Genomic DNA, 288358 nt, shown 5'->3' on the forward strand with positions numbered 1-288358 from the left:
GTGAGATCTAGGTGTGTGGCTAATTATGTGTCCATTGTCAGACACAGGAAAAGCCACTTTGATAGCCTTAGATAATTCTTGGGGAAACCAGTTGCTGGCAACTGTAAGAGAAAAGTACAGATGAATCTTGATGTTCTCAGATTTTATAAAATTTGCGTCTAGATGCCAAATAATAATTGTTAAAACACCAGCCAGGCCAACATGGCAAAACCACATCTCTACTAAAACCAGAAAAACTAGCTGAGCGTGGTAGTGTGCATCTGTAATCCCAGCTACTAGGGAGACTGAGGCAGGAGACTAGCTTGAACCCAGGAGGCAGAGGTTGCAGTGAGCCGAGATGGTGCCACTGCACTCCAGCCTGGACAACAAGAGCTAGATTCTGTCTCAAAAAAATGAATAATAATAATAATAATAATGATAATAATAATTGTTAAAACATATATGTTCCAGGCTGTTCTAAGCATTTTACATCAACGGACTCAGTTTATATTTATATCATATATATAAATATATAGTTATAAATATAATATAAATATAGGAACAATCCACGCTGCCATAACATTGCAGAATTCTGCTCCTTTGTTCAGCTAAAACTAGGATCTTGTCACATGACTATGAAAATTTAGGCATGCAGACACGTTGAAGGGTGAGTAGAGCAGAATTTTATTGGGCAAAAAGCAGGGGAAAGGAAAAAAAAAACCCTCAGGAGAGCAAAACGGAGTCTTGCTGACAGGCCTCCCATCTCACAGATTGATTCCCAGGTCACTATAGGAGCTGGAGAGCAAGCTCCACCCCTGCAAATGGCGTAAATTGCCTGTGGCTCCACCCACTTCCCCCAGCCCACAAGCTCCAGTTTGCTGTGGGCATGCCCAGAGAAGTCCTGGGCAGGTTCCCTCATCTGCACAAAAGCCTCGGATGTAAACACTTGAGGGGCAGGTAGGAGATTCTCTGGGGACCCCTTTTTATCTGCCTAGGTATTTGGCTGTCTCAGTAACAAAATATCATAGACAAGGTGCTTAGCCAACAGAAATTTATTTTCGATCACTTCTGAAGTCTGGAAGTCCGAGATCGTTGTGCCAGTATGGTCGGGTTCTGGGGAGGGCTCTCTTCCTGCATTGTAGGTGTGTGTTCACATGGCTTTTCCTTGTTGTGTGAATGAGGTAGGGAGGAGAGGTAGAGAAAGAGAAATGGAGAGGGAAAGAGAGAGTTTTCTCATGTACCTTCTTACAAGGGAACTAATTTCATCACGAGGTTACTACCCTCATGACCTCATCTAACTGTAAGTAACTCCCAAAAGCTCCATCTCCAAACACTGTCTTATTGTGGTTTGCAGAATCAACATACCAATTTTGGAGGAACACAATTCAGTCCATAGCACCTATGAACCAGATACTATTATTACACACATTTTAAAATTGAGAAACAAAGTCACAAAGAGCTTAAATAACTGAATTGGGGCCACAGAGCTTGAAATGGCAGAACTGAGCATAGTTAATAATCTTTAAAAAATTTCTATGATACCTTTCTGAATCTGCCTAATTTCCAAAACATGTTCTTGATAGAGATATATTAGCTGCTTCTCACTCATATACCTTTCAGAACACCAGCAGGAAAAAATAAATAATGATGAAAATTACAATTTTACAAATATGAACCAACATAAGAGTAATTTCAAATTGAACAGGAGCAACCCATGTTTTCATACTTATGAAATTATTTTAAAGCATGCGTTTACATTTTTAGGACAATTATTGAAATTTTAAAGAAATAAATATAAAGGACTATAAATAACATATTACCACCTTTGATTAAAATTCTGTTGTATATTTAGAATAATCTGGAACATATAAAAAACATTAGATTTTATTTATTTCAATTATACTTTAAATTCTGAGGTACATGTGCAGAACATGCAGTTTTGTTACATAGGTATACACAGGCCTTGGTGGTTTGCTGCACCCATCAATCCGTCACTTATATTAGATATTTCTCCTAATGCTATCCCTCCCCTATCTCCTCACCCCCCAACAGGCCCCAGTGTGTGATGTTCCCCTCACTGTGTCCATGTGTTCTCATTGTTCAACTCCCACTTATAAGTGAGAACATGCAGTGTTTGGTTTTCTATTCTTGTGTTAGTTTGCTGAGAATGATGGTTTCCAGCATCGTCCATGTCTCTGCAAAGAACATGAACTCATTCTCTTTTATGGCTGCATAGTATTCCATGGTGTATATGAGCCACATTTTCTTTACCCAGTCTATCATTGATAGACATTTGGGTTGGTTCCAAGTCTTTGCTATTGTGAATACTGCCTCAATAAACGTATGTGAGGATGTGTCTTTATAGTAGAATGATTTATATTGCTTGGGTATATACCTAGTAATGGGATTGCTGGGTCAACTGGTATTTCTGGTTCTAGATCCTTGAGGAATCGTCATACTGTCTTCCACAATGATTGAACTAATCTACACTCCTACCAACAGTGTAAAAGTGCTCCTATTTCTCCACATCTTCTCCAGCATCTCTTGTTTCCTGACTTTTTAATGATTGCCATTCTAACTGGCATGTGATGGTATCTCATTGTGGTTTTGATTTGCATTTCTCTAATGACCAGTGATGATGAGCTTTTTTTCATATGCTTGTTGGCTGCATAAGTGTGTTCTTTTGAGAAGTGTCTGTTCATATCCTCTGCCCACTTTTTGATGGGGTCGTTTATTTTTTTTCTTGTAAATTTGTTTAAGTTCTTTGTAGATTGTGGATATTAGCCTTTTGTCAGATGGATAGATTGCAAACTTTTTCTCCCATTCTGTAGGTTGCCTAACAAATTCTGAAACTGAGGTAGTAATTATTAGCCTCCTTACCAAAAAAAAGTCCAGGACCAGAGGGATTCACAGCTGAATTCTATCAGAGGTAGAAAGAGGAGCTGGTACCATTCCTTCTGAAACTATTCCAAACAATAGAAAAAGAGGGAATCCTCCCTAACTCATCTTATGAGGTCAACATCATCCTGATACCAAAACCTGGCAGAGACACAACAAAAAAAGAAAATTTCAGGCCAATATTCCTCATGAACATCAATGCCAAAATCCTAAATAAAATACTGGCAAAACAAATCCAGCAGCACCTCAAAAAACTTATCCACCATGATCAAATCAGCTTCATCCCTAGGATGCAAGGCTGGTTCAACACACACAAATCAATAAACATAATCCATCACATAAACAGAACCAATGAAAACAACCACATGATTATCTCAATAGATGCAGAAACAGCCTTCAAGAAAATTCAACACCCCTTCATGCTAAAAACTCTCAATAAACTAGGTATTGATGGAACATATCTCAAAATAATAAGAGCTATTTATGACAAACCCACAGCCAATATCATACTGAATGGGCAAAAACTGGAACAAGACAAGGATGCCCTGTCTCACCACTCCTATTCAACATAGTATTGGAAGTTCTTGCCAGGGCAATCAGGCAAGAGAAAGAAATAAAGAGTATTTGAATAGGAAAAGAGGAAGTCAAATTGTGTCTATTTGCAGATGACATGATTGGATATTTAGAAAACCCCATCATCTCAGCCCCAAATCTCCTTAAGCTGATAAGCAACTTCAGCAAGGTCTCAAGATACAAAATCAGTGTGCAAAAATCACAGGCATTCCTATACATCAATAACAGACAAACAGAGAGCCAAATCATGAGTGATCTCCCATTCACAATTGCTAAAAAGAGAATAAAATACCTAGGAATCCAACTTACAAGGGATGTGAAGGACTTCTTCAAGGAGAACTACAAACCACTGCTCAAGAAAATAGAAGAAGACACAAACAAATGGAAAAACATTCCATGCTCATGGATAGGAAGAATCAATATCGTGAAAATGGCCATACTGCCCAAGGTAATTTATAGATGCAATGCTATCCCCATCAAACTACCATTGACTTTCTTCACAGAATTGGAGAAAATTACTTTAACTTCATATGGAACCAAAAAAGAGCCCGCATAGCCAAGACAATCCTAAGCAAAAAGAACAAAACTGGAGGAATCACGCTACCTGAATTCAAACTATACTGCGAGTCTACAGTAACCAAAACAGCGTGGTACTGGTACCAAAACAGATACATAGACCAAAGGAACAGAACAGAGGCCTCAGATATAACACCACACATCTATAACCATCTGATCTTTGACAAAGCTGACAAAAACAAGCAATGGGGAAAGGATTCCCTATTTAATAAATGGTGCTGGAAAAACTGGCTAGCCATATGCAGAAAACTGAAACTGGACCCCTTCCTTGCATGTTATACAAAAATTAACTCATGATGGATTAAAGACTTAAACGTAAGGCCTAAAACCGTAAAAATTCTAGAAGAAAACCTAGGCAATACCATTCAAGACATAGGCATGGGCAACAACTTCATGTCTAAAACACCAAAAGCAATGGCAACCAAAGCCGAAATTGACAAATGGGATCTATTTACACTAAGAGCTTCTGCACAGCAAAATATTTTTTAACTAAATAGGTTTTGCTTGAGAATGACTAAAATATCAACAGTTGAACAAGAAGAGCCAGGTTGAAAGCTGAGGGGCATGGTAAGAATTTTTTTCAGTGTGATTAAGTTGTTCTGTAGTTTGCTATTTTGCAGAAGCTGCAAGGGAACTAATTACGTATAATGGCGAAAATATTTTCCTAGGCATTACCCTTCAAAATAGCTCTGTCTTTGTTCATTTGAGCTGCTATCACAAAAATAACATAGACTGGGTGACTTATAAACTACTGAAATTTATTTCTCACAGTTTCAGAGGTTGGGAAGTCCAAGATCAAAGCCCTGGCAAAAGGTACATAGATGTCCTCACATGGCAGAAATAAAAGGGAGCTCCATGAGATATCTTTTCTAAGGGCAGTAATTCCATTTATGAGAGCTCCTCCCTCATGATCTAATCACCTTCTAAAGGCCCCAGTTGCAAATCGCAGCACATTTGGAGTTAGGATTTAACACATAAATTTGGGGTAAAGGGCATAAACATTCAGAATATTAAAAATTAAGATCTGACAGATTTATCAGGCTTTAATCTGATATAATTAAGAAGAATTAAGGATGTCTACCTAAACTATATTAGTAGAACAGACATATTAGCTCATGGGATAAAGTTTTATATGGGAAGAAACACCATGTACGTCTTCCTACTTGGGTTTTTTGTTTTGTTTTGGCTATGTATAGGAAACAATTTAACTGGTGACAAAAAGAAGAGCTTCTGCTAATAAGTGTAAGCCTGAACACATTTCTCCATCAATGAGAACCTATTGGGAAGTGGCAATTTCACACTGCTTAACTGATTTCTTTGCATTTCTGCAATTTTTCTTTTCTCTTTAACCTCTGCTTCTGTTCCCTAATCCTGAAATAGACCAGTAATAGTCTACTTTAATTTTGTCTAACCAGAGCCAAAATAGCACAAATGTTAGAAATGTTTGTTTACTAGGGTCTCAGACTAATCTTCTGAAAACATTCTTTTGCCTACTGTAGTTGACAAAAAATAGAAACTAAAATTTATATTTAAAAAATATTTTTAAATAACTCAAGTTCCTAAACAGGACATCTAACTCTGGTGGTTTTTCCTGATTATAGTAACAATAATTCGTATAATATTCCTAAAATTCATGAGAGAAACCAAGTATTATAAAAAATCGCTTGATACCCCCTAATTTTTCTCTGGTCAGTGTAGCATGATGAACCTTTAGATGTCTAATTAGAATTTTATTAAGCATTGCTTGGTGTTAAAAAAATCATGAGTTATGAGCCTGCTTTTTGTGATGTAAATGGGCTAGATAAGTTTAGTTTTCAGCCTTAATTCTTTGAAGGATTTATAGAGACACTTGGTTTGGCTATAAATTGTTTCTTTGTTTTTGGTTAAATATGTAAGTCAAATGTGAAGAGGAATCAAGGATCTTTATAACCAGGGAATTAATTTATTCAGGTTCTACTGGGTAAGAGCTTCTCTCAGCTAGATCTTCTGTTCATGATAATTCTTTTTGGAAATTCAGTTTCTAAAATAGAAAGTCGTTTTTCAAGGTACAGCTGATAACATATCTAGAGAACACAGAACAGGCTGTTTCCCTTAAGCATTTATGATTAAAGGACTGAATTCAGGTCTTTTAGTGTATTGTACATACTAAGGACAGAGGGCACTACTTAATCATGTACTTGAAGCAAAAAGTAAAGACTTTACAAAAGATCTCAGAGGGAGGCTGACTGACATTATATATTTTCTTTTTTTTTTTTTTTTTTTTGAGACGGAGTCCCGCTCTGTCGCCCAGGCTGGAGTGCAGTGGCCGGATCTCAGCTTCCACCTCCCGGGTTTACGCCATTCTCCTGCCTCAGCCTCCCGAGTAGCTGGGACTACAGGCGCCCGCCACCTCGCCCGGCTAAGTTTTTGTATTTTTTAGTAGAGACGGGGTTTCACCGTGTCAGCCAGGATGGTCCGATCTCCTGTCCTCGTGATCCGCCCGTCTCGGCCTCCCAAAGTGCTGGGATTACAGGCTTGAGCCACCGCGCCCGGCAACATTATATATTTTCTCATTGATTTTTTTTCATCAGAAGAAATGAAACGAACAAACTTTCAGTAACAGGATAATGTAATGAAAAATATTTTGTTGACTATCTGTTCCTCCAAATACTTGCTTATGGGTTTATCTGGAGAATATTAGTAGTGGGTGTCAAGAATAAAATATTAAACACAAACTATTTGTTCTGGAAAGTTCTTAGAAAAAATAGGTGTGCAGGCATATATATATATATGTGTATGTATGTATACACATCACATATATACATATTCATGTGTTTATTCATATCTAAATGTATAATCCTAATTTGGAAACTTATATACAGGTTTTTTTTTTTTTTTTTTTTTTTTTTTTAGGTTCCCCAAAAGCAATAGAAAATAATATAAAACCTGCAGATTACATTTCTGTATTAGTCCATTTTCACATGGCTGATAAAGACATACCTGAGACTGGGAAGGAAAGGAGGTTTAATTGGACTCACAATTCCACATGGCTGGGGAGGCCTCAGAATCATGGTGGGAGATCAAAGGCACTTCTTACATGGTGGCAGCAAGATAAAATGAGGAAGATGCAAAAGCAAAATCCCTTGATAAAATCATCAGATCTCTTGAGACTTATCCACTATCATGAGAACAGTATCGAGAAACAACCCCCATGATTCAAATTATCTCCCATCAGGTCCATCCTACAATAATGGAAGATTTGGGAGTAAATTTCAAGATGAGATCTGGGTGGGGACACAGAGCCAAACCATATCATTCCACCCCTATCCCCTCCAAATCTCATGTCCTCACATTTCAAAACCAGTCATACATTCCCAGCAGTCCCCCAAAGTCTTAACTCATTTCAACATTAACCCAAACGTCCACAATCCAAAGTCTCATCTGAGACAAGGCAAGTTGCTTCCACCTATGAACCTATAAAATCAAAAGCAAGCTAGTTACTTCCTAGATGCAATGATGGTATGGGTAGTGGGTAAATACAGCTGTTCCAAATGGGATAAATTGGCCAAAACAAAGGGGTTATAGGCCCCATGCAAGTCCAAAATCCAGCAGAGCAGTCAAATGTTAAATCTCCAAAATTATCTCCTTTGACTTCATGTCTCACATCCAGGTCACACTGATGCAAGAGGTAGTTTCCCATAGTCTTGTACAGTTCCATCCCTGTGGCTTTGCAGGGTGTAGCCCCCCTCCTGGCTCCTTTCACAGGCTGGCGTTGAGTGTCTACAGCTTTTCCAGGTGCTCAGTGCAAACTGTCAGTGGATCTACCATTCTGAGGTCAGGAGGACAGTGGTCCTCTTCTCACAGTTCCACTAGGTGGTACCCCAGTAGTGACTCTGTGTGGAGGCTCCAACCCCACATTTCCCTTTTGCACTGCCCTAGCAGAGGTTCTCCAAGAGGACTCCACTCCTGCAGCAAACTTTTGCCTGGGCATCCAGGCATTTCCACACATCCTCTGAAATCTAGGCGGAGGTTCCCAAACCTCTATTCTTGACTTCTGTGCACCCAAAGGCCCAACATCGCATTGAAGCTCTCAAGGTTTGGAGCTTCCAGCTTCTGAAACCAGAGCCAGAGCTTTATGTGGCCCTATTCAGCCATGGCTGGAACAGCTGGGACACAGGGCACTAAGTCCCTTGGCTGCACATAGCATGGGGACCCTGGGCCTGGCCCATGAATCCACCTTTTCCTTCTGGGTCTCCAGGCCTGTGTTGGGAAGGGCTGCTGTGAAGGTCTCTGACAAGCCCTGGAGACATTTTCCCCATTGTCTTGGGGATTAAAATTAGGCTCCTTGCTACTTAAGCAAATTTCTGTAGCTGGCTTGATTTTCTCCTCGAAAAATGGGTTTTTCTTTTCTACTGCATTGTCAGGCTGCAAATTTTCTGAACTTTCATGCTCTGTTTCCCTGTTAAAATGGAATACTTTTAACAGCACCCAAAGTCACCTTTTGAATGCTTTGCTGTTTAGAAATTTCTTCTGCCAGATACCCTAAATCATCTCTCTAAGTTCAAAGTTCCACAAATCTCTAGGGCAGGGGCAAAATGCCACCAATCTCTTTGCTAAAGCAACAAGAGTCACCTTTGCTCCAGTTCCCAACAAGTTCCTCCTCTCCATCTAAGACCACCTCAGCCTTATTGTTCATATCACTATCAGCATTTTTGTCAAAGCCATTCAGTCTCTAGAAGGTTCCAAACTTTCCCACTTTTTCCTGTCTTATACTGAGCCCTCCAAACTGTTCCAACCTCTGCTTGTTACCCAGTTCCAAAGTCGATTCCACATTTTCAGGCATCTTTTCAGCAACACCCCACTCCTGGTACCAATTTACTGTATTTGTCTGTTTTCACACTGCTGATAAACAGATACCTGAAACTGTGAAGAAAAAGAGGTTTAACTGGACTTACAGTTCAGTAAGGGGAGGCCTCAGAATCATGGCAAGAGGTGAAAGGCACTTCTTACATTGTGGCAGCAGGAGAAAACAAGGAAAATGCAAAAGCAGAAACGTTGGATAAAACCATCAGATCTCATGAGACTTATTTACTACCAAGAGAACAGTATGGGGGGAACTACCCCGTGATTCAAATTATTTCTCACTGGATCCCTCCCACAATATATGGGATTTATGGGAGTAAAATTCAAGATGAGATTTGGGTAGGGACACAGAGCCAAGCCATATCAATTTCTACAATATTTCAGAGGAAGAGAACATTTTTGGAAGAGACTTATTTAACTGAATTATTTCTTTTGCAAATAGTGATTAATATATTTTGTAACTGAATACCACAAAAATGAATTAACTCCTTCTACTGCACCCAATAATTATGTCCTGTAAAACTGTAAGAAAATACATATTTCTACCAGCACATTTGTCCTTTGTTCAAATAATATAATCAGAATATAGTTAGGAAAATGAAATGTTTAAAATATCACAGCATTAATGTTCTCCCCCAAATATTGATTATTGGGACTAAAGACTAAATAAAATATCTTGGACCTTACACTTTTAACTCTCTGTTATTATAATTTCCGAAGGGAGAAAAGCTGCATTCAGGGCCAATAAGCAGTTTAGAAGCTGTGTGTTTTCAAATTCTGGGTCTGCTGGTTTAGTTGTGCCCTCTCAAAGATCTCAGTGAGTTGTGGAGCCCTGGGGAGCTGTCTCAACCTTGGATGTGTTATTAAACCAGATGGCCATGCACAAACAGTACTTCGAGTAAATACTTATTACTTAGTAATGCAAATGCAATTCTAGTAATAAGCTTCACTAAAACCATTCTTGGAATACATTTTAAATAGCAAATGTATTTACAAACACACCATGCCCCTTTGAAATGAGCTGCAGGGAGAGTTTGAAAGAGGAAAGAGAATGGGAGTTGATGAGCCAGACATCAAATGTGCCAAAAAAAAAAAAAAAAAAAAAGAAAAAAAGAAAAAAGAAAAAAAAAAAGAAATACCACATTTAAACAGATTTGCCTTCAGTAATGTGACTAAATACCTACATACTTTTGTTTGTCCTTAAAATAGTTCGGATACTTTTTTTAAAATCAAAAATTAATTCATTAAAACCTTAGACCTCTAGCAAGTAAAATTATGGGTGTCAGAAAGAATCACAATATATTTTATGAAGGCAAAACAATATTTTTAGAGAGTAGAATATTTCAAAGAGGAAATGTTTATGTATCAAGAAAGATATGGAAGTATCATGTGGTTATTGGAGGAAGAGGAAACCAATTAGAAAATAAGAAATATAGAGAGCTAGGGAAACAAAACACTTAGAATAGGAAGATACATGCGATGAAATGTTAAATGTGAAGGTAAAAGTATAGATTATGTAATTTTATTTACAAAATTACTGCATATATGGAAATAGACATAAATACATGAAATGGTTGGGAAGAAAATTGACAAAAACATTTATTTGATTAGGTGACTTTATTGTAGATGACTTTTTGCCTTAAATATTTTAAACGTGTTTTTACAATAAAATAACACCTTTAAAAAGTTAACATGACATGATCTGCCTGGAATCACTTTGGCAAATGAATTATAACTAATCCCCTTTGTTATCTGGAAAGCAGTACCTGCAGTCATCCACAGAGAAATATACATATGAAACCCTCCTAACTGTTCTCCTGCTTCTACCCTTGTCACTCCACAGTCCAGTTTCTTTGCAGCAGGCAGAAAGGTCTTTCTAAAGCACATGTCATAACATGTCATTCCTTCGCTCAAAACACTCTAATGGCTTCCCACCTCGCAGTAAAATCCAAAGCCCTCCATAACCTCTGTACAGTCTGCAGCCTGCTCCGCTTCTAACCTCTCTTGACTTCCTTTCCTATTCCTGACTCATTCTACAGCCACACTGGGCTCCGTCATGTCCTTTCCACACATAAGGAACATCATTGCTTCCCTCCTTGCATTGACTCTTCCCTGTGTCTGGATCACCCTGCCTCCAGCTGGCCCCAAGACTTGCTTGCTCCTTTTGTTCAGGTCTTTGCTCATGTCCTATCTTGATGGATACCTTCTTTCCTCCCAATTAGTCCTTATTCTCTTACTGTTTTTCCCTGATAGTATTTATTCCCAAGTGAGATATTATATCATAGTTTGTGTTTATTATCTTTCCCCTTTACTAGGATTTAAACTCCCTGAGGACAGGAGCATTGGCGCATTTTGCTTTTTTTTTTTTTTTTTGCCTGCTATATTCTCAGAGACCAGCACAGGACTTGGACTTAGCTATATACAAGGAATAGGTATGTTTTCCAATACCAGACCTTCTCAGGTCTTAGGTGTAGACTTGGTAACAAACCAGACTTTCCCATTAGGCTCTTGTCCTCTTGCTCATCCTTGAATTAGCCTTTTCTACTGGTCCCACACCATTTAAGGAAGGGGTTTTCTCTTCTTTTATTTTCTTCCTTCTCTTCTTCCCTTCTTCCCTCCCTCCCTCCTTCATCCCCTCTTTTAATTTTTCAACTATAAAATACATCAGTTTGCTCTTACCTCATTACTTTCTCCTATGTTATACACCCTAGAATGAGACAACTTGTCATTTCTGGCAATACAAATACATATATAGGCCCTGTCTCAGAAAAAGAAAAAAGAAAAAGAGAATAGTGGGATTTTATTATCTACAAATTTGAAACTAACATATGTATGTTTGTGTGTGTATATGTATACATATATACATGTATATGTATACATACATACATATATGTATACATACATATACATATACACACACAAACATATATGTATACATATACACATATATAGATATGTGTATATCCATACATATATATGTGTGTATGTATATGTTTGTAGATAATAAAATCCCAGTAGTCTCTTTTTCTTTTCTTTTTTTTTTTTTTGTGACAGTCTTACTTTGTCACCCATGCTGGAGTGCAGTGGTGTGAACAATGCTCACTGCAGCCATGACCTCCCAGGCTCAAGCAGTCCTTCCAACACAGCTTCCTGAATAGCTGGGTCTACAGGCATGCATCACCATGCCTTGCTAATTTTTATATTTTTGTAGAGACAAGGTCTCACTACATTGCCTAGGCTGGTCTTGAACTGCTGAGCTCAAGTGATCTGCCCACCTCAGACTCCCAAAGCGTTGGGATTACAGGCGTGAGCCATTGTGTCTGGCCAAAATCCCACTATTTTCAATGGCGCATCAACTTATCAAGAATTACTGCTTCATGCCTTTATAGATTTATAGACTTCAGGAGAAAAAGTGCTGCCAATTTATTACTAGATGTTTTGCTTCCCTGTAACTTACTGTCTTTAATGTTATTTGGAACTGCATGATCTTAGAGTGTCTTTTTGCTGCCTTTGACTTCCTCCTATGGTCCCCATCAAATAGTAAAAAAAAAATTATAGATTCACTTATCTACAAAATACAGTTTTACCAGAGATGAGTAATGACATGGTTTGGATATGTGTCCCTGCTCAAATCTCAAATCTCATATTGAATTGTAATCCCCAGTGTTAGCAGTGTGGCCTGGTGGGAAGTAATTGGATCATGGGTGTGGAGTTCTCGTGAATGATTTAGCACTATCCCTTTGGTGCTGTTCTCACGGTAGTTAATGAGTTCTCACAAGATGTTTGTTTAAAAGTGTGTAGCACTTCGCCCCTCTCTCTCTTGCTCCTTCTCCAACTGTCTGAAGTGCTTCTTCCTCTTTTGCCCTCACCATGATTGTAAGTTTTCCTGAGGCATCCCCAGAAGCTGAGCAGATGCTAGCATCATGCTTTTTGTACAGTCTGCAAAACCGTAAGTCAATTAAACCTTTTTTAATGTATGAATTACTCAGTCTCAGGTATTTCTTTATAGCAGTGTAAGAACAAATACAGAAAATTGGTACTGAGGAATACGGCATTGCTGTAAAGATATCTGAAAATGTGGAAGCAACTTTGGAACTGGGTAACGGGCAGAGGTTGAAGTAGTTTGGAGGGCTTAGAAAAAGACAAGAAGATGAAGGGAAATTTGGAACTTCCTAGAGACTTATTGAATTGGTATGACCAAAATGCTTATGGTAATATGGTCAATGAAGTCCAGGCTGAGGAGGTCTCAGATGGAAATAAAGAACTTATTGGGAACTGAAGTAAAGGCCACTTTTACTCTGCTTTGGTAAAAAGTCTGGCTGCATTTTGCCCGTGTTCTAGGGATCTCTGGAGCTTTGACCTTCAGAGTGGAGATTTCGGGTATCTGGCAAAAGAAATTTCTAAGCATGAAAGCATTCAAGGGATGCCCAGCTGCTTCTAACTGCATAAGTTCATATGACTGAGCAAAGAAATGACATAAAACTCAAACTTATATTTAAAAAGTAATCAGAGTGTAAAAGTTTGAAAAATTTGCAGCCTGGCCATGTGGTAGAAAACGAAAGCTCATTTTCAGGGAAGAAATTCAAGTAGGCTGCAGAAATTTGCATAAGAAAAAAGGATCCAAGTGCTACTATCCAAGACAACGGTGAAAAGGCCTCAAAGGCATTCAGATACCTTTGTGCAGGCCCTCCTATCACAGGCCCAGAAGCTTAGGAGGGAAAAATGGTTTCATGGGCCGAGTCCAGCACCGCACTGCTATGCACAGCTCCAGGACACTGCTCACTGGATCCCAGCTGCTCCAGCTCTAGCCTTGGCTCAAAGGAGCCTAGGTATAGCTTGGGCCACTACTTCAGAGGGTACAAGCCATAAGCCTTGGTAGCTTCCATATGGTATTAAGCCTGCAGGTTCACAGAATGTAAGAATTGAGGCTTGAGAGTCTACACCTAGATTTTAGAGAATGTATGGAAAAGCCTGGATGTCTGGGCAGAAGCCTGCTACAGGGGTGGAGCCCTTATGGAGAACCTCTGCTAGGGCAGTACAGAGAGGAAATGTGGTATTGGAGTCCCCACACAGGTCCCCACTGGGCATTGCCCAGTGGAGCTGTGGGAAGAGGGCCACTATCCTCCAGATCTTCGAATAGTAGATCTACCAACATTTTGCATCTTATTCCTGGAAAAGCCCCAGGCTGTAGGCACTCAATGTGTGGGGGATGAGCCTTGGAAAGCTACAGGGTGGAAATACCCAAGGCTTTGGGAGCCCACTGTGTGCTCTGCATGTGAGTGAGACATGGAGTCATAGAAGATTCTTTGGAGCTTTAAGATTCAGTGACAACCCTGCTCGGTTTTACACTTGCATAGGGCCTGCTGACTCTTTCTTTTGACCAATATATTTCTTTTGGAAAGGGAGTACTTACCTAATGCCTGTACCCCCACTGTATCTTAGAAACAATTAACTTGTTTTTTATTTTACAGGTTCATAAGCAGAAGGGACTAGCCTTGTCTCAGATGAGACTTTGGACTTTTGAGTTAATACTGGAATAAGTTAAGACTTTTGGGGGCTGTTGGGGAGGCATAATTGTATTTTGCAAAGTGAGAAGGACATGAGATTCAGAAGGGGCTAGGGGAAGAATAATACAGTTTTTATGTTTCCCTCCCAAAATTTCATCTCAAATTGTAATCCCCAGTGTTGAAGGTGAGGCATGACGGGAGATGATTGAATCATGAAGGCAGAGTTCTGATGAATGGTTTAGCACCATCCCTTTGGTGTTATTCTTATGATAGTGAGATCTGGTTGTTTAAAAGTGTGCACCCCCCACAACCTTGCTCCTTCTCTGGCCATGTGAAATGCTGCTCCCCATCTTGCCTTTTGCCGTGATTGCAAGTTTTCCAGAGACATCCCAAGAAGCTGAGCAGATGTCAGCATCATGCTTCCTGCACAAGCCTGCAGAAGGATTAGCCAGTTAAACCTCTTTCCTTTATAAATTACCCAGTCTCAGGTATTTCTTTATAGCAGGGGGAAATGGGCTAGTACAAATAATGACACTTAGAATCTTTGTATAAATTTTCTTTTTACCCTTATAAAGCAGGTGTGGGAAATGACCTGCTTAGTTGTAAAAGGGAAATCAGATATTTAGAGAAAAATGGTTGTTAAAATTATCTTTTGTAGAGAAGACATCCTACAACTTTAGGAATGACTCTTACTAGCACAATGATGATCCTTTGCTTACTTGATAGTGTACAGCTTCTGCCTGACCTAAGGCTGGAGGGAAAGACGTATTAGTGGTAGATAAGGATTTTGCTTTATTTACATGTTTCATGCAACACTGCTTCCTTTGGGACTTTTTAAGAAATTTAATTTATATAAATTATTTTACTTTTGATTATGGATATTTTCATTAAATTGAATAGATGTACATTGTTGGAAGCCAAATATATTATGACTTCCATTTCAAATAAAGATGGCTTTGATACCCACACGAACATATATGAGTGCTGCATAAGATGTAACAATCATATTATAGATCTGGTAAGACAATCAGGAATGGTTTCGATTCTAAACATGAAGCAAATGCAGAAAATAAGAGAACTTAGCACAGTCTTGTGCAAAGTAAATTGATGCTCAGTAAATTGAGTATACATTTCATTTATAAATAAAAAAGTATTAATTCTGATGTTTGAAGGATAAGAGTAGATTAAACAGGTATAGATTACAGCCCTCTCTTAAGAAAGTTAATGAAGTTAAGTTTATACACTCTCTCCTCTTTTCTCTATCTGCCTGCTTTTACCCAGACTAAATTTTTATTTTAAAAGTCTTGCATTCTTTCGTGTGTACTTTAGGCAAACCTTTTCAGGTAACTTGTCTGAAAGTGTTTCCCTCTGCCAGAGATAAATGAAATAGAAGATTTCTCCTTGTCATGTAACTCTTACTTGCATATACCATTCAAATATTCATATTCTCTATTAAATCAACATAAAAGCAGTCATTTCTTGCTTGTTTCTATGCTTGCTTGTACATTTATGACATAAATAGCATCTTCAAATCTAAAACTTCTCTCCTCAGGAAAGCACCACACTTCCTAAGAAAAGTGAGTTTCCTTGAATGACAAACAATTGTGTGACTAGCCAAATATCAAGGCATGTGAGATTGAATGGTAAATTCTTGTTAGATGCTCTTAAAATTGATCTCATTGTGGAAGATGTTAATAGAGATTATACCAGAAACTGTAAACTGGAATATTTGCATCTAGTCATGGCAGGGTTTCCTGCCTATTTTCTATAAATATCTACTGTTAGTGAGATCTATAAGTTAAAGGTATATCTTTTCATACACTGAGGTGTTATTTATACTATGCACTTTTTAACTGACAGTGACCTATCTGGAAGTCAGAGGTTTGCAGTCCATTTCTAAATTGCCAAAGCTATATTCCCAGAAATAAGCTAAATATAGCAGCATAGATGATAACTTATCAGAATGGCTGAACATATATATACATGCATAGTACATGTACATATACATATGTAGTATTCATATAGTACTATAAATACATATATAGTATTCATATGCATATATAGTACATATACATATATAGTATTCAAATCATTTCTCAATTATATTTAAATGCAATCCTATGTCAACCAAAATGATGACAAATCATGAAGCTGTAATTTATGTTCACTAATTTAGAACCATATATTTAAGCAAAATAATTTACAGTAATGGTTCTACTTAATCTAATATTCCCCAAAAGGATGATCAGGCAAATAATAATGTGAATAGAGGTTACTCCACAGAAGCATTAAGGATTGGTTCATTACTTATAGAAACAGAATTGACAGAGATGGGAAAATGATTACTACTAACAGAATTCTTTTATTTTGTAAGTTTGAGATACTATTAAGCATTATGTTATAACTAGTAATTTGCCTGATGCTTTTATTGCAATAGCACTGCTTATTTTGAACACTGATTCCTATGTCCTTCTAAAGATGAGCACAACTTTTGAAACAGGACATACTGAAGAAATTTTAAAACGTTTGATAATAATATATTTTATTAACTAATTTTTTCATCTTTTTACACATTTAAAAATATTAGGTCAACTGTAGGGGTGATGTGTAAGTGAAATGAAACATAAAAAATTAAGATATAAAGTAAAAATTGTTTATAAAGTAGGATTCTTAAACATTTTCCAATCCAATGTCTTTTTTCCAAAAAAGCAACACTGTTGTAGAAAATAGTTTTGTCACATTAGATTATTGATACCAGTTTTTAAAATTCAAAAAACTCTGCCTTTTTACTCAAATAAAATATTTTTATTAATTTGTATAAAAATGCATGATGTCTATTATAGTTATTTAATCTTTAAGCTAGGAATAATATTAGATGAATCATCCAACCTTCCGAGCCATGACCATGTTTTCCACATTACTGCAGTTCACATATAGGTTACATATACATAATATCTATATTTGATTATGAAAAGAAGAATGTTTAATGTTAATTTTTACAATAAAAAAGGCATAAAGAGATGGGAGATTTATAAATAGTTTGGTCAATGGTCATTAAGAGATTGATAACTGATTCAAGAAACTGACTAGGGCCAGGCATAGTGGCTCATGCCTGAAATCTTAACACTTTGGGAGGCCAAGGTGGAGGATTGCTTTAAGTCCAGGAATTTGAAACCAGCCTGGGCAACATAGTGAAACTCTGTCTCTACAAAATAAAGAACAAAAAGAAACTGACTGTAATTGAGAACTTTGTCTTTTCAACTTTTAGGAGGTATAATAGGCACCCTAGGTGCCTGCTACAAATATGGAAATCTGTGCATCTAAGCTTATTTTCCAAAATGAAAAGTTCCTTATCAAAGTAGGAGGAACAATCCATGATTAAAGCCAGGGATGGGGTGGAGAGATTGTGAAAAGGCAAAGAATCAAAATTTGTGTGTCGACATGAAGAAGTGAAGGATATTAAATTGGGATGGGGTGGGGCTCTGGAACACAATGCTAGATAGCCTACTTCTTCTCCTGGACTCAATTCAAAGGTAAAGGGTGATCAGATCCTGGAAATATAATGCATACTATTACTATGTCCCAGGAAAAAGGGATAAGGTGTGGTGGTTGGTGTGTTGCAGATCCCTTAGACCACTCAGGCTCAATGATTCATTAAAAGGAGGATTCAGAAAAGCTGTTATACTCACGGTTACCGTTTATTGTAGTAAAAAGCATACAGATTAAAACCTGGAAAAGAAAAAAGATACATAGAGCGAAGTCCAGAAGAAACCAAGCACAAGCTGAAGCTCACAAGCTCACAAGCTTCCTGTTGTCTTCTCCCAAAGAGTGGCACAGACAGTACTAAATTCTCCCAGTAACAATTTGAGATAATATGTACAAAGTGCTGCTAACTAGGGAAGCTCACCTCTACCTTGGGACCTGAGGTGAAGGGCAGGTGGTGGTGCTGTGTTTGTTTATTTGTTTGAGATTGAGGCTCAGTCTGCCGCACAGGCTGCAGTGCAATGGCATGATCTTGGCTCACTGCAACCTCCACCTCCCAGGTTCGAGCAATTCTCCTGACTCAGCCTCCTGAGTAGCTGGGACTACAGGCACCCACCACCATGCCCGGCTAATTTTTGTGCTTTTAGTAGAGAAAAGGTTTCACCTTGTTGGCCAGGATGCTCTCGAACTCCTGACTTCAAGTGATCCGCCCACCTCAGCCTCCCAAAGTGCTGGGATTACAGGTGTGAGCCACCGCACCTGGCCAGAACTGGGGTTTTTAATGGGGTCAGTCATGTAGGCATGCAGCTCCTACTTGACTGACTGTGGCTACTCAGATTCCAGCCCCTAGAGGTCAAACCGATATGATACAAAGCCTGCTATATATTAAAATACTCTTGTAAGGCAGTAGATTCCGAGGGCTCAGAGATTATCCCCAGTAGCTGGTCAAGAATCAGTCCTTTCTTTGGAAGATCCAGGATTTGAGTAACTAAGGCCTGTTGAGTTAATACTTTACAGCACACATGGTGATGTCCCAAAGAGATGATCATATCATAATTGAGCCTTCCAGGGTTTACCAAACATAAGGAACATCCTACAACTATTTTTCATGTGGCAGTGACAGATAGGCCAAAAGAGAGCAAGCAAATATATCTGTTGCTTCTGAATCACTGGGAAGAGATACTTGAAAATTGAAGTTTCCTAAAGGTCTTTTTATGGTCATTTATTTTTGGAAAAAGGGGAAATATGTACAAAGCTTATGACACTAACAACATTATGAAAAATATTTGGCTTTCTGGATACCTTACACTTCCACAATGATGAATTCTGACATGTAACAGAGAATATTTACGATATTCATCTCCATTTATGATATTCATCCAATGGTCAGATCAAAAGAACTTTAAACTAAAGTGAGAAACGGTGAGTATGTTGTGCACAGAAGAAACCTAAATCATTCTTCCATCAAATATCTGTCTGGCTAGCCCTTATCCCATTCAAGTGTTTGCTCAAAGCTTACCTTCTCAATGATGTCTATCTTGACCACTTATATAGGCTGAATGCTATGAAATTGCCATTTTCATAAGTCAAAAACAATTTCATATGGTTCGACCTAACACATGACTGCAGTGTGCAACAATTCTTTCCAACCTTTGTTTCCCAGTATTCTTATTTTCCACTCAGCCTAAAGGATTTTAAATTCTTTTCCAACCGTATTTAACCCCATCTGAAATACCTAAAATTGTAATTTATTGTATTTATTATTTGCTGTCGATCTCACCTCTGCTACAAAGATACATGGGCCTAGAGTTGGTTTTTTTTCTTTCTTTCTTTAATTTACTGATGTATTCTAAACACTTAGAAAAGTGGCTGGTACAAAGTTACAAAATTACTATTTGTTGGAAAAATGAATAAGCAGATGTTATAATCTAGGAAATAATAAAGAAAGCATTCAGTCATCTACTTAATAGTGGGAAAGAGTTTGGAAACAATTATTAGAAATTTTACACCAGAATGACCTAATTGCTCAGAATAAAACTTCATACTCAAATAAAGGTTTTGAGTCTCTGCTCTTACCTAGCTCTGTAAGAGTTGGGCATGTTTTGTTTGTTTAATTTCTCTAAACTATAGTTTCCTCATCTTTACAGTAGGAATAATAATACTTACCAACAGGGCTGTTGCATCAAACACGACACTTTCTAGTTTACAGATTGCATGAGAAATTTTTGTTTAATAAAAAAGAAGTTTTGTAGTTAAATATCAATAAAAGTCTACATAATGAGTATGGGTATAATGGCCAAAATATAGCAGTAGGAAATTATATAATTGTTCAAGAATGGTAAGCAATAAGGGTCGAGTGAACATAAAATATATGAAGGTGGGGGTGGAATTGAACAATGCTAAGGATGATTCCACTGAAATTCCAAATGTTTCTTGCAAGTGACAGAAATGCAATAAAGATAAATAAGTGAAAATTTTGTCACAGGAATACAAAATATGCACTTAGCATAACAAAAACTCAGCAAATATAAGATGAAAGTGACCTGATTTATGCGTAATTCTGCTGGGGAAGGGTATATAATTGTAAGACATCTAACGATCTCTATCAATGATAAGTGTCACATATTTTCAACTGTTTTGTCACATCTGCTGAAATAAGATTTCTTTTTATTTTGTATTGTTTTGCTGTATCACATCTCCCTTTTAGAGAAGCTCTTTTGTATCTTAGTGAGAGTTAAGCTCATCTCTAGGACTCAGCTGGGAAGTGGAGAAAAGATTTAGGCTTGAATCATGGCTCCTGGAGGGAATTTTTGAATATTGAACCAGATGTACATGACAGTTTTCTTTATTCTTTTTCATCCTTTAGGCCTGTCTATCAGCCTGCGACTGATTTTGGGAATCCCTGATATCCCTATTATTTCTTTTTATTGTTGTTTAAGACAGTTGGTCAGTTTCTATCACTTGCCATCAACAACTCTGACTACCAGATGTGGCTAATCCTGGATATGGGTCTTGGGCTGAGAGGTTACAAAGATGTGAGACTTAAGCATATCAGTTTGAACTAGACTCAATCCAGATGATTATTTTAAGAACATCATGACTTCCTGAGTCAAGTTACTGATTATGCTCAACTTGAATTTCTATCAGGATGATCGAGTAAATAGAAAACCCTCCCACTGTAAGATATGTGGATAAAATATACCTAGATAAAACATAACATTCTTTCAAATGCTGAGCTTGTGAGAATATACATGCTGTGGTCTGAATGTTTGAGTCCCCCTAAATTCATATGCTGAAATCTTAACCCTTAAAGTGATAGTATTAACAGGTAATGTGTTTTGGGAAGTAATTTGTCATGAAAGCACAACCTTCATAAATGGGGTTAGTGCTCTTATAAAAGGGGGCTCAGAGAGCCGTGTTGCCCCTTTCCCCCATGTGAAGACACAGGGAGAAGATAATAGTCTACAAGCTGGAAGAGGGCCCTCACCAGAACCTGACTGTGCTGGCACCCTAATCTTGGACTTCCCAGCCTCCAGAACTGTGAGAAATAAATTTCTGTTGTTTATAAGTCATCCAGTTTGTGGTATTTTGTTATAGGAGCGTGAGTGGACTAAGACAGTAAGCAAACTCCACAGTGACCTAAAACAAGAAAGTTTTGACTGGAGTAGTCAACTGCACTAAAGTTACGATTCACCTGGAGGTGTTTTTCAATCTTAGAAACCAAAAGGGCTTTTCTTTTAATGGACATTGTTAAAGGTGAATGAGGGGTGGAAAGTCCACATAGGAGCTAAAATTGAAAATTCTAGAAGCTTTAAATAGCATAACCTAATGAAAACATGGAAAGGAAAAGAAAAAAAAAATCCGCTAAACTCCAAAATGAAATCAGATAATTTAACTACTTTGGCTTGAACTCTGGATGGAAAAATGCATTTCCTAAAGACTCACAAATACAAATATGGCTTCAGGCTAGCTGTGTGGTTTAAATTTATTCCCTTTGTCCTGACAACTTCTAACTTAGTAATTTCCATAAAGAAGACTTGGGTTGGTAAAGCGTTAAGGGTGATTGGCAGAAGTAAAAAAAAAATTCTCTTTGGAGGGATGTTGTCTCTACCCAGACTGCACAGACTCCCCTTGGATTACTCCTGGGAACTCCAAAAATAAAACCAATAGTATCAAATCCCCAGGATCTTCAGATAATGGAATTATACATTGTATAATTGTACATTGTATAATGTGTAATATTGTATAGTGGAATTATACAAGAATGCTGTAAAATAAATAATCTTAACATGGTAAAATTTAGAATATGCGAATGAACACTACTTGTGTTTATAAAACGAGAACAGACATATTTAAGAAAAAAGAAAATGACTTGTAAAAATGTGATAAAAATACATAAATAAGTGCAATGGATAGGTGTAATAGCAGATTGGACAAAGTTAAAGACATGTTTAGCAAACTGAAAGAATACCTAAACATAGTAACTAACTGTCCAACATAGAGAGAAAATGCAATGAAAACTACAAAAGTGAGGAGCAAGGTCAGGTGCAGTGGCTCACACCTGTAATCCCAGCACTTTGGGAGGCCGAGGCGGGTGGATCACAAGGTCAGGAGATCGAGATCACGGTGAAACCCGATCTCTACTAAAAATACAAAAAATTAGCCAGGCGAGGTGGCGGGCGCCTGTAGTCCCAGCTACTCGAGAGGCTGAGGCAGGAGAATGGCGTGAAGCCGGGAGGCGGAGCTTGCAGTGAGCCGAGATCGCGCCGCTGCACTCCAGCCTGGGCAACAGAGCGAGACTCCGTGTCAAAAAAAAAAAAAAAAAAAAAACACACACACACACACACAAAAACACACAAAAAACAAAACCACAGTGAGGAGTAAAGGATGAAAAGTACTAACATGTGTTTAATGACAATTTAATGGCTGGGTGTTGTGGCTCATGCCTGTAATCCCAGCACTTTGGAAGGCTGAGGTGGGTGGATCGCTTGAGCTCAGGAGTCCGAGATCAGCCTGGCCAACATGGTAAAACCCCATATCTGCAAAAACAAACAAAAGAAAACAATACAAAAATTAGCTGGGCTTTGGCATGCACCTGGAGTTCCCAGCTCCTCGAGGGTTGAGGTGGGAGGATCAGTTGAGCGCGGGACACAGAGGCTGCAGTGAGAGGAGATTATGCCACTGCACTCCAGTCTGGACAATCGAGCAAGACCCTGTCTCAAAAACAAAAACAAAAACAAAAACAAAACAAAACAAAAAAAGTTGTTAATGAGAATGCAAAAAGAAGTGTGAAGGAGAAAGGGGCAAAATTTAATGAGATAATAGCTGATAATTTTCCAGATTTGTTCAAGATCAAGAATTCTCTGATTCAAAATCACAGTAAACCCTGAGTAGGCTAAATATAAATAAGTCCACAGTGAACTAACTTGCTTCTCTATTTTAATAATTCTTCAAGATCTGCCTTCACCAGACCTAGCCGGTCATATTTCCCACTAGTAATACCTGGTACACATAGTTCTTGTGAAAATTTGCTTATTTTTCAACATATATATATATATATATATAAAATTGTTAGTCATGCTAAAGTACTACTGTGATGTAGAGTACTTAAATATTACCTTAGAGTGGCCGGAGAGAGCTAGAAGCCTGGTGATGAAGAATGAACCAGTAGTTACGCAGTAATCTCCACTCTAGGGCAGGAAGTCAATGCCAGGGACAAATTGCCAATACCTGACAATTTAAACTTCAGTAAGTGAAGTTAACAAAGTTGCTTTATAGTGCAGTAGACTCTTGGGTAGGGCTGGAATCCATTTTCATCCTGTGTCCTCAGGTTGACTGTCTTGTGGGTAGTATAAATAGCAATGTGGCAGAGAGTCATGATATCTCTTTTGAAAATAAATGGTAAGGATGTATTCAGGTTATGTCTGTACATTCAATGGAGGAAAAATTAGAAATGTGTAAAGCTGATCATCCTTTTGAAGGAAGACACAGCAGGAACTAAAAGAAATTGGGTATTTTTTTTTTTTAAATGAGAAATCTATCTCCTCATCCAAATTATCTTCTCAGTTTTGTGAAGTGGTGAACATAGTTCCTTCTGAAGTCAAACAACTGTTTTCTTTCTTTTCTTTGGATAATTGCTCACCATGAAACTAAACACAGTCTATCCTTTATTGTCTGTAAAATGTTATGTAATAATTCAAAAAAAGTTTTCGTGTGACAACGAATTGCCAGTTTTTTAGGAGATATACCTAATGTAAATGATGAGTTAATGGGTGCAGCACACCAATATGGCACATATATACATATGTAACAAACCTGCATGTTCTGCACAGGTACCCTAGAACTTAAAGTATAATTTTAAAAAAGGAAAAAAACTAAATATGAGAATCAACATTAAAAAATGCTTTATTTAGTCAATGTTCAGTATTAAAGAATCCCTTTCCTGTTATGTTATGTTAATAAGGTAAGCTGGAGCTAAAGGATATTATATTGGGAGATGACTAACTCTATAGTGGCATACCAATATATATTTCCCAAGAAAATTAACATAGTGTATTTCATTAAAAGAGTATTTATTGAATACATACAAATTCAAATTTTGTATTAAACATATTCTTTAATTATTCAATACTTACAACAAAATTAGGTAAGAGGTGCTATTATTATTCACATTTTATAGGTAAGAAACCAATACACAGAAGATTCAGAAACAAACCTAGAATTTCAATCCTGTAATCTAGAACTGGGTATATCACATAGAAGGAGAGAGTAGAATGGCAGTTGCCAGGTGCTAGGAGAGGTGTTGGTGGGAAGAATTGGGGCGATATTGGTCACTTGATACAAAATTTCAGTTAGGAGAAATAAAGTCAAGAGATCTATTGTAGCCAAGCACAGTGGCTTATGCCTATAATCCCAGAACTTTGGGAGGCTGAGGCAGGTGGATCACTTGAGCCCAGGATTTTGAGACTAGCCTGGGCAATATGAGGAAACCCAATCTCTACAAAAAAAAAAAAAAAAAAATGCAAAATTAGCCTGGCGTGGTGGCATGTGCCTGTAGTTGCAGATACTCAGGAGGCTGAGGTGGGAGAATTGCTTGAGCCCAGGAGATGAAGGTTGCAGCGAGCCGAGATTGTGCCACTGCACTCCAGCCTGGGTGAAAGAATGAGACCTTGCCTCAAAAACAAAACAAAACACAAAAAGAAAGATCAGTTGTACAGTATGGTGACTAGAGTTCACGACAATGTACTTTACACTTAGAGATTTCTGAGAGTAGATTATAAGTGTTCTTGCCACAAATCAGTATGCGAGGTGATACAAATGTTAATTAGCTCTATTTAGCCATTCCATGATGTGTATGTGTACATATATATGTATGTAAATATATATGTATATTTCAAGACATCATGTTGTATGCTGTAAATATATACAATTGTTATTTGTTAATTAAAAGTAATGAAGAAAAGAATCTAGAACTGGTAATTTTAACCACCACACTATTTACAATCATAATTCATGCCTCCAAAGAAAGGAACTCCACTTATGTTTTCCAGCAAGTTGGATGGCAGACACTCTGCTTCTCATTTTTCACCAATGGGGAAATAAAAAGGATGGTTGGATACGGTTTGTAATCTGTTATCATGTCCAAAAGAAATTATTTTTGTCCATCTCTTAGGAATGTTCCATGTAGATCTTTTATTTACCCAGAAGATGTCATATTCACCCTCTTGTTTCTCCAAAATTATTTAGTCCCCATGTTTTTCTGAGTCTGTTGGCCTGCCCATACCCCTAGCCATAGGGCCTTCTACTAATGAGTCACACCTGCAAGCTTCTCTGAGCAGGTCTCCTGAGCGCTCACTCAAAATCTCTCTCTAGTACTCAGACTATAAAATTCTTTACTTTCTATGTAACTATTTCTGCCCTAAGCCCCTTTTCTTCTGTAATTGTTTTTCTGACTCTGTGTCTCCAAATACATCTAGAATCTTAGTTATTGCAAAATCGCTGATCTTGATTTTCCAATTTGCCTCTCTCTAGCCATGTTATAATTCTACATTTCTCTCCTTCTCTTTCTCTCTTTTAATGAGGGGCTGGTAAAGTCTTCCTTTTTCCTAGAAAGTAAGTAAGATGATACTGTTCATGGGCAAAGACAGACAGAACACTCTGAATTTCTTATTAAACATTGCTACATTTATTATAATATGCCATTGAATCTTTTGTGATTTTTGAAATATGATCGAATTTTGTGAAGATAAGAATAACTCTTTTTTATTTTCCTTTATGACATTTTATATCTAGCCAATTAATATTCATAACAATTCCTAAAAATATCATCTATTTTGATGTGGGCATTCTTGGCTTGTTAATGTCTTTACTGAGAATGTTTCTAAATGAGTGTCTGTTTTGTGACTGTGTGTTTATCTTACTGATTCCCATTTTACTGTAAGTTTTATTAGAATGAATGTTAAATTTTATAAGAGACTATTTTAAATTTTGCTAGAGACAAGCATATACCCCATACTCTTAATATAAACATTTTTCAATATTGAACCATCTTAGCAGCTCAAAGTTGAGTCCTATTTATAATTATTTTCAAAAGCTTCTAGATTAACTTGACTATTATTTCACTCAGAGTTTTTGTCTTGATAATAAGTGAGATTTGCGACTATGTAGAAGCTAATAAAGTTGATCTTAGAGAAGTAGATAGGATAGTGATTACAAGAGGCTGGAAAGGATGGGCAGGGGATAGGGAGGGAGGTCAGTCAGTGGGTACAAAGTTACAGTTAGATAGATGGAATAAGTTCTAATGTTCTGTAGCACTGTAAAGTGATTATAGTTAATAAAAATGTATTATATATTTTCAGATAGCTTCAAGAGAGGATTTTGAATGTTTCCAACACAATGAAAATATTTGATGTATAGATATACAAATTACATGGATTTGATCATTACACATTGTATATGTGTATCAAAATATGCTCTGCATCCTATAAATATGTACGGTTATTATGTGCCATTTAAAATTACATAATAAATAAAACAGTGAGCTTCGTATTTTCTTTTACATATTTTTTGAGGGAGTTATCTTTATTGCAGTTCAGAATCACAGTTGTCCGTGCTTTGTAAAAAGATCTGGAAAAGCCTTTCTTTTAAACTAGTATTTTAAAAATTAATGGTGTGGAGCAGCTTAAATAACATAGCAATAGAAATTATCCGGTTTTTAAAGGTTTATTACATTTCCCCTGTAAATAGTCACTGCCTTGTAATGGTTTGAAAGGCAGCTTTTTGACTGCATTTTCAATTCTTTTCTTAATATTTTCTGAGATAAATCCAGGAATCTACATTTCTCTTTAAAACAATCAATTATATGTAGACTTCATGTATTGCAATTTAGCGTTTATTTATTTTTAGGCAGCTTGCTGTAATCAGTACGTAAAACATTTACTTCTTTCCTTTATCTTTCCATTTCACTGAACCATTTCCTGTACACCTATATAGACAGATCTGTGTGGAGCTCCCATCAAACTTATATGCAAACAATGGTATGGGGAATAAAATTCAGGCATATGCCTCTGGCTTATCTAGTCACTCAGAACTCTCCTTTTCAAGAAAGATTATTTGGTCCTTTAAGGCTGTGTCACCTAAAATGGCATCCTCTACTGTGAAAAAAAAAGTTTTTATTTCTTTTACCACAGTCTCCCTTGATTTAGTTCAAATTTTACTCTAATCTTCATATTTTGTGGTTGTGGTTTAGGGTTATGATTCTTCCTTAGTTCCACTGAAAATGGGGTTTCCTTCACTACTTTTGTTGCTGTCATTTTTATTTTAATTTGGGAGTAGGAATTGAAATAGAAATCTCTCTCTCTATTAATTTTTAAGAAAATCCCCACGATCCTATTTTTTTTTACAGCATCATAATTACCTAAGCAAAAAATTAAGTTCAATATTTGCCATTTCCTTAGCTCCTCCATCTTCATATTATATTAAATTCACTTAATAGTCACTGGAAGTTATCTAAGTTGTGTTTTATTAAATTCTATCTGGGCATCAACTTTAATACATCTCACCATCTCTCGCCTCTCAAGTCTCCCACACTCATCAAGAAGTTATCTTGTAGGTGATCTACATTGGCAAAATGATGATACAAGGTGACCAAGTGGATGTGCTAGCAATGTCCATAAAGCATGGGAAATGAAGAATGAAAGCAGTAGTGCGAGAATGAGCTTTTCTTTACAAGATGGGTTGGCTGTCAACAGGTGTACGGACATTCTCATTGATGGAAAGAGCTGGCATAGAGGCTCAAAGATGGGGCACAGAAGAATACATCTGTAGACTGAATGGTCACCCAGAGCAACCACAAGGAAGGGGAAGATGAGGCTGGTGTGGTGATTTAAGTGGTAGTAAAGAAAAATAATCTTTTTTTGAGACAGGTTCTCTCTCTCTCTGTCACCCAGGCTGGACAAAAATCACCTTGATATAGCTTCCTTCTTCAAAAAACTGGGTGGTAGTTCAAAGGACATAAATTTCACATTCTATCTGTTCCCACATTTCAACTAATCTCTCCTGAAATATCAAAGCTAGCTATTTTCTTCTCCACTGTTACTATCACCAAGAAAAACAATAAAAATCATACTAGCATATTTATTGAAGTCTCTTTATATGCCAGTCACGAAACATATATTTTACCTTCAATATCAGATTGATGCCTCATTTGATGTTGCATAAAAACAGTGCTGCACAGGAGGTATTTTTAGGCTCATTTTGCATTTGAGGAAATTGAGTCACAAAAAGGTGAAAGAACTTAATGAAGTTGCAAGAGAAGTAAGTAGGTTAGCTGTGATATGCTTCTGGGAGTCTGTCTTTAAGTAATATGTTTTTACTGACTACATAATTTTAACTCTATCAAGATGCAAGGCAACTTCTGTTTTAAAATATTGTAAATGTAACTGATACTCCTTTGAGAAAATTTAGGAAAACTGAAGAGCATACACATACCAGCAAAACGATTGCCCAACTAATTTTTTGAAGCCTTAAGGTAAAAATTTTCCTTCTTTCCTCTAATCAACTTTTCATGGCTAACAATTATAAATATCATTTGTAAGCAATATTTTGCTTCAGCATATATTTACATACATAAATATACCCAAGTTATTTTATTGACCAATACTGCTATTGATGTATTTTCAAGTCAGTAGATTTACTTTGCTTTTTTAAAATTTCTGAAATACTTTATTTTTGGATCTCTAATTACCCTATCAATGAATATTTAGAATTTTTAAATTTCATTTTGTCTTTTTATTGTTGTTATTGTGATAATAAGCTTTCCTGTGAACATATCTAAATTGTTTATATTCAATTTTTTATATTTATAATTCTACATGAGAGATAGGATTAATGGTTTTAGTGTTGCTGGATTTTCTGGGCTCTAGGCTACATGCATTTATAATATAGATAAATGGTATATTAGACTTTCAGAACTGCTGTACCAGTTTATCACCCACCAACTAAATATGAGAATATGTATTTTCATATAACACACACACTGAATATTTCAATATATTTTATTTTTTGAACCTGTGTAATAGGCATCAAAAGCTATATTATGTTTTTAAAGATTAATATTATATTTTCATGTGTCTGCTATTTATTTGTAGTTTTTCTCTGGAAATTTATTGTTTATATACTTTGTCCATTTTTCTCTTGGGATAAATGAACTTTTAAGAAGTTGATGTGTAGAAGCTCTTTGTATTTTTTAAGTATTAATATTTGGCTTTCATATGTCAAAACCCTTCTTCCTTTTTAAATTATTTATGTGTTAACTTTGTTTAGTGTAATTTCATAATAGAGAATTAGTACATTGTTATTCAAATCTGCCATTTTTTTTCTTTTGTGGATTGCGAAGTTTTCATCATTCCCCCCAATATGCAGCTAGTACATTTTTTATAAATGGGTCTTTATTCTTCTTGGTGAGGATACACTATCTGCCCTAAGAGTAGATGTGTATAGTATATAATAAAAAAAGTCTCTTTTCCTTTAAAGATCACTCAAGCATTCGCTTACTATTTATTTACTAAATCATATTATCCCAGTGGTTTGAGACGCCATCTACATTATATACTTAATGTATGTAACTCTTGTTCTGTCTGACCTTTATTTCACGATCTCTATGCCATCAGCACACTGTTTTAATTATATTAGCCTTTTTATAATATTTTAGTATCTTGAGTTCTTCCCTCTTCTTAGTTTTCTGCTGCCTTACCACTTCCTGTGCTTTACAGCTGGTTTTGCATTCTCTTTCACTTTCTTTCACCTGCAAGTCCATTCCTCAGGTCTTGTCCTGAGCTTCCTTCTCTGCCTCTACTCGGACTATATGGAATTTCATCTTCTAACTTAAGAAGAAGAATCCACCAAGAAGCGTCTAAAACTGCAAATCTCCCATTAACATTGATAAACTTCAAATATTTTCACATAACCCTGTCTCATCTTATCCGACTTCTTGGTATGTCCAACTTGAAACCCCATTGGCATGTCAAACTCAATGTGTTTAAAGCTAAACCCAACAATCTCAAATCTCCTTTTCACTTCCCAGAGCCCATCACAATAATATCCTGTTATAACAATATAGGTGTAAGTGTTTTAGAACCTGGGTTACTGATTTGTATCTCTCAGTATCATCACCATTACGATGAGGATGATAACCAATCTCTGTGCCAAGTTCTGAGCTACATATTCAGCAGTCTCTCCTTAATCCTTGACTCCTCCCTGTAGATTTTGTAGTATTATCCTCATTTTAGAAACAGCTTAACTGAGGAAGAGAGAGGTTAAAAAATCCCTGCAAAAAACCTTACCTAATAAGTGGCAAAGCTTATTTATGGTACATCTATATACCTCTGCAATATGTATTTGCTATGCAAATTTGCCTTATATTAGTTGTGGTAGGCAGGCTCATAGGACCTTGGATAAAGATGGGATGGGATTAGTTGGAGAGTGGTGGTTTATTATATCAGAATCACCTAGTGGGCTTTAAAAATTATCTGTGTGCCTCAAACCTGTGAGATTCACTAAATAAATGTGTCTTATCACAAGATTTTCTAATATATGTGCTATACTTATATCCTTCAGAAAATATTATCAAGTCTAATCCTCAATAATTAAATACTAAGTGAAATGGCCTTTTTAAACTTACAGTAACTACAGATAACTTCAATCATTACTTTTTTTCACTGTAATGCCTACCTCAAGTTTTAATATACATAAGATACATATCAAAGACATAACATATTAGACAAGTACAACTCTTCAATTTCTTAACTTTTAAGATACATAATTGCTCACGATGAAGACTTAAATGGAGATCATCACTTTTCTAATTAATTTTTTTGTTTCATCCTTCTTACTAATTGAAAATAGGCTTTCAATATAGAATGCTTTGAAATTGGATGAAAAGACAGAATTGGAAATGAACTTAATTAACTACAAACTGTCCAAATCAATCATAGTTTGACAGTGCCTCAGTAACACATACAGTTCATAATTTATTTGAGATCTGCTGTAATGCACATGCCATAAATTGCACAGAAGCCATGCTCACTGTGCACAAAATTTAGTGCCAGGCTACAAAGTTGCACTGGGAAAAAACTGTCCCTTCAACACAGACTATTTTGGGAAGATACAGTTTTACATTTTCATTTAGGCAACTAATGATCGTCTGAAAATAAGTGCTTTGCTTTTTGCCCCAATAAAATTTGACATTAAAAAAAAACCTTAAAAATGTTTCAGTGTATTTCCAAGCATTTAAGCATTATAAGGGGGCACGGTTAGGTCTGCATGCTTTGTTACAGAGTCTCAGAGAGTCAGTCTTGGAAATAAATTCAATATTGTAGGCGACAGAGAAAAGAAGTTCATGCCTATGAAATTCTATTACCCTCTTCTGTTTTTTTTTTTTTTTTTTTTTGTTTTAGACAGAGTCTCGCTGTGTCTCCCAGGCTGGAGTGCAGTGGCGCAATCTCGGCTCACGGCTCACTGCAAGCTCCACCTCCCGGGTTCACGCCAGTCTCCTGCCTCAGCTTCCCAAGTAGCTGGGATTTACAGGCGTCCGCTACCATGCCTGGCTAATTTTTTGTATTTTTAGTAGAGACGGGGTTTTACCGTGTTAGCCAGGATGGTGTCGATCTCCTGACCTCGTGATCCACCCGCCTCGGCCGCCCAAAATGCTGGGATTACAGATGTGAGGCTCCGTGCCCAACCTATCCTCTTCTTAATATTATAAAACTAATTTTGTAGACATTCAAAATATATAATATTGATTATAAAATTGACTAATCTCATTATGCTATGGATTATCTTATATTTATGATTTTGAAGAAATCTTTGTTTCTTCAACTAAAGAAAATTTACCTATATCAAATTTTCCTTTGTCGAGAAGAATAACTGAGAAAGATTATGGCATATACTTGACTAGGCCACGTTATAGAATATCTTTGGTCAAAGGGATCTCTAATTCTTGCTCAATGATCATTTTTCACATGCAGATATCCTAAGCATATATTTAGTTTCCTATATTCCCCAAATACTTAAGAAACATAAATAGCCACCACATTATCATTAACTTATTTCAATTCTTGAATATATGTGTTTAAAGAAGAAGGGAAGTAATATTTACTGTGTGCTTCCAATATGCAAGCCGCAGAAGTCCTACAAGGGTTTTGTTATTTCTTTTTATTCCTATGTAAGAAATGCTAGAAATATTCAATGAGGTATGGGAATAACTGAAGAAGAGGAAACTCAGTCATGTTACATAAATGTCTAGCTCCTACCAACACACATATAATTTCAAGTTTCTGGAAGAAATAGTAGTTGGCTAAAAAAATATTTTATTTTTCATGGGGTGTTCACAGAAATTATGTGGTCTCACCATACCTCAGATGGAATGATTTTTCAAGTCACTGCAATGATGGTAATACCATCATTGACCTATCTTTAACCACCTGAAAATATGAGCAATTTTAAGTAGGAATGAGTGGTATGTTTGAAATGGCAGGGATTGACTTAGAAAAGCCACAGGAAAGAATAGATCAGAAGAAAATATACAATTGTGGGAGGAAAAGACATGAAAATCCCTCGGGTCTTTTGTAATGGAAAAAAAAAGTTATTTTAGTCAAGATACCATTTTCTACTTCTGTCTGAAGCTATGATGATGTACTAATTGTCAAGTGCAAAGAAAAGTGCACATAAATACTTGTTTGTTTATTTTGCTTCATTTTTAATAGGATTATGATTAGCTCAATTTTTCTACTATTAAACAGAAGAACAAATTAGGCAAATAAATAGAAAAGGTATTATAATTTTTATTTTTTTTTTTACAGTTTTTTGAAATAAATACAACACTGAATGCTGCTTGAGCTGAACTGAGTCTTAGGATATAAATTGGAGCTTGATAAACAGGAAACTAACAGTTATATCATGATTTCAGAGTCTAAGACATAAAATGTTACTGACTTGGGGGCAAAATGTGCAACTAAAGTGGGCCAAAGTTTTTTCACAAAGTACAGTCTATAAAGAACCGAAGGGGAAACTATAAATCTAATAAAACCAACTGGAGTTGGTTGCTGAAAAGAAAATATTTACTAGCAAATTAATAATAAATGATCACTATCATGTAGTAATTGGTGGTCTCATATAATAACTAAATGAATTTAGGAGTAAGGACACTTCCTGAAGTAGCTTGAATGGGGGTGTCCTGGGTGTCACTAAGACATGGCTTCTGGCCTCTTTGTCCCCAAGGTTCTCATATGTCTTAATGTCATGGTACGTTATAAGTGGTGACAGGATGGAGGTAGCATCCCTAGCCCATATGCTTTCAGGTTCAAAATTATTGGTGGTCATTTCTAACCACAATTTTGTTTAAAAAACTCTGACTAACCTTTCATTCCTGACTAATAACTGTTCCACTCTAGAGCTGAGAGGGTGTCAGCCTTAACCAACTGCAGACGTGGAGAAAGCTGACGGCTCAAAGAAAATCTGGGGAACTTCTCTACCTGTGGGATGAATGGGTGCTGACTGTCAAAAATAACAGATACCCACTTCAGGGCTACTTAGAAAATATTAGTGGCCTCTCTCTTTGATTGCAGCAAGGATATTGAATATACTTAGAGGAAAAACCTCATAACTATTCATCCAACAAAGCACCTGGCACGTTACGGACACAACCCTGATCTCATGAAGGGTATAGTCTGGTGGGGTAAGTGCCACATGGGTCATGTGCACTATCATTTTACCTCCTTACCAATAATAACACCACTTGTACAAAATGTCTCATATTCCTGTGTGTTTGGTAACAGCAGAAATCGTGCAACATACAAATAATAAACCAACATTCTGTGTATGAAGAAACTAATTTGTGTATTTTCAAGTACAATTTTTAAAAATATGAGATATGGAGGTAAAAAATGATAAGTTACTTTCTGCCTTGTTTCAAAACTAATGCATGTGTATTGTGACAGATTAAAAATATATAAAAGTGTTATTAAAAAGTCAAAACATAACAGATGCTGGTGAGGTTGTGGAGAAAAGGGAACACATATACTGTTGGTGGGAGTGTAAATTGGTTCAACCATTGTGGAAAGCAGTGTGGTGATGCCTCAAAAAGCTAAAAGCAGAACTACCATTTGACCCAGCAATCCTATTACTGGGTATATACCCAGAGAAATATAAATTATTCTACCATAAAGACACATGCACGTGAATGTTCATTGCAGCACAATTCAGAATAGCAAAGACATGGAATCAACCTAAATGCCCATCAATGACAGATTGGATAAAGAAAATGTGGTACATATACACCACAGAATACTATGCAGCCATAAAAATGAATGAGATAATGTCTTTTGCAGGAACCTAGATGGAGCTGGAGGCTATTACACTTAGCAAACTAACACAGGAACAGAAAATCAAATACCACATGTTCTCACTTAAAAGCTGGAGCTAAATGATGAGAACTTATGAACACAAAGAAGGAAACAATAGACATTGGGATCTACTTGAGGTGGAGGGTGGGAGGAGGGAGAGGAGCAGAAAAGATAACTACTGGGTACTGGGCTTAATTCCCGGGTGATGAAATAATCTGTACAACAAACCCCCATGACATGATTTTACCTATCTAACAAACCTTCTCATGTACCCCTTAACCTAAGATAAAATAATTAATTAAAACAAGTACATGGAAGTGAAAAAAATAAAACGTAAAAATCTGTACCCCACATCCTCCCCCATAACTTCACTCCTTAGATGTGGGGTGAGCTAGCTGTCAGCAGTTTGGTATATATTCTTTCTGAATGTAGAATGCTCCAGCAACTAAAGCATCAAGTTTAAGGCCTTCAACATATTATTTAATGGCTGACCACACGCCCTGCACTGCCCTTTCTAATCTCTCTTAACAGAGTCCCTGAGGTCCTGTTGCTCTAGTTACACTTGACTTCTTGCTCTCTCCAGACTGTATCTCCACTTTACCTCTTCGGTCCCTTTACTGATGATAGCATTATTATGTAGAATTCCCTTCTACCTCAAACCTTCATTGGTAAAATCCTAATCATCCTTCAAGAAACAGCACGGTTGCTATTATCTTCTGTTAGCATTTGTTATTATTTTATTATATCATTTCATGTTTCTCCTAGGTCAAGTGTATTATAATAATAACACTCCCTCTGAACTGTGTCATTGATTATGCTTTTGTTACTCATTAATCTTCCTGTGCTTCAGAGGTATATGGCAGAGGTGAGCAAAACTATAGCTTGCTGCCAAAATTTGGCTCCTATGTGTGTAAGGAAAGTTGCATTGTGACTCAGTCATTCCAAGCATTATCTATTGTTTATGGCAGCCTTTGTGCTACAACAGAATCCGATGACTAGCTGTGAAAGAGATCACATGGCTTTGCAATCCAAACTAATCTCTGGCATTTTACAGAAAAAGTTTGCTGACCCCTGGTGTAAAGTTTTGCACATAATGAGTGTCCAATAAATACTCGATGAAATGTGCACATGAGTATTCTTTGGCTGTGACCCCTCAAGAAGTACAGCCCTGAATTTCAATGACTCAGTTGTTTTATCACCACAATGCAGAAACCCTGTTGAACCAATGTCTGCCCCATTTGGATGTTTTATTTGATTTTGCATGAGTAGTCTAGGTCTGGGTAGTGGAGGTGAAGTGGCAGTAAAATAGAGGACAAGATCATTTTTATCATGTCGGTTTATAGTGGCATGAAGTTACCTTTCCTTCCACAATCAACTGTTTGTAGGGTGAAAGTTTTATGTACCATTTTATATAGATGCATCAAGAATATTTTACAAGTTGCTGTTACAACAACCAAAAATATGCTTTGAAAAAATTGCTTGTGCTGACAGGAAATATTTCCAGAATGAAAATCTTGGTTATGATCATTTGGGTTACAGAAAGCATTTTGTTTATATCTGATATACAACTTAAAGTTTCTCAAAATCTTCTAGCTCAGCTTTCACTGAAAAGAACACTTCCTCTTTGAAAGAGATGAAAAAACTACCCATGTAATATTTTAGCTGCCAAGAAGTGGTTAGACTTCACATCTTGAAACTTTGCTTTTCAAGTTCAACCTGAAAGACATGTTTAAGAAAAGTCCCTAATCCCTGAACAAGACAAATTGCTTTGGCTAAAGAAGAGTCTAGTGAGATGAGTTTTATAGTTGAAGGAGAAGTTTGCAATTTGTCTTCAGAATTTTCAATTGCAGATAAACCTTACCAAAATCTGACCTCAACACATTTGATTATTTGGAAAACATACAACTCTAATGTAATAAAAAACACATAGGTTTTGAAAACAGATCCCAGAGTCATGTCAAATCTTCCATTTGCTAGTATTTCGTTGTTTTTGACTGACTTTGTCAAGTCATAAACACTTATTACCTCAGGAAAAAGTAAAACAGAGATAAAAAATACTTATTTCATGCCTTTTTTGAGATGATTAAATCAGATATAAGTAAAAATGGCTAACAGAGTTTGACCAGAGAAAATGTTTACAGAGAAAAATCTGTAAACACTGATAATCTAAAAAATTAGAATCTAGTTTAATGGTCAAATAGAAATATTTCAATTTTCTGTCTTTTCTGATATAATCCCATTAACAACAAAAAAAGCCAAATCATGGCATCTCTGTTTGAAGATCTCAAAGTTCCAGAGAGGATTAAACTTTTGGCAATCGTCTATTACCAAAAACACCCTTAACACTGGCCTTTTATACATAATTAGTTCGTGGTCATTGGAAACAGGGCCTCCCATGTTAAGTGTTTGATAATAGTTGGCCACTGAGAAATGAAGACCCTTCTACAATTTACTCTCCTAAAAACACCCTGCCAGTCTATAAAGGTGACAGCTCCCAAACTGAATCAGAGCTGTAACTTCGAGAAGAAAGAGTGTGCTCTTCACTACCAAGTCCTCAAGTTAGTGAGATTCTGTGCCCTCGTTTTTCCTTTATGCATTTAATACTATTCATTGGTTTCAACTGAGCGGCTGGAAAAAGCCCTTTGTTTGGTTCTTAATCATTCCATTTGAGAGTGGCAAGTTTGCTGTCTGTGCCGGTTTTCTAGAATTATCCCTCAGCACCATAAACTAATGGGATGTTTTAAATTTAAAATGAGAAATCATTAGAATTGCAATAAGGTGAAATTAGGAGAAGATCATACCAATACAAGTACCTGAATGTGTCATGCTTCTGGGAAAGACTTAAATAAATTAAGATTTAAACCTTGACACTAAAGGGAAAATTTAGATTTCAACACTATGCTGCAGAAATCTTAAAGCATTTTTAAAAAAATAGGCTGCAGGAAAGACTATCCATGAAATGAGAGACTTTTCACATATCTCTGTCAGAGGTCAAATATGTCAATGTTTTTAGGTTGTAAATTTGCCATGTTTTGCTAGGTATGGGAAATAGGTTATAAATCTCTATTGAGTTCAACTGAGTAATTTCAGTGAAAAACACATGAATTTCACAGAAGTGAAAGCTAAATTACCTTTCCCTATTAATCAATGTAGACAACCAATTGGAAATGTGGTGGCTTTAAAGTTTCTCTCTTTTCTTTTGTACTCAACAAAATATTAGTGCCTAAATTATCTGGCTAAATGATTTTGCTTCTTCTAATCACAAAAATTCTCTCTTAAATGCGATCTCTTTTTGTTAAGGTAAAAAACTTTGTGTTTTTTATATTTTTTAATGTAAATATTTGTAGAGGCATTTGTGCTTTTCCTAAAAGTATAATTCAGGCAACTTTGAAGTTAATCTGTTAGTAAATTGCAAATGAATGTTTCTTAGCCAATATTATGGTAGTTTAAGGGATTTATATTTATGCAAGCCAAGATTATTTTTGGACAAACAAGTTAAGAAAATATGAAAAACAGAAATAAATGAGAGTGAACCATACATTGTTCAATCTTCTGGAATAGTATCTGTCTATATAAAAGCGAGTCCTTGTGATTTGGAGATACAGAGAGGAACAATTTCCTGAAGGTGTGATTTCAAACATTGGCAGGATTTTTTAAAAGACTGAGTAGGAATGTGGGTAAGGAGGACAGGCTTTAAGCATGATCAAAAGAGAGAGACAGTTTTGGAAAGGGAGAAAATTGCCTGGAGTCAAGTGGTCAGGCAGGAAACCAGGAAAAGAAGATTACCAAGGAAGACAAGGGACAGGATAAAAAACAGCTGAAAAAAGTGGGCAGACCCTAAACATTGTGAGAATAGGGAGCCATTTTGATTATTAATCAAGGGAGAGACATAATATTCTGTGTGTTTCAGTTTCTAAGAGGCATTTGAGAGGAGTGGTCGAGTTCACACTCTGGAATCAGACTTCCTGGGTTTAAAACAAACATACTCCTCTTGCTATGTGTTTATGCGTGCGTATGTGTGTGTGTGTGTGTGTGTGTGTGTTTGTGTGTGTTTGTCTAAATGTCTGCATCTTACAATAAAAATAAAAATGATTCTTATATTCTAGGGTTGTGGAGAAGATTAAATCAGTTAATGTACTGAAGGTACTTAGAAACTAGGACATAGTGAGCACTTAAAAAATGTGGGCTACCTGTTTTATGGAGAGGGAGACTTCGCCTGCCAACGACATAGCAGATGGCTTATGTGTCAGTCAGTTTTTGTTCTAAATACTTGAGGCTGGGTAATTTATAAACAAAAGAGGTTTAATTGGCTCACGGTTCTGCAAACTTTATAGGAAGCATGGTGCTGGCATCTGCTTCTGGTGAGGCCTCAGGAAGCTTACAATCATGGCAGAAGCAAGGGCAGGTGTGTCACATGGCAGCAGCAGGAGCAAGAAAAGAGAGGGAGGGATGAAATGCCACACACTTTGAAACGACCAGATCTCACAAGAACTCACTATCATGAGGCCATCACCAAGTCGTTCATAAGGGATCCCCCCTTATGACCAAAACACCTCTCACCAGGTCCCAGCTTCAATACTGAGAATTACATTTCAAGATGAGATTTGGAAGAGACAAACATCTAAACTATATCGACTTGGAAGGAGAAGAACCTGGGACAAAATAAACAATCAAGTCTGGTGCAGTGATCACTAGACCCCAGGCTCCTTAAAGCCATACATCCTATTAAATTTAGTCTTACATCTCTCATAGCCAGGAGAGTGCCATGTACAAAGAAGATACTCAATGTACACTAAATATTATTAGAGAATGAGGTGGAGCAGACATAGACCTATGGTAGCAGTATGTTGGAAAAAAAAAAAAAAGCACATATGGGCAGTGTTTTAAAGGAAGAACTGTACTGTGGAGTGATTTATATAGTCCAGCCCCAGTTTCATAACTCAATAGTCCTTTAATATTGATTAGGTCATTGTATGCTTCTGAGATTTTTTTTTCAATGAGGGCAATGATATTTAGAGTATTATTGTGAGAATTATTGTAGTTTCCTCACATCGTAGTACAGAGAGGGAGGAAGAGAGCACTCACACAGTCAAGCTTTTTCCTATGTGTTCTGAGAAGGTCACTAATTCTGTTATGGAACCACCATTCTTATGTTCAAATTACCTCCCCAAAGCGCCATCACAGTGGCGATTAGGGTTTCAACATATGAATTTAGTGAGGACATAAACATTCATTCCATAGCAAAAGTAAAAAGGATTCTGAAGTCTGGGAAAGGGTGCTCATTTGGGATAAATATTTGGTTAATTTTTTTATAAGTTTGAGGTGATCAAACTTATAAAAACCACTTCAAATAAAAAGAAAAAAAAGGATTTGTAGGCTGCTTTCTGAATGAGCATGTTACTATTCCATAGACTGAAAACATTCCTTAAACTAACGGAAAGAGCAGTAATAATTTTTCTTTTATTGTATTTTTTGGAGACAGAGTTTCATTCTGTCATCCAGGCTGGAGTGCAGCAGCATGATCATGGCTAAGTGCTGTCTTGACCTCCCAGGCTCAGGTGATCCTCCTGCCTTGGCCTCCCAAGTAGCTGGGACCACAAGTGCATGCCACTGTACTTGGCTATTTTTTTTTTATTGTTATTTGTAGAGACAGGGGTTTCCCTATACTGCCCAGGCTGGACTCAAACTCCTGGGCTTAAGCAGTCTTCTTGCCTTAGCCTCCCAAAGTGCTAGGACAACAAGGCATGAGCCACTGTGCCAGGCCAGCAGTACTACCCTTGAGGATGTTACTCAGGAGATAATGTGTCATTTGCATGAAAAAGAAACAGATGCATGTTTATGTGCGTGCATATATATATATGTTTACATATACATGTATACACATACACATGTATACAAGTACATACACATATATACACATATCTATTCAGAAAAGCCATAGGCTTTCTGAGGTGCACAGGCCATACTAAGAGACCTTTTGCCATATTTTTATATATATAAATAAATTACATAATCAGGGTTGTGATAGTTTGGAATAGTAATTGTAGTTGCTCTAGTCCTGGTCTCTATTGTGGAGTGGTATACAGGCTGACTTCTTTCTAATTCTAAGCTTAAACAAGTTAGGTTTTCTGGGTCTCCCTTCCCTTCCCTTCCCTTCCCTGCCCTGCCCTGCCCTGCCCTGCCCTGCCCTGCCCTGCCCTGCCCTCCCCTCCCTTCCCCTCCCCTCCCCTTCCCTTCCTTGACGGAGTCTCACTCTGTTACCCAGGCTGGAGTGCAGTGGCGTGATCTCAGCTCACTGTAACCTCAGCCTCCTGGGTTCAAGCAATTCCCTGCCTCAGCCTCCCAAGTTGCTGGGATTATAGGCGCCTGCCACCATGCCTGGCTAATTTTTGTAGTTTTAGTAGAGACGGGGTTTCAGCATGTTGGCTAGGCTGGTCTCAAACACCTGACCTCAGGTGATCCACCTGCCTCGGCCTCCCAAAGTACTGGGATTACGGGCATGAGCCACTGCGTGTAGCGTCTGGGTCCATTTCTTAGTCATAAAGTGAGCTGAAAATATTTGAGAAACTCTTGGGCATTCCCACCATTAATACTACTTTGCCACAATGAATTCTACCACCGTAGCTTAATTTTTCTGAAGCTTTTTGGATCATCAGGTAATTCCTTCTGAAATTCAAGCATTTCTTTATGCAGTTGAGCCCTGACAGTGACTTATCAGCCTCTACATTAACTGACAGCCTGCAGGAAAAAGGTGGGGGTCAGTGCCCATCAGTGGCTCTGGTATTACATCCCGAGTGTTAGTGAAATAGAACTTCACTAGTTGTTCCATTTTGGAGGATATTTTTTCACAAAAAGGTCTTAAATCTAATTTTAGGAATGACACCAAAGGTAAGGCATCGTCCGAATAATTGAGATTTACTTAAATTGTGGAATATGAGCAGATCACATGTTTTACAGGCTTTATCACCTTAAAAGGTCAAGTATTCTATTCTAACAGTGATGTACTCAGTAATTTAGAAAAGCTTCGCCTTGACTAGGGCTCCTAGTGTGGTACATTGTTTGCAAAGAGCACTAAACTATTGTTTTCCAATCCACATGCCTTTTTCCAATTAAAAGTTGCCATGTCTCCTATCAAGAAGAAAAATATATGCTCCTTCCCTTCCAATCTGAACAAAGCCTGTGACATGTTTTGAGCCACAGAACGACACAGAAGTGATTTTGAGAGACTCCAAGGTTATGCCTTAAGAGGTCTTGAAGCTTCTGTTTTTGTCATCTTGGACCCTTGAGAACAAATCCCTGTTGTCTTAAGGCACTGTATTCTAGGATGATTTGTTATACAGCAAAAGAAAGCTGGCCGGGTACGGTGGCTCTCGCCTGTAATCCCAGTACTTTGGGAGGCCAAGGCGGGTGGATCACAAAGTCAGGAGATCGAGACCATCCTGGCTCACATGATGTAACCCCGTCTCTACTAAAAAATACAAAAAAAATTATCCAGGTGTGGTGGCGGGCACCTGTAGTCCCAGCTACTTGGGAGGTTGAGGCAGGAGAATGGCGTGAACCTGGGAGGCGGAGGTTGCAGTGAGCAGAGATCATCGCGCCACTGCACTGCAGCCTGGGCAACTGAGCAAGACTCTGTCTCAAAAAAAAAAAAAAAAGCTGATTCATGATCACATGTGAGTGAGGCAAGTTGCAAACATGCATAGACCAATGGATCAATAAGCATAAACCTAAGTCTTGACTGATTCACATAAAGTTTTCTTTATGAAAAACCCATATTCCGTCATCAATGAACTCATCATCTCTTCCTAGGCTCATCTCTATGAAAATTGTCCAGCTAGCTTTGCAGTACCTAGAATACTACATTTAACGGAGGAAATACTGAATATGATTTATTACCCCATAAATCCTACGCCATTTTGCCTTTCTGCATTACTTATTCAGTTTTTTTAGATTCTTGAAGATAATCGTAACTATATTCATATTCCTGTCACTTTCACCTGGATGTTAGTTTCTCAAGGAGAACATTCTGTCATCTAAATTTCTCTGCTGGAGAACAGCAGACTTCTGCTACCAGAGAAGCATGAGTTCCTTGACCCATATATGAAGCAAGTGCATAAACATGAATGGACCAATGAATGAGTGAGGGGGTCAGTACAGGGTGGACAAAGAGTCATACACATGCAGAGTTACAAATGGTTAATGCCACAGTTCTTCCTTTCTGCTTGCACAGCTATAGCTTACCCAGAGAGGATTAGGACCCAGGAGGAGAGTAAGGTGTGATGCAAGAGAACATGGTGTCCCTTCCATTGAGGTTCAATTTTCTTTCTAGCTGAAGTTTTCACATCATATATAGCCCAATGCCAATTCATCTGGATATATGAGATTGTCCTGTGTGTATTTTTTTTTTTTTTTTTTTTTTGAGATGAAGTTTTGCTCTTGTCCGCCAGGCTGGAGTGCAATGGCATGATCTCAGTTCACTGCAATCTCCACCTCCCTGGTTCAAGCGATTCTCCTGCCTCAGCCTCCTGAGTAGCTGGAATTACATGCGCCTGCCACCACGCCCAGCTAACTTTTGTATTTTTAGTAGAGATGGGGTTTCAGCATGTTGGCCAGGCTGGTCTCAAACTCCTGACCTCAGGTTATCCTCCCACCTCAGCCTCCCAAAGTGCTGGCATTACAGGCATAAGCCACTGTGCCTGTCCTGTCCTGTGTGTATTTTATGTATGTTCTGTTTCTCCTCTTTGATTATAATGTGGTGAATCTTCTATTTCTCTTATAATTGTATACATTGTGTGCCGTATGCAATGTTCAGTATTGATTTAATAAATGCTCCTAACAAATGGGATGAGTTGTGGTGGAAACTCTGATAAAATAATACGTTTGGGTGACTTAATCCAAAATTCTAACTCCTAATTTTGAAAGACTCAAAATAGCCATTAAATGTTTTCAAGTATGCTGGGCACAATGGCTCACACCTGTAATCCCAGTACTTTGGGAGGCCAAGGTGGGTGGATCACTAGAGGTCAGGAGTTTGAGATAAGCCTGGCCAACATGGCAAAACCCCATCTCTACTAAAAATACAAAAATTAGCTGGGTGTGGTGGCAGGCGCCTGTAGTCCCAGCTACTCGGGAGACTGTGGCAGGAGAATCGCTTGAACCAGGGAGGCTGAGGTTGCAGTGAACTGAGATTGTGCCATTGCATTCCAGCCTGGGTGACAAGAGCACAACTCCATCTCAAAAAAAAAAAAAAAAAAAAAAAAAAAAAAGATGTTTCCAAGTGTAGTGTACAATATCTATTGTTTTTGTCTGTTTTCTAAGCCAAAATAATATAGCTATATGAAAGTCCACTGAAACTGTTCTTTGAAGCATTTAAAAGAAATAGTATGGATGAAAAATCATCAATTTTAAAAATCTTTGAGCAACTATAGGTAGAATTACAGTTGTTATTTTCTTAGCTAACATATAAAAGGTACTATGGTAAAATATATGCAAGCCTATTAATTTAAAATGACACTATGGGATGGTAACTACAAGCTAAGCTACAATATGTATGGAAAGTAATTATGCAAACTATGCTGAAATAATACTACTTTTCTTGTTACTGGCTTATTTTTCTGTGAGAATGCACTACTGAGAAAATTCTTACAAGGTTTTATTCAATTCTACACAAAATAATATTTATTTTTGGCTTAATCTGCCTATTGAGAGCATACACACTTGCTCTATCACATAATCCCTGAGGTAAAAATAAAATGTGTATGCTTCATCCCTATATAGGGATGACCTACAATGGGTATGGAGAGGCATTTTATGGCCAGGCTTTACTGTACACATTCTTTACCATCATGGAATCATTTCAGTGTTTAGAAAATATCAGAAGTGGTTATGTGGTATAAAAATACCAGCATTTCTCTTATGTGAGAGAAAAGCAGATGCCAGTATTTACTCCATTTTGTCATGGTAAAGCTATCACTCATGGTGCCTGACTCATCTGGCCACAAGCTATAGGACTAGAGTGTCATCCCAACCCAAATTGCCATGGTCACAGATGTTGGGCCTGTGATAGGTCCATAAAACAAGGAGAGTCAGTAAAAAGCTTTCCTGTTATATATGGAATGTGAAGAAAGAGGGCTTCCCTTTTTTTGAGATCTCAAACTATATGCTCTCAAATCATGTAGCTGATTTGGTCATCTTTCATGGCAAATGGGAAATCTGCCTAAAATTGAAATCACTATACAAAGGGAATGAGCCAAGAGAGAAAGAAACAGTCCAAATGACATTCCTGAGGCATTTAACATTGCTTGTGTAAAGCCAGCTTCGTCTACCCATGGGCTTCCCATATGTGAAACCAAATAAATTATTTAGTTGCTTAAACAAGTTTAAATTGGTTTTATATCATTTAAAATCAAGCCCCTATACTATAGTGCTCAACTCCTCAAGGCAACAGGTTAGTAAAAATCAAATACATTTTAAAAAGTTATCCTTTATCTTTTTGTAGTGATTAGAGTGACTAGGTTCTAAATCATTTATCTTGCTTTGGTTAGTCAAGTATATGGGTATCAATCCTTGGAAGGCATGGTTTGCAACATTTCTGGGAAGAAGTCAGCTAATGTGTAATGAAACTAAATGCACTCATGAGAATTTTGTAGTCATTTTGACTCCACAATTAAGTGTTAGATATTATAAATTCTTCAATGCAGTCTGTTTTACCTGTTACCAGGGGAGGGCATCCCTGTGTGATTTCATTAGTGTGTATGTCCATGGGACATCTTTACAAGCATCATTTTTAAGGTTTATGTTTGGATACTTAATTATATGGCACCATTCTATAACAAGGTGAATCTGAAATATTGATAGTTAAATCTCTGAGTAGATAACTCAAACAACATCCTCTAGGAAACTTTGTTTGCAAGTACCAGAGTTACTTCAGGGTTTCAATGTATTGTTTATAATTCATTGTCTGAAAGAAGATCCTCTTTCCTTTATAAATCACCCAGTCTCGGGTGTTTCTTTATAGCAGTGTGAAAATGGGCTAATATGAAGTCTTTGCTGTTACCAGTTTTATATGTAAAGACTTAATTTCTCTATACCTCATATGCTTTAGGTATTTTTCTATTTTCATAATTTATTGACTATTGGTTTTCTCAACTGCCAGCTACAGGATTTGAGAAGTTACAATTCTCCAACCCATGTTGGAGACTTGTCAAATTATAGAACATTAAATGAATGGGATTTCTATTTTATTTTTCAGCATTTAATGGTAGCAAGTTCTAAGCACCATGTGTCACATAAAGTGTATGACAGTAGGGTGGTATCTAGATACAGAAGCACAAATATGAATAATGGAACTGAAGAATCTATAATAAGTTACTGCAGGTGGTGACTCCAGAGGAAGACAGTTCTGTGTAAAAACAGCACCAATTAATGACAGATGAAAAAAAAAGGAGAGAAAAAATTCCTTTGGCACATCTAACAACCTAAGTCACCAGGGCTATAAAAATCCTGATTATTTTAATATGCATTATAAATTTTAATTTTTAAAAATACCCCTAGAATACTTTAAATCAACTCTTTTATGATAAAGAATTTACATGTCATGTAAAGTTCTCTTCCATACTTTGAAGGTTAATTCATTTTCATCCAGGATCTTATCCTGAGGCAACATTCAGTGCCATGGAGTGAGGCAAAGATAAGTTTGAATTGCCATAGAGTTAAATACACAATGTGGAAGAAGAAAGCTCCAGGAGTGATCCAGTTTATCTATATGATAAAATATAGCTGTAATGTGTATTTCATGGTTAATAGCCGCAGCTGTGCAGAGTGTACAAGTTTACAATGTCCTATAAAAATGATGGCTACAACACAATTAGTCTCTCTGGCTAGAGCTCATGAGCATCACTTATCCTTCAGATTTGAACCCAATCTGAACAACTTTCAGAACACAGAGGCAAGTAAATTATGGTTCTATGGTAATGAGAACCAAACAAACCTCACTGCAGAGAAGAGGAACCTGGGTTACTATCTGATTAGTTATGTACATTGCTTTAATGATTCAGATGAGTGAACCATTATGCTAGCTCTCTACCCAGTTTAAAAATAACCACTAATTCTGATACATTCCTTAAGCTTAATCTTTACAGACATTGAAGAATTATGAAGAATTGTCTGGTAGAATCAATGGCAAAGTTATATCTTTGAATGACAAGTGCAAGCCTCTGACATTTCAAGACATTCTTGCTCTCTTTGAATCAAGCCCATTATATATTTACCAAGTCTTTCTCAAAGTAAAATAAAACAAAATAAACAACCATCAATGCTTTCCCCTCTTCTCATGTTAACTTTGGCCCAGATGTGACAAATACCACTTCTCCTCACATTCCATTTAATAAAAACTAGTCACAGTCCCTAAACTTAATTGAAAAGGAGACTGGAAAATGCAGTCAGTCTTCCCATGTGTCCAGAAGGAGGAAATGGAACAACAGCGATCTAGTCAGATTCTTCAACATTGACTATTAGAGAATGGTTTCATCATTTGGTTACACCAGTATTCTCAGAGATAATTTTATTCTCTACGATTTAGAAGGAGCCCTGCTTTAAGAAACTGAGTGTTTACTGAAGCTCCAAATTGGTGAGTAATTTCACTAGGAAATTTTTGTTTGGTCATTTCTGTTAACACTTATTCAACTGGATAAAGTAACATAATCTCAAACAAAGCATCATTCTACACATCATTCTACATATGCCTGTGATCTCAGTTTGGCACCAATGCCTCACTTTCTTATGATAGTTTCCTTGGAATCCTTGGAAGACATTATTTGATGCAGGATCAGTTGACCTGTATATCGAAGTTCAAACCTGCCAGACTATCATATTCAAAATACAAGTCAAATAATTCTAAGCAATAATGAGCCTGCTCTTTGCTCTTCAACATATTCACTAAGATATATCTCCTCAAGAATTCTTGAAGAATATTGTGACTCTATACCGAAAGTTTTCTTTAAAGGGATATTATAGAAATTTTACATATTGCTTCATATGGAAATTGTATTAGTTCGTTCTCATGCTGCTAATAAAGACATATCCCAAACTGGGTAGTTTATAAAGGAAAGAGGTTTAATTGACTCACAGTTTCACCTGGGTGGGGAGGCCTCATAATCATGGCAGAAGGCAAATGAGGAGCAAAGTCACGTCTTACATAGCAACAGGTGAGATAACTTGTTCAAGGGAGCTCCCATTCATAAAACCATCAGATCTCGCAAGACTTATTCACTACCAAGAGAACAGTATGGGGGAAACTGCCCCCCATGATTCAATTATCTCCACCTGGTTCTGCCCTTGACACGTGGGGATTATTACAATTCAAGGTGAGATTTGGGTGGGGACACAGCTAAACTATATTAGAAATTGTCCTAAAATTGTATTTTCATCACCTCTTTCTCCAGTTTACCTCACAGCATACATTAAAACTCTCTGCTTCTCTGTGTCTTCAGTCTCTTAACCACCTTGGCTGTCTCCATTTTCACCTCTGCCTTTCTTGCCCTTTCCCCAATAATATTCAAGCACTGTGCTTCTGACAGGTAAACCACCCACACATGTTTTCTTTATCATTAAACAACATTTAATTGACTAATTTTACAGTTATTTGACAAGCTATTACAGAAAAAAATACGTTTCCTCTAAAATAAATTGCTTTTGCAAGTAAAATTTCACAGAGCAAGGTGTTAAATGTATTTCATAGACTACACGCTACGTGTAAGATTTGTTTCATCTCTTTTCTCATAACACCATCTTGCAAAAGATGCTGGCAGATACTTTTCTGTGGGTTTCCACGATTCCTCAAGGGCATTCTCATTTTAGCTAGTATCACTGTTTTATGCTGTTGACCTTCCCATAACGCCTATTATAGAGGATTTTCCCCCTAAAATGCATTTTTAAGACAGCATTTACATATGCACTTGTGTTTATGCGGGCTTGTTCACTAATGATTTGTACAAGCTAAGTAGTTTTTTTCATTGCTTTTGCAATCTCTTAGATTACTGTTCATACTTGAGAAAAATAGTTTTGTTAATTTTTCAATATTTAAAATATTTTACTTTCACTGATGATTTATAACTGATTTGAAAAAATATGTTGTCTTTTTTTTCATTTTATTTTTTAACAAGTTTATGAGAGTTTTATCTGAATCAGTATATATTGGTATAATGACTTTCAATAACAAAATGATTAGAGCTTAAATTCTATCACACTCCTCTTGAGCTTGTAGAGTTTCTTTCATACAATCAGTGATATGTACATAATACGAATAAATATATATTTTTTCAAGACAAGGTCTTGCTCTGTTGCCCAAGCTGGAGTGCAGTGACCTGTCCTCAGCTTCTCAGGATCTGGGCTCAATCGACTCTCCCACCTTGGCCACCCAAAGTGCTGGGATTACAGATGTGAGCCAGCACACCCAGCCAAGAATATTTCTAATACCATCTTCACTCTGAATATTAGAAATAAAATTTAAAGAAAAAGGATGCACAGTGAGATCAAATTTATGCTTTTTAAAAAATATCCCTGAGTTGGACAATTAGAACAGACCCCCCAAAATGTGCTGTGAGTCACCCAGAGTTAGAAATATTTGATGACAGCTGACATTTCTTCCTGGGAATAAGAGGTGCTTACATTAACTGCCTCCTCCTTATCTTATCTACAGCTGTATTCTAAAATTTGGTGGGGAACACAGTGGGATAGGCCTAGGTAACATGAACAGAAATGGAATGAGTAGTGGATAGCTCACTACATAGTAATCTGTGGCATGAAAATCTGGTTTGAAAAGACTTTCCAAAATACACATCTGTATAATATTTTAAATAAATATTGTAAGTATTATAAACACATTAATTATGGACATTAAAATTCAATTTGCTAAATCTTTGGAATTATTATATAACTTAGACTAAAGCAGCCAGTTTTGATTTTTTAACTCCATTACTTTTACAATACCATTTTTCTTTCTCGACTTCCTGGGATTACTAAAGATCTACGGCAACCAAGGGAGGAGGAAATAAAAAAGTCCTTTTTTTTAAATCCTTCCAATTCACCAGCCCTAAACTCAACATCTTGAAAACATCTCTTTCGCAGTGAGGAATTAATTCTAGCAATCAAAACCCACCAGTGAACATGTCAAACACAATCAAGCCTGGCATTTGCGTTATTACAACATCAATATGATACCTCTGTTGTCCTAGAAAACTTAAGCCATCATTGGGATTATCAATACTAGTATTTTTGCTTTATTTAAGAAATTGATTAGTTTAACATTGCTGAATGGAAAAATAAACTTCTTGCAGATCAATAGAACACTATTGTCTCCTGTGCGTTTTCTTTTCCCCCTGATAAATGCTTTTGATAAATGCCACTTTTGACTGTTTGCCTAGCTAACAGATTCCACATATTAAGTTTGAGCAGCTGTTGCTGACACACTGTTCCATCCTAAATGTCCTGTTTCCTTTTCAGCAACTCAGCAACAGTCTGGGTACCCAATCATGTGCTGAAGACATAAAATTATTTTGATAGGAATTAATAGAGAACACTAGCCAGTGGATGATATAAGGCTTTCTGAATCATGCCCACACTGTGTAAAAAAGCAAGAATTCTTCATGAGAATAGTTATTAAAGCTAGGGAAACTGAGCAATGAATATTGCCACCAATACTTTGTATCACTTAATGATGACATGGTGAATTAGTCAGGGTTCCCTACAGGGACAGAACTAATAGGATATATGTGTGTGTATATATATATATATATGAAATGGAGTTTATTAGGGAGAATTGGCTCACACTATCACAAGGTGAAGTCTCATTATAAGCCATCTGCAAGCTGGGAAAGAGAAAAGCCAGTAGTCGCTTGGTCTGAGTCCAAAAGCCTCAAAACCAGGGAAGCTGACAGTGCAGCCTTCAGCCTGTGGCCAAAGGCTCAAGAACCCCCATCAAGCCACTGGTGTAAGTCCAAGAGTCTAAACGCTGAAGAACCTGAAGTCTGATATGCAAGGGCAGGAGGAACGAGAGGAAGCATATAGCACAGGGGAAAAAGAAAGAAGCCAGGAGCCCCAGCAAGCAAGCTTATCCCATTTCCTTCCACCTGCTGTGTTCTGGCTGCACTGGCAGTGTATTGGATGGTGCCTACCCACATTGAGGGTGGGTCTCTCTCTCCCAGTCCATCAACTCAAATGTCAGTCTTCTCTGGCAACACCTTCACAGACACACCCAGAAACAATACTTTACAAACCATCTAGGCATCCTTCAATCAAGCTGACACCTAATATTAACCATCACACATGGTAAGAAGTAAAAATTGTAAATTTCTAAAACATTGAGTAGTCAATTCTTAGCTATGGCTTGATATGAGCTTACTCCTCTTCCTAGTTCTATCCTCTCTGCATGGGTATACAATATATATGTGAGGACATATTTATTCTGTCAGTGATGTAAAATAAACAATATTTGTTGGCTATAATTTTAATTAATTTAACAGCTTGTACTCTTCTAATGTTGTATTTGTTTTCTTCTACAAAATTCTCAATCCCATGAGATCAAAGATTCTGTAATACAGGTGGTCTTAATCAAATCAACGTGACAGTACATATTTGTTGAATGAATGGTAAGTGAGTAAGTGAATAATGAAGAAAAATCCTCATGGTAGACATTCTAAGTGGGGGAGGCAGAGTATGATTCCCTGTCTCTTCTAAAAGTTGACAGCCATTTTGCAGTGCAAAAGTTAATATTGAAATAAAAGTTACATAATTAAAGACAATGACAATGCTGTAAAAAGGCAAAGATTCTATGCCACGAGTGAGTGGCACAGACTGTTTTCAGAATAAAGATTGAATCACCAGAGGCTTGGCTGTCTGAGAAAAGGTTTTCAGAGAATATAGAACTTGAACTCAATCATTCAGAAAATATCATTTGAGCGTCTACTGCATGCCGAGATCTGTACTAAATATTCGATCTACATTGTCTCATTTAAATCTCACATATCCAGGAAATGAATGTTTTGATTAACTTGTTTTACCTATAGGGAGACTGAGGGATAGGGAGGTTAACAACTTACATAAAATTAGGAAATAGTGAAGTCAGGCTTCAAAATCAAATAGTCAGATGGCAGACACCTGTGTTCCTATCTACTACCCAATGTGCCCTTCCTGAGTCTCAAAAAAAAAAAAAAAGTAAAATATACAAGTGAAGGGGAGATAAATATAACTGAAAGTGTGGAAACGGCAATTCACAAGAATACTTCAAATGATTTAAGGAACTGGAGTTAACAAGCCGGATTATCCTAAGGCTACCTTATATTGAAATAATAAAATAGTGATAATGATTACAACCATCTTTTTTGAGTTCTTTCAATGTGTTACGCACGGTGCTGAGCACTTTATGTGCAAAGTCCCATGGATGCCCATGAAACCCTCTGTGACCTGTTTAAGAGTCTGAATTCCAGTAGGTAGTAAAGATACGTAGGGCCAGGTTAAGGTGCTGTGCTTGCCTTTCATTCCAAATGAAGAGACACTTAAGGTTTTCAAGAAGTGGAATAATACACTAATACCAGTGAATATTTCTATGTAAATATTATATACATTTCTAGTGACTATAGTTTGTGAAATCTTATAAAAAAGATACTTTAGCAAGATTTTTCCAATCTACTGAGATTGGAAAGGATGGATTTCCCATGTATGAGAATGAGTGTGTGCATACATACGCATGTGTGTTGGAGAGAGGAGCCACGTTGTCTGAGAATTTAAGAGCATGGATTAATTTGGATATTGAGCAGTAATTTAAGTGTTAAGAGGATAACGATCTGAAAAGCACTAGCAACATCGTGAATGAAGAATGGGATAGATTGTGTATGTGGAAGGAATGATTAGAACAAAGTAAAAAATTAAATACATTTTGAACATAGGAACATTAGCAAAATCTTTTTGTAGTTTCAAGCTAGGAGAACAAGAGAGTCCAAATACTTCAGTCAGAAACTGGATGCTGTACCGATGAGTGTCTTTCTATTTACCAACTCCCTATCTGCATCCTATGGCTTGAATTTGGGGGTTCTGTGTGGTACTCCAGTTTCTCATAGAACTTCCCCTTGCCCAGGACCTGATATGGAAAATGACTAAACCTTGGCTGTCAGAGATGTCTTTGTTTGTTAGTTTGTTTGAAACAATTACCTGATCTGAACAAAATCAGTGAATGAGGGTGAATGTGGGTCTGTTTCATCTATGGCTTCTCAGGATGCATTGTAGCACCCAGAGCAGCTGGCAGAGGGGAGTGGAGCTGCATATATTCTAATATGGTTAACTTATTCTAATGAGCTGCATTCTCTAAAATCGGACTTGCTGATGTTGTCAGGAAATAAATTTAACTCCCCCGCACAAATAGATGTGAAGCTGAATTCTCTGATACATTTTATTTTCCACAAGGTAATCAAGATTCATAAAACTCCGATTTAGGATCAGGGCATCAGGGAGTCATGTCCTTGAGGGCAACAGAATCTCGTAATGAGAATTGTGTTTCAATGCTCTTAATCTCATGGGATCTGATAAATGGAAACAGCAGAGTAGAATCTTACTCTCTTGTTTAGCTTCATTGTCCTTTCTGCTCTGTAAGTCATTCAACACCAAGGTAAGGAAATATGTAAAATATGCAGTATTTGCTTCTGGATCAGAAAATACTACTCAATCAAAAGAACAGAACATGAAATGGATAGCACATTACATTTTAAGGTTATCAACATCTTCAATATTATGCTAAATTCTTAAATCTCCCCTTAATGGTCAAAAATCAAAGTAACATCTCTTTTTTTTCCTCCAGTTTCCCTGGAATTATTAACTTCAATGCAGAAGGTGATGAGACCATCCCCAATCTATCCTTTTCACCTTTCCCATCCCGCCTCCAGCCCCCCAATGCATTATCACAAATAGCTCTCCAAATAACAACCCATTAAGGAGAGATTTGGCAAGAAAATGAGAGTCAGTAGAGTGAGAGCTAAGAAGTATGATCACATGTAATTTTTTAAAACTTTCTTATTTTAAAAACATGAAATACTTTCAACTGTTCTAATGTAACTCATAAAAAGCCCCAAGTGCATGTCTGGTCTAAGGTATACTCAGAACTTCCACGGCTGGCATTCCGTGTTGAAAGTCAAGATGGATGATACGCAGTATTCTATACCTGATACCTGGAATCCACTGAAGACAAGTTTGCATCACCAAAATCAAAATAACTAATGGCACACTTAAACTTTTCTTATTAAATGTGGAAAAGAAAATCTGCTCAAGGAGTCGATTCACCTTGTTAGACTTCATGGGTGTGTGACCCTGAAAACCTGAAGGAATCTGCTGCTTGTAACTTTGAAAATGCCAGTGCTGTGTCTGTGATCAGGAAAACACAAGATAATGAGTAAAATGACCTTCTGAGGAAACAAAAGGGGAAGTAGTAGTTTGACAGACATGTAGAAAATGTAGAAATAAATTATAAAAGGCAGAATGTATTGATTAAATATTTGGTTGTGGGAAATGTAATTTCTTTAGTTGTGGAATATATAAAGAGTTGACCTGATGAGATGGTGATGTTGTTCAATGTGTTTAGTAAGGCTTTTATTATCTATTCTTAGATGTAAGACAGGAAAAGACACTCAAGGGGAGATATGCTGCCATTACACTTAGAAAGAAATGCAGGATTCATTCCACAGAATCTGTAAATCATCATGTGAGTGATTCTCCATGTGAGCTATTCTCAGCTGATGCATAGGTATCACACCGAGGCATTCTGATTGAATTGGTTTCAGGTGTAGCCTAGGCAGTGGTAATTTTAAGGGTTTCCCAGGTGATTCAAATATGAAACAAGGATTAATAAACATTACCCCCATGCTAGAACTATTGATTTTCTCTAATAATATTTACCACGCTCACCTTTCTCCCAGTCTCCACGATATCACACCCCCAATGAGCCTACCTGCTGTTAGAAGGGGCCAAGTCCACTTCCACCTGAGGACTTTGTATGTGTTGTTTTTATTGCAATGTTCTGACACTGACCACTCCTTTCTTTCACCTTTTTCACCCCTTGTAGGTAGCTGTGGGGCTGGCTCATTCAAATGTCACCATCTCAAACAGGCCACTTTTGACCTTATGTCTAATCTAAAAAGAGTCCCCATTCACATTAATCCTCATCAGTTCAAAATTTATTTTATTTGTTTCATGGCATTGATCACTATTGGAAATCCTCACTCAGCTAGGCCTTTCTTGTTTACTAGCTGACAGCACTCACTACAAACCAGACTGCATTGTCCTTCTCATGCTGTTTACTAATGTAGCCTGTGTGCCTAAAACCAAGCCTGGCACATAGGGGTATTTGCTAAATATTTACTGAGTAAATGAATGAGTGGGTGAGTGAGTGAGTGAATGGAATGTCAACTGAAAAAGACAATGCATAGGAAAGTCTTTCTGGACCATGAATTATTCGTTACTAAATCCCAATGCCTTCCTTATATTACAGAATACATTTAATCTCCTTTCTATATAACAGCATTTTTCTTCTCTAGGCCTTTTTTTTTTTTTTAACTTTCTCAAAGCAATAAGTGAAACAGACTTTGGATCAAAGAATGTGCAGGCACATGTGCCAATAACCAAAACAATTTTCTATCACAAAATTCAATCAGGGCTTCTTTAATCAGGACATAAATCTTTCAGACACACATCACAGACTGTACCACATAAGACCATAACTGCTTTTTTTTTTTTTTTGCTTTTTCCCCCATCCATTTTGCAATTACAACCTATCAGTGGAAGAGGAACAGCACTGAAGTAGCATAGAGAAAGCAATATCCTGAAAAAGCAGTTTTAAACATGATGAACTTGGTACTTTTAGTTTGTCTCAGTCTGCAATTTCAACTCTCATAGGACTCAATGAAATGGAATCAGGCAATGGCGATCAATAATCTGAAATTCTGTTGTAAAGGGTATAGTATAAAATAAACATTAAGAGCTAGAGACTGTTCTTCTATCAGCAACACCTAATTTCTTCAAAGCCTATGGAATTTTAAGAGTGATAGCGAGAACTTTTTACCTGTAAACATTGCACACATTTCCTCTTTTTGTTCAACCCAGTGAGAGCATTTGATGAGAAAGGCTGAGTTTATCCTGAACAATCTTTTCATCAGTTTCATATACTTGTCATAAAATGTGACCATTTGAGTGTTGGCTGTATTTAGCAATCGACATATACAAAACAATGAAAAAATGCAAAAAAAAATCTTATCAAATAGTATTTTTTTGGAAAAAAATGAGTAAAAGTCTATAACTCAGAGAAATTTTAATGGAAATATTGTTAATTCATTTAAACTAAAGAGATAATGATAGGCAAGTTTATTATATATTGTTTTTTGAAACTTGAAGAGTTTGGGATTTGCAGTGGTAAGAATCATGAAAGTGGAAGGGCAAGGAAGAAGGATGAGCTGCCCTGTTCTCATAAGCTGCAGGTTAATAAGCTCAAAAGATATCTGTATGGTGCCCAAGAGTAATGCATACTTTTCCACAATGTAACCAAACTGTGGAATTTATGACCAGGACTATAATATACCTGGGTCAGAAAACATGCATTAAGATCTAGACTGGATACCAAAGGCATAGAAAAATGATTTTGCATAGAAAAATGTCTTAACAGGAACATCTCATACAATAGGGGTCCCCAGCCCCTGGGCCACGGACTGGTACCATAGGTCGGTGGCCTGTTAGGAACCGGGATGCCACAGCAGTGGGGGAATAAGCATTACCTCTGCCTCCTGTCAGATCAGCGGTGACATTAGATTCTCACAGGAGTGTGAACTCTATTGCAAACTGCACATACAAGGATCTAGGTTTCGTGCTCCTTATGAGATTCTAACTAATGCCTGATGATCCGAGGTGGAACAGTTTCATCCTGAAACCATCCCTCCGTGAAACTGGTCCCTGGTGACAACAAGATTGGGGACTGGTGTCATACAATATGAGAACATTTATAAACGCATTGTTCTATCAAATGTAAAAAAACAAAAAGATACGTTTTAGTTCTGTGCATATAATTTATTTTACAAAATGGAATTCTACAAATTCTGTTCTATAGATGGCTTTGAAGAGGTTTTTTCAATTAAAATCTGAAGTTTTAATTTTTAATGATGTTTCAAATATCCAAAGATGCAAGCACTCATCCCCCAAATGTAATAGATATTGTCATTTTCCTATATTTTCTTCAAAGGTATCTCTCATTTTTCAAATAAATGAAAAGTTATAGATACCATTTTATCCCCATCCTCAATAACTCTCTGCCATTTCTCAAAGTGAATCATTATCTGGAAATTAGAGTATTATTTTCTTAATTCCCATCAATCTATCTTTTAGGTCTCTTTATTGCTGTTTCATGCTTTGTATCTCTTTGTCTCTGTGGGCAGTGATCTGGGGATTCTTCATTTACTAATTATGTGATTTCAAGCAACGTACCCTCTATATATCAGCTTAATTTGTAAAATGTTGACAATAATAATGCTTATTTTATTGGGTTGCCAGAAGATTAAGTGAGTCATTTGTAAAGCACTTAGAAAAAGAACCTGGCATACAGTAAGCATATTTAAAAGTTTGTAAATCAAATTCCTCAAAGATATACTTCAATTCATTTTTTCTTTCCTCATCTCCAAACCAGAGTTTATCTCATCCACAGTAATTTTCTTTATCATTTCAATGCTATATCTTCATTGCCAATATTTCTAATTGGTTCTTTTTAATCTCCTATTCTTGTTTTATTTCTGCCTCTGTTTTTTATTCCACACGTTCGTTCTTTTAAACTGGATATTATCCTTTCACTTATTTTTTATAGAGTTGTTCACAAGGTTCTATGAAATTCATTTATTGAATAAATTCCTATTTGTATTTTTATTTGTTGACTATCATTTTTGTCAACTCTTTTACTTTACGTGTTATTTCCTTATTTTCTGCTTAACTCTTTCCTCCCCTTCACCTCAAATCAGCTACCTGCCTACAAAGCTTGTATTAGCAATTTGATGTGGCCCTTTCATATTTTGCTTCACACATACACACACACACACATAGATTTGGAGACATACTTTTATTATATGGCATGTATCAGGGTATATTTTGTAGAATATATGAGAAAAATATTAAAAGATATCATATGAGAAAAGTATCCTGCAGACAAATAGTTTTGGGAAACACTGCATCAAATAAAATTGTATAGGTGTCTCTACTGCAAGATTGCTTGATGCATTTATCATAGAAATGTGTGCAAACTGTGTATTCCCCTAAATCATTTGACAAGAGGACACTTTCTTAACAGGATTTTTCAATTAAAATCTAAGGTTTTAATTTTTAATGATGTTTCAAATATCCAAAGATGCAAACACCATCCTCCAAATGTAACAGATATTGTCATTTTCCTATATTTTCTTCAAAGGTATCTCTCATTTTTCAAATAAATGAAAAGTTATAGATACCATTTTATCCCCATCCTCAATAACTCTCTATTTCTCAAAGTTAATCATTATCTGAAAATTAGAGTATTATTTTATTAATAATAAGAATAAATTCATGTATTAGTATTATGAAGAACAGGCTTTGGGAAATACTATCTAATCTTTGCAATGAGAATTATTTAATCTTTAACTGTAAGTTCAGCTTTGATTAGAGACCAGACGTATTCCAAATCAAGATACTAATAGGCCATTCTGTTAACTCTATTCCATCTTCCTATTTTGCATAGAGAACCTGGATTCTTAACCCCTTACCTGGTAATCAGGCCCCTGACTAATACCTAAGGATCAGAAAAGAGGTATTTGTCCTGGTTTCCTGCCTTGGCTAAGATCTGGGTGGGATCCTGACCCAAAAACCCAAATAGTCTACTCCGTGATCCTCCTGATAATTAGCTCTGTCAGTATCATGTGAGCCAGCACACAGGGCTCTATGCCATCCAATTTATTCACTTTTCACTTCTTATCAATACAGAAGGTAAAACAAAACAAAACAAAAAAAACCCCCCAAAAAACAGATTATAGAATAAAATGAAATGTGAAAGGAATGATCGTAAAGTATTTTGAACTTGGGTATTTATCGAAGTAAGGCTATAGCATGAATTAAAAGGCTCTTTTTATCATCTCTAGTTTACTTATTGCTAAATTAACATGTAACACACATAGCATTATGCTGGCATAGTATAGGCAATAAATGTTAATTCATATTATTCTTACATTATTCAAGTAAACGCGCACAGCCAGGATTTCTTTATAAAGTGAAGAATATCTAACAAACGTGGTGGGACCATATAAAAATATGTGATATTTTTATGGATCAAATTATGTCTAATAAAGCATAATTATATTTAAGAGTGACCTAAGGTACCCCCCCCCAAATCATAAAAACTAGAACCAACATCCACCTCATGGATCTCATACTATATGTCAAACACTTCTCTAGGTACATTACATGCCTATGCTATCTGTTTGTGCATTTATTATTTATTTATTTATATTTTTAGCTTTTTAGGTTCAGGGGTACATGTGAATGTTTGTTACATAAGGAAACCCATGCCATGAAGGTTTATTGTACAGATTATTTCATCACCGAGGAATTAAGCCTGGCACCGAATAGTTGTCTGTTCTGCTCCTCTCCCTTCTCCCACCTTCCATCATCAAGTAGAACCCAGTACCTGTTTATTCCTTCTTTGTGTTCATAAGTTCTCATCATTTAGCTCCTATTCATAGTGAGAACATGTGGTACCTGGTTTTCTGTTCCTGCATTAGTTTGCTGAGGGTAATAGCCTTCAGCTCTAACAATGTGCCTATGCTATTTAATAGATACAAAACTCCTATGAAGTTGCCCAGGATCATACAACTAGTATATAAATGTGACTGACTTCAAACCCTGGCCCTTGATAAAAGAGTCCTAATTATGTTTCCTCTGCTATACTTTCTTCCTATTAACTCTCACTTGGCATGGGATATATATTTAACAATAAAAAGTGTGTTATAATTAAAATAAATGGAAAACCAAAATTAAGGGGAAAATCATGTCATATTCTAGTCAGATAGACTATGTTCGTCATCTCATGCGGTCTCCCATCTTTATAAGGGAACTGAATCAGATATAGAGACATTGTTTGTTTCAACAAAATATCAATTCTGATTACATCTTAAACTTGGCATTTTGTGTGACTAACAATTTTTGGAGACTTTCCACTTAATGAAAAAGAGAGAGATGCTGAAAAATTATCTGGGTAGAAGACAAACAGTTTAAATGTGCTACGGAAATTGGAGTCCATAAATACTCAAGAGAGTAGTTGTCCAATAAATGCGAGAGTGACAAATTCAGTAAGTTTCAAGAAATAAAGGTTGATCAAATACAAAATGTGCACTTTTGCCAACAGTAGCATATTTCTGACTCCTAAAGATAGGACTCAATGACTCCAGGGGAAAAAGAATATTAAAAAAGTAAGTAATAATAAACTGGTAGTGAAAATAAGCACACAGTAAATCATTCACATGCAAAAAAGACCAGTACAAGTCTTGCCAGTGAGTGAAGGATGATTAGACACAACCTAAGGATGCAGCATTAAGTTTTTGTCATTGTTGTTGAAAAGACTGGAAAGGAAGCTTGAAGGAAAATAAAGACTGAGGCCTTGCATTCTGCATAGTGGTACAAAGTCATGTATTTGACAAGATTGTAACTCCCACATGATTATATTCACATATAAATCTAGTTGAGTTGTCTTCAAAATGATCAATAAATCTTACAGAGATGCATTTGCCAATTATTCCCAATCGATGCAAGAAAGAATATGTTTTAGAGCAGAGCAAGTAAACAATCAAATTTTATTCTCTTTTGAACACCACAATCGTCTCTAATTTCTCAAAACAATTATTAACCCTTTGCTAGCATCTAACAAGTGCCTTTCATTTTGTTATGCATCAATAAAAAATTAATATATGTTAAAATCTTGATATTTAACAGTTTCCTAAGAAGTTATCTGGACTCTAAATTGGAGACTAACATCCTCGTGAGGATGACATCCTCGTTTAGGCTGTGACTCATTGATGCTCATGAAGTCAGTTCCTTTCTAGGTCCTCAGTCAATTTCTTACATTATATTAGACATTAACTTGTCATTCAGTTTGTTAAGACTAATCTCTCTCTCTCTCTCTCTCTCTGTCCCTCTCCTCATTCCAAAGGAAATAAAGGAGACAGCTAGGCAATAGTTTGGCTCTGTGTCCCCACCCAAATCTCATCTCAAACTGTAATCCCCATGTGTCAACGGAGGGACCTGGTGGAAGGTGATTGGACCATGGTGGCAGTTTCCCCTATGCTGTTCTCATGATAGTGAGTCAGCTCTCATGAGATCTGAGATCTGATGGTTGTATAAGGGGCTCCTCCCGCTTCGTGCTCTCTCTCTCTCCTGTTGCCTTGTGAAGAAGGGGCCTGTTCCCCTATGCCTTCACCATAATTATGTTCCCCCAGGCCTGCCTGGCTATGTAGAACTGTGAGTTAATTAAACCTGTTTCCTTTGTAAATTACTCAGTCTTGGGGATTTCTTTATAGCAGTGTGGAAACGGACTTATACAGGGGTTTATGCTTACAAGTTGAAAATCAGTAAGTCCTTGACCCTATATATTTATCTTATTTTTGCTTAGCATAACAATTATTATCCCCTGGCAATATTTGACTTGCACCTTTTGGCCTATGTTGAATTCCATGTCCACATTTACTGTTAATATCACTTGATCATTTTTTCTGTTTCGCTTCAGTTTAGCAGCTGATATATTCTAGACTCATTTTGTAGGCAAACACATTTTCATATCTAAATTCCTTTGACTTTAATTATACAATATCTTGGAATTTTTTCACATTTCTTTGTCTTCTGTTTACTTTCTGTATATCGACGCTACCATTTTGCAAGCCACGCATTAAGAAAGGCCTCATTCTACTTACACTTCCTGAATATGTTTTGGAAAGAGTTAGGCACTTACGCATTTCTGTTTATTTCTTGTGCACTAAGACATAGAAAATGAATAGTATTTTGCTCATTGGGGTTTGGCAATGTTGTATAAATTAAAAACATAAAGCCTTTTCAATTGCTTAATCCTTTCTTTTTCTTCCTTTCCAATGCCCAACACATAAACAAAACAAAACGAAAAACCAAATAAGTAGAAACTTGTTGAGATAATAGCAGGGCAACTTCATTTCTGTTATTGCCTTCGTATTTAGCTATGTCATTGTTTCCTATGTGGAAGCAGATTGGATTTCCTAGCTTTTCAGTATCTAGTTTTTACAGATTTTTTGTTTTTTTGCTTCATTTTGAACTCAGTTGGAGAAAACACTGGTTTTCTATAATTGTTTTTTCTTTCTCAGACCCAGCATAAGAAATGAATAAAATGCATGTGAATGGTGATGCTGTTTGCAGATATAAAGTTAATAGAGTTTAAGATGACTTTTTTGCCTAGTACATATTAATAATAAACACACAGCTTTCACCTTATGAGTTTAAGATCACTTATGTATTGTATATTTTCAGCAGCCTGAACAGTGAGGTACTTGGTATCAATAACCACTACAGAAAACATCATGAAGATTTCTAAAGAAATTTAAAATAGAACAACCATATGATCCAGCAATCTCTCTTCTGGGCATATATCCAAAGGAAATGAAATCATCACCTCGTAAAGATATCTGCACTCCCATGTTCATTGCAGCATTATTCACAACAGCCAACATATGAAAACAACCTAGGTGTACATCAACAGCCAAATGGATAAACTGTGATGCGTACATAAAATGAAATATTATCTATCCCTAGAAGAGAATGAGATCTTGTTATTGGCCACAATGTGGATGAGTCTGAAGGACATTATGCTAAGTGAAATAAGCCAGACACAGAAAGAGGAATATTGCATGATCTCACTTATACGTTGACTCTTAAAAAATAATTCAAATATACAAAGATAGAGAAAAAAACAGTGGTTACCAGGGGTGGGGATTTGGGTGGGAAGGAAATGAAAGATGTGTGTCATAGAATACAAAGTGTCAGATATATAGAATGAACAAGTCTGGAGATCTAATGTACAATATGGGGACTATAGGTAATAAAATTGTACTCTATTTGAGACTCATGCTAAATGGGTAGATTTTAGCTTCTCTTGCCACAAGAAAGATGGGTAACTATGTGAGCTGATGCATATGTTCATTTGCTTCACTATAGTAACCTTTTTACTATCTATCTACCTACTATAATATCATTTATACACCTTAAATATACACCATAAAATTTATTCAAAAAAATAAAGCAGTTTGGTCAAATTATGATGACACCAGGACACAAGTCAAAATTTTCAAATATAAAACCAGTGTTATTACTTTGTCCTGTAAAGTATGAAAATCTAACTGCAACTTGTTTCTTGTCAGTGCTAAGCAGTCCTTTTATTTATCTCCTGCTGGCTTCTCAGTATGTGCCCAACCTAAGTTGTTTCAGACGTTTTCTATTCTCTTCTAGGTTCTACTATTCCTTGCCCTTCTCAACAGGTGATCCCACTCCCCACGTAACTGGGAAGGTTGAGTTCATGAGCTCCTGCTTTCATCTTTGTCCCAACTCAATGTATCTCTCTGTTTGCACCTACCCTTTTATCTTTCTTCCAGGTTTCAGAAAAAAAAAAAACCCTCATCTTTTCTTTTTATGTCTGAAGTTAGTTCCTCCTTTCTGACCTCAGATTCCATCATGTCCCACCTCCAGAGACACTTTGCTGAGATTCTTACCCCTCTGGTTTTGAGCTCAAGTTGTCCTTTTTAATTGGATCTCTTCTGTCAGCTTCACTCATGCTTACATTTTCCATAATGCTCTTCTCATCCTCATTCTCTTATCCCTGTGGCATGTGGACACTCTGTATGACACTATTCCTCTAAAATTAGTTGACAGTGACTTCCCCTTTTATGAACAGTTCGTCTTCCTTCCTTGCACAAAATTCATCTAAGAACTACATGTGGATCCTCTTTTTGCTTTTTGTCAAGTAGTTACTAGATATCCAATTTATCTTCCCAAATCAGCCTCATCTAAATCTACATGTTTAATTCTTAGTCACTGCAGCTCCAGTTCATATCACCAAATTCCTCTAGACATTTCCACTTTACATCATTTCCAAATCAACACATGCAATGGTCCTATCATATGAAACACCTAGCTGAGTAACTACAGTAGTAAATGAGGAATTTATTTTTACTTGGCATTAATGATATAATTTTAATATGCTAAAGATAAATTAGCCTTGGTTTCTCCCAGGTTTTGAACTTCTAGGTTTTCTGGAAGTATAATTATCTAAAACAGATGACAAAGTTTTATATTTGATAGTCTTACACTTACTTTAAAAGCAATAAAATGTTGTTGCTGAACATAATGTTTCAGATCCCATTAGCCCTATAATTTAATGATTCCATATTTCTCAACCCTATGTACTTAGGTTGAATTTATACAATAATTAGATTCATGTGAAGAAAAAGAGAGGATTATTCCATAATTCTTTACTCAGAATTATATATTTTTTCATATTGCATAAAAATGTAAGAGATGCATTCTTATTAAGTTTATATACATTCTAGTCACATTTTTTGAGAAACTACATTAACCAGGAAAATAAATGCTTCGAGGATAAAAAGTTAGACATAAAAGTTTATTCATGAAATAAGAAAACTCCCATTGATTAGCTGGGCGCGGAGGCTCACACCTGTAATCCCAGTACTTTAGGAAACCAAGGTGGGTGGATCACGAGATCAGGAGTTCCAGACTAGCCTGGCCAGGATGGTGAAACCCTGTCTCTACTATAAATAGAAAAATTAGCCAGGCGTGGTGGTGAGTACCTGTAATCCCAGCTACTTGGGAGGCTGAGGCAGGGAATTGCTTGAACCTGGGAGGCAGAGTTTGCAGTGAGCCAAGATCACACCACTGCACTCCAGCCTGGGCAACAGAGTGAGACTCCATCTCAAAAAACAAAACAAAACAAACCAACCAAACAAAAACCTCCCATTGATGATTTCTAATAGATCTATAATTATTAGCCTTATTGTTCTATAACTTCATTGTATTTATTTAATACAAACTACTTTTTGTAGTAAGGTGATATATGAGTCAAAATTTGACCCCAAAGTTCATCTCATTTCAGTTCCTCTTTATATTGGAGGCATCTCTCAGATGCTTTTCATTCATAATTTCATTAAAAGTTTTCAAAAGGAATGCACTTAGTTCCAGAGTTTATGGAGTTCCATCTCAAAGGATCTGGACAAGGAAATCTTCATCATGCAGGGAAGAGAGTCCTAATGCTATCATCTGTCTACCCACCATCTTTTGTGCCCACCGGTCCAGTGAAGATCTCCAAAAGGTCAGCAGACATTTCAAAACATTTTTCCAAATAGGTACATATATATTTTTATAAACCATTGATATCTTCATTGCTACATTCATAAAATGCATAAATTAATTGTTAGCATAAATATGCTGCACTACATCTACTGAATTCTATTTTACAAAAAGATTCTTTTATAAAGGAAAATTTAAACACTAAAGTCTAACCTTAACTTTTATCAACTACTGCTTAATCTTATCCTGTCTTCTCAGCAGGTTGGAATGTGGAATACATTTTAAATTTTAATCATTGTTTCAGATCATTATATCTAGAGTAACATTTGCATGGAATTGAGGATTTAAACAAATGTATAAAGTGTTTTTATCTCAGTGGGCAAACTATCGTTATTATCTACTTTTATCACTTTTCTCTCTTTTCTCCCTCCTAGAACTGAGTCTTCATTCTTTGCATTTTATTATATTTCAAAATCTGGGTCTCATATTTCAGGACTAAAAAATGTAAGCTTACATTAATGATAGTTATTTCATAGCTTAGTCAATGTACTCAGTAGAACTAATATATCTAACTTAGGATGGAATTTATCTTGTACCCAGACGTCCCTAAAAGAAGGAGTACATTATTGAGTTCACATGACACAGTTAAACATATGTAAAGCATCAACCACAGCAGGTAAGTCTACAAATTATGAGCAGTTGTATAGTTGTACTCCATGACTGTCAAATGCTGTGCAAATTTCAATGGTATGGGCCACAATGTTTGGTCACAAAGAATGCAGAAATTTAGATTCTATAAAATAAGACCTTCATGTGGCAAAATGCGGGGATTTTATTTCCAGGTTGATGTCATAAAGCCAAAAGAAGTAAATATTTTGTGTCTGTGAACAAGTATAAACATATGTCTTCTTACTTTAAACACATACGAAAATCTGTTTTCACCTCTGTATGGCTTCACAATGCTAGCATTGCCCCATTGTCTGTCCCTGTCCCTGTCTGGACTCATGGGTATGCTGAACCACTAGAGATTCATTCAGGCCAGTGTGGGAGGGGAAGTGGGAACACATCTGCTGAATGGAAGCAAAGCAGAAATGAACCAGATGGCAGGCGTAATGAGGGTGAAGAGCAGAAAGGAAAATTCCCCTAAGATCTACCAGTGGCATTACTACCTGTGCTGAAAGAAAAGACGACTGAAAATGGAGCCAGAATGGTTTCTGGACATCTGAATGAGCTGACTCAGTTGGGGGCTACTCTGCAGGATTACATTTAGAGTTGGTTAGGAAACAGGGAATGAATAAAATGGGGAAGGAAGGTAAGCACATTTTGCCTGATTTCTTTTGTGAGAACACTTCTCCAGCTTCAGAAATCACAAATATTTACCAGTAATTAACAGGTTTCTTGTTCTAATCATCAGTTTTGTAAAAGAGTAATGTCTTCTGGTTCTAATCATCGTCAGTTCTGTAAAAGAGTAATATTTCTTCTTTTTCTTTTTTTGAGACAGTCTCACTGTGTCACCCAGGCTGGAGTGCATGATGCAATCTGGGCTCACTGCAATGCCCGCCTCCTGGGTTCAAAAGATTCTCATGCGTCAGCTTCCCAAGTAGCTGGGATTACAACACATGTGCCACCATGCCTAACTATTTTTTTTTTCTTTTCTTTTCTTTTCTTTTCTTTTTTTTTTTTTTTGTATTTTTTAGTGGAGACGAGGTTTTGCCATGTTGCCCAGGTTGGTCTCAAACTCCTGGCCTCAAGTGATCTGCCTGCCTCGGCCTCTCAGAGTGCTGGGATTACAGGCGTGAGCCATTGCATCCAGCAAGAGTAATTTTCGTTAAAAATACTGGAACAATCCAATACTACCACTACCACCGAGAATCTCCGTTCCTCACTAAAGCCTTTTCTAGTGTGCTACTCTTTATGAAAGAGAAAGAAATGGCTTATTTAATTTGCCACAGTCTGCAGAAATAAAACAAAAATCATTTAGAGATTCTAAAGATATTAAAAGATTACTGGTTTTACATCATTTACTTACAGTAGAACTGACCAAAACCAAACATCCTCTTAGTTATTTCATGTATAAAAATTAGGTCACTGAAGTAAAAGGCATCAGACAGCTTTGTTATAGCAAACTATTTAGAACATGTATTAGTGGAGCTTCAGTTTATGCAAATATAAGACCTTTTGATTTCCTTTCTCTATCACAAGGAAACTGCTAGTACTACCAAGGTCCAATGTCATTTCTTCAGAGGACAATGAAATAGTTTGCATATGTATTTTTATATGTGTGTACATATGTGAAAAGGAAGGTGATTCCCAGGAAAAAGAGGAGAGAAGGAAGAGATTAGCCAAAGCAATAATCTCACTGCTCATTCATCCCTAAAATTAGGACTGTCACAACTTGGAATGATGAAAACAAAGTTTTCTATTTTTTTCTAGATTTTCATTTGATAAGAAAAAAAATGAAATGCTGTTTTACCTTGGAAAAATATGCTACCAAGGAGATTTGGATGAGTATGCATTATTCCAGAAACTACCAAAATTGAAAATGAACAAATTGAGAATTAGAGTAAAAGTTACAGGTCACCACCTGCTCCCTGCATTATATACAGAAATGCAATTATAGCGGCAATAGTGATTATACTGATGATATACACACACATACACACATGCATATGCATACCAGGTGGCACAAAATCTCTTGAAACAATTTCAAATCAGCTCTGATACAATTTATTTAAAGGCATTTCTTACCTGAAGAACAATCAACAGTGAAATATTATTCTGTGATGTCCTGCAATGCTATCCCTTACAGCAGAAAATATATTTTGTAATAGTTTACTGTATTTTATCTTAGGGTTTTCTTAGAGTAATATTGACATTTGACATAACCCTAATTTGAAGCAAAGTACAACTTTAAAATATATTTTTTAGGGCTGAAATTTTCCTAATTCCATGTTGAATAAGGAGACAGTTAATAGAATTTGAAAGAAACTTCCAATAACTCTGATGAAATAATATGTTTTAATGTCCTTCGAGAGTTCTCCCTAAATGCAGGACTATCTTTTTTTCTGCCATACTAAAAATTATCCTACAAAGAGTAAGCTGAATGATCCAGGTGGAAGCAGAGATAATGATACTAGTTAGAAATACAAGTTCCTCATGATAAGAGGACCTGATATTTCATAAGTACTCATGATGTACTAGCTACTACTTTAAAGGCTTTATATGTGTGATAGTATTTAATTGCACAATTACCCTATAATGAAATTATAATCATTCATATTCTATAGGAGAAAAAATAGATCCAGAGGTGTTAAATAACTTTCTTGGGGGTCACACAGCTAGAAAGTTGCAGAGCTTGACTTGAAGCCGGGAGCCTAGGTTTAACCACAATGTGATCCTACCTTTCATCAGGATAGCCTTAATACTCAGAAAATAACAGGTTAAGTGTGGTGACTCATGTCTGTAATCTCAGTGCTTTGGGAGGCCAAGGCGGGAGGATTGCTTCAGGCCAAGAGTTCAGGAGCTCAAGGCCAGCCTGGACAATATAGTGAGACCCTGTCTCTTCAAAAAATATCAAAAATTAGCTGGGTATGGTGGCACATGCCTATAGCCCTAGCTACTCAGGAGGCTGAGGCAGGAGGATTGCTTGAGCTCAGGCGTGCAAAACTGTAATGAGCTGTGATTGTGCCACTACACTCCAACCTGGGAGACAGAGCGAAACCCTGCTAAAAAAAAAAAAAAAAAAAAAAAAAAAGACTGTATTCTCCAATGTTAATCTTAAGAAGTAACATCAACAACTTATGTATTTATTCATTCAGTCAATGTTTGTCATAATCACAGCCATATAATAAATGATACATGCAATAAAAAGTTTTCTAAACCACCGATAAACACACATAAAGACTTAAATTCAAGAAACAGAATACAACATGTAATTGAGAGGGTAGAATTTAGTTTAAGAACCAGTAGCAGAAATATATAAATAGAGAGAACTGTCTTCATTTAGCAAAGCCCTTCAGAAAATAACTAGCCTATAGACTTGGCCGAGATTGAGGAGTTCTGAAGCAAAGAGACAACAATAACTCAAGTGTACTATGTAATAAACTAAGAGGAGTTTTGCATTTCCCAAATAAGGCCTTCAGAGAGGAGAAAGGGAGCCAGAAAAAGAGGGAAGGAAATGGAAGGAGAAGTCATAGACTCTACCTGGAATATAACCACTGAATAATTCCTGAAGGTAGAAATGGCTGAATACGTTTTGAAAATAAGACATCTGCCGGGCGCAGTGGCTCACACCTGTAATCCCAGCACTTTGGGAGGCCGAGGCGGGTGGATCACGAGGTCAGGAGTTCAAGACCATCCTGGCTAACATGGTGAAACCCCATCTCTACTAAAAATACAAAAAATTAGCCGGGCCTGGTGGCGGGCGCCTGTAGTCCCAGCTACTTGGGAGGCTGAGGCAGGAGAATGGCGTGAACCCGGGAGGCGGAGCTTGCAGTGAGCCGAGATCGCACCACTGCACTTCAGCCTGGGGGACAGAGCAAGACTCCATCTCAAAAAATAAAAATAAAAAGAAAGAAAGAAAATAAGACATCTGTCCTTCAATTTTAAGTTGTTTGCATAATAATGCAACCCTCCCCTGACCATGCTGCTTTTTTACTGTAAACAAATGGTTCTCAAAGTGTCATCCTCTGACCAACACCCTCAGTGGATGCAAGACCCTGTTAGAAATGCAAATTCTCAGGACCCTCCCCAGACCTACTGGATGTGAAACTTTTGGGGTCTGTATAATCTTAACCGGCCCTCCAGAGGATTATAATGTGTGCTGAAGTTTGAGAACCTCTGACCTAAATCTCAGCAAAAGTCTTCTGTGTCCTCAGTCCCGTGTAAGCAGCACTTTGGGAAATGAAAAACTTGTATCAGTGTCCAACAGAGATGTCATAAACAAGAAATGAGATGTAAAATAAAGATAAGAAATTTACCCAGAAACAGAAAAAGAGTAATGAAGTGCAATTTAACGAATACTCACCAAGAAACTCTAAATGTCTTAACAGACATCGAGTTTGCCAGATTTTGTGGGACAGGAATTTGAGACAAGCCTATAATCTTAAATGGCAAGGAGACTAATGATAGTAGATCATATGAAGACTTTGGGGTAATTCCTATCTGATAGCCATCCAAGAAATGTATCATTTGGAGAACTCCGTAGAATTATTTATAATTTTAAAAAAATGATCCATTATTTAAAGTTGCATTTTAAATATGCATAGCCCACTGGAAGATAATTTTGACCAAGAGGAGTTTTTGAGCTTAGGTATCACTTTGAGAGGTAGCCTATTGTGGTTAGTTTAAATTTGATACAACTTAGTAGTTATAAAATGATCAGTCATTTTTTAAAAAGATATATTAACAACAGCATGTTTTGAATAACTCCAATGGATTCTTCCAATTTGGGAAATGTATAAACCCATATGGGCTATGGAACCCACTGGGAGGTTAGTCTGTGTGAACCATTTCTAGACTGGTGATAAAGATGTGTTAAGAAGCCAGAGTTGTTCTTCAATGGACTGCTTGATGGAAAGCATTGCATTGGTTGGAATATTAATAGAGGTAGGAAAGAAAGAGCAGGTAAAGAGTCAAACCACTGTAGGAGCCATGGAAAGTAAAATATGCTATGTTGCAGAGATATACACAATGTGTAGTCAGAATCCATACTGTCTTCTTTTTTACAGTCCCTTGTTTTCATCTGAATAATCAAATGATGGAAAATATAATTCAAATTAACATCTGCTCCGTCAATCCACAATCCTCTGGAAGAGCTTCACTCCATCCCACTGCCCACTTCTCCAAGAAAATACTTTCCCATCCACACACTCAGCCCCTCCTGGGATAGGCTTGTGACTCTGGTCTAGACAATTAGATCATCGTATTTCCCAGTGACAGTGTTTAGTTCAGGAATTCATGGGGATAAAAGTGCAATCCAATTACCCAGATGGACTTCTGAGAGTCAGGCCCGGGATTTTATTTGAACTATTGGTGGGAATAAAGCTTTCGTTGTTGTTCTAGCGGAATTGGAGCTGTGAGTATAATGCTTGGAGCTCTTGGTGGCATTTTAAGTGGACAGTTTATCTGGGAACAGAGCCAAAAGATAGGACAGCAAAGCATGCGGATTAATATAGTGGGTGCTGAGTGACATTAAGTCCTTGGGTACAGTTACACTGGACATTAGAATTCTCCCAGCATATTTTAGTTTATAAATAATAAACATTTCTTTATTGCTTAAGCCAGTTCAAGCTCCATCTTCCAATATTTGAGAATAATAAAACCTTAACTGATATTCTAGTTATACCCTAGAGTAAGCAAAGTACAGTAAAACTATTGACAGGTAGAATAGTGGAACATCTAATATTGGGCTCTAAAAATGTGTGAACAAAGCTATTTTACTAAAATAAACCATATGGATGAAAAGCTATGAGGTTTTGAACACAGAATTCTGTGGGTGCCCATTTGAGATTCTTGCATAAACTGCTCACGTTGGTATGACCATTGTTGGGCTAAGTGGGAAATACCAATATTCCAGCTCTGTTGTATCCATAACTTAAATCAGATTCTCCTAAGAATCAGTAAAAATTATTGACGCTAAGTGAGATCAGTAGTTGACATATTATTCTTTACTCTCAAAACTTAAAAGCCATAGCTGTTGAAAAGTGAATCCTAGTGTTGGTAACTATAGTGAAGCCCTTTGTATCTTACTTGTTTCCCTTGGTTTTCTCCGTTTCCATGGACACTGATGGCTCTTTCAGCAAGTACCTGCAGCTCCGTACCTATAGGCTTTCCCTGGTAGCCTCAGTTTAAATACTGGCAGGCCTAAAGTCAGGAGTTAATGACCCCCAGCAAGCAATCCCCAACCAAGGATGGAAGGGAAGAAGAGGATAAATGTCCTTGGTTACTCTTGGAGTGGGAAAGCTCTGAGGCATGTTCTATAGCATCCACCATAAGTCCACAGCAGTCTTTTTTTTTTTTTTTGAGACGGAGTCTCGCTGTGTCGCCCAGGCTGGAGTGCAGTGGCCGGATCTCAGCTCACTGCAAGCTCCGCCTCCCGGGTTTTTACGCCATTCTCCTGCCTCAGCCTCCCGAGTAGCCGGGACTACAGGCGCCTGCCACCTCGCCCGGCTAGTTTTTCGTATTTTTTAGTAGAGACGGGGTTTCACCGTGTTAGCCAGGATGGTCTCGAACTCCTGACCTCGTGATCCGCCCGTCTCGGCCTCCCAAAGTGCTGGGATTACAGGCTTGAGCCACCGCGCCCGGCTCACAGCAGTCTTTAGTCCAGTTGTCAACAACACAGTAAGCAGCTCTTTAACTCATCCTTTTTGGCTGCTTTCCTTCTAACATCTCAATTTTCCACTCCCCTACTCTCCTGCCGATTCTCTTGGGATTACCTCCAAAGGGACTTATTGCATTCAAATTCTTTCTTGCTTCTGGGTCTGATTCTGATACTACGTGGGTAACCAAAATAAATGACAGTATGTGGAATCATAAAAAACAACAGGAGACATAATAAGGCATAAAAAACAAAGTCTGTGATGAGAAAAGCCTGCAAATAATATAATTTAAGTTGGAAAGTTCAGAAGTTGGTCTGCACAAAAACATGCTGTGTCTTTAAATGAATGTATCTACCTAAAGAGCTGCAGTGAGCAGACACACAAATACATAATCACACACATTTGAATAAACATTATTTTGCAATCCCGAAGGGAAATACGATTGCATTTTTCCCTATCCAACAAACCTTATTTAAGTATTCTGTGTTTTTCTGTAGTTCTGCAACTTGGCCTCTGTAGGTAATGAGCAGATACTCAATGAAAGAAATTGACAAAGGCAGTTTGTATCTCTGAAAAACCATCCAATAATATATTCTGTAGTAGAACAATGAACTTTTTCCAGTAGACAATGGCAGAAGAGTTACAATAAACTTAAGCAAACTTTGCTTTCAGAAATCTGGAAAGAAACTGTCAAGAAACCTCAGGCTGAAGTTTAATAGCTTGTGAACCATAACTTGTTTCCAGTAACTAGTTCTGCAGGTAATTATCTGCTATAGGACCAAAAAGAACAGAGGCTGCTGAATTCCCATTTTTTAGGAAGTTGGAAAGACAATCCCAGAGGAGTAAAAAAGCCCAAAGATATCTATGCTTGAAATAAGCAGAGATTTGAATGCCTGTTCTAAGGAATAATAGGTTCAATACTGGATGGAAAACATTCACAATAGGATAATAATAGAGCTAGAAACAGATAGAGGAAAATGCATCAGACATGAACATATCGCCCATAGAAAAAGATAATAACCTTTATTGGGAAGGAGAACATTAACTGGTAAGATGCTCCCCACCCCAAAACACTTTGTTAATATTTTACTTCAATTTCAAGAGAAAGACAAACACCATATCTTCTGCCTCCTGAAAAAAGAAATAAACAATAATAAAACATATTTTAACAGCCAGTGACCATTATACTTTCCACTTTGTAATTCTATTACCTTCATTTTTCTGCTCCCTGCTCTCTCTTTAGGTTGGCATATTGATTTGAAATTCAATGAAAATCTCATTAAAAATATTTTTGGAGGCAATCCAGAGAGCAAGAAGAAGAGAATGATCTGTGGGGTAGTCTAGAATGCTATGCTGATTACACTCACTGTTTCTGTACAAAGCCATCCCTGATCTATCATTTATGTGCATCATATTTCTGTGACTCAGATGACACAACTCTCCCCTAAAAGAGAAGGGAAAATCTTGAGCTCCCAGAGGTCTATGTGACCATTTCCTTCAGTGATCAGCAATAAATTCCCAAGACTTGTCATAGTGATTGGCCCTGACCCAAACATGATCCTGGGCAAGGTTCTGTTGAAACTCTGGTTTCTTACAATGCCTGCACTGAAAACACAGCATGTGTATTAATAGGTTGCTCGGATCAACCTCATTCCATAGCATGGAATGTGTGTACACATCATAAAAAAAGATGAAAGAACTCCAATCTATGTTGGGAAAAAATAAACACCGAAGATCATATTGAACCTAACTTATACAGGTTCTGTTAGAAAGTAGAAAGTAACTATTTCCTTTCTTTCATTTTCATAAATTGTATTATTGTACAGCTATATCAGTGCAACACACACACATACACACACATGAACACACACACACACAACTGTAAAATTTCAATCCAAAGCTAAATCCATTAACTGTTTATGCCTGTGGTTGCAACTTTTGGATTTTTGCAATCAGACTTTGGCGATGACCTTGAGCAGTAGGATAAAAATAACTCCCACATGCTTAGCGTTCCAATAATGGAACACTAGTCATAAATGGTCTGGGGGGGAGGAGAAAATAATGCACTGAGGTGTAAAAAAAATAACTTTTTTGGGGCTGAAAAGAAAGTATAGGACAATCACAAACAATTATAAACTTTTCCTCTCTTCTTTTTTAAGGAACACAAAGCATAGGAAGTTATAGGCATCCTAATGCATAGTCATGTGCCACTTAGTGTTTCAGTGAATGGGCTACATATATGATGATGGTCCCATAAGATTATAACACCATATATTTACTGTATTTTTATGTGTAACTATGTTTAGATACACAAATACCATTGTGTTACAGCTGCCTATAGTTTTCAGTACAGTAATGTGCTGTACGGGTTGGCAGCCTAGGGGCAATAGTCTACACCATATACCCTACATGTGTAGTAAGTAGACTATGCCATCTCAATTTGCGTAACCTCACTCTGTAATGTTCGCACAATGACAAAATTACCAAGCAACACATTTCTCGGAGTGTAGCCCCTTTGGTTAAGTGACGTATGACTGTATCTTGTTATGATTCAATTTATAATATTCAGAACTGGGCAATTTATGCTCAAGGAGTGTGCTTTATCTTTTATTCAATAGAGATTGGAATTTCTTTCTCATTTTAGAAATGAAGAAAATGAGAAACAAAACGTAGTGTTCTCAAACTTATCGGGGAAGATCTCAAAATAAAATTCTTAGCCCCAAAAAAGTAGCATGATGTCATAAAAAGCGTTCCTTTTTGCAGTGAGGCTGATTTACATCCAAATGATTTTTTTAAACATACCTCAAAACTGTGGGGTAAGATACTATATATCTGAAGGTTTGTGAAATTTTTAGCACAAGTTTTGGGATGAGAAATCTATATATTATTTTCAGAACAACCAAGTTATCTGGCCAAAACAACATAAATCAGGATTCATTCTGGAGATAGAGAAAAAGGAACTTTAAAAAAATTTAATGTCAAGCATATCTTAGTTTATTGCATACTTAGTTCAAAAAATTTTTAGATTTGCCAGTAATTGGAACCTCAGTAATATAATTAATTCTATTACTCCTCACTGAAATGCTATCACAGAATGCTGATTTCCATTTGACCTGCAAATTTTCTCAAAAACAATGGCAGGAAGGGTCATGTGAAAAAATTGTTTTAGAAGGTCATAATCCTTCAGGTAAATCAGTATTTCCTTTGGTAGAGATCAATGTGAAAATAGTTTCACAAAGTTTATCTCATTTAACTTATATGCTTTCTCTTAATACATCGTGTTTCCTTTTAACATGATTGTCAAGATGCTCAAAAATGTTAATCCGTTATTGTCTCAGCTTTCTATCATTCTTTTGCATGCTTTTTCTCCCTCTCTCTGCCCCAATGCACATTTTCTGTTTTCTCTGTTTTAATGGTGTTCTTAACTCTTACTATTTTAATATAAAGTAGAAGGCCTCTTATCCTCTTGAAAGAAATACGAAGTAATTTGCTATTGAGAAAGTCATTGATTAGTCATTGACAATATAATGGAAATATTATACTTTCCTTGCTCCTCTTTCCTCTTTCTATAGGTTTTTTTTTTTTTTTTTTTTTTTTTGAGACAGAGTCTCACTCTATCGCCCAGGCTGGAGTGCAGTGGCGCGATCTCGGCTCACTGCAAGCTCTGCCTCCCAGGTTCTTGCCATTCTCCTGCCTCAGCCTCTCGAGTAGCTGGGACTACAGGTATGCACCGCCACCACACCCAGCTAATTTTTGTAATTTTAGTAGAGACGAGGTTTCACCACGTTGGCCAGGATGGTCTTGATCTCCTGACCTCATGATCCACCCGTCTTGGCCTCCCAAAATGCTGGGATTACAGGCATGAGCCACCATGCCCAGCCTTTCTATAGTATTTCACTCTTTCTTCCTATTCTGTCACTGTACTCTCTTCTAGTTCTCCTCTTAACTCTCTAGTTGCTGACCTTCAGCCTCCATAACAACTTTTTTCTTTTTTTTTTTTTTGAGACGGAGTCTCGCGCTGTGTCACCCAGGCTGGAGTGCAGTGGCGCGATCTCGGCTCACTGCAAGCTCCGCCTCCCGGGTTTACGCCATTCTCCTGCCTCAGCCTCCGAGTAGCTGGGACTACAGGCGCCCGCCACCTCGCCCGGCTAGTTTTTTTTTTGTATTTTTAGTAGAGACGGGGTTTCACCATGTTAGCCAGGATGGTCTCGATCTCCTGACCTCGTGATCCACCCGCCTCGGCCTCCCAAAGTGCTGGGATTACAGGCTTGAGCCACCGCGCCCGGCAACAACTTTTTTCTATATTTACTTTACATACTGGTTAGTATTCTGACTTTAGCCTTCTTTTCTTCCTAAGCTATAGGCTCTAGGTGTTATTATAACATACCTGTGCTGCTGGTATATATTCTGCCATTTTATAAATGAGAAAAGTGATACATAAAGTGATATATAAAATATATTATTTATATCCCAAAATCACATATTCAAAAAGAATTGGAGCTTACCTTTTAACAGTGATTATGTTCCTTCTACGACACCACATATGTCTCTGTTGGGCAAGAGATGTGTGGTAACAAAACCCACAACATTTCTGTGGCACAGACAATGTTTATTTCTTGTTTCTGTAACACGTTGCTGCCTTTTAGTGATGGCTTCTGCTTTAGATTGCTGCATTCTGGGACTCCAACTGACAGAGGTTTCACCATCTGGAAGATTGCTGGTTTTGATTATAGGGAGAATTGAGGAGGTGAGCACCAATAATTAAAAACTTAGAGATAAGAAACACACATCACTTTTGATCACATATCATTGGCCAAAGCAACTCTCATGGTCATGACTCCAAAGGATAACCATTTAGGAGAGCCAGGTAATTGTAAATGGAATAATGCCTACCACAATTTCCTTATGAGGTAGAATACTCAACATGTATTTCATGATTGTAGTGGAATTCTTTATTTTGTTGACTACCAGTTCCGTTACATCCTTCTTTATAGCACCCAGTTATTGGTTGGGGATAATTTCCTCTCACCCATTTTGTATGATCTTATAGGAAAAATCCTAAAGTATTACTATTACTTCAGCACAGAAAGTAGCCAGGCACAGAACCTAAGCTGAGTCCATCAGAGGATCTCCACAGGACTCAAGGTTTGAGGCTTGACACAAAAGCGATATAAAGATGGAAGATCATTCATTCTGACGAAGCTAATTGACCCAATCGTTGTTGCTAGGAAGATAATTGCTCTGGCCTCCCTTCTGGAGACTTCCAGAAATCTCTTGTTTCCTATCCCCAAGCCAGTTTCCCCCATTTATTCTGTGAAATCCGTGATTGCCTTTTAATATGTTTCTTTGCATAACATGGTGGGGTTAGATTCTGTTGCTTACAACCAAATTTATACACACTATTTATCAATATTCTGGAGAGACGCTGGGAGTAATTAGGGTATCCAAATGTAAAGTTATAGGATATAGATGTCATTAGATAAAATGCATAGGATCATAAATAAACTAATAATGGTTGATATTAATTTACATAACTTTTATTAACAACACAGTAAGTGGTGTCAAAAAATTATAAGGAAGCCAGTGAGGACCTTCTAAAGAAAGATGATGACTCCTTTGCTGTAGGATGCTTCGACTCAAATTGCTTAGGACATAGGTTAGAATCAGTTTAGTGATAATAGGATAAGCACTTCACTAATGTAATTCTGAATGAGCAATTTTCATATTAATGACTTTCTCACTGTATTAATGAAAACACGATTTACCACTATAATGGGGACATCACTTAAATTAGATCAAAATTGCCAACATGATCAGGGCTGCTAATAAAGCCAAGCTATTGTATGTTCTAATGATTCTCTATTGTATTAACAATGTCCTTATATCCAAAAAATTGTATTACATCAGGAAAATACTTTGTTATTTTATTGCAGACTTGATAATATCACTTACTGTATGTACAAGTGGTTGCCATCAAATTACCATTGCATAGATCTGCCAGTAGCTGAGCAGAAGTCAAACAGAAAAGAAAATCCCACAAACGAACAATGAGCATTATATGAGTTAAACGTCCTTACTCTGGGACTGTTGTTATCAGTCCTCTTGTATAGATTATAAACTATTAAAAAGAAAGAAAGTTAGTTAAGAAAATATATGTGACTAGAGTCACATAAATAATAGAGTGATCCATTTTTCCACTTCTGTATTAGTTTGCTAGGGCTAGCATAACAAAGTATCACAGACTGGATGTCTTAAGCAACAGACATTTATTTCCTTGCAGATCTAGAGCTAGGAGTTCCAGATCCAAGTGTTGGCAGGGCTGGTTCTTTCTGGGGGCTTTGAAGAAGGGATCTATTGTAGGCCTCTCTCCTTGGCTTCAATGGCCATCTTCTCTTTATCTCTTCAGATCATCTTCCTCCTACATGTCTGTGTCCAAATTTCCTCTTAAGAACACCAGTCACATTGGAGTAGGGTCCACTTCAGTGACTTCATTTTAACTTAATTGCCTCTGTGAAAAACCTGTCTCCTTATATGTCACATTCTGAGGTCTAGAAGTTAGGGCTTCAACCCATGATTTTGATGGAGGGCATAATTCAGCACTGACCAACCTCCTTAAATTTTCCAAGCATGTATAAATATCCATTCATGAAACATTTACCCATAAAATGTAGCATGTGTAAATTATCAATTTATGTAATAATTTAAAGCATTTTTATTTATATATATACATGTGGCTCCACATTCAGCTGACACATGAAGTAAGATAACAAGTTTTAAAGTACTTAGCTCACTACTTAGCGTATGGAAAATGTAACTACAGGTTAGTCGTATAAATGGCAGCTGTACTATGTGTGTACACAAGAAAAGAAAGTCAAAAAGAGGGAACATGTCAATGATGGGTGGGGACATCTCCATTGGGTTTATAGATATTCTTATGCCCTGGAATATAACGTTTTATGGGTAAATTAAAAAATACTCTCCCAATATTATTTATTGGGAATAAAAGATGAGATCACCAGTATTAGCTGAGATGAGGTATGAATTTCCGCCAAAACATGAGGCCTGTTAGTATGGTGCAGACTCAGCTTCAGCTGCTAGAGGAGTCACCTTCCCATGGTAGGGGTTAAGTCTTGTTGACTTGGCTACCACCTATTCATTCATTCAATTACACAAATATTTAATGGGCACTTGATATGTTCCAGATGCTGTTCTAGGTACTGGCCGTGTGATTCAATAAAACCAAGTTCATTCAGTGAGCCTTTTAAATATTTAAAAATATATGGGCGTGTTTTTTCATACAGGTAAAATTCAAAAGGATCATCTAGCATTACACAGTTAATTTTAAATATGATGTCAAGAAAACATGCAGTTGAAAGTTCTTCATAAGATTTACTTAATTACTGTTTAGCAAATGACACCATGTATTAGTCCATTCTCACGCTGATATGAAGAGATACCCAAGACTGGGTAATTCATAAAGAAAGCAGGTTTAATTGACTCACTGTTCCACATGGCTGGGGAGGCCTCAGGAATCTTACAATCGTGGCAGAAGGCACCTCTTCTACCATGACAGAAGGGCAGCCGGAGAGAGAATGAGTGCTGAGCTAAGGAGGAAACCCCCTATAAAACCATCATCTCTCCTGAGAACTCACTCACTACCATGAGTACAGCATGGGGGAAATTGCCCCCATGATTCAGTTATCTCCACCTGGTGCCACCCTTGACCCATAACAATTATTACAATTCAAGGTGAGATTTGGGAGGGGGAGGAGACACGGAGCCAAACCATGTCACATCATCTGTTTTAAATACTCTGATACCAAGCATGCTATTCCATTCTATTCTAATAAGCTTCGAAGTATCTGATAAATCTTAGTATACTGGTTTTTAGTATTTGAAATCTTCTGAACAAAGGCGAAATACCTTAATTTTTGCCTCAGAATGAGTGGTCAAATAGCCGTTTATTTTTTTCCCAGCATCTTTTTATCCTTTGCAGTGAAAGACGATCACAGTAATTAAAAGCCTTGACAATAATTTGTTTTAGCTCTTTCTCCTGCAATGTTTTATGAATTCTAATAAAGTAACATTTTAAAACAGCTTTTAACATTATTTCTTATCACTTCAGTTTCTTTTTATTCTACATAAATTGCAGATATTATCAATAATAAAAATGGCACATAGACAACACCAGGGTGAAGAAAGGAAATGAGAATTTTTGTTGATTTATTGACTGAAAATCAGAACAATCATAATGAATTGATCTTTATAAACATAGGTAAAATGGTCTTTCTTTCTTTTTTTTAAGATGGAATCTCGCTCTGTCACCCAAGCTGGAGTGCAGTGGCATGATCTCCACTCACTGCAACTTCTACTTCCCAGGTTCAGGCAGTTCTCTTGCCTAAGCCTCCCAAGCAGCTGGGATTACAGGTGCACATCACCATGCCCAGCTAACTTTTGTGCTTTTAGTAGAGACGGGTTTCACGATGTTGGCCAAGTTGATCTTGAACTCCTGAACTCAAGTGGTTCACCCACTTCGGCCTCCCAAAGTGCTGGGATTACAGGCTTGAGTCACAGCACCTGGCACATTTTTCTTATAAATTGTATTTTAGGCCGGCGCGGTGGCTCACGCCTGTAATCCCAGCACTTTGGGAGGACCAGGCGGATGGATCACGAGGTCGGGAGACTGAGACCATCCTGGCTAACATGGTGAAAACCCGTCTCTACTAAAAATACAAAACATTAGCCAAGCGTGGTGGCGGGCGCCTGTAGTCCCAGCTCCTCAGGAGGCCGAGGCAGGAGAATGGTGTGAACCTGGGAGGCGGAGCTTGCTTGCAGTGAAACGAGATTGCGCCACTGCACTCCAGCCTGTGCCAGAGAGCGAGACTCTGTCTCAAAAAAAAAAAAAAAAAAAAAAAGTTGTATTTTAAAACAAACCAATAGCCAATATATATATTTTTTAGTAATGAAACTGATTTTTAACAAACTTTTTATCGTTAATACCTGTGGAGAATCATTTTAGTGTTTTCGTAATTCAAATGAAAGATCTCACTTATTGTTTTGACTTGGTAACTTGAACCAACTTATATAAAACATTCATAACTTGAGAGAACTGGATGCAAGCTGTTTAATTGTGAAGTGATATAATGTAATATAATCCTCAAAGCATGTATTTGAATATAGTGCATATGTATTTGCATAGTAATGAATCCACAGAATGAAGTATAAGGAATTAGGTGAAAGCTAAAAATGAAATAAGATATTGCCAGCAAGAAAACATGTGGCTGCATCACATTAAATTTAAATGGAAACTCTTCCTTTAAAACTCATTCTAAATACATTTTTGTACTTAAGGAAAATAATATTTGGGGAAAATATTTTCTAATCTTAGGGTGTGACAGATTGCATTATATTACATATTATATTATTTACTAGAATAAGAATCAATAAATGTCCCAAATAATAATACTTTTCATTGGTAAAGTTATTCCTTTCATAAAGCATTTTTACACATAGGAAAACAAAACAAAGGAAATACATATCCTGCACATTTATTAAATGCTAGGAGTTGCCTTGACTTTTTATACGCATTACTTCATTTAATCTTCAGAACAACTCTGTAAAGTAAAAACAACCCTCGTTTGTAGTAGTAAATACTAAGGGGAGAAATAAGGCCAAGGAACAAAATACAGATGCAATGGAACATAACCTTGAAATGTTAAAGGCATGAATTCACTTCCTATTTCCATGTAACAATTTACCATAAACTTACTGGTTTAAAACACCACCTGTTTATTATCTCATAGTTTCAGTGCATAAGGACTCCAGGCATGGTTTAACTGGGTCTTCTGCTCAGGATCTCAATAGTCCGAAACCAGGTTTTTGGCTGGGCTTCAGCATTATCTGAAGGCTTAGCTGGGTAAGAATCCATTTCCAAGCTTCCTCATTGTCAAATGATTTTTCTTGCTACTATAGAATTCACAGTAGCTTACTTCTCCAAAGCCAGCAATGCAGAGAGACAGAGAATCTCTGCTTCTTAGAATCTCTGACTTTAGAGAAGGCCCAGGCTGCATTTTGAAAGAGTCACCTGATGAATTCAGAGCCATATAAGATAATCTCCATTTTTTGCTGCTAATAATTCAACTGATTAGGGACCTTAATTACATCTGCAAAATCCCTTTACTCTCATCCTATAATATAACAAAATATCAGGAGGGATAGTTCATCTCCTTTGCCATATTCTACTGGTTAGAAGCAGATCAATTTCCACCCACAGTCAAGAGAAGGAATTATACAAAGCCGTAATCTCCTTGTGCATAACCACCACTTGTGGTTAGGGAAGGTCCCACTGAGAAGATCATATTTAAGCTAATACTTGCATAAGCTGAGGGACTGAGGCATGTGTAAATAGGAAGGAGAAAGATTTATAGGTAGCAGGAACAGTACAGTGCAAAGATCCTGAGGCTGAAGCTTTCCTTGTTTGTTCAAAACAGTAGTAGGCAAAGTGGTTGGATCAGAGTGAGTATTGTGAAAGACAGAAAAGAAAGAATTCATACTGATAATGGAGGGTAGAGTATGAAGGGCCTTTGCAAGGATTTTGGGTTTTACTGTAAGGCAGACATGAAGCCATTCAAAGATTCTTAGTGCGGGGTGACAACATCTATTCATCCATTTTAGAAGTACCATTCTGGCTTTTAGAAGAGAATATGTAGTAGCAGTCATGGGTAAAAGCAGGGGATCATTTAAAGACTATCACCATGACATAAGCAAGTACCACAAGAGCAGCGGTAAAGGTGATGGTAATTGTCAGAATTTTTAAAGTGACTAGATATAAAAGATAAAGCAAATAAAGGAGTCAAAGATGATAGCAAGTTTAACATAAACTGTCTGTCACAACAATTCTGCATGCTTAATAAATCTCTCTTACAAATTATAGCGTCATATGTCCACAGTGGCCCATGTACAAGGTTATTAATTGCATACTTTTTAAAAATGAACGTTTTCGTTTTTCAATAGTTTTAGAAAATTTAAAAGATTTTGCAAAGGGTTTCTGTATACCCCACAGCCAGTTTTCTCCATTGTTAATATCTTAATATTATTAGAATACATTGACCACAACCAAGGAAACAAGGAAACAACATTAGTACACTCCCATTAACTAAATACTACACTCGCTTCAGATTTTACTAGATTTTTTTAAATATCATTTTTCTATTTCAGGATCCCATTGAAGATGCCACATTACATGTAATCGTTGTGTCTCCTTAGGTTCCCCTTGTTCATGACGCTTTCTCTGATTTCCCTCGTTTTTCATGACCTTGGTTGTTTTAAGTAGTGGTCAGGTATTTGTAGAAATACCCTCAGCTTGTTTTGGTTTTGATGTCTTTCTCATGGTCAGACTGAGGTAATGGATTTTGTGTTGAACATTTATACATAGAATATTTATGATGTTCACTTTGAGCACCAGGCCAAGTTAGTGTTTGCCTCACTATAAAGCTACTTTCTTCCCTTTGATTCCATACACTGCTCTTTGGAACCATATACACTCAAGTAGTAGAAAATATAGCCCCAACTCATCAAGGTACAGAATTCTCCCTAAGAGACGTGTCTTTATTTTCTTCTGTACAAAAGATGTATCTCTATACATCTTTTATTTTAAGATGTATCTTAAATAAATATGACATTCATTTAATCATTTATTTTTATTTGTATGATTCATAAATATTTATTTATAATTTGTATATTTTGCATTATAAACCATATTTTCTGATGATTTTTTCATGGTTAGACTCAGGTTATGGATTTTGTATTGAACATTTATGCATAGAACATTTATGATGTTTACTTTGAGTACCTGGCCAAGTTAGTATTTTGCTAGGTTTTATGTTTTATAATCCAACACTACATAGTGATTTTTATTGTTCAATTTGTCACAGTTTTGGCCATTGGGAAATCTTTTAGTTTTACTACTGTGTCCCTTTGATATGACCCCAATAATTTTATTTTTTGAGCACTTTGGACATTACAGGATCCTTCAAGCTCATCTTGTGTATTTCTTGCCTCAGCTCTAGAATCAGCCATTTCTTCAAGGAACCCCAGTTTCTCTTATTAGAGAGCAATGTTATTAATGAAGATCCCAGGCCCTGGGTGTTCTTGCTACGTGACACTGTTTTTAGTGGGACAACATTTAAAAACAGTCTATATGTCCATTTATAGAAGTAATTAAATGCATTATGAGATAAGTCCACATACAATGAAATATGCATTGTAAAAATAAGGAAGTATTTTGTAGATGTGAAACAAATTTCAGAATATTGCATTACCTGAAAAGAAAGCAGTTGTGTGAATAGCATGTTATCCTGTATCTGCATGTAAACTAACACTTACGTAAAAGGAAATTAGGAATATTTTAGTATGTATACACAAATTATCCCTAGGAGAGTACACATGAAATTGCTAAATTAGTTGCTATAAAGAGGAACATTGGTAACTATTGAATGAGATGAGAGGAAGAGTTTTCATTGTATTTACACTTTTGTACCATTTAAGTTTTCAAAGTATTACCCACTCAAGTATATCTTGACAACATGGCATACATATTTTAGATGTGGCTGTGTACTATCCAACATCCCAAGATATTATGGTAAATGAGAGGCTACAAAATCATGGTCTACCAGGGATCATTCTTGGTTATTGTTATTCTTGCTCCAACTAGGTTGTACATTATTTTATGACATAGGCTGTCTTAATTTGTTTTCCCTGCACATTTCAATTCCCTTTTTTTCATGTCTCATCTTTTGTTGAGTTAGGCAGACTTAATTGTCTTGCTTATAGTAGGCAATATTTTTTCTTTTATTTAACACTAAAAGAAAGCGTGAAGATTATTTACGGAAAATTAGTCCTTTCATTTGTATTATTTGCTACATTAACTGCCCAGAGGATATTGTCTTGAACCGAAGTATAAGAGAAAATTATAAACACACAGATTTGAGGGTGCCTGAGACATGTAAACTAGTGATGAGGAGAGTCGCATTGGATGCAGGGAGACGAATTATCCACAAGAAATTGTGGCTTGTTGTAATCTAGTTTGAGGTTGGCAGTCAAATATCTACTAAGAAGGATCTCAGACCCAGGAAAACTTTGCAAGTATTTTAGTTACAAGCAACTAAGCCTCCAAGATGAATTACAAGTTGAATGAAAGCCAAGAAAAAAAAAAAAAAAAAACCTAAAACATAAGCTACAAGGCATCCAGGCTTTCTTCCTGGAAAGCTTCTACTCAACCCCTCAGAATCCAGCCCACCTGTCACCTACCTCAAAGTATTCCCACATCCACTTACAGATGCCTGTGTATTTGTTTACTTGAGCCCTGATTACACTAAATTGTGATTTACCTGTCTATATGGCTGTGTCCATACCAAATGTGAATCTCAAGGTCAGTAGCTAGGTTAGATTTGCTGTTACAGACTCAAGGTTTAGAACATAATCTAGAATACATTGTGAAAACATGTCAATAACAAAGAAATTAACAAAGGTAAAAAGAAATACAATATGCAATTTTAAACTAAGACATCAGCTTTGGAAAAGAATCTTTGGAGCATGTATATTAATGAGTGAAAAACAGATGTCATGCTAAGGGCTACAAGAGATAACAGAAGAAGAAAATAATAATAATAATAACAATAATAATAGATACAGAGGGCAGGATTAACAGAAAGAAAAACAAAATAACAGTATAAGCAATTCCTAGGCTTAATCTCTCAGCATGCCTACATAACACAGTGCATAATTTAAACAAATGGAACCAAGGATGCCTGAAAAAGACTTAAAATTCAAATGTATATGCACTGTATTGCAATTCTTGGAAACCTGTATGTATTATGACTTAACAAAGGTGCAAATTATAGTTTACAGGCTTTAAATACACCCAGATCTTTGCCTTCTCCTGATATTGCCAAGAATTTTCTCAGTCTCTATTTAGGATTTATCTGAATACTTCAGAATGAAAGTAATACAGATTTGAGAAAATAAAAAGAAAAAATCAAGAGCAAAAAGTGCAAGCATAGAAAAAGAAGGAACATTTAAGATGAAACAATATATAAAAAACACTGGGAAGGATTAAAAAATGAAAAATGATCATGTGAAAAATCTAAGATGTTATTGCCAATTATTTTACAGTTCTCTTCCTTATTTAAGAATAATCAAATCAGTAAGATAATTATAATAATAATGACTAAAATTTTTTAGTTCATCTGCTATGTAAGAGCTTTACCTGAAACAACATTATTCAGTTGTTCAATTCTCACAGCAGTCTTTTATGAGAATAAATGTTAATATCTTATTTAACAAATAAAGAAACTATAGTCAAGAGGAAGGAGGATTAGTCACACTTCCTCTAAATCTAGTACTCGTCATCCTATATTTTTCTGGAATAAGAGAACATTTGATATTCTTATGTGCAATCAGCACTTAACACAGCTTTCCTGGTCTGATTTCAAATCACGATTCCTTTCCATCTATAGTTTATAATAGTTCCTGTGTGTTGAATGTATACACCCCGGGCAATGAATGTATCATTTGAGTTTCAGACTCTTCTTCCTGAACATTGCATCTAAACTTCTTCACTTCACCTTTAAATTTTTTGAATCTGTTCTAGACTGATTTCAGGCTTGTTGCATTGGCATAGCCAGTGTCTCATCTGATGCTTCACTGATTTACCTGAACTTGCCATTATATATTGCATCACCCCGGATCTGGCCTGAACAATCTCCCCATTCTTACATCCCTTCACTTGTGAATGCAAACCCTTTTATCTCCTTACTTGCCCTTGGTATCTTAACTTGTTATTTCTTTTTACTGATGCCACTCCCTGATCTAGAAGGCTGTCCTACTTTTTTCCCCCCATTTGTATGTGTCTTTCCAGGATTAGTCTCCCACTATCTGCTGTGGGTTGAATTGTATCCCCCCAAATTCATATGTTGGATTCCTACCCCTTCTCCTCAAGTATTTCGGAACATGATCTTACTTGGAAATATGTAATTAGTTAAGATTACTAAGAAATACTGGAGTAAAGTGGGCCCCTAATCCAGAGAGGCTGTTGCCCTGAAGAAAATCACAACCTCACACAGGGAGAACACCATGTAAATTCCAAGTTACTCGCCATAAGCCAAGTAACTACTAGAAGCTAAGAGAGAGGCCTGGAACAGATCTCTTTCTAATATCTCCAATGGGAGCCTGGCCCTACTGACACCTTGACTTCTGATTTCAGGCCTCTGTAAGTGTGAGACAATGCATTTCTATTGTTCTAAGCCATTCAGTGTGTGACACTTAATTTTGGCAGTCATAGGAAACTAATATATCCATGAAGCCATTTTTTGGCCTCCTCCTTCCTTATGAATCTCATTCGTTGCCGAATGATGATATTACTAAAAAAAAAACAAAACCACAACAATGTCATGCGTTTTACTGAATGCCAAACACTGTGCCAAGAGCTTGACACACACTTTATTTCATTTTATTCTTATACAGTCCTATGAGACAAGTACTATATTATCCAGATGTTAATTATGAGTAATCAAGGCCCCATGACATTTAAATAACCTGCCTATAACATGCAGATGGACACAGGACTCATATCTCTCTGACCTTACTTTCTATGCGTTATTGTCTGTAATTTTTTAAAAATCATGCTTATACATATCTGTATGTCTGTCCTTGCTTTCTACATTCTGTGTTCTGTAATTTTTTAAATGTTTTTTAAAATATAATAAGCATGACTTATATGACCTCTTACATTATTGTCTAGGTATTTCCACGTCTCAAACCCAAACTGAGATGCTTCTCATGAGTCATGCAATCTGCATTTACTATTTCTAAATGTACTTCTAAATGTAAACGTAATCCTTACAACAATCCTACATGAGGTGACATAGGCTCAACTTAACAGATAAGGAAATTTAGGCACAATATTTTAAAGAGCTAGCCTAAGGTCACACAACCACGGAAGCCAAAGGTCAGAATTGAACCCAGGGGTGTGACCTCACAGAATCTTCTCCTAACTGCTACCCTACACCAGCTCCCTAGTAGCATCTTTGAAAACAAGGACCATGTTTCATGTTTCAGTTGTTCCCTTTTAAATCTACCATAAAGCTTGTAAAAGAGTAAGTGCTAATTTAAAATTTCAGGAAGAACAGAGGTCTAGAGAAAGTGTGACTGAAATTTCCCCTGCCTGTTGAAAAAGGGTGGGGTTATTCATTGCACACAGGCTCCTAAAGGGCATAGATGACCTTTTTTTTTCTCATTTCTGAGTCTCCTCCAAATCTGGTGCAATATCCAAAATGTGATGTCACTTCGTCAATATTTATGGTTGACAGCCTCTGCAAAAGTGCTTTTGTCAGGTAAATCCTTTTAAACAAATGGGAAATCATACACCCCCAAAATGCATTTAATACAATCAACAAATTAATCTTTAAAGGAGTATTTATACTATATCACTAGGATATATGAGAATATAACATAGGTATTTTCTGAAAATAAGCATCTATTAACAGTTTTGATATTTGCACAACAAATCAATATTCAAAACTACATAGATGATTATAAATGTCCCTTGTTAAAGTGTTTGTCTATGTGTGTATATATAAAATTTTAATAGAGTTCTGTAAGTATGCTAGCCCGAAGAGTAGCAAGTGTTAATAAGTGTTATATAAAAAAACTCAAGGTGAATATTTTTTCATGGTCTTCCCCAAGAAAACTTTTTTTAATTACTGTAGATGTGACTCCTGTGTACTCCCTACTTTCATTTTTAAGCCAACGGGAAATATATTTCCTACTGTTGTTATGAAGCCTCCAAAGTTAATTACTGAAGATAGTTGGATTATTTTGTGCTTATCTTTATTCTATGGGGACTGTACACCGTTTACATGTAGCCATGTAGGGTGAGTTCACTTCTGATATAGTCAATTATATAAGTCTATCAACAGCTATTTTATTATGGGAACAATGGAGACAGACGGCTCCAACTCTGTGATGAATATAGATTAGAGAGAGGTCACCCTGACATACATAATTAGTTTTAGAATGTTAAATTAATAGGTAGAATGCCCCCAAGGCAACCATACATTTAGGCTGAAGCTGCAGGATCTGGAGTCCAGCTCCTGTCTGCTGTTGTCAGCACTGACATGGCCTAATGCACTGCTTATGAAGTGGCATAAGGTATTATTGTAAAACTAAATGGCTGTAAAAAATTTGCATAATACTATGGTCATACCACATACATTTCCCTTCAGAAACATTTGTGCTGTTAAATTATTATGCAAATTCTTAACAGGGTGTGGGATAATCAGATAAATCTTCAAGTGCCTTAAATAGATCTTTAAACAAGGGTTCAATAAACAATTAATGATGATATTTAGAGAAATGCTAAATTTTTGGTTAGTACTTGCTATAGATATTAGCTTAAAATGTGAAGGTGAAATGAATTAGAATTTCCAGTTATAAATGTGTATTTTTGTTTCATCCAAGTCTAGGTGAAAAATAGTATCTATGGAAGAGCTCACCTAACAAAGAGGACTGGAAGACGATATCCAAATTTTCCTTTGGTTTTAATCAATGGACTGATGATAGTTTGCGTTAGTAAACCTGTTTGAGTAGAGTCACATGATTTTATATAGAACAGATATTAAATTTTCTAGACATTTTTAGAAATAAGATAAACTTGAAGCAATCTACAGGCACGTCTGCAATATAGTTTGTGCTGTGCGTTACATGATTTATGTCAATAATGTGATCTATTTGTTCACATGTTAGCATTTACTATACGACAAGCACTAAACTAGATAATCTATTGTGCTATCTACTTTAATGTGTAGTCTATACCTATAAAAGGATGTTACTTTCCACACTTTACTGATGAAGTAAATGAGGTGCCTGTTGGCTGTGAATCCCTGATTATACAACCAGATGATGCAAGAACTGCTTGAATCTAAAGCCCATGTTATAGTGGCTTTATATAATTTTTTCTCTTTTTGTTATTAAGATCCCAAATGATTGATCTAAAACATACATATTTAGGTTGAGATTAAACAATTAATAAGTAAATCATTCATCTCCAGTGCCAAGTTAGACACCACCTAGATAATCCTGTGGAATATTTTACTTTCTGAATCTATAGCTCAGGGAAGAGAAGTAATTTCTCAAGACCGAATAGCCAGAGTACAAAGGTCATGGTAAACTTTTAAATGTTCATTTTGACATTATCATAACCTCTGAGAATTCAGTGGAACTTACCCAATGAAAGCTTCATTGTTTCTTAGGTCTTTACACAGACATTAGGTTCATGTGTATATAATTCAGATAGTTTTAGAGTATAAATCACAGAACACTCAATAGAGTCAGTGTCTTAAATGATCAGAACATGTAGATTGCACCTATCCACAAGGCCAGAGATGGGGAATTTCCAGGTTGCTTCAGCAGCTCAATGATGAAAATAAAGACTCAGCTGATTTCTATCTGTCTATCTGAATACTGTCTGTACCTTGGCAATATTCCACTTGTGGTCACAACATGGTGACTACAGTACTGGGTATCATAGGCAGACATCACCAAATAGAAAGATCATACCATTCCTCAATAAGATGCTAAAATGTGAAACATTTTTAGAAGAATAAAAGCACCTCAACACACTTACCTTGGATTACTTTGCCTATAATTGGGTCATTTGAATAAGCATGTCCTACCTTCAAGGAAAGATGAGAAAGAGAGTAAGTGTAATCATCTTTACGATGAAGGAGGCTCTGCCAGCAAAGAAGGTGGATGTGGTGGGTAATGACGAAGGGCAAGAGTTGACCATTAGACAACGATCACTGTTTGCTCCAGCGTTGTACCTTGATATCTACTTACTTATGTACAAAATATGCTGATCTCTCAACAATATAGGCAGACCTGATAAGACAGAAGAAAAGACTATGAAATCCCAGTCAGGTAGAAGTTGTCATTCCACCAACAGACTTTGTTCCAGGCACAAAAAGGAATAACAACCAAACTGGTCTTTATTTTCCTAAAGATAATAACAGCAGAATGAAATATCACAAGATAACTATCCCTTGTTGCTAGATAAATGCCAAGGTAAAACCAATTACTTATTCTACATTCATTATTTTATAATTTATTTACTTATTTCAAAAATAAATGAAAAAAATTGAGGTCTTTTTAAAAATCTAAAAATTCTAATTGTATGGCAATTAAATATCATGGTGAAGCATTTTATCTTACACCAAATGATTACATTTATTTTTTTCTGTAATAGAATGCATCTGAACATTCATACTATTCTTGTGTTTATTTCCATTTTCTTTCTATTTACTAAATTTTGAGACTAACTCCTAAGTCTCCAAAGTCTTACAGAACTCACAAAATATAAGTGATCCCTAAGTCAACCATATTTTTTTGGCAGAGATGAATTTTTGTTTCTATTTTCTCCAAGGACAGATATGCAGAAGGATGTATGCTTGTATTTCAGTGAAAGGGAAATTAAACAGCATTTTTGATACCCTGAGTTTTATCCCTAACCCACTAGGTAACACACCACCAAAAGAGCTGACAATCATCACATACACAAATTAAATTTAAAAAGTATGTGTTGTTTCTACAAACACACATGAAAAATAAAGCACTTGAAATGTTTCCATGTAGGAAATGATACTGTTACCTAGTTTTTAAATCTACATATACAAATACACAGGGTTTTTTAGTGAAAAGGGCGTAACTAGTACTGATTTTCTTGTTAGCAAATTTCTGAATTCCTTTGTAGACAAGCAGTCCTAGAATGCTAGATCCTGGTTAGATTTCCAATATCAGATTTTGACATAAGGATGGAGGTATACTAACCTGTAACTTGCAGAGTGTGAAGTATTATTTTAGCAATAGTTCCAAAAATAAGATTGAATATAGCAGCTAAAGATTTAGAATCTAGAATAAGGCTGGGGAGAAAATATGTGTGGCTGCATGTTGTGCGTGTCCATGCACATGCACAACTGAGATGACAGATGTGAGACATAATCAAAGGTGGCGTCTACAGACATGGCTTACGGTACAGACCATAGCCCATTTTATAGACTTCTGATTAAAGACAACAGTGATGATCCAGATATCACTGAAGAAAATTAGTTTTATATAATTTTATATACAATAACTTCTTTTCTATTAACCAGAGTGAGTCTGCTTCTTTCATACCTGATTTTCTCGTTACTTACATAACTGGGTTGGGAGCTATGCCAAAAAGTATCCAGCAACTGAGAAGAACAGAGTTAAAAAATATAGTCCCATGGTAATTCAGATCAACAGATGCTCATATTGTGCCCTTGCCTTTATCATATTTTGGGGGACCAAAAACATACAGAAGCAAAGTCATTACATACAAGGACATTTCCAAGAGACAGATAAATACATATCTAGAGCTGTTAGAAAATCATTATGTGAGCAGAGAACCCCTTGCTATTGGAGACCTATAGCAATGGCTTAATTGAGGAAGCCACATTCCATAAGAAAATTTTTGAGATTAGAATTTGAAGATGGACAAAGCCTAGTGGCCATTGGACTAAGTGTGGCCCACAGATGGCTGTTTATCCAGTGCCATGTTTAAGTGGGCTTTTATTTGGGTTTCTTCAGTCAGGGAGCATTCTCATTCTTTATAGCTCACCACAGGTGCTACCTGGATGCTTCTCAAGTTTAACAATCTTGTCAAGGAAGGTATGTGAGGTTCCCCTCCTAATGCAGATATGGGTGCCACTGGTCTTTACAGAGTCAGAGTTCATGGCTTGGTAAGTGGAGCACAGAATGTATTTCAGCTCTAACTCACCCCTTTAGTGTAGTTTATGATCCTCATACCCATACATGACATCCCTCTATATTCTTAAACCAGGAACCACCAGGTAAGGGATTTTGTCAAACTCTGTTTTCTGCAGTTACGAAAGCAATATATTTCTCCATATAACATTGTAACAATACATTTTTTCAAACAATACAACACTCTCCTTTATCTGCCATGAAATTCAGATATATTCAATCTCCCCAACCCCATTCAGAATCACTAATGTAGAAGTTCAGTAGGAAGAGAACTCTAAATGTATCAAGTCCTCTTTTCTTGATTTCTAAAACTTTTATGTTTTTGCCTTAAAATAGCTCTTACCATGAGGTGCCATCCTTTTATTAGGATATGTTTAGAGAACATCTCACCCTGTTACTCTTCCTGATAGACCCAAAGGGGCTCACAATAACTGCTCATTTCCTCTTTGGAAAGCCTTCCCTTCCTCCATTAAGGCATCACGTGTAACTATAACATTTGGCAAAATCTAGTAAATTTAGCACTGTTTACAACATGCAGCTGTGTTTTGTTCCTAAATACAGCAAAAGTAATCATGAACAAGTTTAAACTACAAAGAAAAATTCTTATGACTACTAATAAATTGAACCTATTATTCAATAGGAAATAAGCCAACTGAGTGTTCTTTTTATTTTTCATGACTGAGCTCATTTTGTGTTTTATAGTTCCAGGAAACAAATGGTAACACTCACAGAGCTGTTTTGTTTTTCTTTCTCTAAAATCTAGATGTTGCTAAGATTCTCATCAAACGCAGTAGGTTAATGACAGGTACAAGGAAATGGCAGACATTTAAATGGTCCAAATTATAATTGGTAATTAGTTCCCAAATTATTCCTGTCTTTTTCAGTTGGAAGGAAAACACTTTTAACCATTATGTAAGTACCGCGAAGAAATAGAAATATCTTATTTGAACCTAATATTCTTGTGGAATATAACTTCCAGGAGCTGAAAATGTGTATTACCTCATATACAATAGAAATAGAAATACAAGGCATTTTTACAATCCTGAAAGAAAATTTCCTTTTAAAAAACATGCCATTATAAATAAGAGCCTTTAAAAAATTCTGACATCATAAAGTATCATTATAAATTGCATTGTTAAGTTTTATCTAGAACATCTCTGTGCTAGGAAAATTTATTTCTTTCCTTCTCCATGAGTTCAACTACTGAGCATATTTTTCATTTTAGTCACGATGTTCTTCTAATCAAAACTAGCAATATCATCTAGAGAGATCTGGGGAATTAATTAGGTACATCTCATTTCTACTGTGCTAATCTTCTCTGTGTCTTTGCTTAGGGAAAAGAAGCCCATCATTGATAAACCAAGGAGATTCTATTTGCTTTATAGAAGGATCTATTGAAAGGCTAGCTGTGGTTTATAAATCTTTTAGTCCTATCCTGACATAGTAGCAGCACTTGAATGCTGACCTTGAAATAAAAAACACTGCTCTGTGTGGAATTCAAGTAGAGGTATTTCCAAATTACTTGATGTTACTTATGTATTTTGTCTATTTTAACAAGAGAGAAAGAATGAGAGAGAAAGCATTAATAAGAGCTATGGAGAAGAGGTGGCGTAGAGCCTGAAAGGACTTGGAAGGATGCTTCTAATTGCAAACAGTTCAAATAAAGATATTTTGGCAAATCTGTCGTCTGCCTGCTAACTTAAGTGCAATTTAATTCATGAAAAAGTTTGAAACATAAATCCAGGTTATTAACTTTCCATTTGAAGGAGAAAGTCTGAAAAAAGAACATTTCTCCCTTTAAGTGATCAGAAATATTTTAATAATTAAATACATTGCTCTTTCTAAGTCCGATTAAAGAATTAGGAAGTCATGATGCAGTAAATAGATGACACAAGCTCATCATGGATCCTTAAAATAATGGGAGCCTAGTATAATTATTCTCTAGAAGTTTGGATAATTGAGTTTAGTCATCTGTACCCTGACTACATTCCAGGGTACCCCCTAATAATCAACTTATTTCTTTACTACTAAATAAACTCACTTAACTTAATCAACTTATACTTGATTATTCGATCAACTTATTTTCGATGATTAAATACTGACGGGCATCTGCTTTCTACTTTTATGCTTTTTTTGCTCTTAACCAAATTCCATGTTAAATTATATTTGTTTGGGGAATATTTACTTCAAAACACTATAAAATAAATGTTTGCAGTTTAAATAAGTTACAGTTGTAGAAACACAAAAGATAGCAATGCTAGAAAATGTCTGTTTCAAAAAAATCAGCTCGTGGGGTTTATAGTTAATAAGAATGAGCACCGTACTACCATTAATTATCCTGAAAAACAGCCAATGCATTAAAGTTGTTCCCAAATACTTCTTTTTTAGAAAAACAATGATTTCAATCACTGCTGAATTCAACACTACACACACATATTTTGTAATTTGGAGTGAAAGAAGTGGTATGTGCCACTGGACTGATTACTTAAATATGGTTAAAATGGTTAAATTTATGTTATGTTTATTTTACCAAAATTTAAAAAATATTTTTTAAAAAGCAAGTGGTGTAATAAATATTCAAGGTAAAGTAGCAATTTGATAAATTATTAGAATCAGTTGTTTATAATGTCTGACATCAGGGAACTGTCCAAACAGTCATTTTTAAAATTATAATATAGAGGTCTGTGGAATCCCTATACACTGAAATGACAAGAATTATTATTATTCAAAACTTATTTTCAAATTTCACTACCTGTAACACGTTTTAGAGAACAATTTTCCACATCCCTCTGTCTTTTGATCACTTCCTACCCTGCCAATACCAAGTATATGATAGTGGTAAACTGAACACAGAGATATTAAAGCACTAACAAGTTCATTGCATGTTTTTGTCTACAGTTATAGTTCCTTAAATCAAATTTCCTACAGAATATAATAAAATTGTGTCTCATATCTCTTACTGAAAATAGGAGTAACTGTGTTACTACCCCTGAGAAATTTGCTTCTCATCTAATACTGGATCGGGTTCACCACTGTCGATGTGAACGAGGTCCCAATCTCTAGTCTGATTTTCCTAGAGACCATTTTTCCATTGCCAGAATGAAATGACCCCAGAGCACTGAATTTATGCCCCCATAATGAATGTGGTTAGTCCACAATCACATGCCAAGTACATGTTCATATCATCTTTATGACCTACATAATATATCATGGAGCTCCAGGCTGAAAGGAAACTAATTAACCTTTAATGAGATGGGGACACTGTAGGACAGTTGGCACTATGGAAGGGCTGACATTCCCAGTCTGAAACATTCACTTAGGCTCGTTGCCACTATGGATCCTCTACCTATGTTTGGCACCGGTCTTTTTTTTCAGTATTTACTGAATTATTATTATAATATAGACATCCTCGACGTCTTTTCTAGTTAAAGAAAATTAAACACTTGGTAAGTTCATAACAGATAATTCTGCTTTAAAGAACTTTAACCATACAGGTATGAAATTAAAAGAACAGTCTTGAACCAAACAGTGGCATTAATATGCTCACTCTCATCACCGCAGAACATGACACATTTTTCAATACTGTTGGATTCATATTAAATTTCAGTTGAAGATAAAGTTCAGTGAGTTGATCTCTACCCGGTTTCCAGGATTCACATAATTTATGAAATTGCAGATACAGGATTAGTTGTCTGACAAATGTGCAAAAGAAAAAATGCTCACAAAATGTTTATTAATGTTCTGAAAGTTGAGAAAGAAATCTCTTCGGAATTGTTTGACCTTCATTCTTATCATATGAGTTGACAGTTATTCCAGAAAGAAAATACAGAGCCTGTAAAACATCTTTCTCTTCATATTGATCTTTCCATTGAATCCGGACAAACAAATGTTTATCCGGTGGCACATTAATGTGGCAAAGACTTAGGCATTTATCTGGGAAGGAGTAATGATGTCATTCAAGCCTCACTACAATCACCTGTTCAATTTTCCATATTTGAAAGAGGACAACTCCATTTCCTTCTCTTAGCTCAAATAGGCTAAAGTATGTTATAACTGATTAATTCCCCTCCTTTATTTATTACACTTAAATAAGACCAATATTCAACTGTCTTTGTAAAATGCATGCATGTTATATGACAGTATTAAGATGATTAAGTCCTTACATTTTATAGACTGTTCAATGTATAAAACAATGATGACATGTCACTACTACTGACTCATACTTTTATAGCAAATTTCCTTCTTTTATTAATTCCAGTACCTTCTCAGGTAGTGTTTTGAAGGCTGTATAACGAATGTTTTACCCAAAGTAGTCTGCTTTGCTGATAAACAGAATTACTGACTTCTCTGAAGTTTGTTTAGAAGAATGGAGAAACAGGACAGGACTTTTGGTTAATAGTAGAGGAAAACATTCTAATTATTTTAAACCACTTTGATCAAATCTTTAGTGGCAGCTAAGTTTTGTTTAAAGAAAAATTATGATACCAGGATTCAATAGTTTATAGTTTCAATGTACATGTAGAAGAGTCCACGTGAACTCCCCACCAGCCATCATCACCACATTCATACAGAATCATGTTTTTTTTTTCCTGATTAATGAAAAATTATCTATTGCAGTAGAGAAAATTACTGCCTCTATGTTGTATCTATTTAAGAATGTGTACTGTTGCACGAAAAGGCTTTGAGCAATCATCTGGATCACTGCTTCTCAAAATTTAGGCCTAAGAATTACCCAAGGAACTAATTCAAAATGAAAATACACTAGGTCCCACCTCAAGAAAATTAGTACATCTGGAGTCAGACCTGGGAATCTACTTTTTAAATAAGTCCCCCCGATATTTCTGATGCTAGTGTTCTGGCAGTCACTGTCTGAGAACATTAGTCTACCTCCTCATTAACAAATATGGGTTCTGAATCCTAAAACGAATGTGACACGAGGAAGCGTAGTCTTAGTATTAGGTTGTGGAAAAACCTTTCTGCTGTGACTGCTACTGAAGAAGGATGCAGAGGGACAATGCTGATTTTCAGGGAAGAGTACAAAATTTGCATGAGCCCTGGGGCACTTTACGAAAGGATGGAATTCGAACTTGAGAGAGCCTTACTGTCTGATTCCCACCAAGACTACCTAGCAAGAAAGGTCACCGAGACTCCTGAATTTAAAAACACCCAAGATGAAGAGAATGAATGAGCAATAGGTGCTGGGCATAAAACAATAATTTCAGAATTTGTAGTAGAGAGTGCTTGATGTTGGATTTCCTTTAGGGCCCATGTCAGTAGTAGTACAATTGAATATTTCTCCTTTTGAAGTATGCCTAACCCTCCTCCCCTTATAGAGGAGGTAAGTTTCCAGGATTTATGGACATTTACAAAAGTGAAAGGAGACCTAAGAGAGAGAAACCACCTGCTAAATTAAAGCAGATCAGATCAAATGATTTTTAGGAAAAAGAAAATAAATTTGCCTCTAGTTGATAAGCCAGTCGGACAGAGTACAGAAGCTTAAAGAAAAAGAGGAATGAGCCTGAGGTTTATTTTACCTTTCTTTTTCACTTGCTAATTGATCAGCAAAAGACAATGAGCATTAACTTTATCTGACCTCAGGTCAAGGAGAATTATCTGTATGAATTCTGGAAATATATTCATTTTTAATAATATCTGGTCACCGTAGAATGATTATGAATAATTCATATGTTTGTTGTACAGAAATTGTACTGTCCCTTGATTTTATGTCAAAGTTACTATCAAATCCATTTTTTATAACATCAGATGTTTTTCAAATTTAATCCTCTTAAAATACTTTTGCAAATGCTGATAAAGACTCTCATCATCAACTGATCATTTTTATTTTGTTTTATCCATTCTATGGATCCAAGAAAGCACAAACACCAGAATGAATTCTTCCTTCTTTCTTACTGCAAAACTTCTCTTCATTTTACAACTGACCCTTTATCTGTGTCTTTATTTTTCTACACAACGTGTCTCTATCTGATAATTTGTCTTTAACAGAGAGAAATTGACTCTCTCAGTTTCTCAAATGTTCTCTAAATTATCCTTCTGCATATTTCACCTCCCTGGTCTTAACCACTGTCTGTGTGACTATGCTTCTTGTATATTTAATGCCTCTTTCAATACCAAGTTGGATTCATTGTCCCTACACACTTATCTAATTATTACTTTGACAGAGTAACAGCAAATTTTCTCTCAAACTTGAAAAGAATATCAAAATGCAGTTTACACATTCATTTATTCAAAAAATATTTAATAAGAAACTACTATGGGCTCCACACATCTTGGTTGCTGCAGCAGTTCAACAGCTACAGTGCAAAATGTCACCATTGTTGGTGATATCACATCAATATCATTTTGATATTGAAATATCAAAATTTCAAAACAGAAAAATAGGTACTATGCGTGTGTTATGAAAAGGGTATCAACAAAAATGCAACTTCTGAATGTTAAGCCAATAAAGATTAAAATTGAAATTTCTTTGAAAGCTATTTTTGATGACTTATCATTGTTATATTAAGTGAATGGCATTAAAAGTAGAGATACCTTACTTTCAAAAAATAAAATCTTCATTGCATTTGTTAAATACATTTTAGCCTTCTCACAAGAGGTTTTGGTGAGAAAAATCTGTTGTATTAGGAAATATCTCTGAGAAAGAAAAATTAGCTAATTTGAATAAACAGCTGGAATGATTTCCTTTTGTATTCTGTAACATATTATCCTGCAGAGTTGTTAATAAACAGGTTTTGTATAACCAATAGCAGTTTGAAGAAAACTAAGGTACCTAGCCATGATGCACTTACTAGAAATTTAGGAAAATATATTGAAAATAATTTTTCTCCACTTATTTTAGTCATCTTTACCTTTTAATTATTCCTTAAGACTGACCCTAAAAATCGTTTACAATGCTCCTGTTACTCCTGGACCTCAAAGGTGGATGTGATGTTTATTATTAGTTTTACTGTCATTATCATCATTATAATTATTTTACATGTTTTAAATGTAATTATCTCAAATTTCAGAAACTGTAGGTTTGACCACTGTTTGCATAATTGCTAGTACATAATAGGAGCCCAATAGTTCTCTTTTTGATAAAATTTTTAATAAATGTAAATAATTTATAAATTATATATTAATATTCAATATATGTAGTATATAATATGTAAATATCAAAATTCTCTATCAAAATAATTACTGATGATTTGATTATGATATAATATAAGAATTTTTAGAAGATGATAAGTGCATGGTTTTATAGCAAACATAAATGAATATATAATATATGTTCCTTAAATTATTATCTGTTTTACTAAACTACATATCTCTGGTTTCTTTTGTTTAATGTTTGCTTGGTATTTCTTTCTTATTGTTCTGATTACAACTTATCTGTGAAATTATATGTAAAATATGCTCCTTTATGAAGAGAATGTAGTTGAGTCTTGCTTTTTTTTATAGTTTAGTCTGACAAACTGTTCCTTTTAATTGAAATGTTTAGTCCACTTATACTTAATATAATTATTGCTATGTTGATTTTAAGTATAAAACTTGCTATTCATTTTCTCTTTACCCTGTCTTCGCTTTCTTTTTTTCTTTTGTATCTCCTCCCTTTTATCTTTGGAACATTAACAATTTTTTGGCCTTATTTCACTTTATCTCTTCTATTAGCTTTAACATTACACATTTGGTATCTTTCTTTTAATGGTCATGCCAACAATATACATCTGTTTCAGGTATATACTATTTCAATAAAAAGTCATCTGAAAATTGAGTGTATTGAAACAACAGCCATTAAAATTTATCTTTCATAAGAAATTATGTTACTGGTTGAATTGTGTCCCCACAAAATTCATATGTTGAAGTCCTAACTCCAAGTACCTCAGAATATGACTGTCTTTGGGGGCAGGGCCTTTAAGGAGGTAATTAAGTTAAAACGAAATCACTGGGGTGGGCCTTAATCCAATGCAACTGGTGTCCTTAAAATAGGAGATTAGGATACAGACACATTTACAGAGGGAGAATCATGTGACAGAGAGAGAAGACAGCCATCTATAAGCCAAGGAGAAAGGTTGGTTCCACAGCTCTACAATGCTTTATAAAAGCATGATTTTTATAATTCACTCACTTCTTTCAGTGGGAACGGCTGCTTCAACCTATTACATTTTACTTGGAAGTAGAAATCCCAAATTAAATATAACCCTAACTGTTATAACTTAAGAGCCTGGACAATATAACCTCCAACTTACCTTTCTGCCTTTCTTTATTATTGCACCCCTGATCACACATTATGCTACAGTAGCATTAGATCTTTAGCATTTTTTAACAACACATCACACTTTCCTGCCTCTGAGTCCCTGCGCATGTTGGTCTAACTACCTTGTGCTCACTGAAATTCTGTATATTCTTCAAGTCCTGCTTCAAACACTACCCTTTTATGCAGTCTTTTCTTAAATGCTCAATTGGAAATGATCTCTCTCGGCTTTAATCTTGACTTTCAGATTTATTTTACCTCCCTGATAATACATCATATTTTGTCTTATCCTCTTCTTTCTAAAAAATTTAATCATCTCATTCCTCTCAATAGACAGATTATGAATGTCTTACGAGTAAGATGTTGGCAAGTCTTTACAAATCAGGACTGTGCTTAACTCACTTCATGGGTTCTTAAATAGCTTGCGTGTAAAAGGTTGAGGCGGGGCAACTGGTTACTTGAAAAGTCCCCATTCTGAAATGACTGCCTGTGCCTCTCTGGTATAGAACAGCCATTTCAAGAATAGTCTTACTGAATTATAATTGACTTACAATAAACAGTACACATTTAAGATGTACCACTGACAATTCTTTATGTAAGTGTATACCCATGACACCAAAAGCACAATCAAGATAAGGACGTATTTATCACTTCAAAGTTTTCTTATTCACCATTGTAATCTCTCCCACCCACCTCCAGTCTCATACGATTTCTATTTTCTCTCAATTATAGATTAATTTGTGCTTTTCTGAATTTTACATATATAGAATTATACAGTAAGTACTCTTTTTGTTTACTTGTTTCATTCAGCATAATTATTTTGAGATTTACACATGTTGTTGCATGTTTATAGACATTTGGATTGTGTTCATATAGTGGCTATTACAAATCAAGCTGTTTTGAACATTCAGGTACAAGTAAGTCTTCACATGGACATACATTTACATTTTTCTTGATTAAGAATACCTAGGAGTAGAATGGCTGGATCATATGGTAGGTGCATATTTAACTATTTAAGATGCTGTGAAACTGTTTCCCCGGTGGTTCTACCTGTCCAACAGCAGTTTTTGAGTTCCAGTTTCTCCTTATCCTTGACCACATTTAATATGGCTAATCTTTTTGAGTTCAACTATCCTGAGCCAAGCACAGTGGCTCATGGCTGTAATCCCAACACTTTGGGAGGCTAAGGTGGGTGGATCTCTTGAGCCCAGGAGTTGGAGACCAGCTTGGGCAACGTAGCGAGACCCCGACTCTACAAAAAAATACAAAAATTAGCCAGGTATGGTAGCTTGTGCCTGTAGTCCCAACTGTTTGGGAGGCTGAGGTCGGAGGATTGCTTGAGCCTGGGAAGTAGAGGTTGCAGTGAGGTGAGATCATGCCACTGCACTCCAGCCTGGGTGACGGAGTGAGACCCTGCCTCAAAACAAAAAACAAAACAAAACAAAACAAAACAAAAAAACCCCACAACCATGACAATAACAAAACAATCTTAATAGGTATGTAGTGATATTTCAATGTAGTTTAAATTTGTGTTCTTTTAGTGGCAAAGTGATACTTAGCATCTTTTTGTGTGGCATTATTTACCACCTATTCCTTTTTAACGAGGCACACACGTGCACAAACACACAGAGTTGTTCATTAAAACCTAATTGGTTGCCTGACTAAATATTGGCCAGATAGTTTGATTTAGGGACATGTATTTAGAAATGAGAAATAAATTTTATTGCTTTGAGTGACTGAGTATGTAAAATGTTATCAAAGACCCTATGGGCAGCTTCATATCTTCATTAGACTTGAATGAAATGCAGTTAATTTTCAGAGAGACTGAGAGACATACAAAGAGACAGCTATAGAGAGAGAAAGAAGTAGATGTTTAGAGAGAGGGAGAGATGGGAGAGGAACACAGAATACTATTTGAAGTCTACACATATTTCTAAATTCCAGTTCCCATCATTCCTGAGTTCCAGTCACTTTCTGACCTCAAGTTTCAGAAACACAACTTTCTTCTTGTGGACATAACCTAGCTCCAGTTGTCTACTATAATTTGCAACCAAAGGTAATAAAAAATGTTTATTTAATTAATTAAAATATCTCCGTAGTAGTTGATGGGTGCAGCATGCCAACATGGCACAAGTATACATATGTAACAAACCTGCACGTTATCCACATGTACCCTAGAACTTAAAGTATAATAAAAAAAAAAGAAAAGAAAAGAAAAGAAAAGTGCTTAGTCACCTATTACCGAAAAATGATGCTGTGGGAACTGAGGGATAATACAGACCACAAATTTATCTCCCTTAATAAAATTCTCAGATTCTTTACATCAAAAATAAAATAAAATAAAATAAAAATAAAATAAAATAAAAGATAGGAAAAAACTTTTTCACAAGGAAAAAAAAAAAAAATCTCCATAGTGTCAACAGTAGGCTTTAAAGGTCGAAGGATTATTTTAGAGCAATTTAAGCATTAATTCTTTAGTGAGGTGCCATATTTAGCAAGTATAATTTCACTGCATGTAAATATACCATACTTCATTGTTTTCACTTCTAACTTACAATAAAAACCTCTGTATATAGTGTTTTCACAGGATTAATGGCTGGTTGGGGTTAATGGCTCTCAGCTATGCCATGGGCCATCAACACTTCTCAGTTGGCCATTAATCCCCAGGAAATGCCTTGTACCTCAATCATTATGGCTTAATTAGGTCATTAAGAAGCTGCTGGTTAATTGCTACATTATAGGCATCCAGAGATGGGCAGGTGACTGCAAAGACCAGAAGAATCATGCAATCACTAGGATAAAAAAGTATTAATAATTCATATATGTCGATGTATGTATATAGAAGATAATTAAAAAGTAATGTTTCTATGTTTTTACTTGGTAAGTTTTAGTTAAAAATATGTTTATTCAATTAGAAAATACTTTTGAAAATGAAATATGACTTCATTAATAATCTCTCAGGATGCCTGTAATCCCAGCACTTTGTGGGGGCCAAGGTAGGTAGATCATGAAGTCAAGAGATCGAGACCATCCTGGTTAACACGGTGAAACCCTGTCTCTACTAAAAATCCAGAAAATTAGCCGGGCGTGGTGGTGGGTGCCTGTAGTCCCAGCTACTCAGGAGGCTGAGGCAGGAGAATCACCTGAACCCGAGAGGGAGAGGTTGAAGTGAGCCAAGATCCCGCCACTGCACTCCAGCGTGAGCGACGGAGTGAGACCTGTCTCAAATAAATAAATAAATAAATAAATAAATAATCCCTCAAGATATCAAGTTTCTCATTTTACAAAATATAATTGGCTCAGAATTTCCTAAATGCGATTTCATATTAGGACATAGAATTGGAATAGTTTTAAATCTCGGTATTCCACCAGCCAGTTACTTTGTCTTGGTTAACCCTTCTGCTGTTTCTGTGCCTCAGTTCTCTCATCTATAAATTTGCACAGATATACTAAAATGTAAGGAGCTCTGACATTCTAAATATTTGCTGAAAAACATATTGAAACTAAGAAATATGTTAATTTTGCACAAGAAATGTGAATCGCATTAGACTTTCATTGAATCCTGTTGATCGAACAACCTCAAATTCAAAATATAAAGATTTCACAAATCACCAATATAAAGAATTTTTAAAAAAATTTTGTTATAGATCCTACAGATATTTTAAAGAGAGCATATTATGTACAAAATTATGTCAATAATTTTAGCACTTGATATGTAACAAACAAATTTCTTGAAAGATACAACTATCAAAGCTCTCTTAAAAAGAGATAACTGAGATGTTTTCTGTCTATTAAAGAAATTGAATTTGTGATAAAAATTCTTTCCTACAAAGAAACATCTAGAACCAGTTGGTTTTACTGAACGTTGAACAAAGACATTATACATTTTCTGCATAAGATTTTCCAGAAATGTATATCTAGGCACTTGCTCTTCTAATTCTCCTGTTCCAAAATACAACTTGTATAAGAAAGAGTCATCAGTTTCAATTTGGTAAGCAAAATACTTTAATTTTGACATTAAGGCTCTGAACCGACGGAGAGTAACTGTTTCCCTTCAGAAGAAAAGTATTACTAAGTAAAGAGAAACACCCAATATTAATATTAACTGAGGGAAAACTATTCATGCACTTCAGGATACAAACTACTTACATCATACAATATAAAAAGGGTATAAGAAGGAATATTTATTAGTGAATTAATTTGAAGAATTTACCTTATCGTAATATGACACTACAGAAAATCATTCGTGAACTGTTTTTCTAAAAGATATTATAGATAAATAAGTAACTGAGCAAATGTTTAAGGATAAAGTTTATTTATTTATGTAGAAACTAACATATATTAGAGTTAATTCAATTCAAAAACATTCATTAAATGCTCACTATCTGACAGGCACTGTAAGAATTTGTGCTAGGGAAACAAGATGAAATCCAATGAATTTTTAAAAACTAGATTGTTTTCTCTGTACACATTTTCTGAATGGTACAGTTCATCACATTCATATTCATTAAACAGACTGCTTTTTGGTTGTGTATATTATACTTGGAAACATTTTGTGCTCATGAGACTATTACTCTACACACGTCTGTAATGCAGATAATAACTGACAATCTCAGGACCGGAGAGAGGGCAAATACATTGGAAGGTTTCTGTTAATCAGTTAATGTGGCCATTAGGGCCAAAGTGTATCTGATTTATAAGTTGTTTAAAACTCAAAGGGGCCGGGCGCGGTGGCTCAAGCCTGTAATCCCAGCACTTTGGGAGGCCGAGACGGGTGGATCATGAGTTCAGGAGATCGAGACCATCCTGGCTAACACGGTGAAACCCCGTCTCTACTAAAATACAAAAAAAATTAGCCGGGCGAGGTGGCGGGCGCCTGTACTCCCAGCTACTCGGGAGGCTGAGGCAGGAGAATGGCGTGAACCTGGGAGGCGGGGCTTGCAGTGAGCTGAGATCTGGCCACTGCACTCCAGCCTGGGCAACAGAGCCAGACTCCGTCTCAAAAAAATAAAAAATAAAAAATAAAACTCAAAGGAATAAGAGTTCTACAATTTTTAGCCTAGAGAAAAGTTCAGCCCAGAAAATGGTTCAGCCTAAAAAACAGATCAACCTAGTTGCAAATCTGTTCTATGGTATCAGAAATTTTTCACTATTCTTGGTATTGAAATTTTGAGGCCAAAATAGCAGTGGCGTTTGGAAGTAAGGAGGAGTGGGAGAGGCCATAACATTTTATTAACTTCCAGTGTATCACACTGAGTTGTTGTTTTTGGACTCCTGTCCACTAGGTATTCATTCATTCATTTATTCTTCATTTGGCCAATATAATACAGATTCTGCATTATATGACAGGATCTGTTCTAAGACATGAAAACTCAATAGTGAACAAAACAGAGTAGATCTCAGCCCTAATAGTGCTTACATTCTAATGGAGGAAGGGAGATAGAATAAATCATCATGTACACTTTCTAAGAGTTGTAAGTGCCACTCAATGAAATAAAGCAGGGAGCTTAGATGATTTAAATTGGTTGGTCAGGGAAGATCTCTTAAAGGAGGTGCTATTTGAGCTGAGATTCGAACAGGCAGAAGATGCTAGCTCTAAAATATCAGGTGGGAGAACATTCTGAAGGCAGAAGCAATGGCTGGTGCACTTGGCACTCAGTAAAGTGAGACTGAGAAGGCGAGTCTTGCTAAAATGTAGTGGGTGAGAGAGAGAGAGGAGAGAGGAACAAGATGAGGTCAGATCAGGGAGGGCTTTGTAAGAAGCTGAGAAGTTGGGGTTTTATTCAGGGTGCACTTGCAGCCATGTAAGGATGTTGAGCAGTTGGAAACAAGAGTATAAAATCTCAGGACAGGATCAAAGCAGGCAATACATATTTTGGAGACATTGGCCTATAGATTATATTTAGGATCATGAGACGGAATGAAAATGTGCAAAGTGAAAACAACCAGTCCCAAGAGAGGAAACTAGGCTATTCCTATAATGTGATTCCCTGCCCTGAAGCCCGAAATGGTGACTGTGCTTATTTTACATTTTTGAAGTACAGAGAGGGGAGTTCAGAGAATATGAAGCAGAAAGGTGATTACTGCAGACTTAGTTAAGAAGGTAGGGTCCAATTTAGGAAGTCTGAGGATTAATGATAGTAGCTCGAGAACAGTATTGAATTGTACACTTCAAGGGCAGAGATCGTCCCCTGTTTCTTTTAGTTCTGCCATTTTAGAAAAACAACACACATCATTTACTTGGAGCCTGCTACATTACAAGCGTGGAAAAGCCAATTTCCTGCCCTAGACAAAACCTGAAGGCTCTTCAACCTCAGATTGCTTGCTCCATTTTCGGAGGCCATTGTTTAAGGAGAAATTTGCCATAATCTCTCCTATGGTGTGATGCCACATTAGCAGCCCTTAAACAATTGATATTCAGATACATTCCCACTTGACACTTTGTGGACTTTTTACTTTATTCTGGCAGATACCACAATTATATTGACCTTTTTTGAATATTTATTTTATTTGTTTTCATAAATGGTTCTTCTCTAACAGTCTTTTTTTCTCATTAAATAAGACACAAAATATTCTATATTCTTCCTTGAGCAAACTCAAGGAAGATACAGCAAAGGCCACTATTTAGGAGGTGAATACGTTCTTCCCTTGTGTGGCAGAGTTTTCTCCAACCTTGCAGTATCTTCCATTCTAGTTCCAGAGAGTCCTTCTGCCTTTAAAAATGGCTCTCTGGCTAAGGTTGACCTGGCCACCTCTAGAAATGGTAACCATGTCAACTCTGAAAAGTTGTAGGCTAGAAAGCTTCTGAAAGCCATCTTTACTGCTTCTCTCTTCCCAAAGGAAACCAAAGCAATAAAACACACACACACACACACACACACACACACACACCCCAGAGTTAGGATCTAAACAAGAAAACAGAAACCACTCTTTTTAGAAGTCACTGAATTTAACGGAGGGAATTTGTTATCTATGCGTGGAATGCCTGGGAAGCCAAACAGGGAGTTTGGGTAACTCCCTGAATACTCTCTTGAATAGCTTTAGTTTATGGACATCCAAGTGCAACAGGGCGTGGGATAAAGAGAGAGGATAGTGTTACTTGAACCCAGAAGTAGCCTCTGCATTGGCCACTGAGGCTGCGCAAAGCAATGGGAGAGGAGAAGAGATGCTCAGTTTTCTCCTTTTCTGCATCTCTCCAATCAAGCATCAGTGCCTCTCATTGGCCACACCCAGGTGGAGGTGACTGGCAGAGGATTCTGGGATATGTAGGCTGCAGAATCAGCCAGCTGCCATAGCGAGGAAGACCAAAGGGCAAGGACTGGTTCTTAGGACCGACATGCCTAGGCAAACACAGCGCATTCTAGATTTTAGATCAAGAATGACCAAAAACAAAGAAAGAAAGAAACAAACAAACAAACAAAAATGCCCTACTATTCTTCTACATTTCATAATGGTAAATGCAAGCAAAGGATTTGAGCTGTCTCTTTTAATCAGATAGATCCCATTCTAACAAACTAGTGTTAGGGTAAACTAATCACATCTTTTGGCACCCGTCTTAAAATGTCTACTTTCCAATATCCTAAAAAAATCACTAATAATTTAATATTGCAAAAATTCCTACATATAAGAGTATTGAATATGCACCAAAGTAAGATTGGCAGGTGAAAGAAAAAAAAAAAAAAAAAAAAAGCACATTTGGTGCACACAGTGATTCTCCACAAGGTCTCCTAAACCTCCTGATTTAAAGTGGTATTTTGATACACATCTATTGTCTTGGCTGAGATATGCCAAGTATAGTTTCCCTCTAGTAAGTCTGTTCTTTCTTCCAGTTTTTCAATGACTCATAAAAACAGGATAAAACATCTAAACATCTCTGAAAAACAACTAGTTGAATTTGGCTCCTGCTGGAAGTGCTAAATTTAATTAACAGGACAGGGAATCCAGTCTGAAAAAGTTTAATCATGAAATTCTTCATGTATTAAAGTGGACTGAGTGTATTTAAGTGCTCCCATCTGCTTGTGTACTTCTAAAGGGCAGTTAATGTCACCTGCCCTATGTACGCCAAAAGATTATTGTGAGGGCAAAAGGAAAGTTAGACAATGCTTTGAAAGTGTGTAATTAGGTACAAATGTGAACTAATATTGTCCACGCTAATTTCTTGTTGATTGAGAGGTATTTAATACTTGACATTTTCTATAGCACACTTACAAGAGGTAGGACTTAATAAACAATACTATTATATTGCCCCATCATGACCCATAAGATACAATGCTTTAAAAATAAAGACTGACAGAATTTACCGGTAGAAGAAATTGAAGCTGCAAATTTCCCCATTTGCTGTACATAGTCATTATGGATAACTGGAGTCCACATGCTAAATAAACAAATAAATAAGTGATGCTCTGCCCAGCTACTCTGTAGCCAAGTAACAGCTGCAATTTTAAAGAAATAAGCTCTTAAATAAATAGCCAAACAAATCATGCTTTATCTTAATTTGCTCTTGCTCAGAAGGGAGTTTGACTCGTACACATTATGAATGAAAGTGTTTCCAGGGTCAGATTGATTCCATCACTAAAATTAAAACTCAGGTTACACAGAAATCCATCTCCATTCTGCATCTTTAACTACACTCAGTAAACTACCTCCTTAACTGCATTTCTGAAGCTCTTATCATCCTTTGTGGGTGGCAGAAAGCAAAGTTTCATATAGGCAAGGCCAACAAAGATGGAGGCTGAAATGGCGAACCAGAATTTTCATTTCACAAGATAACTGAGTCCCTGAATTTCTTTCTTAATGTCACTGTAAAGGGGATTAGGAGACAGCTAAGGGATAGTGGAACTAGAGTCTATGAATGTCATTTTATTTATTTCTCTAGGACTTTGGTTCTCAGTACAGACTTTGCTTAGTACTGAAGTGGTGATTATTTGTTAATCATTCCTCTGACAAATAGTTATTAACTGCCTACTATGTACTGGTCCAGTGACTCTTGTATGGGAGAATTTTGTACTCTCTTCAAGGGACATTTGCCAACATCCGGAGACTGTTTTTCGTTTTGTTTTCAAAATCAACTTGCTACAACTCTAGTAGCTAGAGGACAGGGATGCTACAGACCTTCAATGCATAGGACAGTTCTCCACCCCACACAACAAAGAATTATTAAGCCTGAAATGTCCACAGTGCTGAGGTTAAGGGGCTCTGTGCTAGCCACAGTGTGAGGGTGCTAGGCTATAGTGATGGGGAAAACCAAACATAAAAGCATCATGCTTTTGTGGTGTTTACAATTCATTTGAGGAAAAAATATATTTTAGCCTAAAATATATGTTAACATGTAAGCTGTAGTTATGTCTTTGAAAGAGATGTATATCACCTTATAAGAAGACATAAAACTGAAGGATTTGACCTGCTCAGGAAAAGCAGTTATAGATTTTTCTAAGGAAATGAATAATAATAGTTTATGTACTGGAATATTTTAGTGTTTTTTTTCTGAATTTGTAGATTCAGGATTATACTTATAATTGTGCTCAACTGGCTTTTGAAATATTTTCTTTGGTTAGGGTAATAAGATTTTACATAACCAGAAGCTTATCTTTGCTATGGCCTATAGTTCCATATCCTAAATTTAATATGTAGCAGTGGAGAAAACATAAAAATTTCTTTAGACATAGGCTGCCTAGTTTTGTGCTCTACAAAAGACTTTCAACATCATAAACATATAAAATATATCTCAAATATATAAAATATATATCATATAGATACATAAAATATAAATATTTAAGAAACATATATTTAACAGCTGTTCATTCTTCTAGCCTAACTTGTTTCAGAGCCTTGTTTTTTTGCCCTTCTATTCTCATACAGAAGACCAGACAAAAGAGGTGATCTTTTGTAAAAGTTAATAGGGTTTTTTTCAATATAAAGAAATTATTATTCTTTGAAATAATTCATTATTTTTTTACAATCGTGAGTTGTTTCTTAAGCCCACAAATTCTGTTTTTCAGCATTTCCATTTCTACTACAATAATTTTTGCAAGATCTTAAAAGTTCAGGTTGTATTTAGTTGTCATTCTTCGTAACTGTGGATGAAACCAATTGCTGAGTGAAATTTCCTTAGCACTTAGCTTTTATTATACCATGTATTCCTTTCCCTTCTACTCCTTGGCCCATTCCTTTCCTATTTTCCTTCCTGGGTGTATTTCCTCTTCCTGTCCTGATATGTATTCGGTCTACAGTTCTCAGTTGTCAACACCTTTTCACTTCCTATAGAGAGCTCACATCATCTCCTTCTTGGAACATTGAAATATATAGGCACTGATAGAATCCATTTAACTAATCTAGACATTTAAATATCCAGACATTTAATATTGAAATTTCTTAATACGCAAATAACCTTGAAAGCAGACGCAATCTAACCTGAACCTATTCACACATTTTTAGCTGATCATTATCAAAATCTATGTCTCCAACCTTTATCATCTTCACCCTCTAGATATTTCCAGTGTCTAAAATCCAACATTTCTATCAAAGTCTCAAAACCAACATTTAAAAGTTTAAAAAAAAAAGAAAAAGAAAAAAAAAAACCACAAAACTTTCCCTTAACTCCTCAGGAGGACTTATTCTCTGTCAGTTAGACTCATTTATCCCTTCCCCAAAACCACTACATGAAGCCAGTCATCTCTGTTCCCACTGCCATGCTCTAGCGGTGGTCTTGAGAGTGACAGGAAGCAGTCAAATGTCTAGGCAGATAGGGGCAGGTACCCAGTGAAACCATACCTCCAAGTCAAAGACAGTTTAAAGCCTGAAAGCCAAGCTACAAGTGAAATCCTCAGAATGGATTGAGAACTGGTCTTCCCTTTGACACACTTTCCTCTGATTGATCCCCATCCTGTGGCTATAAATACCCCAGACTCAGTCAGTAGCAGAGATGGCCTGACTTTGGAGAAGAGACAACCTGACTTTGGGGAAGACAACCTGCCCTTCCCATCCCCTCTCTAGCTCCCCTCTCTGCTCAGAGCCATTTTCATTTCTCAATAAAATTCTCTGCCTTCACCATCCTTCAATCATCAACATAACCTTATCCTTCCTGGGCACTGGACAAGAGGCTGGGACCCACCATGTGTGGGTACCCAGAAAAGGCTGTCACACTGGCCTTTTGCCCTCACAGGCAGAGAGCAGCCACCTCATGTGACAGGGCCAGGGGCTAAGTGAGCTGCTAACACACCACTGTCCATCTACAAACAGTGGAACTAAACACGCACTGTGACACCCTCTCTGTGGCTTCTAGGTCACAGGAACCCTCACCTGAGTGCCACTGCAATCTCCTCAAGGAGACACACCTGGTCTGGCCACGGGTCCTGTGCTCACTCACATGCTCCCTCTTAAAAGGGGATGAGCATGACAGGCAGAGTAGAGGGACAGTGAGTCCAGAGAAGAGGCCAAGAAAAATTCTGCATCAGTCTTATTATTTCATATCTAACTAACTGTTATTCTCCTCACTGCATATTGGTACATAGAATCCTATCTGTACATCACCACACCTTCCTCCCCGTAATTTATTTTACACATTGACAAAGAAATCTAATACTCTCCAAGCACTACATCAAATGTAATACTTTCTTGCTTATAATTATTTAATGTATTCTGTTTTCACATTAAGATTCATATTTTAAATTCTTTTTTCTACCTATGTTCTCATACAAATCCTCACCTTGAAGTCTTCTTGAAGACATCCTTCTTTACAATTCCTTGAAATGTTCCTTCTTGGAGACTTCTAAAAGTTTTTTCCTGAATATTTCATTTTATTTATGATCACTCCTGTCTCAATATTTGTTATATGCATCATGTAAAGTATTTGAAACTGTATTAAGCCCTCTTATACTGTTAATCATCATTGTTCTGTTCAACTAATTTCACTAAAATTAGATTGTAAAAATCCTATAGATGGGATTCAGGCCTTAAATACCCTAAACATTTTTTTAAAAAATACTTCAGTATCTAGCCAAAGCCCCAACTATAGTGAGCATAAAGTATACATTTGGTGATTATTTTAATAACACTTATTATTTGTTACAGAGAGGGAAAATATTGCTCTCTATTGTACAATAATGCAAAGAGAGAAAGAATAACTTTAAAATGTAGAAATATTTTTAGTTCTAGATGAATTTAATAAATATTTCAAAATGTCAATAGTAGGCAATCTTTACACAGTAGTTTTCAGTATGATCTCAGTTTGGCATGATGTCTTAGGTTTCCTTTTTTCTTCAGGAAATGTCTTTCAGACTAAACCTGTTTTAAATATAAGCACAGACTTATTTTATCTCTTTATAGAAAACAACTCCATAGAATGAATTGTAAAAGGAACAAATAGCTTTCAAGAGGTTATTGTGTGTACTATTTTTTCTTCACACTCTCGCCTTTGAATTCCAAAATGCAGTTTGATTGAGATAGCCATGATTTGGTTACAACCACATGGCCTATAATTTTGCCAGTAAAATTTCTATCTATTTTTTATAAAGTCCCTGAATAGCTAGAATTAATTACTTAAATTCATCAATAAAAACCCAGGGATTAAAAACTTACCTTTATCCAGGCATGGTGGCTTATGCGTGTAATCTCAGTACTTTGGGTGGCCAAGGTGGGCATGTGGCTTGAGCTCAGGTGTTCAAGACCAGCCTGGGCAACATGGTGAAACCCCATCTTTACAAAAAAAAAGAAAAAAAAAAAAACTACAAAAATTAGCCAGGTGGGATGGCACACACCTGTAGTCCCAGTTATTCAGGAAGCTGAGGCAGAAGAACTGCTTGAGCCCAGAAAATTGAGGCTACAGTGAGCCATGATCACACCGCAGCACTACAGAGCAAGACTCTGCCTCAAAAAAAAAAAAAAAAAAAAAAAAAGCAACAAACCTTACCCTTAGAAATGTCAAAATGCTCATTAGTAGACTAGCTCTTACATGGCATCGAGGCAAGCAATAGTTATTCTGAACAAGTTAATAGGACACAGAACCACCTGAACTGGTTGATACATGTGTTGTAGGAAGAGGAGCTGATGACTGGCTTTCTTCTTCCCTGTAACTCTTCTCTTTAACAGCCAACAGCACATGAACATTATTTGTTGGAGTATTTCACTCATGAAATTTCTCACTTTGTTTTCAAGAAATGAAAACTGACATTGCTGTCTGCAACAATGACTGGAAAAAGTCAATACAATCGTGAAAATATTGCTGATTCTGGGGATATGGAACATCACAATGTCTCTGAACTTCAAGTGATCCTTATGAGGCCTGAATTTAAAAATGTTTGAAGTTAATTACTGAGAGCTTTTTGAAGACATTTAAAAAAATAGATAGTGCTAAAGCACCCTTATGAAATTACAGAAAAATCAACAATGAAATTCTACAAAGCATTAAGTATCACTATATTGTGTATCAAGTTCATATTACAGCAAGGAAAAAATCAAGCATTATACAAAATGATTGTGTAATGGCAGCAGCAGTATTTATGTCACGAACTTAAAACTCATCATTATTATCTTTTGGATCCAGCGAATACCAAAACATAGAAAGAAATTCAAAATAAAAATATTAAAAATTTAAAAATATATGAATTGAGTTACATTTTAGAGTGTTATCGATCACTATTTGCCAGCTCAGTAACAGTATGTTTTTATTTTGTTGCATGGTTTTTGGCAAATAAAATCATCATTCATAATATTTTTATTACTTCTTTATAAAGAATCTCAGTATACATCACTATGCACTTACTGATATTTAAATTAAGATGTTAAATAATAAGCATCATGAAGACATTAGTGTCTAGCAATAATACTAATCAAATGAAAGGTAATGTAGATATTATCAAATTAGCTAGGTTTTAGCACATATCATGACTTTAGTACTTTCTTAATACATTATTATTTCGTTATTATTCATTTATGAATTTCATTAGGTATTTCATTTCTTCGCTGTCAATTCATTTTGATGTGTACTTGCAGAGACTGCTGCAAGTAGAAGCCTTATCTTTGCTCTCCTTCTCAAGGTTTACCTCATTAGCACACAAACACATTTATTTCCATGAAACTGTGAGCAGTTTAAGCATAGAACCAGAGTGACCCTCATGTTCTTATTTCTCAAACAGTGCCTGGCACATGGAAGGCAATGGTTAATGTTTGCTGAATGATCAAATGTGTATGCTAGAAATTTAAAATAGAAGTTGGCAACCAACATGTTGTGGTAGATAAATTAATTTACAAAATTAAATCTGTTAGTACAATGGAGTATTTTAAGTAAACATTTTTTTTTTATTTATAACTATGAACTGTTACAAATCAGTTCTAAAATTTAAAATGCAATAATTATTTAATTCTCATTTTTAGTGATTTTATGAATCATTAGTTATAGTGGAAAACATGTATTTGGGCATGCTTATTAAAATTGTTTAATAGTGAAGGCTATGCACAAAGATCTAAGTACAAAGACATTTATCACTATATTTTAACAAAGGAGAATTCAAAAAAACACAGTTCTTGAATGCTACACAATTGTTTTGATAAAATCCTGCTTAAATATAAAGACATAAAAATATTTCCATAAAGAATATGAAATGGCATGGAAAATATATTTTATATTAGTCAAGGAGGCTGTCATAAGGTTATATTCATGGTATAACCCTGTGTTTGTAAAAATAAAATGTTGATTATGTCAAAAGGCATAGAAGAACAAAAGAAGTTTTCTCTGGGTGAGGAAATTGCACATTATTTTTACTTTTAACTTTGTGCATTGTAGTGTTTTCTGTAATAATTTTATAACAAATGTGTTACATTTTTGGGTGTTATTTGTTAATTGAGAAAAATAATAAATGGTATAATGAAAAAGGTTTAATCCATGTGATTACATAATTCACCAAAAAATGTTCTATACACATTTTCTATATAATTTTAGACAAATTACTTTCTAATTGTCTTGCTTATTCTGTCCTTTTACTTCTAAACCAAACTAAATTGGAAGCTAGATAGATATCAAATTTTCTAAAGTAATCTCAACAACGATGTAAAATTCAATCTGAAAATCAAATCAGTTCAACAAAATATTTTACTTTGTGCATATTATGCTGCACACACAAAGACCCCCAAATGAGTAAGACATAACCTCTTTCCTTAAAGGCTCACAACTAAGAAGAAAAAAAAAGGTGAACTTCCAAGAATACCAGAAAAATAAGAAAAGAGTCATCAGAAAAATATGGTTTTAGATGAGACACTTTAAGGAATTTCTAAATATTTGCCACAAAAGTCCTAAAATGAAAAACGCATAAGGAAACTCACAAGCATCAGGAGTGTAATATCATAAAATATTACATTATTAAAAAAATATTATGTTATAATGGCACCCCTAACTTCTTCCAGGATAATTATAAATAAATAAAATACATTCCATTCTGTTTGTTAGTTTAATGCTTTCCGCAGGTCTACTTCCTTTAATACCACACTCGTGGCTATTAATGGATTATTCTTATCCAGAGCTATATCAATTAGAGGAGCAAATTGGAAAAAAGCAGGATGTAAATCAATCTTTTTTTCAAACATAGAGGACAAGTAGATGAACTAATATACATCCTTTGAAGTCATGCCAGCTAAATAATTTCTGCCTCTGGGAAAAATATTTAAAAAAAAACAAAACAACGTAGCATGTCATTTTAATAATGTCCTCTGTTTTCTTTAGGTTTTGTTTTCAACAATATACTCTAATGAATTTGATTGGTACAAAATTATTAACAAAAATTTTAAGGATATAATGGTCATTTTCTGAATGTTTATCCAATGAAACAAATAATAATTATTCATAAGGTTAAATTTGAGTAATTCATCAAACTTATAATAACTTTACCACCTTCAGAACATATTATTCTTAGTGACTCCAAAATAAATGTTTAAGTGCAAACAGCTGGGAAGAGCAACCAGAATTGGAAGATATTATTTTCTTTAGAAAATTAACCAGAAAATTAACTAAAAAATTAATTAGAAAATTTTCCTTAGAAAAAATTTTAAGGGACAGAGAGAGTTCATCAGGAATTTGTCAGAAAACAAATGAGTGTTAATACTACTTATTTTTCTCCCAACATTGTCCTACTTTTTCCCTGTATTTATATAAAGCATGTTCTATTTCCTAGTTGTGTCATTGGAAATTATCCAGTTGGATAAAGACCAGAATTAGTTCAATGTTGTATTCATCACCTAGAGCACTGTTAGCCTTCATTCAATGTTAAATATTAATAACAGTAAAAGCTTCCGTAAGCAAAGCCAGATGAAGTACAGGGGAATATGAGCAATCACTCACCCCAACACCAACAACTTTACCCGGATCAGAAAAGATGATCCACAACAGAAGGAGGTCGAATTGTTCATGCTGTTTAGACTCACTCCCTCTGGAGAGAGCTAGACTACATTATGACAGCTTTGTGGTTAATCAACGGTATGGTCTAAAAATCCTTCAGGAAATGAATTGAGACCATTTCTCAATCTTAGAGCTCTCAAAGTGCTATATTTTTATGGTTTTTGTTTGTTTTTTTGTTTGTAGAGAGAAAGGTGGATTGTAAGTTTATCTGCAAATGCTACCCTGGCATTTCAATTTTGCACCATTCTCTCCATCACTATAGGAAGAGCAAAGGTACAGAGATTAATGGTGATTACATAAAAACATTAGGAACAAGTGAAAAAAAAAATCACATTCCACAAAGAATTCTATTTCCAGCCTGGCTCTTACATCATGTGTTCTAGGGTTGCCTTCTAACAACATATGGGAAAGACATCAAGTGTTCTCAAACAACCTTGGCAAAACAGTAACTGTCAAATCTCTAACAGAAAATCAAGGGTTGTATTTGGCAACCATTAAATAAATGGGTAGGTTTTGGCAGGATCAACAGTTCTATGCTCTTGCTTTATAGCAAAATAAAACTAGAATCACTTATTTATATAGTCTTAATCCATGTAATAAAATGTAACTTTCCCTGTAATTGAATTGTCATTTTTTTCATTTGTTTTCCTTAATGTTGTCCTTGTTGTTTTCTATTGTTATCCTTCAAAATGATAAATGCAAAACAGAAGTCCTGCACTAATTATTTTGCTATAGTTGTTCACTCAGGTTAACTCACCATGTCGATATCTTGCATCTTAATGGCTAAATTCATTCCACTTCTTGCTTCCTAATTTGTTACAATTCCTATGGAAGTATAATGTGACAACAAAACTCAAGCTTTGAAATCCTATAGTGTGTTAATTAAATAATGCTACAGGGAGGTAAAAGATTATCATAATTGATCAACTGGTTCAATTTTTGGTGATCAACAGACATCAAGGAGTTACAAGACTTCACAGATGACACCCTTGTACACAAGAAACCTGGCACCAACTGAATGTCCCAGGTATAAATGAGAAAAAGAAGTCTGACCTAGCAATTGATACTATTCACATACCAAATGTATGCAAGGTAGTTAAAATTAGTTGTTCCTACACACTGGGTATATCATACCATACTTACATTTGGACTATCTCAAATACTGAATATGCAACTATATCTTGTTTATGAAAATGATTGCATTTAGGTTGCTGTCCCTACAGTATGGCAAACTGGCATTTATTTCTAGGTCCCATCCTTTGTGCAGCCTCACATGCTGTTACAGGATCTGGGCAGCTGCTGTGCAGAGACCAAACAGGCGGCATGGGGGGGAAAGGTGGTTTCTCCACCATCTGGTGATCAAAGACCCTTGGGGGGCTCATATTAGGTCACAAGCTTCTGTGCCACCATATGACAGGAACTTGGCCAAACTCTCTCCTTTTCCATTTCTCACAGGGCTCTTAAGGCACCATGTGGGGTAAGTGGTTATGTCCCTAAGTATGCATATTTGGCCTTTTCCAATCCATTTTCAACAGAGCAGCCAAAATCATCTTTATAAAACATGAATCAGATCAAGTTACACCCTGATTTCCTACTGCACTTAGGACAAAATCCAAATTCCTTTGGTTGCAAGACCCTGCCTAATCTGGCTCCTGTCCAAAGTTAAATTTTTTTATAGCACTTACTCAATTGTTTGTCATGCTCTAATGCCTCTGATTTCTTTTCTGTCTCTTGAATAAGCAAAGATTTTTTACCCACTTGTTAAGACTTTGCAATCCCTTTTATTTATGTCTGGAATTTGCTTCCTCAGTGTTTGACTTGACTACCACTTTCCATTTTCAGGTGTTGACTCAAATATCACCTCTTTATAAGGCCTTCTGTGGACACACTCCATGAAGCACCCTCCAACAGTTATTTTTATCATTCTTTGTGTGTCTTTTACATACTCACAATAATTTATAATTATTTTAACATGTAAAAATTTGAGGGGTGTTTCTGGTGTTCCCTGCTATTTCAGGTGCCCCCAGTTGAATGAAGCTTCTTGAGAGCAGCAACCATCCCTTTTTTTTTTTACAGCTGTATCCTTATGCAATGGACTGAATGTTTGTGTCTCCCCCAAATTCATATGTTTAAATCATTCACAATGTGATATTAGGAGGTGGGGACTTTGGAAATAACTAGGTCATGAAGATGGAGTCCTCAGGAATTGAATTAGTGGCCTCATAAATGGGACCCCAGAAAGCTCTCTATACCTTCTTTCCACCATGTGAGTACACACAGCAATGATAGCTGTCTATGAACCAGGAAGCAGGCCCTCCACAATCTTCTGGAGCATTGATCTTGGTTGTCCAAGCCTCCAGACTGCGAGAAATAACTTCTTTTAGTTACCCAGTTTATGGTGCAATTGTTGTAGCAATCCTAATGGACTAAGACACCTTAATTCCTGGCACTTAATGAAAACTCACCAGATATTTGTTGTTGAATAAATACATGAACAAATAACTTACTGGCCGAACAATTTGCTGGAAATTAGGGACAAGTAGTCTTTGGATATTATTCATTCCAAATATAGTTTTAAATGTAATTTATTTCAAGTCCTACTTTCAACCAAGGGATTGTCTATCAAATTAAGTCTCTTTTTTCTTTTATATTTACCTTTCCTAGAATCATATATCCTAGTTAAAGAAGGAAAAATATTCATGTTAAGCACCTATACATTAGTTGCTATGTCTATACTATTTAGCCATCTCAACCATCATGTATGGAGCCATTCTAGACATGAGGACACAAAATTCAAAAAGTGGTAATAATCAGGATGCTTCTATTAATAATTTAGTTACTACAAATGTATCACCATGAAGCTCAGATTCAAGCCTAAACCTATTCAATTCATTAAGCCAATTTTATACTATAAATTGGCTATTTTTATTGTCAAGGATACATGACATCAGGTAAAATCTGAAGAAAGACAAATCCACTTTAAAATTTGTTACTAGGTTGATTAAGAGCATGTCCTGACATCAATAAGTCTAGTGAAATGAACAGTGAGAAATAAAACCACTGGGCATAATATGATATTCTTCAGCATAAGCTTTTGGAGTTTTAAATTAGCTTGTTGTTATATCAGGCAAAGTGATCTGAAAATAAGTGCTTCCAGAAAAATGAGTTATATAAGCTTAGCTTACTAAACTATACTCCAATAACCATAAAGGATGAATTCACTGCTAAGGGAATATATCACAGTTTCAGGGAATGTGTTATTTATTGCAATCATCTCCTCAATTATGAAATTTATATTGTTTCTTTGTTTTATAGATTATAATAATGAACAATAACATTTGTCTATAATTTAATATATTTTGCTATTATATATGAGAATGAGAGAATTTCCCTGCAGGGAGATAAGTTGGACTAAAGTTCTCTATCAGTAAATGTTTGTTTTAGTGTGTCATGAAGGCTTGAATTTTCTAATAACTTTTTTTAAGTGGTCATTCTAAACAAATCACTGTTACAAATATGTTAAGGTAAAAAGCAAGCCTGTCGTAAAAAAGTTGGCTTCTTTCCTATATATCTTAAAACCTGATTCAGAGCACAAGGAAAAGAAGAAAGAGGCAGATTCCCATACAAATTAAAAGATCCAGACTGAGGTTAGACAGAGAGCACAATATTCTATCATTTTCCTAATGATGGAATAGCATTCTCCATTTCTTATCAGTAGTGGTCACAGGGAACAAAGCAATTCTGGGCTGCAGGACCTTCAAAAATTAACTCATCCTTAAAAACCATGAGAACACTCGCAAATTTTTTCAAAACGAACTTTTTCAGAACTCCGGAAATTAATCAAAGGCTTCAAACAACCTGAAGAGCATTTACTCAAGAAAAAATAATGACTGAACGTGGTAAGAACCGTAAACTCTTGGCATTTTAACTAACTCTATTCACATAATTCTTGCCATAGCTCTGTGGTAGTTTTGAAAACTGGCAGCCTTGCAACCAAAGTAGCTGTTTAAAAAAAAAAGTAGTCTAGAAGCCACTGGAGCTAACAGAATGGCTTTGGAGTCACGCCCCCAAAATCTGATCTCCAAGTATTAACAATCCTTTGGTCTTTCTGGAAGTAATTTCATTGAAAACCTCATTCAAAGGACTTGTCTTTATTTGACCTAACAGTGAGAAAATCCCAACTCCAGAGCATCACTAAGAAACAATTAGTAGCAATTGCTTAATATTGCAACTGCCTGAGGTTGTGATACAAGTTTGGATAAATACAAGGTCATCCAAAATACATAAAATAAAACTCTAAGAAGTAAGATGTTCATAAAGGACTTTGGAAATCTCCATTTTGGGGAGGGGGGCTGTGATATAGAACGCCAGACACATATGCACAGCTGAGTGTGTGCTCAGGCAAGACCTCTTAAGACCTTAATATTGCACCACTTACTGATCTTGAATTCTGCATAATCGGAAGACAAAGGCTAAGATAGAGTCGTAAACTACTGGAGCATTGAAAGTGTGATTCAATCTACATACACAGAGCTCCTCAGCAAATGATGGGAGACAGTTGGTTCAAGCATTTAAAGAAATCTCTGTCTAATTACTAGCTGACCACAAATCTACCTGATCAGACTTCAGTGGCCACATATGAATACAAACATTACAAAACTACATAATAAAAGTCACAAAACAACTAAGCAGTAGCAGCAGCAACAACAATAAGCCCTTGGAGTTGAAACATGAATATTTAAAATGTCCAGTTTTTAACAAAATATCATCAAAGAAAGAGGAACATACAATCTAAATACAGGGAGATCAACAGAAACTATCCCTGTGAAAGTCCAGATAGTGAATTTAATACACGAAAACTTTAAATAATCATTATAAATATATACAAAGAACTAAAGAAAACCATATATAAGTAAATAAGGTATGGCAATGTTATTTCACCAAATGAAGAATATTAAAACGAAATAAAAAGGCTGGGCGCGGTGGCTCATGCCTGTAATCCTAGCACTTTGGGAGGTGAGGTGGGCGGATCACCTGAGGTCAGGAGTTGAAGACCAGCCTGGCCGACATTGTGAAACCTCGTCTCTACTAAAAATATAAAAAAAAATAGCCTGGCGTGGTGGTAGGGACCTATAATCCCAGCTACTCAGGAGGCTGAGGGAGGAAAATCGCTTGAACCCAGGAGGCGGAAGTTGCAGTGAGCTGAGATCACGCCACTGCACTCCAGCCTGGGCGACAAGAGTGAAACTGCATCTTAAAAACAAACAAACAAACAAACAAACAAAAACATATACAATACTTTTAAAAATGAGAATTATATAATTGAAAAGTATAATAAATAAAATAAAACATTTACTAGAGAGTCTTAACACAAGACTTTAGCAACAGAAGAATCACCAAATCAAAGTTAGGTCAATTGAAATTATCCAATATGAGGAATGGGACTAGAAAATAATAAAGAAAAGTGAATAGATCCTCAGTGACTTATGGAACACTATCAGACATACCAACATATACATAACAGAAATCCCAGAAAGAGAGGAGAGCAAGGATCAGAAAAATATTTGAGGAAATAATTCACTGAAGCTTCCCAAACTGAATAAAAAAGATTAATCTACATATCCAAAAACCTCACCAAACTTCAAGTAGGATAAATTCAAAGAGATCCACATTTAGGTACACCAAATCAAACTACTGAAAGTAAAAGACAAAGAGAGAATCTTGAAAACAAGATGAAAGTGACCCATTACATTCAAGGGATTCTCAGGAAGATTAAGATTTAATTTATCATTTAATAAATGGAGACCAAAAGGCAGTGGGATGACATATTCAAAGTGCTGAAAGAAAAATAATGTTAAATAAGAATTCTATTTTCAGCAAAACTCTATTTACAGAATGAAGAAAGAATTAACATTCTACAAGATTAAAATTAAAAAAAAAAAAAATACTGGCCAGGCACAGTGGCTCATGCCTGTAATCCAAGCACTTTGGAAGGCTAAGATGGGAGGATCACTTGAAGCCAGGAGTTCAAGACCAGCCTAAATAACATAATGAAACCTTGACTCTACAAAAAAAGTTAAAAAAAAAAAATTGGAGGTGTGATAACACATACTCTGGAGGCTGGGGTGGGACACTTGTTTGTGCCCAGGAGTTCAAGTCGTGATAGTGCCACTGCACTCCAGCGTGGATGACAAAGTAAGACAATGTCTTTAAAAATAAATAAGTGTTGGAAGTTCTGGCTAGGGCAATCAGGCAAGAGAAAGAAATCAAGGGTATTCAGTTAGGAAAAGAAGAAGTCAAATTGTCCCTGTTTGCAGATGACATGATTGTATATTTAGAAAACCCCATCGTCTCAGCCCAAAATCTCCTTAAGCTAATAAGAAACTTCAGCAAAGTCTCAGGATACAAAATTAATGTGCAAAAATCACAAGCATTCTTATACACCAGTAACAGACAAACAGAGAGCCAAATCAGGAATGAACTTCCATTCACAATTGCTTCAAAGAGAATAAAATACCTAGGAATCCAACTTACAAGGGATGTCAAGGACCTCTTCAAGGAGAACTACAAACCACTGCTCAGTGAAATAAAAGAGGACACAAACAAATGGAAGAACATACCATGCTCATGGATAGGAAGAATCAATATCATGAAAATGGCCATACTGCCCAAGGTTATTTATAGATTCAATGCCATCCCCATCAAGCTACCAGTGAGTTTCTTCACAGAATTGGAAAAAACTGCTTTAAAGTTCATATGGAACCAAAAAAGAGCCCGCATCTCCAAGACAATCCTAAGTCAAAAGAACAAAGCTGGAGGCATCACGCTACCTGACTTCAAACTATACTACAAGGCTACAGTAACCAAAACAGCATGGTACTGGTACCAAAACAGAGATATAGACCAATGGAACAGAACAGAGTCCTCAGAAATAATACCACACATCTACAGCCATGTGACCTTTGACAAACCTGAGAGAAACAAGAAATGGGGAAAGGATTCCCTATTTAATAAATGGTGCTGGGAAAATTGGCTAGCCATAAGTAGAAAGCTGAAACTGGATCCTTTCCTTACTCCTTATACAAAAATTAATTCGAGATGGATTAGAGACTTAAATGTTAGACCTAATACCATAAAAACCCTAGAGGAAAACCTAGGTAGTACCATTCAGGACATAGGCATGGGCAAAGACTTCATGTCTAAAACACCAAAAGCAACAGCAGCAAAAGCCAAAATTGACAAATGGGATCTAATTAAACTAAAAAGCTTCTGCACAGCAAAAGAAACTACCATCAGAGTGAACAGGCAACCTACAGAATGGGAGAAAATTTTTGCAATCTACTAATCAGACAAAGGGCTAATATCCAGAACCTACAAAGAACTCAAACAAATTTACAAGAAAAAAAAAACAAACAACCCCATCAAAAAGTGGGCAAAGGATATGAACAGACATTTCTCAAAAGAAGACATTCATACAGCCAACAGACACATGAAAAAATGCTCATCATCACTGGCCATCAGAGAAATGCAAATCAAAACCACAATGAGATACCATCTCACACCAGTTAGAATGGCAATCATTAAAATGTCAGGAAACAACAGGTGCTGGAAAGGATGTGGAGAAAGAGGAACACTTTTACATTGTTGGTGGGATTGTAAACTAGTTCAACCATTAAGGAAAACAGTATGGCGATTCCTCAAGGATCTAGAACTAGATGTACCATATGACCCAGCCATCCCATTACTGGGGATATACCCAAAGGATTATAAATCTTGCTGCTATAAAGACACATGCACACGTATGTTCATTGCGGCACTATTCACAATAGCAAAGACTTGGAATCAACCCAAATGTCCATCAGTGACAGATTGGATTAAGAAAATGTGGCACATATACACCATGGAATACTATGTAGCCATAAAAAACGATGAGTTTGTGTCCTTTGTAGGGACATGGATGCAGCTGGAAACCATCATTCTTAGCAAACTATCACAAGAACAGAAAACCAAACACCGCATGTTCTCACTCATAGGTGGGAACTGAACAATGAGATCACTTGGACTCGGGAAGAGGGACATCACACACCGGGGCCTATCATGGGGAGGGGGGAGTGGGGAGGGATTGCACTGGGAGTTATACCTGATGTAAATGATGAGTTGTTGGGTGCTGACGAGTTGATGGGTGCAGCACAGCAACATGGCACAAGTATACATATGTAACAAACCTGCACGTTATGCACATGTACCCTAGAACTTAAAGTATAATAATAATAATAAAAAATAAAAAATAAAAAACAAATAAAAAACACTGCCACTGGCAGGTCTGCTGTACAAAAAATATGAAAGAGAATCCTATAGGCTAAAATGAAATAACACTAGACAGTAACTTAAATCTATAAACATTTTAAAATGTAGGAAATGCCATTGCATAGCAATAACGTCAAACCAGTATAAATGTATTTGTCTGTAACTTTTCTTATCTAGAATATAATAGCATAAAATTATATCAATAAAACTGTCAACATTTAAAATATATCAATATTAATTTGTATAATAATAGCATGAAGGAACAGCAGATATTTTAGAGCAGAGTTTTGTTTACTATTGGAATTTAGTTGGTGTCAATCCAAACAAGATTTTTTATGTTAAGACATTACCTTTAATTCTCAGAGCAAACACTAAGTAGAAGATAACTTTAAAAACACAGTATAATAAATTAAAAAATAATTAAAACAGTACACTAAAATATATTTCACACAAAAGAAGGCAATGTGGAGAAACAGATAAATAAAAAAGACATGGCATTTAGAAATCCACTAGAAAAAGGTAAATATAAGTTCTACCATATCAGTCATAACATTAAGCACTATAGTTACATACTCCAATCAAAAGGCAGAGAGCATAAAAACATATAACAACAACAAAACATAATTAAATTACATGCTTTCCACAAAAGACACATTTTACAATCGAAGTCACAAATACATTGAAAGCAAAAAGATGGGGAACAATATTTTATGCAAATAATAATCAAAAGAGAACTGGAATGACTATACTAATATTAGACAAAATTTTAAAGCAAATATTGCTACTAGAGACAAAAAATGACATTTTATAGTGATAAAAAATGCATTAAAAGACTAACAATTATAAATTTATGTGCACCTAACAACAGAGATTCAAATTAAAGCAAAAATCTGACAGAATTAAAGGGAGAAATATTTCCATAAAAAAGAAGAAAACTGGACTCCTGCCTTACACAGACACAAGAAAACATAGGAATAAGCCTCCATGACCACAGAGGCCATGCTTCTCAGATATGACACTAAAAGTATAAGCAAAAAAGAAAAGAAAAATGATGGGCTTTTTTTGTTTCAACATTAAAAAAGTTAAAAGATAAGCTATGCAGTGGTATAAAATCGTATATTTTATTGGGGACCTGTATTCAGAATATGTAAAGAATACTTCCAATTAAAAGACAACCCCATTTTTAAAAAGGTGAATGATTTGAATAGACATTTTCCCAGAGAAGATATGCAAATAGCCATTAAATAAATGAAAATATGCTAATTACTAGCCATCAAGGAAATGCAAGTCAAAACCTCAATGAGATACTGCTTTATACCCACCAGGATAACTATAATAAGAAAGATAAAAGGCATTGGCAACTTTATGGAGAAACTGGAACCCTCATACATTGCTGGTTCGACTGTGAAGTGGTGCATCTACTTTGGAAAACAGTGTGGCCGTTCCTCAAAGGTTTAAGCATAGAGTTATATAATCCAGGTATTCCATTCTTCAGTATATGACAATGAGAAATGAAAACATATGTCCACACAAAAAAACTTATACATAAATGAAATGTTATAACAGTATTATTCATTATATCCAAAATGTAAAAATAATCTAAATATCCATCAAGTGATGAATAGATCAACAAAATATAGTATATCCATAGAGTAGAATACTGTTCATGAATGAAAGGAATACAATAATGACACATGTAAAATGAATGAACCTTGAAGGCATTATATTAAGTGAAAGAAGTCAGTCACAAAACATCATAGATAGCATGAAATATCCATAATAGGCAAATGCATAGAGACAGAAAGTAAATTAGTGATGGCCGGGGACCAGGGGGAAGGAGGGAATGGGAAGTGCCAACTCATGAATGGTTTGTGAGGTGTGTTTTTTAGACAAGAGGAATATATTCTAAAGTTAGATAGTGATGATGGTTGCAAAACTCTATGATACTACTAAAAAACACTGATTTGTACATTTAAAGATGCATTTTATGGTAAGTAAATCATGTATCAATAAAGCTATTTTATTTTGTTTTGTTTTTGAGACGGAGTCTCGCTCTCTCCCAGGCTGGAGTGCAGTGGCGCAATCTCGGCTCATTACAAGCTCCGCCTCCCGAGTTCACGCCATTCTCCTGCCTTATCCTCCCTAGTAGCTGGGACTACAGGCGCCGCCACCACGCCTGGCTAATTTTATTATTTTTATTTTTTAGTAGAGACGGGGTTTCACTGTGTTAGCCAAGATGGTCTCAAACTCCTGACCGTGTGATCCACCTGCCTCGGCCTCCCAAACTGCTGGGATTACAGGCGTGAGCCATTGTGCCTGGCCTCCATATAGCTATTTTTTAAGTAGTTGTGAAGAATGAGCAGGACATGTCCTTTTCATCTAGTGTCAGGCATTGGGAGAAGATATTTCAACTGACATTGGGTACATAAAGAAAGCACTTTGCTATAATACCATCCTGAGGTGCGGTGCCTTCAAGACTATACAGAGCAGTAGCAAGGTAATCCCCACTAAAAATCCCCAAATCAAGGCTATGATCAAGGAGTGATGAGGAATGTGTTCAAAACTCAAAAAATGTTCACCACAATTATTAGCAACTTCTCCAAAAAAATAACCTATGTAAAGTAACTCAATTGATAAAGATTTTTCAAATGTATGTATGTCCATGCCTACCTATGATATTTCTAACCCCTAATTAAGTGCTGTTTTGCATGATTAGCCGAGAGCAGAAAAAAATCTTTTTATTGAAAGAGTAGAAGAGCTTAAAACTGTGGGAGAAAAATAAGCGTTAATCAAGAAGATCTTTGAAAATATTTACAATATAGAGAAAAGAAAACTATAGAATTGTATATTCTATTGGAAGACATAATGTGAATGGAATTTTTGGCATTCTTTTATCTTCAGGAATGGTAAGTGGGGGTTCAATAAATACAGCAAAACTTTTATCAAATAGTGTTGTTTTAAGTAAAGGCCAAACAGTGCATGTATCACCCCCGGTTCTCTTGGTATCTGGGCTCCACCTTTAAGTCATACTATTAATTGATAATAAAACAGCAAATAAGCACTTGCGATAAAATTCTTAGTAACTCCTGCCCTTTTAGCTAGCTCTACTTTGGAGAGAGATTTGTGGAAGAGTTTGGTTTGGGAGGGAATTGTACCACTTAAGGTTCAATAAAATAAGTTTACAAAGAACAGAATTTTAATAATGCACATGTAATAATAAGTAGATTTGAGAACAAAAAGTGTTTTTGTCATAGAAAAATTTCTCTTGGTGATTTGGTCAAAGTCAGCACTGAAAACAAGCAATTTAGTTGTATATGTGCATTGCTGTACTGACTCAACCCACTGCAATGACTCGAAAGCCTAATGCACATGCATAATGGCAAAAACTTACTTCCTTGACAACCTGTGTTAGTTTGGTATGGGAACATCCCAAGCAGGCTGTGTGGAGTAGCCTATTTGTGGGATGGCTCCCCCTATTCCAAGGTACTACCAAGCATAAAAGGGCGGACTCAAGAGTAGAACAGAGAACACACCTGAATCATAGATAAAATTTGTGAGTCTCCTTGAGATGACTTCCCTAGAATACTACAGATATTATGTCTATTTAGTTGTAGGATCTGTGACTTTATTGTCTCTTTTCTACCCATAATGCACCCACCTAGATATTTACTGAGTAGAGATGATAACCATGTTTATTTTATTCACCTCATTAATCTACAGCTAGAACTTAGCATGTTAGCTAATACATAGTTTCAAAATAAATTTGTATACAATTCATTAATAACAAAAAGAGAAAATTTAAAATATGACTCAAATGTATTTTTCCTTCACTTCTCTTTTCTATTGCATGTGTTTCTGTTGCCTTCAAAACTAGAATTTTATCATTTATGGATGTTTCAAAAAAGGGTTTTTTTGGCTAAAACCAATCAAACATCAAACACGGATGTTTTAATTCATTGTCACATCCAACTTCTGCTCCCAAACCCCCCAAAAATTGCTGATCTACTGACCCCAGATTTCCACCCTTGAACAACTGTTCCCCTCCTTGCTGGAAGATGTCATCTTTGTCCACAGTTCTAATGATCACTTTCAATCAATAGATTCCCAAATGTTACCTATCTTTAGCCCATATTCTGAGTAGCAGATCTGTATATCCATCCACTTTATCTTCCCTGGATGCCTACAGTCTTCTCAAATACACATTTAAACTCACCTTCTTTCCTATAAACTAGTTCTCTTGTTCTATTCACAACATCTGTGCAGAGAAATACTTTTTTTTGCCCAACCACCTAATCCAGAAACCTGAAATTCATACTAGGTACCTTCATTTTCTAGACTCGCTCCATGCTTACAGTTAATCACACCATCTTGTCTATTTCATCCATCCCTTCTTGTTGTCTTCACATCTTAGTTCAAAAGATCATCATTTTTACTTGGATTGTAACAGCATCTTTGACTCACAGCTTGTCCTTTCAATTCGCCTCCTGCTGTGTTGCCAGAATCACTTTGCTAAAAAATGTAAAATGGATTATGCCACTCCCCTGCTTAAATATGTCAACAGTTCAAGACTCTTTGGTAAGGCATAAAATGTTCTTTATGATCTTGCCCTCACCAACATATCCAGCATCTTCTCCTGCTACACTTCAACATATTCCCCATTACCAAGTTCCTCTTTTGAACATACTTTAACCTCTGCCTCAAATACCAACATCTCACCTCCCAAACCTACCCCCTGGCATTTCCATAAATCACAGTAACTTAACACAAGTGTTACATATTCAACTTGACCAGTCGGTGTTTCTAGTCATCATATCCTCTCAGGTGCCCAGGCAGATGGAACTATATTCAAATCTGTGTTCCTACAGTCTCATCAATAGTGTGAGTATATAATGAATCACTCACTGGTTCCTAAACTCATTGTCTGGAAGTTGTACACACACATCAACCTCATTTACATTTCACTGACCAAAGCAGGTCCATGGCCACACGTAACCTCAAAGCAGGAACAGAATCCTTTTGTGTGTCTGAATGGCACAGAGCTGGCTTTTTATTTCTTTCCTTTTTTGTTGTTTTTGTTTTTATTTCTTGTTTATTTATTTATTTTTTGAGATGAAGTATCACTGTGTCATGTAGGGTGGAGCGCAGTGGTGCCTTCTTGGCTCACCAGAACCTCCACCTCTCAGGTTCAAGCAATTCTCCTGCCTCAGCCTTCCGAGTAGCTGGGATTACAGAAGCACACCATGCCCAGTTAATTTTGTATTTTTAGTAGAGACGGGATTTCGCCCTGTTTGGTCTCTATCTCCTGACCTCAAGTGATCCACTCACCTTGGCCTCCCAAAGTGCTGGGATTATAGGCATGAGCCACTGCACTGGTCCTCCTTTTTATTGTTTTTAAAACAGTGCTACTAACATTTAACTTGCACACTACAGTCATCCTTTAAGATTCAGTTCAGGCATCACCTCAATGGGACATCTTTTTTATCTATGAGGTTTCAATCTGTACATCTGTCTGAGAGCACGTATCAAGCAATTAAAATTGTGCACCTTTTTTTCCTCAGATAGTCTCAATTGGCTAGACTCTGAGGATTGAGGCTATATATTGTTTACAAATTCCCAGCCCCTATGTTGAGTAAGGTCTGCCTTAGAGCAGTTATATAAATATTTGTTGAGTAAATCAATGAGTGAATGAGTGAATAAATTTTAATAGAGAAAAACTGTCCCAACAAGACTCTCTTTCAGAAAGTTCCTCTATTTAATCAAAAGGTAAGCTGACCCAATTTAAATCTAATGCAAACTTTAACATATTACATCTTATATCTGAAAAAAATTAAAGCTTTACATATTCTTGCAAATCCTCTGAGATATGATTTCTTCTGAAGCCTGTGGATCTCATTCCACTCGACAATGGGAACACAAAGGAAAGCTGATTCTGTGAACCCTAAGCCTTGTAGAAGATTGTGAAATCAATTATACTACAAATAAACATTAAAAACTTTTATCTAGAAGTTTTGTTTCTGGAAAAATGGGTCAGGTCCTAAGAAATTATTTTTATTTACATCACTGAATTGCAATGATTACATATACATATACTAATTACACTGAATTACAGTGATCACACATGCATATACTGATGGTATATGGTAGAATAAATAAATAAACCCATTACTTTTTAACTTTTTTTGTGGGTACATAGTAGGTTTATATATTTATGGGATTATATGGGATATTGTGATACAGGCATACAATGTGTAAAATTCACATCAGGGTAAATGGGCTATCAACTCAAGCATTTATCTTTTGCATTACAAACCCTCCAATTATACACTTTTAGTTATTTTAAAATGTGTAATTAAATTATTATTGACTATAATCACCCTGCTGTGCTATCAAGTACTAGATCTTATTCATGCTTTCTATTTTTTTTTTTTTTTTTACTCATTAACCATCCCCACTTTCCCTTCACACCCCTACTACCCTTCTCAGCCTCTGATATCCATCATTCTACTCTCTGTCTCCATGAGTTCAATTGTTTTAATTTTAACTCTCACAGATAAGTGAGAACACGTAAAGTTTGTCCATCCATGTCTGGTTTATTTCACTTAACAAAACATGAACATGCACACAATTACTGATTCGTAATTTGGGAATAATTTTTTTCTATGAGATTGTACTTCCACACATACTGTATATTATACTGGATTTTCATTTTTAAAATAAAACAGAGCATTTTACTTGTTGAAAGGAAACATTGAAGAAACAAGTACCAGGTGAGCACAACCTAACTAGCTACTGACCTGCAGGAAGGAAGCTTTGAGAATCATGAATCTCTCTACTCAAGGACCTCTTGAGCCCAGGAGATGGCTTGTATTATACTTAGCATCAATACCCTGGATGACCTGCCATGTACTGTCTTCCTAACGAATTTCACTATAGATTAGATGCTTTAACAATGCATGACTTTCAGAATGAAATGAGTTTTTAAAAGTCTGTGTCAAGTTCTGATTCTCCGGAATTAACTGGTCATCTAAAACATATTCATATAATTTTTCAAGAACTATAAAGCGGCAGTAGCTAATTTTTGATAATTTTTGAGTGGTTACTCTGTATTAGGCTCTGTATAATTGATCTCATTAAATCCTCATTTGGATACTACTTTTATCCTCACTTTACAGATGAGGAGACCATGACTTGGAGGGTGTAAATCAACTGTGTAAGAGCTTATAGTGCTGGAACCTTTTAGTACTACACCATTCTGCCAGTCCCCAAAATATTTCCAGAGGACTTGGATGATATCTCAAAATTGAAGAAGGGTTTTAATTTTCACATCATTTAAATCTCTGCTGCTTTGAACATTAAGTTTGAGGATAATACCCTGGCAAGGGTTCTTGGGTTTTTTGGACAAATCCAGCCCTGACTTACTGTGTTTGATTAGCATAGTATTTAAGGAAACTATTTTTAATGCTTTGATGTTCAGGAGGCATTCTCCAGCACCATGCAACCATTCCTTATGGTCATATACCCTTGTAAATCAAACATTATTATTGTAATAGCCTCTGAAGACATTTGACTTTATTATGTCTCCCAACAAACACAACAGCATTTCTACCTACAAGATCTCCTTGGTTCCCCTCATTATACTTATGTTAGCCTTTCAAATAGTCTTAATTTCATTGTCAGGGCCCAAAATCGTTTCATCTTTTTAATTCTTTAATAGAAATCTCCTTTACCTCAAACTATGCTAATAGAGTCATAACATGTAGTCATTTAGTATGACTTTTTGTGTAAGTTATATTGTAATTTTAATGGAAACTTTGTGTTCAAAGACCCAGAAGAAACCAATCTCACAGGGTAGAATTTCAGACTGTCAGGTTAAAGTAAGGTATTTTTCAAGGTATGGGGCTTTCAGGGAGCTTCTGAAATCCTATCTTTCTGGTATCAATGTCTTTTTAAAAAAAAAAAAAAAAAAAAAAGCCTAGAAATGCCCACAATCCTACTGCTGGCCATTGTCTGTTGGGTTAATTTATTCTATTAATTGAATCATTGATACTTTCTTCAGCTAAATTGGAAACAAGAAATGTACTTGATGATTTTTCTTCTTATATTTATAATACAGAAAAGATTCCTGCTTTATTTTTATCTCTTTTAAGTTCTTTGTCTATTTCTCAGAAAAGATACTGATTTAAGCAATATATTTGATAAACAGATTTATCTACATAGTAATTAATGTGCTGTAATTTACTTATATGTAATTAAACTTGTTATCAGGGTTCTAAAATTTTCCTGAACACTTTTATTTTATAGGTCAAAATTCTATAAAATAATGTCAGAGAAATTATAGATAATGTTTAACAATGCATGATTTATTTTTTGTTTTATGTAAAGCACTAGTGACAGAGAAATTTTTTCTAATTACTTTAATAGATTTCTTTGGAGTATTTTTATAATCTACAAAATATGTATCTTCCATGCCAGAGAATAACCATATCATAATGAAAACATTAGCTTTTCTGTCAGTTTCCAACTTTTTAATCTTTTAGAATTTAGATCAAATTCTCTGCTTGAATCGACAGTCCCTACCTAATCTCTCCAAATTCTGGAAGCTTTGCACATTTTCATCTTAGCATTTAATGGAATATAACTACATACAGTATGGATATACATTCCAAATACCTATAACTTAAAAAAAACCTATTTTTAAGGATGTGCATTCATAGCTAATACTCTACCCTAATTACTTCAGAAATTTACTAAAATATAATAAAATGTCTAGCATACATTTCTTTCTAGCTTCTCTAAATTACCTAAGATGCCCACTTTGGGAGGTATTTGCATAAGAAATATTTACGTTCCTTGAAATCAGTTATTTAGCTGAGGAAAAAAATTGTAATAAAATAAAGTGTTTAAGAGCTGAATAAATGTTTCCTACCCTCTTTGGTCAATCTATTGCAAAGAGTGACTTTTAAAAGTTCACCCAACACTATTAATAGAAGTAAGCCAGTCTAAAGTTATCTACAGATTATTAATGCAAAGTTTCAAGCCAAAAAAGGCTTGATTCATCAGGAAAGCCTAAGACCGATTCATCAAGAAAGGCTGAGATTATTAGTATGAAAAGGCTTTACTCACCAAAAAGATCAGTCATTATGATGCAATATTAATATTGATTGGACTTAGAATATGCTGGATTTTACTGTTAGAAAAGGGTGCTGAGTAATGTAATCAGTGCCCCATAAAATCAGTATCTTTTCCACTTCTCAATTGCATTTGTTTACATACAAAACAGGGGTATTCAACTTTATAGATATGACGTAGGTAATTTAATAATGTGTGAATGAGATTTTAGCTCTGTAGTAGAAACGAGGGTCTCTTTCAGTCTAGTGCTTGATTTGGGTTTTTGTGCTTTAATAAAACAACATACAAGTCCTCACAATGCTATTTTCTAAATTCCTATTAGATTTTTCAAAAGCTTAGAGAAAATGTTGTAAAATGTTTAGATAAGGTAGCTAACATAAATATTTTTTGTTGATTTATATTCTGAAGGTATTTCTCTCTTACAGATACTATTTAAATGTTTCCTGATTCTTCATAGACAAAGTGCCCTGATATTTGAACTGACAAACTGTGAAAATAGAAAAAAAAGACACACACACACACACACACACACATTTGAACTTTAAAAGAAGCTGTTTTTATACTACTACTGGAAGGTATTTCTTGAGTATTTCTTTAATATTCTCAAACCTTGCAGATAGGAAATACATATAATATATGACTATAATATAGTATAATAACTTAATAATATTACATTAATAATATTACATATTTAATACAATATATTACAATATTATTGCATATTATATGTTAATAATATTACATATGTATATCTTAGTAGAAATTCCCATGCCTGAAAGCTGACAGCAAATTGAACTCTTCTAAAAGCATGAGAATAATAATCAAATTATTCTTCTGAAAGTATTTTAATCATATTCTTTCATTGTTCCCAAACAATTCATGGATTCTGTTTACCTAAGAAAACAAAAGTCAATGGGCATTTAGGTTGATTTCATGTCTTTGCTATTGTGAGTAGTGCAGCAGTAAACATACGCTTGCATATCTCTTTATGGTAGAATGATTTATATTTTGGGGGGAATATATCCCATAACGGATTGCTGGGTTGAATCGTAGCTCTGTCTTAAGATTTTGAGAAATCACTACACTGCTTTTTACAATGGCTGAACTGATTTACATTCCTACTAGCAGTGTATAACTGTTCCTTTTCTGTGCACCCTCACCAGCATCTATCATTTTTGGATAAAGAAAATGTGGCGCATATACACCATGGAATACTATGCAGCCATAAAAAAGAATGAGATCATGTCCTTTGCAGCAACATGGATGGAGCTGGAGGCCATTATCCTAAGTGAACTAAGACAGGAACAGAAAACCAAATACTACTTTTTCTCACTTATACGTGGGGGGTTAAACATTGAGTACACCTGAGTACAATAAAGGGAACAAAGAAACCAGAGTCTACTTGAGAGTGGAGGGTTTGGGGAGGGTGAGGATCAAAAAACTACCTATCAGGTACTATGCCTTACCTGTGTGACGAAATAATCTGTATAACAAACTCCCACGACATGAAATTTACTTATATAACAAATGTGCACATGCACCCCGAAGGGAAAATAAAAGTTAAATATAAATAAAATAAAATAATATAATATAAACCAAAAGTTCCACTAACTCCTTTTCCTGAAATTGAAAGCTCTGACAATACATGCCAGATCTCTGTTGGCGAATACTTTCACTCTGTCATTCTTAGACAATTTACACACCTTGTACAATTTATACATCTTGTTTCACTGTAACACTTTTTCTCACTCCACTTTCCCTTCCCTAGTTATTTACTTGTGAAATTGTACTTAACATCCAAAAAGCCTGTATAAATGCCACTTCGCCCAGGAAGTCTTCCATGATTTCATCTGGAGGCATTTATTTCTCAGGCTTCTAAACTTCCAAAGGGCTTTATCTTTGTCCCTCTTAGTATACTCATTGCTTTTATAAATTTTTCATTGTACTTATTTTCATTATTGGCCACTAATTTCTTTAGGCAAAGCCAGTATCTGAGCATGAGCAACTCTCATATTCTTCACACTGTTGTGCATAATAGTGCTCAATAAATTACTAATTGAAGCAGTGCTATCATAGCAGAAAAGTCATCATGACGGTAACAGTAATCATTGCTAACATTAACGAGTAATTTTTTTTTTTTTTTTGAGGCTGTCTGTCATTCTATCTCCCAGGCTGCAGTGCAGTGGCATGATCTCAGCTCACTGCAATGTCCGCCTCCCAGGTTCAAGCAATTCTCCTGCCTCAGCCCCATGAGTAGCTGGGATTACAGGCACCTGCCACCACATCCAGCTAATTTTTGTATTTTTAGTAGAGACGGGGTTTCACTGTGTTGGCCAGGCTGGTCTTTAACTCCTGACCTCAAGTGATCCACCCGCCTTGCCCTCCCAAAGTGCTAGGATTACATGTGTGAACCACTGTGCCCAGGCCAACAGAGTAATTTTTAAGTGTAAAACACTAGATTAAGCTCTTTATATTCCCCAGAGAAAAACTAAAGAATACAAAGTATGAAAATCAATTTCCTTCAATCTAACTATTCTGGATATATGTCTCCCCAAAATTACCACTAAATAATGCAGGAATCGTCAACAATAGGATGAAAAATATTTCTTTCATTCAAAGTGAGTATGATAACAATGTTTGCTATTTCTATGATAGCTCAAAACCTTAAATGTTCTCTACTTTTTTACAGTTTGGAGGAGATTTTTAAAGCAATTTTTATCTTTAAAGAAAAGATCATCAATTTCGGATGCTGTTCACAACCACAAAGCCTGAGAAGGTGAAGGGAATGCCGTTAAATACCACTGAAGCTTAGAAAAAAAGTTTCCGGACCTCATTCATTTCCTCTGTCAGTAAGGAAATATTGTGTTCAGACAGTAAGAAAAGAAACCAGTAATAGAAATTGCTGCAAATTCTGTTTGTGTTGATCCTTCAAGTTCAAACCTTTCATTTCATGGGCTGTAGCTGTTAAGAAGAGAGCTGGGGGAGCCAGATTATTCATTTCTATAATTAAAGAGATATCCAGTCATTGAAATATATGCCCTTCTCTGTGACTGACAGCCGCTATGATTGGATGTTAGCAATGGGCCCCATGGAAGATGAATTCAGGTAATCTCCATTTTTTTTTCCTTCTTCTCTCAGAAAGGCCTCAAATTGACACTAATTTGATAGTCTCAAATCCCAGAGCCCCTTGGATACTGAGAATGGAATGTAAAGAAATTCTCCTTGGTGTCAGTCAGTAACTTTCCCTTTTCTTCAGGTTACAAAAGGCGATTGACAGGAAGAGAAGGTCTGCTCACTGCTACAACAGAGATGAACTTGAAAACTGATTGACAGACATCTCCTCTAGACTTTTTTTTTCTCATTGTGATGATACCAGTGATGATGAAGAATAGATGATAAGAGTTCATAGGAAGATAGATACCTTTAACTGTCATTGTCAAAGTCAGATGGCACAACAGAGACACACCAACCAAAATAAAGCCAGGGTTCACTGAACAGAATTTTCCTTTTCCTTTTATCCATTCGCTTAGAATATTAAGGATGAGCACTTACAATACGAAGACCCCTCCCTCGTCTGTATTCTGAGAACCCAGTCCTTCCCCAGAAAATACAGCATTCCCAACCCTTCACACTACACACATTGTAAATAAGCAGCAAATATGTGTTGAGTTAAAGAAACTAAAGATATAGAAAATATACTGTCCTTTAAAACAAAGAAGAGAAATTAACACAAGTTGAGTATTTGCAGTGTTTTAGGTGCAGTGAATTATATGGATGGCCAGATAGAGGCCACACACGTGTGGGCACTCTAAGTGCCAGGGACACACAGAGGTGGCTCCCAGAGAACAATTAGATGCCACAGGTCTCAGTGCACATGGCTTTGCCCTGGTCAGGTGAGTCTTCTGCACCTGGCCAGCTCTGGAGTTTGATTTTGTGTTGCCCCAGAGTCCATTTAGACTTCTACCATTATCTGGAAAAACTTGCACAATATGTGTGATATGGTTTAGCTGTGTCCCCACCCATAATCTCATCTTGAATTGTAACCCAGATCATCCCCACGTGTAAAGGAAGAAACCAGGTGTAAGTAATTAAATCATGGGGGTGGTTTTCCCCGCGCTGATAGTGAGTGAGTTCTCACGAGATCTGATGGTTTTAAAGTGTTTGGTAGTTCCTCTTGCATTCATTTTCCCTCCTGCCACCTCGTGAAGAAAGTCCCTTGCATCCTCTTTGCTTTCGCCAGGATTGTAAGTTTCCTGAGGCCTCCCCAGCCATGCGGAACTGTGAGTCAATTAAACCTCTTTCCTTTCTAAATTAACCAGTCTCTGGCAGTTCTTTATAGCAGTATGATAACGGACTAATACAGCATGCTTTAGGGGATACATATTCACTATGGACGGGGCTACCTTCTTACCCAGGGGGAACAGTCAGTGTAAGTGTGCAGACATTACCAATCACTATGTCCAGCATCCTAGAAAGCAGTTTTCCCCAAATACAAGCATTTTTCCAACGACCAGAAAATCTAAGCAGAAAAACAACTGTATTATTAGTAGTTTAAAATCTCAATTCATTAGCTGGTAGGAGCATTGTAGGAGAAAACCTGAGTCAGATAAGCTTTGGAATATAAACCATGTGTTGTTCACTGCTCTACCCTCAGCATCCAGAAGAATTCCTAGTACATATCTGGCCTTCAATTATTTGTTGAACTAATCAATATGCAAAAATAGTCAGAATGCTGGGCCTTCTCCCAGATGTTGTTCAGGGATCAGATAATCCAAACTAGCCCAGAAAGAGAAAACGATCTGGCTGCTTCCAGTTTCATCCTGCCTTCCATTAATCACATTTCCCACTTGATTGTTTCGGAAAATCCAAATAGGGACTTTTGTTTAATTAGCAAGTATGGCAAGTTGCTAAAGATACAAATTCAGCTCACACCCCTGCCCTTTTCATCTCTACTACTCTATTCAAATTTACTTCATATGTTCTTTTATTACAAGAGCTTCTGGTTACACCATCTGAGGACAGAGGATGCACTGGAGCTGCTTTTGTCTTGCAGATACTACCCAGACGCAGTTCCTTAAGGACTCGTGTGTTATTTTCTTTTGTAGAGAATAGCCTGTCAAACCTGCTAAGAGAAAGAGTTCAAGGTCAAGAATAGATTCATCAGCTTTCCAAGGATACTGTCACCCAGCCCATAGATAGTTTATCTTAGCATAGACAAGAACAAGATGTCAGAAATGCTGAAATGTTGTTCTGCCATCTACCAGCCACACCAGTAGGTGGCCTTCATGGGTGTGGCAGGGGGAAGGGTGCCCTCCATTCATTCATTCATTTATTCAACAAATACGTATTGAACATTTACCTCATGTAAGATCTGTGCTATTACTTTGACTAGAGAAGTATTTATACAGTTCCTGCCTTCGAGATGCTCACAGCCTGGGCATAGAGGAATGGAGGTGGTCCGTGATACAATTCCTATTTATGGGACAGAAAATGCCACCCAAATTTGCCAGACAACAAAATTACTGCGTCCTCTGCCCCATGTAAAAATAAAATTACAAACTACGATTATTAATTATTAAGTTAGTCACAGTAATCTGTGTGTGCAAACATCACAAAAATCATAAGTAACAAGTATTGCAAGAAATATAGCATGCTATATATACCAAAGTTTCTATTATGACACATTTTATCCAAAAACTACTCCTGTGCTCTGTTTTAATGTTGCCACTAAATACCGGTTCTTATTCGTTAAGCATGCCTCAATGAGGTAATAGTATTATGGCTATATTATACCACTATTAGTCATTCTGCCCCAGAGAAGGTATTGAGGAGGGTGAATTTTTTCATCCTCTTTTGAATTACTCACTATGTCATACTCCTATGTCACTCTAACCTTTAAAAAAAGGTGGAAAGCCCAAAATTGCTTGCTTAGACTTAAAATTTCTCACTGACAAATGGATAAAGCTTATGAGATTCACCTTAAGTACCATTTCTTGTCACTCAGAGTAGTTAATAAATAAATCAACGATAGAAAAACTCTTTGACAAGTTTCTACCTCTCCATGGTCCAGAATTTTGTCTCATCCCTCATTACAAGTAACTAAAATTAGACCTAACCCAAGGAAGGGAGTCAGCAATTTCTCCAAAATAGCAGCAGTTAAGAAAATAAAATCAAAATCCAGCAAACTGAATGCTAGGATTGTTAATACACATGGCCCGTGAAAGGGTCCTCAAGTCCGCCCTTCTAGAATTCATCTTTCAAGAGAAAGTCATCGCTGGGGTGTATCTTGGATACTGTTTAGGAATCAGCCATGATAAAGAGAACAACAGCAATAAAGAATTAAAAAGTGATAAGGAGAAAGAGCACATGCCAGGTAATAATTAGCAGCATTTACGTATGACACAAAGGGAGGAGGAAGCATGCCACACTCTGGTGAAGTAGAATGGTGGTAGAGTGGATAGGAAGTTAGAAAACAATGGAGAGAGAAAGATGTTCAATAGGTTTGTATGTAGGAAGCAAGTAAGGTTGGGCAAGATCATAAAGAATCTGATAAAACTTTAATATGAAACCTGGGCTTGGCCCATTGAATGGTTACTTAGGAATAATTTTAAGCCAGCTCTGGAGATCTGTGATTCTCAGAGGTCACTGTGACTGCAGTCTGGAGGAAGGAACAGGGAACTGAAAAGGTGCCAAGCCTGGAGAAAGGGGAAAGAATCAGAAGGTTCTAACGTTACTGAAGTTAGGTCTGGAAAGAAGTAACAGTCCCAAATATTTAGATGATAGATAAGGTGACTGAAAGAGAGGAATCAAATATGTGTTCAGGAGGAATGTCAGGTTTTACTGAAGCTTAATAGTCCTCTGTTAGAAAGTGTCTAACTCTAAAATAAAGTATATTCTTATAGAATATTTCATGAATTTTGCTACACTTACTTCCCAATAAGGAAGATAAAATAAGCTGCTTTGTAGAATAAAAACTAATAATACTTACCTTTATCATTAAATCCAGTTGCACAAAAACGGAGAAGCAAATTAAACATAACCATATAAAACAAATTACCTGTTTATTATTTTATCATGTTTTTGCTATGCATATATTTGTATTTTGTGTGTAATTTAATATAATTTATTAAAGTATAATTTAAATGTAATACAATATACCACTTTTATGTGTACAGTTTAAAGAGTTTTAATATACATTCTGGTAAACATCAAAATAAAAATACAGAACATTTCTATTACCTCAAAACATTCTCTATCTTTTTTTTTTTTTTTTTTTTTTTTGAGACGGAGTCTCGCGATGTGTCACCCAGGCTGGAGTGCAGTGGCGCGATCTCAGCTCACTGCAAGCTCCGCCTCCCAGGTTCCCGCCATTCTCCTGCCTCAGCCTCCAAGTAGCTGGGACCACAGGCGCCCGCCACCTCGCCCGGCTAGCTTTTTGTATTTTTAGTAGAGACGGGGTTTCACCATGTTAGCCAGGATGGTCTCGATCTCCTGACCTCGTGATCCACCCGCCTCGGCCTCCCAAAGTGCTGGGATTACAGGCGTAAGCCACCGTGCCCAGCCTATTTATTTATTTTAAAAATCAATTTCTTTTTTTTCGGGGAGCCTGCTCTCACTGTGTCACCCAGGCTAGAATGCAGCAGTGCAATCATAGCTCACTGCAGCTTGAACTCCTGAGCTCAAGGGATCCTCCCATGTCAGCCTCCCCAGTAGCTGGGACTACAGGCATGCAACACCACACCTGGCTAATTTTTTTGTGTGTATTTTTGGTAGAGACGGGGTTTCACCATGTTAGCCAGGATGGTCTCGATCTCCTGACCTCGTGATCCACCCGCCTCGGCCTCCCAAAGTGCTGGAATTACAGGCTTGAGCCACCGCGCCCGGCCACATTCTCTATCTTTATAGTTAATTTCACTACCATCCTCAGCCCCACACAATCATTAATCTGCTTTCTACCAATATAAATTAGTTTTGTTATAAACACAACTCTACAGTACAGACTCTTCATATCTGAGTTCTTTCATTCAACATAATGTTTTTGAGATTCATCCGTCTTTTTGCTTTGTATCAGTAGTCTGTTTTGCATTACTGAGAAGTACTTCACTGTAGAAGTATACCACAGATTGTTCTCTTACTGATGAATATTTTACTTGCTTTCAGTTTTTGACACTGAATAAAGCTGTTATGAACATTCATGGTTAAGTCTGTTAGTAGAGATATGTTTTAATTTCTGTTAGGTAAATATATACAACTAGAATTACTGAGTCACGTAGTAAATGTTCCATTTTATTTTTTAAAAATTTGCAAAATATTTGTACCCTTTTTCATCCTTACCAGCTATATGAATTCCGCGTGCTCTGTAGCTGTGCTAACATTTAGTGTTCTTCATATTTTCGACTTTGACTCTGGAAGGACATGCAGTGGTATCTCATTGCAGCTTTAATTTGCATCCACTGATGAATAACATTTTCATGTGCTCATTGACCATTCCTATATTTTCTTTTGTAAAGGCTCAATTCAAACATTTTGCCCATTTCTTTTTAAATCTACTTGTCTTATAATTAAGAGCTACTTAGATATTCTGGATACAGTTCTTTTGGAGACATATGGATTATCCATAATTTTACCCTAACTTTTGCTTTCCTTTGGTTTTCTAACAGTGCCTTTCAAAAAGAAGTATAGATTTTTGTAAATCTCTTCTATCATTTAAAAAAAAAATTTTATGGTTAACACTTTTTGTGTTTGCTCTAAGAAATCTTTGACTAGTCTAAGGTCACAATGATTTTCTTGCATGTTTTCCTTTAGGAGCTTTATTATGTGTTTAAATTTAGGTCTGATATGTTTAAATTTACATCTGATCCATTTTAAGTGAATTTTCGTGCATGATGTGATGTAAGAGTTGAGATTTATTTTTTTTCTTATTTATAGACAGTCGTACAAGCACCAGTTGTTAACACTGTCCTTTCCTTTTTGAATTACTTTGGAAACTTCATCATAAATTGTGTCCAGTTAGGAATAATCACAGAAATTCATAGTGGTGTTTAACTTTTGGAAATCAGTCATTGTAATTACCATATTGGCAGAATACAGAATAAAAGTTACATGTTCCTTTTAATATGTCTATAAAACATCTTTTTAAAAATTCAAAACCTATTTTTTATAACATTCAGAAAAGTACAAAAGGAAGAGAATTTCTTCAAACTGATAAAGTACATCTGCGCATATCTTACAGGGCGACATTATACTTAATAAATTAGTTATATTAGTTTTGCTCTAGGAGTCTCATAATTATCTAGGTTAATAATTATATAATTTGGGAACAAAGATAAACATGCTATTCCTCTCCAATATGTATACCTATTTTTTAAAATTGCCTCATTGCCCTTGCTGAGAATTCCAGTGTAATGTTAAATGGAAGTGCTGAGAGTAGATCCCCTTTTCTTTCCAGTCTTAAAGCAAAAGAATTGCAATTGATTTTCAAATATTAAGTGAGGCTTCCTTTCTTGAGGTGATCTTAATTGGAGGTGATGTAATATTGTTTTTTTCTATTGCTAGATTCAATATGTTAATATTTTCTCAGGAATGCTTTGTATTTACTCTCATGATGGATATTTGTCTCAAATTATTTTTGGTAATTGACTGCTTTCAGTAACATAATAATTCTGTTCTCTTGATGGTCATTTTTAAATTGACGCTGGACACTTTGAATGTTACACTACTGAGCGTCTGAATTTTGTCGTCCTTAAAAAGAGTTTAGGTTTCGCTTAACTGCAATGAAGTAACCTGAAGATTAGATTGGTCCAATTGAGCTTACGGAGGCTTTTTGTTCATTCTTTCTTCCTTCATTTTTTGCTCCCTCTCTTCCTTCCTTTCTTTCTCCCAGAAAGTCTAGTCATTAGTCTAGAACCATTTGTCCTGGTAGCTACTACCAAGTTAATCATGTTTCCCTACCTGTGCCCCAGTTTTTCAATAATGTCTCTCAGTTCTGCCTGGATGGAAACATAATATCTCCTGGACCACTGTGGGCTCCAGAAATGTTTATCTTTCAGCTGCCTAGTAGTTCTTTACCCAGCCTCATGGAGATTCACCCTGTACATGCACAGCTTAGTGTTCAGCGGCAAATGCAAAGGAGTCCCGGCTCTGTGCTCCTTTTCTGTGTGCTTTTTCCCCTCTAGTACTCAGCCTCAGTAATCTCACACACCGCCTTCTCCCTGAAGTCCAGCCTCTATCTTCTCAACCAGCGGAACCACTGGCTTATAGCCTAGATTTCTTTCTCTGAACTATCACCTGGAAGGTTTGTTCAGGCAGAAATCCGGGGCAATTGTAGGCCCAACTCATCCAGTTTGCTTCTTTCGGGTATTATACACTTGTTGGCCATGTGTTAAAAAAAAAAGGTTTTCACGTATGTATTTCGGTTTCCTATGTTTACAGTGAGAGGGCACCTCTAGTATCAGTTACTCCAATATGGCGAGCAGCAGAATTCCGTGTGTTTTTGCGTTACGTAAAATATTATATTAGATGTAAGAATGCTAAATGATGTCATACATTTTCAATTGACTTTTGAATTAGCTTCAGCAAATTTTCACTTCGTAACTCTGGTTCTTAATGTCTCTATTAGAAACTGATTATCCAGCAACATAAAATATTCTATATTTTGAAAGATTTATTCATAGGAAAATGAATCCATGACAGATAATGAGTTTAAATTTATATAATAACATTATCAAAATATATTTTTCTTAATCTGTTCTTGCAGCAAGTTTACTAATTAATTCTCTATGTCAAAGAACCTGCATAGGAAAATGGGGTTACTAATAGCAATTGAGATCTGGTTTGTGTGACAAAGGGAAATGGCAGAATTTGTTGACTGACAACCACCACCAGTGGTGAGAAATCTCACAGAGCATACCAATCAAAACGTATTTTAACAACCCATTTAAAAAATTGATAGATAGGAAAACTACTTTTCTTGTGGATCATATAAATAGGTAAATATTTATTCAAGTATAATTGAATGGATGAATATTCTTGAACACACAACAACTCCAGCAATGTAGTTGCCATCCTTCTAGGAGATGATTGTTGGTGACGATTGAATTAATCTAATGGTAGAACTAGACTAATATAAAGGCTGGGGTGACAGAAAAGCATGTGTTAAATGATATTAAAAATGTACAAATGATAAAAATCACTCAGAAAGGGACAGGGAGAAGCAGGGAGAGACAGTAAATTCTTTGATTATCTAATCTTTAACAGCTGGATGTTAATCAATTTTTAAAGATTAATAAGAGATGAGAAAACATATGTATAATAGTAGTAAGCACAAGGAGAAATAAATAATTGACTAAGGTAGTAGAGGAGAGGACAGAGAAGGAAAAGGAAAAGGAAATACTCCAAATTGTATCATTGCTTTTAGAATAAAATAGAAATTTTCGGGAGAAAGAGAAGACTAAGGGTATAAAGATATAGTTACAAAAACAAAACAAAATTATAATTTCCTAGACATCAGAAACAGTATGCACAAAAATATGTTTATAAAGACATGATGTGAGACCTTAACAATATATAAAAATAAAATACAACATTATATGACCTAAGGGTAAATATATCTTTCATATCAGAAATTATAATGGGCTTTATTCAATTATTATGGGGTAAAATGAGTTTCACATTGAATCAGATAGCAAATCCAACAGCAAAATCTATACACAAAATACATTCAAAGAATGTAATTCAGATTAGGTAAAAACAAAATGATGGAAAAAGTGTTCAAGGCAAATACAACCAAAAAGGAAACAGGAATAATGACCTTAATGTCAAACAAATTATAATTAAGGTCAAAAACTATGACCAATAAAAATAACAATACTTTATATTACTAATATTTGCGATCTATGATAGATATAATAATGATAAATATTCTACAAATGCAAAGGATCAGTATTCCATATCGCAGATATTAAAGAAGATACATGGAAAATTAGTCAAATACTACTAATAATATCACAAGTCCTGAGAATTGCAATGAGGAACACATCTTAAAATATTTCCAAAAAGATATATTAAGTTTAGAAAATATTTTTAACTTGAAAAAATATTTCTCAGCCTTTTGGCTAACATCAAATGAAAACACATACACACGAACCAGAACTTTTTTCCTGAAGACATCCTTGATTTAGAATATCCTACATAATTCTATCCAAACCATAGTTCATCTTGATTCTTGCTGCTTTCTTAATACTTAGCACATATTTTGCATTTATTATTTTCCAGACATATGCATTCATTTACTGTATTGTCTCATTGTATTTTGACCAACCTCTAAGGTAGATAATATTATTTTCAATATCAGATTTAAAAATATCAACAATAAAACAAAGCTTATAAACAATAAGTGTTTGCTCAAATACACATTGCCCATAAGTGATAGGGCCAGGATTGAAGTGTAGCCATTCTAACTTCTCATTTACTGTTAATCTGTTCTGATATTACTGGAACTAACCTTTTTCTGAAATCTCATAGCTTTATGGAAAAATAAATATAATTTAAACATAAGAAGTACATATTTTTATCTATTCTATCACTATGTTTGTGTATTTTACTTTTCTTCATTTCTCTCACTCTATGGTTTCAAAAAAAAAACAAAAAAAAAAACAAAAAAACAAAACAGCATCTCATGTTTTCTTTGTACTTTTCACTATAGGTGAAATAGTACCACCTACTGTCTCATAACAGACTGAATAAACAGGCATCGTTTAAATCGTTTTGGGAAACAAAAGATTTTTGTATAAATTCTTGCTTTTTATGTGACATTTCTGAAGAAATTCACATCATTGGCATAAAAATCAAAAGAAAATGTACAAATTAAGCATAAAAATTTGCTTCCATTTGCATTAGATGGCCTGCCTTCCTCCCTCCCTCCCTCCCTCTCTCCCTCTTCAGTCTCCATTACCCAAGCTTATCTTCCCTTACATGGTTTGGATCTGTGTCCTCACCAAAATCTCATGTCAAACTGTAATTCCCAGGTTGGAGGTGAGGCCTGGTGGCAGGTGACTGAATCATGGGGCTGGAGTTCTCACGAATGGTTTAGCAACATCCCCCAGTGGCAGTGGATAGTGAGTGAGTTCTCATGAGGTCTGGTTGTTTAAAAGTGTGTCACACCTTATGCCTCTCTGTCCTGCTCCTTCTGTGTAAGACTCCTGCTCCCGCTTTGTCTTCCACCATGACTAAAAGCCCCCTGGGGTCTCCCCAGAAGCAGATGCCATCATGCTTCCTCTACAGCCTGCTGAACTGTGAGCCAATGAAACCTCTTTTCCTTATAAATTACCCAGCCTCAGGTATTTCTTTACAGCTGTGTGAGAATGAACTAATACACCTTTTCATATAATGTGTAGAATAAGAATCCTTTTTATTTGTATGTTCTCCTGTAAGATAATGTTTTTGTTTAATTTTCCATAAATGGAACATGCTTGCTACATCTGCTTTTTGTTTTTTTAAATCATTCCTCACCGTGTTTCTAGATGTATCTGTGTTGTTATGAACATCTTTGTGTGTATTGTTTCTTTTCTAGTGTTGTACAGTATCTCTATAGAATTTCGCATAATAACCTCATTTGTGCTCCTTTGTAGACCCAAGAGGGAACTTTTTTAAAACATATACTCAGGAGTGAAATATATGAGTCAGAGGGCATATAGTCCCAGCTACTTGGGAGGCTGAGGCAGGAGAATGGCGTGAACCCGGGAGGCGGAGCTTGCAGTGAGCTGAGATCCGGCCACTGCACTCCAGCCTGGGCGACAGAGCGAGACTCCGTCTCAAAAAAAAAAAAAAAAAAAACTTAATTTAACAAAAGCAGTACCATATTGCTCTAAGAATGGTGTCACCCCACTATATTCTCTCCAGTAAAGGAGGGTTATGATAATCTCGCATCCAACTTACCAATGTTTGACAATAAATAGAATATAAAGTGACAACACACTGTTCCATTTCATCCTTTGTAGGATATTCTCCTCCAGTAGAAAAAAATCTTTGACATGATATTTTACATAAGACACAACCCAAAGACTTAATTTAGAAATCCAGGGGAAAAAAACATTCTGTTGAACATTGATCGATCAGAAATCGACTGTTTTATGGCTAATGAGAGGGATAAACATGGATATGTGAATATCCCAACAATTTGCTCCCGGTACTGCTACCCTTTAAAAGAACAGAGAATATTCAGCTCGCTCATTCTAATTACATAGGATGAATCATAGTTCTTTAAATGTAATAAAAAAGAACAATTTGTCAAAAAAGCCACTTTCTGACAGACATAAGACAGAAAACTCAGCCTAGCTTAGAATTTATGAAAAAATTATCTATGAATTATATTAATTAAAAATATAAATTAACTACTGTAAAAGTAACTATCAAAAGACGGCAAAACACGTGAGTTTGAAGAGTTTATGCCTTTCAATTCTGTCCACACATTATCCATTAACTGCAAATCTTATAAATATTTTTATAGATAACAAAACTGATACTGAACTAGCAATCTATTTTTCCATATTTTTTCTCACCAATTAATATAATTATATTCCTAAATTTCAATATAATTTATAGGTAAATATATCAAATAATTTTATCATTAATACATATTCAATTTTTAAGTAGATATAATTCATAATGAACCAGAAAAATTACTACTTTTGAATCTCAATATTTTATAATAATGTATTTTTTCCCTCAGTGATGACACTACAGTTATATATGATATAAAAGCAAAATTCTCACAGTATTATTCATCTCTGCATCTCCTATACATACCGCTTGGTAATGAGTTGATGCTCAATAAATATTTATTGAAAGAGTATATTTTTATACATATTTCTGATATCAAAAATTGGAATGCATTTAGAATTAGGATTCATGAGTTTTGGTTCAGAATCATTTATTTATGATGATACTTAAGTAAATACTGAAATTCTGTGTGATCAACCTACCTTCTGCTGGGCATTGAGCCTATTTCAAAGTTGTTCTGTTTTTATGAGAGAAACGATCTGGCTCCTTTAGCAAGGCATATTTCAAACGAAAGAGACATTCAACAGAAAAGTAACTTCATGAAGGAGTCCCATACAAGAATATCATATGATTCCTTTTGAGAATAATCCTAAGAAATGGGGTAGAAGAAGGGCACCCAAAGGCTCAGATAGTAGGTAATGAATGGCTTTGCGAACTCATGAAATGTATTTGAAGCAAGTTCAGAAATGAGAAGATAATGGCATTTCTCTACCCTCAAATATGTTAAAGAGACTTAAAATGCAACACCATAGTTGAGTTTGAGAGATGAAGTCACTGACAAGGTTAAAACTGCAGCTCCATCTCTTCTTGTTTCTGTGATCTTGAGCAAGCCTTTTAACAATTTCCTTGTTTGCAAACTGGAAATAATAATATCAACTAATTTGGGTTCTTGTGAAGATTAATAAATTAATGCATGTAAATTGCACAGCAAGGTAAAAGCACTCAATAAATATCAACTGTTATTGTTGCAGTATTATAGCTACATCATATTTGCCTACCTAGCACATCACAATTTTCTTTCTCTGATAAATTGCCTCTTTCCAAGTTTTGAATGAGCTGCTGACAGTATTTTTTTCCTCTTTGTGATAATAATTTAAGATTGATTAGATCAACTGTGTGACAGAGGTGATGGGAGGTGGGGGGAAAGGTGGGAGAAGGGCGGAGAGGAAGATAAATATTTGACCTAATCTGGACCAGGTTATATCTGTGAACAAACATGAACCTGAAAAAGCTAATCCTTCACGATGGGCCCAGGGTGGCTAACTGGGTTTAGATTTTTAATAGAGCCAAGTGGTCATTTGCTAACTAGAACTCACACAGGTACTCGAGTTTCCTGAAAGTTCCCATGTCCTGTTTAACTTTGGGACTTTCAGAGCTCACTTGAACCAACTAATCAGGGCCCAGCTGAATTGACTAATCAGAAATCAGCTGTATCAACCAATAAGAACTAATCAAGTTTCAGTTCTTCATTTGCATAAATGGGCCTGACTGAGAACCTGGGTCCAGACTTTTGCTAAAAAACCTTGAACCCTCTCTTTGTTCTCTGGGAAGCACCTTCATTTGATACTGAAAGCTGCATCTTTCTGATTTGTAAATTCTTCATTAGAATCAAGTCACTTTCCTCCACATTCCTTTTCCGAGAACTTTTAATCACATATCTCTCAGTAATTTGACCTTGATACTGAAAGGAAGTTTCACAGAAATTTTAAGGGTAAGAGGGTGGAATAAAACTCAGATGCTATAAGGGCATCTCTTTATGTGAATAGAGACAAGAAAGAATATTAGCAGTGCCATGAGTGAAGCAGATTACTTTAAAAACAAAACAAAAACAGCGAAGAATGAATGATGGTGTCTTCTCAGAGTTTTCTAATTTCTGGCCCTTTAAAATTCAAGTGACCTTAGGGTAAACTAAATGTGGCTTGAGGCTGCTTCTGTACTTTGAATCCCTATATAAAAAGTTGCAATCTAACTTCCTAAAGTAACTCCCTGAAAGTTTAATTTAGAAGTATACTTTTGTAACAAATACTTGAGTCTTGGTCAATCATAGCAGCTGCGCTTCAGTCAGTCATAGGCTGCTAACTATTCAGACCATGTTCAAGTAAGGCAAATGCCCAGCTGTAATCAATCCAGCTGTTTCTGTACCAGCTGTTTTATGTCCGTAAAATGAAAACCTGCCCACTTTGTGAAGCTGAGTTCTAATGAAGCTCTTCTGTTTCTTGGGGCTACTAGAGTCTCAAGACTTTGCTCAATTAAATTCTGAGAAATATAATTCATGTTAAGTTTTTTTTTTTAAACACTTGTTGCCTGTCTTCAGGACATTTAAAACTATATTTCCTTCATAGAATAACTTACATTGGCTTCTGTTATTTGCAACCTAAAGAACCTTAAATGAGACATATATTAATATGTACGTATTAATAAGAGCTAATATATTTTGACTATATTTCATCCTGATTCTCAATTTAATGGAATGGAATTTGTATTTTAAAGAAGCAACATAAGAACTGTGTGTGAATGTGTGTTTATAGTTGTCAGTTCATGTATTAAGAAAATCCATGACTCAAGAAAGTTTGTAATAAGCCACCTTAAAAGGTATGATTCCCTTGATTTTAGCTGTTCCAAAGGCATTGACTACTTTAAAATGTTTGTACCACCTTTGTCATATTCCATAAATAAAGATCATGCCCTCTGGATCACTCTGTCTTTTGAAAATTTGTGTAATTGGAAATTTAAAGCAATATTGTAAAGGAAACCACTAAGATCGTGACATATGTATACATATCATTTTCTTATATATTTTCATAGATTTTTTTCAATCTGTCAGTACATACAATGTCCAAGAGGGAATTATTTACCTGTTTCTAAAGTCTGTGCATTTTTCAGGAACAAGCAAATATCACATTATATTTTATCTTTTCTTTAACCAAATGCTGTCTGACACATCTCCTTCTATTTAAAAATCAAAGGCCTACTAAAGAAACTGCATCATTCCCTTGGGCATGAATATCTGTAACAAATATAAGTACTTTGGTTGCAAAAAGAATTAAGAGTGCATTAGCTAGTTAGCATTTCATGAATGACAGGCATACTTAGGCCTCAAATATAGAACAGAACAGGAACTGTAGCATATAGACTTTAGAATCAGCTGCTTTGGTAATTTGACATTGATAGCAAAGATGGAAGCATATTATGCTTTCTTGAAAAATAGGGCCTCTTTTGCGATATGATTTTTATTTAAGTTATAAGATAACACAAATACCTCAAAAGAAAACTATACATATTACCAGCTTTCAGGAGCAGTATTTAGCAACATGTCTCAAAAGACAAATGTCTTCATGATCTCTGACCTAGAGTACAATTTCTACAGTTTACCCTAAAAATATCCTTAGACTATACAATTATAGTTTTAACAGGAACAAAAAAGTGGAAATACAGTTTTTCAACAAGTGAGAACTAATTAAAATTATCATAGTAATGCATACTAGAAATTCTACATAATCAATACAAGTTACTTGTGGAAATATGTATTTGTTAATATGTGAACAATATAGACAACCAGAAACGTATATGTGTTTGTGTGTGTATATATATATATAGATTTCTCAAAGATGTTTACAACATATAGATAATGCAAATTACCCAGGGTTTTTCACCTTTCTGTGATATTTTCTTCTTAAACCCAATTACAATGCTTCCAGTGTCCATGTGGCATACCATGGAAAATCAAAGCTCCGCCACTTTCATGACAAAGGCCATCTTTTCTTGCTGAAGTATTTTGAAAATAGGGAGTTGGTCTCAGTTTTGCCAATGAATTAGTTTATACAGTAGCTTTCAAAAATTATTTCATTTTTAATTTGTTCATACATTCATGTAATTAAAAAACTATAAGAACATATTCAGAAAAGCCTCCCTTCTCTTCTTTTTTGTTTACTTTAGGATACCCCTAAACAAGCTGAGGTAGCAGTTGTTTTTTTCAGATTCATTCAGAGGTTTCTTATTCATGCAAAAGTAAATTAAAATATAGATTCTTACATTCTTCATAACGTATATAACGTTATACCTTTGTTGCATAAAGTATTAAAGATGTCAATTAAATTATATTGGTTGGTTTTGTTCAGTTCTTCAATATTGCTAATATTCTCTCTAGTAATTCTCCTCAATTACTGATAGCGGTGTGTTGAAATCCCAGATAAAATCATGGATTTGTCTATTTCTCTTTCTATTTCTATCAGTTTTTGCTTCATGTACCCTGAAGCTTTGTTGTTTTATGCATACATGTTTAGGACTGATATAACTTCTTAGTAGATTGACTTTTTATCATTATGTAATATCTGTCTTTTTCTCTAGTAATTTTGTTTGCTTAGAAGTTGACTATCTTATTTTGATGTAGTAACTCCATTTTTGGTTAATGGTTGCATTGTCTGTCTTTCACATTTGTTTATTATCAACCTACCTTTGTCATATTTAAAATAAATTTATTGTAGACAGCATATTGTTGAATCATGTTTTTCTGTGCACTCTGCCAGTCTCTGTCTTTTAACTGGCATATTTAGAACATTTATATTTAAGGTAATTATTGATATGTTATGGTTCAAATCTTCTATTTTTTCATTTTTTCTGCTTGTTTCCTTTGTTTCTTGTTCCTCTGTTTCTCTCATATTACTGTATTGCAGGCTATTTATTCATTATTTAAGATTTCATCTTCATTTATATGTGATGTTCTAGAGTGCAGCATTTCGCATCATTTTCTTAGAGAATACCTCAGGTATTACAATCTACATACATAACTTATCAAAGCTACCAGTATTGACATTTAACAACTTTGTGTGAAGTGTAGAAACATTACTTCATTCAGATTATTTTATAGACCCCCCTTTTAATTATACTTAAGTATTTCCTCTACATACATTGAGTACTATATTTCATGATGTTATAGTTTTTGCTTCAGCCATCAATAATGAGTCAAAAAACTCATGAGAAGTGGGTTGATTTCTTATATGTGCCCTGTTTTTACCTATGCCAATGTTTTTTCCTTTTTGAAGTTCCATAATGTTTCTTGTTATCATCTCCTCTTGTTGAGATAACTTGTTTTATCCATTTTAAGGGTAGGTTTGATAACAACAAATTATCTTTATTTTCTTTTACCTAGGAATGTCTTTATTTCTCCTTCTTTCTTGAAGGATATTTTCACAGGGTATATAATTTGTACTTGCTGGTTATTTTCTTTCAGTATTTGAAAATATTGCCTCGCAGAGCATTTCCTTATCCCTTTTTCTAGTCTTCAGGCTCCCCTTCTTATTCACAAAACCTGTCTCTCAATGATTTCAAATTATTATATTTTTATGCAAACAACATGTCTCTTTTCTGAAGCTCTTCTTATAGTGCCGTGTCGAAGGAGCCTTACCTTTGTCAACAAAAATGCTCATTGGGACTCTTTTCCAAACATGACATCCAGCAGTACCTAGAATTTAAGAAAGTGGAAGCCTGACAACCTATTTTATAGCATTTATTTGCCTGTTATATATGTTACATTTCCATAAAGTTAGAACCGTTTTACTATAAAACTGCATTTAAATTAATTTTAAAGCATTTGTGGGTATACTAGCACATGCACGTAAATAATTTTAAGCATAGTTCTTAATTCTTGTGATGTGTTGGAATAATCTGAAGGCCTTTTTAAAAATGCTGATGCTGGGGCTCTATACCTACAAATTCTTACTCAGTTTGCTATGATGGGCTCCAAGCTTTGTATTCTCCCATTCATAAAGGTCAAAACCTCAAGTCATTTTGGGTTCCTCTCACATCTTCATTTCTTATGTAATTAATTCCTGTATATGCTTCTGTGGAATTTTGGTCAATATTTACTTTTCCTTTCTGTATGCCCAACCATTATGCTAATTCACCCTCTCATTAATGTCTACTATTACCATAATAACAGCCTCCTAAATATTCTCTCTAATATTCCTCTTGGCATTAGGGCTATAATGGAAATGAATAATAGTTACTGTGCACTAAGAGTTTCCAATGTAAAGGGTATAGTGCTAGATATGCTAAGTCATTTAGACCTGACAATGACCTTGATATACAGATTTTATTTTCTTTCCTGTATTACAGAGATGGAAGCTGAAGCACTGATAGACTACAGACCATGTTATCATGCTTAAAGGTGGCAAAACTGTGAGTAAAATCCAAATATATTTAATTTTTAAGTGTCTCCTCTTAAAACATTCTGTCTCTCGTTCTTATTCTGTATGAAGTGTGATATGGTTCGGCTCTGTGTCCCCACCCAAATCTCGTATCGATTTGTGATTCCCAGTGTTGGAGGTGAGACCTGGTGGGAGGTGATTGGGTCATGAGGGTGATTTCTATTGGTTTAGCAGCATCCCCCTAGTGCTGTCTCCTGATACAGTTCTCAGGGGATCTGTTGTTTTAAAGTGTGTAGCACCTCCTACTTCGCATGCACGCACCTACACGCTCTCTTTCACTCGCTGGCTTTCTTCCTCCCTCTCTCCCTCTTGCCAGCCATATGAATATGTGCTTGCTTTGCCTTCCCCTTCTGCCATGATTGTAAGTTTCCTGAAGCCTCCCCAGAAGCAGAAGCCTGTACAGCCCGCAGAAATGTGAGCTAATTAAACCGCTTTTCTTTATAAATTACCCAGTCTCTGGTATCTTTATGGCAGTGCGAGAATGGACTAATACAAGGTGCATTCTTGTGTGACAATTTAATGTTTATCCTCTCCAGTCTAGCGCGTGCTTCCTGAGGGCAGAAATTTTATGTGCTTTTCACACAAAAATTGTAAAGTTTGCAGACTTTAAATTATTTAGTAAAATTTGAATAATAGAATACTTTGCAATAGAAGATAAAGTTTATTGGAAAGTTGCGGCATATTTTTTTATCTTCTCAGATATTATATTTTTGTTTTAAGTCAGTAATGATCCTTCACCTTCATATTATTAATTTGTTTTGACTATCCATTATTTAAATACAGTACAAAAATAAATGCCAGCTCCATAATAAAATCTCCATGATTCCAAATTAGTGAATAAAAACATTATGAATAAGATTATTTCACTACCAAAATTGTCCCTTCAAAACTCAAATTACATTATATAATGATTAGATGCCATCAGTACCATCTTAGGCATGTATTACTGTTAAAAACTTTAAAATGACATTATTTTAAGAAGGAAAATATGATTTTGGCTCTATCATATTGTCTTAATTTTATATAAAGTATGCACAGAGAAAAAGACAGGATATTGCACTGAAATATTACCTGTTTGTGAGATGACGAGCATTTTTTTTTCTACCTTCTGCCTTCTGTTTTAAATTTTTTAATGGAAAATAATATCTTACACTTGAATGGAAAATAGAAAGTTTATTTTTAAAAAGGAGTATTTTATAAATAATTACAGATTACCCAATAAAATTGAAGGTAAATATTCTAGGAAGACCAAAAGAAGTTTGATTTCACATTTTAAGTATCACAACCAAACAAACAATAATGAGGATGAAGGCCAAGTACATTTTATTATCGACTGAAGAGTATTAGTATTTTGGCCATGACATAGAAAGTTTGAAAATATCATAAATATTGAAACAAGGGAATGACAAAATGTCAGAGATAAGACACAAGAAATATCTCTTACTATTTTATATTAACAGAAGGTTACTAAAACATTCATAGCCCAAGGCCCTACTGCGCTAATTTTATTATTTTTTTTGAAGATGCTACAGCAGCACAAAAACCCACCGGTAAATATCTCTGAATATGTTCTATGAGCCACAAGGAGCAATATTTAAAGCATAACAAAGCTATTTTTATATGTGTATGTACCACCTAAACATTTACACTGTTTTCAGATAAATTTATGCTAGTAGAAATAATCTAGTGTCATTATTAACAGAGAAATATTTGGTATAGAATAGATTAAAATGCTGAAAAGAGGTTTTAATGAGCAGTTCATTACAATTCCCTAAAGTCTAGCAGTAAAGAATAAACTATGAGGATATGAATTATAAAATGTTCATTAAGTAACTTTTCAAATACTGAGTCCCTAGTGTGAGTTGTAAAGGCACATGTTTCTGGCAGAGGACAGGGTATCTGCACACATCCAAAAGTAGACATCTTCAAGCTTGTGAATATTTGAAAGATGTGTGGTACACAGCACGATAAGAAAGGAAAGTTCAGTGAGATAGGACCCTGTAAACCATATTCAGAGAGGAGAGTTACAGGACACAATTCAAATTTTACACACTGTATTGTGGTAAACAGATATAATTGGTGTGGAGGAGTGGCAGGTGTATCATTCAGGGTCTAGCAGGAAATAGATGGTACAGTCAAAGGGGACAAAAAGCACTTCATAATCACTTTTTCAAAGGTGGGGTCAGAGTTAAAGAATGCTAACACAGGTTGTTGAAAGCTCCTAGGCCTAGCAACAGCTTAAAGAGGCAAGGAAAGGAATCACGGGGACCTAGGAAAAACTACAGTTACCAAAGGTGTGGTAATGGAAGCTGTGACTCTAAGATAGGGAAGTCAGCATTGTCCAACCACTGCCCATCAAGGGAGCAAAAGGTGACTACATCCCCTGAGGTCCCATCTCTTGCAGGTGAATTCATATTTGCCAAACCCAGCAAAAGCCCACGCCTGTGAATGCCATTATGGCGGATAGCCTCCAGAAGCCTAAAGCAGGATAAAAGGGTAGATGATAAATCTGGAGTTACAAATGGAAAACATCTAGGGTAAGTTGTGCTGAGAGGCAGAAAGAGAAAGGAGTCTGAAGCCGTGGTCAGAGTTAGGAATGGTGGTGCTGAGACTAGAGAGATGGTTGGAAAAGGAGAGAAGTCAGATAATTTGTGGACGGGAATTTTCAGGACAGATATCTCTTTCTAAACCATTCCCTTTTCTAGTTACATTGTCTTTAAGTTTACAAGAATGATACAGCAATTGTAAATTTTTTGATATATGATGATTGTAAGTATCATTAACACATAACTATTTTATCACTACGCTTAGATGTTTAATTTTATTGAGCCCTAGCTGCCAAGTATTAAGTAGCTTCATGTTTATTCCTTTTAACATCTATGTGAGGTAGATATAATTATTTCTATTTAAGATATCATTTTTTTTTTGAGACAGGGTCTGTCCTCCAGCCTGGAGTATAGTGGCACCGTCTCAGCTCACTTCAAACTTTTCATTTCCCAGGCTCAAGTGATTCTCCCACCTCAACCTCCCGAGTCACTGGGACCACAGGCACATGCCACCACGCCTGGCTAATACTGTATATTTGTAGAGACGGGTTTTTGCCATGTTGCTCAGGCTGATCTTGAACTCCTGGAGTCAAGGGATCCACCCACCTCAGCCTCCCAAAATGCTGGGATTACAGGCGTGAGCCACAGCACTTGGCCAGAAATGGATGATTAAATCATTTGTTCAAGTCAGAGAGGGAGCCACCATTTGACCACATGGCCACCATATTTTCTTGCCTCACCAGTCTGCGAAGCTGTTGCTCTATCTCCTATAGGGGTTTCTAGGTTTGATGCTGTGGACTTGAAAATTATATATAAATCTCAACCTCGACTTTGAATGTGTAATCTCACTGGGGAATGGGACACATATCCAAAGTGATACATAATAGCACACAATTACATAGTAATGACTCAGTGGGTGGTATGGTTCATTTCAGAGGAGTAAGGATGTCATCACTGAAGGGAGGGGACAATCTGCATGAAATACAAAATTAGAATCTGTCCTATAGTTTTAGGAAGAGATTTGATTATCACAATTATATGACCGTCCATACATGCATACGCAGACACAGAGCTATCCAATACGGAGATTTATTACAATAGCTATTCTGCACTGTCAAGACACAAATATAGTTCCACCTGTAGTATATTTTTAACAACAATTCAAAATTTTATCTGACCTACTTATATGAGCCTTGTCCCTGCATTCCATTACCAGACTGCCTGAAGACTTCAGACTACATGTATTCCAAAAGTTGTCATTTTTGTTCTGCACACCAACGAGAAGGAGAAACAGGGTTATTTGTTGAATAGTACCTTTTATTTTTGGGATGCCTGATGCTATTACTACAGCAGACTAGTCTGTCCTGGTCTCAGTCGCAATTTTCAACTATGTACCAATGTCCTTGTTGGTTGTTTCTTGCCTGTTGTGTTGCATCCTTGGGAAGCATGATTATAGGCGTCTTGCTTCACAGTTGCAAGCTTGGGCATTGTCTTTGAAAGCACTAGTACTTTGCAGGGCTTCTGGGTGCCCAGTACCTGGGACCTGACCTTGATCAAAAGTTCCTGACACTTCTCAGCCAAGGTTTCCAGCACAAATTCCCCGCCTTCCTAAAAAGTCTAATTTTGGATATTCTCTCTCTCTCTCTCTCTCTCTCTCTCTCTCTCTCTCTCTCTGTGTGTGTGTGTGTGTGTGTGTACACACATATATATACACTATCTTCTTAGGAAATAAGCTCTGTATACTAAGGATATGAGACACCATTTTTTAATCCACTGTGGCAAATAAAGGCCTATTTTTCTGCACTTATAAAGCTAAGTGGGCCACACCGTTAACTTTTCACAGGTTTTTAAAGTATAATCACCAAAAATTTTTAATTAAAAAAGTTAACTCTATACTTAATAATAATGTATACTTCAAGATAACTAAAAGAAGAGATTTTAAATGTTCTCACCACAAATAAGATATAAATATTTGAGATGATGGATATGCTAAGTAGCCATATTTGGTCATCCCACAATGTATACATGTATGTAAACATCACATCAATATGTACAATTATCTGTCAATTAAAAATAAAACTTTAAAAAATGTGATTAAAAATTTTTATTATTTTATTTTTTCATAATAAAAGTTAAAAAAATTAAAAAGTAGGCTGGGCGCAGTGGCTCACACCTGTAATCCTAGCACTTTGGGAGGTTGAAGTGGGCGGATCACAATGTCAAGAGATCGAGACGATCCTGGCCAACATGGTGAAACCCTGTCTCTACTAAAAATACAAAAATTAGCTGGGCATGGTGGCGCATGCCTGTCATCCTGGGCACTCAGGAGGCTAAGGCAGGAGAGTCGCTTAAATCCAGGAGGCAGAGGTTGCAGTGAGCCGAGATCGCGTCACTGCACTCCAGCCTGGCGACAGAGCGAGACTCAGTTAAGAATAAAAATGTAAAATGTTTATTGAGTGAAAAGAAAAAAAAAACACAGAAATATTATATTTCACTAGTATTGAAAAACAAATGTGGACATTTTGACACTCAATTACTGAGTTTATTTTTGGAAGTTGGTTGGCGTTGCGTATTACAGATAATCCTGAATAAGTTGAGGAGTTAGGAAGGACTACATCCAAAGATCCAAAGTGTCCTGGATTATCAGTTAATTTCACATAAAAATATGCCTTCAGCACTGTGAATCCAAACCTAGTATATATATATAGTGGTTTGGACTGGAAAGCAATCATACCAGTAAGTGGGGGAAAATAAGATGTCCATATTCACTTAAGTATTTCATCTGTTTTATAAAGATCCTCAGAGATATTTATGTTTGTGGTCTCTTTTTCCTCTTTAATAAGCCATTTTTAAAAATTGGCTAATGCTACTTTTCATTCAACTTAAAAGCATAATAGAGATTGGCAAACAGTGAAATTGAGGTGATTTTTATGCTTGGGATGATTTAAAAATCATTATACTAGAGGAGTAGCTTAGTATTGCCTGGCTTGTGATAAATGTTGCCATGCAATAAAAATTCTGAAATTTCTGTATTATCCTTAGCGTTATGGGTTCAACACATAAGGGAATGCAAATATTCAAATTACAAGCAATATAACTTCAAAGCTCAATTGAACATCTGTGTCTTTCCTTTGGTAAAACTTGGTGATGAGAAAGAGACAAAACTTTGGTTTTATAAATATCCTTGACTATCTTCACAATGGAGTAATCCCCAAAAAGCAAAACAAGCATTTATGCTATATTATTGATATCATATAGAAATTCTATGACTTGCTGGATGAGCATCTTACACACACATATTCACACACACACACACACACACACGCACGCGTACCACTTTGGGGATAATATGTCCTACTCATTTGTATTTTGGAATTTTTATATTTTGGTCATTGTCTTTTTCAGCAGAATTTTTTTAACATTAGCTGCAACTATCACCCCTTTTTAGACCACTCTGATTATAGATTTCACTGGGGGCAGGGTAGGATACAAGAACAACAACAACAATGGTATTTTAAAGTGAGAATTTAGTATAACACAAAGAGTCTTAACTAGGGCAGAGGCATCAGATTAGAAGGCTCTGCCATTAGAAAGCAAACCTGAAAATAAATGCGAGAGAAAGACTGTAACACCTGAGACAAATCAAAATGAGCTGGTGAAGAGACATTGAACCATATATAAAATCAGTCCTCGTTTCTCCTTTATCATTAGGTTAGTTCTTAAAACTATGTATAGAGAAAGTCTGAATTCAAGTTCCATTCAAGTGTTCATTCCATATCTATTAAATATCTAAAACGTCTGATGCAAGGGAGTAGTGGGTGTAGGAAATAAAGAGTTACTTTTATGAAGTAGACAGTCTTGTTGGACAGACAAGAGGTTAAACACATAACTCACTATGCATTGAAACTATGTGGAAGATAGCAGATGGTTAGGTGCCAAAACGAATATTAGAAAGTGAACGGTAAAGGAGATGAGTGAGAGGAGTTACACATGTAGATAAGAGAAGACAACAGAATTAGAACAAGATTTTGTAAAATGTGATTCAGAATTAGGCATATGATTAGTGCAGGTCTTTCTAAGTGGTAAGTCCAGCAAAGCCATGGTATTAAGACAGTAACAGTATCCAGGGCATAATATACTTTTGGCTAATATTAAAGAATGAGGCATGTTTGGGAGTGTCAGAAATAAGACAAAACAGAAATACTTATCATTTATTGAGCATTACTATATATCAGACATTTTACATATTGTCTTAGTAACATCCTGGTTTAAATACTATCATCACCATTTTATAGAAAGAAAAGCACGAAAAAAGAAAGAGAGAAATTTGAGTCAGACTGAAGAGACTCTCAGAGAAGCAATAATGCTATATATTCTGTGTGTCTAAGTGAGAGACAATCTGCAGCAGGAAATCCAGAAAGCTAAGAATTGGGAAGTAGGGATAATATACATTTTGTGAATTAAATTTCATTTTTCATAGACCACTGACCTTTTTTTAAAAAAAATTAATCTGTAAAGTGAGTTAAAGAATGTCAGTCCAAGAAAATTCTTAGCTTCAATGGAATAAATTCACAGTATTAACACTGAATGGTGAGAAAGCAAAATTGCTTCTCTTTGAGGTAATGACAGATCTCATCTGATACAATTTTTAAAAGAATTCATCTATCATGAAGATGCAAAATTCTGCTATACACATTCTGCTATCATTAACTAAATAGGTATTATACCCATAAAAAGTCACTTAATTATCCTCAGGGATAAAATGAGAGAAGTACAGAGGACAGAAGAACAGCTTGACAAATCTTATAGAAGATAAGAAAACTTAGCTGTTCTTTTCTTGTTTGCTCGAAGTTTCAGAGCTCCTGCATCCATCAATTTTCTCCTTCCCTCCCTCCCTCCAGTCCATCCATCTGTCTGTCCATCCATCCTTCCGTCCTTTTTTTTTTTCCTTTATTATGATTTGGATACTGATAAGTATGTCATAGTAAGTAAGAGAGACACAATAATCATTCCCTTATTAAAAGTATAAAACCTAGTAAGGATCTGAAGCAGATGAAGGTGGATCTTAATCTGAAGAACATGTAATTCATACCTGAGGTTTTAATTTTTCAGTGTATTAGTGAGCAAATGCGAACATTGGGAACAGGGTAGTTTACTTGGCTGTTTTAGCGACTAGGGCAAAGAAATAGAAATAACTTTTCTAAAATTTGAATAAGTGATGTAGGATCTGTGGTTTTAGGGCACTGTCTTTGAAATCTGACAATTTTCACTTACCGGTGTGTTGAAGAGATGAGTCATGATGTTACATAAGGACATAAGGTGGAAGAAATTGACAATCTCAAATCAGTACATAGATCTTAGAAAAAAGTAGGTAGTAGGATGTCAAACTCAAATGAAAAGATTTCATCTGGATCATCAACTTCTTCATATAAGTTGTCTGTCATTTGGCAGCTGTCAGCAGCATCTTTTGGTAGCTATTCAAATATTTTTAATGTAAAGGCAAAAAGTTTTATTTCTAGGTTATACTCTTTTTAATTTGTAAAATATATAGTCCATTTCTAAAAATGTCTATAATATAGCAAGGAATACAGGGAAAATAATATTTAGAATATAGAGTACAAATTTCTGATTTATCAGCATATCTCCAGAATAATATTGGTAATGTGAGATTAATTGAGCACTTTTTATTTTAAATGTGCAACATGTTTAGGTTGAGGAATAATAAACTGTAGAATTTGTGAGTTTAAAGGGTTGAATGTGGGGGAGTAGGAAACTTCCACTCCTGATTAAATTCAACAGGGATCAGATATTCTCTCTCGCCTACATCAATTTTTTAAAAATAAAAATATTTAAAATAGTAATTTGCAGGACACTGGCTATCAGGCAAATAAGAACTGTGATCTTTGGGAGCTGGTAAGCAATTAGTGGAGCCCTGGAGTTACCCCAGCTTACTTCTCTGAGAGAGTGTTCAGTCCATGGTACAGGGAGAGCAAACTCAAACAGAGCTTCATGGACTGCCTAAGTTGAAAAGATAGAGATGAGAATCCAGAGAGATTCAGGTAGCTGGAGTTCATGGAATAGGAGACCGAGATGGAGACAGTGCTGAGAGACCGAACTTTGGAGATCTCTAGAGAGTTTCCCCTAAGTACTCAGCTGAGTACCATGGAAGAAAGCTACCCAAGCTGGAAGAAAGAACCATTAGAAAGTATGAATGAGAACAGCATCTGGTGCTTACCTAGGGCTCTGAGCCATGGCTTTCCTATCAGCTACGTTGGAGAACAATGTAATTTGGGAGCACTGGACAGAAGAAGAATCTGGACTTACTAGTAGGGAATAATTAAACTATGGTTGTTCTGTTACAGCTTAATAAATCTCTCAACAACAAAATGGATCAAACAATGTTTAGATAATTTAGCTACATACTAGAACAAAGCTCAAAAATATATATGGGAATGGAAAAATATATAGCACCCAACAAAGCAAAATTCAAAATATCTTGTGATATTTCTGTGTGTGTGTGTGTTTGTGTGTGTGTGTATGTGTGTGATCAAAGCTTATCAGCCATAAAACAAGTCTTATCAAATTTAAAAAATTCAAGTCATATTAAGAATGTTCTCGGACCACAATGGAATAAGCTGCAAACTAAGTTTTAAAAAGATATTTGGAGTAATCTCAAAATATTTGGAAACTGAATATCATATATATAATCCATGAATTAAGAAAGAAATTAAATGAGAATTTAGAATATAATTTGAATTGAATAAAAAGAAAAACACAACATTAAAATTTGCAGGATGCTGCTAAATAGTTCTTAGAAAGGAATTTATAGGATAAACCACCTATATTAAAAAAATTTTCAAGTCTCAAATAAATAATCTTGCCACCAACATTAAGAAATCAGAAGGAAAAGAAATAAACACCAAAGGGGAAAAAAATAGTGTAGAAAATAGTAAACTAGAAACAGAAAAACAATATAAAAATTAATGAAATCAAAAGCTGTTTATTTGAAATCAACAGAATTGAAAAACTTCTTGCCAGATTGATTAGAAAGAAAAAAGAGAAGACAAAAATGACCAATTTCAGAAATGGGAGATATGAAGTGACAGATTCAAAAATACTAAATGTATAATAAACATTATGAATACTTTTATGCCTATTAAATGAAAACTTAGCTAAAACTGACTTATTCCTTGAAAGATGCAAACTATAAAAGCTCAATCCAGAAAGAAGAAACCAGAATAAACTTAAGTCTATTAAAGGAATTGAATTTGTTCTTCCTGCAAGACACCAGGCCCATTTGTTTCACTAGTGAATTCTACCAAACATTTTAGAAAGAAGCAATATACATTTATACAGACTTTTCCAGAAAATTAAGGAGGAAGAAATACTTCCTAAGTATCTTCCCGAGGTCTGAATAACTTTACACACACACAAAACCACACAGACCAACAGCCTTCCTGTATAAAGACACAAAGATTTTTAACCAGAATTTTTAGCAAATCATATCCAAACATGTGGATATGCATAATATAATATGATCAAGTGAGGGTTATCACAGGAGTAGAAACTTGGTTTAACATTCAAAAATCAACCAATTTAATTCACCCAATTATTAATAACAAAATTTTAAAAGACCTTATGATCACCTGAAGTCATGCAAAAAAACCCACAGAAAACGCTATGCATTTCTCATAAAAATGCACAGCCAACTAGGAATATAAAGGAACTTCCTTCATCTGATAAATTGCATCTCTGCAAAATTTACAGATATTAAATTTAATATTAGATAAAACAATGTATGTTCTTTCCCTAATATTGAGAACAAGACAAGAATGTAGAGAGTCTACTGGAGGCTATAAACCAGAGGAATAAAGCAAGAAAAGAAAACTTCAGCGTGGAAAGGAAGGAATAATATGCCTTTCTCTACAGATAGCATTGTCATTTATGAACAATATTCCAAGGAATCTACAAAAAAAAGCTATTACAACTAATAAGTGAATTTTACAAGGTTGTGTGATACAAATTAATAAGCAAAAAGCAAATATATTTCTAAATATTGGAAGTTGAAATATTTAAAACCAATACTTTTTTAAATTTTTTTTAAATTTTTTTTTTTTGAGACGGAGTCTCGCCCTGTCGCCCAGGCTGGAGTGCAGTGGTGCAATCTTGGCTCACTGCAAGCTCCACCTCCCGTGTTCACACCATTTTCCTGCCTCAGCCTCCCGAGTAGCTGGGACTACAGGCACCCACCACCACGCCCAGCTAATTTTTGTATTTTTAGTAGAGACGGGGTTTCACCGTGTTAGCCAGGGTGGTCTTGATCTCCTGACCTCATGATCCGCCCACCTTGGCCTCCCAGAGTGCTGGGATTACAGGCATGAGCCACTGCACCTGGCCAACCAATACCTTTTAAATTAGCATCAAAATTAAGAAATATTTAAGGGTAAGTATCACAAAAGACGTGAAAAACTTATTCAATGAAAACTACAACATTTTAGGAAGATAAAGAAGGCTTAAATACATCTTATTCAAGAGTTGCAAGATAATATAGTTACAATGCCGTTTCTCCTCAGATAAATCCACAGATTCTTTGAGATTCCAGTCAAAATATCAGCAGTCTTTTTTTGCAAAAATTAACCAACTGGTTTAAAATTTACATGGAAATGCAAAGTATCTAAAATAGCCAAAATGTCATTAAAAAAGAATAAATTTAGTTGATTTAGCCAAGTCTACTTGATTTCAAGATTTACTGTAAAGCTACAATAATTGAGAAAGTTTAGCATTAGCATAAAGGAAAGCATATAAATCAATGGAAAAAATAGATTCCAGAAATAGTATCAAACATATGTAGACATATGCCCTTTTTATATAAAGGGCAAAGGCACTTCAGTGGGGAAAGACAGTATTTTCACCAAAATGGTGCTAGAATAATTGGATATTCATACACATATGCACACAAAATTGACTTTGATACATAGCTCACACCATATGTAAAAATTAATTCGGTATGATGCATAAACCTAAACATAAATTCTAAAATTGTGAAATATTTGACGTAAAATATAGGTGAAAATTTTTGTGATGTAGGCTAAGATTTCTTAGATCCAACACCAAAAGTAATATCCATGAAAATAAATAAATGGGATTTCATTAAAATTTAAGACTTCTTGTTATTCAAAACATTCATATGAGAATAAAAAGACAAACCATAGAATGATAGAAAAATTTATCAAAGTACATATCTGATGAAAGACTTGTATCAGTAATATATTAGAAATTTTCAAAACTTAATAATAGCAATAGAAATACAAAAATGGACAAAAAAAATCGAGCACACAGCAAAGTAAATGATATACGAATGACAAGCACATGAAACAATGCTCAACATAATCAGTCGTTAGGGAAATGCAAATTAAAACTACAATGAGAAACTATTACATACTGTTAGAATAGCTAAAATAAAAACACTGAACTATTAACTGTTGGTAAGGATGGGGAAGAGGTGAAACTTTTATACACATCTGCGTGAACTTAAAATGGTATAAATACTTTGGAAAAAATTGGCAGTTGTTAAACATACACCTACTCTGTGATCCAATATTCCATTCCTAGAAATCTATCGCAAGAAAAGAAAGCATAGTCCAGATAAAGATTTGAATAGAGACGTTTATTTGCCTTAATCATAATAACCAAAAATTTGAAAAAAGCCCTATGTCTATGAATAAATAAATGAATAAACAAATTGTGATAGATCTATGCAGTGGAATACTACTCCAGAATACATAGGAACAAACTACTGATTCACTCAACAGCATGTTTGAATATCAGAGTAATTGTGCTCAGTGAAAGAAGCCAACCCACCTCCACAAAAAAAAAAAAAAAAAAAAAAAAAGAAAGAAAAGGCTACATGCTGTGTGATTCCATTTCTATAAAACTCTTAAATAAAGTCAAACTCATCTATAGTGATAAAAAGCAGACCAGTTGCCTGGGGATGCAAGGAGGTTGGACTACATTGTGTTCATGGTAAAAGCTTATCAAATTGTGTACTTCGAATACATGTGGTTTGTGGTACTCCAATTATATCTCCACAAATCAGGCAAAATAGAACATTGGCAATTTCATGTGTTAAATCTGTGCAAACCATCCAATATATTCACAGAAATACCTTGAAGAAATAGGACAGGATGTGTATTTAGGATATTGCTTTTAAATCATTTTGTTAAATTTGTATTCATTCAGTTGTTCCACATGTTACTGAGTGTCTGCCATGTGTCAGGAATCCCACTGTGAATGCTTTTTTGCATTGTTAATATTTTTTTCCTAACGTAAGTCTATTTTTTAAAAGCTTAGTATGCCACTAGAAGCCCAATTGCAACCATTATGCATGTAATACCCATGTAACAAACAAGCAGAAGTACCCTCTGGATCTAAAATTTTAAAAAAAGAAACTTAGTATGCAAAAAAATTTTACTTAATTTAGCATTTCAATTAACTGTAAAGTAGCCAGTCAAAAAATATTTATTTATTTATTTTTCGGTATTTTTTTTTAAATTATACTTTAAGTTCTAGGGTACATGTGCATGTGTAGGTTTGTTACATATGTATACATGAGCCATGTTGGTGTGCTGCACCCATTAACTCATCATTTACATTAGGTATATATCCTAATGCTATTCCTCCCCCTTTCCCCCTCCCCACAATAGGACCTGGTGTGTGATGTTCCCCTTCCTGTGTCCAAGTGATCTCATTGTTCAGTTCCCACCTATGAGTGAGAACATGCGGTATTTGGTTTTCTGTTCTTGTGATAGTTTGCTGAGAATGATGGTTTCCAGCTGCATCCATGTCCCTACAAAGGACACGAACTCATCCTTTTTTATGGCTGCATAGTATTCCATAGTGTATATGTGCCACATTTGCTTAATCCAGTCTGTCACTGATGGACATTTGGGTTGATTCCAAGTCTTTGCTATTGTGAATAGTGCCACAATAAATATACATGTGCATGTGTCTTTATAGCAGCTTGACTTATAATCCTTTGGGTATATCCCCAGTAATGGGATGGCTGGGTCAAATGGTATTTCTAGTTCTAGATCCTTGAGGAATCACCACACTGTTTTCCATAATGGTTGAACTAGTTTACAGTCTCACCGACAGTGTGTAAAAGTGTTCCTATTTCTCCACGTCCTCTCCAGCACCTGTTGTTTCCTGATTTTTTAATGATTGCCATTCTAACTGGTGTGAGATGGTATCTCATAGTGGTTTTGATTTGCATTTCTCTGATGGCCAGTGATGATGAGCATTTTTTCATGTGTCTGTTGGCTGTATGAATGTCTTCTTTTGAGAAGTGTCTGTTCATATCCTTTGCCCACTTTTTGATGGGGTTGTTTGTTTTTTTCTTGTAAATTTGTTTGAGTTCTTTGTAGGTTCTGGATATTAGCCCTTTGTCAGATGAGTAGATTGCAAAAATTTTCTCCCATTCTGTAGGTTGCCTGTTCACTCTGATGGTAGTGTCTTTTGCTGTGCAGAAGCTCTTTCGTTTAATTAGATCCCATTGGTCAATTTTGGCTTTTGTTGCCGTTGCTTTTGGTGTTTTAGGCATGAAGTCCTTGCCCATGCCTATGTCCTGAAAGGTATTACCTAGGTTTTCTTCTAGGGTTTTTATGGTTTTAGGTCTAACATTTAAGTCTCTAATCCATCTTGTATTAATTTTCGTATTTATTTATTTTTTCAGGTTTTTAAAAAGTTTTTTAATTTTTTATTTCAGTAGGTTTTGGGGGAACAGTTGGCGCTTGGTTACATGAATAGATTCTTTCGTGGTGATTTCTGAGATTTTGGTGTACCCATCACCCAAGCAGTGTACACTGTACCCTGTGTGTAGCCTTTTATCGCTTGCCACCCTCCACCTTTTCCCCCAAGTCCCTGAAGTCCAATGTGTCATTCTTACAACTTTGCGTCTTCATAGATTAGCTCCCACATATGAATGAGAACATACGATGGTTGATTTTCCATTCCTGAGTTACTTCACTTAGACAAATAGTCTCCAATTCTATCCAGATTGCTTTGAAAGCCATCATTTCATTCTTTTTTGTGGCTGAGTAGTAGTCCATGGTGTCTGTCTGTATCATTTTCTTTATCTACTCGTTGATGGATGGACATTGAGGCTGGTTCCATATTTTTGCAATTGCAAATTGTGCTGCTATAAACATGCATGTGCAAGTAGCTTTTTCATATAATGACTTCTTTTCCTCTGTGTAGATACCTAGTAGTGAGATTGCAGGATCAAATGAGGTAGATCTACTTTTAGTACTATAAAGAGCCTCCAAACTGTTTTCCATTGTGGTTGTACTAGTTCATATCCAACCAACACTGCAAAAGTATTCCCCTTCACCACATCCAGGCCAACATCTATTATTTTTGGATTTTTTGATTATGGCCATTCTTGCAGGAATGAGGTGGTATTGCATTGTAGTTTTGATTTACATTTCCCTGATATTTAGGAATGTTCAGCATTTTTCCATATGCTTGTTGTCCATTTGTATATCTTGTTTTGAGAATTGTCTATTCATGTCCTCAGCCCACTTTTTGATCGGCTTGTTTTTTTCTTGCTGATTTGAGATCTTTGTAGATTCTGAATATTAGTCCTTTGTTAGATGTATAGATTGTGAAGATTTTCTCCAACTCTGTGGGTTGTCTGTTGACTCTGCTGATTATTTCCTTTGCTGTGCAGAATCTTTTTAGTTTAAGTCCCGTCTACTTATCTTTGTTTTTGTTGCATTTGCTTTTGGGTTTTTGGTCATGAAGTCTTTGCCTAAGTCAATGTCTAGAAGGGTTTTTTCCAATGTTATCTACTATCTTTATGGTTTCAAGCTTTAGATTTAGGCCTTTGATCCATCTTGAGTTGATTTTTGTATAAGGTGAGAGGTGAGGATCCAGTTTCATTCTTCTACATGTGGCTTGCCAGTTATCCCAGCACCATTTCCTGAATAAGTTGTCCTTTCCCCACTTCATGTTTCTGTTTGCTTTGTTGAAGATCAGTTGGCTGTAAGTATTTGCTTTATTTCTGGGTTTACTATTCTGTTCGATTGATCTATGTAACTATTTTTATACCAGTATCATGCTGTTTTGGTGACTGTGGCCTTATAGTATAGTTTGAAGTCAGATAATGTGATGTCTCTAGATTTGTTCTTTTTGCTTAGTCTTGCTTTGGCTGTGCAGGGTCTTTTTTGATTCCATATGAATTTTAGGATTCTTTTTTCTAGTTCTGTGAAGAATGATGGTGGTATTTTAATGGGAACTGCATTGAATTTGTAGATTGCTTTTGGCAGTATTGTCATTTTCACAATATTCTACCTATTCGTGAGCATGGATGTGTTTTCATTTGTTTGTGTCACCTATGATTCTTTCAGTAGTGCTTTGTAGTTTTCCTTGCAGAGATCTTTCCTGTCCTTGGTTAGGCATATTCCTAAGTATTTTATTTTTCATTTTTGCGGCTATTGTAAAAGGGGTTGAGTTCCTAATTTGATTGTCAACTTGGTCACTGTCGGTGTATAGCAAAACTACTGATTTGTGTACATTCATTTTGTATCCTAAAACTTTGCTGAATTCATTTACCAATTCTCAGAGCTTTTTGGAAGAGTCTTTGGAGTGTTGTAGGTATACAGTCATATCATCAACAACAGTAACAGTTTGACTTCCTCTTTACTGATTTGAATTACCTTCATTTATTTCTCTTGTCTGATTGCTCTGGCTAGGACTTCCAGTATTATGTTGAATAGAAGTAGTGAAAGTGGGCATCCTTGTCTTGTTCCAGTTCTCAGGGAGAATGCTTTAAACTTTCCCCTTTCAGTACAATGTTGGCTGTGGGTACTTCACAGATGGCTTTTATTACCTTAAGGTATGTCCCTTCTATGCTAATTTTGCTGAGAGTTTTAATCATAAAGCGATGCTGGATTTTGTCAAATGCTCTTTCTGCATCTATTGGGATGATCATGTAATTTTTGTTTTTAATTGTTTATGTGGTATATCACATTAATTGACTTATGTATGTAACCAGCCCTGGTCATGGTGGATTATATTTTTGAAATGTTTCTGGATTTGGTTCACTAGTATTTTATTGAGGATTTTTGCAGCTGTGTTCATCAGGGATATTGGTCTGTAGTTTTCTTTTTTGTTATGTCCTTCCCTGGTTTTGGTATTAGGGTAATACTTCACAGAATGATTTAGGGAGGATTCCCTCTTTCTCTATCTTTTGGAATAATGTCAATAAGATTGGTACCAATTCTTCTTTGAATGTCTCATAGAATTCAGCTGTGAATCCATCTTGTCCTTGACTTTCTGTGTTTTTTTTTTGGGTTGTCAATTTTTTAAAATTACCATGTCAATCTTGCTGCTTATTATTGGTCTTTTCAGAGATTCTGTATCTTCCTGGTTTAATCTAGGAGGGTTGTCTATTTCCAGGAATTCATCTCCTCTAGGTTTTCTAGTTTATGCATGTAAAGGTGTTCATAGTAGCCTCAAATGATCTTTTGTATTTCTGTGGTATCAGTTGTAATATCTCTCGTTTCATTTCTAATTGAGCTTATTTGGATCTTCTCTTCTTTGTTAATCTCACTAATCATGTATCAATTTTATTTATCTTTTCAAAGACCAGCTTTATGTTTTATTTATCTTTTGTGTTTTTTTGTTTCAATTTCATTTAGTTCTGCTCTGGTCTTCATTATTTGTTTTCTTCTGCTGGGTTTAGGTTTGGATTGTTCTTGTTTCTCTAGTTCCATGAGGTATGACCTTAGATTGTCTATTTGTGCTCTTTCATACTTTCTGATGTAGGCATTTCATGCTATGAAATTGCCTCTTAGCACTGCTTTCACTCTATCCCAGAGGTTTTGATAGGTTCTGTCACTATTATTAATTTAGCATTTCAGTTAATTGTAACATAGTTAAAAAATTAGAATAAATAGAATGATTAAAATAGTGGCCTTATAATGATAAGTTTATTCTTTTATTATCTCAGTATCTTCTGTGTAACACTCCTTGACAAGCTAGAATACAATTTTGAAAAGGTGTAGTTCTATGACAGTTAAGCCACCTAAGACAGTATTTGTGAAACTATACGTGCAAGTCAAGAGAAAGGAATCAGACCAAAGCATTTTGTCCTCTGGCTTAACAAAAACATTTAATGTTAATTGACTTAAACATTAGAGTCTTTAAGTGCATCACTAATATTTAAAGTATTATCAGAAGAGCACATTATATTTGAAAACTTACTGCCCAACCTAGTCACCCTCGCCAATGAACGTATATAGCAATAGCAACAACAACAGCAGCAACAGGAAGTTGTCTAACTTATTCTCTGTGTTTCTAGGAAGTTTTATCAGCTTAATCATGGATCTTCACCTTCATGAGTCCTGGAGAAAACCATTCAAAAGCCTTTACATCTAGATAATATCACTCAAGAAACATGTTCAAGTTATCTTAGTATTGAAAATCAGGTGTCTCACAGCAACTAAAGCTAAAGAACGTGACATCAGTCAGTGTAATAATTTTAGAATGAATTATTAATCAGAACATTTGTAAATATTCAGAAAACAAAGTGATGGTTATTTGGCAGCAGCAATGTGGTGCCACTAAAACCAGGCAATACAGACTCATTTCGTTTCCTTTCCTAAATTGTCTAGTAGAGGGTGATTAATAAAACATAGGGAACATCTAGATTTTAGCAAGGTGTTCGTAAATGTCTCCAACCCCATTCATGTTTATAAGATGAAGGAATGAGGTTTTAGTGGAGTAAGGCCATAGTACACAGAACACACAGAACCTATGAGGTGAAATCAGAAAGCATCTCTCGTTTCATCTCTCACTGGCCTTTTTCGACTTGATCCAAGAGAGCAGTATTTTCCCAGTCCTAGATGAAAACCTGGGCAGCTCCCTGGCTTTTCTGAACCGTTTTAGACAGCTAAATATTTTACAGCCACTTAAAGCTACAAATACATTCATTAAAAATTAAATATATGTTCACATAATAATAAAACTTCTATATATGTTTCAAATTAGTTAAATTAATCTTGCTTCACTTCACCAGAGTACTTTAGGTGGAAAACTGAGGAAAGAACATGGTCCTTCTCTCTTCTACCTCATTTTGCAGTTTTGGACATCCTAAGGTCACAGAAGAAAGAGGAATGATACATGAAAGGGCAAGAAAATTCTTACTTGCCTACTATGTCCTAAGATGGCTTCACAGTCTGGCAGGTGTTGAAAGCTGGTCTTTTATCAGGCTTGTGTGGATTATCTGTTGGCCTGCAATGTAAACAACCATGTGCATTTTTTAGACAATGTGTATTACCTCAGTTGAGCCAATCCCCCCTTGGTCTTTGGTTTTCTTGTTTAAGTAGTGCAGTTCACCCAGGGTCTCCTTATTGGAAAATTGAGGAATCATTGCACCTTCAGGCATTCTTATTGTGAATGCTTTAAATGACTCCATGCCTTATATCTATCTCTGCCCATTCCCCAGCCCCCAATCTGTCTCTCCAGGGACACATCTGGCTGTTGGAAACACACACACATTCTTTGCTCTGACAAACTATAGAGGCAAAGTGGCAAATTCTAGACCAATGGTGTCTCCTCCTTTCTTTTTCCACCAGCTAAGCAGCACATTTCCAGTCTTCTATATTTCTCAGGCAGCAGACTTCCTAACTGCAGTGACTTCTAACATGTTTTGTCCCATTACACCTTTTCTCTTTTGATTTGTTTCATATGACATGGCCCCCTATTCCTGTGAGGAGTGGAATAGACGGCATCATTTTCCGAAAGAAATCTTCACAGCAGATGAAACTTTCAGCTATACTTTCTGTGACCTACCTTTCTTTCCTTCTTTCCTTCTTTCTTTCTTTTTGATGGAGTCTTGCTCTGTCCCCAGGCTGGAGTACAGTGGTGCGATCTTGGCTGACTGCAAGCTCCACCTCCCGGGTTCAGGTGATTCTTCTGCCTCGGCCTCACCAGAAGCTGGGGCTAAAGACATGTGCCACCACACCTGGCTAATTTTTGTATTTTTTAGTAGAGACAGGGTTTCACCATGTTGGCCAGGATGATCTCCATCTCCTGACCTCGTGATCTGCCTGCCACGACCTCCCAAAGTGCTGGGATTACAGGCATGAGCCACTGCTCTCGGCCTTATTTTCAATATTAAGATAACTTGAATGTTTTTCTTAAGTGGTATTATCAGGATGTAAAGGCCTTTTGAATGGCTTTCTCAAAGATTATTTAAGATAAAAATCAATGATTAAGTTGGCAAATTTTTCATAGAATTATCTCTATCTTCTTTTGACCCCTTTTTATAATGTCAATGAATTAAGATTTTTAAGAATTAAATATTTTTAAAATGCCAGGTTCTAATTTTATCTCTTCTCTGTCTTTGTGCCTCAGTGGAAATCCCCAATTTAACATCCTGATACAGTATGTAGTCAGCTCTATTACCACATGCAGAGCCCTCATCAACAGACCCAGTTCTGTCTGGAAGTAGCCTCTGATGGCCTGCCATGGATAACTATCCTTTCAACATTCTAAACAGATAATAGGGATGAAGATTGTAAATGCTTATTTATCAAAACTTTAGATATTGAGCACATTACCTAGGATAGCTAATTTCTAAAACTAATGAGATAAAATTTAATAAAAACATGTATAGTCATACTTTTAGGTACAGTAAAACACATTCACAGGGATAATAGAAGAGGAGATAGGTCTGGTGGCAGTGAGTCAAGATGAATCTCCAGCATCTCCATCAAAACATAGGGTCTACATTTGACAGGTCACTGTAGGATAATATCAGGTGTTAGACTCTTCACATTTCCATTGAAATAAATATTACTCAAGTGGCATACAAAAGAAGGAGAATTTATGTCTGTAATAGCAGAAAAGTCCAAGGATCTGCTCCATTCGCCACTGGATCCTAGAAGCTGTTAGAGATGGGCATTTTTCTATGGGCCAACTCGTCTTTCCTTTGTAGTATATCATTTCTTAGATAAAATCAATAGAAAGACAAAACAGTTACCAATAACTTTAACTTTATATCTGTGGCTTAGCAATATGGAAAGAAAGCAAGATTTCTTTTCCCATTAGTTTCAATGTCAGCTTCAGGTGGGCTCAGCAAAGTCCGATTAGAGAGCATGTGATTGTCTCTCAGTCAATGACTGTGGCCAATGGTGGGGTTCAAATTCACCTGAGTCATCTGAACTCAAGGATGAGTTAAAGGAGCAGCAAACAAAAGGAATTCCAGATTTTGTTACCAGGAAAGAATGTTAGGCAGGCAGAAATTCAGTTATCTACTACATCAGGACACAATTTTTTCAAGAATGTTGACAAGATGTACTGAATTCAGTGAACTAGGGATAGATAGAATTAGAAAAGATTTGTAAACCATGTCATATAAGAAATTAGTGAAAATTAGTCATGTTTTGCTTGAATAAGAAAAGGATGAGACAAGGGCGAAGGCAGTAAATGAGGGTTAATTTTGTGCATTATATGAACCAGGACACAAAGTAGAGATTGGCTGTTCTTATTTGTCTCTAGAAAGCAAAACTTAGACTAGGGGTTGGAATTTGCATCAAAATTGATTTTTATATTAATTGATTTTGTAAAAATGTGTGGCAATATCAACCAATTAAAAAAAAGATTTATGATCTCATAGGCTATATATCTTCTGTCATTAGTAGTACTCAATATAATACTTCATGTATTTAGTCCAAGAAGTATAAGGCCAAGATTATAGTAAAAATAAACTCACATCTATTATTCAAAATGGTAGCATATGAAAAAGAATTGGACTATCCTGCCTGTCCAACTTTGCCTCTCTTAGCTACATGTATGAATAGTAAGAATACTATATTCAAATACAGGAGTATATATTTTCTTGCAGATGTCATTTTTGCACTAAAATTATGTGCATTGCTCTAGCTTTTAATATTTCTGCCCTATAACAAAAAAATATTGAAAATTCAACTTAGCTGTTCTGAGGTCAAATTTTCTTAACTTGATAATTTTATAGTTATATTTTTTCCTCACTTAGAAAATAAACAAAAATTCAGGAAGGCATATTAAATAATGAAAGTTTTTCTTGTCGTATTAGAAATTAATTTGCTAAGCAGAATTTTGAGTGGGATGAACTATGTTTACCCTATTCAGTAGGCATGACTAATGTTCACTTATTAGTCTCTTCTGTTGTTCTAATTATCTCTTTATGGGTCATCATTCACTAACTTGACTTGCGGAGGAGTTCTGAGTGTAGGAGGCCGGGGATAGGTCTGCAAATACAAACTCAGTATTCTTTGAGAGTCTTAAAAATTAAAAGCAATCTTGTTTATCTGTGTGCCAAGAATCCTACTCTAATAGAAAAAAAATCTCAGAAATCCATAGTATTTTTCAGTGACAGCTAAGAAAAATAAATTATTTCTCTTTGTGTCTGACAACACACAAACACATAGATACATACACATATTTTTTGAAAGCTACAAGGAGGGAGTACTTTAATAAAAATAGGATGGGGAAATAAAGGAAGGAAAGAACATGAAGACTTGACCTGGACTAGAACTAGAAAGTCACCAGGATCTGTGCTATCCAGGAGGAATATATCTTTTACATGTATGTGTTTATATACATAATATATTAATAATGCACATTGCTTTCACACGTATTGGCAGTGATTTCAGAGGAGACTCAAATTGATATATCATAGTAGATATCCCAATAGTGGCATTTGCCAAACTCATAATCCCATCCAAGCAGCCATGTGTTTACCATATAAATCTAGTTTCACATGTCACATCTTTAATAAATCTAAGGTTAAATCCCCCACCCAAGAAAAGCAAATCTGTAGCTTGCTTTTGACCTATGATGAGGCTATTGTGCATTAGCCCACATTTATTGGATCAATCAAATTTCCTCTTCTAGAAATTTGAACTGGAGAAGAGTAGAAAACCTTGACTTGAAAAATATTCTAACGTGGGCTTCATGAGAGATTATGGCAAATTGAAGTTATTACAAAGTAGGAAGGATAAGACAAATCGGCGGAAACTCAAAACCTGAAGTGAAATAAATTTACAGATAAGATAGTAACAATCATCTATGGTGAGAGTCAAAAAAGCCAGAAAGATACCACGGAGAAAGATAGATTGGGAAGTTCATCTCTGGAATTGTCTGAAATTCTAAAGACATTCTAGTTCCAGTTCAAGCAAATGTCCACCATTTTCTCCTTTCCCCTTGTCCTATCATTTAACTTAAATTTCTCATTCTTAATACTCAAAAACATTTCTGAACTTAACAAGAGTCAGCATAAAAAATGGTTAAGAGAAAAAAAAGAGTTTAAAGTGCAGTTCTGTTACTTACTGTGTGATCTCAAGCAAGTTACTTAATGATCAGTGTCTCAGTATCTCTCCCATTTCCTCTTAAATCAAATTTATTGAGCTATAATTTACATAAAATAAAATGCAGTGCTGGTCATGGTAGCACACGCCTGTATTCTCAGCACTTTGGGAGGACCAGGCAGGAAGATCACTTGAGCCCAGGAGTTCAAGACCAGCCTGGGAAACATGGCAAAACCCAGTCTCCACAAAAAACACAAAAATTAGCCAGGTGTGGTGGCACACATATGTAGTCCCAGGTACTTGGTTGGCTGAGGTGGGAGAAACACCTGAGCCTTGGAGGTCTCCTTGGGAAGTCAAGGTTACACTGAGCAATGATCATGCCACTGCACGTTAGCTTGGGTGACAGAGCACAAAACCCTGTCTCAAAAATAAATAAAATATGCCTATTTTAAGTGAATAATTAGATGATTTTGAAGTATATACATCCATTTTAATCACCACCACAATCAAGGACTTTCTCAAGTCTCTATTCAGTTCCATTATTCTTTATCTCTATATCTACATCAATACCACACTTTCTTAATTAGTATAGCTTTAAAGTCTTCAAAATATGTAGGACAAATCCTTTAACTGTGTTTTTCCTTTGAAAGATTATTTTGGTTATTCTAGGTCGTTTTTGTTTTCATATATATTTTAAAATAAGTTGATTTATTTCCCCAAAATCTGTCTGCAATTATAACAGGGTCTGAGTTCCCTCTGTAGTTCAATTTGGGGAGAATTGGCATCTTAACAATATTACAGATTCTTCCAAGCAATGAACATGGATTTAGTCTACTTTAACTTCTCTCAGCAATAGTTTGTCAGTTTTCAGAGCTTAGGTATTGCACATGTTTTGTTAAATTTATTCTCATGTATTTAAAGATTTTGGTGCTATTTTAAAGTAAATTATCTGTACTTACGTATCTACGTTTTTGTTTTACAATTGTGCACTGGTGACAGTTGACTTTTTTTTTTTTTTTTTTTTTAAAGACGAAGTCTTGCTTTGTTGCCCAGGTTGTAGTGCAGTGGTGTGATCTCAGCTCATTGCAACCTCCACCTCCCGGGTTCAAGCAATTCTCCTGCCTCAGCCTCCCAATTAGCTGGGATTACAGACACACATCACCACACCTGGCTAATTTCTGTATTTTTACTAGAGAGGGGATTTCACCATGTTGACTAGGCTGCTCTCAATCTCCTGACCTCATGATCCACTCACCTCAGCCTCGCAAGGTGCTGAGATTACAGGTGTGAGCCACCGTGCATGGCACAATTGACTTCTTTGGTAGATTTACTTGTATTTTTTGATATTGCTAAATTTACTTGTTAGTTTTGATACATTTTTATTTTTAATATCCCTTAGTATGTTCTATATACATGACCAATTTTTCTTATCATATTGCAGTTGCTGCAGTTCCAGTACAAGGTTGAATGAAACAGGTAAGAATAGACCAGGTTTATTTTTATGAAAGGGTATTGAGTTTTTCATATATGTTTTCTACAATTAAGATGATAATGTAACTTTTGTTTTTGATTTGTTAATATGGTAAATTATATTGTTTGCCTTTGTTCATATTTACTCAAAGTTCAATTCCTGGGTTAAAGCCCTCTTGGTCACAATATATTATTCTTTTTATATACTGCTGGATTTTTTGTTTTGTTTTGTTTTTTGCAGTGTTCTGTTAAGGACTTTTGTGTTTTAGTTAATGAAAGATGTTTGTTCATCCTTTACGTTTTTGTGATATCGTTCCCTGATTTTGGTATCAAGGTAATTCTGGCTTCATAAAATTAGCTGAGCAGTGTTTCTTCTCACTCTATTTGCTAAAAGGACTTATTATATTTTTGGTGTCAATTGGTACATTTTATCCTTAAATATTGAATTGACAGGTATAGTTCTCTGGACCTAGAGTGTTGTGTTTTGTTTGTGGACAGGTTTTTTATTGTGATATCAATCTCCCTAATAGACATTTGACTATTTTGATTTCTTCTTGTACCAGTTATTATCTGTGTGTTATGGTTTATCTCCACCAAACTCATGTGAAATTTGATCCCCAATGGGTTGAAAGGCGAGGCTTAAGGGGAGAGGTTTTGGTTCTGGGACTAGATCTGTTATCAGTGACTTGGTGCTGTTCTCTCCATAGTGAACGAGTCTTGCTTTCATGAGACTGGGTTAGTTCTCAAAGGAATAGAGTAGTTCTTGAGACACTGGGTTGTTATAAAGCCAGGGCATCCCTCAGGTTTGCCTCTGTTGGCATGTGTCTACCTCCCATTTGACCTTGTTCACCATATTGTGAGGCAGTGCAAAAGCCCTCACTGGAAGCCAGGGTCATGTCCTTGAACTTCTCAGCCTTCAGAACCTTGAGCTAAATAAACCTCTTTTTTATAAATTACCCAGTCTCAGATATTCTTTTATAGCAACACAAAATAGACTAAAACAATGTGTGAATTTGTTTCTCAATTCATAAGTGAATTGAGGTTATAATAATAATATACTGCTCATAAAGCTGTTGTGAAGATCACATGAGTTCATACATTATAAAAACTTAAAGGAAGATAGGCCATAGGGTAAACACACCCATGGGCAAATGTTAGCTATTAAAATACAACACTTATTATCACAGACTGAAGTGAGAGAAAGCTATACAGCATAGCTTATTATTCTAGTTAGATCCTGAGAAGTAATAAGTGTAACAAAAACAAGAAGCTATTTAAAATCTATTGAGCTTGTGATATGTCCCTGGCTCAACAACAAATTGGCTTTCTAATAATCCCAATGGAATGTCAATGAAAATTAAATTGTTAGAGACATTTTAAATAAATAAATTAAAAGTTTGAAGGTCTGGAATATGTAGAAATTTAATATGCCCTTTATATTTCCTGTTCTTAATTTAGAAAGATACATATTGCCAAACCGTGGAGTTTCACACATATTAGGACTGTGGACAAGGAATTATATACTAAATGCTAAAGAACAGTATTTTTTATGAACAGTAAGAATGTTTGGGTTACTAACAGAAAGGCATATCAAAGTGACTTAAAAAGTGATGGAACAGATTTGTGCACACAACTAGAAGTTGAGTTCCTGTTGGCTCTAAAGTTGTTTAATCCAAACGTGCATTGATTTCTTCAAACGTCTAGTTTCTTTCTTTGTCTCCAAATTGTCATATTCATCTTAAAACTGGATCCTACCTCATTTCTTCATCAATGAACAATTTTCCCCCCATTCAGTTTCATTGGCCAAGTGTAAGAAAATATGCTGTTCTTGAGCCAGTGACTCTCAGCAAGTGTACATCATGCCCTAATTGGCTCAGGTCTGGGTTTATTAACCAATTACTTCCAGTATGATGCTATTACCATGATAGGCTTAGACTCAACAAGGTCTGCTGCCCAACATGAAATCAATTCCCTAAATTATATTGTACTTCGCAATGGAATAAAGGTGGAATGGATGCTGTGATATCACTTACAATATCCATTAATCTTACGATGGCAGACACTATTATTTCCCTCATATTCCCTTGCTTTCTTCTTTTTAAGTAAAAGAATCTTCAGATTTTTAGTCATGTACATGGCGATTTCACATAGACACTCTATTTTCCAGTCTTCCAGTCTCATTTGCAGTAAGCTCTGGCCATATGGTTACTTTCTAGTCAAAGACACGTCATGTTCAGCTTCCAAGGTATGTCCTTAAATAGGGAACATATTGTCCTCATTCTTCTCTGCTCCTGAAGTTTGAATATCAATTTAGTGGCTAAAGCTTGAGTTATTGTCTTGGACTATGTTGTGAATGGTGGAGCAACAGGGAGCCTAGTGCCCGATATCATGGAGCTCACATCTAGCCCTGGAACACTTAGCTGCAGACTTCATTTTCATGAGGGATAGAAACAAAGTTATATTTTAGTCTAGCAACTATTTGCTTCAGGTGTTTGGCATTCATGGAAAAGTCTCATCCTAACTTATATGTAATTATTTTATTGAATACTGTTGCATACATTATATGATTGTGCTTTAAAAGTCTCATGGTTACAGTATACATTGATTAGGACCAATATTTGGGAGTGTGCATCTCAAAGCTCTGTATCCATAGTTTAGTAACCTCCTGTAGTTTTGTTAGCATGAAAACAACTTCTGACTCTCCTTATGGGAGATACCTGTAGGCCATTATCTGCTAAATCTTTCTTAAATATGTGATCTATATTAGCCTACATTATTTGTATATTAATACTTGCCAAAGCCACAACAAAACATGATGTTTATAAGTAGGATGATTTTCTGTTATCAAAACTGAATGATAGCTATAGGAAACCAGTGAGTACCATTAATTTACTCTGTTCAATTCTTTGCACTTATGTTCTTTCAGACTCGTTCATCAATTTCACTTTAGTTTATCTCAGTTTCTATTTTTGGCACCTGTGAGCTATGGATGCTTCTTGTTGGTTTGCTCATCTCTCCCCAACCCTCCCTACTCAGTCCCTCAGGAATAGTGAGACTAGAGAAATTCATCTTCCCCTACCACGAAAACATTTATCTGGAGCCTAACATACCTGATCTTTATCTTCTAAAGTTAGAAAATTCAGTTACTTTGGTGACAACTTGGGGATGAGGTGGGTTCTCCAAGTTTAGCAGAGTAGAAAACTATCTAAACTACTTTTGTTCAGGGTGTCCAGACATTTAATAAAACATTTTTTACCCACAGAAAATGTGGTCCCTTAGAGGAGAGGCAAGGTCCTGAGCCAAACTTTATAATGTACGTTCCCAGGAGGGAGAGCGAGGGAAATTCAGTCCACCTCTCCGCCTGCCTGCTTGCCTGTCTGAGGAGTTGCAGTGCAGAGTATCATTGCAGCGCCTTTTCAGGGAGTAACGTGCCGCACTGGTTCAGGGGCTTTGTCTTTATTCACAACACATTCATGTGCCTCAGCATGGGGGGAGCTGCACTGTTGCCTGCCAGCCTGTCCTCTTTGACTGCCAAATGAACCAAAGGATAACTCTCCATTCGTGAGAGAGAGTGAGCTACAGAGGAAGAAAGACCACGCAAAAAGGAGGGGGAGAGAGGAGGGGAAAAGGATGTTCTCCGGCTCACTCGTACATTAGGTCTCTGTGCAAAGGCAGAGGCTGTGGGAGCAGCATCAAGCAAGCCTTCGGGCAGTGATTCTAACTATTGCCCATGAACACCGTAGCCAGGACGACTTTGACGAGGCAATTTATTACTTATGCATAGAACAGTAGCTGTGCTGAAACTGGGAGCGCAGGCACCCCCTTGTTTTCTAATTTAGAGACTTGCATCTTTTTGACACTCAACACTATCAAGACACTCTGCTACTACAGGTAAGACGCAGTTAAGATTTATCTATTTGTGACATCATTACACTGTAACACACTTTAAACTATGAATACTTTTTTATATTATGCCTGGTCTATGTTGATTGAACTGCATTTTTTCCCTTCATATTAGTATCTCTTCAAGTAAATAATTTCATTAAAAAAACCTGTCATTAAATGAAGGTACCACTACTAAATCTTTGCTAAGAAGAATCTACATAATTATATTTCCATGAGCTCTGAGTTCACAGTTGGGAACTTGAACTTAAACTGGGATCTGGGATGCATTTCATAATATGTATATATTTTTTAAATGTGCTGAATTATTCACTATTATTTGGATAAGCCAAAATTATTCTCTTGCTACAGTACTGTGCTGTATATATGTTTAGTGGCTGTTTTTTGGGTTTTTTTTTTTAAACCTTATAGTTTGGGGAAACTAATGATGAGGCACATAACTTGTGGAGTTTGATCAAATCATTACCATGTGAGGTAATCTACTCAATCAGAAAGATATGCTGCTCTAGCCTTTACTGAGAAGATGTTGTCTTGTGTACATACATATATCATTAATAGGTAGCATGAACATGTGAAATATTTGTAAGACTAAGAGAAAATGCAAGGATAGTGATAATTCACATGCTATATGATATCATTGAGTCTCAAGTTAGCTTTACATAAAAATTACAAAATTACCTTTGTGTTTATAACTGGTCTCCATCTTCATCTGTCAGTTTTTACAAAATAAAATTAGCTTTCATCTGAGGTCACTTGGAGTTGTTGATATGGCTGGGAAAACTGTAATCACAGAAACGTATTAAGAATGTGTTGAAAGTCTGTAGAGAATATAGGAGTAATGTTATCAACAGGTTTGTGCAATTTTCCTCTGCTCTGTTTTGATAAGAGCATCTCACTTGTAACTTGGATTGCATTCTGCTGTCCCAGTCAGGGTCCCCATGACTTGGAAGTATAATTACATTGTTGTCTGTGATCAAAGCAAAAAGCTAGAAAGATTTAATAATAAAGTCTTCTTTCCTTGACATTTTAACTTAAATTTACACAAACTAATATATTTATTTTTCTATCCATGTGTGTCTGAGATGTTCTTTCTATTAACCGTATTTTATATAAGAGCTGCTCCTATTTGAATTCCTACACATGAACTATTTAAATGCTGATAATTGGGCATCATTAGATTGACACTTGGGTAGCTAATGGCTTTAACTTTGACGTACAATAAAATATGTAGCATAAGATTAAAGTAGCTCCTAGCAGAGTACATGTTTAACAGTGAGGTATTGTGAAAATAGAACCATTTGCATTTAAAAATACATAATTCATTGGAAGACTTGTGATTCTTGTTCTTGTGCTTGACTTATTTCATTTCCAATTTCACTTACAAAAGGTTTAAGTCCTTGGGGAATGTATGTAAAATATTCATTTGACTGAGGGTGTGAAAATTAAAGGAGGAATGAATTATTACTACAGTGACTTTTTTAGGACTTTTTGAAAGTTAGTAACTGGCATGAATGTAAAAACTTAGTTTGAGAATGTCTCTTAGGGTATACCAAAAAAAGCAAGAAAACGTTGATGTGAAATGTATGTCAATATGTGAAATTACTCAGAAGATGAAAGTGAATGATAATAGAAAAGATAGAAGTTTTACAGTCTGTAAAAGGAGGAATATTTTCAGTAAACATGAACTCTATACTCTTCCTTTTATGACTGGCAGGAAAACAAGGTATCAAGAATAGTATCTCTCCAGCATGAATGAAATCCCAGTGGCCATATATGAGGTGCAAAAATAAATGTTCTTTTTACTTAGTTACTAAATTTGAATATGCAATTACCGAAATTATATCTTGCATGAAAGATTTGTTGAAGTTATAAAGTTAGAAAAGTCACTGACAAAGTATTTCAAAGTTTATTAATATTCATATTTTTTATTCATATGATTTATATGTTTTCCTTTCTTCCTAAGGAATGCATATACTCAACACAGTGGTATATGTGCTTTGTTTTGAAACTTTTCAACATTAGTTTTAAAATTACTTACTAAAAATTGTTCAGACCAGTCATCTCATTTCTCCAAAAAGAGACATGTTCTAGATTTTCTTCTTGGATATATTACAAAAGCACTAACTTTATATTTATGCACATTAAAGCAATATGCATTATTTAATGATTTATAAACATTCAGTATTATGTTTATTTCTCCAAATACTCTATTTTTCCAACTGTCAGAACTTTACAAATGTCTGATAAGAGTAAATTCATTATTACTATGATTTTCAGGGTCTTGGAGTTGTAAACTATTTTAGACAAAATCTTTAAAAAATTATTGGAGTAGTCATCTCATTAATAATACTTTTAAGTACTTTTTCAACAATTGCCTGATATATTTTGTCAGGAATATGTCCCTGCTCTCAATTTCTTTAGAGCTTCAACTTTTCTACTAGAGAAAGTTTGGAAAACTTTTCTTTCAATGTCACTTTGTATTAGAAGTAGATGAGAAGTTGTAAGCTTATCCGGATCTTTAATAATGTCAGATTAGATAACACCGTTATTGTAACACTCCTTTTGACATTGTGGAGTTCTCATGTGATGCAGAAGGTATTAGCTAAGATGGAATTTGGTTAAGTTAGTTTTGAGGCTTTGGCTGATGTAACAAAAGTTAAAAACAAAATATTTCATTTCCCTGTTATCTGAAAAGGATACAAACTCTGTCCTCTGCAAGCATACTACATCAATTATTTATAATTTGTTGAAATAGATTTTGTTTTCATTGATGTGGCATTGGTCTACTGAAATGTTTCTTCTTGATTTTCAACAGGAATTTTATTTTTATATTTCTGGGGGTATGACATGAGTCTTTCATTGGAATCATGAACAGTTCCTTTGACAGTCTCAACAACATAAAAAAAAGACTGTAATCCCCAGTCCTTTTTCATGATGATATTAATATTGAAGCATGAGTAGAAATAGCTACAACTAAAAATTCTGAAATAACAAGCAAGAATAAGTAATGAGAGACCTCCAGCTAGTTTTCTGGCTCGGTTACTTCACTTAAATATCTTCTTAGACTGTGGTGTGGATCCTGGAAATCAAAGCTTCTTGCTGATCTCAGTGACATAGAACTGGCAAGAAGCAGCTTCCTCATGCTGCCTGTAGGCACCAGTCAACACTCACCCTTAAGAAGAATTTTTTGGACTGAAATAATTGTTGTATTTTAAGTTATCTACAAATAAAATACAATAGCCTGTTCAAGTAAGTTAAGAATTATCATAATGGTAAAATGCTGATTGGCTGTTTTGAAAGCAGTTGCAGTATACGTTTTAAAGGTCATATTTCAAAAGACCGAAATAGCCATAAACTTTCAAGGACAAAACTATTTGATCTCTGTATTGTTTTTATGAAATAATTAATAATATTTCAATATACAATTACACAATCATCATTAAAAATTTAGTAATAGGTGTATCCTACTTCAAAGAGTGCTGGGACAGTAATACCTGTTTATTCAATAAAATGCTAACTTGAAAAGTTTATTATTAGCCTAAGAAGTATTTTTCCCAGAAAGCTAGTCAAAATTGTTTTTAAAGAACAACTTTATTGAAATGCATTAAATACCATTAATTTTCTAAAAACATTGATTCACAACTAGTTAGAAATCTAACCACCAGGCAAAGTGAGGTTTATTTGCAACCACAATTACAGGAGTGTATGTGTGAACTTACAAATGGAAACAATCCTAATTTTAAAACATAGCATCCGTTCATTTACTTTCCTAAAACCATGTGAATGCAAAATGGCAACACCGTCTTAGCTTATACGTTAGTTCTAATGTGATTATAATAGTAGGATACATAACAGCAAAGGAACATGCTCATATAGAGAAAGGTTAAATTGTTAGTTTTGTAGTGTATGAAAAGTCAGAGATTAAAGAGTCTTCCCTTATGTGAACTTTCTTTATTAGATTAAAGGGTTCCTGACATTTCAGAAAAGTTCTGTTCAAATTAGCTTCCAGTGTTTTTCTTTAATCTGCACAGGCAAATATTACATGCTTTAAGGTTGCTCTTAGAAGGTAACAGCTTCCAATTAATTAGTTTCTGCTGACAGATAAATACAAATCATAGGGTACTAATAAAGAAGTTAATTCAATTCCTACAAGAGAAGACTAGGATCTATATCATCTTTTAAGTATTATTTTTAAAATACTAAACATTAGACAATTATATAAAGAAGGCAAATTTCTACTTGTGATTAAAAGAGATCATATTAACACCTCAAAAGAGAGTATGTAATTTTCAATGTGTTTAATAAACACAAAGTATGAATTCAGGTACTTTCAAATTGATATTATCTCAAAGATTCTTTTTTTGTAATATAAACATTAATTTTTCACAGATAATATTATAAGTTGTCCTATAATTCAGTTTGTTATTATTTTGTTCAAATAATAATCAGAATATTGTGTGAAGCAAAGGAAAGAAATACGACAAGTTTTTTAGTAAAACTGCTTGAGTCAAAAATACCATTTTTACAGCCCTATTTGCTCAATAAATTCCAAGTCATATGTTAAGAATACATTTCTTATCATCTGGAGCACCTATAGGATGTCATCACCATATCTTCCCTTTAAAAACCAAGGTCTTCTAAATGATGATTCAGTTCCAACTGAAAACATGTGGTGAGTCCAGATGTTCAAACGCAATCACTCCCCAAAGGCTTACAGTTACAGGTTGATTCAAGAATGGCTATGTATAAATATATACATCAGAACCCTAATTTAAAATTAGAACACAGGCTGTGAAGTGCATAAAAATGGTAAGAGACCACAGTTGGCTGTGTAAATTCCTTGTTCAAATGAAAATGCATTCTCTGCCCCATCAATGTGGCACATCTGGTAGAGTCAATAAATTCTTACAAAAGTTTTAATATATATGTAAAAGAATAGATAATATGACAATATTATGTGAATGAGAAGTATGGTTTGCTTAGTAACCTTATTTTAAAGAAATGTTGAATAGCATTGGTCTGGTCTGGAAGTTTCAGGGTTCAAAGTGTTTAAAATGATTAATTCCTCTAGTAATTTACAGTGATTAAGGCATAATGAAAAAAAGTTGATTACAGGAATAATAACTTAATTGTTTTGATTTCTTAACAGTTAATTCAAACCTCAAACTAACAAGAACATCAGAAAGAGAACTTTTCCCTAAGGAAAGGAACACTTGCTAACTAAGGATATTTATGATGCTTTGCTGGCTAATTTATCCAAACATATAAAACAAAAGCAAGTGGTACATGATGGAACAGTGAAAGCAGCAGACAGATTTATGAACCAGAGGCAATTCTCCTGGGACTCCTCCATAATTGAGTTCTTTAAAATTATGCATTTCATTGCTTCATATTTTCCTTTTCCTTTCGATCCTCCTTTTGTAAGTCACATTTCCAAGAGTCTGAACAAGGGTAAGAAAACCCATCTTTCAGCGTTTTCTTACTTCAGAATTTATTATGCATGTTGTAATCAGATCTCCCAAACCACTCAATAACTTTCCCTCTAGTCAAAATACTGTCACCAAGCCAAAACTGTAAGGTTGAAATAAACAATAGAAACTCCCAGAATCAGTGAAGAATGCATGCTGTTTGTTTCCACCTGGATGGGAAAGAATGTATTCTGATTGCATGACAGTCATGTCAAAAGAATCAAAATCTTACAGATTGAAAGAGTCCCCTGATTCGGATCCATTTTAGTTCAATCTATGGGCCATTCTACTTGAATTATTGAGGGAATATCTTGCAAAGATGGGGAGAAGTATAAACACATGTACCACATGTACTGCAAAACTCCACAAGGGTTAAAGATGTGTGACTAAGATAACAGATACAAAATAGTCTTCCTTATTGCTACCATAATAAATATTAGAGGTAGGGGGAGAAGAAGTCAAACATATTTAACTGCTCACTCCCACTTTCCAAACGTTGGCATAGATAGGCCCTTGATCAAAGTGTAATGAGAAAAATATTGCCTGATCAAAGGGAACTTTTGTAACTAATAATTATTCCCACTGTGTCTGATGTTACTGCTACCAATACTGATTGTTTAACCATATGCTACTCTAGACACTAGATAATACATGTTATCCAATTACAAAAACTGTGTGAAATCAAAATTAGTATCCATATTTAAAAATCAGTAAATAGACTTGTTTAGATTAAACATCCTGCTCAAGGGCTCACCTGATTTATGAAAATCAGAGCCAAAATTGAAAGACAGTTCTGTGTGTCCCCCCGATCCTATAACCACTGAGATGTAATATCAACTGATTTATTCTAGGAATCTGCGTACTACCGAGTAGAAGTTATGAATGCACGTAATACCAAGTAGAAAAACAAAAAGGAAGCAATCATAAGAATATAAGACCTAAAGGTTATTAAAAATTTACAACTAAATTAATCAAGTTCAGTAATTCTTACTTCCAGCTATGCTCATTTTCTTTCCTCTTTTTCTTGTCTGTTTATTTTACAAGTTTGCAATATATATAGCCTTGTAAAAGTGCTGAAACTGAACTGAGACCAATTTTCTTTATCATTCCCAGAATTTATGAAGTGGTTATTTTCAACCAAATTGTCTAAATCATGGAAATGTCAAAATATCAGTGCATGTCCTGTCATAAAAATGAAAATAGGTTCTCCTTCTTGTGGCTTAGTGCCTCTAGCCAAAAACAAAGGATCTGCTTGCTATATTTAAGTCAGCCTGGTTCACTGGCCAAAGAGTTACTGTTCCCTCAAATATAAGCAAGATTTTAAAACTGGTGCCATCTGTGCAATGTATATTGGAACATTGTATTTATCATATTTCTTCAATTAGGGTCAAAGTAATTGAGTCAATGCCAATCATCTTCAACTTAGATATTCCCATTTGAATTTCTTTGGAAATCAAGAATGCTGATTATTATGTTATTATTAACCGAATCACTCCAATTCATTCTATAAGGTCACTTTTAAAATTATAAATATAGAATTTACAGATATGTAAGACATTTAAACTACAATGTCCATCTGCTTGAAATTATATTTAAAATACACTTTTTCATGGTGGAATCTCTAAACACTTGCCCAATTAGTTCCCTGATTTAAATCTGACAATCTATAGTCCACCCTACATAAATAATGGAGGTCAAGCCTTACAAGCCTTCATTTCTCATAAACATTCCTCAATTCTTAGAGTTGTGTGCATGTATTTTTTTTTGTTTAAATAAATATGTAGATAAACAGATATATAAACAAATATGTCCGTATAGAAACTGTAAGACTTACTGACTGACTTACTCAGGGAGAGTCCAAAGGCTGTAATAGATACCTACATTTGACAAAGTTCAGGTTTGTCTACTTATAGCAAAATTTATAATAACAAAAGGAATTATAAAAGGGCACAAAGAAGATTTATGATTTAAAATTAGTTCCTAAGTTTCTTAAATTTGCTGAAACTACATTTAAAGTGAATCAGTACCTAGAACAGTATGAGACATGTGCACTAAGTGTTTTTAAATCGTATCATACAACAGTTACTTGTGTATTTCAGGGCTTGCTAAGATTTGGTTGGCAAATCCTTGTGTGTGTTTAGCTTTCTTTGCTCTTTTTTGGGGGAAGAAAGATTATATGGTTCTGCTGTTCTTGATCATTATTATCAGAATTCTTTGCTTGTAGAAGGTTTGAAGGGTTTTTAAGCTGGTTGAGTGAACAGCTACTTAACATCTACATTTTACTTAACTAAACTAGATGGAGCACTCTTACCTTCTAGTACTTGGTGCTGATTTTAACAAGGCGACAGCATCCAAAGTTCTCAGCTGTCACTGTGTTAAGAAACAAGAACCACTTAGTTACCTTTGGATTTCCTGCACCATTACTTTGGTTTTAAGGTAATCATGGAGATTAGCAGTTGGAGTTGCAGGTCACACCTGGATTTATCAAATATTCAGATCAATTATAGAAGAATGACGTTTGGCTAAGATTCATGAATGTACATAGATCAACTGAGTGATGGCTTAAAATGTGGTTGAAAAATCAATTATAGAGCAATAAAGCAGCTTCGGAATATAACTTAAAATACCAATAAAATAGGCCAGGCGCAGTGGCTCAAGCCTGTAATCCCAGCACCTTGGGAGGCCGAGGCGGGCGGATCACGAGGTCAGGAGATCGAGACCACGCTGGCTAACACGGTGAAACCCCTTCTCTACTAAAAAATACAAAAAATTAGCCGGGCGAGGTGGCGGGCGCCTGTAGTCCCAGCTACTCAGGAGGCTGAGGCAGGAGAATGACGTGAACCCGGGAGGCGGAGCTTGCAGTGAGCAGAGATCACGCCACTGCACTCCAGCCTGGGAGACAGAGCGAGACTCCGTCTCAAAAAAAAAAAAAAAAAACAAAAAAAAAACCAATAAATATCCATGATTCCATACTGATATAAATACATGCTTGAAAAAGTAAATGGGAGAATAGATGAATCTCTCATGCAAAAAAAATCCAGAAAATTCATGCAAGTACACTGCCCTACACGAAGATGGAGCATAATAATTCTCCACCCTTTCAGTGCTGGATGCTTCTACTGACTTCTTTCCATAGGCTTCACTATTAAAAGGGGGCAGGGGGAATGGGGGCTTTATAGCAGCAAAATCTGACAGGCGTTACCTCAGTCATGTGGTGACAATCAACATCAAAAGTGTATCCAGTAAAAATGAATCTGGACTCAAAGAGAAAGAGAAACTTTATTCAAAAAGATTGTCGTAACAGGGAGGTAGCTCTGATCTCAGAACTCTGCAAGTGTCTCAAAATTTAACAGTAAAAGGCTCTTCTTTAGTAGAGTAAGAAGGGATAAGCAGTATATAAGAGGAAGTTGTATGCTATGAGCTGAATTGTGCCACCATATTCATATCTTAAAATCTTCATCCCCGGGACTGTAGTTTCCCTATAACTGTAGGGGATACATTCGAAGCCCCACAGTAGATACTTTAAGTAGATACCAGATAGTATAAACCCTATATACATTGTGCATTTTCTACTCATACATAAACTGTTATCAAGTTTAGTTTATAAATTAGGCACAGTAAGAGATTTAGCAACAATAATAATAAAGTTGAACAATTATAACATTGTATTGTAACAAAAGTTATGTGAATGTGGTCACTCTCTCTCAAAATATGTTATTGTGAGCCAGGCAAGGTGGCTCACACCTGTAATCTCAGCACTTTGGGAGGCCGAGGTGGGCAGATCACCTGAGGTCAGGAGTTCAAGACCAGCCTGGCCAACATGGTGAAACTCCATCTCTCCTAAAAATATATAAATTAGTCGGGCACGGTGGCAGGCACCTGTAATCCCAGCTACTGGGGAGGCTGAGGCAGGAGAATTGCTCGAGCCCAGGAGATGGAGGTTGAAGTGAGCCGAGATCCTGCCACTGTACTACAACCTGGCCAACAGAGCAAGACTCTGTCTCAGAAAACAACAACATATGTTATTGTGCTATACCCACTTATTTTTGGACCAAAGTTATCTTGGCAACTAGAACCCCATAAACTGAAATTGTGGATTAGGTGGGACTACAGTACCTGAGAATGCGCCCATATTGGGAGATAAGGCCTTTAAAGAGGTAATTAGGTTAAATGAATTCATAGGGCTGAGCCCTCATCCAACCTGACTGGCGTTCTTGTGAGAAGAGAAAATGTGGATGCAGAGATACACCAGGGATGCACGCACGCAAAGAAAAGACACAGTGAGGACAGCAAAAAGACAACCATCTGCAAGCCAAGGAGAGAGACCTGAGAAGATACCAAACCTGCCTACACCTTGATCTTGGACTACTCCCCGCCAGTACTAGGACAAGATAAACTTTGGTGGTTAAGTCACCCAGTCTGGTGTTTTATTACAACCACCCTAGCAAACTAATACATTGGTCAAGCAGGGGAGAAGAGTGACCAGCATGGTAAGACAGGAAATGCCTCTTGCTGTAGTAAGTTGATTCTCAGGATAAACTGATAAGGGAGGCATGTTCTGCAATTTAGTGTTTTCCGAGGCTTGGAAGAAACAAAGTTGATGGGTCTGTGGAGAGGAGAGAAGCCCTACTAAGGTCTAGCCAAGACAAAGCAGAGGATAAGAAATGGGCAATGATGAACACTTGGTCAAGCGATGAGTCATGTGAAGAGTATGTACTCTTGACACAATTGATCAGCATGGCACATTACCTGTGTGGTCCTCCTCCCCACAACCTATAACTTCTGTCTAATTATGAAAAAAAATAATTAAGGCCGGGCGCGGTGGCTCATGCCTGTAATCCTAGCACTTTCGGAGACTGAGGCGGGCAGATCACGAGGTCAGGAGATCGAGACCATCCTGGCTAACACGGTGAAACCTCGTGTCTACTAAAAATACAAAAAAAAAATTAGCCAGGTGTGATGGCGGGCACCTGTAGTCCCAGCTACTTGGGAGGCTGAGGCAGGAGAATTGCTTGAATCCTGGAGGCGGAGCTTGCAGTGAGCCGAGATCATGCCACTGCACTCCATCCTGGGCGACAAGGTGAAAAAAAAAAAAAAAAAAAAAAAAAAATCAGACAAGTCTCAGTTGAGGATATTCTACAAAACATCTGATTAGCAGTCCTTAATATGGTCAGGGTCATCAAAATCAAGAAAAGTCTGAGAAACTGTCATAGTCAACAGAAGCCTAAGGAGAGATGGCTACTAAATGAGATGTGGTATCCTGGGCAGTGTCCTAGAGTGGAACAAGGCCATTAGGTTAAAACTAAGGAATTCTGATGGATATTAGCCAATGGTAATGTATTGGTATTAGTCACAATTGATATTGTAACAAATGAACCATAGTAATGTAAGATATTAGAAATAGGTGGAATTGGGTGTGGGGTATAGGGTAACTCTGTACTAGATTCACAATGTTACTGTAAATCTAAATTTGTTCTAAAATTAAAAGTTGACTTTAAAATTCATAACAATAAATAAAAACAGTTAATGATTTGTAACAATAGACCATTTCAAATAAGATAGCACAAAGCCATCATTAAAAAGTTCAAATCAGCCTTGAAATACCACTGTGTGTAATTATAAAACATGATTTAATTGCCACTTTAGAGAATCATGACTTTGGTATAAGGTAAAGTATATCTGCATTTTGAATTATATGAAATTAATGCCAAATTCTATGAAAGTAATATTTATTTGGTTTATGCAAAGTGGCAATTAATGTGTAGAGATTACAATGCTAAATTGTGTGCATTTTCTTCTAGATCATTTCTTTCTCCCAAGTCTCCAAACTTAACTTCATTTTGCCTGAATGGGATCACTAACATCCAGGCCCTTCACAGATTCTTAGTAACTATGGTTTTTGGGCACTTTTTATGAGTCCCTTAATAACCTCAATGCTAAATCTCTCTCCATATTCACCTTACCAATTGGCTTATCTGTTACTGTAATTTAAAAAACAAATCTGTATTCTTCCTCTTCCTCTACATATAACACTAAATGCAATCCATCTGATAAGTATCTTCCCTTTTCCCTACACAAAATTTCAGTACAAACAAGTGCAAAGTCTATTCCATGTAACTGCTTTTTTGTTTGTTTGTTTGTATTTCACTCAGGAAAAATAAAAGTTACTTTTTTTTCTGCCTCTGGTAGTGTTCCCTACATGTGCAAAGAAATGAATGCTGACTTTTTTTTCTAAGTGCCAGGAAGCATTTTCTCATTGCCGTGTTTCCATTGATCAAAATACTTTTATGAACCATTGTCAAGTCAGGCGATCTCCCACTTAAGAAATCACCCTGCAAGGATACTGTAGAAAGAGCTTTTGTGCCTATGGACTTGAAATTTTTATTACAGTCTTCACTGGGCATTCGTATTTAATTCTGTCTTGCTTTGAATTAAAAAAAAAAATTCTGCTTTCTTACGGATAATCAAAAAGAAGCAGTAAAAAGAAGGCTGAGTAGGCAAAAGATTGTCCTTTGATTTTATTTGCTATTTATCATAGTTGATGCTTGATTCACCATTAAAATCATCATTGAAATCTGATTGATTTTAAAAAAAAGATCTCCCAAGAATAACAATGTTACTCTTCAGTGGACTTTGTTTATTGTTGGTTTCTGCTGGCAAGTTTGAATCATTACAGTTAAAGAATTATATTTTTATTAGGGTCAATAATGAGCCTTTTGGAAAACGAGTATTTTAGTAGCTTGAAAATATGATCTGTATGTATATATTACATTTACAGTTTAATTAGGAAACTAATGAGATGTGATTGACAATCTTATTGGTGAGAAACTGGTGCAATATATTTCTATTAGAAGACTTGAGTTTTTTTTCTTCCAGCTTTGTATTCATCTAACCTCAAAGTACGGGAATTATTATATCGAACACCTGCCATCCTGGCCTTTGGAAACCATACTCTTGTAAAAATACCAAACTAATTATAGCTCATATAAGGGAGGGGTGGCAGAATCGACTATTTGAGAGTTTACCTTAGAAGAGTAAACTATGGACAGATTGTGTGACTACTAATTAGATGAAAAAAACTAATTAATAGAAAGTAAAGCTTGATTGATGCATAGAGTAATATTGTTTATTTAGCTGGGTTCACATTTTTATAAGTGCGTGTAGGGATATATAATATATAGATGTATATTTGTAATGTATTATGCAGTATAGCTGGTGTGTGGAAGAGACACATTTTCAGTGTCGTTAGTTTACTTGGAAAATCAGAACTATTTGCCAACTTTCTAGGCAATTTACAAGTCTAGGCAATTTACAAACTTGTTGATGTAATTATTCTCTGACACATATTATTTCTTTTAGTACCAGTGTACTTCTCATGATTTATAGTGAATTCATATTTAAGGCATTTTCCACACTTACCTTCCAACTGTCTGAGTCTCGTTCCCACGAGCATCATAAATTCTAATGATAATCCTATCAAATGCAGAGCTTGAGATGACAGAGTGAATCACAACTTCCTTGGGTTGTTATAAATAAAACCAACATCCTATTGTTACATTTCATTTTAGTATTATTCAGCCAAGTTCCATTGTTTATTTTAAAAAATTATATTTTAAATCTTGTAAATATGTGGCTTTAAGGTGAATTTTTCATTTTCCTGCTGAAAGCCAGCAATCTTCTTTAGACTGTAAAGCCTGAATCAGAAATAGGAGTAAATACATGAGTATTCACTTACTAATGCAATAAGTAATGAAAAAAAGAGTAATAAACACAGCTACGATGTACCAGACATTGGGTTAAGTGGTTTAACATATTATTGTTTTCCATCCTCTTAATAATTCTGTGAGTTATTCTTGTCATCGCTTTAATAATTAAGGTTAGAGGCCAAGACGTTTAATAATTTGCCCAAAGATACAGATATAATGAGTGCTGACCTTGGATTTGAACCTAGGTTAGCCTGACTCCAAAGTCATACCTTTTATTACTTTTCTGGGCTAAAAGTTAATTCCCTGTGAATCAATAATACTTTCCCTGTAAAAGAAGGGAAGCTAATGAAAAGGGTGTGGAAATTAATTTGAAGTTAAATTAAGCTCATCATTTAAAAAAAAATGTTGATTCATAGTTTCTGCAATAGATAACCCAATACTGTGATTATTCTAATAAATTTTTTCCCAAAATGAAATAGTGGTATATTTCTCCTCTTAAAGTTGAGATGGAAAATTTAAATATCATGTATTAGAAAAAAAGCAGTGGTCAATTTTTTCGATTAGACACTATATATATGTGTGTGTGTATATATATATTTTATATAATATATATAAACTGTATATTTTGTATATATTATATATAATTGTGTATATATATATATATTAGTCATACCAGTGGTGGAATTTTTTTTTGTATAGTGGTTGCTTCAGATCACTAGCTATTCAGGATGAGGCAGGCAAATTAGAAGAGGAAGTAGCAGAGAAGTTCAATTAAAGGAAGGCTGAACCAACTGAAGATCAATCTACAGTGAAGACTAAGAGCTCTGAGTAGGTAATGTAAATCAATATAAAGTATGATTGGACTGTGAAAGGTGTGATTTTTCAAGCTACTTTTTAGGAAACCGTCGATTGTATAAATTAACATCCATGAATTTCTTTGTAAGAATTTTACAGGTGGCATATTCTGAACTTCTCTGCACATCTTGCCCATTTAAATCCCACATGTCCCAAACATCATGTTGCGTAAACTTTTGTAACAAGTTTTCAGGTCCAACGAACATGTGAGCACCTGTTATGTGCAAAGTAAAATCCTTTGCACAATATAATAGTGGACAATCATTTAGCACAGTGACTATTAGCCCATGGTCAGTTATATTCATGCATCACCCAGTGTTGAGTAAATTATTGGAAATCTGTAAATGGATCATGTCACTACACAGGTGAGTGGTAAAATAACCCAAATACCAGATGTTATAGAGTCCCTTCCCTACCTAGTCTTTGTGGATGCATGAGCTTAAGTTGTATCTCAGCTGTAGTTTGAAAGATGATAGCGCTAAAGCACCCTTTATCTCTAACCTTTGCCTGGTTCTCCAACAGAAATTCATTTCAGACCTAACAGCTGCTATTTAAGAAAAGAATCTCTGAAAAAAACTTTCAGAAAATAGGCTTGGAGTTCTGGGTTTGACTCACTGTTTAACAATGGGCAGGATTCAGTTTCTTCCTTTTTAATATAGGATTAATAATTGGACTTACCTTATAATTTAAAGTGAGAATTGAATGGGAGTATGTGAAATGTTTGCAGCACTCAGTGCCTTGAATATAAATGTCCACAAAACTTCTTATTAGGCTGTCTTTGAATAGTGTGATTGGTTTTTAGTGTTTAATTGAACAGACTGATGAATTGATTAGGTCAATGATTCACAAAGAAATAAAATGATCTGACCCCTTAACATATAAGAAACACACACACTCATTTTATTTTGAATGTGAAATCTTAAAGATACTAAATGAATTCAAATTCATGAGACCTCAATATTTGACAAACCTTAGAAAACTGAGATCAGCTTCTTTTTCATAGAATATGAAATAGGAAAATAAATCATGTTTCCATCTTGAGTAGTACTGTAGAAGGCATTTGTCTTTGTTATTTAATATGATTCTTGGAAAATTATACAATGTCCATAGTTTTCTTTTGGCGATAGTTAAGGCATTGAGTGAAAAAGTAGGGATACACGCACATAACATATCTATTCCAAATATCAGGATCCTAAAACCATGAGAACACTAAGTATCTTTTAATAGATTTGAAAAGCACATTTTCCCTCCATTTAAAGTCTCTTCGCATACACTGTGATTTTTATATCTCCAGAAGAAGTGCACATGTTTCCATGTTGTCATGCCATTAAAAAGTTGAAAATCATAAAAGAATGGGAGTTAGATACACTCCTCTCTAGTAAGGCATCTTTATCAGGGGCAGACTATTGTTCTGGGTTCTGTCTATGGATGGACCAAGGGTCCATATGCTGTTTTAAATTGTATGGATATTTGATGGATTTGTATACATGTGCATTTTGTGCTTTTCAGCTTTTACCATGTTTTGAGAGAGTATAACTTTAGCACTTAAGCATAACTGTTGTAAAGAATCTTCCCACAATGTCAGTATTGAAAGTAATGGCAAAAACTACAATTACGTTTGCAGCAACCTAACAATTGAGATTGTTTGCCAAAATTCTTTCTCCTTTGATTTCATTTCTTCAGATCCATAATATCCTTCTGCAATCCCTTTCAAATTCAAAACTTCTGGATCATTTCACTGTAAGTAATTCACAAATATCTCTCAAGTTTTCTCTCAAGCATCATCAAGGAGCTAAGCATTACTAACTGGAGCAGACCCAATTGTTCAAAAACTCAATAGCTCCTCTTGTTTTTCAAACATACATTCTTCATTGTTATTAATGAAAAAACTAAATGATTCATGGTAGTGTTTCTCACACACTTCTTAAAAGAATTAGTCTTTCTTTAGTTGTGATGATTATTAATTTGTCCCATAATAAAATGGGATGATGGTGTAAAGGTGAAGTTTTATTAACAACACTGGAATTGCTTGAACGAGATTCATTATGTTGAAGGCCAAATGAAAACAAATTTACTTTTTCAGCTGGATGACTTTTTAAACAAAAGAAATACATGTTTGTTACACATTTTTCTAAACAATTCAAGCAATACAGGGATTAAATATGGGTTAGAGCAGACAGAATGGGTTACTTGAATGAAATTGGGACTAGTTCAAATACTAGTCTGGATGTGCTGTATTAGTTAGCTCTTGCTCTTGCTAGTCACCCAAAAGTTAGTGTCTTCTTTTTCTCCTCACAATTGTATACATTGGTTGGTTGTTTCTGTGGATCTGCTTGTGATGGCTGAGAAACTTGTGCTTGCTCATTTATCAGTGGTCACTTGGTCGATCAGTCAGAAGCTGACTGGTCTCGGATAATGTCAGCTGGGATGACTCAGTTCTGCCCCACACAGTTTCCCATCCTCTAGCAGGCTAACATAGACATGATCTCATGGCAATAGCAGGTATCTCAAAGAAATATAAATATGCAAGAGCTTTGTGAAACCACTGCTGGCATGGGTTCTTTTTATGGCCCAATTGACTGGAGCAATTTACATGGTCAAACTAGCTTCAATGTGGAGAGGTCATTAATTGAAGTCATCAATGCAATTAAATTATACCAATCAAGTTAATGCTGTTGTAGCCACATTAGCATTAGCAACAATATCAGAGAATTGACCCACACTACAGATGTTTATCTCTGTGCTATCATAGTCATTCGTGGATACCTGATGAAGGCTGCATCTCAATTCAAGACAATACAAATAATTGTTTTGTTTTTGTTTAATGATTGGAAACAAATTTCTCTGTGTGGTGAAATGGATTATGGTTTTATATATGATATATATATTTCATTGAACACTATGTAGCTATAAAAAGTAATTAGGAAGCAGTGTGCTGACATCCAAATATATATTGGATGTATTTTTTAGGAAGATGCATAAAAGGATGAATATGTTAGTACTGGCATAAGAATGAAGAGGAAAAAGAATATACAGACACACATGCATAGTATAGAGTCTCTAGAAATTTTAAGAGAAAAAAGGAAAAATATTGATATGGGTATAACTTGCAAGAAAGCAGTTAGAAAAGGAAGTCTTTTCAGAGAATATCTTTTTATGTTTTTTGAAGTTTGAACCAAATAGTATTATTGATAAACAAATAAGTAAACAAATACATTATTAAATTATTAAAACAAAAATAATCATAAAAAGTAAAAGCAAAAAGGCATGGAATATTACCAGGTATCTGTACTCTCTTACTGGTCTACCTCTTGCTGGTTATGATAACTCAGTTAATTTTAATAAACTACCTGAGCTAGGGTTTTTCTTTCCAGAAGTTAAGGATAGCAGTACCTCGCCCACATAATTGGTGTGCAATTTAAATGGGAAAATCCATATAATGCACTTAACTGGTGTTTGACACATAGTAACTGCTTAATAAGATTTCAGTATTTCTTTTCTGTCAGCACTATTCATTTCATTATTTAATCATAGGAAACGTACTGCAAAGGAGCTAAGATACAAGTCAAACTGGATTTCCACTGGAAATGTTTTGCTAGGTCATTTTGTCTTTCTCTTTCTTTATTAATGCCTTACTTTTAATGTCATCTTTGCTCTCTTTCTAGCCTCTTCCCAGTTTTACATGACTGAAAGGTCAAAATCAACAATTAAAATGTGGAATTACAGTAACCATGTTAATATCATGCTAGAAGTCTCAGTTGTTCCTTTCATACGTTAGTTGCGTGAAACAAATGAAATTACATCATTAATGAGAAACTTCTCCTGGTAGGAAATCAGTAAGATGATGTGTAAGTTCCCCAGTGAAGAGAATTGTTTATTTATTTATTTATTTTTATTTGCTTGTCTGTTTGGTTTTGGCCTTGGTGGTGTCAGATGTTGCAAATGCTAGATAATAATGTGATCTCCTTTACTGAAGACACGTTGTTAATTTTTTATATAAGCAGACACATCAAGTTTTTATCTTAAAGCCTGTGCTTTGGGGATCTTGCTTAATTAATCTGGAGAAGGTTTTGTTTTTTGTGGTTGTTGCTTTGTTTTAAATAATAAAAAATACCTTTTCTCTCCACTCAATTGAACATAGATTTAATACTATTAGCATCAAGAAATTCATGTAGTATCAGTGTGATATCTAAGAAAATATTTATACTTTTAGAGATACCAAATTGAAATACCAATTTATTTTTAGCTTTTCAAAGTTTTATTGGGGGAAAGGGCAAAAATTCTATGACTAGGATTTGCTCAAATTAATACTATTTCAACTCAACCACAAACAAAACAAAAAAGTCGGAAAAATAAGTGTCTCCATTCATTGGGCTGCTCTAAAGATACTATTATAAACTAGGTAGCTTATAAACAACAGAAATTTATTTCTCACAGTTCTGAAGTCCAGAAAGTTCAAGATCAAGGCTCCAGTGGATTTGGTATCTGTTGAGGGTCAGTTTACTGGTTCCTAAGTGGTGTTTTTTAAAATATAGAAGAATTCTGTACTCAGATTACTTCACAAGTATCATCCTCCTCTGACCTTCGAAAAGCTCAACTCTGAAATTTTACCCAACATTTTAGGGATGTGATTTGTATAAGAAAGCCATCTTTAGAGCATTTGTCATATAAGCCCACTGAAAGGAAAAGCTTGGTTCTACATTTGCCAGTTGGCAGAAGCGTGTACATTTATTTACTTAATGTTCAAGTAAAATAGTTAAAAAAAAGGAAAAAAAAAAAACACTCAAGCTAAATTCTGGCTTTATTGAATTTATTTCAGTTTTTTCAAAAATGCCTTTTCTTTGGCCTCTGTGCCTTTATACATCTTGTACTCTCTGCCAGAATATGCTGGATTTGGCTGGGTCCTATCACAGCTTCTTCACACATGCTTCAGCAGAACTTCCCTAACTACACTTTCTATACCCCAAACGCAAATGTCTTATATATTTGTTCAATAATGACACTTATATTTTATTATTAGCACTCATTAAATCACCAGCACATCTTGTGTTTAACAAATATTTGTCGAATGGATGAATAAGTGAGTTAATGTAGAAGTGAATACTTGCCTCTAATGTCTGAGAAACCCAAGGGACAAGGCTGTATCTCTTTGTATTCCAATGTTCAATGCTTTCAAGAATACAGAATCATTTAAAAAATATTAGAGATCAAATCTTGACTTCTAAAACATAACTACACTCATGTAAAGTCTGAACTAATCAACGAAGCAGCCACATCATAACGGAGTGCTATGGCTATTGTTAGAGCCATATGCATAATCTCTAGAATAATCTTAAGAGAAAAAAAGGAAAAATACTGATACGGATATCACTTGCAAGAAAGCTATTAGAAAAGAAAGTCTTTTCAGAGAATATCTTTTTATGCTTTTTGAAGTTTGAACCACATAGTATTATTATTGATAAGTGAATAAATAAATACTTACAGCTATGGCTAAGAAACCGATGCTTTAGTTTTGTGCTTGAGCCTGAGTTCTCAAGCTTTCAGAAGACTCAAAAGAGTCTTCCACATACAGATCTGCTATACTCATTCATACGTCCTGGCCTCCAACATTATTTTTTTTTGCATGTTGAACTTCCATATCCTACAAAGAACATCTCTGGGTCAGACAGAATTAATTATTCTGGTTCTTCCTTTTTAGAGTAAACAATGATAAAAAGGCAAATATGGAGGTAATTATCCAAAACTTGCAGCTGAAGACATTTCAAGTACGCTGTTATTTATCTTGTTAAGAGGAAAATGAACGTGGATATAAACAAGGAAAAGAGTTTTATACTTACTCTTTAAAAAACGAAGAGAATGCCATGTGAAGCATAAACTAAAAAACTTCAATAAATAACCCACAGTGCATATCTGTCAGGGGAGAATTCATTGCTTATTAATCACAAACTGGGTTTTATAATGGTGTATTACTTGTTTCAAAGTCCTATTCTTCCAACCCCCAAGTTAGCAGCATTTTTTCCTAATTAAATTGGATTTCTTCCAATATGCCTCAGAATAGTCACCAAGATTTATCCTTTTTATTTTTTCCATGTGGCAAGAGTAATATAAATAGCAGGTGTAAAGATTTTCCTTCAACCATCCTTAAAATTTTAACTGAAGGGTTCCTCCCTGTATTCATGTATTCCAGCCAGTTGACAAGATAATGCTCCTCTGATGTTGTAGATCTAGTCTAACCTTTTGTCTTTGTCAGGAAAAGAAAGATTTTTCTTGGAGATAGCTGAGTGCAAAAGAATGCAGTTTGTCACTTTAATAGTAGGTCAGGGAGCTGTGGCGTGGTATGTGCTATATTTTAGCACAGGCACGTGCCATTAAAAATGAAGTGGCTCCTTTATAAAGTAATAAGAACACTAAATTGGTGTTCCTAAATGTGAATGGAGAAACCAAATGAAAGTTTTAATTCAAACAAAAAGTCCCAACTTGCAATGTTGTTAGATTTTTGACAGTAGTTTATTTGATTGCTTATTTTTCATTAGTCACAGGAAAAATTAAAGCTTTCCTAGAATTTCATATCATCAGTGGTAGATCAGCTGTCATTTGTCCTTAAGAATGCTTGGCTTGTTCCTCTGATTAGTAATAACCTTTAACATTCTACTCTTATTTCTTATTTTAATAGGAAATTACCTAGTTATAATTTCAGTTACAAGTTCAAGAAAATCACCTTTATTTTCATTTTTTTTATGTCTCTGGGAAAACAGGAAATAAATGTCCCTTAAAACTGAATGAGAATTAGTAGGCAAACTATCTACTCTTTAAAAAAAATTAATTTTGCCAAAGAACAAATACTAAAAGTTTATTATTTTTGCAGAACTATATTTTTCCTCAATTCTGATTCCCCTTAACCTAACTCAAAATAATCTTTCTTAAAAAACTGTTGGGTACCATGCTTAGTACCTGGATGATGAAATAATCCGTACACCAAACCCTGAGTCACAAGTTTATCTATACAGCAAGCCTGCACATTCACCCGTAAACCTGAAATAAAAGTTGAAATATTTAAAAAAAAGACAAGTTAGACAAAAATTGAAACTATTTAAATTATTATAAATATAGCATCTTAATATCTCTAATTATAAAAAAACAAAATATTCTTCCATTTGTCCTATTTACCTTTAAGTTCTATGAAAGTAAAATGCTGTTTCATAAATGTAATGTTATTTGAATGGAGTTATCAGAATTTTAAAGTATTTTTCTTGAGTTGTTTAAGAGTATGTTGAAATTGTATCTTTTTTTTTTTTTTTTTTTTTTTTTTTTGAGACGGAGTCTCGCTCTGTCGCCCAGGCTGGAGTGCAGTGGCCAGATCTCAGCTCACTGCAAGCTCCGCCTCCCGGGTTTACACCATTCTCCTGCCTCAGCCACCTGAGCAGCTGGGACTACAGGCACCCGCCACCTCAACCGGCTAGTTTTTTGTATTTTTTTAGTAGAGACAGGATTTCACCGTGTTAGCCAGGATGCTCTCGATCTTCTGACCTCGTGATCCGCCCGTCTCGGCCTCCCAAAGTGCTGGGATTACAGGCTTGAGCCACCGCGCCTGGCCTGAAATTGTATCTTTAAACTAGTGTATCATGTACTTTTACAGCAATTAGTCATTTTACAACTGCCATTGAAATAAGTCACGACCTATTTTTAACAAGCAGGAAAATCACCTTATGTGGCATCTATCTTTTATTCTAGAAAATGTCTACATAATTGTTGGCAACATAAATATATATCAATTACTAATAGTTATTCTCTATAGCATACCTAGGTAGGTAATAACACAAAGAATTCTAGTAATTCTAGCTTTGCGTTGTACTTGATTTTAAAATGATTATTATTTTACTGTAACTTATTTCAGTGGTTAGACTCTCCCACTCCCTTTTCTTTTAATTTGATTGTCACAGATGCTAAAACTTAGAACTAAAAAAAAATTTCATCATACAAGAAAAAATTTAAAATTTCATTATTCTTTAAATGATGTAATCATTTAAGAATATTTATAAACTGTTTTTATCCAATGAAAGCATTTTTGCCCCAGTTAAATGTTTAAATGTTGTTATTAAAAATAAACCACCATCACTGAATCATGTGAAATAACATTTATGAAAACATGATCTAAAGTCAGATTTCTATCATATAATCAGCTTCGGAGCATAACGTATCTTGTAATGTTTTCAGTTCTAAAATATAAATGTTAGGAATCTCTTTATAATCACCAAGTTCCTGCTAACCTGGAATGGAAGAACTGCTCTGTTCATCTGAGTGTTCTCTTTAAAACAAAATTATTCTTCTAACTATTAAAATATTATAAAATATAAAATATGCCACATTGACTTTCGTCTTTCTTTGATACTTCAAATTATAATTTTAGGCTTATGTTCCTGAATATTTTTACTCTAAAATTGCTGCTAAGCTTTCCAGTTGTTGATATCCTAGACAAATAAAATATTGCTCATGTGAATAATAATTCCATGGTTATTATGGATATCAAAAGTTGATAAAGTAATACAGTCTTAGGAAATGGTAGAAACTTTATGGATCATCTAGGCAACTACTAATGTTAAAATGACCCACTTTAAAATATCTTCACTGGTCTGCCAGCCAAAACACCCCAATACCTCAAGTGATAGGGCTCTATGTCCTAAGGCAGCCCAGTATATCATTGCAGCTCAGGTTACTAGAAGTTTCTTTCTAATAACAGGCAAATATCTTTCTCCTTGTGGTTTCCACATAGTCATCCTTCCATATTCTCTTTTTACAGACCACTGCCTGCCTAATCCTTCATGTGTCAGGACTTCCTTCATGCCATCTCAGTCATTGTCCCCACCACTGTGGCAGGGATGTGTGAGCTTCACCATTCTCCAGAAGGAGATATGGAAAAGCAGATATGGTAAATTAATGGATCAAACCACACGGATGTGATTATACTCATCAGTTTAATTTCAAATCAAATCTTCTTTTCAAGACACTTGTGTGTTTCCTTTTTCTTATTTGAATAGTCCCGAAAATTTCCCCTAAGTTTCTAGATGTAGGACTCAATGGGTTTTATGACATGATTTGGGTTTCCTTACCACCTTGGACAAATTCCTCTAAGAATTTCTTTTGATCCTTTGCTCAAATTTTATCCTCTTCTTTCTTCCCTCCCTCCTTTTATACATCACTCCAACCTGCCTATCAGTATTAGTGGGGCACCAACTCTTTGCTAGGTACAGGGCATAACATAATGTATAACAATGACATGGCCCATGCCTTCATGGAGCTTACAGTCTAGTGAAGAAGGTAGACACTTCTAAAAATTAATTGTTATAAAGACAATGAAGAAAACAAACCATGCACTAGGAAAAATAGGGATTGTTTGCCCATTTGGATGAAGGAGATGTTAGGAAAGGCTTTCTTGAGTAAATGACATTTCTTCACCCTTCAGCTTCATTTTAAAATTTCAATGTCAGGGAATCCCTTCCTTAACATCTCACTTAAAAAATCTCTTCTAGGGTACCTTTTCCTAGCACTCCTTCCCATTGTCCTTATTTTCACATTTATCCATGCCCCACCTGAGTTAGATTAGGTTTAATGTACTGCTTATATTTATGGCAATCTCATCTCTGTGTCATAGCTCTGACAAAAATAAAGTGAAGGTCAATGTTTGCATTTGCTTCCACCACACAGTGAAAATTTCATGAAGGAGGTCATCTTCTTCTTCATAACTGCACATTTAAATGCAGCATATAATATGTGTTCAATAAATGCTTTCCTGAACTGAAATAATACACTTAAAATAAGATCTTTCAAATTTATCTAAACAAACCATTTTTCATCTCTCATTTGCCATCTTTTCTTTGATTTTCTCTGTCAATACTTACCATTGGCTATAAGCCAGGTAGGGTAGTTGGTGCCAACAAGATAACTGTAGTTCCTGCCACTATTGGACTTACTTATTCTGAGTCAAATATGCATATTCGATTCATATTAGAACTCTATGAGCTAACAGCATTTGAGGATACAAACCCATTTTCATCATATTATTGTATAATAACTGCTCAAAATACATTGATTAATGTTTGACAGTTCCTGATTGTATTAGCTCATTCTCCTGCTGCTAATAAAGACATAACAGAGACTGGGTAATTTACAAAGAAAAATGGTTTAATTGAATCTCAGATCCATATGGCTGGGGAGGCCTCAGGAATCTTACAGTCATGGTAGAAGGCACCTCTTCACAGGGCGGCAGGAAAACAATGAGTGCTGAGCAAAGGGGGAAGCCCCTTATGAAACCATCAGATCTCATGAGAACTCACTCACTATCATGAGAACAGCAGCATGGGGGTAACCACCTCCATGATTCACTTACCTCCCACTGGCTCCCTCCCATGACATGTGGAGGTTATGAGAACTACAATTCAAGATGAGATTTGGGTCGGAACACAGCCAAACCATTTTACTAATTTTGTCCTGGATTTCCTATAGGAACCTTCAATATAGAGTATGCATATAAATAGTGAGAGGAAAAAGCAGTAAGAGAAAACAAAGAGTACACTTGAGGGTTATGAGAAAAATATATAGTGCATGCGCACGCGCACACACGCACACACACACGGTTTTGATCTCATTAAGTATTCCCTACCCCCAATGCATGTGCTAAACATAACTTTGGAAAATGAATGAAGGATATATCTAATGTGGGGTTTTAATCAATAGCCAGTGTATTAATGAAGTGTCATGGTAGTCATTAGTAACGTCAATCTCTCTGGCCTTGCTAAGCTCGGTATCCAAGTTCTGTATTTTGGTTTTATACATCAGGTAATTGTTCCATACTTTGTACATTCTGTGCAACAAACTGTTTCTTCCTTCCCAAATCCCACTTTTTAAAAGAAGTGACACATGGGTTACCATCAAATATTTGAAACAACTGATGCAGTAAGTGTTAAGTCATTTTTTTTTTCTTCTTTATAGCTCAGTACTAGGGAGATATTAAAACTAGAGTGATAAGAGTAGTTGGTGGTCTGCAAGAGCAAATGTGTCTCCATGAAAGTATTTCATGAGAAGTGAAAATTTGATCTTTCATAGAGATCATAGAGTTTCCATTCCATGCAAACCACATATTCCTTTATTCACCCAGAACAGGTTCTTCTAGCAAATAATCATGTTTAATGGAAAAGCTAAATTATAACCCTCTAAATTTCTAAATACGTATTAGGAAACACAAGATTTAAGTGAATTAACTGCATTCCCTAAGAGCAGAAAAATTAAATTTTCTAACAGAAGGGTAATGCTTTTTGTTTATTTGTTTTGTGTTGTCTTTGTTTTTTTTCTTGGTATATTTGAGAATGTTTCTCAAATGATCAGCTAAGTAAAAATGTCCAGGGAGGTTTCATGTGATAAATTGGTGAAAATTCATTACTGCTGAATAGAGTTAATGAAAGATTTTCTAAGCAAGACACTACGGTAGAATCTAATATGTATAAATTAAATCTTCTACTTGGAAACATACTAATAAAAGCAATGAATTAAACATCAGGACCAAGAGATTTGGGCTTATTAATATAGTGTAACTCTATTTAGTAAACCCTAATTTGCTGAACACTGATGTTACCAGTAAAATTAATAAATAGAAAAAAGTGTATCCAGCAATATCCAGATGTATCATATATTAAACTTTAAAATTTAATGAAGATATCATATAATATTAAAAGTTCGAGTGAAAGAAACTTGATAATTTTGAACAAGTGTCGTGGCGTGATAGCTATATGAACCATAGGAAAGCATATTACCAATGTTAAATTGCCAATCATGTTTTGCAGATTTTAATCAGCAAGGATGAGTTCTCAGAAAGAAAAATATCTCATTTATCTCTCAAAATTTCCAAGTCATCTAGGGATGCACCATGTACTGGTATTGAATACCAACAATGTAATGAACATTTTCACAATATATTGAAGATGTGAGAGTAATAAAGACGTTTCTTTTTCTTTCTTTTCTTTTTTTCTTTTCAGTAATTATAGTAACTTTTCTACTGGAGTTTTAATGACATATGCAATGGAGTTTTGAATGTCAGGCATTGTTCTAGGTTCTGGGGATACAGAGGTGACTGAGACAGTCACGGTTCCAGCCATTATGAAACAGGTACTTTAAAAGGAAAGATAAAAATAAAAAAAACAAATACATAAAATCATAAATCAAAAAATAATTTAAAATGGTTTGATGAAATAGAAAATATGCATGGTGGAAGAGGACCTAGAACAAGTCACTTTTCTGTGACCTATTGGTCTATACCAACATAGGAATAAAAAATGCAAACTTTTCTTTATAATAGATTTGCTTACTCCTATTTAATTAGGACTTAAGACCAATTGGGAGGCACTTCCATATTTCTCCAAATACAGTATTGATTCATCTAGACATAATGTTCACACATTATAAAGCATTCCAAAAGACTAATTTTGGGGAAAACCTAAACCCAGAATAAATGTCCTTGTAGAAATCAATGCCAACATTTTGTTTTCCAGAATGACTCCATTGGAACTTCTTTTTAGAAATCCACTTTGAAGCACTTTTTAGGGTCTTTAATAAAATCATTTCTCCATTGGCATCTAAACAGACCAAGTGAGAAAATATTATCTCATTTACAAGATGCACAAGTCAGAAAGGAGCTATGTTATTTTATTTGCTTTTTGTTCTTGTTGTTGTTAATATTATTATTTAAAAAAAGGATGACTTTAGTTTTAAAAATACTGAGTTTGAAATGAAAAAGGACCATTCAAAAATGTGAGAGAGGATAAAGCAAACAGAACCAGATAGTGAGGGTAAAGTCGAAGATTTAATTTTGCAAGTTTCTGTCTCTCCCTACCACCCTATAGATATAGAAAACTTCATTTCTGTGGACACTGGTAACCATTGAGAAGAGTGTTCTGAGAATGGCAGGTGCCAGATTTCTGGGAAATTAGTCTGAATAAATTACAAGGAGAGGGAAATGGTCCATTGAAGTCACGTTCTAGAGAAGTCTCATAGTAAAGGGCACGAATACAATATGGGTTGTGCATAATGACTCAGTGTATTGCACCTGGTTTAGACGTACATTTTTAAACATTTGTAATATCACTGATACTGGGATATACTGTAAAATTGATAAGATCTTACAATTATATTTTTTCTTAGCAAAATATAATAGTGGCTCTCATATTGATGGTCTTTTAGATTTGAATAATAATTGTTTCCTCCATGGTAAAGAAAAGTAAACTACTTGGGAAGTCTTGGGCAAGATAATTAACCTCCAGACGCCTGAGAGTCTCTGTTTCTAAAATGGAAATAACATAAAAGCAACTCATGCAGCTGTGGAGGCCAAATAGGATAAATTATGTAAAAGTGCTTTGTAAAATGCAAAGGGTTACAAATGTGTAGGGATACAATCATCATCATTATTAGTCTTTGGCTAAAGAGAACTTGCTCTTTGGCTGGAAGGCACAGCATATTAGAATAGGAAAGCCTGGATTGGATTGTTCTGAAGTTATATTAAATCCTCTATCAGCTACAATTCATCCTATAAGACACAACAGAATATAGGCACAAAGTGTAACATGCAAGATTTTATCAAAATATAAAGGTGTGTATTGAGATTTTAATGTTAGATTTTAAATATAACCCACTGATAATAAAGCATACTAAGTTTGAAGATGCTTAGTCATTTGAATTATTTGATAGGACACAATTTTATTTTCTTTTTAATTTTCAAAGTTAAACTTTTTTTTTTGTTATATACTACTTTGTATATTTGCTTGTGAAATCAAATGGAAATTCCACTTTTTTCCTCATTTTCTTGCACTATCCAAGAAAGAGAGCTATCACTTCAAACGCAGTCTTGTCACCTGTCAGAATCTCGTACTGCCTGAAGATGTAGTATAGGAGATAAAGAATCTGACTCCAGTTTCCAACATCAAAATGGACTGAATGATTGCAGGAACAAAAGGCAGAATTAAACAACCTTACCAGGAGACAGCTTTAGCTTGTGACCTTAGGCAATGCACTTAATCTCTCTCGCTCTCTATCTCTCTTAGACACTCAATCTGTAAAATAAGATTTATGATTTCTGCCAGCACATGTGGTAATGAAGCAACAATGCATGTATTTTATTGGTCAGAATATAATCTCCATATATATTTGCAAAAAAGATTCAGGATTTGACTAAAATCAAATCACATAAAAAAAGTTGAATATTTGTTTATTTAACTGAGTTTTCTACAACAATGAAACTGTAATCTGTCACATATCAAATAATGCCCCATAGACAGAGAAATTGAGGAAGACATTGAGGCTGAGAACAGACCAAGTAAATGGATGAGAATATATCATGCTGGTAAATACCTTCCTCTGGTAATCACCAGAGGCATATGTGAATAAATACAGGAAATACAGTGAACACTGAGTATATATAAGATTAGAAAAATTAAAATGTGTTTTTCGTTAAGGCCCTCATCTATTTGGAATTAAGGGGCATTGTTTTTATAATAGGAGGTGATTTCCTATTTTATGTCTGCTTGCTTGATCCTAAAATTTCAGAATACTTTTGCATTAAACCTGGCATTTTATAATTACTCCCACATCTGATAAAAGCAAACATGATACTATTTACAGGAAATTCCTAATAAAGTTTTCTTTTTGTGGTCATTTCTAATTCTCAGTATTCCTTTCGCACCTATGACACTTTAGAGATTCCAATTGTTGCTAATAACAGGTGAAGGTCGTTCAGTTCCTCACTTATTGCCAGAAAAAGTATTTTGCTGCTACTTTCACTATGTAAGATTCCAGGATTCATCTCTTTATATTTCATAGAAGACTGAGACATGTCAAATACAATATATTGTACAGTCTTTTAAAAGAATCCCCCTTTTAAATGATAGGCATTTAAACACATTGATTGTAGAGTTGCTTGAAGGAAACTATCTCTGTCTAGGGTCATTCTTGTTCAATTCTTCATGGATTTCTCTTTGCCAGAAAGCTTCCCTAAAGCCATTTCCTTTAGACCTTGTAGCATAAACTGACATGCCACTCATAGGAAACCTAATCTAATCTTGTGATGTCTCTGGTTTTGCGATCTTTGCTTTTCATGGACATTACTTTCTGTTGGTTTTCCACTTTCCATTCACCCTATTTATGGAATAAATACCATAATTTTTTTTCAAGGAATGAACCCCTACCTGATTTACATCTGTGTGTCAGAAGCACTTGATTTTATACTGTGGTCTAGATATGAAGATAAGGCTCAGATCAGTTCAATGAGAGCATACATTTCCCTGGGTACAATAATTGACTCAGGGATATACATTTGGCGTAATTAAAGCCCAAGAAAGGTAATACGACTTTTATCTGTAGAGTGGGATTCTCTCTATTCTGCTGGAACTGTGAGCGTAGAAGTAACGTGAGCTCGGAACTCTCCTAGATCCCATGACTGAGATTGGAAATAATGTAGCAGAATATGGAACTGAAATGTAGAAGGAAACTAATCCTAGTAACATAGTTTGAGGCCTTGGGTCAAACTTCACTTTTCAGTTCTATGCCAACAAATTCCTTGTTTTTTTTTTTTTTTTTAAGACTAGTTCATGTTGGGTTTTCTGAGAGCCTAGACCAGGGAATGGCAAATTGAATAGCTGTGATGAAGACCATCTGGCATGTAAAGCCTAAAATATTTACTATCAGGCCCTTTTTGGAAAAAGGTTGCTGACTCCTGATGATCACCATATATATACACACACACACACACACACACACACACACACATATATATACACACACATATATATATACACACACACACACACATATATATATATACACTTTTAAGAGTTTCCCAAACAAACTTTTAGGAGATCCCTTAAACATTCTCTTTAAGAAAGGAATCAATTTGAGCATCCACCATGATGTTTTACCCCATTCACATCCTAATCATAATGCTTGGAATTGTTAATAAAAATTAAATGAATTCAGTACATATCTATAAATCTGTTCTTTGCAGTGTTATCTGCATACAGAGGCCAGTCTATGAGCTCTTTGTAAGTATAGTGTAAGTGTAGAATTAAGACAAAGCATTTAGAAAGTTTAATAGCAATTTAATCTTGTTTTGTCTTCAAGTGTGTGACCATTTTCTTCCTACTAATTAATTTTGTTGCATTTTACAAAAGTAATATTCTGCAATAGAATAGGGGAAGTACATAATTTTTCAACATAGTTTGAGAATCTCTGTGTTCAATGCATGAACTCTAGTTATCCTTGAGTATGTGGGGTGTGTGTGTATATATATGTATATATGTGTATTTATATCTGTATATATGTATATATACATGTGTGGGAGTAGATAGATATTCTTCCCTAGATTCTGAATTTATTAAGGATAGGATATTTTATTTATCTTTGGAGTTTTTAAAGAATAAAAGTATATTTTATTGATCTTTGATATTTTTCTCAACATCTACATCAAACTACATGCAAACTTAGTAGGCATTGTATTCTTATTTACTAAAGTGAATACAATTTAAAATTAGTGTCAAACTGGAGGGAAGAGATTGTGCCTATGTTGTCCTCTTTATTTGGTACACTATTAGAGAAGGATATTTGCCTTCCAACATAAGAGACCCAATTTCTTTTAGAGATTCATTCCTTCTTAAAATAGCCTCACTGTTCACTTGAGGATCTATGGCTACCCTCACTGATTCACATGGTTTGAGTGGAGCGTTATTATCTGTGTCAGGACCATGACCACCAACATATTAAATTTCCTTCTCCACAGTGATTGGTTCAGGTATGGGCTAGTGAATAAGACCTGTGAATTAGAACTTCTTTTGGGATTGCTTGGACTAAGAATCTGAATTTTTTTAAGTGTTGGATTTGTTGTGTATTTTCTGTGGTACTTGTTGAATCCCAAATTATATGGCCCCAAGAGATGCAGGTGATCTTCCTGTGACCATGAAGGGAGAGACCCAGGGAATGAGAGAAACACATGGAGGTAAAAAGAGTTTAGCCAGGAGAGAGTCTGGATCTTGGCAATATGTCTAAAGCCCCTGAATAAAGCTTCACCTGAAGCCATCCCAGCCACTCTGTTTTCTAAATACACAAGGCAATAACTCCTATTTGTGTGTTTCTTTATCCTCCTTCACCAGTTTCTATTGTGTTTTGTAATGCTGAAAGGTGAGAAAGCCCTGATACATAGTGTCATATCACATTCAAACTAGCATTTCCCCACAATTAACTTCTTCTACCAAAAGAAAATTCAGTAAGAACTTTGGACTTCAGTCCTTTTCATTTTATTGAGCTGTTAAAAATGAAAGGGTAGAAATTTCATCTCAGAAAGAAAACTTAAGTGTAAAAAGTTTTTATAAAACAAAATATGTTAGCGATTTTTTTTATAAGACAGAATATGTCATCAACACTAGAAGAACAAAAGAATGTCTGAAAAGACCTCGGACAAATGAACACTATCTTAAGTGCTTTTGCTGCCTCTGATCCAGCCACATCTAATTTTGAAAAAAACACTATGGATAATCTTCTCTATTTTCTGACTTAACTCTTAATCTTGAAAATTCACATTAATGGGTAAAATTAATGGCAAGCTATTCTAATCAGTTTGGATTGATATTCCATAGAGCTTTAAAGGAATCATGATTTCTCATCATGATGATCACAAATGAACATTTACCAAACCCAATTTTGTACTAGCTTATAAACTCTTTCTATACTTACTTGTATGCTATTAAAACTGTGATGTACATGTATTCATAACTACTTACGGTGCTAAGCACTCTTTTAAGTGTTCTAAGTAGTTACACACTCTATTCATATATCTATACATATTTACGTGTAGAGACACATCTCATTTAATTCTAATAACAATCCAAGAACTGGGTACAGTTATTGGATCTATATCATAGAGGTGGAAACTAAGGCAAAGAAAAATTAAGTAACAAGTAAAATTTTAAGTCCTGTGCCTTTTTACCACATTTATATTATGAGTTTTTTCTTAAGAACCTCATTATCTTGCCTGTAGCATTTGTATGATATGAATGACACATTTTACTTTCTTAGAAGTAAGTATAGTCAAATTGGTTTTTTTTTTGCAGGATCATTCCCTTTCTTCCCACCAGGCTGTGTAATTCTGCACAACTTAAGAGGGTTAACTTTTCTGACTTCCTCTACAAATTTAATTTATAGTTACTAGAAGACAACAAGTTGGTCATGAACATTTTTGTATTTGATATCGTTGGGCTGGATAAGTAGCAGGTATTTAGCAAGTATTTAGAGCTTAATTGGGAATTTCATGGCTTGTTTGGGTGTTTTCAGCATTATTATAATTTTTATTTTGGTAATACGTAAGTAATGAAGTTGCATTTGATTCCCAAATAGGGCGAGTAAGGATACCTAAAGGTCAATACAGCTATCTTTTAGGGATAATAAGTTTCTAATAGCAAACTCTCAAGTCAGAGTGCTTTCTGCAAACTCTCTTGTAAGTGCAAGGAAACCTGTTCAGTTGAAAAAGTCCCCAAGAGCTTGACAAATGCGTTCTAAGAGTCCCTTGGAAGGTACTGCACAATTACTTGGCTGCTGACATTAAAGATTTGTGTGCATTTGTGTTTTAAGAACCACACACACTCACAAAAGATAGCTATTGTTATATTTTTTTTTCTGTGCCCCCAGGATATTCATAGAAGCATAAAACCAAAACACTATCATCCCATACCATAATAATCAATGCAAGCAATTCAGTGTCTCTGATGTTGACAAATTGACTCTAGAAAATAGCCCTGTCAGCAAATTTACCTTCAAACAGAGTGGACGATACAGACTGAGTCTCCTACAGATATTGGCCCAGTGCCCATGAAGAAAATTGACAATCTTCTAACAATTTCTAACTATACAGTGGTTTGGGACTTAATATTGTAATTGCACTCTAAGCCTCAATTTATTCTAATATGATCCTCAGAAAGGTTGAAATCCTCATCTTACAGGTGTTTATATATTCATCCCAAAGCAAAAGTGTCACTTCAGCATTATGGCTTAGAATGTAAATCTGCAATAGCCAGAAAAAACATAACTGCTCTCAGAACAATTATAACTTCACCTCTTGTCCCTAAATGGCTTTTTATTTGATTAGATAAAATCTAAGCTGGTCTTTTCTCAACATTTACATAAAATAAATTTCTTCAAATAAAAAAAATGTGGCCTATGTTTAATTTGTTTTCATAAGTAATTGCTAAAACTTGGTTGGCCAACAGTTTTTTAAGCCATGTATTTCTTGAGGAAAGTATAAGGGGATTTTAATGTTATCAACTCTGTCTTAAGGAAAGAAGGATGAAGTAGAAGAAAAAGTGGTACCAAATGCATTTTTTACTGGCCCTTAAAATGATTAAGTAACATTCCCATTACTCTACCTTCATAAACACTAGTACGATCACTTCTGTTTCCAAAAATGTATATTTAGTGTATGTAAAGACAGCCTGAAATGTTTGGGTTTACAAGGGCTCTGTGTGTGTGTGTGTGTGTGTGTGTGTGTGTGTATGCATGCATATACATATTAAGAGACTAAGAGACTGTTATTTCATTGTTCTCTAAGTCTAAGAATATTCTATAAGTCAGAAACCATACTTCTACATTTTCTGTGTTAACATATAGCATCTATCCATCAATAGCGTTAGGTACTCCTAAAGTGTTCACACAGTTAAGATGTCTTATTTTTAATAATGGAACTTGTGTACACAGCTACATAGTTTTTCATATTTTGAAGCGGGGGAAGCGGGAGATGCTCCAATGAAATAATTTAGAAATGAGTATTGCGACCTGGATTTTTCTGTTTTAAAAACATACTATATAGAATAAATTAATTGTATAAATTCTTTCTTGGGAGAAAGCATCAAATATCCTTAACTCTGAAGAGCACGATAAAGTTTGTGATTAAGTATATCTGTGATCCTCTTGTACAGAAAAGCCATAGACTTTTCAGAGAAAAGTGATTACTCATGGAGTAAGACTTGTAATGGTTTTTTTTTTTTTCTTAAAGAACGCGGGTGGTAGAATCATACTAATTGCCAGTAAAGAGTTACAGTTTTTGAAAATGAAATTGTACTCTCATCAGGCATTATACATATTGAACAAGAAAGGAAAGGCCAAACTGGATATACTCTTTTGAAAATGGTTGTAGAAGCTCTACTAGACATTAGAGTTTAGCTGATACGTGCTAAGAGTAGTATTTTGCATAAATATTCCACAATATTGAATGTGTTTTTCCTGCCTGTAATTAGAGCTCTGATTTACTGATAGAAATACTAACTATGGGATAACAATTAAAATGCGTGCCTCATAATTGCCAGAATATAAATCGAGTCTCTTGATTTAAAAGAAAATTAAAGAAATACACATGCACACATACACACACACTTTCTTGAAAGAAAGCGCAGAATATTTTTAGGTAAAATATTAGCTATAAGCGTGTAACCTCTACAATTTCATTTGAATGAATGTGAATTAATTTAAGTTTTATATCTGTAATCCAACTACTAGATATAACTTTAGGACAAGCAAACTGTATGAAACCCAGATATTAAGTACAAAATTCATGGATGTTTTTGCTTTCATAATGTCAGCCAGAAAAGACCAGATTGATCAGTCCTCCCTGCTTTATACAATGAAGTACTGTAACTTGGGCTAACATTTGAATACATTTGTGAGCCTCACAGGAGGTACATTTTTTCTACTAAAGCATTTGAACAAGTTTTAGATTTTCACCCTGGCATGTACTTGACATGTTTTTCCTTTTGGGGCAGAGAATGAGCAAATCTAAGAAAAATTTTCTAAGTTAGGCCAATTATAATTTGTTCAAAGCAAACGGGCATTAATTATTCAGTGGCTCAACATCTAGTCGTTTCTGAGAAAAGCAAGATGTGGTGTCAAAGTGCTTTGTACCCTTGGTCCATGCTGTATTTTCTGTGTATCCCCAAAGTAATCCTCATAGGGACAGGGAACCAGAAACTATATTTGATATGCTTTATAAGGCCTTAAGTAATGAATTTGAAGGTTGGTGTGATTTCCTTATTTGGAAACCCATCTTTCTGAAATGAGAGTAAGTTAATTTTAGAATTAAATCAGCCGCTCTAAGTATTGAGAACTTCAAATGTTCAACTCCTTCACCTTGCAAATGCAAAGTTATTCCTCATATTTACATTATCATCCTTGTATATTTTACATCTGTATTCTTCTTTTGTTTTCAGTAATGGCTACCTCTATCAAATAATGTTCTCCCAATTAATAATGAAGTTATGTAGCACTTTACAGTTTATAGGGTGTGAAATTAGATCAGTTTCATCCATATAAAATTAGAACAATTTAGAAAGTACTCTAAGATATATACGAATGAAAAATTACCCCAATTTCTACCACTAGGCATGCCATAATCTTAAAATGTTTTCTATTTATCACTGCATTAATCTTTTGATTACCCTACCAAGCAGTTATCAAAAGCAAATTTATCTCGAGTTGGTAAGTGATAACATGAGATGTACAAAATGGTCAATAACTGTTTAGTTATCAATTTGGTCAAAAAAGAAAAAAGTGACTTTTTGGTCTAAATTGTATTCGAGAATACAATTTACAAGTAGATATTTAATTCTGTTTTTGAAGGTTAGATGCTACTGGATGTAATATGTTGCTTTTTGTCACAGTAATGAAGACTTTGAAGAAAACAGTCATATATCTGAAAAGTTGTATACAATTTCTAAAACTACAGTTTTAAGTCAAATTATCATTTGATCTGGCAAAGTGGAGAAGGAGGTGGAGGAGAAATAGAAGAGGGAGAAGATAAGGGGAAGAAGAAATGAAAGAACGATACTATTGGCCAAATAATGATTCTTGAACATTCCATATACTACATTGGACTCATAGGGGTATTCAGGTTGTATTTAAACCTTTCTGGATTATATTTTGCTGTTATGCCACAGGAGATTATATGTGTTCCGTGACATCATTCCGGTGAACCTTGAGAATGAGAGCCCTGGAAGTCTCTAAATGATGACTTATCAAATTGTAATGAGATAATATTATCTTATGACTAACATGAAAGTACTTTTGCAACATGTAAAGTGTCAAAGTCCATTAGACAATTGAAAGAGGGAAAAAAAATACAAGTAGGTTCTTTCTGTATACTTTAGTCGGTGTTGAGCATGAGAATAATAATTTTTAAAAGGGCAGCAGGTCTACTTAAAACTTAAAAGTAACTACCAAAATACCGCTTTGGGTGTCCCATCCTAGTCACAAATTAATTTCAGTCCTCAAATATAGCCAAATTGCCAACATGTCAGTTTACACAATATAACCTGCCATGATGCCCACCGGGATGAGGAGTGATAGAGCTGGAGACCACGGCGGCTGAACCTCATCATGCTTTGCCAAAAGAAAACAATGAACTGCTCAACCTCAGAGACACAAATGCTCTTTTTGATTTAATTCCAAATCAGCTAAGCTCTTTGGCATAAAATAAACCTTTTCACAGGCATTCTATAACAACAGTCATTTCCCAGGTTTGTTGTAATCATAATTCTCCACAAGACCTCAGCAAGCTTAAAAAGTATTTTCACATCTTTACTGGAGGAATAGGCTTTTCTGTATATTCACTCTGGGGAAGAGCATACCTGTACTTGTACACAGTTTTGCATTTGAAAGTTGTAAAGATGGGCCTATTTTTTTTTTCCTTTTCTTCTTCTTCTTAACATTCATAATGCTCATCTTTCTTTCCATAATTTGAAGAATGCAATTGCTTTATTTCTAAAGCTCCTCTCTAAACAAATCCAAATTGTGAGATTCTAGAATTTAAACACTTTTTATATATTTGGGAAATATGCAAATGAAGGATTGGTGGGCTTGCATTACTATAGAAGTGAAATAAAGTCACCAGCCATGAAAATACAAGATAAAATGTACAACAAAGGGAAGCAGTGGCAGGGCGACAGAGAGAAGCCCAGGGAGATTGTGATTATTTACCCTGGCAGAGAGGACAGAACCACGAATAATGGGATGGAATGCTAAAATGAGAGGGGGAGAAAGAATCCTGATAGAATGTGGGTAAAAAATGTTCCGACAGAGAGAATTGGATTCAGAAGTACTGTCCTAAGGGAGATGGTGGAAAATCCATTACTCAGTACATGCGTAACGGGACAGGACCCAGTCCTGGAAACTGTGTTGTAGATAGTGAGTCTGTATCAGCTCCCTGGGGAATGGACTAGAGAGTTTGGGAGCTAGCTTATTTCTATCATTATTTTTGACCAGTTCCAAATAGCTTGACCAGTTTTGAGTATATGTGCCTAGAAAAAATGAAGCTTACTGAAATTTCTGATAAAAGCAAAAAGAGAGGGTTATGTTCCCTGCTTTTACCATCGTAAAATTGACTGGTGAGCCTAGGGACAATTATCAGGAGGAGGCAAGTAAGACACAATAATGACCTGAGTCCAAGTGAACTCAGTGCCAGTACCCTGGCATCGGGGATCTTCCCCAAATGACTCTGATGAGTTTGTCTGCCTCTGCTTGGAAGGAAGTCATCTCTCAAACTGATACTGGCTTTTTCAATTGCCTGAGGTTGCCCTGTGTATTAGTCCATTCTTGCATTGCTGTGAAGAAATACCTGAGACATGGCAATTTATAAAGAAAAGAAGCTTAATTGGCTCACAGTTCTGCAGGTTATACAAGAAGCATTGAAGCTTCTCTTTGGAGGGGGAGGCCTCAGGAAGCTTCCCATCATGGAAGAAGGCAAAGGTGGAGCAGGCATCTCAAATGTCAGGAGTAGGAGCAAGGGAGAAGGGGGGAAGGTGTTACACACTTTTAAACAACCAGATCTCATGAGTAGTCACTGTCATGAAGACAGTACCAAGGGGGGTAGTGCTAAACCATTCATGAGAAACCCACCCCCATGATCCAGTTACCTCCCATCAGGCCTTACTTCCAACATTAGAGATTAGAATTCGACATGAGATTGGGTGGGGACACAGATCCAAACTGTATCATCCTGATAGAGAGGAGATATTATATGTTATAGGAAATAAAGACCAAGAACCAATTTTCTTCTTACCTCTATTCCCCATAGACTATTAGAGTCGATGTTTCTCTTGAATGATTTTTGTCATATTGTGATAGAATTGAGTAATTATGTTAATTAAGGCAACTGAGTCCCCATTCTGATTTACCTACAATAACTGCTACATTTGACAGAATGTGCACCAAAAGTGCCTGATGGTCCAGGGAACACGAGGCCTGCAGAGGTGAGAACACGACTTACAGCCATGTGACACCCAGCAAGTGTCTTAATTTCTCGGAGTCAGCTTTGTCAATTTTAAAATGGCATTAGTGATTCTGTAAGAGGATTTCTGAAAAGTTTATGTCAATACATATCTGGCAGTGGGATCAGTATTTAGTAGGAACTCACAGACTAAGATTTCTAACTTTAGAAGCTGCCCTCAGAGAGTCACTGTCAGATTTGTTTGAATGTGTTTTGTAAACTATGTCCTATGAGTGGTTCCTTCTTTCCCTCTCTGATCCTCAGTTCTCTTCATCTGGGATATAAGGAGTTAGAAAGAGGGAAACTGTAGTATCAGTAAAGATCATATTCCTATACTTTTGGTGGCAATGTAAATAAATATAATAGATTTAATGGGCAATTTGTTTATGACCAAAATTAAAATATTAGTGATAAAAATTAAAATGGATATCCTTAACCCCAGAAGCTCTATTTAATGATTATTGAGTTTCTTGGAGCCTTTGTATGCCTAATCATACTAGCAATAAACAAAAAGGGAGTAAATTGGATAACGTTCTCCATACCCAGCCTAGCATGGAGCCTTTTTTTTTTTTTTTTTTTTTTTTTTTTTGGCAAAGCACTTCCTGTAACAAATGATCAATGGAACATATTTTGGGAAAAGCTGATCCGGGGAGCAGGCAAAAACTTGTGCATAGAAATAGAGGAAATCACACTTATAAATTAGTTTCTACATGCCAGGCTTCCATGTAGGTGGAAGAAGACAACACAATGCATTCAGTAGGCACATGATAAATAAATGAGTGAATATTGTCCCATTTGATCCCCATATTAACCTTATGAAGTAGATATTGTCCTATTTTTTTTTAATGGAAGCTTCTGGAGGTTTAGTCATCATTCCAAAATGAGACAGGTATGTTTTCCTCTGTCATGTGTGCTCTTCTTCTTATACCATACCAGAGAAGGAGGTCAGATAGGGGCTTTGGGAGGCAGGGAGAGGAAACAACTCTATTCCTGAAAGACTACCTAGGAATAGTTAATAGGGGAATTTATAAGGTTATAGTGGATTAAAGAGGGTGGACATAGACTCATTCTTTAGCTTTCTGAATTCTTTTGGGGGAACCTGCACCTTGAAGTTTTTTAATGAATGGAGAACAAATTTACATCCCATAACAGTTGATAAACACAGCACAGTCCTAAGAAGTTATGCATACTGGAAAAGAAGAATACATGTTTCATACTAATGAATTGCATTTAGATAAATAAATGGGTAATGTTAAGAGTAGTAACTTGCCCACTTGATCCCAGATACCTTAGCTACATTACAACACTATTCTCAAACTACTCACTAATAAAAGTTGTACCTTTGTTTTATGGTTAATTTAACCGAGACACAGAGAAGTTGAGCAGTTTGCCCAAGGTTCCTCAATGAATAAGCTGAGATTTTAATTCAGGTCCAATAAGTAAATTATCTATACATTTTATTCTAGTGTGCTGTGATATAGGGGTGGGGAGAAGATCTTTAAAAGTGAAAGTCAAGGAATGCCATAGTGAAATTACAAATTAGACTTTTGTGCTACCGGGCTAATGGGCTGTGTTGTCTGGGTTTTCAGGATATGTTATGGGGAATACTATGTGTATGCTAGGAAGGTATGTTGGTATGTGGGAGAGAAAAAGAGAAGTAGAGGGCAAAAGAGAGGTGAGGAGAGAAGGGGAGGGCAGGAAAGAGTACGGCAGGGAAGGGAAAAAGTAGGGGAGAGAAGAAAAAGTGGGAAGAGGGCTCCATTTATTAAAAGGCTATTTATCATGCATTGTTAATATTAGTTTTGAAGGTAGATAACCAATGACCCACGCTGTGAAGGGTAGTGAATTAATGCTGTTGGATTTTCAAAGCTAGAATCTGTCTCTTTTGTAATTGTGGGCATTTCATTCAGAAGTCCCTCATGCATCTCAGCTCCCACATTTTAAATTAAATTTCCTTATTACTTTTTAAGTAGCTTGTCATGGATTATTGAGTATTTACTGTATGTTTATACTGTAATTCTCTGAAATGACATACAGTAATTGCTTTAGCTACTGCATCTGATGTCTAATTACTGTAAATGCATGTAAAGAAGTAATTAAATGGAAAAAAAAAAACTTTTCCCCCCTAACTTTGTATTACAGAAAAAGCAGAGGATGTTAGTTCTTTCTCTGATTTTTGGTAAAAGTAAACTCATGTGCAAGCAGTGATGAACAAGCTGCTAATGTGTTCCAGCCTACTTCCACCGGAGATGGCACAGTGGCCCTGCTTCCGAGCATGAGTTGAGAACTCAAGCTGCCTCTTTCCGTGCCGTAAAGTTAAACCAAGGCTTTCTCTCTTCAAACATGTTTCTTGTACACCTTACAACTCTAATCCAAAATGCAACAGGCTATCTCAAAACATTTTGCATAAAGCAGGCCTCTAGAAGTTTCCTGTACAATTGTATATGTTTAAGAAGCCCAAAGAAGCGTCACAAAAACAAACAAACAAAACCCCACAACATTTTGATAAATTCTTAGTTCAATTTTGCAGAATTTGGCTACTTTTTAAGGGAATGGCAAACCAGCAGCCCTTCTAACTGTTTAGGGTTATGCAAATGATTGTGAACAAGATGATGATAGAACCTAGCTGTACAAACCTAAACTGGGAGTTTCAGGGGTGAGGGTTTATTTTAACATCAAAAATAGCAGCACTCTACTGCTTAGGCAATGCCAAAAGTTGTCAAATAGCATTTTTTTTTTCCACAGGAAAAGCAATCACAGCAGGATGGACTTAAAGCAAGATCTGAAATTAAAGACTGCATTATTCCTCTCATCCTTCCAAGGGCAGGTGAACACAGAGGGGCATTTTCTACCACTGAGCTAATAATAAAGGCAGACACAAAGAGCCCATTGCAATCTTGCTGCTGGTAAAGTTTAAGTTGATCCAATCTTTTTCTGACCTTTTGAATTGCCAATTGGAAAAACACACACAAATGGCCCTCAGCTGAGAAGCAGCTCAGTGAGCGTTCTGGACAACCCGTGGTCATCCCCTTGAGCAAGGAGTTTGAAAAGGGACAAGATCTGTATTCTGCTTCTAAGATCTGGAGACTTTCCACTCAGTGGTTTAGTCTGGAAGTGCATCCCTTCCCGCTGTCAGTCTAAACTAGACTCCATTATTTACCTCCCTTTTGAGTGCAATAGAAATACTCTGTTTCTGCCCCTAGGCTGACAAATCTGAAGCTGCAAGAAGCCAATCATGTGAACTTAGTAATCAATTTGATTAATGTGAATAAAGTTGGCATTTTGCCTCCTTTATGACTGGGTGAAATTAATGCTAAACATCAGGAGAAGGTGTCCCTCAGCTAAACTAAAGAATTGGAGCAGAAGAGGGAAATCCTTGGGATTCTATCACAGTGTTTAGCAAACCTAGATTTATAACCTTTTCTTCTTTTGCAAGATGCTCCACATGTGAGTGTTAAAAACAGCCCGCACCCAACGCTTCATATTCTTCTTTCCTATCCTCATTCTTCAATTCCCTCATTCTTCAACCCTTTGAGGCACATTCTTGGTACCCCAGGGCTTTTCAGAATACAATTTTATTTTATTTATTCATTTATTTGAGATGGAGTTTCGCTCTTGTCACCCAGGCTGGATTGCAATGTCGCAGTCTCAGCTCACTGCAACCTCCGCCTCCCGGGTTCAAGTGATTCTCCTGCCTCAGCCTCCTGAGTAGCTGGGATTATAGGTGCCTGTCACCACACCTGGCTAATTTTTGTATTTTTAGTAGAGATAGGGTTTCACCATGTTGGACAGGCTGGTCTGAAACTCCTTACCTCAGGTGATCCACCCACCTTGGCCTCCCAAAGTGCTGTGCCCAGAGCTGGAGTGGAATGATGTGATTTCGGCTCGCTGCAACCTTTGCCTCCTAGGTTCCAGTAATTCTCCTTCCTCAGCCTCCCAAGTAGCTGGGATTACAGGTACCCACCAAGATGCCCAGCTAATTTTTGTATTTTTAGTAGAGATGAGCTTTCACCATGTTGGCCAGGCTGGTCTTGAACTCCTAACCTTGTGCTCCGCCCATCTCGGCCTCCCAAAGTGCTAGGATTACAGGCGTAAGCCACTCTGCCAAGCCTAAAAAGTTCTTTTTAGAAGTAATGTATTCATTGACTTGTCTCGTTGTATGATTATTTCTTCAATCAAAAGATATTTTTATGTGCCAAGCACTACTCATAATTTCTTTAAGGTTAAAGAGTAGCAGCCTACCTCCTCCAAAGACATTGCAAAAACAAAGCTTCCTGGATAATTCAGATAATAGTCTTGTGTACAAATTTCTCTTCTTCTGCTTATCACAAAATTGAGATAATCAAGTTTACCTTACAGGTTCAATGTCAAAAAGGACCACCAGTGAATCCTTTTTGGGCAGTCAACAATCTAGCTCAATGTTATCTATAGTTTTTTGAATAATGGATATGTACCTTGAATGTCTTAAAACTCTATGAATGGAATTTGATGAATTCATCTTCAGGGCAAGAAAATCATCATTAGATAGATAATAATAGCAAATATATATGTCTTTTTTTCTTCTATCCTTGACATATATATATGTTATGTGTTAACATATATATTTTATATATATATGTTATGTGTTAACATATATATTATATATATATATGTTATGTGTTGTTATTGCCATTTTATAGGTGAGTAATCTGAAACACAGAATGGTTCAACAACTTCTGCAAGATCACACAATTGTAGCAAATGGTAGTGACTGGATCTGAAAACAGGCAGATTAGCTGCCCTGCCTGAATTCATAACCACCACTCTCTGTTGGCTCTGGAGATATGATTCAATAAAGAGTCCAACTCTGCCAAAGCAGCGCCGAAACAACTAGATGCTGCCTACAGATGTAAATGAATTTGAGTAGCTAAAAGATACTTTACCCCTTCTTTAACCATCTCTCCTCCACCAGCCCACACAGATTCACATTAACACAAAAATCTCCATTTGAACTGAAAGTGAACTTTCATTATTAGAAATTAATTTCTGTGTCCTTTTTTTTTTTTTTTTTTTTTTGAGATGGAGTCTTGCTCTGTCGCCCAGGCTGGAGTGCAGTGGTAGTCTCGGCTCACTGCAAGCTCTGCCTCCCGGGTTCACACCATTCTTCTGCCTCAGCCTTCTGAGTAGCTGGGACTACAAGTGCCCACCACCACGCCCGGCTAATTTTTTGTATTTTTAGTAGAGATGAGGTTTCACTATGTTAGCCAGGATGGTCTTGATCTCCTGATCTCGTAATCTGCCCGCCTCAGCCTCCCAAAGTGCTGGGGTTACAGGCGTGAGCCACCAGGCCTGGCCAATTTCTGTATATTAAGCTGTGATGAGTTGGTGTTAAGAGCAACATGTTATACATTTTAATTTAGGATAAACTGATTTTGAATCATTTTGATCCAATTGTACTAACATTATTGAGCACATGCTGTATTATAACAACTATGCTAAGATCTGTGTGTGTATGCAAAAGAGCTTGGATGTCCCACAGACAACACAACAACACAATTTTATCTTTACAATCCAAGCTTTTGAGGATTCCACAGACTCAGAAAGATTTAGATTAAAAGTATATATGACTGAAGGGGAAAAGGGCTCCAAATACAAGCAACATACTATTTCATTTGAATAGGAAGAGTCTCATTTTGCTTGGAGATGACAGTTGATGGGAGTGGTGGTTAGGGTGGTAGGCTTCATAGATAAGGTGACATTTGAATTGATCCTTGAAAGGCAGACACATTTTTGTGAGTTAAGGACATATTATCAGGAGTAGTTAGTTCTAGGAACAAAGTTGGGTCAAGGGTAAGGCTGTAATAACTCTCATTGTTCATTGCTTTTTTGTGTGTCTCATAGTCTTATATTCATAATGATTTCATATGCTTTAGTCTGTATCAGTCAGGGGACATTGGCAAATAACAAACCATGTTAGGCTGCTAAAGCAAGCTACAGAATGGGCCTCCAAGTTTGACTCCCTAACACCACCACAGAGCTGGCTTGTCTGGGGAACTCTTTCTCCTACTAAAATAAAGAAACTGAGGAAACATGAAACTGCTGGCTTCACCCTATCTGTGATCTAGGAATCAAAAACCTGCTCCCAAATTTGCTGGATTCAAATTCAGATCTTGGTAGCCACTCTCCACCCAAGCCATTATGGTTTTCTTCAGCGCTGCCTTTCCTTCTTCCCATATAATTCAGTTGTGAAATCGAGTTTCACAGTAGTGAACCTCATTGATAGAACATCATCACATCCAGAATCCTCCATGAAAGGGAATCTTGGAGAGGTCATTTTTACATTTGTAGCCTCTACAGTGCAGAGTCACTATAAGGAAACTGGAATCGAGGTTTAGCAAGCCAATCTACTCTGTCATTGTCTGAGAAGTTATATCAACATATTACCTTCAACTATTTGAAAGAGGCCTCTTTTATGGAATCTCTTCTAGAGGGTGGAGTTGGAGGAAACTGTAAAATAGAGACGTCACATGCCATACCAGACATTGTGAATTGATCCTGTCACTTATACGCCTGAACTCTAAAAACAACCTCTGGATATTTGCTCCCAAAATTTTCTCCCAAAGGTGATGCATTAGGTAAAAATCTCTATGGCATTTCTGGCTAAGGACATGGAATCATGTAGAAAGACAAGCCACAGAGAGTCAAAATAAGGCACAGAAATATATTGGGCATGCTCAGTAAATGAAGGGTTAAGTCATGCCTCATCACTGTTTTGTTTAAGGCTAACCCCAGAAATAAGAGTTTTATTTAAATCACTACAATTATTTATACTTTCCTCAATCGAGGAACATTATTCCTGAGGTCTTGGCTAGAACTTTATGCAGCCATAGAAAAAGTGGCACAATGACCTAGCCAGAGAGAATGCATCTAACTTAACTGTGCCTGCATAATTGCTGGCAGCAAGCTGCATTCCTGCAATTAGGGCTCATCAGTCAGGCTGGCAGCTGCCCAGGACGATGCTAGCACACTCCATGGAGCCTGCGGAGAGAGCCAGAGTGCAGGAGCTGGGAGACATTGTCAGGCTGCTTTCATCTGAGTTACAAGAGGAGCCACGTCTGGACCATGTGGATAATTGTTTGTTTGCTTTTTGTCACATTTGGAATCAATGTAAATAAACCCGATCTGCAAAGGAGAAAGCAAAAGCCCAAAGCACCTGGAGTATTTTGATGGAACTCAGGAAGCTGAAAGCTTGTTGGCAGCCATGAGGGGGAAATGACAAATGCTGCACCAGGGGGAGCAGGGAAATGGATCGAATGGTCACTCCCTGATGGTGTTCCATTTTGCAAATTTCTTGAGAGGTTATAAGGACCCATTAAGACACAGTCTCTGGAATGGAAGAAAGAGGTGATCTGCCTTCAGGATGTGATTTCTTTGCTCCATATAAGATATAAAATATCTACCCTTAAAAATGTGGGCATTAAGTAATTTGTTTAAAAAGAGAAATAAATGGAGTGTTTATGTAGACATAGAATGCAAATTCATGATAAAGGAGGCAAAAATATGAACATCAAACACTTGAAAGACAGGGACAAAGCCTGTGCAGTGCAGACTGGTGTCTCCGGAACTCCTACGCAGGAGAAACCTGGCTCAAAAGCAAGGATCTGCCCGGAGTAGGGTTGAGGCGACTTATCTAAGAAGAGCACTTGCTGAACATTTTAGATAAGATGTGGGGCGGGGGGGGAGAGGGGGGGGCGGGAAAGCACTTGTCTCTAGTCCCTAATCAAGAAATGGAAAAGAAGAGTGAATGTGAGCCACTTTTCTTTTTCTTTTTTTTTTTTTTTTTTGAGACAGTCTCACTCTGTCGCCCAGGCTGGAGTGCAGTGGCGTGATCTCAGCTCACTGCAACCCCTGCCTCCCGGATTCAAGGAATTCTGTCTCAGCCTCTTGAGTAGCTGGGACTATAGGTGCCTGCCACTAAGCCTGGCTAATTTTTTTTTTTTTTTTTTTTTGTATTTTTAGTAGAGATGGGGTTTCACCATATTGGTCAGGCTGGTCTCAAACTCCTGACCTCAGGTGATCTGCCCGCCTTGGCCTCCCAAAGTGCTGGCATTTCAGGGGTGAGCCACCGCGTACCCGGCCGTGAGCTACTTCTTTCCCCTTCTTCCCCATAGCTCAACATCATTTTGGTACTGCCACTGTTAGAGACTTTTTGGTACTAGGTAGCTTGAAACGTTCATAAAATTATAGATCATGCCAAGTTTATCTCCATGAGCCAAGGCCTCCCATTGTGTTCGCTTTTACCCTTCCATAAGAAATTCCATGGCCCTATGTCCTTCCTCTTCAGAAACAGAGTGACCTCTTACTCCTGCCTTCATCTCTCAGAAAACATGCCGTTTTCTGGAAATAATCAAGTATCTCTTTTCTGAAGCTTGGTCTGAATTTTTTACTACAATATTTTCCTCCAGGAATATCTTCAATTACGGGAACTGTAAATTTTAGCATTTGAACTCTTTTTGTACTCTTATCAGTATTACCTATTCCCTCATTATCTTCCAACAATAGTACTGAACAAACCAGCCACATTCTGAGATTACAGAGAAAGTAAGAGACAGACACTGTCTTCAAGGAGCTCACTGTCTAGTGGGAGAGAAAGGAAGTCAGAGAAGTCTGCAGTACAGTGTCATAGCTACCAACCACAACTGAGGTTGGAGTGGGGTCTAACGGAGGTTAGGGAAGAAACACATTGCCTGGGAGCATCTTCCAGGAAGTAACATCTGAACTGGATAGTAGACTGAGATAGTTAAGACTGTGAAGAGGGGTGGTTCTGTCTGAAGGAACTTCAGATGAAGAGGCACAGAAGCCGGAAGGCACAGTCATCTGGGGAAACAGTGCAATCACTGAGTGTTTCAGTTCAGCTATACCCCAGGGCTCCTGTGGAGGCTCAAAGGTATTAGGTAAGGGCTAGGTCAGGAAGTGGTGCATTTGCCTTCCTGAGGAGTTCTGACTTTGTTCTAAATTAGGTGTTGAGAAATTGCTGAAGGATTCGGAAGAGGGGAATGAAGGCTATTTACTTCACTCTGCACTGACACTTCTGCCTGAAATCGCAACCCTCACAGACTCTTGCTTAAGAGGTAGTGCTATCTATGAATGATAGGTGTCACCTGACTAAAATCACAGGTGCTGTGACTGGTAACCCATGAGAAACCCTGGATAAAAGTTAAACCAATGTCTTTGCTACCTAACTGTTCAGAACCTTTCTCATGCTCATGTACATGGAATTACTCCAGAAAGTAAAGATTTACAATCAAATGGAATTAGAAAAATTAATTTTCTGAGAAAAACACACTGAAAACCATAATCTCTAGGAGGTCTTTTTAGAAATCTGAATACTTTACCTAGGATTTTTAATTTGGTAACCCCAAGAGAAATGAGAATCCAAAGGGAAACTTCTGCATTTTAAACTTTTAATTTTTCAAGTTTTCACATGAACCCAAGGAGAGAGAATTAATATAATGAATCTCTGTATACCTATCTCCAGATACAGTAACTGTCAACTTTACCCTTTCTTCATTTATCACTCCCTCCTTCACTTTGCTCCGTATTGCTATGTACTTTAAAGCAATTTGCTTCTCAGGAAGCACAAATGTCTGGTAGTCTCACTTTTAGTGATGCAAAGATTGATTCTTGGTCTAGGTGGCTGTTGCCTCATCCCTCTGCTGACAAGTTCCCATCAATCTTTTAGCAAGAGTATTTCATTGGTTGTTGAAAACAATGATTTTTCTCTCTCTGTCATTTAGCTGAAATTGAGGGAAGGCTTTCCTTCATCATCTAGACTTATTTATTTACTTTTAAAAAGTTATACAAAGCAGCTAGGAAAAATGTAACATTCTCTTTAACTACCATTTTTTTACAAAAGTGGTTGTTACCGTAGGTAGCTACATCCAATTGCAGAAGAATGTGGTTGTGTTTTGCTAGGATTGTTTATAGTGTGTTATTTCTCTCTCTCTCTCTCTCTCTCTCTCTGATTGCATCATGAACTTACGGATTTTTATAGATATATATCATTCCATTTTAGTCATTCTTTTGATGCTTAAATTGACCTATCAAAAGCCACTTTTCTTCTGGTTTCTGTGCACTTTTAACATAACCTCCTTAGTCTCTGAAAAGTCTTTGCTTTGGGGCCTCTCAAGGTCTCTCAGACTCATCTTATGCATTCTCTGCTCCAAACTGGATTCAGCCATTTTTTCTAAGGATCCCTGGTTCCAACTACTGCAGAAGGATATTCTGAGACCTGCTTCTAGGCATAAGAGAGTACATATCGATTCTAGATGCTCTATGACTGGTCTCAAACTCCTGACCTCAAGTGATCCGCCCACCTCAGCCTCCAAAAGTGCTGGGATTACTGGTGTGAGCCACCGCGTCCGGCCTGCAACCTTTTAAAAAATTGTTAGGCTGGACGCGTTGACCCATGCCTGTAATCCCAGCACTTTGGGAGGCTGAGGTGGGCAGATCACTTGAGGTCAGTAGTTTGAGACCAGCTTGACCAACATGGTGAAACCTCGTTTCTACTAAAAATACAAAAAAATTAGCCAGGAGTGGTGGTGGGCACCTGTAATCCCAGCTACTCAGGAGGCTGAGGCAGGAGAAACACTTGAACCCAGGAGGCGGAGGTTACAGTGAGCCTAGATCGCACCATTGCACTCCAGCCTGGGTGACAAGAGCAAAGCTCTGTCTGTCTCTGTCTCTCTCTCTCTGTCTCTTTCTCTCTCTCTCTCTGTATATATATATACACACACACACACACACACACACACACGTATATGAAATTAGCTTCGGGTTTAGTGTTTTGTTTCTTTTGGCAAACATAAGAAAATGTGTATGTACCTTTTTATTTCCTGTCTTACACAGAAATAGCATGTTATATTCAGTTTTCTACACTTCTCTTTATTAACTTAACATAATCCTGATATCATTCCATGTCCATACATAGAGCTCTTCCTCATTCATTTTTACAGTCTGCTAGTAATCTGTTCTGTGGATATGGATAGACCATAATTTATTCAGTCAGTGCTCTCTACAAAAACGTTTGTTGTTATTCCTTTCTTTTGCTAATGCTAATAATGCCACAGGAAATAGCCCTGTGTTGTATTGTTTTCTAGTGTAACTTTGGGTAGGATTCCTAGAAAGAGGACTGAGTCCAATGATATCTACATACACAATTTTGCTAGATATTTCCAGATACCCCTCTTTGGCGATTGTGCCATTTTGTTAGTATTTCTCCAGCTACAGTCTCCACAGCAGAATATACTGACAACTGAATGGAAACTTAGTTATCTGATGGGTAAAAAAATGGTAACTCAGTGAAGTGTTTTTTTTTTTTTTCTTATTTTGAGTGATCTTGGGCATCTTTTGAACTTGTTAAGGGACAGCTGCATATCTTCCTTCTGAAAAATTGTAAGTTTTGAGAAAGAAGAGTTTAATAGAAGAGAGGAGACAGGTAAGTGTGCAAGCATGGCACCTTCAAACTTTCAACTAACACCACCCATCCCCATCATTTACATTGGAGAGAAGGAGGAATATCAGACCCTCACTTCAAAGTGGACTTTTAGTAACCAGGCAACAGATGAAAGTTTCCAAGCCCTGGAGGGTGCCATGCTTAACAAATGAAATCCCTGGGGTCAAATTACCCAATCTCTCCTGATTTTCTTCATCTTAATTCTTCTCTCTCTTTCATAAAATCAAAGAATTTTAAAGCAGCATAGGTCCTTTAAATCTTTAAAATCGAATACCTTTATTTTACAGATAGACCAGAGTGGTGACCGGATGCTTGTTCTCATGATTAATTTCTTGTCTGTTTCCTAGTGCCACACCTTCCTGTCTCCTTCATGACAGGGGTCACTGATGGTAATAAGGAGTGTTGCTTAGCTCTCCTTGATGTAAACAAGGAATAGGAAAGATAAACTTATCCTTTTCCTGGGATAGTAATATTTCCTATTCACACCTTGTTACAAGTTCATACCTCTTAATGTATGCAAACCCTGAAAAGTGCTTCTCCTCCCAATTCTAAGGGCCTAGATGTACCTGCAGTCTCCTTGTGTTTCTCCCATCACATAATTTGTCCCTCATTCAAGAGGAGTGAGTCAATGAAATCTAATTATTTTCAATGCATTATCTCATCCTATTAAATGTGAGCATGTCAGGAAGAACAAAGAACATGTCACTTTCAGCTTTATGAATATAATAAATATAATAGTAACTATGTAGGAAAACCACAGAACCACATATTGTGGGGAATTAAAAATATTGTTATCTAGGAAATGATTATCTAGTTGGGAACGTAAGTTATCTATAGGAAAATATTTTCAATGCAGTGCAGAAGATGCTTATCATAAATGCTGCCAAGTTAATATTAATGTGAAGCGAAATAAGGGACTGCCAGGTGGACAGTGTAGGCTAAGGAGGCTGCATTTGTATTTCAAATGCAGTTGCATGACTTATTTTATCTGTGTGAGACTTCCTTTCTCTTTTGCAAATGGATATTAAACAGCATAACTGACTCATAGTGTCCTATGAAGCTTCAATAAGAAGAATTTACAAGTGCCTTGTAGTGAAAGTTCCATAAATGTTAGCCATACTGTTATGATGGCTGAGAGAAGTTAAAAAAACATGTGGGGTAGGGGACCTGAGAAAAATTGCTGGATTGAGTCATTAGCAAGTCTCTGGTGACTTTCAAAGGGGCTGTTTCTGCCAACTACAAAGGCAGGAAGGCAAAGTGCAGCAGGTTAAGGGGTAAATAGGCAATAAATACTTGCCATACAGAAATCAATAGAAGCAGAAATCAATAGAGCTAAGAAAGTTCATCCATTTGAGAGACTGGAAGGTGAAAATGAAATAAGTAAAATAGTAATATGATAAAACATGTTTTTTTTCCTCATTTAAGGAACGAGTAAAGTAACCCTGGAGAGCAGAAGACATTTAACCTACAGGGGTGGAAGAGCAGGATTTGGCGAGACTGAGAGCTTTAGGTTAATGCCACGGAAGTCCTGAGTGAAAGGGGAAAAAGGCCCATTCTTGAGAGAGCAGCACACCATCAGATTCATATCCCGCTGGATTAAGGGCATTTTCTTACTAGACAAACTACCTTTCTATTATATCCAAAGCTAAGGGACCACAGAGAATTATATAACCCCGACTAAAGGTTGCAGCAAGCTGTGGCATTAACGAATTGAGTCTCAGGACCTTGAAATGTGTTTAGCTGTCATTTGAACAAATGGTCTTAAGTACAGATTAGGCACTGTATGGTCTGCTGCAAGTAATGTAACTGGCATCACTGTATTCACTGAGGATTTCAGTAGGAAAGAACTAAGAACTATGAAAAGTATCAAATGTGACTATGCCAACATAAATAGACACATTAAGTAACTAGATTTGAAATAATCTGTTTTGTTTCTGGCTTTAATGTAAAAACTGACCTCAGATATAGATTCCTATGTTTAATCTTCAGAAACATTTTTCTGTCCTTACAAAGAGATTGAGAAGTTTGGGTGATCATTTTATTTAATGTCAAAGTCCTATTTTAAAAGCAATTATAAAATAGAGTAGCAAGCAGATGTCCATTCTTTCAGTCTGCTGTGATGAATCAAAACAAATCTATCATAACAATTGTATTAAACTATGTAATCTGCTCAGTGAAGCAAGTAAGATAAACCAACATAAACAATATCCAGAAGGTAGTGATTTCAGTAGTTATAATGAACGTGTTATAATAGTCTCTCATGGCTAAAAATGTGAGGTTCTTGGAATCATATCACAGATATAATTCCAGTTTATCAATGAAGACTTTTTCAACTTCTCTGATTCTCAGTTTCCTCATCTCTGAGATGTAAATAATAACCCCCAGGATTAGTGATACAAAGAATATGAATACAAAGTGGCTAACACAGTACACACCACATTACTTCTTAAAAACTGCTATAGATGCTTAAAACTGTTTTGCTTACTTGTTCTCTAAATTTTAATCTCAACTCAATCTGAGGGTGTGAATTCCATGAAAAGGCATCCAAAACCACTTAAGAAAAATGCTTTATGTTGGTATATCCTTGAGGACAGACACTACCTGCCAGCAAATCCAAAGCCAGTTTTCTCTCCTACTTTTGGATCGGTGACTATTTCTCTGGTTAAATATTAGACAAAGGCTGTGGACGGTGGCTCATGCCTGTAATCCCAGCACTTTGGGAGGCCGAAGTGGGCAGATCACCAGAGGTCAGGAGTTCAAGACCAGCCTGGCCAACATGGTGAAACCCTGTCTCAAAAAAACAGGAAAAAGAAAAAAGAAAAATTAACTGGGCAGAATGATAGGTGCCTGTAATCCCAGCTACCCTGTCTCAAAAATAAATAAATAAATAAATAATAAATAAATAAATAAATAAGCAACCTGGGCAGGATGATGAGTGTCTGTAATCCCAGCTACTTGAGAGGCTGAGGAAGGAGAATCGCTTGAACCTGGGAGGTGGTTTCAGTGAGCCAAGGTTGTGCCATTGCACTCCAGCCTGGGTGACAGAGAAAGACTCCATCTCAAAAAACAAACAAACAAAAAATTAGACCACCTAGCTGGAGTAGTTGGCTTACATTTAATTTTTTTAAGCCTTTAAAAAGCCATCATACCCAGGAAGCTTCACTTAGGAACTGAGACAGGGGAGAGGAAGATTTCCATCCCCCTAATTTATTCACACACTAAATGGCCTGGGAGTTCACATGGCTAAGAGTGTGACTTGCCTTTTTCTTGTCTGAGCACACATATTTGAACTGGGCTGTAATTATGAGAAAATACCATCTTGGGTGCCTTGGCTGGCAAAAAAAAAGACAAAAAACAGGATTGGAAACACTCAGCAATTGGACTCACACCCAGAAAAGTCATTTTGTGCACACCCTTGCTTTAAATAAAAAGCATGTTTCAAATGTTATAGACAGATACATCCACTAAAAGATAAAAAAAAAAAAAGCAAGACTTAAAATTTCTTGTAGGTCCTTTCAAGTATGCCTGAGTGCTTATTCTAAGTCCCTTATGTTATAATTAAAGCCTTACCTTCAAATATTTTCTCTGATTTCCTAAAATGATTTTGCTGTATTTTCCTGCCTCCCTGAGTAGATCTCTGCCTTAGAAAACTAATCTGCCAAAAGGCGTTCCTGCGGAGATATACTGCCAAGGCAGGAAAAAAAAAAGTAGTAAACATTAGAGGCATTTTTACTGCTAAAGCCCCAGAAGCAACAATCTTATCTCTAAGTCTGTAACATAAGCACATTAATCTGATTTGCATGTCATCTAAACAGAGAATGGATTTGGAGAGCTCTGTATCATCTCAAGTGAAAATTAGATTAGCAATGTGGTTTAATGTTGGCCAATAAAGAGAGGAGAAAGTATGTTTAAATAATTTTAAATGTAAAAGAGTAAAATAAATGGAAAATGTACAGTTCTTTAAATAAAAAGTAGCTACTGTTCTATCACAATGATATGATACATTATAAAAGTATGCAGTCTAACTTGATAAAGGAATAGGGGTTGAATCTATTTTTCTGAAACGGAATATAACTTTGGATCTTAAACACTCTCATGGATCTATAACAGCCATGAAAATATTCATTGGTCACTGTACCTAGGGCTTAAAATAAGTTAAGGAAGTGGATGACTGATGAAATCCCCACACATTTTACCTTGTGTGCTTTCTTACATGTTTAATTTATGTAGAGCCCTTTGGGGAATATTGACTGTGTTTTCCAGAGACACATTTTTGAGTTCATCATGTCTTTTATCAATGTTATCATTTAAGAAAGTGGTATTACTATTGCATCAATATTTTATAAAAACATAGGTCATTTCTAGTGACAAAAAGGACTTTAATTACTAAACCTGAGCTTCATTTTGATTTTATTTTTCTGAGAAACGCTTAGTATTACATCGAGTTTCAAGTAGATTTTTTTCACATGTTAACATCTCTCAGAAAGATCATTTTTTATCATGTTCCAGATTGATTTCCACCATCAACACCCTTACCTCTTCCCACCTGAAAATAAAATATGAAATATAACAAGTAAATTGCAATCTACTTTGGTAAATAAAATGAATTTAACGATAAAGAACAAATAGGCTCAGGGCCCCAGTTCACTTGTTCAAAGAGGGAAGACACTAGGGTAAAGTCATACTTCCTTTAATTACATAGCTTCAGATGTCATACAGCGTCACTTCTGCTTCATTTCGTTGCTGAAGGCAGTTGTAAAGTTCTGCCCAGCTTGAAGGGAAGAAAAAATAGACTCTGCCTTTCAATGAAGGACTGTCAATATAACACTGTAAGAAATGCACATGGGACAGGTTATATATTCATTCACTCTTTTTTGAACAATACAACGTCCGATCCCGGGGCTCCCCGCTAGTTGGGTAGAACATAGGCTAAATTTAAGCCCTCACTTCCCTCCTTGGCTATCACCCTTGCACAGTGAACAACCTTCATAATCATACATGAAGGCCTTACTTAATGGGTCAAAGAGACCTTTGATATTACTTATGCCTCTCTTTACCTATGTGACTTGAGAAAGTTATTTGAATATTCTTTATCTAAATTTTCATACGGTATTGCGGTGAAAATTAAATGAGACAATACTTTTAATGTGAATAACACAATGCTCAATATGAGTTTTCTCTTATCCTTGTGTGAACAAATCCATTAGATTTAACCATATGAAATTGCCATATTTGAAGGTAAAAAATGGTTAAATATAGGCAATTTCACTAGATTTCCCAACATAATAAATTTTTGTTGATAAATCATAAAACAGCATTTTATTCTGTTAAACCATAAAAGATCCTCAACTTGCATAGAAAATATGTCTCAAGCTATTTCTGATTTTAAATACAGATAACTTATGGACTTAATACTAGAAAACCAAATAAAACCTGTGATTGGAAGAATTGCCCAATTGCCTTTTTTACTATTTGACTTTGGTTCCCCAATTCATTGTTAGTATAGGATGACTCAAAAATTCATAAGCATATGAAAGCCTCTTCTATTGTTGTCATGTTTTTAATTGGACTAAGATTAATAATTTGCATGTTGGAGGCTGGGCGCGGTGACTCACACCTGTAATCCCAGTACTTTGGGAGGCCGAGGCAGGTGGATCACGAGGTCAGGAGATCGAGACTATCTTGGCCAACATGGTGAAACCCCATCTCTACTAAAAATACAAAAAATTAGCCGGGCGTGGTGGCGGGTGCCTGTTGTCCCAGCTACTCGGGAGGCCAAGGCAGGAGAATCACTTGAACCTGGGAGGTGGAGGTTGCAGTGAGCTGAGATCGCACCATGGCACTCCAGCCTGGCGACAGAGTAGATCTGTTGCCAGATCTACTCCGTCTCAAAAAATATATATATGTTTATAATATATATATATTTATAATTATAATATTATTATTATTATTTGCACGTTGGCTGGATAAAGGGATAATATTTACTACTTTTTTTCCTCATATCTTTTTTCCCCTCAAATGTAAGTTTTCAAACTGCCTACTCTTCTTTTATTAAAGCTCATCCCTTCTCTGCGTTCTTTTGAGATCTGCTGCTCAATGTCTAAAAAGTCCATTGTTAGCTCAAATTTCCCCCCTCTGGACATCAAGATTAGAACCCATATCTTCAGCAATGACAGAACAACCCATTAATCTGTTGTATCCCCCTGGCTCTCTGCCCAGTTTTGCACATTCAGAATGATTTACTGTATTGAAATTTTCCACATTATTCAGCATTGGCAATCCATCATCTGAGCAAATTATATATCTAGCCTCCCATCAGTCCAAATGTGTTTAGATAATGAAGCTTCTCCAAAGCTTCAGTCATCCCAAAACTGTGTTATAGAAAGGTGCATAATTCACAAAGTCATTGGAAATGTATTATAAAGGCAGGAAGTTTCTCCTTCCTGAAAATTTTTTTTATGTGCTAGAGAAATAAATAAAATATAAAGTCAATTAAGTTACTTCCTTCAAAAGGAGTAAGAACAAAATAGAAGTGTGGAAAAATGAAGAAATAAGAAAGAATTTTATATTTTATTCTTACCTGACACTTTGGCATGTTTCTATTTACATTAAAACCTTATTAATTGCTTAAAGGGTTATCTTTTGTTGTTGCATTGATATGTGACCCATAGTCAATAAACAAAAGAAAATGACAGAAAATGACGCTGATGTATTTAGGGACAGACAGATCCCATCTGAAAGTTCAGAGTCTATTATGGCCAGTTATTGGTGAGATTTGTCATCCCTGTGGTTCTGTCTCTCAACACTATTTCCCACAAAGCATTCTCAATACTTAGATTTTAAAAACTGAACATTAATGATTTTCATCGGTTATATTTAGAGTGATCTTTTATTCCGGTCTGCTCAGAATGCTGTAGTTTATACCTGCTGTCCTGTAGCCTGTCTGGTTATTGCCCAAGTCCATCTCAAAAGTATTCTGGTATGGACAATGACATATAAAATCCCTCTCTCTTTAAAAATTATGTTACCCTCTTCTTGTTATGAAGTCCAAAAAAAGAGACAGACCCATTCATAACCAAAATAGATTAGATCCCTCCAATTAAATAGATGTCTCTCTCTCTTTGTATTGTTAGTGGAGAATTATAAAGAACAATAAGTTGGACATAAGTGTAGAGGATTTGTATAATATTTTAACAATTTACTCAAATTTAGTAATGAAGGGGTCAAGAGGTAATGTTTCCATTCCTTTGACACGACTAAGAAACAGGAATGAATAATGCAGATCACAGTTCAATTAGTCACTGAACCCTTCAGTTACAGCGTTTCCTCTCTCTCAACTGCTGATTTGTTGTTTCCGTCATCTCTCTAATAACCCCAGCAAGTGACCTCCCACCTCTATTTGAATATCGCTCCTCCTATCCAAAACCTAAACCACCTCTGAAATCCTCCTAGGCAGGCCTACCGCTTAATACAGAAGCTTCTCAACTTACAACAGAGCTACGTCCTGATAAACCCATTGTAAGTTGAAAATATCCTAAGTCAAAAATGGGCATTTAGTATACATGATGGGATGTGAAAACACAACACACAATATCCAAAAAGTGCCAGCAACAGAATACACTGGAGAATACTAGCTGCTTACCCTCCTGATCATAGGACTAACTGACAGCTGTGGCTTACTGCCACTCCCCAGCATTGCAAGAGTATTGTACCTCATATTACTAGCTCAGGAAAAGATCAGAATTCAACATTTGAAGTACAGTTTCACTTTCACATCATCATGAAATTGAAAAATCCTAAGTCAAGCCATCCTAAGTTGCGGACTGGACTGTCTGTATGTTCTTTCTTGTGTTGAACAGAAATCCATTTCCACATAACTTCTATTTGTAATTACAGATTCTACATTGTAGTCTCTTTCTTTATAAAGCAAGCCTTAGAAGTTTGAAGTATTCAGTCATATTCTTCAAGAGTTTCTCTTCCTGCTTAAACATCTCCTTGTGACTTTTAAAAAATCTTCCAATTGTTCTATTTTTTTCAGTACCTCTGGATAAGATTCGGTTTGTTAATATTTCATTTATAATGTTGTTCTCAGATCTATAGATTGTTTTATGAAGTTTATGTGATATATTCCCTCCATTTAGCAAAGTTGGTGTGACATATAAAAAGAAATAATAAATAATACATATTTAATATTTATATTCTAGCATCTATGCTAAGAATTTCATATTCATTGTTAGTCAAAACTAATCCTAAGAAGTAGTTACAGCAATTTTCCTATTATACAAAAGAGGAAATTGAGCTCAAGAAAATTAGGTAAAATGTGGCCGGGCACGGTGGCTCAAGCCTGTAATCCCAGCACTTTGGGAGGCCTAGACGGGCGGATCACGAGGTCAGGAGATCGAGACCATCCTGGCTAACACGGTGAAACCCCGTCTCTACTAAAAAAAATACAAAAAACTAGCCGGGCGAGGTGGCGGGCGCCTGTAGTCCCAGCTACTCGGGAGGCTGAGGCAGGAGAATGGCGTAAACCTGGGAGGCAGAGCTTGCAGTGAGCTGAGATCCGGCCACTGCACTCCAGCCTGGGCGACAGAGCGAGACTCCATCTCAAAAAAAAAAAAAGAGAATTAGGTAAAATGCAAGAGATCACTCATGTAAGAAGGTAAGTGGAATATAGAACACAAATCTAGATCTGCCTGATCCCAAAGCCTGCTCTTCACCATCTTAACCTTCTACATGTGTGTTTTTTTCAGACTACGTATGTTTCCATTAAGTTCTTTATTATTAGAATCATTGGGTTTTGGCGGGTTTTGTTTTTCAGTCTTGTTGGGATTTTTCAAAGTTAATTCTTTCACCCTGCATATTGGGTATCTCTTGTAACTTTTTAGCATCTACGCATGTGTTCGATTTGCTGATAATACTCCTATCCAAATCCTTCATGAGAATATGCAACAGCACAGGGCTGGAAAAGGGGGTCAGAGTCAGATTGCTAGAGATTTCCCTGCATACTGGTATTGATAAACACCTTGTGTATATACCAGCTTGTATTTAATTAAGTTATTGTGGTTTGGTCTATGTATCATCTTATTTATTTTAAATATATTATTTTAGAAAACTTTAGTAACATACTCATACTGCTGTGGTTTGAATATGTCCCCCAAATTTTGTGTGCTGCAGACTTAATCCCCATATGTTGATGATGTTTAGAGGTAGGGCCTTTGGGAGGTAACTAGAATTAGATAAGGTTATCAGGGTGGGGCCCCCATCATTGGACTGCTGGCTTTGAGAAGAAGAAAGGTCTGACAAGCAAGCATTCGTAGGCTCATTGCCCAGAGCCACCTGAGGACTCTGCTCCCTGTATTCTGCTTCAGTGCCCCTCAGGTGCCCCACCTCGATAGGCCCCAGGTGTGGCTTAACCTACCACTTCATAAGGTAAAAGCTGTAAACTTTAGCAGCATCTATGTGTGCCAATTCTGCAGCCACAAAGTATGCAGGAGCTGTGGGGATATGGTTTCCTCCACCTAGATTTCAAAGCATATCACAAACAGCCTGGGCTCTCAGACAGAGACCTGTCACAGGGGTGGATCCACTGCACAGAACTACTAGGGCAATGCAGATTAGAAATATGAGGTCAGAGATGAAACAGCCCCTACTATGACAATGCATAGTAGAGCCAGAGAGGCAAGGCCACCCACATGACTCCAGAAAGATAGAATAAAGTGGGACTGGAAGAAAAGAGGGCTGGTAGTATACTTCTAAGAAAAAAAAATTAGTAACATGCAGAAGAATTGGAGTAATGAGGAAGAAAAAACAGAGGAGAAAGAGAGAAGTTGTCAGAGAAGTTGAAGCATCGAAAAAGGAAAACTTATGAGTCAGTTTTGACAGGACCTTTTGAGCATTGCTTCCTAAGTATTCTCACAGCTTTTCCTTTCCATTTTTTAAACTAATGAAACAATTTGAAACCTTACATTCCAATGTATGTTTTTTGTAATACTTATACAGGCAAAAATGAATTAATAGAGAATACATTTGAACTCGTATGTTAATGTTGTCTTATATTTTCAATATTAGCTACTGGTATTTTTAGTTGTATCTAGCTTTTCTCATTTCAAAAATTAAGTTTTTCAAAATAAATTTGTAATTATAACACCGTTATGAAAATATACCCCCCAAAAGGAAAAATAAATGCAAACACAACAAAGAAATAAAATTAATTTTGATAAATTCATATATTTTTAGGGCACTTCCACTGAAATATCCAGAAAATATCTTTGGGGTCTGGGGGAAATCTCAGTCGTGATAGATGAGGGACAGGTCTGAAATTTCAGTGTTTGAAATCACAGATGATTTTATTGTAAGAAACTTGAGACCCTTATCCAATAGTGAGTTCAAATTTTCATTAAAGTCAGGAAACATTTTGATAAAAACAATATTACACAGAAGTTCAAAGAGATGATTACATAAACAACTAGCTCTAGCTATGTCCCATGCAGACTGAACTATGAGCCCTGCAGTTAAATGGTGAGTTTCCAATATGCCACAGCTGCAAGTGCTGCTGGCAAAGCAACTCCCTTTGTGTGTAGTTGCATCTACTGGCAATTCTTGAACTGCTGGAAACAAGGGATTACAGCTGAGCAGAGGCCAATGCTTTGGCATGGTAGAGTGATTATAGAAATGGTGCTGCCAATTAAAGTATGGTAGCACACAACTTCGGTTCCTCTGTGGAATGTGGCTTACGGGAAAGGATTTAAGGATTGAGAAATGGACTGGAAAAAAAGGGAAGGTTTTAAGTTTGGTTCTGTGCCATCCTTATGTGATGTCAATTCTTTTTTTTTTTTTCACATGGCATTCCCAGCTGGTGAGAGACCGGAAAGCATTAATCTCTAAAATGAACAGTCTTTACATAGCAGTGGCCTCCACATAAATCACCAAGTCGACTCTTAGAAAACATAAAGCTATTTTCAGAAAGGTCACAGTAAAATGTAGCCATCATTACATGAAGAAAACAATCACATAAGATATTCTAAGCAAACTAAGGGATTTTTTTTGCCTGTAGTAATAAATATTTCATTGAGTTGTCATACATCATGGACAAACTATTAGTTTATTTAGTGAAACAAACTAAAGTATAGTAGAAGTATCATGTCATTGTGTCAGAATCATGTTAGTGTGATTTTCATCTGTCACTTACTTTAAACCTTGGTTTATATATCTGTCAAGTGACACTAATAATATGGCACACGATTGCTGAGAACATTAGAAAAAAATGTATGAAATGCCTAGTAAGTTATGTGGCACAAAGGGAGGTCCCAATAAATGAGAGGGGTGGTGAAGAAATGAAGAGCGTGTAGAGGAAAAAGAAAAACTTGGGAGATAAGTAGTATCTATGTACCTATCTAATTAGTATGCCTAAGAATAATATGATAGTTTTATTCTTTCTTTTTTTTCTCCTTTCTCCTCCTCTTCCTCCCGCTCCTCCTCCCCCTCCTCCTCCTCTTGTTCTTCAAGACCATAAAATTTTGAAAATATAGAAATGTTTTTGAGTAAGTTGTCATGAAGAAGGTACTTTAGATGAAATTTTGATGATTCTAATAAGCAGAGATTGGGAGAAAAATATTGCAGATCATGAAAAGAACAAAGCCTATGCACTGAATCAGAAAAATCAAGGCATAGAAGAGAATGAATGGTAAACGTGTAGAGCACAGATCGATAATTAGCCTGGAAGGAAGATGACTGAAAACTCCAGAGAAGTCAAAAGATGAAGAAAAGACTTGATATAATTTAGTAAACAAAATGTAAGAAGGCAGAAAAGGTTCTGGGGTAGGAAAACTCAATATGATACCATAGGGAAAATTTTGTTTGGCCAGAGTGCGAAGAAGGGATTACAAGAGATTCTGAAAGCAGGCAGGGATATTTATAATAATAAATCCTATCAAGGCCAAAACTCACATCATAATCGTGATACCTTTGCCAAACCATTGAAATCACATTCATAAAAAAAGAAAGGAAAATACAGATATTCATGCTAGCAATTGAAAGTTAATTTTTTGTTTATAAAAAAGCATTTAGACATTAAATGTAAATCTCAATAAATTTAATGTCTATATGCTTTTTTTCTAAACGACCTGGATTTCTATGTATGTGTGTGGGGTTTATTTGGGGTTTGGGGTGTTTTTTGTTTGTTTGTTTACTGCTTGTTTATTTTGTTTTGTTTTGATTTTTAAGGTATAAGGAAATAAGTACTGACCTGTCTTCACATAGGTATCCCTTTGTTTTTTTCCTTTAGTTTATTTTGTGACTCTCAAATATTAGGGTGCTTAAAATTACTGTAGAGAGTTTTATATGCAATCCCATGCACATTTTATAGGAGACTTCAGGAATTTTCAAGGATGGTTTTGACTATCAGCAGTTTTCAGCACCCTGTCTTGATACTATGATTGCTAATAAGTTTATTTTTTTATTCTTTTATTCTATATAAGTTGCTACTCTCATACTTGAAAAAAGCTCAAAAAATATTTGAAAATTTTATGTTTACTTTGTTGGATAATTTGTAAGTTATAGACCAGTTTGTATTTGGGATTCTAAGTGTGTTATCCCACTACTCCATAAATGTTAATTAGTTGTTTTATAAAAAGAATCACCTTTTCTTATGCGAATGAGTGATATAAATGCAAAGCAGTCCTCTCAGGTTAGAGAAGTGACATGATACAGTAGCTTAGTGTCACTGAAGATATAGGAATTTAAAAATAATGGATTCACTCTGACCTAAAAAGAAAATGAAAAATAACTGACATTACAGTCTTGCCACGTGTCTTTGGTCACATAAACATTAGATTTCCTGCTTGATACTGAAACTTACCATTTAACAGAAATGGGTGTTAAAGCAAATTAGTATAGATGAACATTGTGTTTTTTTTTTTTTTTTTTTTGGTTATTGTTGTTTTTTAAGGAGACTGGCAAAAGACTAATTCTTAGTATAGCAAGTTTGAAAACACGAGTTATTTTGTTACATCCTGTTGTTTTTGTGCAATTCACTGACAGTTTAGCATTGATACCCACTGCTGGCCTTATGTTCTCACATCTGCTGTGTAAAGAAAACATTTTTCCCTTAAAGTAGCATCCACCAACCATACTAATTGTCTTCACTTTTGGTTCATGTTAAGCATTAGATGAGCAATTTGTCTTTCAAGGCATGTAAATGAAATCATTTGACTAATGCAATGGCTTTCTTTTCAATAGGATTCAAAGAGTTTGTAGCTCTAGGACATTGAGATCACCTTCATCTGAATACTTGATTCTATTAAATCTAACCCAAACTGAATTTATACAATGCTAAATGAAGCAGCTGAAATGCAAAATGATCCATCAATTGACTCTTCTGTCTACATGACACCAATGTGACTGTTTAGAATAAAAGTTATTTATTGCTCATTTGTATGTCCTATAGACACCATTATCAAGACACATCTATGACTTTCCCTTAAGCACTTTTATATTTCAGTCTCCTGAGAACTACACATTTAGAACACTTCTGAATTATTTTCATTGCCATTTCTCATTTGACTCATAAACTATTTTAAGTGTCTTTTTTCATTTACAAATATGTAAGAATATTCTCATTACCTTGTTATTGATATCCAGCTTAATTCTGCTGTGTTAGGATACTACATCAAATATGACTCTGGCCTGTGAAATGTTTTGAGACTTTATGAAACAGAAGACAGTCACTTATGGTAGATATTTATATACTTTTGGGTTAAAAAAGTGAATTGTGCAATTATTAGCTACAGTGTTCCATATTTGTACACTAGATCTGATTTGTTAATTGTGTTGTTTAAATCTTCCATGTCGAAGATTCTAAAAGATCTTCCAAGTCTTTTGTTGTTGCTCTTAAGCTGTTTTGTTGAAATAGATGTGTTCTAGATGTGTTCATATCCCTAACCATTTATTTCCTTTTCCCCATCCCCATGTTTCTGGCTTTTCTTTATATGTATTTTAATTGGCATATTTTAAAGGCAGCAAGATGGTATGATTATTGTTTTATATAATCAGTATTCATTTAGATTTATGTTTATGTTTACTTTGTCCTTTTTTGTTCTTTACTAATTCTATCGTTTCTCTCCTTACATTAGAGATAATTTTCTTTTGCTTAAAGAACTGTTCATAGCTTTTCTTTTAATGTGGGTTTATGGTTGACAAATTCTCTTTGGTTTTCCTTTTCTAGGAATATCTTAATTTTGCCTTAATTTTTTGAAGGATATTTTCACATGATGGCAGTTTTCTTTTTAGCGCTTTAAATATGTCACTCATTTGTCTTGATATATATTCATTACTGCTGAAAAGGCAGCTGTCACTCATTTGCAGTTGTAATGATCATGTATCTCTTCCTTTGGTTACTTTTAAGATTTTATTTTGTATTCTTTGGTTCTCACAACTTTTTAAATGATGGGGTTAGGTATGGATTTCTTTGTATTTACCCTACTTTCGTTTATATAACTTTTGGCATCATTGACCAAGAGGCATCCCTCAGTTTAGGAGATTCTTGACTAATATTTCTATTAATATTGCCTTTGTCCTATACTTATAGATTCTAATTTTACTGCCTAAGAGTCTTTCACCACATTCAAATATCTCATTTTTTTTTGAATGTTTCAAATTGTTTTCTCTACTCTTCAATCTGCATATCATGTATTGACCTATATTTCAGTTCATTAATCACCTCTTTTGCTTTTTATAATTCTGCTAGCAAAACTCTCTATCAAATATATGATTTCAGATGTCCCTTTTTTTTGCCTATAATTTTCATTTGATTCTTTTTATAGATATTACTTTGCTGGTAAAATTCTTTGTTATTTATGTTCTTGCTAATAACCGTTATTTAAAAAACCTGTTTCTGATTATGATATCTAGGTTACTTGGGGGTCTGACTTGATTTTTATTTTTTATCATGATTTTTTGTCATTCGCTTCTGTCTGTTGGCCACTTTTCATTGAATGGATGTAGAATTATGGAAGTTCTGGATTTTATCTTTCCAGAAAAGATTTGCTTTCCTTTTGATTGACTGTTAAAGCAGGATCAGATTACCTTGATGCAATTTTATTTTGAGATTGTTCAAGTTCATTCCCTGTGAGGTATAGTTTATGTCTGTTTTGCCCTTCATACTAGACTATAGCCCATGGAGGGTTTTGGTTAAATGCCAGTGCTATTGTCCACAGCTTCTACTCTTGAGTGGCCTTTGGTACTGCTTAGCTTCTAGCCTTGGAGCAGCCACTTTTTGTTTGGCTTGTTTATTTCTTTCTCCATAAATCTTTGGAATCCGCAAATTATTATTTTTTTCTTTTTGGCGGCGGGGGAGATGGAGTCTCACTCTGTCACCCACACTGTAGCGCAGGGGTGCAATCTAGGAATCAGCAAATTGTTTGAAGGTAAAAATCAATAAAGAATACCACTACAGTAGTCCCTGCCTTATGTATGGGGGTATGTTCCAGGACCCCCGGGGAATGCCTGAAACCTTGGAAAGTATTGAACCTGATAGCTATCAATTGAAACATGTTCCACTTCATGTCTCACCCCAAAATTTAATGCCTTTCCATTTTAACTAACCACTTATCACGCACTGTGGCCCTAACTTTTGCAGTTTGAGGTGTGACAGCAAAACTGGCATGAATTTCTTTATACTTCTTCACAATTTCACAGATAGATTTGTACTTATGGTTGATCTTAGTAACCTCAGTATATGCTATCTTTTCTTTCCTTATTGAGAATTCTCACTGTTTCACTTTAAGGAAGCACTGTACAGCTTCTGTTTGGCATATCCAAATCACAGCATCACTACTCTTGCATTTTGAGGCCATGATTCGGTATAATAAGAGTAACTTGAGTCCAAGCACTGCGATGCTGTGATAACCTGATAACCCAGTCAGCTACTAAGTGACTAACAGGTAAATAGTGTCTACAGTGTGAATAATGCTGAACAAAGGGAAGATTCACTTTCTGGGCAGGACAGAGCTGGAAGTTGTGAGATTTCATCAGCTACTCAGAATAATGTGAAAAATTTAAATCTTATGAATTGTTTATTTCTGAAATTTTCAATTTAATATTTTTGGATCTTGCTTGACCACAGGTAACTGAAACCCAATAAAACAAAACCAAAGGCCAGGCACAGTGGCTCACGCCTGTCTGTAATCCCAGCACTTTGGGAGGCCAAGGTGGGTGGATCACATAAGGTTGGGAGTTTGAGACTAGCCTGACCAACATGGAGAAACCCCGCCTCTACTAAAAATACAAAATTAGCCAGGCATGGTGGCGCATGCCTGTAATCCCAGCTACTTGGGAGGCTGAGGCAGGAGAATCGCTTGAATCCAGGAGGCAGAGGTTGCGGTGAGCCAAGATGGTGCCATTGTACTCCAGCCTGAGCAACAAGAGCGAAACTCCATCTCAAAAACCAACAAACAAACAAACAAAAATCTGAGACTAAGGAAAGATTACTGTATTTTGTCTCCTCTAGTCTATGAAATGTCCAGTTACTCTAAGCCACCATTTTTCGCTTGTTTTCTAGGCCCTTCAGCATCACCCCTCCCTGCATCCAACAGTATAATGCATTTATAATACACAAATGCAGAGGAGAAAGCCAGGCTCCCTGCAATACAATTCCTTTCTTTCTAAGATCTTGCCTTTGAAGGTTGGTTGCCTTGGCTGCTCTCTAAGGCTTCCAAACAGTAAATTAAAAAATCCAGAGTTCCTCCTGGTGGGGTGGCTTGTGCCTGTAATCCCAGCACTTTGGGAGGCCAAGGTAGATGGATGACTTTAGCTCAGGAGTTTGAGACCAGTCTGGACAACATGGTGAAATCCATATCTCCATAAAAACAATACAAAAATTAGCCAGGCATGGTGGCATGCACTTGTAGTCTTAGCTACTCTGGAGGCTGAGGTGGGAGGATTGCTTGAGCCTGGGAGGTGGAGGTTGCAGTGAGTTGAGATGGTACCACTGTACTCCAGCCTGGGGGAGAGGGTGAGACCCCATCTCACAAAACAAAATCTAGAGTTTATTTTAATTATTGGTAGGGTACTAGCCTGAATCATCTCTCAGATCACTGAATAGAACATAGTCTCATAAGAATTATCTTTTAAGCCATGGCATAGAAGTATGGTTAAAGAAGCAGGGGGTGGGGGCAGTGAGAAAGAAAATAAAATGAAAATATAGAAAAAATAAACCTCAGAAATGTATTTGCAGTAGAAAATCTTTGTCCATGTTAACTTCTGTCAGTACTATGATGATTATTATGTATCACCCTTTTTAATTTAACCTCTGGTCTGCATAGTTTCAAGGTAGTATTTGAAAGAGATACAAAGGCAGATTGTTTCAAACCAGGAACAAATTTCTGGCCTCTAATTGCCAAAGTTCTAGAAAATGACTCCCTACATAATATATGAAATTATTGGAATTAATTCTAAATCTTGCCAAACTATTTTTGAATAGAATGAAACAACATTTTTGCTCAATTCTCAAGCTATAGAAAGATAAAAATCCACTATTGATTTTAGTTTGACATAATTTTAAATGAGAAAAAGTCATTACTTTTGTTCCTTATAAATTTAACAAAGCTCTTATTTATATTGCATAAGAAATAATGTGAACATTAGTTTGCCAAAACAGGAAATTAACCAGTTGAATGCTACCACAAATTCAATTAAAGGTAACAAAAATCAGAAGGATCTGAAACTACCTTTGTCAGTGTAAGGCTGTAACATGCTTGAAAGCAGTTGAATGCCTTAACACCAAGACTGTGGAATTTAAATTCCATTTCCTACTAAAAGGAATCAGGACTCCTTAGAGAAATGGCTGCTTCAAGTCTAGAGTAGGAAACATCAAAATCAGCCCGGAAGACGTTGTCATACTAGAAAGCAAGGAATATTTGATAGACTCTTCAGATCTCTTCAAAAGAGCTAAGGCATCAACTAGAATAATTTCCACCATTAAATATTAACAATTTGAACATCAGTAAAAATAATAATGGTAATATGTTTAAAGTCATATGTTAATAATGACACGAAATATATATATATATAAAAAAAAGTTCTTCAAAAGCTGATAGGAAACAAACTCCCTATTTTGAAAATTAGCAAATAAAGGAAAATAATTAAGTATTTCTGTGGCATTTAGTATGTCAACCTTTCCTCGGGGTAATCAAACAGTATTAACGGGTGAACATTTATCCATGCTGAAATATTTCAGCTAATAAATGCAAATACATGATAGGACTAGAATATCACTATACTGTAATCTAAAATGAAATCCTTCATCTGGGCAATGATAATTAAGGATGTCTACCATTTCAAAAATAGACAAACCCACACTATATATTTTCATATATAAAAATACATAGGTAGTTTCTCATGGAGGAAAAAAGCACTACCTGTTAGGTAGCCTTGCCCCTCCAAAATCAAACTTAATCTTATCAACCTTGTAGAGGTAAGTTAACTACCATCATAGAGAAAATACAAGAGCAGAGTTACCTACTAAACAGCATCAACAGGATAAACCAGTGATATCTAAACTATGGGAAATCGTATGGAACAAATATTCTGTTTCATTCAAAATAAATGATAAAAAAGTAATCTACATATTAGAAATATTAAGAAAACTCATGTGTATATGAACTTTATTTGGATCTGAAGTCAAACAAAATATTAAAATATCTTTATGAGAAAATTGAGGGGAAATGAATATTGACCAAATATTTGATGAAATTACTATTAAATTATTAGCACATGGTTATATATGTTTAATAACTCCTTATCTTTTATGTATATAAGCTGACATGTTGATGGATAAAAAACATATATTTTGAATTTTCTTCAAAGCGATCAATTAATAGAAATGCAATGAAACAAGTTTGACCAAGAGCTCATAACTATTGAAGCTAGATGATGGGTACATGCAGATTTATTACATAGTTTTCTCTACAATGCCGTCATGTGCCACATAATAACATGCCAATTAATAACAAAATGGACGAAATAGAATGGTGTTCCCATAAGATCATAGTGGAGCCAAAAACTTTCTATCACCTAGTGAGTCATATCTGTAATAATGTTGCATTGCAATGGATTAGTCATGTGTTTGTGATGATACCAGTATAAACAAACATACTCTGCTGCCAGTCTTATAAATGTATAGCACCTATAATTGTGTACAATACACAATACTTGATAATGGCAATACGTCACTGTTGTAGGTTTATGTATTTACTATATTTTTTATCGTTATTTTAGAGTGTAGTCTTTCTGCTTGAAAAAGAATGTTAGCCTCAGGCAGGTCATTCAGGATGTATTGCAGAAGAAGCCATCGCTATCATAGATGTATTAGTCTGTTTCCATACTGCTATAAAGATACTACCTGAGACTGGGTAATTTATAAATAAAAGAGGTTTAATCAACTCACAGTTCTGAATGGCTGGGGAGGCCTCAGGAAACTTGTAATCATGGCAGAAAGTGAAGGGGAAGCAGGTACCTTCACAAGGCAGCAGGAGAGAAAGAGCAGGGGAAAACTGCCACTTTTAAACCATCAGATCTCATGAAAACTTCCTCACTATCAGGAGAACAGCATAGGGGAAACCGGCCCCATGATCCAATCACCTCCCACTAGGTCTCTGCCTGACATTCGGATGTGGGGATTACAGATGAGACTTGGGTGGGGACAAAGGCTAAACCATATCAATAGGAGATGACAGTTCCATGTGTGTTATTGCCCCTAAAGATCTTCCAATGGGACAAGATGGAAGGTGGAAGGCAGTGATATTATCTTGATTCTCTGTAGGCCTGCACTAACATGATCATTTGTATCTTAGTTTTTAACAATAAAAAAAAATTACAGATAAACATATAAAAACTTAAAAAATAGAAAAAGCATATAAAATAAGAATAAAAAGAAAGCATTTTTGTACAGCTGTACAGGGTTTTAAAAAATTAGAAAAGGTTTATAAAGTGAAAAAGTTATAGTAAACTAAGACTACTTTTTGATTTAAGAAAGAAAAACCTTTTTTATTTTTATGTTTATTTTTGAGACAGAGTCTCGCTCTGACACCCAGGCTGGAGTGCAGTGGCATGAACTCAGCTCAGTGCCACCTCCTCCTCCCGAATTCAAGTGAGTCTTCTTCTCAGCTTCCCCAGTATCTGGGACTACAGGAGCCCACCACCATGTCTGGCTAATTTTGTATTTTTGGCAGAGACACGGTTTCACCATATTGGTCAGGCTGGTCTTGAACTCCTGACCTCAGGTGATCCACCCTCCTCAGCCTTCCAAAGTGTTGGGATTACAGGCGTGAATCACCGTGCCTGGCTAGAAAAACATTTTTATGTAACTGTAGTGTAGTCTAAGTGTAGAGTGAGAGTCCACAGTCATGTACAGCAATGTTCTAAGCCTTCAAATTCAGTCCCTACTCACTCACTCACAGCCAGAGCAACTTCCAGCCCTTCAAGCTCCATTCACGGAAAGTGTCCTATACAAGTGTACCACTTTTTGTCTTTTATGCCATATTTTTACTCTTTTTTAAGGTTTAGATATTTTTAGATACACAAATACCATTATGTTACAGTTGTCTACAGTATTCAGTAGAGTAACATGCTATATCTGTTTTTAAGCTAGGAACAGTAGGCTATTCCATAGAGCCCAGGTGTGTCCTGGTTGTACCATCTAGATTTGTGTAAATACACTCTGTGATGCTCACCCAGTAACAGAATGGCTTAATAATGCATTTTCCAGAACATATTCCCATCATGAAGAAAAGCATAACTGTAAATAGAAAATAATTGAAGAAATATAGCACTGTATGTTGTTATTATTATTATTATTTTTTTTTTGAGACAGAGTCTCACTCTGTCACCCAGGCTGGAGTACAGTGGCCGGATCTCAGCTCACTGCAACCTCCACCTCCTGGGTTCACGCCATTCTCCGGCCTCAGCCTCCCGAGTAGCTGGGACTACAGGCGCCCGCCAGCACGCCCGGCTGTTTTTTGTCTTTTTTGGTAGAGAAGGGGTTTCACCGTGTTAGCCAGGATGGTCTCGATCTCCTGACCTTGTGATCCACCTGTCTCGGCCTCCCAAAGTGCTGGGATTACAGGCTTGAGCCACCGCGCCCGGCCCCACTGTATATTATTTTAAACTAAGTAAAATAAGGAGCATTTAAGAAAATAATTTAAACTGCCCAGTTCTTCTCAGGAAAGTCATATCTCAAAATTCCTATTCAGAAAGGCTATCTGTCATTACCAAAATGGTTTTCAAAAAACAATATTTCATGTTGTCATGTGTAATGAAGTTCAATAAGCTTGCGCAATTTTTAATCTGAGGGAGAGAACCACTTAGGCTACTTTACTACCCACAGATACTCTAATGGGGATCAATCACACCCAATTAAAACTCGAGGAATTATGAATTTTTAATAGGTTTATCATGAGATAATTCAACTGCTAAGTCATCTTTAGGTTCATGCTAAGGAGACTCGCTCAAACTGGAAACAAATCATCTTCATGACATCATTTTCAAAGCTGTGTGATGTTCTTCTCCGAAACAAGCACAAAAAACTTTCCAGTTTGAACCATATTTAAATTTTCTGTATATTTATTTGAATCTTTCTAGCTTTACAGTGCTCGTGTGAGCCCATGTTTACATTAAATGGAATAGCTTTGGTGAAAATAATTAATGACTGTAAATAAACACCTGAGTGACTTTTTGTATATTCCCTTCAATAGCTTAACCTGGCCCTTCTCCATGCCCCTCATTTAATCAATGGTTCATAGTAGAGCTTGCTATTGATTTCACTATAAATCAAACTAAAGTAGCAGAGGAGATGAGCATTTTTACCTCTATCTCATAATGGTCAAGAGAAAATACTTCAGCTTTAGACCATCTAGTTGGACATTTTCGGGGTGAGCAGCATCAGCAACCTCCCCACACCTTCTTTTCCTCATCTGTGAAATCGTCAGAGAATCTTGCTTGTATGTTCAAGGTAAGTGTTAAATGAGATATTACATAAGAAACATTTTAAACAGTGCCCAGTGCATATGGCTCTTCAGTGTTCACCTTCTGACATTGGTGTAAAAAAGACAAACCTTTTCTTCTGTGGATGAAACACATGATTTACAAACATATTGGAACGATACTATCATTTTTACTCTCCCCCAGGGCAAATCGGTTCCTTATTTAGTATGAGTACTTGTGAGTGTGCAGCATGTACACCCATGTGTGTATGTGTGTGTGTTTAGTGTGTGTGGTAAGAAGGACTATGATGGTGCCTCTGTTGATTATTGGTTTGGGAATATTTGAGAGGATGAACTAGAGGAGAGGAAGGTTCTAATCAGATTGTGTTTGGCAAGAGTGTCTACTTCTATTTATTTTTAGATCCGATGAACATTTAAGAGCAACTTCTCACAGCGTTGAGAGGAACAGTCAAGGATCTCTGTTGGAAACATTTGGCAGAACCCCAACCAGCAGCCCCATCTTCATTAAAAATCTTCTCTGTTTTGCTAATTTTATCCACGAATAACTATTTAGACATGACTTTCCCCTAGCTTTTTTCACCCTAGCTGTGGTATATATTTTTTGTAGTATAATTATGCTTGTATTATGAGTATAAATAAGTCATTAAAATATACAAACATAATGCATAATTAATTGATGTGATTACAATAAGGAACAAGCAGGCAGAATACATATTTGTGTATAAGGCTGTTCAAGCAGGGAGGCACTGAAAACATTAGAGTTTAGTTGACAAAGAGAATAGCAAATCCACTTATCAATACCTACAAGCAGATACACCATGTGATTAATGAATACATTTCTCATTCTGATTCTATACGTATAAAAAGTTAGCAGTTTTATAGATGCCTTCTAATTTTCACAAGTTTCAAAAAGAGGTATGATGATCCTGTGCTATCAAGCAATGTGTTATATTATAGACTGAAATTATCAAATTCCAAAAAAGGAAATATCTTAAAAATCTTTTTCTAATGTTTTATGTCATGTCAAAATAGCATTTGTTTTTCAAATAGATACATATGCAGTGTGGTTTATTAACCCATGAGTAACTCTCCTCCATTTGTAAGCTAGCAAATGAACTTCTACATTCATTCATCTATTCAGTTATCTACCAGGTGCTGTGTGGGGTGCCACATCGGTGTGTGTGTGCACGTATGTGCACGCAAGTACCCACACATACATGTATCTGCACCCTCAGGAGGTGTCTTTGTAATGGTAAACTTGGGTCATATGATATGTGCTTATTTACCATATTACTTTTGTGTTGCACAAAGCCATGAAATAAGATGGACTGCTTAATATTTTAAATGGAAAAATACATTCTCTTCTGCAAGTACAAATAACTCTTTTTCAGTAAGTCATTGGATTATGTATTTGAGTTTCTGAAACTCTATTAACAGGACAGACACTTAGGCAAATGAGATATTTCTGTAGTTTCTCAAAGCTTGCAAGGTTGTTGGAAAGAGTCAAAGGCTTCCCTTTTTCCAGCTTATGTTACAGTGTCTTGAGTGGAACAGCTCAGTTTCCGAAGACAAGCACTTACATTTCTCGTCCAAAATGTTGAGTATTTAGGAGCCTTTCTAAGTTTTTGCTAAGGTCCTCTGACTCGTACTCCTCTTCCTCTGGGAGAAGGACATTTCTTTACTGGTGACAAAGTTGACTTTTTTGAGGTTGCCTATTCGCGTGGCTAGAATAATGGCCTTATATATTGTGTCCCGTTACTAGATATCTGCTGCTACCTGAACCCAAACGTTCCCTCCTTTTTTGTCAAGACTCTGCCCACACTTGCTAAAATAATTCTTTGTATTCACTAAGGCACTTCTCTTGCCTGCTCCCAGAATGGGACATTCCATCTGTCTGTCTAGACTCCTTTCTATCTTTACTTCTAAGTGAATTTTAGATCATCTGTGCCACCCTGGAAGGTATTTCCTTCTTTCCACATTAGCTGAAGCCCTGATTTTTTGACAGTCATCATCATAAATTAGTTTTTTATGGAAAAACCTAGAAGTAATCAAAGATGAATGGTTATCGTATAGTATTTACCCTTAGGATAAATTTACAGGAACGTGTTAAAGATCGGGCTACAGTGTTAGACTGCTAGGTCTTAGCTAGTACTACCACTCCCTGCAGTATGACCTTGGAAAAATTACCTGGGTATATTATATTTCAGTTTTCTTTCTGGAAAAGAGAGATGGACAATAATACTTACCTGATAGAATTAAATGTGCTTAACAATAATTCTTAGCGTTATTATTTCCAGGAGTAATATTCAAAATATTTAACAATTGGTACGGATAGGCATTTGCTTACTAGGTTGCCAAGGTCACTGGCAAGGGCACCAGCTCCTCCTTGAGATTTCATCCCTGCTTGTTAGAAAGGACACTTGGAATGGAGGCTGAAATACAAAAGGCTACAGTGAGATGGCAGGTCCCAGGATGAACCCAGAGCAGTGCTGGCCAGCTTAGTGAGGATCATGGTTGAAGCTAGGTGAGCTTTCTTGGGTTTTTGAGGGAACAGAGAGCCGTGCACTGAAGACAATAGTTTGAGGTAACTGAAATAGGTACCTACCAATCAGAATGGACCCAGACTGTAATGCTGGCTCCTGGAGGCTCCTCACTACACCTTTTATTACTAGATTAAGAGGATATATAAGGATGAGGTGGGGTTCAGAGTAGCAACTATTTACCAATCAGTATGACCGTACCTGAATACTTGTGGTATATCAACCCTGATTATTTCCTAAGTTATATTTATTAAAGCCATCACCAAAATAGGCTTTGCATATCTAAGAGTATGAAATTCAGACACATAAGTGAACAAGACTTAACTGCATATTAATTCTTAGAAATGTGTTACCTGTAATCTCAATCTTATTTGGATATCTATGTTTTGAATCTTTTTTCTAGTTAAGTAAAATAACAGTCCTACAATGTTATGTGTGATTAGATCATTTCTTTTCAAATATTAAGAAAGTGCATTTAATCTTGAAGTGAACGATGAGCTATCCAACTCAGCAAACACACACCCTTGGTTGCATAGTAGCAGACTTACACAAACTCAGAACAAGCATTCATACATAACCTCTGGCAGTGATAAGAGATGATCTACGAACAAAAACTCTGAATGAAAATGCATTGTTTTCTGCTTGAATGCATTTGTGCCCTGGGATAACCAGAAATAATTATTGAAACAAGCCTCTTGTTAATAATAATTACACTTCGTTCTATGAAAAACAAGAACAAACAGCAATTATCTATAATTTCTCGTTTGCAAAACACTCTCATTATGCTAAGACTCCTTGTCTGTGTTTGATATTATTATGTTATATGTGTTGAAAAGACTCTATAGGTTTTTAAAAAGTATTTCAAGCTATATTGAGCAGTGCTTGATTGATATAATGCAAGCTTAAACAGTTCCTGTTTTAAGACAGAACAGCTTCTTTGGCCAGCATAAGTTATCGAACAAATAATGTCTTTTGGATTCCTTCAAAGAAGGCAGATTCAGTAACCAAAATAAATACACACTGTTTCTATACCAGCAAAAATTGGATCAGGAAAAAAGAAGCAGAGATCAGCCTGGCAGTCATTACAAATCAATTTGTAAGAAAATATAAGGATATGAAAATGAGGAAGCATTTTCATTTTGATACATTTTTACATTATGATATGATATCCTGCCACTCCTACTTTGTATAGTTTTTACTCTATATTACCTGATACTTATGTGGTTAATTTATATATAGTAATTTTGTATTTTTCCCAAACTTATTCCTATGTGTTATTGCATTTATCTTGATAGATTACAAGCTCTTTGAGGGAAGGAGTAATTTAACTCCCTTTTGTTTCAGTCCTCTGCTATGTTATTCAAATTCATGGTTTGAAGAACAGTTTACGTTTTTTTATATCACAAGTGGCTGTTTTTCAAACACCTGGTTCAATAGGATGATGATTTTACCATAATGAGTACTATTTTCCTCATCTATAAAAGAGATAATAATACCCAATTCTCATGGTTTCTGAAAGGCTTGAACGCAATCATGCTTGCAAAGCGTTTATCCGTGTCTGGCACAAAATGAAGTTCTCAATACATGCCAATAACTGTTCATTTTTATTAGCATAACTACAGAGTTGAACTTAAGTCATATTCCCTGATTTCATTTTTCTAAAAGGCCAAATCAAATTAATTCTACTTGATCCAAATGAAGGCTAATAGGACTCAATAAAGCCTCTTAAACAAGCTTAGTTGCGTAAGTAACACGATATAAACATAGTCCCAGTATGAGAGTAACTTCAGATTTGAGCAAATAGAACTAAAATGTACTACTGGAAATATGAGTCAGAGTTTCTGTCTTGTAGCCATATTAATTCTTGAAGAATTATTTAAGGTGTGGGCTTTTTTACATGGTCCACACAATGTTGATGTTAAATGTTCATATTTATCAAAGTAAGAAAGTTGAATATTTCAGTTATAAATGGATCATATTTGCTTCCTCCCTGGAATTTGGTTCCCAGAGAAGTTTTCCAACTTATCTACTGGCTGTCTCTAAAAATTAGAGAGAATTTAGATGTCTCTCTATGTTTTTATAGAGTTTATATGTTCAGAACATATGTCTCTTTTGAACATTTAAAAACATTACTTCCATCTAACTGTAATTGTATATCCTTTGATCAACATCTCCCCATTCTCCTTACCCTCTACCCACCTCAGCCTCTGATACCTACTATTCCACTCTCTACTTCTATGAGATCAATTTTTTCAGATTCCACATGAGTGAGATCATGTGGTATTTGTCTTTCTGTGTCTGGTTTATCTCACTTAATATCCTCCAGGTTTATACAGATTGTTGCAGATGACAGGATTCTGTTCTTTATGGCTGAACAGTATTCCATTATGTATGTATGCCACATTTTCTTTATCCATTCCTCCACTGACAGACACTTAGATTGATTCTATGTCTTGGCTGTTGTGAATAGTGCTGCTATAAAAATAGGGGGGCAGATATCTCTTCAACACACTGATTTTATTTCCTTTGGATATATGCCAAGTGGTAGGATTGCTGGATTACAGGGTAGTGCTATTTTTAATTTTGGGGGAAACCTCATACCATTTTCCGTGAAGGCTATGCTAATTTACATTCCCACCAACAGTGTATAAAGGTTACCTTTTTTCACAACCTCATCAGCTCTTGTTCTCCTATGTCATTTTGATAATGACCATTCTAACTGGAGTAAGGTGATATGTCATTGTAATATTGATTTGCATTTCCCTCATGACTATGGATGTTGAACTTTTTTTGATACACCTATTGGTCATTTGTACATCTTCTTTTGATAAATGTCTATTCAGGTCTTTTGCCCATCTTTTTATCAGGTTGGATTTTTCTTTTTATTGAGATGTTTGAATTTCTTACATATTTTGGATATTAACTTCTTATCAGATGTATAGTTTGCACGTATTTTTTTCCCATCCTGAGTTATCTCTTCATTTTGTTGATTGTTTCCTTTGCCGTGCAGAAGCTTTTTAGCTTTATGTAATAACATTTATCTGTTTTTGCTTTTGTTGCCTGTGCTTTTGAGGTCCTATCCAGAAAATCCTTGCCCAAACCAGTGTTATGATTTCTCCTGTGTTTTCTTTTGGTAGTTTCAAGTTTGTAATCCATTTTGAGTTGCTTTCTTGTATATGATGAAAGATAAAGTTCTAATTTTGTTCTTCTCCATGTGGATGTCCAGTTTTTCCAGTACCATTTTTCTGAAGAGATTGTCATTTCCACATTGTGTTCTTGTAATCTTTGTCAAAAATCAGTTGGTTGTAAATGCTTGGATTTATTTCTGGGCTCTCTATTCTGTTTCATTGGTCTATGAATTGCCATTTATGCCCCTACCATGCTGTTTTGGTTACTATAGCTTTGTAGTATATTTTGAAGTCAGGTGATATGATGCCTCCAACTTGGGTTTTTTGCTCAGGATAACTTTGACTATTCTTGGTCTTTTGTGGTTTTATATGAATTTTAGGGTTTTTTTCTACTTCTGTGAAGAATATCTTTGATCTTTTGATAGAAATTGCATTGAATCTGTAGATTGCTTAGGATAGTAGAGGTATTTTAACATCACTTCTTCCAATCCATGAATATAGAATTACCTTTATTTTTCTTTCATCAATGTTTTATATTTTTATTGCAGAGATCTTTAACCTCTTTGATTAAGTTTATTCCCAGTTATTTTATTTTATGTAGCTATTGTAAATGACATGGATTTCTTGATCTCTTTTTCAGATAGTTTTTTGTTACTGCATAGAAATGCTACCAATTTTTTTTATGTTGACTTTGTATCCTGCAACTTTACTAAATGTATGTATTAGTTCTAATAGTTTTTGGTGGAATCTTTTGGTGGAATGTTTGGCATATATATATACACACACACACGCACACAGGTATATACATGTATATATACATATATACATATATGTACATGTATATATACATATATATGTATGTGTGTGTGTGTGTATATATGCATGTCATTTGCACACAGAGACAATTTAATGCCTTTCTTTCCAATGTGGATGCATTTTATTTCTTTCTCTTGACCAACTGCTCTACATAGAACTTCCAGTGATTTAATAGAAGTGGTGAAAATAGGCATCCTTATGTTGCCCCACATCTTAGAGGAAAATCTTTCAACTTTTCCGTGTTGAGTATGGTGTTGGCTGTGAGTCTGTCATATATAGTCTTTACTCTGTTGGACTACATTATTTCTATACCTAATTTGTTGAGAAGTTTTTTTTCTTTTTTACTAAAATGGTGTTGAAATTTGCCAAATGCTTTTTCTTCATCTATTGAAATGATATGATTTTGTCTCTTATCCTGTTGATGTAAATGATCATATTTATTGATTTGCATATATTGAGACATCCTTTCATCCTTGGAATGAATCCCACGTGATTATGGTGAATGATATATTTAATATGCTGTTGAATTTGGTGTTCTAATATTTGGCTGAAGATTTTTACATCTTCGTTCATCAGAGATACTGATCTGTAGTTTTCTTGTTGTCGTCGTTTTGTGTGCTTTTGTCTGGTTTTGGTATCAGGGTAACGTTAGGTCTGTAGAAGGAATTTGACAGTGTTCCCTGCTCTTCAATTTTTTTGGAATAGTTCAAAAAGGATTAGTATTAGTTCTTTAACTGTTTAGTATAATTCAGCAGTAAATTCATCAGGTTTTGGGTGTTATTTGATGAGAGACTTTTTATTGCTGATACAATGTTTATTCAGATTTTCTATTTATTCATAGTTCAATCTTGGTAGGTTGTATGTGTCCAGGAATTAATCTATTTTTCTAGGTAATTCAAATTTTGATATAGAATTTTTCATAGTAGCTTCATATATATGATCCTTTGTTTTTCTGATGTATCAGTTGTAATGTTTCCTTTTTCATCTCTGATTTTACTTATTTGAGACTTATTTCTTTTTTTCATCGTCTATCTACAGGTTTGTTGATTGTATCTTTTCAGAAAACCAGCTCTTTGTTTTCTTAATCTTTTGTATTGTTTAATCTCTATTTTATTTATTTCTATTCTAATCTTTATTTATTTTTTCCTTTACTTATTTTGGGTATAGTTTGTTCCTGTTTTTCTAATTCCCTGAGGTGCAACATTAGGTTGCTTATTTGAGATCTTTCTTCTTTTTGATTCAGACATTTATTGCTATAGATTTCCCATCTTAATGTTGCTTTGCTCGTATTCCATAGGTTTTAATATATTATGTTTCCATTTTCATTTAGCTAAATACATTTTTAAATTTTCCTTTTAATATCTTCATTAATGCATTGGCTACTCAGGAGCACGTTGCTTAATTTCCAAGTAATTATAAAGTTTTCAAAGTTCTCCTATTATTGATTTCTAGTGTTATACCATTGTGATTTGGAAAGACACTTGATATGATTTCAGTCTTCTTATATTTGTTAAGACTTGTATTATGGCCCAACAAGTGATCTGTCCTGGAGACTATTTCATGGACAGTTGAGAATATGTATTCTGTGGCTGTTGGATAGAATATTTTATAAAATGTATAGATTTTGGTATTTAGTCCATCCATGGTTTTATGATCAATCTTATGCTGGTGAAGGTGTCATGATGTGCAGTTCAGCATCTAAGATAGAACATCAAGAACACCAATGTCCAGGAATGGAAACTTTTTGGTATGGCATGACGCTTTCTGAAAATATGGTTGGATAATTTGGAACTTTGATGTTCGGCAGGATAACCAATAGTATGATACAGTTTTGCGTCGAAAGATGCAAAGTCGAGTGTTTTGCGGACTGGCGCTGGTCCGGGGATAATTGCTGTGATGCAGACCATGGCAAGTTCATTGTGGCGGGTAATAAACAACAGGACGCGTATTTCATGGTTAGCGTATGGTGATTTGGATATAGGTGTTGTGGTGATTGTTGCCAGTTCCGGGTAGCGGGCGCGGTTTCGTTACGTAATAATATACTGATGCCACCCATGTTGGTTGATGGCACCGCTCATCGGCTCGTCAGCGCCATCAGCTCGTCCACATCAGGTATAACTCCCAATGCCGTCCCTCCCCTCCCCTCCCCATGATAGGCCGGTTGTGTGATGTTCCCCTTCCGAGGTCCGTGATCTCATTGTTCAGTTCCACCTATGGTGGGAACATCGCGATTTGGCCTTCTGTTCTTGTGATAGTTCCCCTTGCTTCTAAGGTGATGGTTTCCAGCTGCATCCATGTGTCCCTACAAGGACACAAACTCATCTTTTTATGGCTTATAGTATTCCATGGTGTATATGTGCCACATTTTTCTTAATCAGTCTGTCACTGATGGACATTTGGGTTGATTCAAGTCTTTGCTATTGTGAAGATAGTGCGCCCAATAACCATCGTGTGCATGTGTCTTTATAGCAGCATGATTTATAATCGCTGGGTATATCCCCAGTAATGGGATGGCTGGAGTCATATTTCTAGTTCTAGATGCTTGGGGAGGAATTAAGCATGCTGCTTTCCATAATGGTTGAATTAGTTTACAATCCCACCAACAGTGTAAAAGTGAACCCTATTTCTCACATCCTCCTCGGCACCTGTTGTTTCTGACATTTAATGATTGCCATTTAACTGGTGTGAGATGGTATCTCATTGTGGTTTTGATTTGCATTTTCTCGATGGCCAGTGATGAGTGAGCATTTTTCATGTGTCTGTGGCTGTAGATAATGTGGCAGCTTCTTTGGAAGTGTCTGTTCATATCCTTTGCTTACTTTTTGATGGAGTTGTTTGTTTTTTCTTGTAAATTTGTTTGGCGAGTTCTTTGTGAGTTCGGATATTAAGCCCTTTGTCAGAATATTGGAGTGCAAAATTTCTCCCATTCTGTAGGTTGCCTGTTCACTCTGATGGTAGTTTCTTTGCTGTGCAGAAGCTCTTTAGTTTAATTCTAGTCCCATTTGTCAATTTTGCTTTGCCATTGATTTTGGTGTTTTAGCAGACATGATCTTTGCCCATGCCTATGTCCTGAATGGTACTACCTAGGTTTTCTTATACACCAGTAACAGACAAACAGAGAGCCAAATCATGAATGAACTTCCATTCACAATTGCTTCAAAGGAAGGAATAAAATACCTAGGAATCAGCAAAGGGATGTAAAGGACCTCTTCAAGGAGAACTACAAACCACTGCTCAGTGAAATAAAGAGGACCTGCAAACAAATGGAAGAACATGCATATCATGGATAGGAGAGGAATCAATATCGTGAAAATAATGGCCATACTGCCCAAGGTTATTTATAGATTCAATGCCATCCCCATCAAGCTACCAATGAGTTTCTTCACAGAATTGGAAAAACTTGCTTTAAAAGTTCATATGGAACCAAAAAAGAGCCGCATTGCCAAGACAATCCTAGAACAAAAGAACAAAGCTGGAGGCATCACGCTACCTGACTTCAAACTATACTACAAGGCTACAGTAGCAAACAGCATGGTACTGAGGTACCAAAACAGAGATATAGACCAATGGAGACAGAACAGAGTCCTCAGAAATAATACCACACACATCTACAGCCATCTGATCTTTGACAAACCTGAGAGAAACAAGAAATGGGGAAAGGATTCCCTATTTAATAAATGGTGCTGGAAAATTATTTAATACATGAAATTAAAGCTGAAACTGGATCCTTTCCTTACTCCTTATACGAAAATTAATTCAAGATGGATTAGAGACTTAAATGTTAGCGTTTTTTATTTAAAATCAATTTTATCTGATGTAAGAATAGCTACTCCTGGATCTTCTTTGACTTCCATTTGTATGAAATATCTTTTTCCACCCCTTCACTTTCAGTCTATGTGTCCTTATAGCTGAAGTGAGTCCCTTGTAGGCAGCATATAGTTCAGTCTTGACTTAATTTTTTCCTTGTCTTTTCTTCCATTCAGACACTCTGTGTCTTTTGATTAGAGAATTTAATCCATTTACATTTAAGATAATTGCTGACAGGTAAGGACTTACTACTGCCATTTTATTAATTGTTTTCTATTTGTTTTATTGATCTTCTTTTATTTCTCTCTTACTGTCTTCCTTTGTGCTTAAAAATTTTCATCTAGTAGTATGTTTTAATTCATAACTTTTTACTTTTTGTGTATTTATTATAAATTTTTGCTTTGCTACCATGAGGCTTACAAAAACCTTGTTATGGTTATAACAGGTTAAGTTAATGACAAGTTAAATTGATCACAAAAGAAAAATCAAACTGTACACTTTTACTCCAGTCCCTCCAACATCTGGAATTTTTGATACCTCAATTTAAATCTTTTTATGTTGCCTATTATTGAAAAATCATTGTATTTATATTATTTTTAAGAATTTTATCTTTAAACCTTTATATTAAAGATGTAAGTACCTTACACATCATAGTAACAATATTATTCTGAATTCGTACTTCCTTTGACCAGTGAGTTTTACAATTTCAGATGTTTTTGTCTTTCTTGCTAGCATATTTTATTTTCAACTTATAGAACTCCTTTTAGCATTTTTTTTTTGTAAGGCAGATCTGGTGGTGATAAATTCCCTTAGATGTTTGAGAAAATCTTTATTGTTCCTTTATTTCTGAAGGATGGTCTTGCTGGTTATAATATTTTTGATTGCCAGGTTTATTTTTTTCTTCAGGACATTCAATATTTCATTTCATTTACTAATAGCCTATAAGGTTTTTTTCTGATAAATCTGCTGCTAGATGTATTGGACCTCACTTATATATTGTTTTCTTCTTTTTTCTACCTGCTTTTAGGATCCCCTCTTTGTCTTTGATCTTTGACAATTTGATTATAACATGTCTTAGGGTAATCTTATGTGGATTGGATCTAGATATGTATATCTCTCTCAATGTTTGGAATGTTTTCTGCTATTTATTTAAATATGCTTTCTACTACTTTGTCTACTCCTTTTTAAAAACAATACTTGAAAATATGTTTTTTAAATGCTGTGCCATGAGTCACATAAGCTTTCTTCATTCGTTTTTGTTGTTTGTCTTCTGTCTTCCTATTTTTACATGATCTACCTCTGAGTTAACACATCCTTTCTTTAGTTTAATTAGTTCTGCTGTTGGTGCTCCCTATTGCACTTTTCATTTATTGTATTTTCAGCTAGAAGATTTCAGTTTATTTTTTTATGTTTCTCTCTGTTAAATTTCTTTCATACATTTCTGAAGTGTTTCTCCGAATTTTTTGAATTTTGCTGAGCTTCCTTAAAAAAGATATTTTAATTTTTTGTCTAACTCTTTAGGGTACTCATGGATGTCTCATTTATTTTTCTTGTTTAATTACATCTTGTTTTCCTGAATGTTCTTTTTCTTTGTGGTGAAACATCAGTGTCTGCACACTGAAGAAATAGGTACCTATGCCAGATTTTGTAGTCTGGTTTTATCTGGGAATGTTACTCAATAGTAAGCCTGTTGCAGTGAATGCTTCAGCCATTTCAGTGGCCACTTGCACCTAGCAATACAACCAGCAGTTGTGCCAGTTCAACCAACAGTGCTGCCATCAAGATTCATGCTGGTTCCTGTGAGCTTTATCCCCATTCTTTTTTTCTCACTGAGCCCAGGTGATCTAGGGTTGCTGTCACTTCCCATGATTACAGGGGTATACGATAGCTTCCTGCAAAGGACCCCAAAATGATAGGGAAGCTGGGTGTCTATCTCCAATTCTTTCTCCACAGTAGAAACCATAGGTTCAGGGGATTTTTCTGCGTGTAGCACTGTGCCAACTTTGGAAAGTAGAGTTACAGTCATGGAGAACACATTATCTAAGCATTTAATGAAAACCTTTTCTTGCTTCTGAGGTCCGAGGGGGTGTCTTAGCCTCATTCATTCATGAATCCTGGGATATTCAAGGTAGTAACCCTGCCAGTGGGTAGTTGCAAGTTGGGTTTCTGTGTTGTGGGGAGTGAAGCTAGGAAACTCCCATTCTGGCATCTTGCTGACATAATTCCTCTGATCAAACTAATTTTCAATATTATTGATATGCTATTCACTTCAAAGATGTAGATCTTTCTAAAATGAAACCAGAAAATTCATTTAATCATCTGTTCAATTTATGAAAAGCAAAATAATCTTTTCAATTATTTATGTAGAAAACTTTTTTTAAAAGTAAAATAAAAGTTCGAGTTAAGAGAATATCCTGTGGTGTTAATTCTTGCTTCTCAGTGAATTTAAGGTGGCAGAATTTCTTATAATTCTCAAAAAGGTAATATCATTCTAAAAATACTCTAAAATACATCTGTTTAGAATATAAACTTAAATGCCCAAAAATAACTAGAAATGGTTCAGTTATAGTAAAACCTTATTAATACAAATGTTTTAATGGGGACTGTCCTATATCTCAGGACAAATTAAAGAAAATGAAAATATTCAAATATAACTAGCAGGTCAAAATAAAAATTAGTCTGCTTAAATGAGAATTTGAATGCCACATGCATTCAAATAATTATGATAAATTACCTTAGATAAGTTCATATAGATTATCTGCAACTTATTTATGGATCATTAGGCAAAATTTCCTTCATCATTAAGGATATACTAGAATCAATTCTAATTTTCAGATATCCTGAATTTAGAAATGATATGTAAGTTCCTATCAATTTAGGGTTTAGTGTTCTGTGTTACAGAAAATCCAAAAAGTTCACCAAAATTGACCTGTTCTTTTAGAAACACTAGTTTTATGAATTTAATACTTTTTTAAAGCAAATAAATAAATAAATAAATAAAATTAACCAGAAAACCAGTATGTGTATATGATCAAGAATAGCTGGTTTGTGTTGAAATAAGTCCAAAGGTCTGAAGTTTGATCCATTTCTTTTTCTGTCTTGTAACATGGTCTGCAAAGAGGGCTTGGGAAACGTTTTGTGTAAAGGATATGAACAGACAACAGTCATGTTTGTTGATAAGCAGCCAACAAACATATGAAAAAAATGCTCAACATCACTAATTGTCAGAGAAATGCAAATTAAAACCAGGATTTACCATCTAACAATAGTCAGAATTATTACTATTAAAAAAGTCAATAAACAACTGATGTTGGTGAGGATGCAGAGAAAAGGGAATGTTTATACACTCTTGGTGGGAATGCAAATTATTACAGCCTTTATGATAAACACTACGGCAATTTCTCAGAGAATTAAATGTAGAACTACCCTTCAATCCAACAATCTCGCTACTGGATAGCTATACAAAGGAAAAGAAATAATTTTATCAAAAAGTCACCTGCACTCGTATGTTTGTCGCAGCACTAATCACAACAGTAAAGTCATGGAATCAACCTAAGCATCAACATACAATGGAATACTAAGCCATAAAAAAGAATAAAATCCTGTCTTTTACAGCAACATGGATGGAACTGGAAGCCATTATCCTTAGTGAAATGACCCAGAAACAGTCAAAAACCACGTGTTCTAACTTTTATAAGTAGGAGTCAAACAGTGGGTGCACATGGACATACGGTGTGGGATAACAGATATTCAGGATCCCAAAAGGCGAAGGATGGGAGAGAGGTGAGCCATGAAATACCACCTATTGGGTACAATGTACACTATCCAATGATGGTTACACTAAAATCCCAGATTTTACTACTGCACAGTTGTGTTTCTATCCATGTAACACAACTACATTTGTATCCCTAAAGCCATAAAATAAAACAAAATTAATTAAATAAAATGCTTATAATGTACCTGTGGTTTGCAAAAAAAATTATAGGAGTATCCTGCAAACATTTAAATTTCTACAGAATATTTTCAAAGTTTGGAAACAGATAATTTGCTCTCTTTAGAAACTTTATAACATCACAAGATAAAGAAAATATTTGATGAGTTGAGAAGGGGAAGATTAAGAAAAATGAGTTTTCTTTTTAAATAAAGAGTAACTATGCTTAAAAAAGAAACACAACCGAGTTTGTAAACTATCATGCTAACAGTCCTAATTATTGAGTGTGTCTGGGAGATTAAGACTTTTGTGCTAATAAATGCAAATTATAGCCAGATGTAGAGATAGATGATGTAGATATAGCTATGTAGAGAGTTATAAGAAATTCTCTTGTCTCAGCCTTCCAAATAGCTGGGATTACAGGTATGTGCCACCAATCCTGGCTTTTTTGTTTTTATAAGTAGCGACAGGGTTTCACTATGTTAGTCAGACTGGTTTTGAACTCCTGACCTCAGGTGATCAGCCCACCTCAGCCTCCCAAAGTAGGTACTGTTTTTAAAGATAGCATAACAGTTCTGCTGCATTTAAGCAATTCCAGGCAGAAGTGTATTTGTCTCAAGGGAAAAAAAGAGAGGGAGAAAGAAAGAAGAAAGGAAGGAAGGAAAGGAAGGGTGGGATGCAGGATGGGAGGATGGGAGGGAGGGAGGAAGGGAAAGAAAGAGAGAGAAAGAGAGGAAGGAAGGGAGGGAGGGAGGAAAAGAAAAAAAAAAAAAAAAAAAAAAAAAAAAAAGAAAAAAAAAAAAAAAGATAGATGACCCAAAGCAAACCAACCCAAGGACCTGAGGATTTCTATTTTGGCTTTTAGTTATATTCTCAGCTGTGTTTTCTGTCCCATAGCGTAAGCTGTCAAAGTAAATCTTGACAATTTGGAAAATAGAGGGCAATGTTGAATCTGGAGATGTTTAAAAATTTTATAAAGTTAACTTCCAATACATTTTGCTAAATTGGAAGAAAACTTGAATATAAATTGGAGTTACATATCTAGTTCTGAGTCATGATTTTATAAAAACTGCTCATCTGGGAAAATACTTCATAAACTGGGAAAAGATGTATTCAGTCCAATTAATGGTCCTGCTAATGACATATATTGTAACCCTTGCATTTTTTCTCTGAGTAGAATAACTTAGACATTTTATAAAAAGGATTTGTGCAATGATATTTGCTAGTATCATGTCAATTTTTCCTTTTATTCTTGACCACAACTCAGCCCATTATTTGCCACCCAGCCATAATGAAACCTGGATAAGGCAGCCTCGTGTGGAATAACAGTAACAACAATAATATATAAACATTAATTAAGCACTGTTCAATTCTTTATATAAATTATACCAATAACCAACACCTCTCAATAAACATATGAAAAAAGTTAATATAGTTGTCTTTTTTTTTTTTAAACTAGAGATTAAATAACGTTCTTAATAAGGTCATACAAATAACAGAGGAAGGATTTGGTTTCAAACCCAGGCAGAATGACTGTAGAGTCTATAATCTGAACCTGTATGTCATCTCTGTCTGATAGGGAGGTAGAACGCTGGCCTACTCACTGAAGATGGCTTTATACTTCCTTTGAAATTCGTAGAGTGACTTGTTAATCGAGTGTCAAGATTAGCCTTTCTCTATTATCCAGTTTCATGTGACACATGCTACTCAGATATCTATTAAAAATAGTTAATGATAAAGGCATATATATAAGCATATATACATATATTGACATACACCTGTACATTTATGAATATGTATTCATCAGTAATAATGCAAAATATATACACTATGTATTATTTATATCTTTATTTATCTCAAATACAAAGGGCTTATTTTATTAATTTTAAATAAATTATGTAGGAAACTTTTTTAAAGTAAAATAAAAGTTTGAGTTAAGAGAATATCCTATGGTATTAATTCTTGCTACTCAGTGAATTTAAGATGGCAGAATTTCTTATAATTCTCAAAAAGGTAATATCATTATAAAAATACTCTAAAATACGTCTGTTTAGAATATAAACTTAAATGCCCAAAAATAACTAGAAACGGTTCAGTTATAGTAAAACCTTATTAATACAAATGTTTTAATGGGAACTGTCCTATATATCAGGACAAATTAAAGAAAATGCAAATATTGTCCTTTCAAGTATAACTAGCAGGTTAATTTATTAATTTTATTAATTTTCTTATAAATATCATTTATAAAAATATTATAAATTATATTTTATTTATAATAAAATTATTAAATTTAATTTAATGTTATTGATTAATCCTACTCATTTAATGTTCTTTTTTTAAGTGCCAAGTAGCTATGCTTTTACTCTCCTTTAAAGATTTTTTAAAATTAAGGAAAGCACAGAGAGGATGAGCCCACCTATTTTTCAAAGCTACATTGGCGAATGATTGACTTTCCATTAAAAAGTAACACACCCACACATAAATACTAAAACTAGGGTCTCTCAGAATGTTTTCAAGGTTTTATAAACAGAAAATATTGCTTTGACACTTCTTTAAAGATTATGGGTAATATTAGCCACAGGGGACGGAAGAGGCTTTACATAAACCATACCACCCTGTGAAGTGAGATAGGTATTATTTCACTTACATACTTTTCAGTAATTCTAGTATGTCACAAATTGTTTACAGGTGTGCCTATACTAACAACTACCTGTTTTGTAATTATTTCCCCCAAATGATTAACCTATCATCCAGCCTTATTTATAGTTGTCCTTAATCCTTCCCCAGGATATAGATTATTAGGATGCATTTATTTCAAATATATCAAATACACTTTAAGTGTGATAATCTAATGTACTGAGAGGCCAGCTAGACTGAAACCATCATTTAAAGTTTCTATGCAATTGTAAAACTAAATATCTTATTATCAATTGAAAAAAAGGAAACATTTGAAATTCCTGAGATGAGATTCAACATCATGTCATTATCTCTTGATGTTAAAAGAAAGGATTTTGCCCCAACTACTGTCATAATGTATCACATTAGCTTCTAGCCCGAGAATCTGGGGGAAAGTACGTGTGTGGAGGTTTGTCTTTTAGAAGACAGAGTCTAAATCTTCTAATCCTTTATTCCACAAAGATGTTTCCTTTAGACTATTTCTTATTCAGAAAACCACCTCCTACTAATTGGCATTGCCGATACCACTTCTTTTTCCACTTACAAAAAATAAATGTATACACACAGTTATGATTCCAGTCCTCCTGTATCTTTTTATTTATCTTATCCTGATCTATCAATCAGAACACCTCCCACTCATATTTATGTTGATTGCTTCACTTTCCGTTGTTGATACTCAGTTTTAATACAAAGGGAAAATAATTTCATTTTTAAATCAGTATTTTCATAAACACAAGTTTATATTTTTAAAATTCATTTTCTTAGCCTAAACACTTTTCCTTCTTCAAATAAATAAGCAAACAAATCGCCACAATGACCCGGTAAATATTTGGAAATTAAGGATCTTCTTACTTGTGTTATTCTATGAATTTGCTGTAAAGGAGATATTTGAAACTTGTTTTAGAAAGTACAGTAGTGGGCTTATGCACAAGAAAATATTTTTCACAATGGCAATTATCTTGCCACTAATTTGCTTTTAGAGCTTTATGCCTTTCAGCTAACAAACAGTCTACATTTGTTTAATCTAAATTAAACTACTCTCTCAAAATTAACTTGTTCTACTGGCAAATGAAAAAATGTTTTCCCTTTGGATTTGTACATAAATGAATTAAAATGCAGGATGCTTTGAATCCCTAAAGAGAGAGACACTTAAGTTTTCATTCAGAAGCAGACAGCTGAAGTACACAAGAATGTCCACTCATCTATATATTTCCTAGAGTAAGAAGCTCTTATTACTTGGTGGTCTGCTGATATTAAAAAGGAGAGATGTAAGTTGCACTGGCCAACACTTATTTTATTGCATTGATGTTAATTTGCATATTTGGTTTAGTTCTTTGAATACATAAGGCATAATTTTACAGTTGTCAAAATGTTGCTAGCTGTTAAAGGGAACGGGGAAGAGCAATAAGATCACAATTACAAGTGCTTCATAGCAGTTATCCAAACTAGAAAGTTGTAGAATTGTTCAGTTGCTTTGGAACTAAGATTATAACCTCCAGAATTACATGAATAAATCTTCGTTACAGACCCATCATTTGGCGTCAGCTCATACGTACAACACTCCCTGTGACACTTTTATTAAGACATCTTTATGTCTCTAAATTTTAGCTCAGAAAGGTTACAAAGTTGGTGTCACATAAATGTAACTTGAGTAAATACCTTATTTAAGTAGCCTGTCTGTAATTTTTGTAGAACTTAACAAAGTCACAGTGCAAGTGATATAACCCCCAGACATGCTTAAATAAATGATGGTAAAAACATGCTGATGATCCTGTCTATGACTTACTGCTGATTTTTTTTTCCATTTTCCTGCAAAACTAACCAGAAAAAGCAACAGAACTACTGGATGAAATACCTGTAACATCTCTAAAACTGTTTTAGAGAATTTAATGAAATTATTTTCATATTCATTTGAAAACAAAAAAGCAGATAACCATAGCAAACTATATATTGTTGACATTACATCAAATATAGAAATCAGTGTCACAGGATTGATATCTTGACAATATTAAATTTGACTATCTAGGATGCTTCCTAATTTATTAATTTTGTTTTAATATCCTTTAATTAAACTTTGGGGTTACTTCCACATAGGCCTTGGTTATTTCCTAATTTTATCAAAAATATTTTATCTAATTTTTTGCTATTGTTGATAGTTTTTTTTACTGTATTTTCTATTATATTATTGCTGTTATATAAGGAAGTAAATTATTTTGGTACTTTTGGTAACCAGATATCTTACTGAACTTTTCACCGGGTGTTTCCTCTGTATACTTTAGATGTTTAATAACATGTACAAGTAAAAATTTTATTCCCTTACTTCAAAGAGTGATGTTTTCTCCTTGATTCTTGTAATATGGGCTAGAAATTTTGAAATATTTTTAAACAGTAAAGATGAAAGGGAAGGTTCTTCCCAATTCCTTGACTTTAATGAAATTGCTTTGCATGTTTCACTGTTAGGTATGGCATTGGAAATGAGTTGGGTTAGATATTCTTTGTTATGATTAGGATGTATAAGTCCTCAGTATTTTTTAATGAAGAATTTTATTAAATACTCTCAAAATCAACTCAAATCAGGCAAAATGTTCCTCATATTTTAATACTGTGATTCATTTTTTTTTAAGTACTGAAATTAAATAGTCTTTCATTTCAAATTCTTCTTGGAATTTGCACTAAATATATTCTCCTTTTAATACATTGATAAATTCAGTATACTAAACTTTATTTCACTTTTTGCCTCCATGTTTGTAATTGTTGGTCTGGAGTCTTCTGATTTTGTTCTCTCTCAGATTTTCTTACCTGTATTATGCTCAGTATATAAAACAGATTGGGAACTTTCTTTCTTTGTTTTCCTTTATGCTCCACAGGGCCTATACATATAAAAGACTTTTTAAAATATAAACTTAAATAACTAGGCTATAAAACTACCTATACCTGAAGATATTGTGGAAGACAATTCTCAGACTACTTTTTTCCTTTCAATTTCTTATCTGTTTATTGGTCTATTCAGTTTTCTGCTTCTTGAATATGTTTTAGGTTTTTTTGTTGTTTGGGATTTTCATATTTTTCAGACTCTCATTTTTCCTAGCCATTCTCAAAATTAAGAGATGTATTTCGGCTCTGATGGCGTTTTCTATTCTGTCTCTTCTTTCTCCTCCTGTTCCCTCTCTCATCATAGAACACTGATGTTGCAATTACCAATTCTTCATCACCACCACTATCAGCAGCAACTAACTTTGGCATCTCTGCCAGCTACTAAAAGGAAATGTTTCAAATCTATAAATCACAAATATGTAGGCTTATCACATGTGCATGATAAGATTCTTGCTAAAAAGTTATTAATTTTGTCAACACTTGAATAATTTTTTTACGTATTTGTAAACATCTGGCTATTAAAAATATTTTAGTTGATTGATATTGATCATTACAGGTAGATGTTCCACATAGACAAAGTCATCGATGTATTCCATGTTGGTAATTAAGAATTCCAAATACAGTTGGGAATTACTATGCAGTAATTAAAATGATTCAAATAATTATCACTTAAGGGAAATCAAGCTATTTCTTTTTAAATATATAAAAAGATAATTCCAATAGAATTTCTCCTAGATTGTTTCATGAAATATCTAAAGTTATACTACATTATTTTGTTAAAAGAGGTTAAGATTTCCTTCTTTGAAAGTTTTTTTCTTCTTTCATATGCCAGGGCGTGTTTTAGGTGCTGAGAATAAGAAAATATTTTATAAAGCAAAGGAGCAAAAAAAAAAAAAAAAAAAAGAAAAAAAAAAAAAAAAAACACCTAAAATAAATGTCAAGCAAAGTGGTGTAAGGGATGCAGTAGTCGGGTGAAGAGGGTTCTTGCTTTTAGTAGGGTGTTCAAATGTGCCTTTTCTAACGAAGAGGCATTTGAGGAGAGCCCTGCTAGATGAAAGGCAGGAAGTCATGTTTGAAGGAGGCACTTTCTAGGAAGAACTAGAAGCAAGCAAAAGGCTTCAATTTAGGAAAACATCTGGTGTGCTTGAGGAACAGCATGAAGGGAGATGAGTGTGCCTGGAGCCAAGTGAATGAGAGTGTAGACTCAGGGAGATACTTGGGGCACAAAGCAGACCATGCTGGGCCTTTTTGCCCATGGCAAAGCCTTGGGGTTTAAATATGAGTGTTATGAGAAGTGTTGAGTGGGTTTAACATCATTCCAGAGTGTTTGCCTGCATATAGAAGAATCATCTACCTCCAGATATTTCTCACGTTGATCCAAATAGAAATGAAAATATTCCTGGCTTTCTCTAGAGCTAATCACAAAAGGTGATCATCATCTGCCAAGGAGAGTGGAAAAGTGTGACATAATTCTTCAAATGAGATGAACTCATAGGGTATTTTCTACTTGGAAATCTTATGATTCTGAGTCTGTGAGATGTACAGTATACACTAACAAGATTTATCTTCCAATTCTTATGTTTGTTGGGAAGTAGCAAGTAAGGCAACATGATGTATTGGCATAAAGAAAAGGACATTAGGCTTAGATTCTGGAGACTTTAGTTCTAATTCACACTGTGCTTCTCATTAACTGTAGGACACTGGGGACATTGTGTGTGACTCTTGTTTACTTTTCCAGGCTGTGGCATCAAACAAAAAAATTTTAAGTAGGTAAACTTTAGGATTTTCAGTGTTACCAAAATTATATTGTTCAATAAAATGCTTATCTGCATTCACCTCTGCTCATTTCTTCTTCCTTTTTTTCTCACAGAATTTGTGTCTTCTGCTTGTCGTGCTTGTAAACTTGAGAGAAAGCTGACTTCTAAGAAACATATTATTTAAAGAATAGTGAGCAATTGATACTACTTATTTTCATGATAGTTCAGACTTATCAAAAATTAGGCCATCTCATTTCCACACCAAAATAACTCCATGTCATAGTAGAACAGGTGTTGCTACTGGTTTTAATAGAGGAGCAATTTAAAGTATCAGTGTTAAAGAATTTGTTCAGCATCACGTGACTATGCCTATTAAGTACATAATAAATCCTAGGGTTTATATAAGCTTTTTCATTAAGGCCAAACTCTGGCTGAAGTAAAATAAAAGTATCATTCAACTCTAAACAGTCTTCCCTAGGCCGTCTGACCAAGGTTGTAAGTAGGGGAAGGCCTGGATCATTTATGTTTTATCTAATGGGTATTTAGGAAGCATGATAGAATGAGGCCAGAGAAGGATATTCCTCAGATTCCCTTATCTTATAAAATAATGGTTATCTCCAGTGATCAATCATATTTCATTGTATTTCTTCTGCAGATTAATTTGCTTTTTCCATCAGAACATTTTTTGCTCTAGGCTTCTTCCCTTCCAATCAAATATTTTGGCCAGAAAAAACAACACATGATTTGGGTGCAGAGGTAAGTTGTGGGTCTTAAATACTTAACTCTGAATTATTGCTTCATTGTGCAACTTGTGTAATCTATAGTTTTTGATGGTTTGCCACTTCCCTAAACATGGTATTCTTATTGTTTCTATATTCAGCAGTTTTCTTATTCTCCCTCAGTGTGGTTGTTAGAGCGTTGTTTTGTCTGATAAAACAAAATCATTCAAGAGCAGATGAAGCGGTAATTACAATCAGAGTTCATACTTGCAGGAGATGAAATAAAAATTAAAAGTACTAACTCTGTGACATTTTGATTATTTGGAAATTCTCCCAGACTGACAGATGACTGTAGGGCACATGGATAAATTTAAATGTAAGACAAGAGGCTCCTTGTAAATCAAACACAATTGTCTCGGACTAGGTTTTACATATATTTGCCAATTCTCTGATTCTTGTGGAATTCTAGGTTTTTGATTAAGAAGTTAGTTATGAATAATGTACATTTTTCAGATTGTTGGTAAAATGAAAAAATAAATGTTTTACAAATGAACAAAAAGAAAGAAGTCTGTTTTCTAAGGAAAAATGAGTGGTACAAGTTTCCACCTTTAAATAAATTATATGTTCTTGTTTTTTTTTTTAATGGTAAACCTAATAACAGAGTTCTACTTTTGCTAGACAGGTGGCTCTTCAATTAAGACACCATTGTGTTGAGCAATAAATCAGTATTCATGTAGTCATATTCACTTTGTTCAAGTTCTCCAATTCACACAGTGGGATCTTCACACATTTTTCAAACAGGAGTGATACAGCCACTAGTTAAATAACTGCAAGAAACAAAAACAGTATCCAAACATTTTGGAAAATAACACCAGACATTCTGTGCAAATCGTCTTTCCACTCCTCTCTTCCCTAACTTACCTTTTAGTGAGTGAGTGATAACATTGTGTGGGGAGAAAGGACCAGGAAATGCAAAAGCTTCTACCACTTTTTGGATGCTTTGTAAGAGAATGGGGCAGTTGTAATAACCTTCCATTGATTCAGTGTCTTCTTTAATAAAATGGTAAATTATTTCTTGCTTAATGATGGAAAAGAATTAAGTGATAATTTGGAAGACAAATTTAAAATGTTTAATTGTGTTATGTAACTATAAAGTATAAGTGTGTAAGTGTCAACTTCCAATCAATACTAGTTTTATTCTTCTTTAAGGCTTTTTACATTTCTGTTACTTAACAAAACATACAACCGTAGTAATAGTTTTGACTAGTTAATTGTTCCTATTTTAAATTATATGATTTATTGAAATGAGTATCTATTGAGAAATAAGGTTTTAGTTTCAACTCAACCACTGCTTATTTGGGTACCATGGGCAAAAACCTGATTTTTCGTTTTCCTTATCTTTAAAGTGGGGAAAAGAATATCTGCTACATGAATTCCATAATGGATTAATGGGAAAAAACAAAATCCATGACAGAACTTGGTTAAGGAAAAAATAACAACAAAAAAATGGTACAATGATCTGTGAAGAAATGAAATAGCCCTGGCAAAAGTATGATTGTGAACAACCTGAAAGTCAGAAATACAATGATAAGAATAGGTGTCATTTATTTCAGTGCTTCCTCCATACTAGACTCTATGCCGAGTTCAGGCCATACATTTCTCACTATTACACTATGAGGGAGATAGGAAGGCCAAGCTAGGTTAAATAATTTAATGAATATTAATATACTTCAAAACCAGGATTGTCTGTCTCCAGGATTCTTTAAATCACTACCATTAACCTTCTTAATAAGTATACCTGCTCTCTCCTTACAACACTTTAGGATGATTGATGTTTCACAAAAGTTAGCTACAATTACTTGGGTGGGATCCTCTTCCATTGTCTCTGTAAATCACCTAACAGAAAATGAGAATAAGCAAACATTTGTACATGTCTGAAAAGATGAACTAGAAATAAGATTACTAAAATTAAGAGGAGTATGTATTGAAGTCAAATCAAATGATACCCCATCTTTAAAAATGAGCAGAATTGGGAGGAAGATAGATCTTGGAAGCAGTTAATCAAAGCCCTTGTCATTTGTATCATTTGCAGAAATAGTTACAGGGAAGAAATTTCAAATAATGGAAGCAGAAACAAGTAGTAGTTCTTCTCAGACACAGATTAATTCTTATTTTGTTATATTACACAGTTACCTAGGTTAATAATTTTTTTACTTATTGATCTAAAAGAAACCACTTATCAGATGTGATTTTTAAATCTTACAGATTTGTTTATGATGTAGAGAAGTCAATGGCCTATGTAGGATTTAAGATCTAGGATTTTTTTTTTTCTTTTTAAACAAAATTGGCGAGTGAGAAATCTGTCTTCTCTTTGTTTTTTTTTTTTTTTTTTTTTCGTTAAAGAAAACAAAAAAGGCTTTGAGAGTTGTAATGTTTTAGACTTTTGTAATTGACTTGATAGATTGCACTTAATTGATTTAAGTTCTATACTCATAACAGGCCTACAAAGGTCTCATTAGACAAAGAGTTTGGAGTTAAGTGAAGAGCCAGAAGCTTTTTCTGCAGGGCTATGTATTTGAATGCAAAGCTAGAAGAGTAATTTTTAAAGAAAATATTAGAGTTACCTTTTCTAGGAATGTCTTTTATAAATGAAATATTATTTTTGGACATCCTTTGTTTTATAGTTAAGCAACTGCTGAGAAAATTTTACAACTTAATTCGAATCCCAGAAAAAACAAATTAACTCCATTGGACTTCAAATTAATTTTTTATTATGAAGATTTTTGTTCTTGGTCTTTTTGTTTCTTATTACTGTTTACATATCCTCTTAATGAAGTCTTCCACTATATAATTTTTCCTCTTCTCTTTACGACAATGAATCAGGCACTCACAGCTTCAGGACACTCACTTTCTTTGTATATTCCTTTAGTACCAAAAAACTCAACATAAAGAACACTGAACTCTTTCTGCTTCGCGCATGTCCTTTTCCTTCTGCTCGTTAATAACAACACTATTCTTTTGGATGTATGGAAGCAAAGGTGTCAACTAACAAGAGCTCCACAATGTTCCTACATCCAATCAGTCATAGGTTTCTTAATTTCTTCGTCTCCAAACCAAACCAAGCATATGATAACCTTTCATTATAAACTCTCTTGAGATTAATTCCCATGGAAAAACAACTAAACATATCTTCCCAAGGTGTAGCTCTGATTAGGTTACTACTATGTTAATATAAAACAAAAACCCAATCATTCCTAGTAACTCCATCTGTTTTTTGCTGAGTCATTGTCAGCAGTATTGATGTTCAGTGCAATTTACAATCCACTGCGATCTCACGTTTTTCTTATCTGGCCTTCTTTCTCACTCATTCTGTTGATTCACCATATACTCACTCACCGAGTACTAAAAAAGTGTATTGGCTTTTCCTCAGCCACCACAAAGCTGAGGTGAGAAAATGGTGGGGAGGCTCTTCAGAGAGGAGTCAACAGAGTTCTGGGACCCCACTCTCGCTTCCACCAGAACAGCTTGATATTTACTCAGCTGACAAATTGAGCTTATTGAAGCTTTCATTTAGAGAACTGAATGGTTTAGACAGTTTTAAACATTGCTGCCTCTGGCCAACATTCATACCAACCTTTTCCAAACCCGATGCCTGTTGCCTTCCTGCCCCTAAGTATTGGGCTCTTTTCTCTTCCCGGAAATCCCTTCCACTCGATAGCTCTCCATAAAAAAAGATGTTCAACATCCTTCCGGTCCAGACTCAAGTGACATTTTCTCCAAAAAGTTTTCTTGGATTTTTCCCAGGGAACTATGAATTTTTCCTGTTCTGAACTTTCAAAGTACTTTCGCTACATCCCATATTCCTATGTATTATAAATTCATGTGTGTGTCTTAATTCTTTGGGATGTGGGGTGATAAGGAGCCTTTTGAGAAAAAAGAAAGAATCTCAGTTTGTTTTAGTGGTCTCCCACTGAGTTTACCATAGAGCTTTGAACCTAGTAGTACTCAAATTTATTGACAAAACATACAGCACAAAGAATATTGAGATGCTAGCACTTCCTTTCCAGGGAACTCACAGAAACTCATTCCGTAGGAATATTCCAGCATGTGACACCACCCTTTAAGTAATTTATGAATAATTTGCTTGGGAAATCAAGAGGGTTTATATATGCTTGGGAAATCAAGAGGGTTTCTATAAGGTGTATATATTTTTTAAAATCCCATTTCATTTATATTTTTAAAGTTATAAAATTATCTATAGGCACTAATATCCTAATATTTACTAATTTTTTCAAAATAAAGATAAAGAGAATAAAAACATCAGAATCAATAAGAAACTTTTAAAAAACGGTTATATTTTCTAAGTAATCATAAAAGGGGGGTTGATAGTAAAAAAGATTAATGAGGCCGGGCACAGTGGCTCACACCTGTAATCCCAGCACTTTGGGAGGCCGAGGCAGGCAGATCACGAGGTCAAGAGATCCAGACCATCCTGGCCAACATGGTGAATCCCTGTCTCTACTAAAAATACAAAAATGAGCTGGGTGTGGTGGCACATGCCTATAGTCCCCGCTACTTGGGAGGCTGAGACAGGAGAATCACTTGAACCCAGAAGGTGCAGGTTGCAGTGAATCAAGATCGCACCACTGCACTCCAGCCTGGCGACAAAGCAAGATTCTGTCTCAGAAAAAAAAAAAAAAAAGATCAATGAGAAGTTTATTCTGTATAAAATAGAAACCTGTAATATATTTATTGGAGAGGTCAACATTTTCTTTTAAGAATCCATTTCTATTTCTTAAATTAGAGTAACATCACTGTCTTCTCTCTATTCCGTGGACTCCAGAGACATATGCCCTGTACCTTGAATGGATCACCATCAGCATAGCCTCCAAACGTTCTATGGACTTGTTCCTTCCTTCTGACATTCTTTTACAATTCTCTTTTCTTTATGTTCTAATCAATCCATGCTGGCCAAAGCTGCAATTACAATTAATCAGTGTTCATATTGACAGAGACAGAGCAATAATGAGAAACTGCTGATCAGTAATAAACAGGTTTGGGCCACGTTTTATAAATATCTTGCAGTAAGGGAGGACTAGTCTTACTGACTTAACTCATAAATGACTTATAATTTATTTTCAAGCCTTAACCAGGCAAGTGTATCTCAAAACAAGCAGTAAAGTGGCTGTATCTCTAGTGAGAAAAGCAAAAGGTTTAAATTATTATTGAGGGTGTGAGTGAAGTTGGGATGTAGGTGGGGCATAGGGAAAAGATATAATAATAAGTCAAGGTTTATGCAGCAATAAAATAAATGGTACTTTTACTCAGATTTGCAATTCAAAGTCATTCTTTGAATCTAATCTAACTTTAGTTTTCTATCCAGCAATTAGGCCTTATATGTTCCCAAGATAGTCTTTCGAAAATTTTTAACTGATTAACTTTTACTTACTCCTCCAACTTGTTTATTCTTAAAACAATAATATGTTTAAATCTGCAATTTTTACTTAATGTTTTCTTCTCTCTTCTTTACACATATCAAATCCAGTATAAACATTAAGTTCTACTTATATGTGGTTTCTGTTTATGCAATGCATTTACTATTTGCACTATGCAATTAGTACATTATAAATATACTTGCCTATTCTCTGTGTCTTTCATGGGTATTTTATTCTCAGCAGGACAAAAAGCTACTTGAGGACAGGAACTAGGTCTTAAACTTTATTCACATCCATATGGTTCTCAAAAAAATACTAAGCACCAAGTAACTACTCAGAATTACTTTTCAATGGTCAGCTTTACTGTTGGAATTATAAGCTCAGGCTTTAAAAGGCCAAGGAGGTAGTACAAAAAAGTAAGATCAACAGATGTATTTGGAAAGACTTTGCAAGTGAATTTAGCCTAGGGTTACATAAAGAATATAGGCCCTGACCCCAAAAAGTAGCCACTATTCTGCTCTTTTTATTGCTGGAGGAAACATGGTGTTAGCACTCTCGGGTATTTTAGCTTTTCCAGAGATAGTATTGTCAAAATGCTATTAGAATGTTTTTAAATTTTAAATTCAGGAAATTATTTTGATTTTGCACCATAAAGCAAGTCTGTGGTTTGCATCTGTCTACATTTTACCAGTTATGAATCTCAGCTTTATGAAAATTAATACTAATACATTGGTAACTTTAGTAAATTTAACTTCTAGAAGTGTGTATGTCTATATAGTTGATAGTTCAAAGGACAGAAATGCCAATTTCTTGGGTGAAACTAAACTAGTATATATATTGTCAGTTTTCATATTGAGAGATAAAAATATAAAAATTTTGTGTTCAAATGATAATTTCTAGGATAATTTTCCACAGTGTTTATTATGGAGCATCGATTGCACTAAAAAGAAGCCCAGTGTTAATTAACATATGTAGTTATATTGTTTTCAAGAACAAAATACAGAATTAAAAAAATACATAATTCTTAATATAAATTGAGAGAAAATATTTTTCCCTGGATTATTCTGTAAACTTTGGAATTGAAAAGATGCTCTTGCTATGTTCCTCAACTATTCGATTTCTAGACTTTGACCATTCTCTTCCAGCCACAGCTGGGTGAAGGGAATGACAGAGAATGGAAAGAGACTTTAAAACTCTGTAGGTACTTGTAGAAATGGGGAAATAATAAATAGAAAAGACGGCTCTAATTTCCTGGTTCTCTATGCTTTCCTATCAATGGATTAAACAAAGAGACAAAAACACCAACAACGTAAAAAACTATTTAGCAAAATAGAGAAAAATAGAGGTGAAATACGTGTTGGAGCTGTATAAGAGTACAAACTTATTTTAAGCATTCTCACACACTTCCTTCTTGTTTCAGTATTATATGCTTAGAAAATGTGTTCTTAAAAATGATGGTAAAGGAAATCTAAATGAAAAAGTTTTTACTGTATCAAAAGGAACACATTTGAAAGAATTAGGTGGCAAAAGGCATATCTTTCTCTTAATAAATGATACGTTTACTATGATATATGCTGGCTGGTGATGCACTATATTTACTTTAAATGAAATTCTTTGATGCAATATTGCTTTGATTTATTGGGTGGTTTTTTGATTTAGTAGGAGACAGTTTTGAGTCAGATGGTGGAGCTGATTTACTAGAGAAGGTATTTGATTTGATAGATGATGTATCTTCTTCAGTGTTCAATAAGTAATGATTCAATAGTGAATGTCTGATTTGGTAAGTGAACTATTAGATTTGATTTTGATCTATTTTCTCAATAAGAGATACATTTATTTTAATAGTTGATATATCTATTTTAATGAAAAATGTGTCAAATTTATGACTCCGTGTTCTTTTTTCCTACATTTGTGATTTATGAATTTTATGACTAATATATATGTTTCAATTAAAGGTAATATGGAACATTCATTACATTCTGCAGAGTTAAATTATTCCAAAACCTATCTGAAAGTTTTTCCCCTTTTCTGATAAGATGGTTGTAGTTCGTAAGGTGATAAAATATAACTCAGCTCAAGCAAATACAAACATATCTTTGGCAGAAACAAGTTATGTGTGTGCATATGTATGCATTTAAATTAAGTTAAATTATAATACATACTAGGTTAATAAATAAATCTTCCATTTTTTTCTTTCTGCCCTTCAAAAGTGGCTACTCCAGTTACTATTCTCAAGTTTTCATCTTCTCTAATAAAAAGCTTGCTGATTTTTTTTTTCATTTAAAAATACTGATTAGCCTGGCTACTACCTTTCTTTGGATTTACTTTCAGCTTTCCTTATCATGACTTATTGCCTGAACTTTATAGATTGATAGATGAATTACTATACACAGCAAATAATAATTCTACTTGATACGTGTTTGAACCAGCATTCATGTTTGCTTAAGATTTGATTCACTGAATCTGGCTGGACACGGTGGCTTATGCCTGTAATCCCAGCACTTTGGGAGGCTGAGGGGCAGACCACTTGGTCAGGAGTTTGAGACCAGCCTGGCCAACATGGTGAAACCCTGTCTCTACTAGAAGTACAAAAATTAGCCAGGCGTGGTGGTGCGTGCCTGTAGTCCCAGCTACTCCGGAGGCTAAGGCAGGAGAATCACTTAAACCTGGGAGGCAGAGGTTTCAGTGAGCCGAGATCGTGCTGCTGCATTCCAGCCTGGGTGACAGAGCAATAGTGTGTCTCAAAAAAAAAAAAAAAAAAAAAAAAAAAAGGATGTAATTCACTGAATCTGATTAGAAAAGCTACACATCTTTATCACATAAGCTGAAATATGAAATGTGAACAAATTTTAAATGCCTGATATATATCATCTTAGAGAATTTCATAGTGTCTAAGAAAACAGTAAAAAAAAAAAAAAAAAGAAAGAAAGAAAATAAGATTAAACGCAAATTATGTTCTATGCTTGTTTAATGATGTGGTCTGTTCCTTGGGTAGCTGTGCTTGATTTTCATTTGTTTGACAATAAAGCTAAGTATAAATAGATGCACATTACTTGTTAGTACATCACAAAGAGAAGCAGCAGCATGGCATACAGGTCAGAATACAGACTGGGAGTGCCAGCCCAGGTTTGCATCCTGGTTCTGGCCTAATTCTTTCCTCTTGGGAAGTTATTTAACCTATTAGTGTCTGACTTATTTCATTTTTAAAGTATAGATAAAACTTGTAATGGTTATTAGGGTTAGTATTTGTAAAGAACCTAGAACAGTAAATACTATATAAGTGTTTATTAAATTAAAACACAAATAGGGTTTTCAGAATACCAAAATGAAGACTACTTATGAAAAACCACGTAATTAGTTTACAGAACTGGTTTGTATGATCTCATCTCTTTATTGAAACTCTGTAATTATCCTGATACACATGTCAGTGAATTTCTACATTAGGCATTGAGATTCTGCTGTACTCTTTGATAAACTAAATTTGAAGATCTTAACCTGAATGTCCATGAACTGGATAAAGGACTAAATAAGATTCTGGTAGTTCCTACCACAGATTAAAAATCAGCGGTGAAAAATAATCTCTACGTATATTAACATGGATATATGTGTGCATGTTTATATAAAAAGTTAAAATAAAAAGGTATGGAAACACAGTAATAATAACATTTTTCTTGAAGAAGTTTAAGGGGATCAAAATAAATAGTAATGGTCAAAGGAGACTTTTGCTTTATAATACTCTAATTTAAAAAAACATCATTTATTTCTGTATTAAATTAATATTAAATGCTAATTTAAAATGGAATATTCCATAAAATGATCTAGTCGATGAAAAAAATTGTAAGAAGCTTTAATCAGTCTTTATTTTTGCTACCATATGCTCGGTTAGCCCAAATTAAAAACACATATTTTTCATATGACTGATTTTTATATTCTGAATTTAAAAATATCTCAGTTCCGAATTTCCCTTAGGTATATCCTTGTACATTTGCTACCTAAGTAGAAGTCTAGCTGAAGTTGATATCATAAAAGGAGTCAATCTTCTGGTTTTTTTTAGTTTTTACAATAGCCAACATCGTAATTTTAAGAAACCTCTAGGCATGCATTCTTAACCTGGACAATATCATCCCCAAGGGGTAAAAATTTCGTTCTTGGTAGTGATTGTGGGAACCTTATTATTTCTTGCTCTTTTCATGTATAAAGCATGAGTATATTACATATAGCACATACATGATATATAGTACATCTATGATGTTAATACTGTATTTCATGAGGTGGGATGATAAATGTCTCCAGAAGCTCCTTAGTGATTAATGATGAAGACAAGGTTGAAAAATGCTGCTCCTGGGGATTAAAACATATATTTACTTTTAAATATTCCATGATTAATAATATG

Source organism: Papio anubis, chromosome 5 (genome assembly GCF_008728515.1).
Source record: "Papio anubis isolate 15944 chromosome 5, Panubis1.0, whole genome shotgun sequence".
Classification (NCBI taxonomy): Eukaryota; Metazoa; Chordata; class Mammalia; order Primates; family Cercopithecidae; genus Papio; species Papio anubis.